The sequence below is a fragment of the Schistocerca americana genome, chromosome 1 (assembly GCF_021461395.2).
Source record: "Schistocerca americana isolate TAMUIC-IGC-003095 chromosome 1, iqSchAmer2.1, whole genome shotgun sequence".
Taxonomy (NCBI): Eukaryota; Metazoa; Arthropoda; class Insecta; order Orthoptera; family Acrididae; genus Schistocerca; species Schistocerca americana.
The window spans coordinates 1,229,627,963-1,229,916,320 of NC_060119.1; the positions used below are offsets into that span (position 1 = coordinate 1,229,627,963).

General features: G+C 40.4%; 2 protein-coding genes across 3 annotated transcripts; both read left to right on the top strand.

Moving 5' to 3' along the window:
- The first annotated feature begins 25,810 nt into the window (after positions 1-25,810).
- Positions 25,811-176,512, top strand: LOC124620002 (zinc finger protein 37-like). Of its 2 annotated transcripts, none has more exons than XM_047146670.1 (14): positions 25,811-26,024; positions 40,322-40,471; positions 54,825-54,962; positions 59,993-60,106; positions 63,208-63,315; positions 80,853-80,957; positions 83,433-83,564; positions 114,442-114,567; positions 127,704-127,844; positions 135,520-135,602; positions 143,971-144,161; positions 156,129-156,409; positions 160,732-160,948; positions 175,109-176,512. In XM_047146670.1, the coding sequence occupies exons 1-14, from the start codon at positions 25,977-25,979 to the stop codon at positions 175,297-175,299; spliced, it is 2,025 nt and encodes a 674-aa protein (XP_047002626.1). In that variant the 5' UTR covers positions 25,811-25,976; the 3' UTR covers positions 175,300-176,512. The 2 variants fall into 2 exon arrangements, with proteins under 2 accessions (XP_047002626.1, XP_047002634.1); XM_047146678.1 differs by having other exon boundaries at positions 127,707-127,844.
- A 29,693-nt stretch (positions 176,513-206,205) lies between these two features.
- Positions 206,206-215,727, top strand: LOC124620020 (hydroxymethylglutaryl-CoA synthase 1). Its single transcript, XM_047146690.1, has 2 exons — positions 206,206-208,149; positions 212,399-215,727. The coding sequence occupies exon 1, from the start codon at positions 206,434-206,436 to the stop codon at positions 207,802-207,804; it is 1,371 nt and encodes a 456-aa protein (XP_047002646.1). The 5' UTR covers positions 206,206-206,433; the 3' UTR covers positions 207,805-208,149; positions 212,399-215,727.
- The last annotated feature ends 72,631 nt before the right edge of the window (positions 215,728-288,358 follow it).

Below are 288,358 nucleotides of genomic sequence, written 5' to 3' on the forward strand. Positions count from 1 at the left end.
AGCTTATGCTCCATCTCTAATGACATTGTAGTCGATGGGACGTTATACACCAGTCTCCTCCTCCTCCACAGCATTACATGATCACGCAATGATGAATCAATCTACTAATTATTTTTCCGATTAGTTCGAAACACAACAAATATAAAGTAAGGCATATCATGCTCCACTCAATTATAATATTTCGTGATATCTATCTAAAAATTTTTCTTACTGTTTAATCCAGCTATCTCTGTAGTTTGTAATTCATAAAAAGATATCAGAATTTTTGGATTTTTCAGTATATTTTCTCTTTGCTCTATTTCATAATTACATTCATATTTAACAATAAGTACCTGAATTTCCAAATTTCTACAACAATTTTACCTTTATTTGGTAATGCGTCTTTTACTTCAACTCCATTATTGTAATCAGCCCATCTTAGTATAGCATTTCCAGCACTGGAACTCCATGTAAAAATTTCAGTAATATCACCTTCCCAAATTTCCTACTTATAACCTCTGAAAATTTCATCTAACATTTCCAGTGTATATAGCACTTAGTTTTTCTTCTTTCTTATTTTACCATTATTTAGTATATGTCCTCCCATATATATTTTATCAGTAACAGATTCAATAAAACTGATGATGAAATGAAAGAGTGTTCTATTCTAGATAAAACGTATTTCCCTTTTTATGGTTATAAAGTCTAATTATTTTGCCACACAGCTATCAATCAGCTATTTATTGGATTTTCCCTCACATGTTGGATAATGTGCACTGTCATCTTGTACAGTTCTGAAGTTCATGTACAATAGAGAATGATTAGGATGCACCCAATCATCACCAATATTTATGTTAATTCTGTATCCTTGCCAGGAATATTTAAGTTATTTTTGATTTTCACATTCACAGGAAATGAGTAAAACTGATAGCTTTCAATCTCATTCATTTACTGAGAATAAAATTCTACAATAACTGTTACATTAACACTATTGAAACCGTCAGATCATCATTTTCATCAGTTTAGTTATTACTAAATCCTGAATTTTATCATGATTCAGAATAAATAAAGAATGATTTGATTAATAAATTATTGGTGCTCCAAATTCAACACTAGGTTTGAATGATGCAAATATTAGTTTCATGATGAAAGTGATCATTATGCTTTATGAACATTCCACTAGCTCACTACATACGAAAAAGTCCATCAGTTCCTCAAGTTGACAAATTTCAATAGGCGCCATCTGAAGAACGCCATGAGCATGGAAGCACCACTCACAGCTGCACTTCAGGGCCACTGTACAAAAGGCAACAGGTCCATTCCCTGAATGGCACAAATGTTGGACAGTTTTGAGCAAACAAAACATGACTTCTCGCAAGCTGCCCTCTTAGCTCACCCTGACCATCCCACTCGCTGCTGTAACCGACTCCAGCCAGTCCGCTGTAGGTGCAGTCCTGTAGCAATGCATCAAGGTGACTTGGCAGCCTCTGGCGTTTTTCTCAGCGGAGGTCACACAGCCTCAGCGCTGTTGGTTTGCATGCAGTCACGAGCTCCTTGTTGTGTATGAGGCAATTATGTATTTCTGCTCCTAGGTGGAGGGGCTCCATTTCACGGTTTTTACTGACCACTACCCTCTAACAAACGATTTCTGTCACAAGGAGGGCACACACATCTCACCCTGAAAATTAAGACAGTAGGAATATATCATGCAGTTTGCTACAGATGTGCATCATGTGCCTTGCATCAAAAACAAAGACCCTGTTTGTGTTAGTAATTCATGTGCCCTTTCCACTCCCCCTTGGCTATATGGGCAGTGACGCTGCCAGGCTATAGACGCCAAGCTCCTGTGACTGCACAGTATCGAAAATATGCGCCTCAACCGGCAACTGCGTTCATTACTAGGTGTCCACAAACACAGACGTTCACACCAGTACTGGTGGCTACCTGATTCCACCCCCACCCCCCCTTTGGAATGTGTCAACCCCTACCTTTCACCAGATTTACGCAAGTCGGCCTTCGAACACTTGGATGGCCTGGCCCACCCTATCATCCATGCATCTACACCACTCATTCAGGAGCATTTATAATGGCTGGGTATCCAGTGTGACTGCACCAACTGGGCGAACACCTGTGTCCACAAAAGCTCTCAAAAGTAGGTATGCCTATTCCCCAGAACGGACCATTACTCCTCACACATAGACATGGATGCCGTAGGCCCCTGCCATCATCCAATGAGTACCAGTAACTCCTTACTGCCTTTGACAGATTCACTTGGCGATTCAGTGTCGCGCTGCTGTCCAACATAACTGCAGACACAAGGCCTTCATAGACACATGGCTCTCGTATTTCAGGTTCTCCCGCCAAGTCACCATGGAACACAGACGATCCTTCATGTCTTGTGTATTTAAGACTCCTGTAGATACTTGTGGCACACTTGCCCATTTTATGACAAGCTACCACCTTGCCACTAGCGGCATGATGGAGCGTTTCCACAGGTCTGTAAAAGCTGTCCTAATAAACCCCTCTACAATTGGTCTGCTGCTCTGCCTCTAGTACTCTTAGGTTTGTTTGCAGGTGGATCACAAAGCTGATTTGGGCATATCCTCCACCAATCTCATGTACGGGCAGTCAGTTCAGTGTCGCGCTGCTGTCCAACATAACTGCAGACACAAGGCCTTCATAGACAGTACAGACGGTGTTTAGAAAGGATAGATTGCATGCAACCAGTGGTGGAGTGTTCGTCTCTGTTAGTAGTAGTTTGTCCTGTAGTGAAGTAGAAGTGGATAGTTCCTGTGAATTATTATGGGTGGAGGTTACACTCAACAACCGAGCTAGGTTAATAATTGGCTCCTTTTACCGACCTCCCGACTCAGTAGCATTAGTGGCAGAACAACTGAGAGAAAATTTGGAATACATTTCACATAAATTTTCTCAGCATGTTATAGTCTTAGGTGGAGATTTCAATTTATCAGATATAGACTGGGACACTCAGATGTTTAGGACGGGTGGTAGGGACAGAGCATCGAGTGACATTATACTGAGTGCACATCCGAAAATTACCTCGAGCAATTAAACAGAGAACCGACTCGTGGAGATAACATCTTGGACCTACTGATAACAAACAGACCCGAACTTTTCGACTCTTTAAGTGCAGAACAGGGAATCAGTGATCATAAGGCCGTTGCAGCATCCCTGAATATGGAAGTTAATAGGAATATAAAAAAAGGGAGGAAGGTTTATCTGTTTAGCAAGAGTAATAGAAGGCAGATTTCAGACTACCTAACAGATCAAAACGAAAATTTCTGTTCCGACACTGACAATGTTGAGTGTTTATGGAAAAAGTTAAAAGTTCAAGGCAATCGTAAAATGCGTTTTAGACAGGTACGTGCCGAGTAAAACTGTGAGGGACGGGAAAAACCCACCGTGGTACAACAACAAAGTTAGGAAACTACTGCGAAAGCAAAGAGAGCTTCACTCCAAGTTTAAACGCAGCCAAAACCTCTCAGACAAACAGAAGCTAAACGATGTCAAAGTTAGCGTAAGGAGGGCTATGCGTGAAGCGTTCAGTGAATTCGAAAGTAAAATTCTATGTACCGACTTGACAGAAAATCCTAGGAAGTTCTGGTCTTACGTTAAATCAGTAAGTGGCTCGAAACAGCATATCCAGACACTCCGGGATGATGATGGCATTGAAACAGAGGATGACACGCGTAAAGCTGAAATACTAAACACCTTTTTCCAAAGCTGTTTCACAGAGGAAGACCGCACTGCAATTCCTTCTCTAAATCCTCGCATAAACGAAAAAATGGCTGACATCGAAATAAGTGTCCAAGGAATAGAAAAGCAACTGGAATCACTCAATAGAGGAAAGTTCACTGGACCTGACGGGATACCAGTTCGATTGTACACCGAGTGCGCGAAAGAACTTGCCCCCCTTCTAACAGCCATGTACCGCAAGTCTCTAGAGGAATGGAGGGTTCCAAATGATTGGAAAAGAGCACAGGTAGTCCCAGTCTTCAAGAAGGGTCGTCGAGCAGTTGCGCAAAACTATAGACCTATATCTCTGACGTCGATCGGTTGTAGAATTTTAGAACATGTTTTTTGCTCCAGTATCATGTCGTTTTTGGAAACCCAGAATCTACTATGTAGGAATCAACATGGATTCCGGAAACAGCGATCGTGTGAGACCCAACTCGCTTTATTTGTTCATGAGACCCAGAAAATATTAGATACAGGCTCCCAGGTAGATGCTATTTTTCTTGACTTCCAGAAGGCGTTCGATACAGTTCCGCACTGTCGCCTGATGAACAAAGTAAGAGCCTACGGAATATCAGACCAGCTGTGTGGCTGGATTGAAGAGTTTTTAGCAAACAGAACATAGCATGTTGTTATCAATGGAGAGACGTCTACAGACGTTAAAGTAACCTCTGGCGTGCCACCGGGGAGTGTTATGGGACCATTGCTTTTCACAATATATATAAATGACCTAGTAGATAGTGTCGGAAGTTCCATGCGGCTTTTCGCGGATGATGCTGTAGTATACAGAGAAGTTGCAGCATTAGAAAATTGTAGCGAAATGCAGGAAGATCTGCAGCAGATAGGCACTTGGTGCAGGGAGTGGCAACTGTCCCTTAACATAGACAAATGTAATGTATTGCGAATACATAGAAAGAAGGATCCTTTATTGTATGATTATATGATAGAGGAACAAACACTGGTAGCAGTTACTTCTGTAAAATATCTGGGAGTATGCGTGCGGAACGATTTGAAGTGGAATGATCATATAAAATTAATTGTTGGTAAGGCGGGTACCAGGTTGAGATTCATTGGGAGAGTGCTTAGAAAATGTAGTCCATCAACAAAGGAGGTGGCTTACAAAACTCTCGTTCGACCTATACTTGAGTATTGCTCATCAGTGTGGGATCCGTACCAGATCGGTTTGATGGAGGAGATAGAGAAGATCCAAAGAAGAGCGGCGCGTTTCGTCACAGGGTTATTTGGTAACCGTGATAGCGTTACGGAGATGTTTAATAAACTCAAGTGGCAGACTCTGCAAGAGAGGTGCTCTGCATCGCGTTGCAGATTGCTCGCCAGGTTTCGAGAGGGTGCGTTTCTGGATGAGGTATCGAATATATTGCTTACCCCTACTTATACCTCCCGAGGAGATCACGAATGTAAAATTAGAGAGATTAGAGCGCGCACGGAGGCTTTCAGACAGTCGTTCTTACTGCGAACCATACGGGACTGGAACAGGAAAGGGAGGTAATGACAGTGGCACGTAAAATGCCCTCCGCCACACACCTTTGGGTGGCTTACGGAGTATAAATGTAGATGTAGATGTAGACACATGGCTCTCGTATTTCAGGTTCTCCCGCCAAGTCACCATGGAACACAGACGATTCTTCATGTCTTGTGTATTTAAGACTCCTGCAGATACTTGTGGCACACTTGCCCATTTTATGACAAGCTACCACCTTGCTACTAGCGGCATGATGGACCGTTTCCACAGGTTTGTAAAAGCTGTCCTAATAAACCCCTCTACAAATTGGTCTGCTGCTCTGCCTCTAGTACTCTTTGGTTTGTTTGCAGGTGGATCACAAAGCTGATTTGGGCATATCCTCTACCAATCTCATGTACGGGCAGTCAGTTACCATCCCAGGCAACCTCACTGAGCTGTACCTCGCCGCCCATGATCTGTATCCTGGCTTTCACGCAACAGCTCCATGTCTCAATTGCACCCCTGCACCCTGTGCCCCCAAGTGACACAGCGAGCACCACCTGGCTATGCACCAGGACCTTGGCATGTGCACAACATGACGCCAGTGCTCCATCTATAGTACTTGGACCCGTACTTCATTCTCTCAAGAGGCGGCAAGACATTCTCTGCATGGCTCTAAGGCGCTGCCGCCACTGTCTCCACTGATCATCTGAAGCTAGCACACACAGTTAACCTTTGAGCTCGTGCTCACCACTACCGATCCAGACTGAGGTGGCACTGAGTAACGATTATGGCACCTTGGTCAACAATGCCAGCCTGAGAGGCAACCCATGAGACCCTGGAACAGGAGTTGCCCTACTGTTTGTGCTACCACCTCCCTCAGCAGAGCCACTGATTACTCACACCATCGTGCCCTCACTGCTGAATCCATCCGCAGCTGTGACGCTCAAATCACCATGTGGCATCGCTGTGTCCCGAGAACTAAAGAACCCCAACAATGTCAGTGTACACTCCCACAGCAATGCATGACCTCGGCTACCAAAGTGGGATGTCAGCAGCAGACACCAGCAGCAATGACACAGGACAGCATGCAGCATAAAATGTGCCTACAGTGCACTACGTGACACCTGGCGTGCATTCCCTTCCAGTGTGTCAGCACACTACTGCTTCCCCTGACAAACTCTGAGCCCATATCACAGCACATCCCAAAGTGCCGAACAACCACAGTATAGTACCGCCGCTGCCCTGGATGGAAGTGCTCTGTCGCATCACCCTGATGCAAGGCTTGCCATGGAACAACACCAGGCCTGTCAAGCAAATTGTCACTGCATCTGCCACCATGACACATGTCAGCCCCACTGTCACTGCGCCACTGCCACCAATGAGATCACAATGGGTGTCATCACTGCTCTGCAACACAGATGGCACCACCCTACCATCTCCTTCCCACAGGAATGGAACTGTGTGATGATGGACTACAGTGGAATATGCCCACCCCCACCACCCCCCACCCCCACCCCCCACCCCCACCCCCATTCACTTCAACACGTTAGCAGCAGATGACATGTTGCATTGTGTGAGATCCAGCCACAAGAAAAGCGGACCCAAGAGTTGGAGTCTTGCTTCGCTAGCACTTCCCCGCTGCAGGGCAGGGTTTTTCCGCAAAGTAAAGTAGTAGAAAAATTCTCCCTGTCTCGCACTTCCCATGTGGACACTGAGTGACTCGCATCTCCATTTAAGAAACATAATTTTTTCTGTGTGTTAATTCTGGAGTATTTTGTGTTAGAAGAATGAACACTTGGCAGCTTGCCACAACAATGGTCCAGATAGATAGGCGTGAAGTAGTGATAAGGCCACTGAGTTAGCACAACACACTTTGAACTGAACTGTAATCACTGCCATCTGCAAGTGTTATTGAGAGCTAATGTAAGAATGCTTCATTTACCCTTTATACAGACCAAGTTTTGCAATTGATCTGTATGCATCGCTAAAGCATCTCTGGGTTAAAATGGTGCAAGCTGTAGTGCAAGTGGCTGTGGATTGGATGGTTGGACCAGGAAACATGCATGGTCAGCAGTATTCATAATTGAGTATATTGACTTTATTTTAAATCTGGTTAGAATTAACGAACAGGCTTCCCAGTTGATTAGGAAGCATATCTGAACAGTTAAGGAATTTTTTATCCCAGTACAATGATAATAACAAGAAACGCCTAACAGGGTTCAAGCAATTAATAATTCTTCCCTACACAACAATACTGACAAAAGGTTATGAAAATCAGTTTAAATAGTTAAATTTTCTGTATCTCCGAACAATAATAGTATCAAAACTGCACTTAAGCAGCAGGGCTCAATTAATTTTCATCATACCTTAATAATGACAAAAGCTTATGCAAATCAATTTTTTCAAATGGTTAAAAAATTGAAACAGTAACACAAACTGATAGCGATATATTACTATAGGTTAATGTAAATACAATCCACAGATCCCCCAAAAAGCACACTAAGGCTCTCTTCTCCAAATGAGATTCACGTCACAGCGCCGCTAAACAGGCTAATGGTAAGAAATTCCGAAAAGATCCTCATCTATAACACATTGATACTGGTCATGACTGACCAATAATTGAAAAGATACAATTCAAACACAAATATACATTTACAGGACACTCCAGCTCCTACTTCTCCTTTCCTTTCTTTCCTTTTTCTTCTAACAGGCACTGGATAGAAGCTGGGAAATCCCACAGCAGACCGGACGTGAGTGTCAGTGAACATGCCGATGCCACATACAAACATTCAAACAGTTAGGCAATACTAATAACAGTAGCACTCGTGGCATGGCACAAGGGCCCTACGATGCCAAACAGACCAGTTCAGGCAACCCAGCATTAACGTGATCCCAAAAGAATCAAATTGCATCAGCCATCAGAAACCTAAATCATGTATCCAGACCAGCCCAGACAAAATTCGTAATTTATGGCAAGAATGAGACAAGCACACTCCAGGCCAAATTGACACTTCAAGATAACACCATAACATTTATCAATAAGGCACTTGCCAGGCAAAATTTAACACAAATCAGAATTAACTGCTCTTAGATCTCCACAAATCCATCAAGTCTCCAATGTTAAAGAACAGTAAAACCAGTTCTTTAAAGGACAGTAACCAAATTTGAGAACCTTGCTTGTGTTGTGTAGCGTAACCATACTATACTCTTCCATATAATTCCAAGCCTTTACAGCAGATCAGACAATCAATAGCCAAACCAACCAGAAGTGCCCTGGGAAACAATAAATTCACACAATGAGAACAGCTAGCTGACTACCAGTCCTTAACACGGTGGGTTCATTTTACATCAGTGAACCAAATCAGCAAACAGCTGCCTGTGACAGTGTTCAAGACAACAATCGTACTGAAAACATGTGTACCTGGTGCGACAATACATCTGTTGGGCGTTGCACAACCAACATGAATGCTCTCACACACTCTCATTTGAAAGAAGCAGCTATCAGCAAATTCAGGGGTAAAAAAGTACCATCCAAGTGGGACACTCTATCTGCTCCCCAAGAAACACTTGGACAGGTCACACTGGACGTCCACAGCACAACTCAATTTAATTGAGCGCCGAAGAGGCCCTCTCCAGCTGTAGTTGTCCTAACTACCAACCCATACAAATACAACCAGAAGAAGGAAGCATCTGCTGCTCGTCAGTGTCCATCGCTAACTGCTTGCGACCTGTAATCACTCTACCCAGCTGCACATGATGGCCAGCAGATGGCACTGCGGCCCAAGCTAAGCCAAGCCACGGTAAAACATGGTACAACAGTACATATATTGCCCATGGTACACAGTATCGATGTATGGGGCGTAATTGTTGGTGAAAAACTCGTAGGACCGTACACTCTAACAAACATGTTAACAGGTGCAATTTGTTACTGATTTCTGCGGGATTAATTACCGACGTTATTGGAGAACATTACCCTTGCAGAAAGACGGAGATTGTGGTTTAAGCATGTTGGGGTACCACCCCATTTTCTATGGATCATATGACAGTACCTTATCGTAACGATTCATGAACGATGGATTGCTTGAGGAGGTCGGTAGCATGGCCTTCTAGTTCACCAGACGTGAATATGTTGTACATTTAATGGCTTGGGTGTTTATCGAACCCATTGGCAATATCGAGATGTTACAGAAGCTTGTGGCCAACGCATTCGACTCAATCTGTGTGGGACCAGGTATATCTGAAAGAGTGTGTGGTTCACTGTGAAGATGGGCAGAATGATGTGTCAGGGTATGTGGTAACCACATGCAGCACTGTCCACAGTGCCCAGTTTTACAAGGCTCATCCAGTAAGCAAAGAACATTTAGGCATAACTAAACAAAAAACGAAAGATATCAACACAAAACTTTATTTACGAAGTTACCGTAGGTTACTTTATTTTTTACTGTAGTCGCCATAGCTGTCAAGACACGTATTGTAACTTGGGACCAATTTTTCAATTTTCATCTTGTACTCGTCTAGCGCCAAATATCTGAGTGAGGATGTCACTGCTCGTTTAAGGTCTTCATCGTCTGAAAACTGTTTTTGACCCAAAAATTCCTTTAGTTTTAGGAATAAGTGAAAATCACTTGGTGCCAAGTGAGGGTTGTAAGGAGAATGTCGAAAAATTTCCCACTTAAGACGCTGCAGTTCCTTCTGTGTTCAAGTAGATAAATGAAGCTGCGCATTGTCACAGATCAAAAATACCTTTGCCGACAACATTCCACATCACTGAAGACTCGTTCATTGCACTGTCACCATAAACATTCTTTACTTGCTTATAGATTTCGATAGGTCCAACATTTTGTGGGTTCAGAAATCGGAAAACACCACGCATTTCGCATTTAGCGGGATTTTCAAAGGGTGCCGCTATTTCGAAGAGTTACGGAGCAAGGAGGCGTGACTGCTCGGCAACAGAACTCGTCTCTGACTGTGATGGGGGAAGGAGTTAACTGGCAGACCTGCGATCGCAGTGGTCAGGGATCGGCATTAGGTGATTTTCACAAACGTTCATTACTCAGTGGATGACCGTCTGGTAGCCCTCAAAACAGACAAATGCAAATGAGAGGATAGGTTGCATCATATCTCAGCACATATTGGTTTCTGGATATATTATTTTAGAATCTTCATTCTAGCTTTGACTAACACTGCCTCCTGTAGAAATATGCAACACTTTTTAAAAAAATGTATCTAGAAGCAGAGTAGTTAAATATCCGTTTTTAAGGATATTCTTGCAATCTCTGGAGCCAATATATTAAGCTTATCAAGAATACATCTGGTTTACGAAAATCAAATTGTGTTAGCAGGAATAATTGATGGTATTTGAGTCATTATTCCAGGCAACAGGACGGGATTCAGAGGTTTTAGCCCTGCAATATGGACGTTCAATTCTACATCTACATGGATACTCTACTAATCAGATTTAAGTGCCTGGCAAAGGGTTCATCGAACCACTTTCACAATTCTCTATTATTCCAATCTCGTATAGCGTGCGGAAAGAAGGAACACTTGTATCTTTCCTTACGAGCTCTGATTTCCCTTATTTTATCGTGGTGATCGTTTCTCCCCATGAACGTCGGTGTCAACTAAATATTTTCGCATTTGGGGAAGAAAGTTGGTGATTGGAATTTCGTGAGAAGATTCCGCCGCAACGAAAGACGCCTTTCTTTTAATGAAGTCCAGCCCAAATCCTCTATAATTTCTGTGACACACTCTCCCATATTTCGCGATAATACAAAACATGCTGTCCTTCTTTGAACTTTTTCGATGCACTCCATCAATCCTATTTGGTAATGATCACACATCGTGCAGCAGTATTCTAAAAGAGGATGGACAAGTGTAATGTAGGCAGTCTCCTTAGTAGATCTGTTACATTTTCTAAGTGTCCTGCCAATAAAATGCAGACTTTGGCTAGCCTTACCAATAACATTTTCTGTGTGTTCTTTCCAATTTAAGTTTTTCATAATTAGTCTGCATGGTGCTGATTATCTGGGATTATTCCATACATTTAGAAACAGCACTATGATTTCCATGGTCCAATCCTCAGTGATGGTTCCTGTAGTCCAAGCAATGCTGAAAAGCTAGATAGGAATAACCAATGGTTGTTTCTGTAGGAAGGAAGGTTGCGTTTAACGTCCCGTCGACATCGAGGTCATTAGAGATGGAACACAAGGTCGGATTGTGTAAAGGACGGGGAAGGAAATCGTTTGTAACCTTGCAAAGGAATCATCCTGGCATTTGTCTGAAGCAATTTAGGGAAATCATGGAAAACCTAAATCTGGATAGCTGGATGCGAGTTTGAACCATCGTCCTCCTGAATGTGAGTCCAGTGTACTAACCATTGTGCCACTTCGCTCGGTGATTGTTTTTGACATATTAGGATTCATAGCATAGTGAATTTGGTTATACGCAAATATCGAGTCAGGAGGCAAATTGCAACTTTTTTCCACTTCTGTTGTTTCGAACAAGTTGACAGGAGAGCCATTAGCGTCGGTGTTATTTCATTATACGAAAATAATTGTTTTGTGTCAAACATTAGAACTGGAGAGTACGTTGGTAAAATCTTCAATCTTCTGCCACGTCCTGTAGTCCACTACCTGATCCAACTGTAATTTTTTGTTGTTGTTATTATTATCATTGTAATTTACCCTATCATACCTTTTGGTGCTTCTTCTTCCCGAAATGATACAACATGTAGTAACAGCATATCTATTTTTGTAGTTTATGAAGTTTTCGTATGTAGTGTGCTTTTTAAATGAGCTACTTGCATGTCTTATCTTCCCTGTACTAGGTCACTCTTGATCCTAGCACAGCAATGAAAACTGACTGGTAAATGTTATTACTGTTTTATGTGGGATAGATCTGCAGGCTACTTCATTATGTTGCTGAGGAATAAATTACATTTATTTTCCTAAAACTGCTACTGGAATAAGAGATGAAGTTCAAAGTCAATTATCCTGCTTTATTTATTCCATTCACTTTCTTAAGGTTTAATTTATAGGCTGTTAGGCTGTTGAAAATTGGGCACTGTTTTATACTTTTGGTGGGGACTGCATAATGACTAGATCATAAGAAACAGGAAAGAATGTTCCACTCATATTCTGTAGATGTATTTATGAAGTAAAATTTGAGATCAGTTCTGAAGTTCCTGACACTGGTTTTGGGAATATTACTGGAGATATGTCTCTAAGTATGGTATGGTTAAATTCATCGATAAATGTAGGATGGTCTCCTCGGAACTGTTGTCAAAAGCAGAGTTCCACAATCCATTACGTGTGTAGAAATCTCCGTGAGCCATAAGAGTTGGTTAAAGCTGGTGTGTTGGTGCATACCATTGGATTAGATTAGATTAGATATACTTTCATCCCAATTGATCCATAGTGAGGAGGTCCTCCAGGCTGTAGAACATGTCAGAAAAACAACAATACATGACAAACATTTACAACTCAAACAAATAAGCTAATGTACCATTCCACAGGTCCCAAGTGGCATGGTCATCATTTTTTAATGAACGCTATATGAAAGAACCCCTTTACAAATACTAATGCACTGAATTTAAAATAAAAAAGTTTTTATTTATTTATAGGGTAATAAACGTGTATTACAACTACTAAATACTTATTTACAATGAACACATTACTGCACTGAACTGGTGCAGAAGTTAGATTGTACTTCCACACACACACACACACACACACACACACACACACACACACACACACACACGCACATGCACACATACTTATTTACAATGAACACATTACTCCACTGAAATTGTGCAGAAGTTATATATATACACTCCTGGAAATTGAAATAAGAACACCGTGAATTCATTGTCCCAGGAAGGGGAAACTTTATTGACACATTCCTGGGGTCAGATACATCACATGATCACACTGACAGAACCACAGGCACATAGACACAGGCAACAGAGCATGCACAATGTCGGCACTAGTACAGTGTATATCCACCTTTCGCAGCAATGCAGGCTGCTATTCTCCCATCTAGACGATCGTAGAGATGCTGGATGTAGTCCTGTGGAACGGCTTGCCATGCCATTTCCACCTGGCGCCTCAGTTGGACCAGCGTTCGTGCTGGACGTGCAGACCAAGTGAGACGACGCTTCATCCAGTCCCAAACATGCTCAATGGGGGACAGATCCGGAGATCTTGCTGGCCAGGGTAGTTGACTTACACCTTCTAGAGTACGTTGGGTGGCACGGGATACATGCGGACGTGCATTGTCCTGTTGGAACAGCAAGTTCCCTTGCCGGTCTAGGAATGGTAGAACGATGGGTTCGATGACGGTTTGGATGTACCGTGCACTATTCAGTGTCCCCTCGACGATCACCAGTGGTGTACGGCCAGTGTAGGAGATCGCTCCCCACACCATGATGCCGGGTGTTGGCCCTGTGTGCCTCAGTCGTATGCAGTCCTGATTGTGGCGCTCACCTGCACGGCGCCAAACACGCATACGACCATCATTGGCACCAAGGCAGAAGCGATTCTCATCGCTGAAGACGACACGTCTCCATTCGTCCCTCCATTCACGCCTGTCGCGACACCACTGGAGGCGGGCTGCACGATGTTGGGGCGTGAGCGGAAGACGGCCTAACGGTGTGCGGGACCGTAGCCCAGCTTCATGGAGACGGTTGCGAATGGTCCTCGCCGATACCCCAGGAGCAACAGTGTCCCTAATTTGCTGGAAAGTGGCGGTGCGGTCCCCTACGGCACTGCGTAGGATCCTATGGTCTTGGCGTGCATCCGTGCGTCGCTGCGGTCCGGTCCGGTCCCAGGTCGACGGCACGTGCACCTTCCGCCGACCACTGGCGACAACATCGATGTACTGTGGAGACCTCACGCCCCACGTGTTGAGCAATTCGGCGGTACGTCCACCCGGCCTCCCGCATGCCCACTATACGCCCTTGCTCAAAGTCCGTCAACTGCACATACGGTTCACGTCCACGCTGTAGCGGCATGCTACCAGTGTTAAAGACTGCGATGGAGCTCCGTATGCCACGGCAAACTGGCTGACACTGACGGCGGCGGTGCACAAATGCTGCGCAGCTAGCGCCATTCGACGGCCAACACCGCGGTTCCTGGTGTGTCCGCTGTGCCGCGCGTGTGATCATTGCTTGTACAGCCCTCTCGCAGTGTCCGGAGCAAGTATGGTGGGTCTGACACACCGGTGTCAATGTGTTCTTTTTTCCATTTCCAGGAGTGTGTATATATATATATATATATATATATATATATATATATATATATATGAATATAATAGAGGGAAACATTCCACGTTGGAAAAATATATCCAAAAACAAAGATGATGTGACTTACCAAACGAGAGTGCTGGCAGGTCGATAGACACACAAACAAACACAAACATACACACTAATTTCAAGCTTTCGCAACAAACGGTTGCTTCATAAAGAAAGAGGGAAAGAGAGGGAAAGACCAAAGGATGTGGGTTTTAAGGGAGAGGGTAAGGAGTCATTCCAATCACGGGAGCGGAAAGTCTTACCTTAGGGGGAAAAAAGGACAGGTATACTCTCGCACACACACACACACACACACACACACACACACACACACATATCTATCCGCAAATACACAGACACAAGCAGACATTTATAAAGTCCTGACAAAACTCTACCATCTGGTGAGCAAGATGTATGAGACAGGCGAAATTCCCTCAGACTTCAAGGAGAATATAATAATTCCTATCCCAAAGAAAGCAGGTGTTAACAGATGTGAAAATTACCAAACTATCAGTTTAATAACTCACAGCTGCAAAATACTAACGCGAATTCTTTACAGACAAATGGAAAAACTGGTAGAAGCCGACCTAGGGGAAGATCGGTTTGGATTCTGTAGAAATGTTGGAACACGTGAGGCAATACTGACCCTACGGCTTATCTTAGAAGAAAGATTAAGGAAAGGCAGACTTACGTTTCTAGCATTAGTAGACTTAGAGAAAGCTTTTGACAATGTTGACTGGCATACTCTCTTTCAAATTCTGAAGGTTGCAGGAGTAAAATAAAGGGAGCGAAAGGCTATTTGCAATTTGTACAGAAACCAGATGGCAGTTATAAGAGTCGAGGGACATGAAAGGGAAGCAGTGGTTGGGAAGGGAGTGAGACGGGGTTGTAGCTCTCCCCAGTGCAATTCAATCTATATATTGAGCAAGCAGTAAAGGACACGAAAGAAAAGTTCGGAGTAGCTATTGAAATCGATGGAGAAGAAATAAACACTTTGAGGTTCGCTGATAACATTGTAATTCTGTCAGAGACAGCAAAGGACTTGGAAGAGCAGTTGAATGGAATGGACAGTGTCTTGAAAGGAGGGTATAAGATAAACATCAACAAAAGCAAAACGAGGATAATGGAATGTAGTCGAATTAAGTCAGGTGATGCTGCGGGAATTAGATTAGGAAATGAGACACTTAAAGTAGTAAAGGAGTTTTGCTATTTGGAGAGCAAAATAACTAATGATGGTCGAATTAGAGAGGATATAAAATGTAGACTGGCAATGGCAAGGAAAGCGTTTCTGAAGAAGAGAAATTTGTTAACATCGAGTATTGATTTAAGTGTCAGGAAGTCGTTTTTGAAAGTATTTGTATGAAGTGTAACCATGTATGGAAGTGAAACATAGACGATAAATAGTTTAGCCAAGAGAGAATAAAAGCTTTCGAAATGTGGTGCTACAGAAGAATGCTGAAGATTAGATGGGTAGATCACATAACTAATGAGGAGGTATTGAACAGAATTGGGGAGAAGAGGAATTTGTGGCACAACTTGACTAGAAGAAGGGATCGGTTGGTAGGACATGTTCTGAGGCATCAAGGAATCACCAATTTAGTTTTGGAGGGCAGCATGGAGGGTAAAAATCGTAGAGGGAGACCAAGAGATGAATACACTAAGCAGATTCAGAAGGCTGTAGGCTGCAGTAGGTACTGGGATATGAAGAGGCTTGCACAGGATAGAGTAGCATGGAGAGCTGCATCAAACCAGTCTCAGGACTTAAGACCACAACAACAACAATCCCAAGAATTAAACACTGTCCACTTCTTCTATTTGCTTGTCATCGTATGTTAGTCATATACTTGCGGGACACAGCTTACAAGTTCTGAACTGCATGTAGTGTGTTTTTTCAAAGTTTAGTGACAAAGAATTGGCTAGAAACCAGTGATTAATGTCCATAAATATTTTATTGGCTGACCTTTCTAAGACCACACTTGATTTGCTATTTATTGCAATGTTTGTATCATCAGCAAACAAAACGTACTTGGCTTCTGGTAATGTTACTGATGAAAGGTCATTGATATACACAAGAAAAAGTAACGGCCCTGAAATGGAACCTTGTGGGACCCCGCATGTAATTAGTTCCCAGTTGTAAGATGCCTGATAGCTCGATACATGTCTCTTTCCTAATAACACCCTTTGTTTCCTGTTAGTGATATAAGATTTGAACCATTTTGCAGCATTTCCTGTTACTCTATAGTATTCTAATTTACTTACAAGGATATTGTGATTTACACAGTCAAATGCCTTTGACAGATCACAAAATATAACAGTTGCCTGCAGTTTTTTATCTAATGAATTAAGCGCATTTTTACTGTAAGTGTAGATAGCCTTCTCAATATCAGAACCTTTTAGAAATCCGTAGTGTGACTTTGACAGTATGTTATTTGAGATAAGATGGTTATAAAGCCGATTGTACATTACTTTTTCTAAAATTTTTGAGAATGCTGGCAAAAGTGAAATTGGATAGAAATTTTAAGCTATTTCTTTATCTCACTTCTTAAACAAAGACTTAACTTCAGAATATTTCAATCACTGATAAATGACTGGTTACACAGATAGCTTAATATGTTACTTAACTCAGAATCACATTCTTTAATTAACTTTGTTGATATTTCATCATGCCTACTAGATATTTTGATTTTAAAGATTTTATGATGGATATTATTTCTGCTGGGGTACTGAGGGTCAAATTCATATTATGGAAGTTACTTGAAATGTCTGGTCTGAGGTATTCCATAGCAGCATCTACAGAACCTGACAACCCCATCTTTTCAGTAACAGTTATAAAATTTTTGTTAAAAATTTCTGCAACACTATACACGTCTGTCACCAATGTATCATTTACTCTTAATGCTATTTGTCCCTCTTCATGTCTGGTTCTGCCGGTCTCCTCCTTCACTATATCCCATATAGCCTTTATTTTGTTATCTGGTGTGACTATGTTTTCCTTGTAAAATATATGCTTTGATGCCCGTATTACAATCTTTAATGTTATGCAGTATTTCTTGTAATGTGCTATAGCATCAACATAGGAACTGTTTCAGATTGACAGATACAGTTTTCTTTTTGTTTTACAAGATACCCCTATTCCTTGAGTAATCCATGGCTTCTTATTCTACATGACTTCTTATTCCACACGAATAGCGCTTCTTGGTAGGTATTGTACAGATAATAGTGTTAGATACTTAATTTTCTTCTGGATCGAACTCTTAACAAACATTGATATGGACACCATCAATAGAGCAAATATAGAAGACTTCTATAGAACTAAATAAAAAAATGATATGAATACTTTTTGCCTAAGCGAGTAGTTACGCCAGAATGCTATACCATGAGAGAACAATAAATGAAAATGCGCAAAATATGTTAACTTATCGATTTCTTTTATCTCCGAAGCTGCCAATTACTCTTGTAGTAAAAGCAGCCAAACATAAACGTTTTAGGAGATGTACTATACAGTTTTTCTAGTTTAAGTTTTCATACTCACATCTAAGAAATTAAAATTTTCTGTACAGTTTATTATTTCTTGTTGCTACATTAGGTAAACCAGAGACGAGATATTTTTGACAGTGCAAAACTGTGTGAACTGCGTTTTTCCAAAGTTGATAGCTAGTGTATTTGTGCAAAATCATCCAGTAACTTTCGCAAAATGTCATTTACTATTTTCCCTGGTGACACTTCTTTGCTCAGCTTCACAATAATGTTTCTATCATGACTAGACTAATTTGTTTTCTTACTCACATAAAATGGGAGATCATTGAGCAAGAGCAGTGGTGGGTTAATGATTGAACCCTGTGGGACTCCTATTGTAATTTTTCCACATGCAGATGATGTGGCATCCTTCCTTGTATTACTCTAATAGCCCAATATAACTTTCTGTATCCCAAAAACTAAGTAATGCATAGAACAACTATGCAGTGTGCAGAACTTTTCTGCCAGCTGCCTCGACCTGCGGCAATTTCCTGGCATGGTGAACTTTAACCAATTGCACTTATCCCATGTGGATGCCTTTCAGTCTTTATTGACGAATGTACTGGCTGGAAAACCTGCAAGTACCAAAAGAATTATGTATGGACTCCATAAATGCAATAAGTGTTTGATCATTTCAAAGAAAGTCTATCTCATACTACAACATTAGCACACCCACTTCCCCCCTCACACGTTTTAATCACAGGTGACGAAACGATATAGCGGAAGGAGCAGTGCTCCAACAGACTACAACAGGAGTACAGCAATTGTTGCATTTTTCCATAGAAACTACCTGATTCCCAGCGCAATTGATCAGCATTTGATAGGGAGTTGTTGGCAATGTATACAATGGTGTATCATTTCAAAGACGATACAGAAGGAAAATTAATTACCATTTATACCAATAACCAGCCACTGGTGGATTCCACTCACAACCCAGTGACATACGGCTACCCACAGAGTTTTCGACCCCAGATTATATCAGTTGATGACAAGCGTCCATCTTCTCCAAGGGGCACATAATGCCATTGAAGACTACCTCTCCCAGATAAACATACTCTCTGTTGATATAAACTATGATGAACTACCCAAAGAATGGCAACAAGATGCACAAATACGCTACCTGCTAGATAACACCACGACTGGGTTGAAAATTGTACACTGCACTATGCCTGGCTCCTCTGATTAAGTTTGGTATGATATATCGCTAAACAATGTCAGACACCCCATCCCACTCAACGTGTAGAGGACTATTTTCGACGACTATACGGACTGTCACACCCACGAGTATTTCCCACAAATGAACTAATAACAGACCATTTCGTATGGCCAAACATCAAACAAGACTGTAAAAACTGAACACAAAGTTGAACTACTTTCAACGCTGTAAGATAGGTTGACATACATAGTCCAAATTTCGTCAGTTTGGGATACCTGATGGCCACATTCCATATGTTCACCCTTGCGTAATCAGACCCCTTCCAGACGCGGTAGGTTTCCAGTACATTCTCTCGGCAGCTGACAAGGTAACCTGCTGTGTCAAAGTCACACCTCTCCCTGAAAACATGGCAGAAACTAATACAAGAACCTTTGTACAATTACACGTCTCACGTTGCTCTCGCCTGCCTCCATCACGACCAAAGTCGTCAGTTCAATTGAGCACTATTTACTGAGCTCTGTAGCCTTTGTGCTATCCAGCGCTTGCACACCACACTTTTACATCCTCAAAGCAATGGGCTGGAAGAGTGCTGGACCAACAGACTAAAAGCAGAACTCATGTGTCATGCTGGCGATTGAACAGAATCATTTTATCCAGAATGAGATTTTCACTCTGCGCTCATATGAAACTTCCTGGCAGATTAAAACTGTTTGCCGCACTGAGACTTGGACTCGGGACCTATGGCTTTCACAGGCAAGTGCTCTATCGAGTTCTAGTCTTGGTCTGGCACACAGTTTTAATCTGCCAGAAAGTTTCATGTCAGTACACATTCCGCTGCAGAGTGGAAATCTCATTGTGGAAAGATCCCCAGGCTGTGGCTAAGCCATGTCTCCACATATCCTTTCTTCCAGGAGTGCTAGTTCTGCTAGGTTCGCAGGAGAGCTTCTGTGAAGTTTTGAGAGCAGGAGACGAGATATTGGCAGAAGTAAAGCTGTGAGATCGGGGCGTGAGTCGTTCTTGGGTAGCTCAGATGGTAAAGCACTTACCCACGAAAGGAAAAAGTCCCGAGTTCGAGTCTCGGTCCGGCACACAGTTTTAATCTGCCAGAAAGTTTCAGAATCATTGTAGCTGGTGCTCCTGGGGATGTGTTCTGTGTATAAGGAAGACTTCCCCACTTTAATGGCGGAAATCCTATTTGGTGAGATACTCGCCATACCAGCTGACTTTGTCTTGCTGTCACAACTCCCGTCAGACGAGGAACTACGTCTCTCATCCACAATGTTAAACAGTACATCATACACCTCAGAGTACCACTTTTGAGGACACCGCATCGCTCACCCAACATGTTTGTAGCTTCATCTACATCTATTTGATTACTTTGCAATTCACAATTAAGTATACGGCAGAGGTTCAAGGACGACCTTCAAGCTATTCTGTACCATTCCACTCACGAACAGTGTGTGGGAAGAATGAACTTAAATCTCTCTGTGCTAGTTCTCATTTCTCTTATTTTATGATGATCATTTCTCTCTATGTAGGTGGGTGCCAACAAAATATTGTCAAACTCTGAGGAGAAACTTGTTGATTCAAATTTTATGAGAATATCATAGCACAAAGAAAAGCACCTTCTTTTTAAATATTGCCAACGCAATTTTCGTATTAGATTTGTGGCACTCTCGCCACTATTTGGCTATGATACAAAACGAGCTGACCTTCTTTGTACTTTTTCGATGTCCTCCATTAATCCTATCTGAAGCGCTTCCCACACTACACAGCAATACTCCAGAAAAGTCTGCACACGCGTAAAAAAGCAGTCACTTTAGTAGACATATTGCATTTTCTGTGTGTTGTGCCAGTAAATCGAAGTCTTTGCTTTGCTTTCTCCACAACATTATCTTTGTGATCATTCCACTTTAAGTTATTCGTAATTGTAATCCCTAAGTACTTAGTTAATTGTGGTAAATGATAGCATCATCTGCAAACTAATTAAGAGGGCTGCTCAAATTGTCTCCTCAATAGTTTATATAGATTGGGAACAGCAGAGGGCCTGTAACACATCCCTGAGGAGCGCCACATATAATTTCTGTATTACTCGATAACTTTCCATCAGTTACCATGAACTGTGACTTTTCTGATGGGAAATCATGAATCTAGTTGCGCAGCTGAGACGACACTCTAAAGGCATACAGTGTCATAAGAAGTCTCGTGAGGATGGTGTCATAAGCCTTCCGGAAATCTTGGAGCTCCCCTATCGATAGCACTCAATATTTCGTGAAAAAATAGTTTTCTTTGAGATAATTCATAATGTTCGAACACAATATATGTTCCAAAAACCCTACTGCAAATCGGCTTTAGTGATATGGCTCTGTAATTCAGGGGATTATTGTTATTTCCTTTCCTAGTTATTGGTGTGACTTGTACAACTTTCCAGTCTTAGGTACTGGAACGGATCTTTCGATGAGCGAGCCATTGTACGTAATTATTAAGTATGGGGCCATTGTATCAGCATACTATGAACGGAACTTGACTGGTATACAATCTGAACTGGAGGCCTTCCCTTTGTTAAGTGATTTAATCTCCCATTGACCATTCCAGCTCTAAAAGACGGTGACTATGTCATTTTGCGGGATGATACGACTCGCAGTGCCTTGTAGCCACCATACTAAGACTGCTACAGAGTGATAAAACATGGATCTAATAAGTGTGACACTCTTCCCCTTGGGAAACCAACCACTGTTACATTGAATTGTCTTAAACCTTCATGGATGCTGTGGGACACTAGCAGTATAACTGAGGAAGGCACAACTCACACAAACAGCAGTTCTCACACCTGTCGAGAGTAAGCCTGCTTATCTGACACAATGAATGAAAACAACGTTTTTGCTGTGAAAGTCGATGTGCAGCAATTTCAAACATAAGACGTGACAGTGAAATTACTCAATGACTTTATCGTTGTCAGAGGACTACATGGGGAATGGCAGATCGGCAACCGGATCATCTTCAGACAATTTACTCAGATCTACAAACTTTCCCACCATGTCGAAATGACCACGATATTGCCACAGGTATCACCTGACGGACTTCTTACCATCAGAACTATTAAGAAGCAGTAATCGCTCCCACTTAATCAAACAGAGGTTGCGGTATCTACTAGTATGATGCTGCCACCCCTGAAACCTAGTCATCTGGCTGCCCAAACCTATTCCAAAACAGACCAAAAGTCGCACTACAGCTGACCCCAGCGACTCCATCTCTGCGTCATGCAGTACGAGCTATATTGTAAGAAGGTTGAGGATAACAACACATATTCTCTCACACCCTCTCGCTGAGAAACAGTCAATTCATGCGCTGCTTAGCAGCCAGCCAGAGCACAACTGATAATGTGCAGCTTCTCGAAGATTACTTCACTTACAGAGACTCCGGCGACCTCCTTCTCCCCCCCCCCCCCCCACTTTCACTGTGCTCCACTCTCCTGGGGAGAGGCGGGTGTAAGGCGAGGTTCTGTGGTGGTTCCACGACCATAGCCCATACCAAAGGAGAAGGGGACTCTTTGGTCAGCAGTGAGACCATCTGTGATGAGACTATCTCTGGTTGTATTAGTTCACTCCAAACAGTAGTTTTTCTCTGTATCACACTGTCGATAATAAAGTATGTATTATCTACAGCAGCTGCCTTTGTTATTATGCTATGAATATTCCTAACCAGACACACCACAACTGACTCGTTTTGAGATTTCGACCTAAGTATCCTTACTTCTTCATTTCTTATTACACCATTCGTTTATGGGCTTAACTGGACAATGTCTCATGCTTCTGCCAAAGAATCACTAACTATTGCAGTTGGTACAGCATTTAAAGTTTCTGACACTCTGTTAACTCTAGAAATGTTCCAGATTGTTCTATTATCACGCTCGGTTTCACAACTGCAATGAACATCCTCCAAGGCTGGCTATTGTTGACTGCACCTAACTCATTGTGTTGTGTTTCAGATGTAGAACTCGTATTGCAGTACTAATATCTGATGGTAGCCCTTTCTTAGCTGCCAAGTGCATCATTCCATCGATCAATATTTCGCACACTGGTCAGTGTATGTAGATTTCATATTGTACCCTGTCCTACTTAAATTCCGCTCATACTGCTCACAGTAGACAGGTGAACTGTTTGATGTTCTTCTCTAAGAACACCAGTGAAACTCTGTTTTCACAGAGTATTACAGTGGATTACGAAATGTAAACTTCTAAATAATTCTTTCTTCTAAGCATCAGGAGTTTGACCAATTTGTTGTTTGTTTAGCTCTTGCTAATCAAACGGCGATGCTCATAACTTTACAGTTGTCAAAGCGATACTGAACATAGACATGCTTGCACAGGCACACAGGCAATGAAAATTTGCCCAACCGTTCTCTTCCTCCCCCCCCCCCCCCCCCAGTCCCCTAGAACTTAGAACTACTTAAACCTGACTAACCTAAGGGCATCACACACACCCATACCCGAGGCAGGACTCGAACCTGCGACCGTAGCGGTCGCGCGGTTCCAGACTGTAGCGCCTAGAACCTCTCGGCCATACCAGTCGGCAAATATTTCCACACATGCGATCTGATTCTCTACTGGAATTGTATTCAAGACGTCATGCAAGCAAATTTGTAGTGTTTAGCGCAAAGAATGAAAGGAATGTAGTCTCGCAAATGAAGGGCTTATTTCAATAGTGGTACAAGTCCATTTTTGTTCATTGTGAGATACATATTCGTAAAAAAGCATTATAGGCAGAAAAGTGGAGGTAATGGACTTGTACCACTGTTGAAATAAGCCCTTCTAATAACAGAAGTGTAAATGGATTTCTCGTGTATATCATTTGAGGGCAACAGACACCATTATAAAAGCGTTGTCCAAAGAGAATGAAATGTCGCTAAATAAGTAAATGAACTAATAAAACTATCCCTGAAGCCTTTTAGCCTTTTGAGATAGTTTCTTACTCTGAACAGAAGTTATATGTAACCCCAAGAGACCTGGGAACTGTACACCTATTTCATCATTTTTCATTTGATGGCACAGATCTTGAATTGTGTGTCAATAGTTAACATCACAACAAAGCTCCTAGTCATAAAAAGTACTTAAATAAATGCTTCATAAAGTTACTAAATGTTCTTGAAACTTGTGACAGGAATCTCAAGCCTTCAGAAATGCCTTATAATGACTTATTTGTAATAAAGTGACTAAGCATCATTTGAAGTGACGAAACAGATTAATGATGTGCCGTGAGAGAATGAACTTGCTGGCATTCATGTTATTATAGAACCGTCAATACTATAAAAGTATTTTAATTTCAGATTAATGATAAAAATGTTTCATTTTAGTCGTTGAGTGTAAATACTATGATTAAGTGGAATTTGTACCTTAATTTGAAGCTCATTTTGACCTAATTAAAAACCATTTAAATAGAATAGTGTTTGTATATCTGTTTTGCAAAGTAGTGCAAAGTTTAGATGGGACAGAATTGAAAAATATATTTATTCATTTTTAACTATGTTTCTGCGCAATCAGTGCCATCATAAAAAATGTATGTACGTTAATGATTACTATTTTAGGCTGTTCATACATGGATCTTTGCCTAATTATGTTGCAAGAAGGTATTTATTTAAGTAACTGCTATAGGAAAGCACAATGTTACACAAACTGACCATTGTGTGCAGATCTAATACACCTTGTCACAATGTTTCAACATATAACACAAGTAACTTTATAAAATATTCCAAGTTACAATTTTGTATTGTAACTTATCAAAACACCAAGTCATGTATTATATATTCTTCAAATTACTTCACCACATAAAAAGTTTCATTTTTCACTTTTGTTGTTATGCATTTAAATTTTTCAATGGTACTGAGTGCACATTTTAGGTAGTTTGTTAAAATATGCCAAGACCAAGATATTTATGGCTGTTGTGCTCTTTTGCAGCTGGATTATGACATGCTCATTGTGTGTCTGCTTCTTGTATTATGAAGTTGCATTGGCAGCCTAAGGTGAAAGTACTCAGATTTTGTTTGGTGTATACTAGGCAACTATAAACATGTAAACTATGGATTGTGTTGCTATTCAGTTCCCTAAAATAATTTCTACGTGATTCTCGCGGTATGAGTCCCGATATGCATCTGATAGCCTTTTTTGCCCTTTAATAGTGTCTTAGATCCCCGTGAGTTTCCCGTAGCAAGTTTCCGCATGTGAGATGGGAGGTAAAGAAAGCGAACTATGCACATAGTGGGAAAGTTTCACTAACACAACCTCTCAGTTTATATAGCACATAAACCATAAAATTAAGTAAGTGCTCTATCAGAACCTCGATCAACTCTAAAAATAAAATCAAAGCAGAATGAGAGCAGATCTACCTAGCGGTAGTTGCTGAAGGTCTTAGAGGATGATAGTGGAGGTGCATGAGACTTTTAACTTTTCTAGGACAACTGGCGCGAAAGTTAGCAGCTACGGTGTATCCAAGGGCCATTTGACTGGCCGATGTAGTGGTGGGGGGATTTATGTGCAAGTTTTCGTTGCCTGTGGAAACAAGGCGTACGGCTTTGACATTTCTAGTGAAGCGACTGTAATATCTTCCGTTGGTGTAGATGATTGTATGTAGGTTTATGTTGTGATGGATAGGGATGAATGATAGGTGTTTGGAAGATGTAGAGGTGCCACCACGATTACGCTATTTTTATGTGGTGGTGCACTCTATTGTAATTAGTTAATAAAATTGAAGAGGGTCCAGTAGTTGCAAAGAATATATCACAGTTTGACCATTTTGAGTTCCTCTTGTTTTGATATAATGGTTGATCGAGTTCCATTTGTAGTGGAAAGTATATATCAAGTAGAGGTAAGTTGAAATTATATACTGCGTTTGGTTTTTTATTTGATCACATATATACATGCGTACTGTGTTGACAGGTCAATCTTTGCTGCCTATTTTTTAGTCACCTAATTTGCCGTTGTTTGTTAAGTTTTCTTCGGTCGATTACAGGAAAGATTCTTTTAGGAAAATAATATTGGGAATAACTAACTAGAAAATTTACTGTGTTCATCGAGACGCAAAACAGATAAAGGCGTACTACTCTGAATGTGTTCTCTCCCATAATAGAGGCTGTAGGTGGCCCTACATTCGTCAAGAATGAAATATTTCTGTGTATAAAGGATTTTACAAGTTTAGGGTTATGTGCCTCCTGCGTCATATTTGCTGCGATCTTATTTTATCCGAACACAATCTTAGAGTTCCGCAAATATTAACAATGCCAAAATATTACTGGGGACTGCTTAGCCGGTAGACTGCAACATTGCAAGAACTTAAATCTTAATTGTGCCCATTGTTGGCGAAAAGCTGCCGATGTTGACAAACATTCAAAATAAGCGTCTCACAAGTGTAATTCTGCATCGTTAGTTGCAGTATTTATGCTATGTGAAAACTGAATTTACGTGATGAATATACATTTTAAGGATTACACATGAAGTTTACAGCAGTCAAATAGTGGGAGCGATACTGAACTGGCTACTGTTTGGTTTTGCAAATTAAAAAAATTTTAATCTGACGTCCAAATATGGTTTACAGGATTGCTCAGCATTAATTAATCCGAATACCGGGATGTTTCCTTTGAAACGCGTACTGTGTGTTCTCATCCTAAGCCTTTAACGGTCAGCACCTGTGCTCTGTCAATAATCCCAACATCAATGATGTATTAAACTGTAGACTGCCTTCATTTGTTTCAGACTGTGTGTGTGTGTGTGTGTGTGTGTGTGTGTGTGTGTGTGTGTGTGTGTTTACTGTATTATTATTATTATTATTATTTTATTTAAGTGCACTCAACAGTGAGGTTATTAGTGCAATAGCAAGAATAGTCTGAGACAAATGTTGTTAAACAGCTGTAAGGAACAATGTGTAAAACACTAACCTCTTTTTAAACTGCAATCACACACTCTCATTTTCACATAAATCCACCTACACACACACACAGGCCTACCACTCATTCATATCAAATAATGCAAAATCTAAAACTGTCAGCTTTGTATCAGCTGTGATCTTCCAGCAATATATGTTATAGGTATACTTTCACTGCCCGATGACAGTTAACAGATCAGATTGATAGCTAAATAATTTTAGTTGGAGTTGATTATAATTATTTCCATGTACATTATGCAACTGCGAAAGATAAAATTAATGAAACAATATGAATGTTAGACACTTGTCATGCAGGCGGGATGAGGTTCTCCTCACTCGCCTCCGCATCGGGCACAGTCCCTTAACGCACGGTTTTTTACTCAGGCGGGAGGACCCCCCAATCTGTAGTGCTTGTGGCGTCCAGATTACTGTCCGCCACATTTTACTTGACTGTCCTTTATTCTCTGACCAGAGGGCGGTGGTTTCCTTGCCACCAGATTTGCCCTCTATTTTGCTAGACGATGCAACGACTGTGGTTAAGGTCTTACGGTTTTGTGTCCTGTCCAATTTGTTGCCTCGGATTTTAGGGAGAGGATTTTAATGTGCTGCTGGGTGACTGGCTCAACAAGGTAAGAGGTCCGCCAGTCACAATTACCTACTTGTTTCACTTCGATTTCTGTTCTCTTTTCCTTGTGTTTTCTTTCCCTTTTAGGGCGTTTCTTCTCCTCTTGTTTTGCTTCTGTATGTGAGGATTTGGAACTGCGTCAGGCCTGTGTCTTTTAGCCGTTGTCCTTGTTCGCTGTCCGTCTTCGTCCCTTCACCGCATGTGTTCCTGTTTCTATGCGTTTGGGCGCTGATGACCACGCTGTTTAACGCCCGAAAACCTCAAACCACACACACACATTATTATCAGTTGCTGTGTGTATGAGGCTCTTATTGTTTTCATGTGCACTGTGTATAGTCTCGAGGCTTACATCTGTAATCTCTTGGATCAATAAAGACTACCTGCTCTTAGCTGATGCAAATAAAATAAAACTTTGCATAATCAGCCACAGCAGATGCCAATGCAATTAGCTGCAAAAGGCATGTGGCACAAGACCAGCAATAGCAGTGTCTTAAATAATTCATCATGCTGCACGGTCTGGCGCCGTGCTATGGTTCACGCGGCTCCCCTCGTCTGAGGTTCGAGTCCTCCCTTAGGCGTGTGTGTGTGTGTGTGTGTGTGTGTGTGTGTGTGTGTGTGTGTGTGTGTGTGTTTTGTCCTTAGTGTAAGTTAGTTTAAATTAGATTAAGTAGTGTGTAAGCCTAGGGACAGATGACCTCAGCAGTTTGATCTCATAGGAACTTATCACAAAAACTCATTCATCATGACAGATCTTCTACCAAACGTTGATGTGACTGCAGCAAACCACTCGGGTAGGACAACTTACTTCTGTGCTTTTTTCAATTAAAGAATCACTGAGTTTCCACTAACATCAGTTGGAATTAAATGACTGATACTACAGTGTTAATAAATCAAAAGTCCAAGTCACACTTTTTTATTAATAAGTTAACAATTTTGGTGCATTCTTGATCATTATCATTAGGCTTTTTTCTGTTATGAAATAATCTGTCTTCACACACATTACTTTTCATTACACAAGTACAGCTTTATCACTTCAGCTCTGTCAGTAGATGACTACAAGGGTAAGGGCATTTTAGCTTCACCATTTTGTAAAATCTGCGAAATCATCAGGCACACAGTTATAATGCCAAGCACCTTGAGAAGTGCGGTGCTGCACAGGAGGAATAGGTAGTTGCAGAAAGTTGCATCTACTGTGTTGCCTCTGTGGACTGTGCATTCAGTGACAACATCCCAAGAATTTGATTACCACACCTACCCTTAAGACAGACACTTTGTGCCCCAGTGACTTCATCACTTTAGGGCAGGCAACATATATTGTACAGATGTATCCATCTGTGGGCATCATTGCCATGCCTGTGAAGACTGAGAATCATATAGTTAAGCATTGGAAGGTGGTATCGCGTGTAGTTTGGAGGTGATGCTCTGCTCTTCTTCCGTCCCCTTTCCCCCCACTCCCATACCCCCTTGTGAAAAAATGAACATGGAAACATATCCACAGATGTGTATAAACAGTAACTGGTTAGATGAGAGATGGCAGGTGACTGTTTGTAATGGAACATTCCATGAAATTAAGATCTGTCGGAGATGGGCTAATGTGTCAGGCACTTATCCTTTCATCTCCCATAGTGTAACACTGATGACAGTTACTTGTATACCACAAATGTGTTGACAATCAAAACCCCCATCTACCTCATTATATCAGTTAGTTTTCATCTTCGACAAATTTGCAGCTGTTTGCTGTCAGTGGTGTGATACATCCCATTATGGGAGTAGACTTACTGGTCATTCTGTAGGCTCCTGCTAGGGAACCTCCGTTCATGCCTAATAGATTCTGTGATATCCAGCTGGCTAGTCAGTGCAATTAGTCCTCATTAACACGGCCATGGTGAGAATGATTTGTGGTGATTGGGAGACTCCTTTCCTGTTTTTTTACTCTGTGCGGTTGGTAAAGGAGCCACAAACTCACACAGTCAGTCAGGCCACTAAGAATAAATTAATATCTACCAGTTCCCCTGAACACAGGACTCCATAGGTGTTATAGTAGGGCTATGGACACATGCAAAAAGGAATATTTTGAGTAGCTAATTGAGCTAACAAAAGTGTGAGGTTACTTGAATCTTAGCTTTTTTTTTTTTTTCTTTTAAACATAGACTGGATCGTTCAGGTTTTGGGCTTGGTGCAATACTAGAATACCATAAACTTCTGACGTAAGGGAGAGTCCAGATTAATTAGATTCAAAATTACGCTTTTTAAGATTATTATCTGAGGCACTGTAAAATTAGATATAATGTTTTTTTCTGCTCTTTACAAAGAGAATTTGGTTAGCAACCTAACTGTGAGGAGCTGTTTAAGGTATCAAAAATAATTCAGAGTTATTGTCTTGATTAGATTGGATTGTAAAATTTACTTATGATCTGCATATTTACTTAAGGCAAATGTAGGGCACTGTTAGTAATTCTCTGAAATGCTGAGTAACTTTAAATATTCAGGCTCAATATTTAATTAATGCAAGTTAAGTATTGGCTGTGTAAAAAGAGTGACTCTTGTCTTTGAAAAACAAAACTGCTCTTTATTATTTACAATAACTGATGCACCAAGATTATCTATTGAGCATCTATCATTGAAAATTTCTAGTACACATCTTTATATACACTATCAAAAGTGTGTTTTGAGTTATCGATTCCCTCAGTAAGTTGTTCTGTCTTAGTTAAAGCAGAAAAACCCATCCAGTCACAAGTGTTACTCCGTTGTAAGAAAGTTAGTGATGTACCTGTTACCATTACACCACTTCTGAATCTGGTAAAGGGTTTAATTTGCAATGGGACTTAATGCTGCAGACAGATGAGCAGTTGCGGAAAAACTTGGAGAAGTGAGAGGGTACCACTTCATACATTGTGTACATCAGGACTGCTAGACAATAAGGTTAACACCAGAGCAAGCATCCTAGCTTTTGTGTGGGATGCACTTCCTGAGAAAGTCAAAATGGTGGTTTACCACAACATTTTGGTCACATGTCTTCTTGTTCTGCCAACAGCCCAATTTGTGGAAACTGTGGTCTGCTGCTTTATGAAAATTAATCATGTAAACTGCCACTATTCTGTGTCAGGTGTGGAGGTGATCACCCTACCTGATCTCTGAAGTGTGTTACCCTACTATGGAACATAAATTCCTGAAACTTAAGGTCTCTGATTGCCTCTCGTATTTTGAAGCCCGGAGAACTTATATCTCGTCCCTATGGTATTGAATTTGCACAGATGTCGTCGCTAAGAAGAATATCTCCATACTACATAGGGAACAATAACAGTGTGAGTGTGAACAACTCAGCAATCACCATTTCCAATGTTTATTTATCCCTAGGCAGGTCACTGATGTACCTTTGAGATGGCCACGTTAATCCTACAACCCTCCACTCTTTCTCCTACTTAGGGATTTCGATGCGACCACTCCCTGTGTCCATGTTTTCTGACAGAGACAGTCTGATTGACCAACTTCTTTCTGTTCCTGATCTCTCTCTCCTCAGTGGTGGTACCCCTATCCATGGAACTGATTCAGGTATTGACCTTACAACAGTGTCATTCCCCATTCTTATGGCTTTGATACAAAGGTTGCTATACCACAGTCTTCACTTTCCAGAGATTGTCACTTCCTTGTAATTGGGTGGAAGAACAATTGCCCCATTGTGCTCCCTGAAGGGCAAACTGGCAGGTGTATACCTCTGCCATCATCTTCGTCCCTTCTCTGTCATATTGCATTGATGAGGTCTGAGATATCACCAAAGCAATAAGCTGTATCACTGGAACTGCTATACCCCCTTTCTATTAACCTGTCCATAGGTTGCCCGTACCATAGTGGACCAAAGACATTACAACAGCTATTCAGAACCATCAAAAAGCCCTACAATGTCTAAAGCGACGTCCTTGACAGACCACCCTCATTCCTTTCAAGAGGCTCTGTCGAGAAACTCACTACCTAATTAAACAAAGTTAGAAAGAATGCTGGAACTGCTTAATCTTCTGCTTGGGAACATATGCCCCTTCTCCCAAGCCTGTGCCAGGCTCTATAGTCTGCTGAATCACCAGTGATCAACAACTGTTTGTGGTCTCCTCCTCCATCATGGTGTTTCTACCAATGCATTGTTTCTTGCTGAACAGCTCCTGACCCACTTTGCAACAGTGTTGGCATTGTCATCTTACCCAGTTATCTTTCAAATGTATTAAAAGACAAGTTGTAGGCATGCCCTTATTCCTTGCCTCTATAACCACAAAATATATGATGAACCTTCTACTGACTGAGAGCTGCTTCTGGCTCTCGACTCACCACATAAGGCCCCGGGCACTGATTCATTCACAATCAGGTGTTGCGACATGTGAATGTGACTCGTGGGGTCCATCAACTCAAAGTCCTTAACCCTATTTGTCTAGAAGGTGTTTTGTCTTTACAGACATAGTATCATAATTCCAATCCTTAAACCAGGTAAAAACTCAGTATCCCTTGACAAGTACCAATGTTGTTGCACAGTTTCTATTTTTGGAACTCATCATTCATAAAAAGCTGACGTGACATTCAAGAATAGCTGCATTCGAAAGCTGAACGTTCTCTGCTTCCTTGTGTTGACCTCTTGCACTGTTTGTGGATTGCACTGTTCTATTCTGCTTGTACTGGGGACTTGTCTCATCCTGGCTGGACTATGGTTGCCAGATGTATTGTTCAGCAGCAACTATGGCTTTGAAATTATTGGGCCCATTACATCAGTATGAAGAAGTAAGACTCACCACTGGCACTATCCAGACGAGTCCCTTACACAGTCTTGCTTGTCAAAGTGGGCCTCTTACTTCTTCATTTCTTTTATTACCAACTCTTGCTCAATTATGAAATCACCAAATGACAATTCCTAATCACCCAGCTTATTTAATTATTTTGAATACAGGGGATATTGACCCCGTCACTTTACCTCGGGTGGGCTTCCCAGTTGGAATGCACCTTGAGCCCCTCTTCCAGGGTCTTCCTACACCCACCTTAGAAAATGCTACTTCTGTATTTCTGTGCAATCCTCCTTTTTTAGTACTAGAATCGCTCTACATCAAGGATCTAAAGTTTGTCTCTCCCATGGTGTTTTACTATCTGTTTCTCTCAGTTCTTCAGTCATATCAGGGTGCTGCCATCATTTACAATGATGGCAATGAAATCATGGATGGAGTGGTAAATGCTTTTACATTTCCTACTGGTCAGGAATGGCTTAAGTTGCAAGGGACATAGTGTTTTTGTAATGGAACCCCTGGACTCATAGCTAGTAGCAGAGCCCTAAGTTTTATTAAACAGCTCTCCCTCGACTGTGGTGTAGTTTATAGTGTCTTCATGAGTGGTCTCCAAGCTGTTGATCAGTGATGCCTTTGTCATCCTGTGATATCTGCTTTCAGAATCTTCTCTTTGACATTAGTGATACTACCTGCTAAGTTGTCTTTTTCTGGGCCCCAAATTGTGTGTGTCCCAGTGAATGATCTGGCTGACCATTCATGGTTAGAGAATCGCTTACCCACCAAACATTCGTTTTTATGATCCTAGGTGCAGATTGTGTGTGCAAGTAAGACCTCTACTGGTTAAGAGTTGGATCATCTAGTGAGCTACTCCCCCTTTAATAAATTCAACATTATGAAGCAGACTACGGCTAGAAGGCGCTTCTCTTTCAATTCTTCTTGCAAGGAATACACTGTCCCTTACAGACAGTAGCTCACATCCCACTGCACTGCTCGCCCATTCTGGTTCTCCATGCCAAGTTTATCTTTCCGATTCTTTGTCTCTAATGTTAGCAGATGATGTACAAACAGTTGAAATGGTTATTCGTAGAAACGTAGAAGAAATTGGTTTTTATTCTCAGGTCTAATGTTTTATAGTGCTTTAATGGCGGAGTTGGGTTGTGGGGGTTGGGGTGTCTCCTTTAGTGTGCTACAACCTTGACCCAACTTACTCCACCAGCTGCCTCGGTCACACCTCTTTATTCTGTTTTTAATTAGTTTTAGATGTCGTTAGCCCTTTTTTGTCACACCCTATCTTAATTTTTTAGGGGTTCCCCTTTATATAGCAATCCAGTTTAGCCAAGACCTTAAGGATTTATTATCCTTGATACTAACTGATGATGATAGACCAGTTGAAGACATTTCTGTGCTTTCTGAGAGAGAGTGGGCTGTATTCACATCTTTTACACTTCCGCTACAACAGACAGGAGGTGGAACAATAGTGGAAGGGACACCTCCTGCCACGTGCTGATCCCTGGGGAAACCTTATGTTGCTACTATATGTCCTGCTGATCTTTGTTACATTTTTAGCCTTTTCACTTTTGCTGTTACAGATATCCTCCCTACCTCTGCTAGATAGAATTATTTATTTATTTTACTTTATTACCACTGCATTGGGTCAGGAGAGGGGGGGGGGGTGTAGGCATGAAGACAGTGTCTCAAACTGTAGATGAACCCCAGTGGGCCCCGTCTGCTGTCTGGCCTGCAGACCAGCCCAACCCATATACTTTTATCTCTTATTCAGTTATTTTCCTTCTCTGCCGTGAATCCTGTCAATGCCATGATTTTACCACACCTACATACTATCACATTTTGATCAAATTTCTGGTCGATGTCACTAATTCCGGATGAACTGTTGCATGACGAGGGGCGGCTAACCTCACTGTTCAATCGCTTAATCACTCCCCAACTTAAGATTGTGGGTTTCAGTCTGCTTCGACTCCTTAGATTAACGCAAATGAAACTTGGATTGTGCACGACCACCACCACACAGATATTTTGTGGACATCACCATTTGGGACATAGAATTAAGTCTATCAACTCTTAATATCACCTTCGAAAGCAGAACACCTAGCTCACTTGCACCAAATATCACCAGACTCTGAAAGCCTGAATTAGTGATTACCCATTAGAGTGAATATTAGGGGTGAATGGAGTTCAGTTCCTTGAATAATTATTAATGTGCAAGCAACCAGGCCACCTCAGGAAAAGGTGGAAGCTGTCCTCAGATGATATGCTGTGTTCAAGGTAGTGGACTGATGTTACTCCAGGGATGACATCTTCCTTCCTCCTCCCTCCTGACCCCCCCCCCCCCCCCCCCCCCCTCAATGCATATAGACTGAGGAAAGGACATACTGCATGCTTGTTAGAAACACGAGAACTCCCCTTTAAGCAAGATATGGAATCCTGCTTTGTTGTGTATTAAAATGCAGTGAACTTTTTTGTTTCCAGCAGTGTGATTAAATTGCAACTTGTGACGGGGCTACATCATTCTTGTCTATTTTTACCACATATTGACACTTTATGTATACCAGGCACCATTAGGAAGACAACATTTATACAGATTTTGCCACATGAGGAGTGTTCTGTCTTTGGCCCATGGATTGGGGTAAACTCTTGTTTGGTGAGGTACGTAGGGCATTTTATTAGAGGATGGAAAACAGATACATCATTGAAATATGTGTAATTCAATGCAAGATCTAGTAATAAAACACTATTAAAAACATTATTGACTACATAATCAGTTGTTGTTTGATGGCATTGTAAACTGAAAATAAAGACTGAAGAACATTGACAGTTCCTACTACATTCTGATGTTCTTATTCTGCCAATCAATAATGGTAAAGTCATTAATATCAGTCATGTAGTAAAAATCAAACAATGGAAAATCCAGAATGGAATGTAACAATACGAGGGAAGCAAAGGTGCTACTCACCATATAGCGGAGATGCTGAGTAGCGATAGGCACAATAAAAAGATTCACACAATCATAGCTCCCAACCATTAAGGTCTTTGTCAGCAGTAGACACACATACACACATGCGCACACTCCCGCAAGTGCAACTTGCACACACATCTGCAGTGTCACAGAGCTGAAACTACACTGCGAGCAGCAGCACCACTGCATGATGGGAGTGGCGACTGGGTGGGGGTAAGGAGGAAGGAGGGGGAGGGAAGGACAGTCAAGTGTTGCAGTTTAGACGGAGAGCAGAAGAGAAGGTGCAGAGGGGGGAGAGGCTAAGTAGCTGAAAGGAGAGAAATAAAAGTAAATTAAAAGACTGAGTGTGGCGGTGAAATGACGGCTGTGTAGCGCTGGAATGGGAACAGGAAGGGGGCTGGATGGGTGAGGGGTTGACTTAACGAAGGTTGAGGCCAGGAGGGTTATGGGAACGTAGGATGTATTGCAGGGAAAGTTCCCACCTGCGCAATTCAGATAAGCTGGTGTTGGTGGAAAGAATCCATACGGCACAGGCTGTGATGCAGTCATTGAGATGAGGGGTATCATGTTTGGCAGTGTGTTCAGCTACAAGGTGATCCACTTGTTTTTTGGCCACAGTTTGTTGGTGGCCGTACATGCGGACAGACAGCTTGTTGGTTGTCGTGCCTACATTGAATGCAGCACAGTTGTTGCAGCTTAGCTTGTAAATCACATGACTGGTTTCACAGGTAGCCCTGCCCTTGATGGGATAGGTGATGTTAGTGACCGGAAGGAGTAGGTGGTGGTAGGAGGATGTATGGGACAGGTGTTGCATCTAGGTCTATTACAGGGGTATGAGCCATTAGGTAAGGGATAGGGAGCAGGGGTTGTGTAAGGATGGAGGAGTATATTGTGTAGGTTCGGTGGACAGCGGAATACCACGGTAGGGGGGGGGGGGGAAGGATAGTGGGTAGGACACTAAATCATCTCAGGGCACGACGAGAGGTAATTGAAACCCTGGCGGAGAATGTAATTCAGTTGCTCCAGTCTCGGATGGTACTGAGTTACGAGGGGAATGCTCCTCTGTGGCCGGACTGTGGGACTTTGGGAGTTGGTGGGAGACTGGAAAGATAAGGCACGGGAGATTTGTTTTTGTACAAGGACGGGAGGTTAATTACGGTCAGGGAAGGCTTCAGTTAGACCCTTGGTATATTTTGAGAGGGACTGCTCGTCACTGCAGATGCGATGACCATGGGTGGCTAGGCTGTATGGAAGGGACTTCTTGGTATGAAACGGGTGGCAGCTGTCGAAGTGGGGGTGTTACTGGTGGTTAGTAGGTTTGTTATGGATGGAGGTACTGATGTAGCCATCCCTGAGGAGGAGGTCAACCTCTAGGAAGGTGGTTTGTTGGGTTGAGTAGGACCAGGTGAAGCAAATTGGAGAGAAGTTGTTCGAGGTTCTGGAGGAATGTGAAAAAGGTGTCCTCACCTTTAATCCAGATAGCGTAGATGTCATCAGTGAATCTGAACTGGGTGACGGGTTTAGGATTCTGGGTTTTTAGGAAGGGTTCCTCTTGATGGCCCATGAATAGGTTAGCATAGGGTGGTGCCATGCGGCTGCCCATAGCCGTACTGCGGATTTGTTTGTAGGTAATGCCTTAAAAGGAGAAGTAATTGTGGGTGAGGATATGGTTGATCATGGAGACTAGGAAGGAGGTTGTCGGTTTGTAATCCATAGGGCGTCTGGAAAGGTAGTGTTCGATAGCAGTAAGGCCATGGGCATTAGGAATGTTAATGTAGAGGGAGGTGGCATCAGTAGTGACGAGCAGGGCACTGTGTGGTAAAGGGAAAGGAACTTGTGAGAGCCGGTCGAGGAAATTGTTGGTATCTTTTATATAGGAGGATAGGTTCTGGGTAATAGGTTGAAGGTGTTGGTCTATGTCTATGACAGAAGTGATTCTCTCAGTAGGGGCACAGTAACCGCCCACAATGGGGCGTCCTGGGTGGTTGGGTTTATGGACTTTAGGAAGCATGTAGAAGGTGGGAGTGTGGGGAGTGGTAGGGGTAAGTAGAGAGATGGACTCTGGGGAGAGGTTCTGGGATGGGCCTTAGGATTTGAGTAGTAACTGGAGATCCTGCTGGATTGCTGGAATGGGATCACTGTGGCATGGTTTGTAGGTGAAAGTATCTGACATCTGATGGAGTCCTGCCACGTAATCCTTGCAGTTCAAAACTATGGTGGTGGAGCCTTTGCCTGCAGGTAGGATTATAAGATTGGGATCAGTTTTTAGATGGTGGACTGCAGTTCTTGCTGCGGATGTAAGGTAAGTACGTATGTTGAGGGATTTGGGGAATGATGGTGAAGCAAGGTTCGAGGATAAGAAATTCTGGAAAGTTAACAGGGTGTGGTTTGGAGGCAGTGGGGGTGCATCACAGTTGGATGGAGGAGTGAAGTCAGTTAGGCAAGGTTCAAGGCAAGGTTCAATATTGGTCATTTGGTTGAGTCCGATTGGTCGAGTTGGTGGCAAAAAGTGTTTCCACTGTTGGGACGGGGAGAACATCTTTAATTAATCCTGCATGGTTGAATTTGGGAGTGGGGCAAAAGGTGAGGCCTTCGGAAAGGGCTGATATTTCTGAGGGGCTAAGGGTTCTGGAAGAAAGGTTCAAGACTGTGTTGTGTGTCTGTTTAGGTTTTGAGTTCTGTGGGAGTGAGTTTTGGAGGGTAGGATAAGTGTAGTAGGTCTGCGAGACAGAGTTTGTCAGCTATGAGGGGACATGGGGGAGGGCTGGAGGTGGTTGTAGAAGTGATGGACAGTGCTACTCCGATGCGGGAGTAGGAATTGAGCAGGATGGAGCGCTTTTTGAGGTTGCGTTGTGCATGTTGCTCAAGTTCCTGTAGGGCAAGAGGTTCATTGTGTGTTATGGGTTCCAGGAATTTGGGATTACATAGCAGGTGAATTTTGCAGATGGAGAGAAGGTACTTCAAGGAGGATTGGGCTTGGTTGATATGGTTTTGCAGGACTGTGTTGCCAAGGACTAAGGATTGGCGGAATCTGAACAGGTGGAGGTCATTGTGAATGAGGGGTGGCAACCAGAAATAGGTAATTTGATGGTAAGGCTATTAGGGTGGGATTTCATGAGTCAAGTAACAACGCAGGAACAGTATGTGGGACTGGGATCTGAATAGGGATAAGGAAACTTTTCTGTATAGATGCAGATAGAAAGAGCAAAGATCCATGGTGGGGCAAAAGTGCAAAAAAATACATACGAAAGTAGAATTATGTCCGTCATTTCACCGCCACAGCCAGTCTTTTAATTTATTTTTATTTCTCTTCTTTCTGGTACTTAGCCCCCGCCCCCACCCATCCCGCACCTTCTTTCCTGCTCTCCGTCTAAACTGCAACACTTCACTGTCCACCACTCCTACCATACTATCCCTCCCCCTCCCTGCCCCAGCCTCCTCCTTACCCCCACCCAGTCGCCACTCCCATAATGCACTGGTGCTGCTGCTCGCAGTGTAGTTTCAGCTCTCTCAGACTGCAGACGTGTGTGCAAGTTACGCTTGCTTGCTTGCGTGCGTGTGTGTGTGTGTGTGTGTGTGTGTGTGTGTGTGTGTGTGTGTGTACTGCTGACAAAGGCCTTAATGACCGAAAGCTATGATTGTGTGAATATTTTATTTTGCCTATCACGACTCAGCATCTACGCTATATGGTGAGTAACAACTTTCCTTCCCTCGTATTGTTACATCATACAGTAAGTTTGTTATGTCATTATTATAATCTCAAAATAATTGTTTACCAGATCCATAAATGTAAGAGAGTTACAAATTTACTGACCAATACTTACTCTCAGGAGGTAAAATTTTTAGTACTAGTGATAAGCGGATGTTGAATGTACACAAAACCATCAAGGCTTTCAGAGCTGAGGAAAGTAGGATAAGTTGGGTAAATTTAAAAAGGGACTGGTCGTTCAGATCCCAGGGCGGGCAGTTTTAAAAATGTTACGTCCTAGGTGTAGGTACTGGCCACCAATTTCATCTTGTTGTTTTCTCAAGTAAATTTTCCTTTTTAATCCATAACTAAATTCACCATGCACTTTGTAAATCAGATCTTTGCTGATGGACTACATATCATCAAATAGTTTTTATATTCAACATGATTAAAAATGTAATTGAGAATTGTTAAACACTCCTGCAAAACAAGCTGCTGGGAAAGAACTTTGTGTTGGGAGGGGGGGGGGGGGGGGGGGCGCTATGTTTGGTTGCATATTGTGAGAGGCATCCAAGGTGCCTTTCCAACACGTTTTTGAGTGTCTTTCAAAGACATTCTTTGTGCTTTGGAGTGATCTGACAAATGCAACATAACAGCAATTGGAACACAGTTAAAGTGACCTTAAACCTGAGATATTCAAGCCTAAGATGGGAGATTTTGAATTGGCACACTCCTTTTATTCTGTGCAGTAGTTCTTTCACTTAATTTTTCACTATACAGTAATACTAGGAACTATATGAAACTATAAATCTCATTTTGAATTTTTGTTTTTTAACTATGAATGTAGTAACTTGTTTCGTGACCTTGTAGCTTGGCTCAAGATGGGGCCATGAAATGTGAAGGGAGAGGAGGGGGTGGGGTTTGTGGTTAAATCACTAGAGGTTTTTATAGTGCAACAAATGTAACTGTTATATTTCCATTTCATACCATTTTACCTCTTGGAGAAGTCCTGTCAGTACTATACATACCTTGATTGAAAAAGAGTTATTGGTGCGAAGATGGAATATCTGTCATGCCTGGATCAGTTTTCTGTTAAGAGTTGTTAAAAATTCATCATCAAGGATGCACAACTGTTAAAAGTACTTTTTTCACAACTGAGTTAATTTTGTTTTAAATTTTAATAAACAAATTAAATTTCAGGGTCTTACACCTGGAACACCAATCTTCATCACAAAATTTGTACCTGCTGAAGTTCAAACACCATGCTTGGGAGCAGCTGCACTTCTACCTCCTAACCCAACGGCTGGTCCTCCTGCACTTAAGACTGTTTTCCCTGGAAATGTTTCACTGGTTAGTAGCAGCAGTTTCTAATTGTGTCAGATAAGTATGTAAATTATTCTTATATTGGCTATGCTTTTGGCGATGAAATGGAAAAAAGGTACTGTTGAAGAGATCTTAGTTTCATTGTCTGAATGTGAAGTATTATGATTCAGTGCAGTGTGTAGTAGACTGGTTTCAGCACTCACACCTGCTATACATTCCACACTTATCTACTAAAAATATTTGTAATTTAAAAACAGCATGAATATAGTATTAAGTGTAACACATTCCACCATGTCATTGAAAATAATCAACTTTCCCTTCTGCCAGAAGGAGGAGCCACAGGTTCTGATTGCTTGCAAATTTCAATACCTTTATATGTGTGCTCTCCTGCCACTGCTTGGTGAGTAGTTTTTTTATCTGTCCTGTTACATTATATTCAGTTTTCAGAAGATATCGTAGTTCACTCCTGCTGACTAGCTAAAACATTACACGTCATATGATAAAATAGCTTTGGCACATACCTGGAAGAATCCTGGAGATACTAAAAGGTATCAGATAGATTATATAATGGTAAGACAGAGATTTAGGAACCAGGTTTTAAATTGTAAGACATTTCCAGGGGAAGATCTGGATTCTGACCACAATCTATTGGTTATGAACTGCAGATGGAAACTGAAGAAACTGCAAAAAGGTGGGAATTTAAGGAGATGGGACCTGGATAAACTGAAAGAACCAGAGGTTGTAGAGAGTTTCAGGGAGAGCATAAGGGAACAGTTGACAGGAATGGGGGAAAGAAATACAGTAGAAGAAGAATGGGTAGCTCTGAGGGATGAAGTAGTGAAGGCAGCAGAGGATCAAGTAGGTAAAAAGACGAGGGCTAATAGAAATCCTTGGGTAACAGAAGAAATATTGAATTTAATTGATGAAAGGAGAAAATATAAAAATGCAGTAAATGAAGCAGGCAAAAAGGAATACAAACGTCTCAAAAATGAGATCGACAGGAAGTGCAAAATGGCTAAGGAGGGATGGCTAGAGGACAAATGTAAGGATGTAGAGACTTGTCTCACTAGGGGTAAGATAGATACTGCCTACAGGAAAATTAAAGAGACCTTTGGAGAGAAGAGAACCACTTGTACGAATATCAAGAGCTCAGATGGCAACCCAGTTCTATACAAAGAAGGGAAGGCAGAAAGGTGGAAGGAGTATATAGAGGGTTTATACAAGGGCGATGTACTTGAGGACAATATTATGGAAATGGAAGAGGATGTAGATGAAGATGAAATGGGAGATAAGATACTGCGTGAAGAGTTTGACAGAGCACTGAAAGACCTGAGTCGAAACAAGGCCTCGGGAGTAGATAACATTCCATTAGAACTACTGATGGCCTTGGGAGAGCCAGTCATGACAAAACTCTACCATCTGGTGAGCAAGATGTATGAGACAGGCGAAATACCCACAGACTTCAAGAAGAATATAATAATTCCAATCCCAAAGAAAGCAGGTGTTAACAGATGTGAAAATTACCAAACTATCAGTTTAATAAGTCACAGCTGCAAAATACTAACGCGAATTCTTTACAGACGAATGGAAGAACTGGTAGAAGCGGACCTCGGGGAAGATCAGTTTGGATTTCGTAGAAATGTTGGAACACGTGAGGCAATACTAACCTTACGACTTATCTTAGAAGAAAGATTAAGAAAAGGCAAACCTACGTTTCTAGCATTTGTAGACTTAGAGAAAGCTTTTGACAACGTTAACAGGAATACTCTCTTTCAAATTCTGAAGGTGGCATGGGGTAAAATACAAGGAGCGAAAGGCTATTTACAATTTGTACAGAAACCAGATGGCGGTTATAAGAGTCGAGGGGCATGAAAGGGGAGCAGTGGTTGGGAAAGGAGTGAGACAGGGTTGTAGCCTCTCCCCGATGTTATTCAATCTGTATATTGAGCAAGCAGTAAAGGAAACAAAAGAAAAATTCGGAGTAGGTATTAAATTTCATGGAGAAGAAGTAAAAACTTTGAGGTTCGCCGATGACATTGTAATTCTGTCAGAGACAGCAAAGGACTTGGAAGAGCAGTTGAACGGAATGGACAGTGTCTTGAAAGGAGGATATAAGATGAACATCAACAAAAGCAAAACGAGGATAATGGAATGTAGTCAAATTAAATCGGGTGATGCTGAGGGGATTAGATTAGGAAATGAGACACTTAAAGTAGTAAAGGAGTTTTGCTATTTAGGAAGTAAAATAACTGATGATGGTCGAAGTAGAGAGGATATAAAATGTAGACTGGCAATGGCAAGGAAATCGTTTCTGAAGACGAGAAATTTGTTAACATCGAGTATAGATTTAAGTGTCAGGAAGTCGTTTCTGAAAGAATTTGTATGGAGTGTAGCCATGTGTGGATGTGAAACATGGACGATAACCAGTTTGGACAAGAAGAGAATAGAAGCTTTCGAAATGTGGTGCTACAGAAGAACGCTGAAGATAAGCTGGGTAGATCACGTAACTAATGAGGAGGTATTGAATAGGATTGGGGAGAAGAGAAGTTTGTGGCACAACTTGAGTAGAAGAAGGGATCGGTTGGTAGGACATGTTTTGAGGCATCAAGTGATCACAAATTTAGCATTGGAGGGCAGCGTGGAGGGTAAAAATCGTAGAGGGAGACCAAGAGATCAATACACTAAGCAGATTCAGAAGGATGTAGGTTGCAGTAGGTACTGGGAGATGAAGAAGCTTGCACAGGATAGAGTAGTATGGAGAGCTGCGTCAAACCAGTCTCAGGACTGAAGACCACAACAACAACACATACATTGTTAATTATATGGTGTTATACAAACAATATTTGCAACACCAGAGGTCTCTCTACTTACCAGTACAGAAGTAGAAACTACAGGAGGTGTGGAGATGCACACAAGTAAGAAGTCATCCTGAATCCCTTAGACTCACAGGAATTTGAAAAAAAGTCATTCTTTGGCAGTCAGAGATTTATTGATAACAAGAGATAAAAGTTAAGATACATGATTGTACAAAATTTTTCCTTCCCTCCTGCAAACCATATCATGAGAGATATCATAATGCAGAAAATATATGAGACATAACAGTTGACATGAGCATGACTCTCAGTTTATCTGCTTCGGATCACAAGGTTGGTAAAAACTTACATAAAAAACAAACCTCAAAGCCTTCTGCATGCTTTTAGGCGGCTGTCGCTAGTGGGCAGCTGTTGAAGCATCATAGTCCATGGGGCTGATTCAGATAAACAGAGCTCTGTCTGGATGGACATTTTCCCTCCAAATTTTTCCCAAAGTAGCAAAGATTTGTAAGCAATTGTTTCGTCTTTGAAAGGATTCAGACTACTTCAAAATAGCATGCTACAGTTGGAGATAGAGCTATCAGAAGTGTCATACTGTTTTTAGGCACTAAAAATATTTGATTATTTAAAATCAAATGAAATGTATAGCATTGTTAATTTCAGGAAGGAGGCAGTTATCTGCCACAATACAGTGAAAGCTGACCTGAAAAAAAATGTGAATGGGAAAATGTAGGTACCACAGAAGTGAAGAACATAACCGAGAAAGTAAGTGGATCGCTAGGAAAAAAATTGCATTTACTTGGAACATCTGCTCTCCCACATTTCCATACTTTATTAAAACTGAGTTTATGTGACTCAGTGTCAGACCCTCTATATCAGACACTACATTATGTTTTAATTACCAAAACTGTGATCATTTGTTGTATGTTTGCTGCAGCGGGGAAACTTTTTGTGCCATCATGGAACAAAGGTGCAGGAATCTCGTATATCATATACATCTCCACCAAAGTGTGTAAATTGTTCAGTTGATCGTCCTATGCTGAAGTAGGGATTGCCGTGTTAAGCTGAGACGTGAAAACATCGGTAACTGAAGGTGACAAGGGGAATCATATGGTAAGGTTAAGAAATTCATCAAAGTTATGTAGTCAGCAGCATTTGCCACATCTTTTGCAACAGTTCTTAAAAAATCTCATCATAAACAGTGCCTTGACTGAAATTTGGACTTCAGAATTGGCCCTGAGTACATGTTCTTGCAGTTGCAGCTGCAGCTGCAAAGGGAAAACTTTCTCTGAAAAGTTATGCTTCAAAGGCAACAGATTTTCCAAACATTCAATCTCAATAATGTAAACTGTCAACAAACTTGTTCACACAAATATCACCACCTCCAAGGAAAGAGAAAAACCAGAAACTGGAGAAAACCAAGTAAATCAAATTAAAAAGACTGATTCACTGAACACTGCTACAATACAGTGGTGAAGGCAGTGGCTTCAGTATTGATCTCATGCTGGAAAAACCAAAAAGCCCAACTACCATTTTCCACACCATCTTTTGCACATCATCATAGCAGACAAAATGAGGAGGAGAATGAAAACCTCAACTGATCAGAGGCACTTTAGTGAGTTTAGAACTTTCATGAAGGATCTCAAACTGATAGCACTGGAAAAACCTCTATGCTTCTGTCTGCAGGAGACACTTGGAAAGCTGTAATGATTTCTGTGTTAAGAGCCTATTCTCTCCATGAGCAAGAAAATCTTAATGGCAATAGAGCCAAGAATAGGATGGTGTTATTCATGAGTAATGCATGCCACATGTCACCCGTTCCATTCATGGCTAGCTCGAAGGCAACAGCAATTGTCATTCATATTTCACTGATAATCACCATATACATAGCATTTTCACCTCATTGGCCTCTCAATAAATAGACTCTTCAGTATAGATTTAAGTGCCAGGAAGTCGTTTCTGAAAGTATTTGTATGGAGCGTAACCATGTATGGAAGTGAAACGTGGATGATAAATAGTTTAGACAAGAAGAGAATAGAAGGTTTCGAAATGTGGTGCTACAGAAGAATGCTGAAGATTAGATGGGTAGATCATATAACTAATGAGGAGGTATTGAATAGGATTGGGGAGAAGAGAAGTTTGTGGCACAACTTGACCAGACGAAGAGATCGGTTGGTAGGACGTGTTCTGAGACATCGAGGGATCACCAATTTAGTATTGGAGGGCAGCGTGGAGGGTAAAAATCATAGAGGGAGACCAAGAGATGAATACACTAAGCAGATTCAGCAGGATGTAGGTTGCAGTAGGTACTGGGAGATGAAGAAGCTTGCACAGGATAGAGTAGCATGGAGAGCTGCATCAAACCAGTCCCAGGACTGAAGACCACAACAACAATAATATGTAATAAGTAACTCCTCCCATCATGGGCACTTCTTGGGGATTTCATTTTACATAATATGTTTTCGGATTTGGATAAAACCTGACTAGAGGGTGAAGTCCTCAAGAAACTCATTGAATCACAAGACACTTGTATCTTGAAGCTGAGATCAAGCTATGGATTTCAGGTCAAGACTTGAGTGGACCACGTCACAAATGTGATCTACTATGCCTCTGAGACATTAATACTTCACTTCTACAATGGAATAACAAATGTGAGTCAGCATTCAGAGACAATGGGTGACTGCAGAAGCACTGGACCAGAACACCAAGAGAGACTTTGGTGATCTTTCAGGTAATGAAGAAAAAAAAAGCACATAATTAGAGATAGCAGAGAAAGATCATAGCAAGAGTTTCTGAATTCCATTAATTGGTCCATACCTGCTTCAAAGTTTTGGTAATCAATCAGGATGATCTTTGTTAAAGGTAGATTCACATCTATCTCTGCCACAACGAATGATGATACTTTTTTTCTCTTTAACTTCATGACCTGGTACAGGACAGAAATCTAGTATATATCGTTTTTTGAACTATATATGATCTCAAGGAACACCTTATCCAGTTCCCATGTAAGTTCAGGAAGTATCATTCGACCCTAGACAACCTGACCCTTCTGGTGGCAGTGGTTTACTTAGATGACTCTAAGGAATAGCTTTAGTTGAATGTTTCCAGAGAGTCTTAAGGATTAACGGAGTGGCTTCAGTGCTAAGCTATATATAATCGTCGTGGCTCTCAAGAGGTGAGATGTGCCCGTATGAAAACTTCCCTCACATGCTCCAACTTCCAGTGTTCTGGAGTCCGTCCAGAGAATTTACTGAGCAGGAAATCTTTTTCAGATTATCCAGGCCACCTTGTTCTCTCTATTGAAGCAAGAGCTAGAAGGTGTCACTCTGTTGTGTTCTGGGGCACTCCGGACTTTGAAGGAATGGGATTGCGGATGCAGCTTTCATATAGGCTTGTGATCATTCAAGGCCTGCCTACAGTCAGTTAAGTAACTGGGTAAGATAGAGAGGGCCGTCGCTAGTATAAGGGAGAGAAAGTGGCTGGAAATCACCTGGCTGTAGTACACTTCCATTCCATCACTCAGATGAAACAAGTTTATTTTATGTCACCTTTGTATAGTGCAGAGCCCATTGACACATAGCTTCTTACTGTGTTGTAAAAAGTCTGCTGAATGCACCACAATTTGTGTCACTGTATCAGTGCACCACATATTAACTGAATGTTGTTCATATGCTGACAGAGGGCATTAAAGGAGTTTGCTAGAGACTTGCCCTCTATTTGATGAGGTGGTTGACTGAGTGGATCACGGAGTTCAACATTTTGTGAGGTATCAGGACTCTTTTAAAAGTCTGTAGGTGACCGATTCAAATTGCTGGCTCCTTCCCTCTTCTTCTTTTTTTTTATGTGTCAGTCAGCTGCATGTAAATGGAAGAAAACTAGTATTTTTATCCAGCTCTCTTGATTTTTGTGTGTATATATATTATGTTAAGACTATCGTAATTTGGTGCTTGCTGACAATCGTATACATTTTTATTGTTTGTTGAAATGTAATTATTTAAAATTATAAATAATTTAATTATTTCAGTTTTTGAGACACTCATACTAGTTACGTTGCTGTAGGTTCACTAACCACACACTGAAGTCCAAATTTTAGTCAGGGCACTGTTTTTGATGAGATTTTTTAAGAACTGTTGCAAAAGATGTGGCAAATGCTGCTGACTACATAACTTTGATAAATTTCTTAGACTTACCATGTATGATTCCCCTTGTCACCTTCAGTTACCGATGTTTTCACTAGCAGTGTGTATCATAAAGTGTGCGTATCAAGTGTGTAGTCCGATCTGTAAAGTTTTGTCAGTGATGCCACGTAATATGTTTGTTTGAAAATATGAAATAGTAACAGTAATACTCTTAATTTATAAAAGGAGAATGTTCTTCTTCATGTGTCCCAAAAGCACATAATCTCACGATTATTCATTTTTCTATAAATGCCCTGAACACAATTATTCATTTATTTATAAGATTACCCATCCCTCTTACTAGCTTCCCACGAATAAAAGAAAATGTTGTTCAGTGCCCCCACACCTGAGACAGAAGTAGAACAAGCCATGCTGCCTTTATGCTGAATCATGCAGACCTGGGATAAGACTCTGGAATCATGTTTGGGAAGCCAACACTTCAAATTGCTGTCTGACCATCCATATTTAGATTTTCTGTGACACTTCTCTCAGTAGTTTGACGTGTCCTGGGATGATTCATTTGAAAGGCCAATTTCTTTCCCAAATCTGAGCTTATGAGCTGTCTCTGACGACCCATTCGTTTCATTCATTCGCCCATTTCATTCATTTTCACCCATTTTGTTCATTTTTGTCCATTTAATTGATATACTTATTCCACTACAATTTGCAGGATTTGATGGTGATTGTGAGAGGGAGGGAGCGAGTGAGCCCTCTTTTCAGGTCTGGTGCAGAAATGCAACCCTCTTTGCTCTCCCCAATTTTGCCAAATTCAGGCATCTACTGACATGTGAAAACTATTTCACATGACAATGCTCTGATTCTTACATTATCCCCGTTGTCAACTTCGCATTGATAAGACAAGACTTTTTTTTGTATAGTCCACAAATGCATACACTCATAATAAGCAAAAGGTGACTTAGATGAGAAGGTATGTTTTGAGGTATCAGAAGCCTCAACATGTGTGTCATAGTGTGTAGATGATTAGTGTGGGAAGAGTATTTGATGTCATTCATTTTGTATCTAGCATGATACAGTGAAATTACACCAGTGGCATAGCAGCTAATGAATATATTATAGCTCAGATCTGTTCCAAATGCTGAAGTATTTGTTCAAAAGGAAATATAGTTTTAATGATATTGAGTACAGTGAAACTAATATGGGAGGGTAATAAATACTTAACCTGGTTTTTCAGCCCATTTGTCTTTAATATGACAATTTTCTGGTAGGTTACATAAATGTGAACTGCTATGCTGGTCCATTAGTCTCACAGAAAAACGAATGTAGAATTAATAGTTGAACTTACAAGAAATATACAGCCATGTAAATAGAACTTGTCCTACTAAGGCTCCTAATGTGTCATTTAATTGAAGAAAATTCAATTTCTGTGACCACAAGGATAACAGTACTGGGCAGCTAAATGTGCTCAGTGGTACACACAAGTTTGTTTCAGGTGAATTAAATAACCTTTATGTGGTGAAGCAGGTGATGGCCACTTGGGTGATACTCTTTACAGTTAGTCTTTGTTAGCTGTTGAATGAAAATGGATTGGTACATGAACAGTTAAGGTTACACGAATCTCCTTTCCATTTTACCTGGATTTATCATACATATGAGAAAAATAGTAGCAAATATGAACATTCTTTGTCATACTGTGTCTTTGCTGAAAATACTCTTTCACTGCTTGTTACATTTCATTTTAATTCCCTGTCAGGTGATTGTGTTAATTTCTTTTATCTAGTTACTTTCCATAACTAGCTTTGTTAGTGAGTTCTAAGGTCAAAGGAGAGCAATGGCGTACCATCTCCAAAGGATCATGCCTTTTAAAGCACTGTACTCTTAGGGTGCACTATTGAAATGAATGAACACCAAATTTTTGGGAAATACGGAAGCGTCCGATCCCACCCGTCTGCTTTGACCCATGACGTCGCAAATATGGCGGAAACAAACACACACACTTTCCACAAGAAGCCTAATGACACTAATGGGACAAGCGTGGGAAATGGGGTGTTTTGGGTGGGGGGCAAACTAAATATAAACAAATTTAGACGCCTTGCGTAGCTACAATGTGTAAGTGAAGACAGCCATGCATGAATACCCACCCACTTCCCCAGGGGTCGTAACCCCTGCAACCCATAGAAGATAAAGATGCTTCAGTAGCTGATTAGTGTTTTTTGTCTTTTAAAAAAAAAAAATCTCACGGGATAGAACGAACAGATCAGAAAGATAAATATAATAAACTAAAACAGAAATTCGAGGAAACAGATAATTAAAATAAGTAATAAGTGTTTTTAAATTTAAAAAAAACCTCATGAGATAGAACGAACAGATCAGAAAAGTAAATAAAATAAGATAAAACAGAACTGGAGACAGCCACACTCAAACCAAACTCCGCGCCGTCATGACGTCAGACACGACAACACCCTTATGCCACGGGTCAAAGCCGACGCGTTGGATCGGACGCTTCTGTCGACCCAATTTTTGATTGTGTTAGCTTCCATCACCATCTTATTACAGTTTCCAGCACCTGTCTGATGTTTTCCATGTGGTCATAAGTCAGAAGTAACAAGGGCATTTCCTTTATGCTAATTGGATTATGGTTACAAAAATGGCATTGTTTTCATTTTCCATTTCTAATTTTAAAAGTATTCAAGTACATATATTATAGCAGTACCCAGGTAAATTTCTTAATTAGTAAAGTACGTTTGTGTGTGTGTGTGTGTGTGTGTGTGTGTATAAAGGAGATAAGGAGTGGGGTTGGGGGGGGGGGGGGAGGGGCTGAGGTGCTTGTATACGTTTGAGTTCGATTACTTTTCAACACACTAGAGATGGGCAAACTGAAACACACAACTGTTTCGAAACAAATGAAACAGAACACTGTAATGTTTCAAAACAGTGAAACAGTTTGTGTTTTGTAATAGTATAGGTCTTCACATTACATATATCAGTTTGAGTGTCTGCTGTATAAACATTGTCATAAAAACACAAATGAGGTGCAAGAGCACCAATCATATTGCAGAAAGTAGGAAACTTTCATTTAGGTGTGTCTGCAGTTCCGTATTTCCTATAGAAAATGCACTGCTTCAGTGTCGTGACTTTCATGCTTTCCAATTGGCCGAGGAAATACTTCATATGTTTGACATAAGAGATTTTTCCAAACATGTTCCATAATTTTGACAAGTTTTATGAGTGATAATCTGTATGTGCTCTTGAAAAGGCATATCATGAGATAGAATTCATTGAGTAACATTCTGGAAAGCAAGGCACTGAATTAACATTTATGGGTGTGCCATTCACACTTTTCTTACTCACAGTTAAATTTTCCATTGTTTGTCACACAGAGCAGGATGCAAAGTGACTGATGCACACATATCAAAAAATTACCATAACAGGCTGGAGCATATAGCGCAATGGTCAAGTATGGCAGTTTTTCATCAAAAATTCACAAGTTAGCTGAATAAATCTCATAATATGTTCACTTGATAGAGCTGGAAAACATGTTAAAACATATCATGGTAACTGAAATGCGGAGATCAGTACGTTTCCCCAAAGTATAAAATCCAGACTAAAATTTGAAACAATTCATACAGTGTAATGCCTTTGTGGTACCTATATCATGGCAGGCCTGGCTATGCACCACTTACAGTTCTTGCTAAAGAAGTTAGTTTGAGGTACAGATATATGGAGTTCTCTCAGGTATACATGGAAAGCAGTTGTATTATCATTTCTTTATAAACTTCCCCAGGAAATCAGAGATGAGGTTAAGGTGCTGTTGAAATGCAATTTTTATCACAGTATCTGAACGCCAAAAACAAAAGTATGAAAGTACCATTGTTGATTTTGCCTGAGAATTATTTATGATACACAAGTATCAAGATGCGTATAGTGTAATAACCAAACATAACACATTTACAAAAATAAACACACAAACATATACATACATAAATCAGATAATTATTCTCAAACACATAAATAAATAACATACTCAAAAAAGTTACTCACTGAATGGTGAGCAAAAACATGTCTTCTGTATGCAACAAATCTGAAAAATATTCTTGTATGGTAGCTACATGTAGGATTTAGTGGACTAAACAAAATACAGTCAAATACAAATTCAGTGCACATTGTCCAGAGAAGAACAAAATCAGTTGAAATTTCACTGTTCATTTCTGAGTAGATCTGTGTTCCTATTCTAAGTTGTAGTTTAGAAATTTCATTTTTGATACTTTTTTGCTTGAAAGATGGGATCATCTGTCTGTTATTGTTTGCCCCTTCTTTGAAAATATATGCTCACATGGAACAGATGTGGCCATAATACAAAGACGTCGTTTCATTATTTCAAACAGTGTGGCAAACAACACATGATTTTCTTTCCACCACAACAATGGATCTTGTGATCTGTGTATCAGTGGCATCTTCACACATGTATCAAGCTCGACTATACTTGAATTTGTAACTCTTCCCACGTTGGCATGCTGACAGAGAATAAGTTAAAATTGTTTTTTGTAATACTAAAATCCTATAAACTTTGTGGCTTTGAACATGTTTATTACATGCCAGTAAGTGCTTCATAATTTGGTCTGTGTGGCTCTTTGGAAGAGCCTCTGTACATTAGAAAGTCATATGTAAATTTTAACGAGAAAAGTAAATGTTATTTTGCAGGCTCATATAAAGATACAGTTTCCAATTATCTTCTGTTGAACATACATGTTTAGCCAGCTATCTGGCTTTTTGCCTACCTCCCTGCCTTTAAGGATTAAATCTTCCACAGACCTCATGTATTGATTACAGCAAGTGATCAGTGTTGACACTGTAGCTTTCTTATCCAACTGAAAGGAAAGAAAATATACTCTACATCACTTATTAAGAAAAAATTGTTCCTCCATTGGAATAAAGACCTTTATGATTGAACCTAAGACTGGGTTATTCTACTGATACAATGTCTGTAAATGCTTGATACATTTTAGGTTGGTAATATTTTCGGGACAGTACAGTTAATTCATGAAGAAGATGATACAAAATTTAAAATAAATCTGCTCTGAATTTATTTGTGCCTATCAGATGAATGCTGTTATTATTATCATTAAAAGAAGTAGAATTAGATATTGATGGCAAGATAAAGTGTTTTGACCACTATAACTGCCATCAAAAAACAAAATCTGAGTAGGAAAAATGAAGAAAATCTGAATCAGAAAAATGAAGTAAGTTCTTATGCTTTAATATTATTATTTTCATTGTTATACTCATTTTGGGATTTCATACTATTAATTTTTTTAATACTCTGATCATCTTGTGTTAATATGTTGTGTTTATGTAATGACAATCTGTGATCATATGACATTTACACAGAACACAAACAAATAATAGTAAAATGAAAAAATGAGAAATGAAAAATTAATGACATCAGCTACTATTCAGAATGTTCCACATTAGTTGTGATACATTTCATACTTTTCAAAAATAATTTCTGTTAAGTATTGGTTGCAGTACTGCAGTAGTCAGTTTTAGTTTATTTCACATTGCATGCTGGCTGAAACTACTCCTGGTCCATATGTATAAAAGTATTTACTGCCACCTACAGGCCAGCAGTGCAAGAGGTCATTACACTTGCAACTTGTCAGTAGAACGTTAACTGTCGTACTCATACTTTTATGTTAAAAAAGATAACCTTAACTGTTATAGGTAACTGGCAGTCAGTAATGTCTATGAAAGGCTGAGCTATTTTGTTGCATTTGTTTACAAATATTGTAAAATTTGACCATGACTAGTGGCAAATGTAGGAACTATTAGTTAGGGTATGATATGAGTTTCATACCGAGTCATTTTGTTATAAAAATTTATAACAGAATAACTGTTTGACATAAAAATTTACATTTGATGCCGTTACATTGGTTAGTGTTACTAGCTTTTTTTTTTTTTTTTTTTTTTTTTTACGTTAGTAAATATCAACGGGTGATCCGTTGGTAGCTCGGAGAATGTCGAGGCAGTATTCCAGTTCCCGCCACGTGTTTCGTAACGTGTTCTGTCACAGTACCCACAGCAGCTTGTATCCATCCTAGTGTTAAGTTTGTAGATGTTAGCAACTAGTGTGAAGAAGACTCTGTCCTTGACATAGCCCCAGAAATAATAGTCAAGGGGCGTAATGTCAGGAGAGGGGAGTAATGTCCAGATCGGTGGTTTGGAAGGAACGGTTAAACACCCTGGTCACCCCACTCTCCAGACATTATGCCCCTTGACTTTTGGGGCTATATCAAGGACAGAGTCTTCATCACACCAGTTGCTGATGTCGACGAACGGAAGGCTAGGATACAAGATGCTGTGGGTACTGTGACAGAACACATGTTACAAAACACCTGGTGGGAACTGGAATACCGCCTCAATATTCTCCGAGCTACCAAGGGAGCACACATTGAGGTTTACTAACGTAAGTGGTCTTAAAAAACAACTAGTAACACTAACTTATGTAATGGCATCAAATGTAACTTATTATGTCGAACGGTTATCCTGTTATAAATTTTTATAATCAGGGCAAGACTTTGTGCTCACCCTGTACTACTGTAGTTCCATAATCACATCACACTGTTACAACTTAATCTTTCAGGAAATCTTTCTCTCCATTGGTTGATGATTTTAGAAAAAAAGCAATGCTCATTAAAATTATCATCAGTTGTTAGAAGTCTTGAATTGATGTGCAGCTCTTTGATGCTATTCACCCCATCATACCATTGCTACAAAATATACCTAATATTAATTTTTAATCTTTTTTCCAATCGAGCCTGTGGAGAATGCTTGTTCATTGTGGAACAACTATTGAAAGCACCAATGTTACTTATTAGATTGCAGAAATTCTTTCATTTTCTCCTTTCATATAAATGGCACACTTAGATTTCTAAACGAATGGAATGAAACTATGGATCTGTATGGATAGTTTATAACAACTTGAGTCATATTAATCTTTTTTCAACATTCTCTCCGTAAATCCCTTTTGTGGGTAATATATTAATTTTTCTCTGTTTTAGTCTTTCCTTCCTTTTTTCTATGACTTTGGTTTGTCTTTGACTGTAACTCTTCTTTATGATGGTCTCTGACCTCAAAACAGCTTTAGATTTTACAGTTACGTGAACTGACCTGCTCTTAACATTGACTCTACTCTTTTGTTTGCCGTGCATGAGATTTGTCATTTTTAATAATTCTGAATAGTCTGTTACTCTCTTAGATTCTTTCTATTTCTCTCTTTGATACCTATCTCTTATTCGAAAACTGTTATTTTAAGCTATTATAATACAGTATTCACTTTATTGCAGGGTAGATCTTCATCCACAAAGCCATTTGTGTGTTGTAGTTTGTTACACATGCAGACTTGTTGTCTGAAATTTCTTTCTGTTTTTGCAGGCACGTTCTGTCACACCTCTGCTGTTGAGCAGTGCTGGACCACAGAAGTTTGCGCAAGTTCCTGCTGTTACTTCATCTGGTACTGTTCAGGCACCCAGTGTTAACAGTGGCAATTTCTTCCCTTCTGCCTTGCAACAGGTTGGTTTCCTTACCACTCGGTGTTACAACACTGTTTGCTTTTAGGCCCTGTTTTTATTTCATGATGCTTTATTGGATGAATTGGTTATACAATCCAGGAAAACTACTATTACAAATGATACTGTTTAATGTATTTTGTTTATTTAGGTGTTGCTTCTAATATGGGAGTCTAAGAATGTGATTTTTAACAAACATGGAACCTATAGTTAGGTGCCTTCCAGTGGTTGCATGTGTGTTCAATCTGCCAAATGGAGCAGCAAAAGTGACTTCGTGTGGCCTCTCTCACTCTTCTCCCCCTCCCACACCCCCACAAAATAATAATAATTCTGTTGGTAACAGTTGTTTATTTGCATGACCACAAAATACGGTCCACCCAACTTTACTTGCTTGTAATACTGCCAGCACATGCCATAACTTGTATGAATGCTTGAAAATGCCAAACAGCTGAAAATGCATTCACAACTAATAAAAACATTGACAACCATAAGTGGTATTTATCATGTGCAAAAGATTTTATAAAGGCTGCGGTTCCTATTATGAAAGGCTTCCATGTGAATTCATAATCGATGTTATTCTTGATAGAACTGGCACAGGCAGAGTTGTTGATTCTGCACAGATTGTTGGCAGTGATATTTGTGGCCATCTTCAGGTGACTGCTGTTGAAGTTAGTCTATTTGCTGAAGTTAATGTAGAATCAACAACTCAGTCAGCTAAATCACACAAGAAATCACTGTGAAGTTCATGAAAGAAGTTATTACCTATTTACTTCTTATTATGGTTTCTTCCAATTTCCCATGCATATGGAGTGTGAGAAGAATTACTGCTTAAAAATCTGTGTGCACTGTAATTAGCCTAACCTTGTCATAGTAGTCCCTACAGGAGAAATATGTAAGGGTGTGTGATGGATCCCTAGATTCCTCACTTAATACTGGTCCTTCAAACTTTGTAAGTAAGCTTTTGTGTTGTGTGAAATAATTGATGTGTGTCTTCAACCAGCTGCCAGTTTAGAATGTGATGTAATCAGTCCTATTTGTTATGGATCCCAAACACTTGAGGAATATGCTATGATGGGTTGCACAAGTATTTTGTAATTAATTTCATACATAGACTGTCTGTGTTTTCTCCAGTATCGTACTAAGGATCAAAGTCTGCCACCTGTTTTAGTTACAAGTGAGCCTACATGATCATTCCATTTAGTGTATCCACAAATTGTTAGACTTGGTATTCTTAAGATTTGGTGGATTCCAATTGAGGCTCATTGATATTATAATCATCCCTAGATTCTGTGTTTCTATATTTTGCAAAGCACACTGTTCTACGTTTTTAGGCATTATAAGCAAGTTACCAGTCTTTTCACCACTTTCAGATATTATCAAGCTTTGAACATTTGTGCAAGTTTTTTTCAGATAGCTCTTCATTTATAGATAATTGCATTATCTGCAAAAAGTGTGAGGTTGCTTTTAATCTTGTCTGTCAGGTAGTTAATACACAGTATGAGCAGCAAGGATCCAACATACTCCCCAGGAGCACACTTGAAGTTACATCTGTCGGTAGTTCTTAATTCAAAATACTGTGCTGCATCATCTCTACCAAGAAACATTCAGTCCATTCACAAATTTCATTTCACCATATTATGATACTTCTGTTAATAAGCGTTGTTGTGGTAGTGAGTCAGATGTTTCTCAGAAGGCAAAAATTACACATCCACCTAATTGCTGTGCTTACAAGATGATGTTTTGATGGGAGGAATAATTTTTTTCGGACAGGTCATTGTTTTATCTCAGAATATATTCTAAGACTAGGGACAGGAAAGTTTCACAGAAATTATAAAACAAAAAATAATGCAAAATTAACATCCTTAGTGAAATAATGTGAACTTTGTAATTTTGCCATATAAAAAGGTTTTAAATCTGAGGATGAGGATGTCAGTTTACTAATATTTGTAGCTGACACTTATTGAATTTTAAAACTGCATTTTGACTTGTAGTCCTCTTAAGACTCAGATTCTCATACAACCCTTAAATGACAGTTCAGTTACCATTATGTAATTAGATAGATCAAGAATCTATTCACAGAGCGGGAGCAGAACACACATAAAAGAAGGGTATAATAATGCAAGCTTTCAGAGTTGGTGGCCTTTATCCAGCAGAAGTTTAAAGGGGAAGGAAGAGGGGTGAAGGAAAAGAACTGGATAGGTCTAGGAAAAGGGATAGATTTCAGAAAAGTCTCCTGGAAGCACGGGTCAGGGGAGACTTACTGGATGGGATCAGAAGGAAAGACTTGATTGTTGGGGACTGCACTGTATGATATTTGAAAACCTGAGAGCTTAAAAGTGGAAGGCAGAGTAATATGTAAGACAGAGATTACTGTTAAAATATCATGCACGAGTTGCGAAGAGTGAAAAGCTAAGTGAGAGTTGGATGGCAAAAAATAGGCAGGTAGGAAATGAAAGATGTAGAAAACAAACAGAGTGAAGAAAGGAGTAGTTACTGTGAAGAAATGCTGAGATGGAAGAAATTAACGTAAATTAAGGCCAGGTGGGTTGCAAAGACCAAGGACATGTTGTAGAGCTAGTTCCCAGCTGCGGAGCTGTGAGAAACTGGTGTGTGGTGGAAGAATCCAGCTGTCGCCTGTGGTGAAACCGGCACTGAGGTCATTACTGTTGTAGAGCATACTCTGCAACGGGATATTGTGTGTTGCCAGTATACACCTTCTGCTTATGCTCATTCATCCTAACTAATAATGTGGTGATAGTCATGCTGATGCAAAAGGCTGAACAGTGTTTACATAACAGCCGATATGATGTGTTGTTTCACAGATGGCTCTCTCTCAGATAGTATATGTTTTGCTAGTTGCAGGGCTGGTATAGATGGTGGTAGGAGAGTGCATAGGGCATGTCTTGCAGTGAGGAGGGTCACAGGGGTAGGAGCCATAGGGTAGGGAGAGGAGATACAGGGTAGGGAGACCCTACACGTCTTCTGCACCCATCTCCCTACCCTATGGTTCCAACCCCTGTGACCATTCCCACTGCAAGACTAGCCCTTCTACCACCACCTATACCAGTCCTGTAACTGGCAAAATATATACTGCCAAGGGGAGAGCCACCTGTGAAATGACACGTCTTATACCAGCTGTTATGTAAACACTGTTCAGCCTTTTGCATCGGCATGACTACCATCAAGTTATTAGTTAGGATGAATGGGTATAGGTAGAAGGAGCATACTGGTAACACCCAATATCCTGTTGCAGAGCATGCTCTACGATATGACAGTCGTGACCTCGGACCCTGTTTCATCACATGTGCCATCTGGGTGCTTCCCCCCCCCCCCCCCCCCCCCCCAACACACACACACACACACACACACACACACACACACACACACCAGTTTTTCAAAACTCTGCTCCAACATGTCCTTGGTTCTTGCCACCCACCTGGCTGTAATTTACATTCATTTCTTTCACCTCAGCATTTCTTCACAGTAACTAGTACTTCCTTCACTCCATTTCAGTTTTCTTCATCTTTCGATCTTTCATTTTCTTTCCTGTCTAGCTTTTCACTTTTATTAACTCATGCTTGATGCATTAGCAGTAATCTGTCTTCCATCTTTAAGCCCTCAGGTTTTCAAATCTCGTCCAGTGCATTCCCAACAATCTGTTTTTCCATCTGATAAGGCTCCCCTGACCTGCGGTACTGTGTGACTTTTCCAAAATCTACCCCTTTTTCTAGACCTCTCCAGCCCTTTCCCTTCACCTCACTTCCTTACTCTTCAACCCTTCTGCCAGGAGGAGGAGCCACTGGCTCTGAAAGCTTGCATAATTATAACTTTCTTTCATGTACATATTCTGCTGGTGCTTTTTTATCTGTCCAACATAATATTGTCAAAAATTGTTTTTATTGTCATATTAGTTGAATTAACATGCAACGGACTGAGATTTAATAATGAAAATGGCTCCAAATTTGCAAAAAAAAATTTTCAGAGTTTGTTGTGAACCAACAGCACTGGGTTTGTCATGAACCGACCACACCGGGTATGGTAAAAATCAACAAATTTTTCCTCTGCTCATTTTTGACTTTACAATAGGTGGATGTCAGTGATACTGGATGGTAATTTTGTGAACTGCTTCTGCTAGCCTCCTTATAGAAGGATAAGGCCTGTGCTTGGGGCCAACTAATTAGCAGTGTTCTGTTGCAGGGGTCTCAATATATTATGATTAAGAGAGGGGCTTTGTTGTTGTTGTTGTTGTTGTTGTTGAACTTGAAATGGCCATACCAGAATGTGAGTTAAACTTGGCGGACCTTAAAATGAGAACGAAGTCTTGCACTAACCAATAACTAGAATAATAAATACCAGACTGTGAGTGCTAAGCAAGAAATATATAGTCACAAAAAATGCTGCGTGACACAAGTTCTCACTGTCTTGTATTTGACAGTGCCAGATTCACACTTTGTCAGCTATGTTTGTCGAGCTGTTTGCTTTACAACCAGGTGGACTTGTTCCATGACCACTGTTTGGTTGTTGTCGTTGATAGGGATAGATGTTATATCTCTACCTCTTAATCATTTTGGGCAGTAATTTGGAAAAAAAATATTGTGACTGAAGATATGATGTTATTAATAATATATATATAGCTAACCTAGAATTTCAAGTTATGTTCAGCCTGCAACTTTATCTGTTAATAATGTACTGGTAATCTGATTGGATCCACAGATATCAGACAGGGTTTATGTTCACACAGTGCAAGTCCCACAAACCTGTCAAGCTTTTCGGAAACTGTTGGTGAAACAGATGAACTTTCTTTTTGTGCATGCAGTTGAAGTTAAGGCTGAAATTTGAATCCACGTACCAAGGAATGTGTGTGGTTGGAAGAAAGGGGGAAAGGGGGGGGGGGAGAGACATATGCATGAGTTAATGTAAATAAGTGTATGATCAGTGACTATTTTTAAAAGTTTTTTTAAATATTGTGGTTAAGTTCACAATTCTGAGTGGAAAATTATTCTCGCCTGTGCTAACTACTGTTGCATTTTCCAGGAACAGAGCAAACCATTAATGGTAACCAATACTGTAGGTCCAGATGCATTTGCTCAACAATTTACTTGTCCAGTTCGCCCATCACTTAGCATTGCACCAGTGAGATATCAACAGGTTTGTGCTGCATGTTATTTAAACTTCCTTTTTATGAGAGGGGAAAATAGTCCCTATTTTCCTTATTTCCGTATAATTTGCTAAAAACTGTGAGCAGACAAATACGTGAAGATTCTGCTGCTTTAAATGTTCTCTCTTTCCAAAGTGTGGGTAGAGTATCCTCTTTATTTTGTGGGCTGTTTACTCTGAACCATGTAGTATCACTTCCTCAGATTTATGAACTTTTCTTAGGTCAAGTGTGTTGTAAAGTATAAAATAGAAATACAATAAAATGGAACTGCCTTTCTATAGGTTGTACTACATTGACAGATATTAAATATTAATATATTCATCTGTCTAATACAGTGTAAGAGAAACCAATGTAATTAGCTTAACTGATTACTCAAATCTTATCTAACTCTTTCTGTAATAGTTTCTCATAATTTCTTAAGATTTTTTAATTTGTTCTTTTTTAGTAAGCTTTTTAAACTCTGCTAATAATTATGTGATTGATGTATTAGGGCAGTGATATTGCAGTGAAGGACAAGCCACTATCCAATCACAGTTCTTTCTTGGGTTTTACAAGCTTGTTGTGTTACATCTTTTGTTAGGAACTTGAGAAGCAGTGTGGAAATGGTACAATATGTTTGTCCTGCTTGTTTAATTGAAATAAAGTGTGCAGTTTTGGAAGGTGAAAAATCCTCTTCCATGAAATTGTGTCCAGGGCTATAAATAATTATTCATACTCTTATATACTGCATATTACATGACAAGGCACTAGCTAGACAAGTGGTGAAGTGAAGCATTTTTGGGCTCATCTGTTGCATTTCCATATCCTCTTTTAAGTAAAAGTTATCTGCATTATTTAAGTCACAGTTCGTGTTGGGTTGCGTGTGATGACAGTGATACTGACATTTCTCAGGAAATTGACTCTGCTGTGCTTTTGGGGAAATTAGCATCTATATCATTTTGTAAATGATTAAACATATAAACTTAGAGTCCCACACTACATGCTTGAAGATGAAATTGATTGGTGGAAAAAAAAGTGGTTGGAGATAAAATAATATAATGTAATAAGAGATTTTTAAGTGGAATGTTTGCTTTTTGAAAAACTTCAACCGTTTTCTTTCTGAAATGGTTGTTGCTTGTTTTCTTCTTTTGGCTTTATGCAAGCTTTCAACAAATGATTGTTTATGTTGAGAAGTAGTAAAGTTTTCTTGCTGGTGAACAGTGTGCTTCTCTGATTAAAGGTGTTTTTCTCGACATTATCTTTTTTCTTCCTCCTCTTTCAATAATTACAAAATTAACAGAACATCGATTTTGAATCTGTGGTATATAATTTCTGATTAGCATATCGCAGAGCTGTGTAGTGGACACTCACAGCTGTGTGACACAGTCCTGACATGCTACAGCTGGCACCGATAAGGTGCTTATAGTAGAACTTAAAGTAACCTTATTTACAATTTAGAGGGAAAGTTTTGATGTGGGCAAAATATATTACTGGTTTTGTGATACAATAACGTGACAGTTGGATGCAAGTGTAAATAAACGAGAACAAAGACTGCCCGAGGTGAGAAGAGCAGTGTGGGGGAACAAGCTTCACCCATTTCTCACTGTACAGCCAGGCTACACCCACATTATGTTAATACAGAGCTGTCAAAGGGATCACTAATCCCTTCTGGTGTTGTGAGAATCATAGTCAAACCCTGTGATGGACCAGGGTTAGCAAATTCACACATTCCACATGATGACCAACACACAACCGAAAGCAGAGTGGAGGCACAAAGCATTTGATAATGGATGCTGCACCGTTGCTTGTTGAATTTGGCAACATAATGAAGTCATAGAGACCATTCAACCACTTACAGATGGCGTGGCACGTGAGCTCAATTTATGAACACACTGATACTTCGTTGCATTTGTGCATAGCTGTATTGTTTATTTTGCAAACACCTTCTTAACATAGGGTTTCTTTCCAAATTTTTCTTTGCCAGATGTTCTGTAATACCAGTAACTGGAAGTTGGTTACTTTTTCAATATTTATATGTAGAAAATAAAGCTATTTCAAACTGACCCTGATTTCATAGTTCATTTGGATAAATTCTGTATGAAATAGCATTTGTTAGGTAAATTTGCATTTTTGTATTTTGAGGCAGAATTTATTATTTCGTGTTTATGAAAAATGAGATTTTTTTGATCGCAAGTAATATAATTGTGCACCTGTAATTCTCTCTCTCTCTCTCTCTCTCTCCCTCTCTCTCTCTCTCTCTCTCTCTCCCTCTCTCTCCCTCCCTCCCTCCCTCCCTCCCTCCCTCCCTCCCTCCCTCCCCATGTGGCACACTACTATTTGTGGCCATATAGCATGCTGCATGTTGACTGAAAGTGGTGCTTCCACCCTCTCCACCTACTCTGTGAGTAAGAAAGTTATTGCAATCACATTATAGATCTGGTGTTCTTCCTACAGTGCATCTGTTGTTAGAACCTTGTATTCAGTATGTTGTTTTTGTTGCTTTACTTTACCCACAGAAAATAGTGGTAGTTTTTCTCTGTAGTAGTTCAAGCCAACATTGTATGCTTCACTGGCATTCAGCACTCGTATATACTCTTAGCATGTATATTATCGTATGTTTTAAACTATATTTCCATAGCACAAGTAAGTGTCATGTAAACTATACCAAACTTACAAATTGGTAACACCATTTTAGATCATTTTGTCTGACAGATTTTCCTCCATGAGAAGAAAGTTGCATTTGCTATATATTGATAGCTTGCTTGTTTTTTAGTGTTGGTGTTGCTGGTAAACTATTTTTTGTAAGGTGTTGATGCAGTTCAGTATTCTTCTGTAATGTTCAACTAAATGTGTGAATGTGTTAGTGCTGTAAGTTTACAGTAAAACAGTGAATTCATTTAATTAGTTTGTGGCCAAATAGTTGGGTCATTATTTGTGTGGTATGAGTGAGTCAAATGCACCCATGCATCTTCAGTGACCTTACCAGAAAGGCATAAAAGATAAGTAATTCTTTTTCTCACTTTTTTCATTTTTCTTTATTTTTTTAGTTTCAGGTTCATTATTTTGTTTTCTGGTTTTTGATATTTATTTATATAATTTTCTTCATTGAAAGGTGATGACTCCTTCATCTACTCCAATGAATGATGTCAATGCAGAGTTCCTTAGTCATATTGTTGGCTTAGTGTCAGCTGTACCTCGTGCACCTCGTGCCATTCAGCAGGTGAGGCATTATTAACTTTAATGTGCAGAACTTGTTTGTCTTTATGCTGTCAGTGTTTGCTAGGGCCCCAACTTGAAGATCTCAGCTTGTGTTATGTAAAGTAGTTGTGCTTGCTGTGAAACTCGAAATATTCCTTCAAACAATGGAAAATCCAGGATAGAATGTAACAACATTAGAGAAGGAAAGTTACTACTCACCATATAGCAGAAATGCTGAGTCACAGATAGGCCTGAGACTGCAGTTGTGTGTGTGAGTTGCGTTTGCGTGAGTGTATGCGTGTGTCTGTTGTTGACAAAAGCCTTAATGGCCGAAAGCTATAATTGTGTGAATTTTTTTGTTGTGCCTATCTGTGACTCATCACCTCCGCTATATGGTGAGTAGCAACTTTCCTTCTCTAATATTGTCAGAATAGTCCTTAGTTATTAAGTGAGAAAAATGACGCTGGAACAGATTGGTAACAATGGGCTAATGACAACATGGATGAGGGATCACAATATGCCGTGTGTTTAGAGTCAAAGATTAACTATCTTTGTAAAATGATAAATTCCTACTCACTATAAAGATGGCCCATTGAGTTGCAGACAGGCAAAACGAAAAGACTGTTACACATTATAGCTTTCGTCCAAAGCATTCTTCAGCAAGGAAAACAAACACACACATTCACATTAGCAAGCATATGTCACACACACGACTGCTATCACTGGCAGCTGCAAACGGGACATCATATTCGCTGTTGACTCTAGAAATTATTTATTTTTATTTTGCAGTTTTTGCCTGTGGGCCATTTTCAAGTGGCACTGTGAAAGATTTTACTTCAGTATATGTTGGACTTTTAAGATCCTCCGACATGTACACATGTCGTCATCAAAAATAGGCCTTTCACTGTAGAAATACAGTAGCACCAGATGATGACATGTTTACACATCAGAATATGTTAAATTCAGACATGTGTGAAGCAAAATCTTCTGCAGTACCACTGGAAAACTCCCAGAGGTCAAAATTGCAATAGTGATATAAATAATTTCTACAGTAAAGTTACTCAATCTGAATTGGTGCATGGAACGGGGATGGATACCAGGTGTGGGTGGGTGAGAGAATAGTGCTGTCTGGTGGGGTATGCAGGGACTAGACTACCAAGTGTAGAGTTGGGAGTAGGCTGGTGGGGGAGGAAGGAGGGAGGAAGGAAGGAATGATGATGAATCGAAAAGGAGTGGAGCAGGGAACAGGAAAGGACAGGTGGGTACATTGGCAAAGGGCAGCACACAAAGAGGGTGAGGGAATGCGAAAAGGGAGGAGTTGATAGGATCAGTGGACGGAAACGATTGAGTGGAGGGCATGGCGACGGTATGCTACCGTAAGTTGAAGTTGAATTAATTTCAGGACCGGAGAATGTATTGTAAGCGTAACTCCCGACTGTGCAGTTCACAGGGGAGCATCCAGATGGCCCAGGTTGTGAAGCAGCCATTGAAATGAAGGATGTTATGGTAAGCTTCATTTGCTGCAGGGTAATCTGCTTTGCTCTTTCGCTACAATTTGGCGGTGGCCGCTCATCCTAATGGACTTTGTTTGATAGTCACATCAGTATAGAAAGCTGTGCAGTGGTTGCAGCATAGCTGGTATACAGCATGGCTGCTTTCACAGTGGCCTGGTCTTGGATGGGGTAAGATAAGCCTGTGACAGAACTGGCATAGGAAGTGCTGCGTGAATGGGTTGGGCACTTTTTCACCTGACCCTTCCACAGGGATATGAGCCCTCTGGCAAGTGGTAGGGATTGGGAGTGGCATAGAGATGGACAAGTTATGTTGTGAAGGTTGAGGAATGGAACACCACTTTAGAAGGGGTGGAAAGGATCTGGGGTAGGATGTCCTTTGTTTCAGTGCATGATGATAGATAATCAAAGCCCTGACGAAGGATTTGGGTCAGTTGTTCCAGTGCAGGTTGGTACAGGCTGACAAATGATATAACTTGCATGGATATTTGTGGGCAATAATAAAAAACTTCATTTATTGTCTGTAGAATAATGAGAACTGATCAGACATGTTTAACACCAAGCACAATCTGTGGATGTTAAGTTTCTAGTGACATGCAAATAACCATCCTGGTTTTGTCCTGCCTTGTACTGAAAGTTCCAAGTTCCTCATTGATATATGACACTACTGATTTTTAATCTAGTTTACTGAACATATGTATATTTCTGCTTGGTTTAGTTGACCTTTGTGCTTTGGTAATCATTGTTGCCACAGCTATGTCATGGTCACTGATACCAATTTCGATGTGTACATCCTCAAAGAGGTCAAATCTGTTTATTGCTATTAGATCCGTTATGTTTCCGTCGTGAGTGGTGTTCCTAACAATCTGTTCTAGTTAGTTTTCAGAGACGGAATTTACTAAAGTTTCACAGAATGTCTTGTCACACGCACCACTAACAAATCTGTAATTTTTCTAGTTAATTGTTGGATGATTAAAGTCTACACCACTGATTACAGTATTGGGGAACTTACGTGCAAGTGAACTGAGATTTTCTCTAAAAGTTTTGGGCTAAGTCAGGAGACGAGTCTGTTGGGAGATACAAGGATCCAATTATAATTTTATGCCCACTCCTGATACTGAGTCTTGCCTAAGCAATCTTACATGCAGCTTCAGATTTCAACCAGCTATCTGTACCTAGTATTATGTGAACTTCACTGCTTTTCGGGAGTGCTTCAAACTCTTGTACTTTGTTGTGAATGCTTCGGGAGTTTACCATTATGATTTTAATATTCTCACCTGTGGGAGACATTTCTTTCAATTTTTCATGGTAGGTATGGGTTTACTACACCTATTGTTATCAGGATTTAATGGGTAGTTGCCTGATCTAAAAAACGCTTTTCTGCACCCCACTCAGTCAGCTACCTGAGTAGCAGCCTCTGATGTGTAGTGCACATCTTACCCAGTTAGGGGGACCTTACAATTCTCAACCCTATGGTGTATGTCCAGGAAGGCACAGCCTAGCTTGTCACAGAACCTTTGAAGTCTCTGGTTCAGTCCTCCTGTTTGCCTCAGAACCAAAGGACCACGGTCAGTTCTGGGGGCAATGCTGCAAATTGTGAACTCCACTGAAACTCCATGCGCAAGGCTTATCTTCTCAACTGCCTGTCAGTTGCTGGAATGACTCAAGTATGACCTCGGAGCCGAGATGACAGGCATCATTTGTTACACTATGTGCCAAACTCTGCATTTGGTTGCAACCTGTTCACTCAGTGCTTGCTGGAATAGCACGTGAACGTGTTCAATGAGGCCCCCAGGCATGCACGCTGAGTGCACCTGGTGTCCTTTCCTGCCCTATGCTGCCATTTCCATAAGGGGTACTATCATTCGCTATATGTTTGAACTGCCAACAATTAATATACCACTATCCTTTTGCATCTGTGTCCTCTTCACATTGGACAAAACAGGTTTCCCCAAAACAGGTGAAGTGAGAGTCACTGGCTCAGTTTCAGTGAGAGAGAGTACCTCAGACTTGTTGGTTAGAGGGATCGGTACAACACCCTGAATCCTTCCTGGATGTTGTCCACCCTGTACAGGACACCTAGATCTACCGTTGGCACGCCACTCACAGTCAGTTGGATGAGTAATGTTGGTGGTTAGTGTTAGTGTTCTTAAGATGGACAGAGGTGTGGACGGAGCCATTGGAGTGTCAGAGGTCGATGTCCAGGAAGTTGGCACATTGGGTTTAGGAGGACTATATGAAGTGGATGGTAGAAAAGGTGGTGAGGTTTTTTAAGAATGAGGAAAGGATTTTCTGACACTGGGTTCAGACCATGAAGGTATTATCAATGAACCTGACAAGGGTTTGTGGTTTTGGGGTGGCTAGGAAGGTTTTCTTTCAGTGGCCACTAAATAGGTTGGCATAATAAAGGCACCCTTGACTGTGCTAGAGATTCGTTTGTATACCTTCCCTCAAAGGAGTGGTAGTCGTGTGTGAGGATATCATTGGTAAGGTGTTCAAGGAATGAGGTCGTGGGTTTGGAGTTGGAAGGATGTTGGGGCCATGGGAATGAGTAATGGTGTCTAGGAAGGTGGGATCAGAGGGACTGATAGGCATCCATTTGGTCATGGGGTGGTAATGGGCTAGAGTATGTGGAGGAGGTGCTTTGTCTCTTTGATGTAGGATGATAGGCTTTGGATTATTGATTGGAGGTGTTGGTTAACAATGGTAGAGATCCTTTCAGTGGAAGTACAATAATTGGCTACAGTGGGACGTCTCAGTGTGTTGGGTTTGTGGACTCTGGGAAGCATGTAGAAAATTGATGGGATAAGGAGGGTGATGGACTCGTTGAGGGACTCCAGCTTGTTCCTCGTACACTTCACCAACAGCATCCTCACACCCAACTATAGTCTGTCCACAAAGAGCTGAACGAGGGCTCTCTAGCTTTAGACCGACAGAAGTCAGTCGACTAAATGTTTTGTGTCCAGAACCTGGCAACCTCAGCGATGTAAAACAGGACCTTGCCTATTTAGGTATTGTGAAGTGGTTGTTGTGCCATGTTGTGTCATATCACGAATTAATACATATCTTGATGAGTGACGGAGTGGTTCCTGGCCCATCATGGGCTCAACTGAGAGAGGGATAGGGCAAGACATAGTACTTTATAGAGTGGAACTAGAAAAATAATTAATAATGTTGCTGAATGTTATGAGCAAGAGTATTGATATGCAAATACAAATGTAAAACAAGCACTCCATGATGTAAGGGTGGCTCCTTCCTTGCTCTGCCCCTTACCTGTTGGTATCCTGTGCAGTGGAGTCTGTGTGCAGAACTCCCACACCCAAGCAGAATTTGTTCATCTCTTTGTGAGCAGACTGTACTTCTCCTTTGAGGAGAAGGTATATAAACAAATCTGCAGCACAGCTATGGGAACCCATATTGTGCCCTCCTATATCTGGTGATATTGAGACCAGACCCTGTTGACAGTGGCTGATTAAGAAAACTTAACTGACAGTGGCTGATTAAGGAAAAGTGTTGGTGGACAACCAAGGTTCCAACAGTTTGTTTTTAAAAAAGTAATTTTCATTTATTCTTTTGAAATATAATAACCTCTGCAGAATTTTCCATACCAACCTGTCCACTTCCAAGTTATCTATTACGTTCGCAAACCATCTTATTGTTATTACAAATTTACTAAAATTAACTTTAAAAAGATAAGAAGCTCTGGTGAAATTGACCGTGATACGTTAACAAATGAGATCTTTATAATCAGCAGTTTACCAGAAATTGTTTTAAAAAGGTAACAAGTTAAGATAGCCATATACAGACAATATAATCAAGATATTATTTATGCTGACCAGTGTCTTTAACAAATCTTTTGATTAAAACTCAAAGCATCCCAAAAGAAATATATATAAGTCACAGTAGTCGGAATACTGTACATGAAAGGTATAACCGCATCACAACAAAATCTGTAGCAGCTCCCTCTTACTGAAATTGTTTCAAGTTCACTTTGGAATGTTTGCAGGTTGGGATTGATTACTTTCCATTATCCACACCAACAGGCCATGCCCATTTCACATACAGTGATCAATGACAACATTATGACTACCAACCTACTATTGATATGAAGCTGTCCAGGCGATAGCAGCATCACCTGGTGAGGAATGACTGCTTGTCATACACACACGTGGTGCATGTAGTATCAGTGAGCATGCTGTCCACGTGTAGAGTGGGGAGGCACACAGTCAATCTGAGTTTGGCCGAGGGCAGATTGTGATGGCCCTAAGACTTCACACCAGCATTTCAGAAACTGCACGACTTGCCGGGTATTTGAGGAGCACTGTGATGAGGCCTTCAACACTTGGCGAAACAAAGGTGAAACCACGTCGAGACATCGTGGGGTTGGGCGGCCACTCCTCATTATATGTGTCGGTCATCGTAGGCTGGGCAGACTGCTAAAACGGGTTAAGTGGTGAACTATGGGAGGAATAACATCATATTTTAATACTGGACAGAGTACAAAAGTGTCTGAACACATAGTGCACCGAACGCTCCTAACGATGGGCCTCCACAGCCGATAACCCATGCAAGCGCCAATATTAACACCACAGTATCGGCATCTACAACTGTATTGGACATGTGACCATCGGCACTGGACGTTAGCATCGTGGCAGAGCATTGCGTGGTCTGATGAAATCTGATAGCTTCTTCATAATGCCAGTGGGAGTGCACGAATCTGTCATCTTCAAGAGGAGCAGGTCCGTGACACCTGTACTGCAGAATGGAGACAAGCTGTTGGCTGCTCCATAATGCACAGGGGAACATTCACATGGGCATCCTAGGGTCTAGTGGAGCTTGTGCAAAGCACCATGATGGCCAAGGAATGTCATAAACTGGTTGCAGGCTACGTACACCGCTCCATGACAATCAAGTTTCCAGATGGCAGTGGCATTTTTCAATAAGTTAATGCACAATGTCAGGAGGCCACGAGTGTGATGGAGTGGTTCAAGGGAACATGGTAGCGAGCTCCAGTTGATGTGCTAGCACCTCAACTCACCAGATCTGAACCCAAACAAACTCATTTGGGATATGACTGAAGGTGGCATCAGAGCTCATCGCCGCCCGTCCCCAACCCCCTACTTGGAATTTACGGGAATTAGGTGACTTACGTGCACAAATGTGGTGTCAACTCCCTCCAGTGACCTACCAAGGCCTCATTACTTCCATGTCATGACATGTTACCACTGTTATCTGTGTCAAATGTCAACATAATGCAGGGTTGCCACAGGTTCTGGAAGTCAGGGAATTTCCAACACGTCAGGCAAATTGCGGGGGGTGGGGACTGGAAAAATCTCATTTTTGCCTCTAGATGAAATGGATTGTTTACTGAGGTGTCACGAATCTTTGCCAGGTGGGTGCAGCAGAGTATGTGCACTGCTTCCCTACTCCCTCATTTCTACTGCTTCTACCCTTTGTACCACTCCCCTCAGCTCGCAGTCAGTGCTGCCACTACCTAGCAGCTGCTGACGAGAGGCAAGGGGGCATGAGGAATGGTTTGCTTGGATCTGATTCTCAGAGACTGTAGATGCAGCAGCCGGACACGGTGGTCATGTGTGCATGAGTTGTCTCTGAGTGATTGCGTGAATGTGTGTGCGCTCGTGTTTTCTGATAAAAGCTATGGCTGAAAATTTAGTTGAGAGTGCGATTGTCTTTTCTACGTGCCCGTGTGCGGCTCAGCAATCATCTCTATGGTGAGTTGCTACCTACCCTTGCTGTTATTCATTTTCAGAGTATTTGAACAAGTTATCTTTGCATGGATTGATCACCATGGTCTCATTTCAACAACATGCTGTCTGTGGCCAATGAATAGCTGGCCATGTAAGTGGATTTCCATGACGGGTCAAAATTGGAGTCCATTTCTGCAGGTATCTGTAATGGAATGGGCCCGCTGATCTGAAGCCATTCATTTTCCACTAATTTTCAGGCTTTGCTCGTCGGATCTAGCCTCACAGATCTGCCTGCAGGCCAGGTCTGTTTGTGTGTGGCATAATGCAGTGGATTTTCGTAGTTCATCCACAGACCCAGGACTACATGCTGCTCAGCAGGACAGAGACCATGGGCATAGATTTCAGAAACTGCGACTGTGTTACTGCAAGCATGTTGTACAGTATGGCGTTTTATAGACATTTTATTTGTTTTAGAACATGTTGGCACATCAAAAGCAGTTTGTGTGTTAGAAAGTATGGACAATAAAAAGAAGAAAATTGCATCAGTTGCTGGTGGTTTGTACGCTATGTACTCATATATTTCTTGAAATCGCACAATACCTGTAAAATGATAGATATAGCACAGTGGGTAATAACCGACAATAACGAACTTAGCAGAACCAATATTTTATTGGCGGTCACCTACAGTGTTGCTTTACACAATTCTTCCCCGCCTAATACATTTCTTTTAGGAGGCCTACTTTTTTCTGAAATCTGTGAAGGTATTTTAAGTCTGTATTGTGACTCCAAAGAAATGCATATTTTTGTCACCAAATGTGCTTCATTGTATTGAAATAAATTAACTTCAGTGGTCTTAATGAAACGCGTATGCCATTTGGCTTGCTTTCTCCATCTAAAAACTGTTCATTACAAAAGATGTTGATGTTAGTACTTAAGATTTTTCCTCAAATCAGGAAACGCCATCTATTTGCAAGTTTATTTTGGATATTTTCTTGTTTGCACTATTGTTTCTTGTACCATAGCTGGAAAGACAGATTGTCAACTCACGTCTTATCTTATCCATGAAATCTCAAAATTTGTCAGGGAAAAACACTAAAATGTTGTGGAAATCGGGGAAATATTAGGGAAGTTCAATTGGGGAAACTTGTGGCAACCCTGTACTAGCTATCAGTTAGGTAGGTGGTCATAAAGTTCTGGCTAATAAGTGTATGAATAAGATTTTCTTACGTAAGTGCAGAGCTTACTCTGAAACATACATATTTTAGAAACAATTCAAATGATTGGTTTACACACACCCACAACACAGTTTCACGGCCAGCACACTCAAACAAGATACCATACTCCACTAATTGCTCATCATTGCGAGAGCAAAGTCAGAAAGATAGTCATGAAACAATCACATATAAGTGGTAAATATTTCAGTCTAACAAGGTGGCATCTATATAGAAAGAATGCACAACTTGCACTGCGCTACCTACATCCATAAAATGCCACTAATGTTTGACGTAAAGAATGTATCATGATAGTCATGTGAAGTCAACTTAACTATAACATGCCAGTGTGAAGCAAACAAATGACAATATATCCACATCTTTCATATGATACTGGCCACACCAGTTATGCACGTAGGAGGCTTCTAAGGGTACTTGGATTAGCTGTCGGATCCTAAATTCAACACGATACAATATTTTGGTGATCCATCTGTCTGCAATCTTCATGAGAATGGCTCTGCTGCTGAGTGTCACTAAAAACTGATGCTGAGACTGCAAATCATTGTCCTATATAGGCCTTCATACCATACACGTTGCGTGTATAGAATATATAATGATTCCAATCCCAAAGAAAGCTGGTGTTGACAAGTGTGAAAATTACTGAACTATCAGTTCAGTAAGTCACTGCTGCAAAATATTAACACAGATTCTTTACAGGCAAATGGAAAAACTGGTAGAAGCCGACTGTGGGGAAGATCAGTTTGTGTACTGTAGAAATGTTGGAACACATGAGGCAATACTGACCCTACAACTTATCTTACAAGATAGATTAAGGAAAGACAAACCTACATATCTAACATTTGTAGACATGGAGAAAGCTTTTGACAATGTTGACTGGAATACTCTCTTTCAAATTCTGAAGGTGGCAGGTGTCAAATACAGGGACCGAAAGGCTATTTACAATTTCTACAGAAACCAGATAGCAGTTATATGAGTCAAGGGGCATGAAATGGAAGCAGATGTTATTCAGCCTGTATATTGAGCAAGCAGTAAAGGAAACAAAAGAGAAATTTGGATTAGGAATTAAACTCCGTGGAGAAGAAATAAAAACTTTGAGGTTTGCCGATGACATTGTAATTCTGTCAGAGACACCAAAGGACTTGGAACAACAGTTGAATGGAATGGACAATCTTGAAAGCAGGATATAAAATGAACATCAACAAGAGTAAAATGCAGATAATGAAATATAATCAAATTAAACCAGGTGATGCTGAGGGAATTAGATTAGGAAATGAGACACTTAAAGTAGTTGATGAGTTTTGCTATTTGGGGAGCAAAATAACTGACGATGGTCGAAGTAGAGAGGATATAAAAAGTAGACTGGGAATGCCGAGGAAAGCGTTTCTAAAGAAGAGAAATTTGTTAACATCGAGTGTAGATTTAAGTGTCAGGAAGTCTTTTCTGGAAGTATTTGTGTGGAGTGTAGCAGTGTATGGAAGTGAAACATGGACGATAAATAGTTTAGACAAGAAGAGAATAGAAGCTTTCGAAATGTGGTGCCACAGAAGAATGCTGAAGACTAGCTGGGTAGATCATGTAACTAATGAGGAGGTACTGAATAGAATTGGGGAGAAGAGGAATTTGTGGCACAACTTGACTAGAAGAAGGGATCGATTGGTAGGACATGTTTTGAGGCATCAAGATATCACCAATTTAGTACTGGAGGGCAGCATTGAGGGTAAAAATCGTAGAGGGAGACCAAGAGATGAATACACTAAGCAGGTTCAGGATGATTTGGATTGCAATAGTTACTCAGAGGTGAAGAGGATTGCAAAGGATAGAGTAACATGGAGAGCTGTGTCAAACCAGTCTCTGGACTGAAGACCACAACAGCAACACATCATGTGTGCCGTCCACCACAATTGCTGCCCTCCAAGACTGGGCTAGTGGCTCTGCCCTTAGTAGAATACCAGCAGTAATGATATATCACACTCAAAGACTATTTTCAAACACTCAGGCTGGCCGAATTGAAAAACAGCGTGTTTTTGTATGTGATAGTACTAGGTTCCACATCCCGCTAAGAGGAAAACCATTCTCTATCTTAATCAAACTGTCTGCTGACTTAATTTCCATGGCCTCTTTATAAACAATGTTCCAAAAACTGAAAGTATTGACATCTATTGCAGTCTTGTCAAATTTCATCCTGTGTCCCTCATTTAGGCGATGTTTTGCTGCTGCTGCTGATTTTGCGGCTGTTGTAGCCTTGTGTGATGGCGATATTTCATGCAACTGTCCTGAACTGTGTGAATGAACAGCTGATGTAAGCCTTACCACAGTGAAATAGAAATTTATTTATGCCAAGCTTCCGAGGTCCCAAATTATCTCTCAGAGCCAAGTATTGCCCTAATTTTGGAAGATGGACAGAACACACTCTTAATGTTAAAATTTCCTAAATTCTTCCAGTCTTAACCATATGTTCCTAGAAAAGAAATAAATGCCACAGATCTATGCCTCTCTTCCTGCATCTCCAGGGCATGTCCAAACTCCATAACCCAACGAATCTGCTTCTCAGAGTACCCATTTTCCTTAAACACAGCCGTCAAATGTGCAAGTTCTTGGTCTAAACTGTCCATGTCAGAAATGGCATACGCTCTGCGTACCAGAATCCTAAAGGTGCCATTATGTTTGTACGGTGGATGGCAACTCTTAGTATGCTGATACTGATTGGTGTGTGTCATATTTTGGTGAACACTATGTCCCATATCATCATCATCTTGTTTTTTGTAAGTGCTGACATCCAGAAATTGAAGCGTCCCATGACTTTCAACCTCTATGGTGAATCTAATGCTGGGATGGAGTCACTTGAATTGGTCCAATTATCTGTTGAGACCATCACATCTGTAAGGCCATACAAAATAGGTATTGTTTATATATCTCCAGAAGCACACTGGTTGTGAAGCTGAAGTCCTCTGTGACCTATCCTCAAAGTCCTCCATCAGTTGGTGACTTACCCATAGCCACTCCATCATTCTGTTAACAAATGTTGCCATTAAACAATGAATACATTGTTGACAGCACATGATGATACAGCTTCACCAGTTGTACATCCATTTTCTTACTAATCAGACTCAAGGACTCTTCCAGAGGGACACATGTAAATAGAGATACCACAACAAAACTCAGTAGTAAAGCCAGAGGACCCAGCCTCAAAGATTTCCACCGTCAAGTAAAATCCATCGAATTGAAGATATGATATTCACACGTGGTCAACATATGGGCTGAGAACAGATGTAAAATACCTGGCCGGATTATAAGTGGGTGCACCCAAATTACTAACAATAAAGCATAAAGAAACCTCAGCCTTATTTAACATTGGCAGATCATACAACAAAGGCAGAATGCCAGCACCAGGATAAAGTTTCTTGTGTGAATCTTCCAACAACATCCTCTTTTTCAAAACAGAGAGAGTCTTGCATTTACTGTTTTCTGTAGGGTCACTAGATAGTGTTCTGTAAGTCAGCTGGTGGTGCCAACATTTGGCACATATGCCAAACTGTTTATGGACCATCTAGAGGAAACCTGCCTAGCATCTCAAACAACAAACCTCTTTCTGGTTCAGGTTCATTGATAATATTTTCATGATCTGGACCCAGGGTCAAGACATCTTATCCTCATTCTTCCATAACCTCAACAGCTCCTCTCCCATCTGCTTACCCTGGTCTTCCTGAACCCAATGTGCCACCTTCCTGGATGCTGATCTCCATCCCTCTGATGTCTCCTATTAAGCCCACTAACTGCAACTGTAGCTCTATTTAGAGAGCTGTCATCCCTTCCACACTAAAAAAATTACTCCCATCTAGCCTGGCCACCTGTGGACAGTGCATCTACAGTGAACAGAATTTCCTTGCTCAACACACTGACACTCTCACAAAAACGGGCTCTTCCCCCCCTCCCCTCTCCACCTTACCTCCCTCCCAAAAATAGTCTGCAAAAGATTTTTTGTGCTATATCCTCATACCCTCCTAAACCACCCTCGAAGAATCAGCTGCAAGGTAGTGCCTCGTTTATCACCCAGTATCATCCTGGATTGAAGCAACTCAACCATATTATTTGCCAAGGTTTTGATTATGTGTGTTCATGCCCATAAATGAGACACATCGTACCCAACATCCTTCCCACCTGTCCTAATGTGGTATTCCATCATCCACCAAACCTACACAACATTCTGGTCCATCCATATGCAATTCCCACTCCCAATCCTTTGTTCCATGGGTCATATCCCACTGGAAGACCCAGGTGCAAGATTGACCCAACCAACACATCCTAATCTAGTCCCCTCACAGGTGTATCCTGTGCCATCATAGGCAGAGCCATCTGTGACAGCAGTCATGTCATACACTGTTTCTGCAGCAATTACTGCACAGCAATTTATGTGGGTATGGTCCCAAACCAGCTGTCCTCTAGAATGAATGGCCATCACCAAACTGTGACTAGGAACACAGTTTTCCACCCAGTGGCACACATTCTGCTGAGCACAATGTACTGGAGCTCACCGGGTGTTGCACAGTGAATGGTCTCCCTTGCTTCTAAATTATTTAGATTCTGCCAGAACTTTCTTTACTGTACTTACATTTGTGTTTTCTATTCAACTTTAGTCATGGCTGTGTCCTATGATTTTTGTTATATCCAGTATGCTGCACTTCCGCAGAAAATTCGGGTCAAATGCAAGACATGACATTACAACTACAAACACGTCTATATCTACCATACCATCACAGCCATATGGCAGTACTTAATGTAACACAGACACATTTCAGCCCTACAGCCTCTAATACAGGCGGCCATGGTCAGCGTTTCTTGTAGTCTTGCAGTTCCTGTCACCTCTTCATCTTAATCGATATTTAGGGATATTTTAGAAAGTGCTGTACCCACAAAATAAATATTCGCTAAATTTTCTATTATTTGATGAAAGCCAATTATTTTCTTTATTCTTGATGAAATAAAACATTTTCAGTTCAGGATGTGTATACTGTCAGGATCTCTAACTTGTGTAGTCCCAATAGCATAAAGTGCTGCAATATTTAAAGAGCAGTTGAGTGCAACATTTTTTCAATCCAAGAGCTGAGACTTTATTTCAATTTTTTGTCTCCAAAATCACACGCACAATTTCATTAGTTCTGCAGTAATGTTATTTTGTATCCATTCAGGTGTATCTCTTCAATTACTGTGGTTTCAGCTCAATGTCTGATATGCATAACATGTTTGCAGAGATTAATTTGCACTTACACATGGTAGCATTGATGTTAAAAATGCTTCCATATTATTTACGAAACTTTGCACTGAAGTGTTACCTGTGTTCTGCCTCAGATAATTTGTAGACAGCTTAAGAATGAGAGCTGATAGGGTACAGAAACCATAATATGATCACCTGAGGTCCCCTTTTCCTTTACCATGCTGCTTCTTCTCATTGACTTCATCTCCATGGACTGAAATCTTGAGGCTGAAAATGTAAGTCCAAACTATCTCTTAAATCCACAAGATTAGAAACATAGATTCTTCTTGAAACATTATGTAGTAACTGAATACGACAGCAGGAAACACTTCTTTTAATAAATTTCTGTTGATGAACATTAACATTTGTTACATTAACTGAACAGTTTTTCCACTTCACGGGATAGACACAGACTGAATCTTCCAGTGTCCCCTCGTGACGTTATCCTTTTATCGTCTTGAGCTTCAGGATTCTATGGCGCACTGCGTGTTTCTGTCAGTCACCCTGCCCCGTCTTGTAGAAACATGTTATTCAGTCTCCCAATTTCATGCACCTATAAAACAATTCTCACACAATATGTGTGTTTGCATTTATTACCCCCGTAACAAAATTTCTACGTGCAGATGACAATCACCATTAGTTGGTAACAGATAAAGCTAGTACTTTATTACTTTTATGAACTGATATGTTACACTTCAGGCTGAAATATGCTAAAAGAGTGATCATTTACACTTCAGGTACTGTCCTTGCAGCTGTTTGGTTTTCTTTTATAAATATTTGATTGTATTGCATCTTAGTTACTCTACAGCTCAGCCTTTAGAAAACAGTTACATTGAAAAGGCCTTCTGTAACTAGTGAAAATTAGTGGACTATAATGAGTACTCCTCTGATGAGTTTGTACCTTCTGGAAATTAGTGGTGAAATAGTGCTCGTTCCTTAACAACTTGGATTTAATCCATGCTGCCATGCGTCTGAATGAGAAGTTGCATGCAGACCATACTCATTTGTGGCAGCCATACTCTCCAGATGGTACCTGAGTTTCTACAATTATATGTGGAAACAGTGTCATCCAGAGAGCTTGCCTCATTAGTCACAGCAACATTATATCCACATAATATGAAGAGTGTTTCTTGTAGTGTTGTTAATGTTGTACTTAACTGCATAACTGTTGACTGCAACTAGGTAATTATAGCAGAATCTTGTACACCAATACCTTATCCAGTAACTGATGGCCACAGACATCTGAGTCCTTGATTTGCCTGAAGGCACTATCCTACAACTACCATGCAACAAAATTCATTGTTGGCTTCTAAATCCTGATTTATAGCTCTGAATTGCTTTATTAATCTTACATGATGACAGGAAGTTGTTCTTGGAATAACAATAATGGAAGGAGTAAAAGTAATAACTCACTGTATAGTTGAGAAGTTGAGTGGTTGATAGGTGTGTAAATAAGATTGGGAGGCATATCTCTCTCTCTCTCTCTCTCTCTCTCTCTCTCTCTCTCTCTCTCTCTCTCTCACACACACACACACACACACACACACACACACACACACACACGCACGCGCGCACACACCCTCTCTGCATGGCCACATTGTACTGGTTCACTGCGATGTATCAAGAATGCAGCTGAAACTAAGGTAAGGGGTTGTGTCAGGTGGACTGGGTGATGAGAGAATGAAGGAGGAGGAAGAGTTGCAGGGAATGATGGCTAACAGCTGGTAAGGAGAAGCAGCAAGTACTCAGGATAGGAAAATGGCACTAATGTGTTGAGTCGTGTGTGGCACTCAGTGATGTTGAGGAGTGGACTGGGAGGGGGAGATCGGAAAAAGAGAGAAGGAGGCTGTGGAGAGGACGATGTGAGTGTAGAAAGAGTGAAGACTTGGTTGGATATCTTGGCCACAGCTCAACAGTGGCTGTTCATTTGTGTGGAGAATTAGTTGTTGGTCATGGCGGCTAAAATACCGTGTGGAAGCTTTTATGTGAGATGAGTGCTTTCACAGGTAATAATACCTCTGATTATACATAACATGCCTGTAATGGGACTGGAAAAGGATGTGCTAGTGGGTGCATAGGACGGGTATTGTTTCTGGGTCGTATATAGGGCCATGTGGCACAGGGTAAAGGTAGGACATGGCACAAGGACAGATCAGGATATTTCACAGATACAGTGCACAATGGTTACCACTTTGTGTGTGTGTGTGTGTGTGTGTGTGTGTGTGTGTGTGGGGGGGGGGGGGGGGGGGGGTCTGTGTTTTTGTTAGCTCTGGGGGACATAGTATAAAAGTTTAACAACATTTTCAGTCTTTGATTTGTGCCAGTTGCCCACTCAGTGGCTCCATTACTCCCATATTGTTTTATCAAACCTTCCCTAAACTAAACTATATTACCAGACTCCACCTGATTGTGCTCACTTTTGTACAACCTTCAGAGCAGTGAAGCTATTGCAGATGTTGATATTAAATTTAACCAATTTCCAGAGGTTCATAAATCTTTTATGTGATTTAAATAATGGAATTATTAGAAGTTCATTGTATAGTTGAGGTGTTCAGCAGTTGACAAGTCTGGGTGGGGTTCAGTGCTAGGACACCGTAACCACACATTTGAATGTTAGCTACTAGGGCTACACTGTCCAAAAGCTTACCATTTATTTAAATCTTGACATCTTGGGTTGTCAGGTATTCTACTGGAAATCAGTGTCGTAATTGCACAATAATTTAGCTCGTAACCTTCATCAGTGCGACCTGAGACTGCTCCTTGAGCTGACCTGGTCCAGTATTTATGACTGTGAACTTCTCCCTCCACCAGCGGTTGCAGATGTTCCCTCTGCAGTCTGCATATGCTTGCTGTGATCTTCTGGAATGTTGCTGTTCTGTTATCGGTCCGCTACAGTTCTGGGTGTTCCTACTGTGATCCACACCCACCAGACCTGCTCCTGGGTGTTCCATCTTTGGTCTGGTGCATTTGGAATTCCGTCTGAGGCACCAGGCATTACCCCTGCAGTCCACTCCTGCTCACTGTGATCTGCTGGAGCGTGCAAGTACGACGCCGATATCCGGCAGAATGCCAGACAACCCAAGTTGTCATTAGATCGCTGGGAAAGCATGAAACTTTACAGTTTCAATCTTGTTTATGTGCCTGATGACCACTCAACACATCCAATATTTGGTAAATGGTTAGGTGTACACCATTCATTATTTGTATTCCACCTGGGACTTGCCAGTGTCACTTTTACGTAATTTGTCATGACAGTGGGAGATTAACTGGATAATGGAATCCAACAAACTGAGACTGTTTAAACAGAGGTCTCACTTGACAATGCATTTCTCTGGTCACTCAGATGGAAAGAAGCCAGAATGGACAAATTTTTCAGATTTCTCTGTGCTCTATTATCTTTGTAAATGTTGCCAATTGTCTTCTGATGGAGTCTTCACATGAACCCATCACGAATATGTACCTAAAAGTGCATAATGAAATTTATGCAGTAGTTGTTTCATAGGACCTACGTTGCTTTATCACATGATGATGGAACATGTCCTTATATTGAATCATTATTGAAGACATTTAACAATCGTAATAAATAATAATAATAAAATTGTGTTAATGTTAATTTCGAATGACTGCTAGTAGATAAAGAATGGGGAATGTGGCCATCACATAGAAAAAGTTAGATTTATGTGGAAGTGGTGTTGTGCAAAAATTGTACTTGTTGCTGTTAATTGACATTGTCCAAATTCCTGTTTATTGTCAGTGTTTGAGATTTAGCAGAGTTTTACATTTTATTAGAGAGCTTTATTAACAGAGACATTATGTTAAGTTCAGTTTGCTAAGTTAATAACGCTTATTGATTTCAGGTCTGCATAGGGCCATCTTTACCTCAGGGCAACATTGCTGTACCCCCTCCACCACAGTCTCCAAGCATAACTTCATCTGTGAACCTTCAACCAAATTTGCAGCAGGTTAGTTGCGCAGGTGTATTCCTACAATCTCCTGTTTCACAAAAAAGCTGCTGATCTCAGTATTGATAAGCTAACCATATGGTGAATTCTGTCACAAATGGGACTAAATGCAACAGGAAAAAATACTGGTTACAGCGCATCATAGTCGACAAAATTTACACCAGAAAACTGCCCACAAATGAAAATAAAATAACTGGCCGCTGTGGCTGAGCAGTTCTAGGCGCTTCAGTCTGGAACCACGCGACCGCTACGGTCGCAGGTTCGAATCCTGCCTCGGGCATGGATGTGTGTGATGTCCTTTTAGATTGGTTAGGTTTAAGTAGTTCTAAGTTTTAGGGGACTGATGACCTCAGATGTCAAGTCCCATAGTGCTCAGAGCCATTTGAACCATTTGAAAATAAAACAACATTACCTTAATAAGAACAAATTACAAGAAACATACACTGCCATACCATTGAAGAAAAATTTTGCATAAAATCAGACTAACACTTCAGAAAAGCAGCCTAAAAATAGGCATCAGAACACATTGCATTCACAAATTTGTCATAATGTTGAACAATCCTGTATATTTGTACATTCAGGTGCCCATAAATTAAACACAATGACTCTGAGTAGATTTACATAGGACAAACTGAGTGATATTTCAAAACAATATTTAAAGATCCTATCTTCAGTTAGTACACACTTACAAGAACAAAACTATACAGACAGTGACATGACACAATGCCTATCAGTCCTACATTTTGCCAAAAAAGCCTGCTTACTAAATACTGTAGAGGAAAACAAACGGATTGATATGAAAAACAAGAAATTCCATGAAAGTTTCCTTAGAGTTCTTTAATGACAACCTTTCTTTGCTCTGCTAACAGAGATTACACTAATCAGAAGTAGCATTATATAGATGTTATTGCCTATACAGCAGTTACCAATGACAACTGCATATATTTTGTAAAGAAAATTCCTGATTACAGCAGTATAAGCAAAAGATAGATTGCTACTCACAGTGAAGATGTCACGTTGAATTGCAGTCAGACATAACGAAAAGACAGTTACACATTAGCTTCCGGCCAAAGCCTTCTTTGGAAAAAGACACACACACACACACACACACACACACACACACACACACACACACACATACACATTCATTCAAGCAAGTACGACTCACTCTCACATGACCGCCATCTCTGGTAGCAGCTCAGACCGGAATATTAGTGTGACTATCAACCAGCTATTCACCAGGATGAATGGCCCCGTCAAACTGAGGCCAAAAGCAAAGTAGACCATCTTGTGGTACAACGTCGAGCTGAACACAATATGCTTGATTTCAGTGGCTGCTTTACTACTCAAACCACATGGATTCCACCCCCCACATTCAGCTTTTCTGAACTGCGCAGATGGGAATTATCCCAGCCTAAACCTATGGTAACCTACCATCCCCTGCACCCTCCAACTGACTGTTTCCACCCCTTTTGTCCTATCACCTCCTCCCTTTTCTCATCCCCTAACCATTTGTGTGTGATACTCTGTGCTTATGTGCTTGCTGGTTTTGGTCTTCCCTGCTCCTCTTCTCTTTCCCTCCCCATTCCTCTCCCCCATACCTGGCCTTCCAATGCTGTATGTGTTGGAAGTGTAGTTCCAGCACACTCTGCCAGTAGTGCTCTTCTCTCCCCAATCTGTACACTGCTCTCTCTTCCCCTTCCCCGCCCCTTCCAGCTTGCTACTTTGTTTCTATGTGACAGTTGCATTCTAGTCCAAGCTGCCAGAGATGGCCATTATATGTGCACAATGTATGCTTGCTTGTGTGACTGAATGCACGTGTGTTTCCTTTTTTGATGAAGGCTTTGGCAAAAAGCTAATGTCTTTTCACTGTGCCTGTCTGCAACTCAGCATGCCATCTTCGTGGTGAGTAGCAGTCCGTCTTTTCCTTATATTGTTGATATTCCACCCTGGAATTTCCATTGTTTTATACTGATTACATATATGTATATATAAATCGTGTAATGACATCGTTACGTGAAAATTACAAAATATTGTCATTGGCATACGCTAAAGAACATTCTTCACATTACAATGAACTGAAAATTCTCATATGCATAAAACATCGCTATATACACTGTAAGTAATTTATTATAAGAAATGTTCTTTTGTGTAAAACAGATACTGCTGATGATAGGCAACACCCAAAACTAGTTCGGTAAAATGAAATACTACTGACAAGCAACTTCTGTTGAACACTTAATTATTATGATGACAAATTTACTAAATGTTTTGCTACAGACAAAATAGAATTACACTTCAGACAGTTTGTGCACATGCCTGCTATTTACAATTAATGAAAGATTCAGTGACACTTAGCAAGTACTAATATTTATTACTGTTAAAATTTATTCTTTGTTCATCATCAGTGTCATATAGATGTTTGCTCGCTGCAGAATTTTTTTTGTCATGAGGTCTTAGTGCAAATAATTCCAGGTTCGCGTTGCAACTCCGCCTGTCGGCACGGGGGCAGACCGACCTGCTGTAGTCATTAATGTTCCTGCGCCTGGCCACCCTCAGTTCAGCAACAGCATTTCATCTGCAGGATTCACGACTACATTCCAGCAGGTAAACAAATCTGGCCTTACATTGTATAAGAGAAGAACTTGATTGAGAAGAGAGCAATTTACAATAAAATTGTAGAATGCAGTTTGGTATGCATGTGCACATGAAACTTATACACAGTATACGTATTTTAATTAGGGAAGTAAGCTGCTGTATGTAATAAAATATGCCTATAACACAATACAGTTGCATTTTTAAAACATTTATTACATTTAAATTTTCTTAAAAAGCCTTTTTGTGATTATGTGGTAGTTGTACTGGAATTTTAGTGTCCATTGGTAAATTAAAGTTTTCAGTCTCTTGAATAGTTTTGTTATCCTCTGTCTATTCTTATTTTAAACTAAATTTGCATTCACACTATCTGTCGCACTCGACACTTTCCACTATCTGATTTATATAATGTAATCTTTTTATACCTCCAGTTCCTGCCCCCCCCCCCCCCCCCACACACACCAATTTTTCCCATATTAAGGTAAATTAGCCTTAAATACTATAGTAAGTGCTTCACTAACAAGTACCTTCTGGTCAGGGTTTTCTGTAGAGTTCTTTCCGTATATGTTCTTCCTAGTACCATTTGTTTATTGTCTTTATTTATCTAGCACATATTTAAATTGCTTTACTTTTAGTGCTTTTAGTTCCTTACTTCCCTGTTTACCACTATTCACATTTTGCTCCTATACATTGCCATGCTCTTGTAATGAATATATAATTATTTTTTCAAAATTTCTATAGGCTCATGTGAGCTAAAGCTGGTCGTCCATAGAGTAAATGCTTACTTAGTTCACAGCACGCTGAAAAAATTGAACAGGATTATTAAATAAAATCTGAATTGAAGATGGTTTATTTAATTTATAACCCTATCCAGACTTCTGCACTTTCTTAGGTGATTATACATTCAGTTTCATTGTTGGAGTTGACTGTTAAATATTTAATGTGGAAATATGAAACTGGAAGACCTGAGGATAGCATAAGCTTGAAACTGATTGTAATTTAAATAAATGATTTTTAGTTGTTGTGACTGGAAGCAGTTTTTAGGGAAAGTTATGTAGTTCAAGAGCATCCAATACGGATAAAATACACTTGCAAATTAAACAAAAAGTTCAAAAACTACAGATTTTTTATTGAATGAATAAGTAATACAGTACAGTAAAAGGCTGACAACTATTGTAAGGATCTCCTGGTTAAGAAAATATTATCCAACTATAATTGTTGTTTGATAATGTGTCTTCTGAGATTCTATGTAAATTTATGTTAGCTCTTCCTCTTTTTGTTGAGGAGAGCATTATTCACTCAGTGGATTCTAATTTCCTTTGCTCTCATTGTGAGGTTTTTTTTTTTTAATGTGTGTGGATTCTTCAGCATTGTTGTGAAATAGTGTTTTTGTACCTTTTTTGTGTTGCTAGCCGAGCAATATCCGTGGATAGGTTTGCTGGAAAAAGAGGTTGTCTGAGAACATGTTTGCCAGCCTCAAAGGCATCTTGGGTTGGAAAGAAGTTTTCTATCTGTGGACATGGTTTGTGAATTTGTGCCCCCTGTTGAGGTGTATACGCCCCAGGACATCTGGGAAAAACCCAGGAATTATTTGGAATTCTGGGAATTTTCCATGGTTTTAATTTTAAGTTATTTTTTTAAAAATTTTGACTGGTAAAAACTGATACTCTTAACAAAGAATATTACTATATACTACAGCAGAATAATACTGCAGCAATAAACCATAAATGAGAGAAAAATACCAAAATAAACTTTAGTTGCAAAGGAAATGCGCCATTTGCAACAACAAAACACCTTTCACACACAAGCATCTGCCAACAGCAAAATGTGTTGAAGGCATTAAGATGAGGACTGTGCAATACTTCGTAACAACAAATTGCTTCTGATGAGTGTGATGTCACAAGTGCTCACTTTAGATTCATTTGAGCAGTTGCCAGCGCGATCACATGCACGCACATTTCACTCGCATATGAGCAGTACCTACTCCCGTTTTTCTGACTGCTTGAATCCATATGCTAACTGGAAAAAAATGTTTTTTTGATGCACCCAAGTTGCCAGATTTGTGCATATGCAAAGCAGTCTTAAGTTGTACTGGGGAGGGGAAAGGGGGGGGGGGATTAGTCTCCACTTGACCCATGTTTACATTTAGTGAAATTCCCGTATCGTGTACAGTGCCCATGTCAAATGAAAACAAAACTGATTTCTGTGGCCGCGAGCTATCAAATGAATTAAAAAAACATTCACATAATTACGGAAGGCTGAAATATATTATAGTTTTAGTTTTCTGATTTTATTTCATTTCACATTTTTGGCAGTCAAGCAATAAATGCCTGGCAGAACAATGAAATTATTTTTATGAGTTTGCTAAACAAGTTTGGCTTTTATTAACTTTTTCTGCTGAGGCTGTCAATTTATTTGAAACAAAGCATTTCATTCCACAGTATAGGCTAGTTCCTACTGTTTGCAGAATTTCAATAGCACATTTTCATCTTCTGGCACGTATGGCATGTTGTCATAATAAGGAATCAAATGAGAGATAGTACAGTACTGGTACTCCAACAAAATTTACATTCCGAAAACCGCACTGAAAAGCTACATATCGGGTTGGGGCCTACTTCATTGTGAATCTGGACATACGAATGGGCACTCCAAGCCGAATTATGCAATTTAGTGTGGTTTACAAACTTCCGGTGCTCTTGTAATAACCTCTGATGCCCTGTTGTTTTTATGACATAATGTAAGATGTCTTAATGCTTTATATGTACCAACATGGGCTTCCTATGCCATCGTAGCTGCGCAAGAGTTGTAACATCTGTTTTCAGGTACACTCTGGTAACTGCTGAAAGAATTTGTTTTCAACAGGTCTCGGGTAAAATATTCCGAATGGTGGTTTGAAAGCATTACTTTCCAAGTAAATTTCCTTTTATGTTTTGTGTGAGAATGTGTGAGTAATTTCTTAAATCACAGAGCATTTGACTCTCGTTTACAGCTTAACATTTTGAGGACTGCCCACTTAGAAGAATTTTGAACCCAGAAAACCAGACATTTATTTTCATTATTCTAAATTTTATTGTCACATTTGTGTGATGAATCTTACAGTGTAACACGTGCAAAAAAGATCAATATTGCATGTGAAAACCACTTGCTTGTCACTTAGTAATCTTCGAGGTCAATATTATAAGTGAAAGCTTAGCTTTTCTTGTAGCTACACTATGTATATTAGTTTAAACCATTAACTTTTGCTATTTGTGTGTTCACACTACTTAACAGTGATGTTGCTATTCGCTGACTACATCATGTGTCCTATGGTCTGGATATCTGCTGTCATCGGCTGGCGAGATTACGACATGAGCTATGATTGGCTTACAATAGGGCATCATAATCTTGGTTTCCATGCTTTAGAAATTAACATGGTGTGTTTGGTGCATTCAAATTTGCAATTTTGTAATTACGAAAAAATGTAGCGCATCGTAATACGAAAATATGCAGCGTATATGGTGCTGCACATCACCAAAAATCTTTCCAAGACTTTTTCTTTCTTTTCCCCCTTCCTAAAGTGGTGGCAGAAAGTTCTACGCCAATGATGTATAAAATGTCAACCATTCAAAGGATTGATAAGTTTTACAGTTCCAGGGAAAAGTATACGGTCACCTGGGAAAAAGTGTATTTTCTAACCGGGAAATCGGAATTTTTTTTCCTTGTCCATGTATACACCCTGCATGTGCAAGTGTTCCCAACTGTAATGTAATAGTGGTACTCTGATGATTTTAAATGTTGCAAGATTAGTGAATAGATCACTCATGGCACAGAAAATTCATTGTGCTGAAAATCGTAAAGGAGAAAAGGAAGGAAAAAGGGATTGCTGAAGCAACACCAGCTTATTCTTCACTTGGGACAAGAAAAATTTGACAGATAAGTAAGACTGACACATTCCTGTAGGGTTTGATATGGATTATACTTTGTAGTTACAATCAGTACAGTGATGATCCCACTTTAAACAAACTCCTATTTAGTGTCAAAGAAATCAGGCAGTTTTCTGGATGCAAGTCATTACTTCAAAGCTGGCTTCATGAGGGTGGTTTCCAACATTAAAAAAATTTCATCCTGGACATTGGTCATTGAGAGAACTGGATTGCAAATTACTGTATTTGCATCTGGCAAGAAGCATTTTATTTAGTGATATTATGTGGCCTGAAAAGACCTGGGTTAATTTGTCTCGTAACTGGACAGAAGAGACCATGCAGCACAAGGAACAACAAAATCACTATCAGGCAAAGTTGCCATTATAATTGTCTTAACACTGCCACACTTATCATTCAATCAAAACTGAGAATTCCTGTTTGATTTCTCAAAGAAAGACAACTGCAGTGAGGAAATTAACATTATTTGATTTCGTCAAGTCATTTTATAATAGTCTTATTCAAAATGTTCCTCTGAATTCAACTCTAGCCATAGAAAACATGCCATACCACTCTTTTGGTCTGCATGAAGATCCTAGCGAACCCAGGAATGTTTTGAAATTGCTAAATATGTATGGGAATTGGATATATGCCTTCTCCCCTTCCCCCTTCTCCCTCTCCCCTTCCCCCTTCTCCCTCTCCCCTTCCCCCTTCTCCCTCCCCCCTTCCCCCTCAGCCCTTCCCCCTTCTCCCTCCCCCCTTCCCCCTCACCCCTCTCCCCTTCCCTGTTCTCCCCCTTCTTCCCCTCCCCTTCTCCACACCCTCCCCTTCCCCTCCCACTTTCCCCCACTACCCCTCTACCCTCTCACCCTCCCTCCCTCTCCCCATCCCTACCCCTCCCTCCCCCTCCCTCTTCCCCTCCCTCCCCATCCCTCTCCCCCCTCCCTCCCCATCCCTCCCCATCCCTCTCCCCCCTCCCTCCCCATCCCTCTCCCCCCTCCCTCCCCATCGTCCCACTCCCCCTCCCTCTCTGCCCTCCCAATCCTCCCACTCCCCATCCCTATCCTTCTCCCTCCCCCTCTCTTTGTCCTTCGCCTCCCCCCTCCTACCCTCTCTCTACCCCCCCTCTCTACCCCCTCTCCCCCTCTCTCTACCCCCTCTCTCTACCCCCTCTCCCCCTCTCTCTACCCCCTCTCCCCCTTTCTCTACCCCCTCTCCCCCTCTCTCTCCCCCCTCTCCCCCTCTCTCTACCCCCTCTCTCTACCCCCCTCTCTACCCCCTCTCCCCCTCTCTCTACCCCCTCTCTCTACCCCCCTCTCTACCCCCTCTCCCCTTCTCATCCCCCCTCTCTCATCCCCCCTCTCTCATCCCCCCTCTCTCATCCCCCCTCTCTCATCCCCTCTCTCTCCCCCCTCCCTCCCCCCTCCCTCCCCCTCTCTCCCCCTCTGACAAGAACTTGAACATTGGCAGCAGAGATAAGGCGGCTATTTGGGACTGGAGAAAATAGCCTGAGATTGTCGTCTTACCTGCTCACAAAGACAGTGCTACTGCTGTTCTTTCACACAAGGACTAAATTGAGAAGATGCAGAGCCTGCCAAAGAAGGTGGAGAACAAGGCTAGGGCTCTTCTCAAGGACGCTGATTTACCAGAAGGGATCAGCAAAAAAAACTGTTAACCTCGTGGACCTGTACCGGCAAGATTTAATGGAATTTCTGATGTTCACAAAGATCAAATGCCATTGCACCCCACTGTCAGCAACATTATGATATCTGCATATTTGGTGGCAAAATACCTGACAGAAGTCCTTAAGTGGGTAAATGCACTCATCATGTCCGCAGTTCTGTGGATTTAGTAAAATACCTCAACAACTTCAGGTGAAAGACTCTGATATCCTGGGGAGTTTTGATGTGATTTTGTTATTCACAGGGTACCTCTAAAAGAGTACTAGAGCTTATTGTCAGAAATTTTACAAGAATACCGACCTTTTCAGGTGTGTCTGACCTCCCGTATTTTCTGTTTAATGGAGAATACTATCAACAAACAGTTGTCACAATGTGCAGTCCAATCTCACCTGTGGTCGCGAATTTGTATATTGTATACCTTTGTTTACCTTGAGGAAGAAGCCCTGGCATCATCCAAATGGAAACTCGCATGTTTTTTCCATTATGTGGATGACGCATTTGTCATCTTGCCCCATGGTAGGGACCAAGTCTTCCTGACTTGATTACACATTTGGACTCCATGCATCCTAACACCAAATTCACTGTGGAGACCAAAGCAGAAGGAAGATTACCATTCCTGGACATCATGGTCAAGTGAAGAGCTAATGGCATCCTGGCACGCTATCTGCCCCACCACAGCTGTACAACCTGTGGAGATGGAATAAGTCATGGAGGAAGTGGCAGCCAATGCCTTTATACCATAAAGTGGTATACTATCGGGAAAAGTTGGTTGCATATTGAAGAAGTGCAGAGTAAAAATGTCTTTTGCCCATCCAGTAAAACTTAGCATTATTGGAAAACATCAAAGATGATTTCAGTTTGCAGAAGGCCGGCTTATACCAGATTACGTGTCATTGTTGGAAGACATATATTGGACACACAGAGTGCACCAGTGAAGATTGTTGTGAAGACCACCAGAGGCACACTCCACTGATGCATTCCAACAAGTCAGCGGTCGTAGAGCACTGTTCATCTGAGAATCATGAGCATGATCATACCAGGATCTTAGTACAGACTTCCAAGTACTAGGACGGTATCTTTTGAGAGGCCATAGAAATCTGCACCAGGGAGGATTTCATCAACCAAGATTGCGGCTACAGTCCTAGCACAGTGCTTGGGAACCAGCTGAAATCCTGTGCCTGTTGGACACTTTGAACTGGGAGTAAGCCCATGGACTGTTTACTTTCATCTACATCTACATCTACATTGATACTCCGCAAGCCACCCAACGGTGTGTGGCGGAGGGCACTTTACGTGCCACTGTCATTACCTCCCTTTCCTGTTCCAGTCGCGTATGGTTCGCGGGAAGAACGACTGTCTGAAAGCCTCCGTGCGCGCTCTAATCTCTCTAATTTTACATTTGTGATCTCCTCGGGAAGTATAAGTAGGGGGAAGCAATATATTCGATACCTCATCCAGAAACGCACCCTCTCGAAACCTGGCGAGCAAGCTACACCGCGATGCAGAGCGCCTCTCTTGCAGAGTCTGCCACTTGAGTTTATTAAACATCTCCGTAACGCTATCACGGTTACCAAATAACCCAGTGACGAAACGCGCCGCTCTTCTTTGGATCTTCTCTATCTCCTCCGTCAACCCGACCTGGTACGGATCCCACACTGATGAGCAATACTCAAGTATAGGTCGAACGAGTGTTTTGTAAGCCACCTCCTTTGTTGATGGACTACATTTTCTAAGCACTCTCCCAATGAATCTCAACCTGGTACCCGCCTTACCAACAATTAGTTTTATATGATCATTCCACTTCAAATCGTTCCGTACGCATACTCCCAGATATTTTACAGAAGTAACTGCTACCAGTGTTTGTTCCGCTATCATATAATCATACAATAAAGGATCCTTCTTTCTATGTATTCGCAATACATTACATTTGTCTATGTTAAGGGTCAGTTGCCACTCCCTGCACCAAGTGCCTATCCGCTGCAGATCTTCCTGTATTTCGCTACAATTTTCTAATGCAGCAACTTCTCTGTATACTACAGCATCATCCGCGAAAAGCCGCATGGAACTTCCGACACTATCTACTAAGTCATTTATATATATTGTGAAAAGCAATGGTCCCATAACACTCCCCTGTGGTACGCCAGAGGTTACTTTAACGTCTGTAGACGTCTCTCCATTGATAACAACATGCTGTGTTCTGTTTGCTAAAAACTCTTCAATCCAGCCACACAGCTGGTCTGATATTCCGTAGGCTCTTACTTTGTTTATCAGGCGACAGTGCGGAACTGTATCGAACGCCTTCCGGAAGTCAAGAAAAATAGCATCTACCTGGGAGCCTGTATCTAATATTTTCTGGGTCTCATGAACAAATAAGGCGAGTTGGGTCTCACACGATCGCTGTTTCCGGAATCCATGTTGATTCCTACATAGTAGATTCTGGGTTTCCAGAAATGACATGATACGCGAGCAAAAAACATGTTCTAAAATTCTACAAGAGATCGACGTAAGAGATATAGGTCTATAGTTTTGCGCATCTGCTCGACGACCCTTCTTGAAGACTGGGACTATCTGTGTCTCATCATCATCAACCTGCTTGGTTTTTTCGGGTGTTATAAGTTACTTATCTGTCATTGTACTCCACTAGTTAACATGTTACCTCAGCTTGCATAGCCAGAGGCATTCTCTAGATCCACAGTTGAAGGAAGGTGTCTCAACTTTTCTTTTTTCTTTCTTCCATTTCTAACTGCATGGTCAGAATTGCTTCAGTTACCTTTTCTGGATAGCAAGTGGATCACTTTACTATTATTTATTTACTGTTATTCTTTCCTTTCTCAGACGTTATGGCTGGTTAAAAAGGGAAAGTGACGCGGACCTTGATGAAGCGTGACTTCCTTTTTTGTATTTTTTTGTATACTCTTCAAGGCAGCCATCTGTCAAACTGGTATTGACAATTATCCACTAGTACTTTCTTTGGCATTCTGATAATGATCTTCTGTGAGCTTACGGTAGGAGACTAGATCAAAAAACTTCTAGTTCTTGTATCCCAGAAATTTCAGTAACACCAAAGGCAAATTATAACACCTGCCAACTTGACCGGAGATCATTTGGTGCATTACATATATGCACTTTTTGTCCACATCGTTTCCTATTCATCTCCTTTTGTGCCTCAAGCGAGCATTTCTCTATCATATTTGACGTACTCCTGCAATGTATCTGCCATTCTTGTTATTTCCATCCGCATCTTGTAAGTTAATGCCTTTACTTCGTGCTCATCTGAAACTGTTTCATCTGCTGGAAAGCCACTACAGATTTTACTATGGCTATCTCCTTTTTCGGTGTCTTTGCATTCTCACATTGTCTGATTTAACTTCAGATTAATTTCATTCTAAGGTACTTTTCCTTTTCGTAACAATGCCAATATCTCCTAAACCATTCCCTGGTAATACCCTGTAGTGGTCCAACTACAAATATGCCCTCTCTTCATTAAACATAACTTGAGCCTGCCTATCTCTGTCTTCAGATCTTCCATTTCCCCCACATGTATATACCGGTATATTAAATTTAACATAGAGCTAAGAATACCTGTCAAGGAGATCAAGAAAGACGATCTGTAAAGTACCTGATGATAAGGGGTTTATTAGGTAGGAGAAGAAATGGTGAAAAAAGTAGCTACAAGTTATCAGACTGGTTACACACTGCCACAGGTCTTAAAGATACTGAGGTTGAGCCACTTACGATACACTGATGTGCAAAATTTTAGGATGAAGGTAACTTTTGCATGAAATGTCACTGCCAAGAAGCATAGCTTTATGAAACTTGGACCATACATAGAAAGAGCTGCTACAGTGTAGTGCAGAAGGTAACTGAAAGAAATACAAAGTGGGACATAGAGAAATGAAGTTTGTATTCAGACACAACAATTACACTGAAGTCACCGGGATTTGTGAGAGTCCTTGGACATTACAAAAAACGGGACATGGTTCTTAATGGGATGAATGATTGCCATGGATGGCAGTGTATGCTGCGAAATGCTCCCACACTGGCTACAAGATTATTAAGAAGTTCTTGTGCAAGGATGCCCCATTCCACATTACATGTTCTTATCTGTAGCATCTAGCAGCATGAGGGTACATCCAGGATCCATACTCAGACTGAATCTTCTCTCATTCGCTAAGAGCATGTGACCCCACCCCTCGTTGGTCTAGTCCTTATGCTCTTGGCACCATCACAAATGCTGCTACCAATGTATGGGTATCACTGGAATATAACATACTGGTTGTTGGGCAGAGAGATCACACCAAGCAGTTGCTGTGTCACTGTGGACCATGATGTTGTGTGTGTTGCAGAACTGTTAAATGTAGTTACAATTGTGTCCACTGTGTGATTTGGGTCCATTATTTCCTGTAGCACAATGTAGTGGTCATGTGCTGCTGTAGTTGATTGTGGTTGACCATCCTCACTCCTTCAGATTGAACTGCCTGTGGCTTTGGAACATCTTCAAACATGAAAACAATGCAGTGAGCAATACCAAACTCATGGGCTGCACTTGCCTCAGTTTCCAGTTTCCCAGTTATCTGCATGTGATGTGATCCAGATATTGTCTCAGGGCCATGTTGCAATGAAGGAAACCACCACAGTGCACTGTAACTGTTGACTGATTGACACACACATCTTTTCCCGTTCCTTCATGTGCCTTGTGTTGGAGCCAGCCTCCTTGTGACTCTATAGCCATACTGACCTCACTGTATGACATCAAGCTTTCTATGTATGACTAAGAGACCTTGGGCAACACACTCCAGCACTTTCAATCATTTCCACGAAGTTACTTTACCTATCTCATCTTTAAGGGGGGACGTTGATTAAAAACACACACTATTTCAAAAATGCACCAAATCCACAGTTTTGGAGATAAGGCAATGAAATTTTGTACCAAGCTTTACATGAAAGTAACACATTTACATATAAAATCCTTTGATATATATATATATATATATATATATATATATATATATATATATATATATATATTCAGCTTTTTTTTAATGAAATTTGAAGTTTTATTTTCAAAAAATAATGTATGTTCCTTTTTCTCAGAAAGTATTAGAGATTTCTACAAAAATTTCTGTGTTTCATCTCTCTATATGTCGTATATCTCAGCTTGCAATCAGAATTTCAAAATTTGCACTTGAGACAATGTTTATTAGGTTTACAGAAATATGTGTACAAAATTTCATAATTCTAGCATTCATAGAATCCGAGGAAAAGGTACATAAACTTTAAAAAACAAACTTTTTCAGGAAACGCAATTTGAAGTTCAACCTAACTTTTTTTCCTTATGTCACTTCTTCAGAAATTTACGTCCACACCTACATCCATACTCCGCAAGCCAGCTGACGGTGTGTGGCGGAGGGCGCCTGAGTTGTCTTTCCCTTCAAGGCTTCTCTTCTTGTTGTCTGTCTTCTTTCCTTTACCAGGTCTTCAACTGACTTTTCAGCTGCAGAGATGCACTGTAAATCTATTTTTCTCAGGATGTCTAGAGTAAAATTTCCTATCGTGAAGCACATTCTTTCTAATACCTTCATCCTCCTGATGTTCCCATCATTAAATACAATAACTGCATCATAAGTTGCATTTCTGACAACTGTAGCAGATGCAAATGTGTTTTTAGAGCATCCTTTCCAGATGAGTGAATTTAGAGACTCATTTGGATTTTGGGTTTTGCCATGAACACACTTTTTGAGAAGTGCGGGATCGGCCAGAAACCTGTCAGTGGGCTTGACAAGATCCAATATACAATTTGGAAGCCTCTCCTTGTGAATGTAGGGGTTGTTATCCCTCTGAGCTTGGCTTGGCAGGGAGGCCACGTCACACTTTAATTAATTTTCAGGCACTTTGGATGCGATTTCAACGTTGAAACATTGGGAACTTATTCTCCATGAGTTGTACTAACAAATAAAAAATAAATTGAAAATTTACATTGTTTGTCAGTTTCGCCAATGTTCCCCCTTGTTTTGCAGTGCAATGTAGATAAAAATACAGCTAGGAAGAGAGATTAGAGCTTAACATTCTGGCAACAGAAAGGTCATTAGAGAGCACACACTTGAATCAGGGTAGGAAATGGGTTGCATCCTTTAACAGAATCTTTCTGGCATTTGCCTGAGTGTTGAAGGAAACCATGCAAAACCTAAATTTTGCTGATTGAACAAGTATTTGAACTCTAGTCCTTCCACAGGGAAGTATAAGTAAAGCTGTTAGAGAACTGGAAGGGAAAATATTGCAGGAAATGTGTAGACAGGAATGGATGGATGAAGAGGAGGAGCAACATTAATGAGAATCATGACTACCATTCCACTGTGTGTGTGTGTGTGTGTGTGTGTGTGTGTGTGTGAGAGAGAGAGAGAGAGAGAGAGAGAGAGAGAGAGAGAGAGAGAGAGAGAGAGAGAAAGGGGGGGGGTCGGTCGTGTGCAAAGCCTATCACAATATTCCAGGAAAACCTGGATGGAGGTAGTACAAGAAAACAGCAGTGGAGTATAAAAGGTGGAAAAGGTTGTAAATAGAACTAGCAACCTATCCCAACTTTGCACCGGTAGCACTAAATATCTACGGCTGGAAGATTTGTCCGGTTTAGCGGTAATTTTGTTTACGGGCCAGGCAGAGAGTTATGATCAGAAATCGGAGAACAATATTAGGTAACTGAATATCATTATTTTCCTAAAAGTTAAACGATTTAAGTGGCATATCCCACTTTTCAACATACTCCAGCGGCAAAAATCGCGCATGGAGTTCTCAACAGCAACCCATTAACGAAGCAAACCACGCATTCAGGGTGATGTCCCACCAGTGGAAGGGATGCGTTAGCTCGCAGCTCCTATTATTGCCACAAAGTTTCACTCCAAATGCCAGTTAAGTATGGCACAGATAACATTTATGTCTGTTGAGAAATCGCTGACCCCAGTGTCAATCAGCCAGGAGTAACAAAATTTGGTTCCTAAGAGTAACCTTCACACGTAACGTGTATCCACAGGACATGTGGCCTGTAATTGAAGAAATGTCATGATGATCTCTCCATTGGCAAAAGATTCTGGAATAGTCCCCCATTCGGACCTCCGGGAGGGGACTGCCAAGGGGGAGGTTACCATGAGAAAAAGATTAAATAATCAACGAAAGGATAACGCTCTATGAGTCGGGGTGTGGAATGTCAGAAGCTTGAACGTGGTAGGGAAACCAGAAAATCTGAAAAGGGAAATGCAAAGGCTCAATCTAGATATAGTAGGGGTCAGTGAAGTGAAGTGGAAGGAAGACAAGGATTTCTGGTCAGATGAGTATCGGGTAATATCAACAGCAGCAGAAAACGGTATAACAGGTGTAGGATTCGTTATGAATAGGAAGGTAGGGCAGAGGGTGTGTTACTGTGAACAGTTCAGTGACCGGGTTGTTCTAATCAGAATCGACAGCAGACCATCACCGACAACGATAGTTCAAGTATACATGCCGACGTCGCAAGCTGAAGATGAACAGATAGAGAAAGTGTGGGAGGATATTGAAAGGGTAATGCAGTATGTAAAGGGGGACGAAAATCTAATAGTCATGGGCGACTGGAATGCAGTTGTAGGGGAAGGAGTAGAAGAAAAAGTTACAGGAGAATATGGGCTTGGGACAAGGAATGAAAGAGGAGAAAGACTAATTGAGTTCTGTAACAAGTTTCAGCTAGTAATACCAAATACCCTGTTCAAGAATCACAAGAGGAGGAGGTATACTTGGAAAAGGCCGGGAGATACGGGAAGATTTCAATTAGATTACATCATGGTCAGACAGAGATTCCGAAATCAGATACTGGATTGTAAGGTGTACCCAGGAGCAGATATAGACTCAGATCACAATACAGTAGTGATGAAGAGTAGGCTGAAGTTCAAGACATTAGTCAGGAAGAATCAATACGCAAAGAAGTGGGATACGGAAGTACTAAGGAATGACGAGATACGTTTGAAGTTCTGTAACGCTATAGATACAGCAATAAGGAATAGCGCAGTAGGCAGTACAGTTGAAGAGGAATGGACATCTCTAAAAAGGGCCATTACAGAAGTTGGGAAGGAAAACATAGGTACAAAGAAGGTAGCTGCGAAGAAACCATGGGTGACAGAAGAAATACTTCAGTTGATTGATGAAAGGAGGAAGTACAAACATGTTCCGGGAAAATCAGGAATACAGAAATACAAGTCGCTGAGGAATGAAATAAATAGGAAGTGCAGGGAAGCTAAGACGAAATGGCTGCAGGAAAAATGTGAAGACATCGAAAAAGATATGATTGTCAGAAGGACAGACTCAGCATACAGGAAAGTCAAAACAACCTTTGGTGACATTAAAAGCAACGGTGGTAACATTAAGAGTGCAACGGGAATTCCACTGTTAAATGCAGAGGAGAGAGCAGATAGGTGGAAAGAATACATTGAAAGCCTCTATGAGGATGAGTATTTGTCTGATGTGATAGAAGAAGAAACAGGAGTCGATTTAGAAGAGATAGGGGATCCAGTATTAGAATCGGAATTTAAAAGAGCTTTGGAGGACTTACGGTCAAATAAGGCAGAAGGGATAGATAGCATTCCATCAGAATTCCTAAAATCATTGGGGGAAGTGGCAACAAAACTACTATTCATGTTGGTGTGTAGAATATATGAGTCTGGTGATATACCATCTGACTTCCGGAAAAGCATCATCCACACAATTCCGAAGTGCGAGAATTATCGCACAATCAGCTTAACAGCTCATGCATCGAAGCTGCTTACAAGAATAATATACAGAAGGATGGAAAAGAAAATTGAGAATGCGCTAGGTGACGATCAGTTTGGTTTTAGGAAAAGTAAAGGGACGAGAGAGGCAATTCTGACGTTACGGCTAATAATGGAAGCAAGGCTAAAGAAAAATCAAGACACTTTCATAGGATTTGTCGACCTGGAAAAAGCGTTCGACAATATAAAATGGTGCAAGCTGTTCGAGATTCTGAAAAAAGTAGGGGTAAGCTATAGGGAGAGACGGGTCATATACAATATGTACAACAACCAAGAGGGAATAATAAGAGTGGACGATCAAGAACGAAGTGCTCGTATTAAGAAGGGTGTAAGACAAGGCTGTAGCTTTTCGCCCCTACTCTTCAATCTGTACATGGAGGAAGCAATGATGGAAATAAAAGAAAGATTCAGGAGTGGAATTAAAATACAAGGTGAAAGGATATTAATGATACGATTCGCTGATGACATTGCTATCCTGAGTGAAAGTGAAGAAGAATTAAATGATCTGCTGAACGGAATGAACAGTCTAATGAGTACACAGTATGGTTTGAGAGTAAATCGGAGAAAGACGAAGGTAATAAGAAGTAGTAGAAATGAGAACAGCGAGAAACTTAACATCAGGATTGATGGTCACGAAGTCAGTGAAGTTAAAGAATTCTGTTACCTAGGCAGTAAAATAACCAATGACGGACGGAGCAAGGAGGACATCAAAAGCAGACTCGTTATGGCAAAAAAGGCATTTCTGGCCAAGAGAAGTCTACTAATATCAAATACCGGCCTTAATTTGAGGAAGAAATTTCTGAGGATGTACGTCTGGAGTACAGCATTGTATGGTAGTGAAACATGGACTGTGGGAAAACCGGAACAGAAGAGAATCAAAGCATTTGAGATGTGGTGCTATAGACGAATGTTGAAAATTAGGTGGACTGATAAGGTAAGGAATGAGGAGGTTCTACGCAGAATCGGAGAGGAAAGGAATATGTGGAAAACACTGATAAGGAGAAGGGACAGGATGATAGGACATCTGCTAAGACATGAGGGAATGACCTCCATGGTACTAGAGGGAGCTGTAGAGGGCAAGAACTGTAGAGGAAGACAGAGATTGGAATACGTCAAGCAAATAATTGCGGACGTAGGTTGCAAGAGCTACTCTGAGATGAAGAGGTTAGCAGAGGAAAGGAATTCGTGGCGGGCCGCATCAAACCAGTCAGTAGACTGGCGAACAAAAAAAAAAAAAAAAAAAAAAAAAAAAAAAAAACAGAGAACTTCAATTTATATATATGAAGAGAACAATTACAAATTTGCCATGACGATACAAAAAAATTCCATAGATTCTTTGTGGTGTTGGTTCCAGAATACCAGGATTGTTCTTAAAAGTAAATAAATAATTTAAAACTGAAGATAAGTATTGGTTGAGACCATATAACAAAATAGTATCCCATAAAACGAAATAAAGTGACACAGTTGACAATGTACAAATTGCTCAACATTGTAAAACCAGTCATCTGCCTCTGCCTGCTAAGCATTGATTTTCCTTTCTTAATTTGACTATTACAGCTTTCTTCCATTACCATAGCAAAAGTTGATAAATTTTGTCACTTGGGTTTATTTTTCTTGATTCATATTGGTGTCCTTTTGCCCTATTTTAAGGCAGTATGCATACAAAAATAGATAGAAACAAGTAATTTTTTGGTTCACAGTGGTTGATGATATTTATCGCTATACCATATGATATTTGTTCATATAAGTGGTAAGTGGTGGTGCTGTTTACGGTTTTAAAAGTGCTGCTGTTTGTGGGTGTTGGGGGGGGGGGGGGGGGGGGGGATTGTAAGAGCAGAAGTGTGGTAGTTGATTTGTACTGTACTGCATGAAATGTTTTGTCCTTGATAATTGTAAATTGTAATAGAGATATTTCGTGCATCCTACCCCCCCCCCCCCCCCCTCCACACACACACACACACACACACACACACACACACACACACACACAAGAAAAAGAAAAACAAAACCCTTCATCCTTCCCGTCTCTATCCCCTCCTTGGTTTTTTCTCTCCAGAGTGGTTCTGTTTTTTGCCCCTCCCTTGGAATGCTGTTGCTCTTTGGCTTTAACCCTTCATACATTTTATGTATCTAACATCCTTGCTTTACTGTTAGATTAAATGGATGTACATTATGTTGTCCTGCGCCATTATGGGCCATAGCAGTTGGTACAATGGAAAAGACTATCTCATGTTTCAATTTTTGCTTTATTTTTGAAATGTTATTAAAAAGATTTTTATATGTATACATTGAGTTGGCTCTACTTCTAGTTAACCTTTTTTTACAAGTATGAAGTAATTTGAGAGGTGGTGGTGTTTGTCAGTGTCGTACTATTGTTTCTCTTTATGGTTTACAATGAATGACTGTGTGTCACTGCTGCATATGATTGTTGTTTGTATACTGCATATGTGGAGCTGCTGCTGTTTATGGAAAACAATTTAAAAAGCTTAAGTGCGATAGATGACAATGTTATTGTAGTAATTGTTTTAACGTTGATGACTGGAAATATTAATTCCTGCATCCTGACAGTGCACCCTCTTCGTGAGGTTACCTTGTGGCAGTGTACAAAGTAGACTATCAGTTATATGTTTGTCCTCCCACTGTTCATAAAAACTTGACTTTGTACATACACAGGCTTAACATGATTTGGATGTTACTAAGGAAAATGCCATTTTGTCTGTCTGGTGTGTGTGTATCCCAATACAATAGGCTATTTATCCTGTAGTAAGCACTCAATTTTTGTAGCAATTTGTAGTTTTAATGTACACAGAGGATGATCTGAAAATGGATTCAGGTGAACCAAAACTATTCATCAATTTTTAAAATTAAAAAAAAAAATAATAATAATAAAATAATAATAAATTCACTGTATCTTGCAACTTTAACTTTTCCTGCATCTAACTGGTTAACACAAGTTGCTGTCCCTCTATTAACCCAGTATGCTGGAAATCCAGAATCAAGTAACTTTGTAGTGTGTTAATTAACTTATGTTACAGTATTCAGTTACATACAGGTACATAGAAGTAATGTGATCATATCAAAGCAAAACGGCAACTTCAGATTTTTAGTGGTGAGTGCGATTGGATATGCATGACTTTAATTATCAAAGGTGGCTTTACATTGAGGGGAATTACATATGAATTCTACGTCACAGATGGATTTGTGATACTGAAGAACATTTTTATTTTTGGGATTGTAACTATTTACCTTTTAATCAGATTGTACTAAAAGATAACATATTAAGATGCCCTTTACATTTATCAATCTACAGAAGGAAAAGGCAGAGGATACCAAAGTCGGTGATAAGTGTGATGAACCAAAATCAGATTTAATATTTCTAATAATCATGTCCAACCAACCCAGTATGATAATGAAACAGTAGTTAAAATTTTATAGTGCATGGTCATGGGTTATGGCTTTGACGAAGTAATACTGTGACATATATCTTGTCTTTGTAAAGTTGACTATATTGCCCATTTTCTGCCCCAGCATCCTTGATATTCATTATTGGGGGGGGGGGGGGGGGGGGAGGACTGATTTTAAAGTGTGTACTTTTGCGAGATCTGATTTCAAACAATGTAAACAAGCCTTTACAAACCCGTGATTGATTCACAAGCAATTGTAATTTGTCTGGAGAGCTAGATTCTCCAAAATGTACTGTGAAAAAGATACTTCTTTTATGTATATAGTGTGCATAAATATATCTCTTTCTTTAGCTCATTCAAGATGATATCAGTCATCCTTGAAGTTTTAGTTTCATGCCTCTCTTCCATTCTGTGCAAAATTGTTCTGTATCATTTTCCTTTCAGAAGTAATGTTTATGGTTTTCAGACACAGTCACCAGCATCTCTTTCGCCTAGCTGTTCAGGTTCAGGCAGTTACCCTGTATTGGGAACTTTCTCTAATAGTTCTTCTCACAGTTCCAGTTTTCCTGTGAATGTTCAACAGGTCAGAAGTAATTAATACTGTCACATTTTTGTATGACTATATGTTTCATTTTTTGCTCCTGCACATCATAGGGAATACTTTATTTTGCTCCATGTAGCAATACAGTTCGGTTTCAACCTTTTTTTCTTAACAGAAAGGCCTGAAAATCTTTTACAGTAGCAGTATGATCCCTGTTCAGTTTTACCCAAGTTTTACTATTTTCTTGCTGTTTTACAGCAACCTTCCAGGTGCTAAATAGCTCATTTAATTTTTGCATTTAATTTTTCTTAAACACTATTTTCAGCTATAGTGAAGTATTATTTGATGTTTATTTACAATTTTTAAATATCGTGATGCAGCTTGTGGCAGATTTATTGAAACCCTCCAATTTTTGCTGAGAACGTTTGCAATTAAAAATCCAATAAATTATTGTATATATTTGGCAATTGCATTATGCTCTCTGCTTAACATTTTAGTAATGTTTTATAAACATTTTCACATAAGTAAGCACGTAGTAGCAAACCTTGAGATCTAACCATTTTATGCCTGTCTGGAGAGCTGTTAATATATTTACATCTTTTAATTATTGTTATTGTCTTCATGGGTTCTTTTTTATGAAAACATCAATTTCTGTTGTTGTTATAGGCATTTGGTACTCAATAGCATGGATATTAGTATCTTATATTTTCCTTGCCATACTGTTCATGCAGAAATTGCATGCATGTGTGAAAATATGTAAACTTAAAATAATTTTTAATCATGTGTAACTGAACTTAGTTTCAGGTTTTCAGGTCCCTTACTTTTGTGTCTGTCTGTGCACTGGCGATTTTTCTTTACATTCCTTCCCCTTTTAGCATAGAAAGATTGCTTGCTTGTGTGGTTTCACAACCAAATGATCCATATCTTCCAGCAAATAAGAGAATTGCTGTTAAGAGTTGTCAAATTCCCAACAACCTTCAGTGAAATTTTGCATTACTTTTCAGGAAATAATAAGCATTAGCTGTACAAAAAACTAGTCAACTGCCACGTCAAAGTTTCTGCATGTTTGGATGTATACAAATTGACTAAAACAAGGTGTAGGCAAGGGATTTTTTTTGGTAAAGTGCAGCTCATTGTTCAGAGTCTCCACAGGTGGTGCAGCACAATATTTCTCATTCACTGTGTGTAATGCGGGCACGGAGTTGATGTGACAGAGTGGAAAAATGTGCCAAAGAAAATGTGATGCTGTAGAGAAAGTTTTGAATTTTTGCTGGTGTATTGACATGATATTTCCTAGTGGTTTACCAGCAGTGGCAGAATTTGTCTGACAGATTCACAGTGGAATTGCTCCTGGAAGTTGTAAAGAATTCAGAATGTATTCATTGCCATGGAGTTCCAGAATATAATTCGTAAGTGATGGGCAGTGTGTGTGTTTTTTTATAAGGTAGAAGGAACCATTCTTTTTGTGAAAAGTTGATAAGGCAGGATGATGACAACAGCGGAGAAATTATGTGTTCAATTGATGCTGAAGGTTAGCCTTATGTAAAACTTCATCAATATCCTAATTCCAGCGCAGAGCAGCAGCATTTTATGAAGTTGTACATATCTGACAGACATAAGAAAAAAGCGAACAGTTGCTGGAAGGTTCATGAACTTCAAAGTGTGCCCAACGTTAGTGAAAGAAATTCTGCTTAAAACTGCATGACCCAGCTTGCTGCTCAAGTGCAATAATTCTACTGAGCTGACCCAGTAAAGTGATCTTGGAACAATGCAAAGAATATTTCTTCATACTGGTTGTTTTGGTAACTCGGACTTCATTTTTAGTGTCTATAAACCATGAACCATGAACCATGGACCTTGCCGTTGGTGGGGAGGCTTGCGTGCCTCAGCGATACAGATGGCCGTACCGTAGGTGCAACCACAACGGAGGGGTATCTGTTGAGAGGTCAGACAAACATGTGGTTCCTGAAGAGGGGCAGCAGCCTTTTCAGTAGTTGCAGGGGCAACAGTCTGGATGATTGACTGATCAGTGATCAGGCCTTGTAACATTAATCAAAACGGCCTTGCTGTGCTGGTACTGCGAACGGCTGAAAGCAAGGGGAAACTACAGCCGTAATTTTTCCCGAGGACATGCAGCTTTACTGTATGATTAAATGATGATGGCGTCCTCTTGGGTAAAATATTCCGGAGGTAAAATAGTCCCCCATTCGGATCTCCGGGCAGGGACTACTCAGGAGGACGTCGTTATCAGGAGAAAGAAAACTGGCGTTCTACGGATCGGAGCGTGGAATGTCAGATCCCTTAATCGGGTAGGTAGGTTAGAAAATTTAAAAAGGGAAATGGATAGGTTAAAGTTAGATATAGTGGGAATTAGTGAAGTTCGGTGGCAGGAGGAACAAGACTTTTGGTCAGGTGATTACAGGGTTACAAATACAAAAGCTAATAGGGGTAATGTAGGAGTAGGTTTAATAATGAATAAAAAAATCGGAGTGCGGGTTAGCTACTACAAACAGCATAGTGAACGCATTATTGTGGCCAAGATAGACACAAAGCCCATGCCTACTACAGTAGTACAAGTTTATATGCCAACTAGCTCTGCAGATGAAGAAGAAATAGATGAAATGTATGACGAGATAAAAGAAATTATTCAGTTAGTGAAGGGAGACGAAAATTTAATAGTCATGGGTGACTGGAATTTGTCAGTAGGAAAAGGGAGAGAAGGAAACATAGTAGGTGAATATGGATTGGGGGGAAGGAATGAAAGAGGAAGCCGCCTTGTTGAATTTTGCACAGAGCATAACTTAATCATAGCTAACACTTGGTTCAAGAATCATAAAAGAAGGTTGTATACCTGGAAGAATCCTGGAGATACTAAAAGGTATCAGATAGATTATATAATGGTAAGACAGAGATTTAGGAACCAGGTTTTATATTGTTAGACTTTTCCAGGGGCAGATGTGGACTCTGACCACAATCTATTGGTTATGAACTGTAGATTAAAACTGAAGAAATTGCAAAAAGGTGCTAATTTAAGGAGATGGGACCTCGTTAAACTGAAAGAACCAGAGGTTGTAGAGAGTTTCAGGGAGAGCATAAGGGAACAATTGACAGGAATGGAGGAAAGAAATACAGTAGAAGAAGAATGGGTAGCTCTGAAGGATGAAGTAGTGAAGGCAGCAGAGGATCAAGTAGGTAAAAAGACGAGGGCTAATAGAAATCCTTGGGTAACAGAAGAAATATTGAATTTAATTGATGAAAGGAGAAAATATAAAAATGCAGTAAATGAAGCAGGCAAAAAGGAATACAAACGTCTCAAAAATGACATCGACAGGAAGTGCAAAATGGCTAAGCAGGGATGGCTAGAGTACAAATGTAAGGATGTAGAGGCTTGTCTCACTAGGGGTAAGATAGATACTGCGTACAGGAAAATTAAAGAGACCTTTGGAGAGAAGAGAACCACTTGTATGAATATCAAGAGCTCAGATGGCAACCCAGTTCTAAGCAAAGAAGGGAAAGCAGAAAGGTGGAAGGAGTATATAGAGGGTTTATACAAGGGCGATGTATTTGGGGACAATATTATGGAAATGGAAGAGGATATAGATGAAGACGAAATGGGAGATAAGATACTGCGTGAAGAGTTTGACAGAGCACTGAAAGACCTGAGTCGAAACAAGGCCCCGGAAGTAGACAACATTCCATTAGAACTACTGATGGCCTTGGGAGAGCCAGTCATGACAAAACTCTACCATCTGGTAAGCACGATGTATGGCGAAATACCCTCAGACTTCAAGAAGAATATAATAATTCCAATCCCAAAGAAAGCAGGTGTTGACAGATGTGAAAATTACCGAACTATCAGTTTAATAAGTCACAGCTGCAAAATACTAACGCGAATTCTTTACAGACGAATGGAAAAACTGGTAGAAGCCGACCGCGGGGAAGATCAGTTTGGATTCTGTAGAAATGTTGGAACACATGAGGCAATACTGACCTTACGACTTATCTTAGAAGAAAGATTAAGAAAAGGCAAACCTACGTTTCTAGCATTTGTAGACTTAGAGAAAGCTTTTGACAATGTTAACTGGAATACTCTCTTTCAAGTTCTGAAGGTGGCAGGGGTAAAATACAGGGAGCGAAAGGCTATTTACAATTTGTACAGAAACCAGATGGCAGTTATGAGAGTCGAGGGGCATGAAAGGGAAGCAGTGGTTGGGAAAGGAGTGAGACAGGGTTGTAGCCTCTCCCCGATGTTATTCAATCTGTATATTGAGCAAGCAGTAAAGGAAACAAAAGAAAAATTCGGAGTAGGTATTAAAATTCGTGGAGAAGAAGTAAAAACTTGAGGTTCGCCGATGACATTGTAATTCTGTCAGAGACAGCAAAGGACTTGGAAGAGCAGTTGAATGGAATGGACAGTGTCTTGAAAGGAGGATATAAGATGTACATCAACAAAAGCAAAACGAGGATAATGGAATGTAGTCAAATTAAGTCGGGTGATGCTAAGGGAATTAGATTAGGAAATGAGACACTTAAAGTAGTTAAGGAGTTTTGCTATTTAGGGAGTAAAATAACTGATGATGGTCGAAGTAGAGAGGATATAAAATGTAGACTGGCAATGGCAAGGAAATCGTTTCTCAAGAAGAGTAATTTGTTAACATCGAGTATAGATTTAAGTGTCAGGAAGTCGTTTCTGAAAGAATTTGTATGGAGTGTAGCCATGTATGGAAGTGAAACATGGACGATAACTAGTTTGGACAAGAAGAGAATAGAAGCTTTCGAAATGTGGTGCTACAGAAGAATGCTGAAGATTAGGTGGGTAGCTCACGTAACTAATGAGGAGGTATTGAATAGGATTGGGGAGAAGAGAAGTTTGTGGCACAACTTGACTAGAAGAAGGGATCGGTTGGTAGGACATGTTTTGAGGCATCAAGGGATCACAAATTTAGCATTGGAGGGCAGCGTGGAGGGTAAAAATCGTAGAGGGAGACCAAGTGATGAATACACTAAGCAGATTCAGAAGGATGTAGGTTGTAGTAGGTACTGGGAGATGAAAAAGCTTGCACAGGATAGAGTAGCATGGAGAGCTGCATAAAACCAGTCTCAGGACTGAAGACCACAACAACAACAACAACAAACTATCATATCTGAATTGTAACTAAACCAAAATATGGAGCTTGAGAAAAACTCTACATTGACTGGAATATGGAGAGATTCTTGGTTCGGATAACATCTCCTTAGAGGTTATTCAAAGATGTGGTTCACCCTTCAGGTCAATACTTGTCAAATTGTCCTCTAAACTGAGAAATTAAACATTATCTGTAACTTGAAAAATGATGCTGTTGTCAGATTAAAAAAGATAATAATGGTAAGCAGAAATTATTGGTTGGTCTTGCTGCTGTCTGTCACAGGTAAAATTCTCATTAGAATCTTAAATAAATAAATAAATAAATAAATTCATTATTTTTATATCTTAAGAACACACTTCTGGAGTCACAGTGGGGTTACTGAACATCCAGAGGTGCAACAGAAATGATTTTGTTTTCAATACCATTCCAATAAAAATGTACAGAACAGCACCTATTGTCTTAAGTCTACTAGTGCTGGAGAAAATTTTGAAATCAATCATGAGAGATCTACTATGTGGCCTTAACTGAGATGCTTTTATTGCCTTGGTTCAGGCATTTAATGTTGGTATGATGGATAAACATTATATTCACATAATATGTCAGTATCTTTCTTTATCATACATGGAATAAAACAGCATGGTACAATTGCACCACCTTTCTTTCTCCCTTGCTATGTGAAATACGAACCTAGAACAAAGGTTTTGATCTTGTGTTACTTTTCACTGAAGGGCTCAATCCCAAAATCTAATCAGTCATAGAAATAACTGAACCCCAGACAATGGAATGAATCATGGTAACAACTCTTCATATATTTCTTGTATATGCTGTTCTGCATTCTCAACAAATTGTATGACATACACACTGTTGTAATTGTAATCCACAACAGGTGCTTTTTGTTGTATTTTATCTGCTGCTATCAGCTTAAAATGATGGCTCACTAACAAGCAGTACCGATGGTGTGGTTTATTTGCTCTTTTTGGGTTCATAGCAATGAATTGCCTTTAATTTTCACATTTGCGCACCAATTATTTCAAATGCGAGGGTGTATTTCCCATGTTCCGTGACTTTTATTTTGGGTTGAATGTTTACCTGGGTAAATATATGATGAACAGTCCCATCGTTCAAAGTTCATGCAGTATCATAAAGTGGAAACTTTCTATTTTTGCGACCGGCAGAAAAGTATTATAAATTCAGTTGTCAATGAGATCAGTAGCCTGTGACACTGAGACAATGCCATACAAGTTTGTCCAGTTTTTCGTGTAAAGTTGCAAAATATACGTTTTTTAAATTGGGTAGTGTGTGGGTGATTTTGAACAATGCCGAGAACAAGAAAAGTGCTAAAATACTGTTTAATTATGACCCATAAATGTTACAGCTTTTCATGACACTCAGTGTGGCAAATTATCGTATAGAAAAGTGCATGATTTTGTATGGCGTATCTAGATTGACTCTATAAAATAAAATCCAGAAAGATTGGGAAGACAAGCAGTACTAAATGAAGAAGAAGAAGAATTGTTGAAGTAAGGTACTTTGAGTGCTGCATATTGGGGATTTCTTTTTACTACATTGGATATTAGATATTTAGTGAAAGGCTACATTGATTAATCTGGTCGAAAAGAGAAGAAATTTTCTAACAATATACCAAGAGAAGAATGGGCAAATTTCTCTCTCAAGCAGCATTCAGAAAATCCCTGTTCACCTAAGCAAAAATATTAAAAGAGCTTGTGCACCAATGATTAAGACGACTGTTAAAATGTATTTCTCAATTATAAAGCCAGCGTTGAAAAATCCCCTACCTAGTAACATAATCAACTATGATGATACAAAATCTGGTCAAGTAGCAGATAATTACAAAACGAGGGAGTTAGCATGCTAAAAAAGTGATAGATTCATCGAAATCTCATATTTTGATAAAGATTGCAGCAAGTGCCGATGGTAAATTGCTTTCTTCATATATACTTCATAAATCCGAGCATTTGTGGGACACATGGCAAAAAGGTGGCCCACAGGGAGTCCGTTTCAAAAGGAACAAGAGTGGATGGTTTGATCTACTGATCTGGTCGAAAAGAGAAGAAGACTAGTTCTTTACAGTTGCTTTGCCCTATTTGGAGAAGGAAAATGAACCAACAGTGATGATTGGGAATAATTTATCCCATCACATGTCTTTACACGTTATCGAGGAGTGTGAATGGAACAGCATCTCATGCATTCTCCTTCCCATAGTAACACCCACATTCTCCAACTGCTGGACATAAGCTGCTTCAGACTAGTGAAAGCAGTGTGGCAAGCTATATTAAGTGAATGGTAGTAGTACAGTCGCAGGGATATTTTTCCATCTTTTCTGGTGCAGACTAAAAACTTAACTCCATCTAGCCAGGCCTGGTAAGGCCCAACAGTGCTGACTGACTGCTGTGTCATTATCTGCAGCCTAACATAACCTAGGCAATTTATGGTGAAAATAACCTCAAAACAGTCCAAAATCAATCCATTTGACGATATGGTTTGTTATTAAATTTATATCTTCGATGAAAATGGGTTTATTTCCTATTTAAAATTTGATTTGCCTTTAGTTTTGAATTTCTATCACTGATAATTTTTTTGTCAAAGTGCTCAATATATTTTTATTTTCAAGCCCTTGCTGTTTGTTAAAAATGTTATTTGATTGCCAAACATGCGTAGATTTCTGTTTCCTCTTAGGCAGTTGTTCCCACCTTGGGGTAAGTGCACTCTGAAGGGTAAAATGTAATTTTTGAAGGGGTCAAAACAAAAGGGTTCAATTTTATTTCGATTATGAAACTACATTATTCTTCAAAAGAACATTACTATTATCACTAATTTATAAGACTAATGCCTATCACATAAGTTGCCAATTCTTTTATTTTATTTTATTTTTTGTCAAATTCCAGCATTAACACGTGACACAATGTGGTGGTGGTTACAGCTTGTAAAACAAATGTGTGAATATCATCTTCCTCACATAGTCTAACCAGTACACACACATTTAGTATTTTGAACTATGCATCTATAGCAATAAAATTGGGACACATACGTCACATATACTTAAGTAGATCTTGAAGATACCTTCTGCAAGTTCTAGGTAATTCTCACAATGGACCAGAAATTTCTTCATTGTTCACTTTGCAACAGATAAATGAACTAATTGACAGCACAATACCATAGTAACAGTGTAATGGCTACTACACTGCTGTCGAGCGCATGCAGTATTATTATTACATATTTATTTATTTATTTATTTACACCTCAAGTTTGATGGGACCAAAATGAGGAGCAAATCTCCAAAGTCATGGAACGTGTCAGTACATGAAATTACAACATAAAACTAATAACAGCTGAAATAAATGTTTATGAAATGAAAAAAGTCAGTCCGTAAGTTTAAGTAAACGCAATCAACAATACAATAAGAATCAGCTTAATTTTCAAGGAACTCCTCGACAGAATAGAAGGAATGACCCATGAGAAAACTCTTCAGTTTTGATTTGAAAGCGCATGGATTACTGCTAAGATGTTTGAATTCGAGTGGTAGCTTATTGAAAATGGATGCAGCCGTATACTGCACACCTTTTTGCACAAGAGTTAAGGAAGTCTAATCCAAATGCAGGTTTGATTTCTGCCAAGTATTAACCGAGTAATTATTATTATTATTATTATTATTATTATTAGTCGCAGTGGTCAGACACAAAATACTGTCAGTTCAGAAGTAAGGAGTCCAAAAATCAAAGGATTTACAAACATAAGGTGTGGAGTACTCTTTTAACTTACTTGATTTTAAATGTGAGTACAAAGTTTGGGTAAGCACCTGTCCCTAGGAAGAGGAGTAATGCAGAGGAAGCATGTTAGGTAACAAGTGTCTACTGTCATTGTGAATATTTAGCTTTCTTTGCTGAGAGGGAGTTGTAGGTAGCACACATTGTGCACTGAGAATTGCTTCGTTACTCTATAAACACAGGTTGTTTGAAGTAAGCAGTCCCATTTTCTCATTGCCTCGTTAGTTTGTGCTTTAATGAAATACCTAACAAACAAAGTACTGTGTCGCATACTTTTTGTCAATTTACAAGTAAAAGTGTTCAAAGAAAACTCTCTTCAATTCTAAAGTTCAGTTAGGAGCTTAAGTTTGTTGACAGTGGGAATAAGTGGGGGGTGGGGGCTTGCTAGCTGATACCTGAAACATTATACATATTTGGTAGCTTAAGAGATTTTTCTTTCTTCATCCTTTCTTCTTTCTTTCTACTTTTGCTTATGTTATTTTGTCCTTTGTGTTTGCAAATTTGCCCCTAATAATCTTCCTGTGTATTTTATCAAGTATTTTAGGACCGTAGCCTTTATTAGCAACTTCAGTTTTAACTGTATTCAGTCCTTTCTTAATGTTTCCCTTAGTAAGGGGAATTCTAATGAAGCGATCAGCTGTGGCATGAAATTTATTTGCTAATAGGGGACATAAGGAGTTACGTATTATATGGTCATTTGTGGTTGGTTTACAAAGTGTGACGAATTTATAGCCACCATTATTATTAGATATTTTAGGTCAAAGAAGTTTATGCTCTTGTCTGTTTAATATTTGATGATAAATTTGTTATTAGTATTCATTTTATTCATCTGGTGGTGAAAATGATTTGGCACATTTGCATACATCTTTGTGATGTCTAATGAGATGAATTTTCCTTTTACTGGTAATTCCTACCTTTAATTGGATTAATTAGGTCCATGGTATTTTTAAATGTATATTTTGTGATACATGTATGTTATTGATTAAGCAATTTATACCATCTGATCAAAGGTATCTGGGCACCCCAATATAATATGGAATTGTAGACTGAGTGAATGTGCCAGTATTGAAGGAGGTGGGAAGTATTGTGTTGTCATTGCAGAAGCGTTAACAGCAGAATGAGTCGGTAAGGAGAACTCGGTGAAGTCTATCGTCATTAGATGCCACAAGTAACAACTTCATCAGTATGTTTCAACTCTTCTAAAGGTACCTAAGTTGACCTTCAGTGATGTGATTGTGAAGTGGCATATTTATGGGTCTCTGCGAAAGTCGAAAGTGTGTCAGAGCCCCAGTATGGTGAAAGCTATGGTGATTCTCGTGTACAACTGTGATGGTGTTATCCTAACAGCAGACCGTCAGTGCACAGTATTACTGTCCGTTTTTGGAGCACCGTCTGCGGCCAGCTTTGCGAAAGAAGCGGCGACACTTTCTGCGCAGCCCACCAATCATTTTGTACGACAATGTGAGGGTGCATACAGCGCAACCTGTGGCTACTCTGTTCGGTCGATGGGACTGGGAAGTACTGTACCATCCACCATACTCCCCGGACTTAAGGCCCTGTGACTTTGATTTGATGCCGAAGATGAAGGAACCACTTTGTGGCATTCGCTTCAGTGCTGTTCCAGAGATTCGTTAGGCAGTAGACTGCTCCATTGGCACCATCAACAGAACAGGCTCTGCTAACGGTATGCTACGCCTTACACATAGCTGGCAACGGGTTCTACACATCTACATCTACATCTACATTTATACTCCGCAAGCCACCCAACGGTGTGTGGCGGAGGCAACAACGCTGGTGACTACTCTGTAGGACAGTAACAGGTGCAAACATGTAACTCTTTTGTATCGGTTGTGAATAAATAGCTACCACTATTTATGTCCAAACCCTAGTACTTTCGTAATATGAAAATATGCTATGTTGCTGCAAATCAAAGGTCTTTCCAAAACTTATCTCCCCCCCCCTCCCCCCCCCCCCCCCCCCTCCCAAAGTGCCATGAAGTTCTATGCTAGTGTATAAAACGTTAACCATTCAAAGGATTGATAAGTTTTTCAGTTCTGAGGGAAAATCAGTGGGAAACCTACTGTCACTTAGCTCAGAAAAATTGTGTATTTGCCCAGGAAAAAGTACATTTTTAACTGAGATATCCGGTAAAATTTCAGGATTTTTTTTTTCCTTGTCCATGTATACACCCTGTGACCAGAACAGTGATCGAAACCAGTACCAGTAAATAAATGAACATCTTTAAGTGTTTGGACTGTTTATAATAAATCAGTGTTTAAAATTTGTTATAGCCACTAACTTTCCGATAGAAAGAAGGCAATTGTTTGAAAAAATTTCAAATCAGGTTTGCTTTAAATACATGCTGTAATGGTCATGAGCGTTAGTTACCTTTGAGATGGGTGTAGTGAGTAGATGTTAGTCCAAAAACCTAAGGCAACAATGACGCTAGTAACACCACCTTGCTGGGTTTGAACGATTTCGTGTAATGTGGCTATGAGGGGCTGGATGTTCCTTCCGTGATGTTGCTGAAAGACTTGGCAGGAATGTAGCCACTTTACATGATTGCTGGCATTGGTGGTCATGAGAATGTACAGTCACAAGAAGACCTTACTCTGGATAGCCATGTGATACTGCCGAGAGGTAAGACCATCGTGTTTGGCATATGGCTCTGGCATAAAGTACTGCATCTGCAGCAGCAATTTGGGCAGCAGTTGGCACCTCAGTGACACAACAAACTTGCAAATCAGTTAGTTGATGGACAGCTCTGAGCCAGACATCCTTTAGTGCACATTCCATTGGCAGGAACACCCATTCCTGTCAGAGCAAAATCCTTTCTGACCCACTCCATCGTTTAGCCACTTTCTTGAAGTCCTATTTTGCAGCAACCTGATTCTGGAATAACCACCCACCTCCAGCTTCAGGAGACAGTTAATGACCTATCTACTAAAACCACAGTAAGAATTTCCATTGTCCATGAACCCACTCCATCACCCTTTTACATCCTTTTTTCCAACCAGATATTCTTCATTTGCCAGTATTCTTAGCTGGTGCAGACTCCTCAAATTTCCTTTCCTCAGAACTCATTTTATCAGAAAACATCTAGTCTGTACACCTATAAATTCTTTTTTTCTATCTTCCAATATCATTACCACTACTACTACTACTACTACTACTACTGCTACTGCTACTGCTACTACCACCACCACCACCACCACCACCACCCTCATCATCACTATAAGTGGCGGCGGTGGCGGCAGCAGCAGCAGCAGTAGCAGTAGCAGCAGTAGCAGGAGTACTGCCAGTATTAAATTTATTATTTAATAGTCAGTATTACTTATTCACATTGGCATTACAGACACTCAGATTATTTTAATGCTATATCTCATTTTTAAAATTGTTGTTTCTGAGGTAACTATGATGTAAAAAAGGTACTGTTATGAATGAATCCCTCGTCTGATGTAAGAGTGGGCTTGATGTCCGTAATCGGACCGGGTTAAATAAACAAAACTGAAAGATTCTTAGTACTGGGTGCTTCATATTTTTAACCCATAAATTTTTTATTTCAGCATTAATAGTAAGTGCTCTTTTTCAACAGACTTGAGTTTTGTGTGCAGTTGTTTCATGACATGAAGTGTGTACATGTTTCTCACTTCTGTTTGTCCACAGAACCGCAGTGTTATTCCATTACCCTTCACGAGTTCTGATACTGAAAGGTTTACACAGTTTACTAACACCGTTCCACCAGGATCTATTGCAAATGTTCCAACATCTCTTGCTGTTAGCCTTCAACAGGTAACATTATTTTCCTTTGTTTTATTTATATTACATTGGCGTATTAAATTATTTGTTTTCTTGCCAGAGGAGAAATCATTTGAGTTTCAAATAACTGCTCTAGTAGGAAATACATGCTCAAACACTGTGTGCAAATGATACATTATCACAATGAATCGTATAGAGTGTGACTGACCGTGAAACGTTTCTCTGTTATCTCAGAGGAAAAAAAGAAATGCTCAGTATTTCCAGTTTTCATTGCTTTCTCAAAAATTTGACTACCTTAAAAATATTCACCTAAATTGAAGAAGTTCATTTGATTTGTATGCTCTCCTCTATAATAAGAGCTATTAAGTTAACATCATACGTTTTTATCTCATTTCACATAATTATAACAGAAAAAAAACTTGACACAACTTCATCGTGCGAGTATACATATACTTTTATAAAACAACAAATAGAACAGAGAATCCATGGTTTACACTGTACCATAGGGCAGTCACCATGTTTCACATGTTCCCAGTCAGTTTTTGTCTTTATCATTTGAGTGGACCTGAGTTCATAATTGCCGGCCGGTGTGGCCGTGCGGTTAAAGGCGCTTCAGTCTGGAACCGCGTGACCGCTACGGTCGCAGGTTCGAATCCTGCCTCGGTCATGGATGTGTGTGATGTCCTTAGGTTAGTTAGGTTTAATTAGTTCTAAGTTCTAGGCGGCTGATGACCTCAGAAGTTAAGTCGCATAGTGCTCAGAGCCATTTGAGTTCATAATTGAAATTCTTACAATTTCGTATAAATTAAAAAGAAATCTTTGTCATGTGGTGAAAGATTATGTGATTATGAGGAGTAAAAGTATTTATACAAGTTTCAGATTATATACCATAAAAAAGATATTGTTATATAAGAATTTCTGTGTATGATGATGATTTGTATGTCATTCAGTTTGAGATTGCTGACTAGGATATTGAAAAGTAGAAATTATATTCCAATGTGATGATTCAATGCCTTTTTTCTCCTTAATATGTGGTTATTGTTTATTTTTTGTCTCACTTAATTTGAAAATTGTGTTTTCAAGATTGTAAAAGTCAAGAAAAAAGTTATTTTTATTGGACAGCATGATCCAAAGACAGCACCATCATCATATAGTTGGGGGAGCACTATTTCAGTTCTACACTGAAGAGCCAAAGAAACTAGTACACCTGCCTAATACCGTGTAGGGCCCCTGCGAGCAAGCATAAGTGCTGCAATATGACATGGCCTGGACTCAACTAATGTCTGAAGTAGTGGCTGGAGGGAACTGACACATTAATCTTGCAGGGCTGTCCGTAAATCGTAAGAATGTGAGGGGTTGGAGATCTCATCTGAACAGTACATTTCAAGGCATTGCAGATATGCTCAACAATGTTCATGTCTGGGGAGTTTGATGGCCAGTGGAAGTGTTTAAACTCGGAAGCATGTTCTGTAGCAATTCTGGACGTGTGGGATGACGCATTGCTCTGCTGAAATTGCCCAAGTCCATCGGATTGCACAACAGATGTGAATGAATGCAGGTGATCAGACAGGATGTTTACATAAGTATCATCTGTCAGTAATATCTAGACGTGTCAGGGGTGTTCATCAGAGGCAAAGTTATCGTCTGGAGTGCACCGGGGAAGTGTGATAGGATCGCTCCTGTTCTCTATATACATAAATGATCTGACACGGACAGTTGAACCCAAGAATTTGTACATTTGATGGCTGTTTTTAAGGAAAATGGATACTCTGAGAAGCAGATCCGCCAGCTATGTAGTTTCGGCCATCTCTGGAGGTGCACGAAGAAGAGCACAGATCTGTGGCCTTTATTCCTTATTCTGGGGGCCTATCAGCGTAGTCTGAAAGGAACCTAATCGGTATACAATCTGGACCTGAAGACTTGCCCGTATCAAGCGGCCTCTTTTCCTGTCAACCAATGTGACCGAGAACCCACATAAAAGTCACTGTGGCTCCCTCAAGAGTGAGCAAGTGACAGCTTTCCTGGACCTGTTGCACTAAGGGATGGACGGTGTGCAGCACACAGAGGCTTTGAGGGGGCCGAGAGAGTAGATGAAACAATTGAAAAACCTATGTCGCCATATGTACTGCATGGCCTGATACAGGATGAAGATATCTGCCGTATTCCTCAATGACTCCTTTGATCACCAGTATGAGACGCATCCCTCTTCTGTTACCTCCTGTTGTTCGCTTTCGGCTCTTGCTCCGGCAGCTTAAATTCGTGCTTCCTGGTGGGTGTGAACCCTTCACTATCTTGGCTTCCTGCGATGGCCCATTTTCACCTTCCTGCAGCGGCCCATTTTCACCTTGGCTTTCTAAGGACACTACTCCAGCCTCGCTCTATCACCTTCAGTTTCACAACCTTTGCATGGAATTTTGTGATAGTACCTTTGTGTACTCTAAGGGCTCTCAGACTGACCTTGGTGTTGGTTGTGACTTCGTCATTGGCACTGATTTTTTTGGTATTGGCTTCCGGAACATTGGTCAGTATTTACAGCAGACATCAGTGATATAGGCCTGTAGTTCGATGGATTACTCCTACTACCCTTCTTAAACACTGGTGCGACCTGCGCAATTTTCCAATCTGTAGGTACAGATCTATCGGTGAGGGAGCGGTTGTATATGATTGCCAAGTAGGGAGCTATTTTATCGTTTAAGACTGGAAGGATTTTAAAGAGTTTCAGTAATAAGAGTGTGTTTCATCCACCTTCCAAGGTTAGGGCATTACTCGGTTCTGTAAAAGATGATTTGAAACTTTGGAAGCCTGGTATAAATAAAATTCTGTCATTGTGGGAAGTCTTACATTAGCCTTCCGTCAATTTGCACATTCCAGGACAAGTGGGTGGAGCATCACCACCACAAGAGGCTACAACAGCCAGAAAAATCAGTTGTAGCAGAAGATTGCTTATATGAAGGACATGATGAAAATTGATGAGACTGTGATAGTTGCCAACACTTCCAGTTTTTTGAACAGTGTTTATAATGAGGCAATTGAGATTAGATTGGCAGAAAACTTTATTAATAGAGACAATAGCTGTAATCTTAGCAGGGTGTGGGACCTGTACTATGCTCTCTCTCTCTCTCTCTCTCTCTCTCTCTCTCTCTCTCTCTCTCTCACACACACACACACACACACACACACACACACACACACACACCAAAATCGTTTCATAGGTTGGCAACACTCACAACGTGAATGAAAACAAATGAAGAGGCATAAACGCTGTAGCAGTGATGAATGAAAAACAGTTAAGAAAGTCAATTATAAATAGTGCAGTGCAGGAAATAACGCAAAATGCCAAAAACTGCAGATGTGAAATGAAGCCTGTTGACATCAACCACTGCTAGCAAGAGTGGAAGTTGCAGAATACGTAAAGAAACACCTTAAGTAGTTTACAGACTAACTTCATATAGAAAACACTGTTTTTAACCTGAAAGAATCAAAAAATAAATGTACAAACGTGTGTATCCAATTTACAGGATGCCACAGAAGATGCTTTGTAAATAAAAGCGAAACGCATCTAGTGTAATTCTTTTTAATTACAGATAACCTATAATAACATATGTTAACAGCTGCTGTGGAAGATGGTCACAGAAACAAACGTATAATACAGTTTATGATGATGTATATGTTTTACAGAATTTTTTTTTGTTGATATCAGGTAATGCAGCACACTTTCTAAACAAGTTAGAAATATTTTGAATCTTTTTTTAACCTGCTTAGGGTTATTAAAAAAATTACAAAGAAATTGATGCAATTTTTTTTTTCCCAAAATGCTTCCTCAGATTGAGGTTCCATTTAATCCAATGTTATACATTTGAAGGAGACCAAATTTTTACCAGATATGCATGACATGATTGCTGAGGTACCAGACCTATTTAATTCCACCTATTATGTAGAATAAAAAACTATCACATCTTACATTTTAATTTTTATAATTTTTTTCCTAATAAAAATGTTATTTTTTCTATAATTTAGTTGATTCTGCAATAAAGCTTAGGTGTACTACAAACGTATGGACTATTGCAAGTTACAGAAAAAAATTGGAGTAATGCTTTATAAAGTTTAGGAAATATTTGTACCTGAATTCTGAAAAATGCAACGAGTCCAATTAAACTATGCCTCAGAACATCCCTGCAGCATTTCTTCATCTTCAAGCTCCCTCTTGGCTTTCCTTTTAGCACTTTTTGCTTCTTCCTGCAGTATTTCTTCATCTTCAAGCTCCCTCTTGGCTTTCCTTTTAGCACTTTTTGCTTCTTTGGTAACTTGAAGAGCGAATCTTCCAGCTTCATGCACCCGTTGTCTGTCACACGCAAGCAATTGATCTTCAATATTAGAGGCACATTTTGTGCCTAAATTTCTCAGGACTTCCAACCTTCATATCATTCCATCATTGAAACATATCATTGCATCTAGTACACTAACTTTTAAAGTATTTAGTCCTTCATAAACATTGTTGGGTAATCTTTCCCATATGCAATGGTTGAAACTTTCATTTTATTCTGAGTGCTCCCATGAAGACATTTACTAAGCAAAACAGGTCACTCAGGTCTCTAAAAATTGGTTTTATTTCATTCATAAGAGGCTCAGGTAGAGAATGCTTATGATGGTATATTTGACCACTTCCTTTTGCTTTTGGGTAACCACACCAAGAATCTACTAATTAGGGTAAAGTCCATGAACAAGATGGCCATCTGTGGACAACTTATGAAAGTACGTGGGCCATACAGCTTCTCTCATTGCTGTAACATTATTCGGAGTTGCAGTTTGTCTAATGGCTAGTCCATAATAACTCTGAAGGAGGTCTATTTCAGTTTCTGTCAATCTGCCTCGGCCAGACCGATTTTCCATCACATTGCAACTTTTCTTTCATTTCTCTTCGTAGCTTCCTCAATCTAGCACACAAGCTCTTTTGCACATGTCCACAACACTCCAGTTTTGTTACCAAGGTATCACCATAAACATTGAACTCATTAATTTTATTGAAAGCTTCAGACTTCAGAGCCCCCATTGCCTAGGTACTTCGTATATCTAATGTTATAAACGGGCACCAACCTCTGAAATATTTTTAGAGCTCCATTACAATCCATGCCTCCACTGTAACCATCTTAATTCTTAGAACACTGATGTTCAATATGTCCTTCAGTGTTACCATGGCAGGTGAGGCAGTTCTTAGACAAGCACTCAACATCAACTACTTTTCCATTCTCCAGAGAAGTAGAACTTAAAACACCATTCAAGGAACGAAGTCCTCGATGTTGCCATGTCCCACCAAGTGCGACAACAATGTCGCAGGTTCCACTAATATTTACAGTTTCTGCTACTGCACATTTCATAGATGCTTTAGATACAACCGTCAAGGCACCTAAAAGTATTTTTATGTACTTATTGAACCTACTGGAACGAGGAGGGTCCATCTAACAACAAAACGTGTGAGCAGCCTTTTTTCCTTTTCCTATTGCATGCAGGGCATGCACCAACTTCAAATTCACATCATATGAATTATGCACAATGGTTGAAGTCATTTTTGAGGTAGATTTATTGCAGGATCTACACAGAACAACTAATTTGATGCTAAACCCTCCCTTCTATTTTGCTGTTCAGTTATTTGCAAACAGCCTACACCATCAACACCATCACTTTGTTTACGTTTCGCCACTTTGTTCATCAAAGTAGTAAGATGCCCACGTCAACAACAACAAATCCACTACAAACAGTGTCATTGTTAACACAAAAATTCGAATCACCAGGAGGCGTGCATTGTGGAAGTTTCTTGCCTCAAGAACTGATACATAGGTTACTTTCAACAGTGTGGCTTGCTTTGTTTGTGAACTGGTTACCACGGAATTTCCTTTTATTGAATTTCTTGATGCGTGGCATAGTGTGTATTTGTTGCCCACTAAAGGATATGTACTTCCACAAATATATGTAGCACTTGGACAACAAACATTCAGTAACATGTGAACAAACTGCTTCGGTGAAACAAAAGTAAATACTAGCAAAGATAATCATTTAGAGAAACTATAAACCTTCGCTGTTACCAACATATACAATGCATCATATGTATAATGGCTGGAAACAGAATGTTCACAGTTCTTTTCGAAATAATACTGGTTTCTGTAACAGAAGTAAAGGGGCCATGGCGGCATACTGACTGTAACTTTAAAATTTGATATATATAGGTTATTTTTCATTTGAAACCCTATAATGTATGTATCAATGTAATCAGAAAAGACCATAGAATTTTATAAAGTCATAAAAAATTTTTGATTTTTCCACCATTTATAAGTACACTGTATCCTTTAGGAGGCACAAGGCAAAGCAAGTAGGAAAACTGTTTTTATAAATACCAATTACGTGTTTCGCACCGAGTGAAGTAGCGCAGTGGTTGGCACATTGGACTCGAATTCAGGAGGACGAAGATTCAAACCCATGTCTGGCATCCTGATTTAGGTTTTCTGTGATTTCCCTAAATCACTTCAGGCAAATGCCTGGATGGTTCCTTTGAAAGGGCATGGCCAACTTCCTTCCCCATCCCTCCCTAATCTGATAGGACCGATGATCTCGCTGTGTGGTCCCCTCCCCCAAATCAGCCAACCAACGTATTTCGCCCTTGTGATGCATTAGCAGATTATATAAAAATGGAACAGAAATTGTCACAACAGGACTTAAGAATAAAAATCGTCTGTATAAGGCATTCACTCATTAAGTCTTATTGGAACAGAAAAGAAAATGTGCCAGGACCGGATCAGCATTGTGTACACAATGTAGGAACACACGTACAACATGTACAATGCAAGACAGGCAGAGTGAGTTCCAGTGAAGTAGCACTGTGGAAAAAGCTACTAAAGTTGGAATGGAAATAGTATTACAATAGGTGTTTCCTGTCCAATCGAAGATATTTAACATGTAAAAGCAGCCACATCATGTTATCAGTTGAGCTGGAATTATTTTGCACCCTTGTATGTGGATGTAATAAACCAACAATCTGTCGGCTCAAATGACTGTTACCAAATTGTGGCTAATGCACCCTTCCCTTCAGCACTAGCTACTCTGAAGTTCACAGGTGGAAGCTGTTCTCCAACACATCTAGAATCCCTCAATCCCAATGCCCTAAAGTCAGCACTCCATTTCATCAAAAGTCCCTTGTGTTTCTGTCTTTAATCCCAATTTTGCTTCCATGGAGAGTCATGTCGCTCCTTCACCCGAATTCTAAAACTTTCCTACACCTTCCTAGCTCTCTGAGCAGGGTTGCCACAAGTTCTGGAGATAAGGGAATTTCAAACATATCAGGGAAAAATCTCGTTTTTGTTCCAGTAGTATGAAATTTTATTTGTTCACTGAGATGTGCTTCGTCATTGGCTGGACGCAGCCAAGTACATATGCTGCTTCCCTACTCTCTCATTCTTACTGCTTCTCTTCCCCATCCCGCCCCTCAGCTGCCACAACTACTTGCTGCTATCCTAGCAGCTGCTGATGTGGGGCAGCGGGGTGTGAGGAGTGGTTTGTTTGGATCTGATTCTCAGAACTTGTTGACACAGTGGCTAGAGACAACAGTCATTTGTGCACGAGTTGTGTCTGAGTGATTGTGTCTGAGTGATTGTGTGAGCACTCTCGTTTTCTGACAAAGGCTATGGCCAAAAATTTAGTTGTGAGAGTGTGATTGTCTTTTCTGTGTGTCTATCTGTGGCACAGCAATCGTCTTTACAGTGAGTTTCTACCTGTCCTCATTAGTATTGATTCTCAGAATATTTGCACAAGTTATCTGCTACATGGGTGATCACCATGGTCTCATTTCATCAACATGGTGTCTGTGATACGTGAATAGCTGACCACATGAGTGGACTTTCATGATGGGCCAAAACTACAGGTCATTTCTGTGGATATCTCTAATGGATAGGGCCTGCTGATCTGAAGCCCATAGCTTCCCACTAATGTGTGGGTCCCGCCTGTTGGATCTAGTCCCTCCGATCCGCCTGCAGGCTGGGTCTGCCTGTGTGTGGCATAATGCATTGGATATTTGTGGTTTATCCAAGGACACAGGGCTGTGGTGCTCCTTGGCCAACCAGAATCCGTGGGCAAAGGATTCCAGGAATTGCAACTGTCTCACCGCAAGTACATTGTTCAGTGTGGCCTTTTGTAGACATTTTATTCTAACACATTTTGGCACTTTGAAAGTAGTTTATATATTGGGAAGTATGGATAATAAGAAGAAGAAAATTGTGGCAGTTTGTACGTTATGTACACATGTATTTCTTGAACGAAAAATCACACAATACCTGTAGAATAATAGACATAACACAGTGAGTAATAACTGACAATAACGAACATAATAGAACCAACATTTTATTGGCAGTCACCTATAGTGAGGGTTTACACAACTCTTCCCCACCTTATACATTTCTTTCAAGAGACCTACTTTTTCTGTGGTTATTTCTGAAGGCAATGAAGGTATTTTAAATCTGTCTTGCGACTCCAACAAATTGTGAATTTTAGTCATAAAATGTGTTTCGCTGTATTGAATTAAAATAACATCAGTGGTCTAAATGAAACGTATATGCCATTTGGCTTGCTTTCTCCATCTAAAAATAGTTCATTACAAAAGATGTTGATGTTAGTACTTAAGATTTTTGGTCACACATTTAAAAATACTGAAGTCCTTACATTTTTTATCAACTTATGTCTTCACTTACCCTTGAGATCTCAAAATTTGTCAGGGAAAAATGCTAAAACTCCCCTGGAAATCAGGGAAATATCAGGGAATTTCACTTGGGGAAACTTGTGGCAACCCTGCTGAGACTCCACTATGATGACGATGACAATGGTAATGACAAGCCACATCATCGTTATGAGCATGACCATCAAGCTGCCCTCTTTGGACAAGTAACTGAAGACTGTGGCAAGGGACGAAAACTGTATTTCTACTTTTTGATTTTCACTTCATGATATGTCAGACACACATCTGAACCTTAATACGTATATTAACATTTATCAGTCTCACAGTTTAGACTAGTACTATGTTACAAGGTAAATATTCCTCTTGCACTTGTGTATCACATTAAGTTTTCAGACCATAACAATCCAAAAAAATCTTCTAGAAAATTTAGAAAATTAAATTTCTTATAAAATTGTTGTTACAACAAGATCCTACATTAAAGAAAATTCGTGTCGTGAGAACTAGTATTGGGAAAGGGAAATTTAATATTTAAAGGGTGGCAAATGTAAAATGTCAGTATTGCTTTTTGTTGGTAGGTTTAATGTGGACAGAGGTGTCAAGGTGGGTTCTGCAGAAGTGAACATCAACATTGTGGAAGTTTGCAAGCAATTTGGAAAAGGCCCAGGTAAATTTGCATTCTGGAATGGAATCAAGGTCATGCAGGAAATTTAGAAATAATATTTTTGTATTGTTACCAAATTTGGCCGTTCTTTTAAATGATTTGTCATAAATACTTGTCTCTCTTATTTTTTAATTATATTTTGTGTACTACTTTCATGCATCTGTTAATTGTTACAGATACTCATATCTGATTGTTTATAGATACCAAAGCCTTTCTATATAAGTTAAAAATAATCTCTGCTATAGTAACCAACCTTCTCTTCATCTAAAAATGACTGCTTGAAATGATCACACTAACAAAAGACATTGTCACGTACGTTTACACCAGGTGAAGACATGTGAGAACTTCACGAATGACGTGACTACTTGGGGATAAGCACCAGGTTTCAGCATTTATTTTGAACCAGTACACTTGATGAAATGAAATGCAGAGTGTCATTTGGTTGATCAGACGTAAGCTGTCATAAATTCTGGATATGAGGGCTAAGTGAAAATTTCTCAGTCTGGCATCAATATAACGTTAATATTAATGAAATATTGTATTTGTTACACTATTTAATTAAAGTTTTCTGTACACATATTAAGAGGACATTAATAGAGGGTGCACCCACCCTTCACCTTAATGTCTGAATTGAACTCTTCTGGGGACATTTTCAGTGGAGTGTCGGACTGTCTGCAAAGGAATGGCAGCCCATTTCTTCGCAAGAACCAAAACAAAAGAAGGTAGTGACGTTGGATGCTAGGGTCTGCAGTGAGGGCAATATTTCAAATCATTCCAAAGGTGTTCTTCTGGTTTCATGTTGGGACTTTTGAGCAGGCCAGGCCATTGTCCACAACCCGTTGCTTCACAGATGCTGCTTAATGACATTGTATTTTCATGCTATTTTGATCAATCGTCATCTCCAAACTGTTCCTGTACAATACGCAGTGCTGTAAAATGTGTCCGTATCCTGCACATGTAGCACAATAAGGGGACCACATCCTAACCATGAAAAATGACACTATAGTGTACCACCACCACCTCCATACTTAACTGTTGACACTACACTTGATGGGAGAGAACATCCTCCAGGCATTCACCAAACCCGAAACCTTCAACCAGATTGTCACAGGTATAGTGCGATCATCACTCCAAGTCACTCATTTCCATTCATCCACTGTCCAGTGGCGCTGCTCTTTACTCAACCTGAAGCTTCATTTAGCACTGACTACAGAAATGTGTGGCTCACAAGGAGCTGTTCAATGTTTTATACCTTTCTTTTCGACTCCCTGCATATTGTCATTGTGCTAGGTGGATTGCTGGTAGCACTTTGGAGCTCGAGAGCAATTGCTTCCACTAATTTCAGATGTCTTTTTAGAGCCACACTCTGAAGTGCTCAACTGTCCCTGTCCGTCAGTACATTGCGTCTGCCTGGTCTCGTTTTAGCTGTTGTTGTTCCTTCATGTTTCCACTTCACTATCGCATCCACAGCAATCAATGTGGGCAGCTTCAGAAGGGTTGAAATGTCACAGCAATCAATGTGGGCAGCTTCAGAAGGGTTGAAATGTCACTAATGGCTTTGTTGCTTAGGTAACATCCATGACATTCAAAGAGACTGAGCTGTCCTTTCCAACTCATTCCGTCATTACTGCTTCTCTAATGTCACCACCTCTCGTGGCATCTAGTGTTCAATTCTGCATTACATTGGGGTGTTTTGATGATTTTGATTAAATATTTTGTTGAGAAATGAGGCAACATAATGTAAATAAAGTTTCAAAGTAGCTGTGCGGTATGTGTTTAGCTCAAATTGATAAATTGGACCAGTGTGTTATAATTTATATTTGAATGAATTTTTACAAATGAAAAGTCATCCACATTTTTTGAACGATTATAAGTAGTCTGCTCATTTTTATTTTCTTTCATTTTTTATCTTTATTTTCAATGGCTGAGAACTGAGCAACTAAATGTAAATGTGACTATAATTCTTGTGATGGTAACCCTGATGGACATCCCCAAACTGTTAGTACAGATGAAAAGCTAGTAATTAACTCCTGGGCCTACGACTATGAGTGAGACTCCTGTTAAGGAAGTTGGATCATAAACAGTAAGCACAAGCCTCCCTTATTGTATGTCACATGGTTGCCAACTATTATGGATTGTCCATAATTGTTATTGATTTACTACCTTAGTTACAGAGTTAAAGGAAGTTAGTAAAATTATTTATTTTATAAAAAATTGAAAAGTTACATTTCACTAATCATGTGGTGCTAAAACGTTTTATAGATTGTAATGATTTCCATTCTGAGTACACAGTAAACCTGTCTACGAATAATTTCATCACCATGGCTTACTAAAGGCATCGAGTTCAAAACATGTCCTGCAACACTGTTCACAACATTGTTCGCAACATTGTTCGCATCTAGTACTGGACTACCAATGTTTGCAACATATTGTCAACATTGTGGCAATACGAAACCAGTGTGCTACAGCTGTGTCGGTACAGATGTGTCGGTACAGATGAAAGGAACTAGACTAAATGCCACTATACAGTGCTAGTGTTTGGTTTTGCTTAGTCTGTAGTGTTGCATGTTGTTTTTGTGTGTGAGGGGGCAAGAAGCAAAATTAATAAACTTGTCACACACTACAAGGCAGGGGAGTGCTTCTGGAATGTTTGAAATCACAGTTTTAAAAGGATTATACAGAAGCAGGACAAAAAAAGAAAAATCTGCATTGCTTCGCACCAGCAGCAGTGACATAGATAAAAATCTCTCACATTCAATACTGCCGCAGCAGCAACGATGACGACAACAACAGGATTCATTATCTGACTAGGGAAAAATTTGCTGTCAGCAAATTACATGAACTGCCACCACACACTTACATTGTGAGGCCTAAATGAATTTGTGAATTAGGCAAGTAACCAAACATCCAGAGGACCAAGTCCATTCCATGTAAACTCAGCCACACTATTATGGAGCCACCACCAGTTTGCACAGTGCATTGTTGACAACTTGTGTCCATGGCTTCATGGGGTCTACCACAGTCGAACCCACCATCAGCTCTTACCAACTGAAATCGGGACTCATCTGACCAGGCCATGTTTTCCATTCATATAGGGTCTAACCGATATTGTCACGAACCCAGGAGAGGTGCTGCAGGCGACGTTGTGCTATTAGCAAAGGCACTCATATCAGTCGTCTATTGTCATAGCCCATTAACACCAAAAGTCACTGTCCTGTCCTAATTGGTATGTCTGTCTTCTGTATTTGTGAAAGTCTCTACTACATTGGCTGATAAAGTACATTTATATGGTGTATCTTTACAGGTGTGTCAAAGTCTCAAATAATTTTTGGCTAATAGAATCCAATGTGCTGTACTGACAGTAGGTATTCAACAGAAGTGAAAGTAACATTCAGTGTCCACTCTGTCAGAGAGAGAGAGAGAATGTAATAGTATCGGTTTTATAAACTTCTGGAAGACTTAGATTTTTCTGAAGGCTGTATGGGAGGTTCAGTTCTTCTATAGGGGAACCTTCATACAAGTGTTAATCCTATAATTTTTAGAGTGGTGCTTAATAGTTAGGTCCCTTGTTAAGTGGGCTGGAAAGCAAAAGTTTAATGAATTCAGAGATGCTTTACCAGGATCATAAAAGGTTACTGCAGATCATAAATAAGAGTAATACACAAATAAGGACCTATTTTTCTTGTTCAGTTTTTCTATGTCACAATTTTTAATTATTTTATGAGCAAAATTTATTTAGAAAATATTTTGTGGATTTGTTCTGATGCGTGGTTCGTTTTCTACCTTCTGAAGCAGAGCAGCGCAATGGCTATGCAACCAGTGTTATATCCATCTTTTACTGCCCCTGTGAGTGAGACTGGTATTGCAATTGTTGCCACTAGTGCTACTTCTGGAGAAATAACAGAAATTATTGAAGCTCCCGATTCACCTTCAGTAAGTATAAATGTTCCATATCAGTCCTGGTTCACAAAACTTTCATCATGAAATAATGTTACTGTTTGTTTCATTTATTGACAAATTTATTTAACTGAATGGATAAAAAAAAAAAAAAAAATTACTCACCAAGTGGCGGCAGAATACACATGTAAAAGATTGTTGTAATTGGGAAGCTTTTGGAACCAGTGGCTCCTTCTTCTATGCAGAAGCGTTGAAGGGGAAGGAAGAAGGGTGAAAGAAAGGACAGGAGAGGCCTGGGAAAAGGGTAGATTTGGGGAAAGTCACTCAGAACCGCAGGTCTGTACAGAAAGTCTCCCGCGGTTCACGGTCACTTTTCCCAAAATATGTCCTTTTTCTTAGACCTCTCCAGTTCTTTTCCTTCACCTTTCTTCCTTTCCATTCAACCCTTCTGCCTGAAGAGGGAGCCACTGGCTCTGAAAGCTTGCCAATTACAACAGTTTTTCATGTGTGTGTTATGCTGCCGCTTGTGAGTAGATGTTTTATCTATCCAATTAAGTAATGTTTGATTCATTTGTCATACAACTGACCAAATGTAATGATATTGTCATACATTCATCATTTTATTTTGATGATCTGTTTATTGTTGTCAGACAGTCATGGTGACCACAGTTATTTTGCTTTGTCTAATTTCTATTAATGAATACAATTAATGAATGTGCTTACTTAATAGAGTAGTAATTGTTTTGTCTCACCACATCAAGCAGTTTTAAGGGTGTTTAAATGTTCAGTTAGATAAACAGTAAGAATGGTTGGTCATTTCATCTCATTTTGAATCATGTTGCAGGTGGCTAAGTTCTGATATCCCTTATAAAAACTTTTTAAGTAATGCGAATATTTGAAGTTCAATTTGTCCAGCACTTTTAATAATTCAAAGGTATTTGAAAAATTGTCTTTATTACTAATTGTTTGTGTAAAAGTTCACATTTTGTGTCTGGCATTTATAGCAAAGTTTTTGTCACCTGTTTCTTAATTTTACTTTGTTATCTTCTACATTTAAACATCTGAAAAGCCATGTGTAGTAAGTGTTTCCAGAGACACCTGAACTGGAAGTGTTTTGTGAAGATGGTAATGCATGAGGGCTACTCCATATAAATGTAATTTATGGAACGGAGTTAGGAAGACCACTAAACAGGACAACATTTGTGTCCTTAAGGTTTTGGAAAAAGAAAAACTTGAGTTATATGAATTATAAAGGATGCAAACCAGAATGACTCTGGATGAAAGCATTGAATGTGTTTGTGCCTTAGTTAACCAGCAGACTTCCCTTGTTACAAAAAGAGAAGAGCAGCCTTGTGCAGAGGGTCTAAAGAAAACAACTTAGGTTAAATGAAGTGAAAAATAAAATAGGAAATGAAATATTCTGACTTGGGTAATGTTGGAGATATATAGGCAAACAGCTGTAGGAGACATTAGATTTAGGATATTGATCAGAAATTTCATAAAGCCATGCGTTGATGTTGACAAGATAATAAGAAATCTATAATGGTATAAGGATTTCAGCAAAGAAGGCTATTTTTTGATAGTCGTGAAGCTAATAAAAGTATTAAGTTCATCTTGCAAGAAATGTGAGAAACTATTGAGCATAGGAATGTAGGTTTGAGGTACCATGAAAGGTACCATAGGTTTGAGGTAAGCTGTAAGGTGCATGAATATAAATGAGCAAACTCCTTTGGATAGCAGTGATGTATCTATCCCAGCACTTACTGTTAAGAAACAGGGTGTGCAGTTATCATCTCCATTTGACTAGAGAATTTGGATACATTAGCTTGACTATTTACAGGAAGTGTCTGTCAGGAGTCAGTGTTTTTCAGGTTTAATTCTGAATTAATGCAGTGACTTATTAAAAAATAAAACTTTATAGTGAATTGCCTTTGCATTACATTAAGATAGAGGAAAATCATAATATTAGGAGTATTAAAGAAAAAAGTTGTCCAGTTCCTAAAACGAATCTTTCACTCTGCATCAGGGTAAATATTTCTGATTATCAATAGTGCAGTCCTTCAGACAAAAGGATTATTGAAATTGGTAATAATAATGTAAATATTTTAAGGAAAACTTCAGGGGAAGTGATTATGAAGTGCTATTAGCCACTTAAGATTTACCATCAGTTATTAATTTTGATACTCAAGTAGCTGATGGATCATGTATTTTACACTTTATTAAAAGAACATTCTTCCTACAACTTTAACTAACACTCTGCTTCCCAAAAACAGGATTTTTCAGCTCCCCCCTATGGTAAATCTTACAGTGAAGTCTGTGTTAAAACTTATGCTTAAGACATATGTTCCAACAGTGGAGCTTGTCAAAGACCAGTTTTAGCTCAGATTCACAGAATAATATTGTGAATATATTTCTAGAGTTACTAATTTTGTGTCACTTGAGTATTCGTGTGTGCTTAAATGCTGCCCACAAGCTACAGAGACTGATCAAAATTAGGTATGAAGTGTACACATCTCCTTCAGTGTGTCCCGCTGATTTCTGAATGTCAAAGTAAGCATGTTGTTAAAAGAAGTTCGAGTAATAATGCAAAGTAGGGATAGGAAAAAATCATTTCATTTTATAACCTGATTCGATGACACTTGTTGCAAAAGTTGGCATTACTTTGTGCTGAAGTTGGTGTTACTTTGTGCCAAATTCAATGTTACTTTTGAATGAAATTATTCCACTTCAGGCAATTGAAACATTATTTATTGAGATTGGAATTTTGACATGTGGTCACGTTCAAGCATTGTGTGATTCTGTAACCCACTCAGTAATATAAAGCTGTATCATGCTGTGGAAGAGTTGTTGCATGTGATGATGTGAATTTATCTACTGTTCCATAGATCACACACATTAGAAAGATTGTGAAATAATGATAGTAACATTCAAGTTTAAATATACCACACAAGTGGCAAAGATGTAAATGTGCTACATGAGATTTAAATTTAAATGTTTATATCATTATTTCATCAGATTTCTATTGTTTATGGTATATGGAAGAGCAGATAAATTCAGACCACCAAATGCAACTACTCTTACACAGCATGTCGCAACTTAGTATTGTTGAGGGGGTTACAACATCCTAAATGCTCAAAAATGACCACGTGTCAAAATTGCAGTCACAATAAATAATGTTTTAACAGCCTAAAGGGGAATGATTTCATTAAAAAAAAAAATTCACAAAGGCTTTGGATCCACCCGTGGTCATCAAACTTCTTGGAGTTATCTGCCAGATTCAGGGAGATTTGCCAGATTTGGAGCCATTTGGCAGATCTGGTTTTTTGTGGTAATATCAGTGTTATCTTAGTTGTCACATCAGAGTTAATTACATGATATCAGAGTTAGTTACATGGAAAATGAACTGTTGGTGTAAGTTTATACATGGACCTCTGCCTTGAACAGCTTAGAGGTAGTTTTAACATTCAATAACTACCAGTTACAAATGTTAGTAAACTGCCATCCTCAGAATTATAACAATTTTAAGTGTCAAAATTACAAATTTCACAATATCTCATAAAAAACCACTAATTTTGTGTTATCAAATGATGGAAAATCTAGAATTTTCATCATGTCTTTTAAAACTGCTAATTTACGTTATTTTTCATGTTACCATTTTCTAAAATTGTCATGTCCACACCCATAAGTGCTCAATAGGATTGGAATGAGGTGACGTAGTCACACACACACACACACACACACACACACTTATATCTCTTGAAAACTCCGCAAGTTACTCCACCTCAATTCAGGAATGATGCTGTCAAGTATTGTCTTGTTGAATGTAAGCAAATAAATGGATGCACAGAATCGGGCAGTAGTTTTTTGCATTCATTGATAAGGGTAGTTGGAGTATTTATTGGGGACTCATTTCATCTGCTGTAAATAGTCCCAATACCACTTGTCTGAATAATGCAGTATTGGGTCTTTGGCTGCAACCCCATACATACTTGACATGCATTCATTATGTACAAGTGTGTACCTTGATTCATGATTGCACACAGCCTTTTTACATACTTCGATTATCTAATGGTAAGTATTATTGTACCCATACTGATCTTTGTATCCTGTGACATGAGGTGAACAGAGAAAAACGTGTGGAGTGGTGGCTTTTGTGTCCTACACACATCAAAAATGTTTTGCATAACCTCGGCTCCTAGAGTTCTGGAATGTATATAGAAAATTGGAATAAAGATGAACATAAACATCATTTCCACCCTTTTTATTGCTCATGAAAACCACACATTGCATGTTGTACCACCATACAAGGAGACCTTCAGAGGCGGTGGTGCAGATTGCTGTACACGCCAGTATCTCTGATACCCAGTAGCACATCCTCTTGCATTGATTCATGCCTGTATTCGTCTTGGCGTAGTATCCACATGTTCATCAAGGCACTGCTGGTCCAGATTGTCCCACTCCTCAATGGCGATTCGGCATAGTCGAGTGATGTCGTTAACTTGAAGAAAGTAATTTAAAAGATGTGCACGATGGAGGTGCGAATTGTCGTCCATGAAGAGGAATTCTTTGTCAATATGGTTGCACTATCAATCAGAGAATGGCAGTCCTTGCAGCACCTTCCCTGACCAACAGCAGCGTACGTTGGCCTCACATAATGCCACCCCGAAACAGCAGGGAACCGCCACCTTGCCGCACTCGCTGGACAGTGTGTCTAAGGCATTGAGCCTGACTGCGTTGCCTCCAAACACGTGTTCGACAATTGTCTGGTCGAAGGCATATCTGACACTCATCGGTGAAGAGTACGTGATGCCAATCCTGAGCGGTCCATTCGGCATGTTGTTTAGCCCATCTGTAATGTGCTGCATGGTGTCGTGGTTGCAAAGATGGACTTTGCCATGGATGTCGGGAGTGAAGTAGCACATCATGCAGCCTATTGTGCACAATTTGAGTGGTAACACGACGTCCTGTGGCTGCACGAAAAGCATTATTCAACATGGTGGTGTTGCTGTCAGGGTTCCTCTGAGCCATAATCCGTAGGTAGCGATCATCAACTGCAGTAGTAGTCCTTGGGTGGCCTGAGCGAGGCCTGTCATTGACAGTTCCTGTCTCTCTGTATCTCCTCCATGTCCAAACAACATCGGTTTGGTTCACTCTGAGACACTTGAACACTTCCCTTGTTGAGAGCCCTGTGTGGCACAGAGTAACAATGCGGACACAATCAAACCGTGATATTGACCATCTAGGCATGGTTGAACTACAGACAACACAAGCCATGTACCTCCTTCCTGGTGGAATCATTAGAACTGAATGGCTGTTGAACCCCCTCCGTCTAACAGGCACTGTTCATGCATGTTTGTTTGTATCTTTGGGCTGCTTTAGTGACTGAACCGTCAAAGGTATTATGTCTGTGATACAATATCCACAGTCAACGTCTATCTTCAGGAGTTCTGGGAACTGGGGTGATGCAAAACATTTTTTGGTGTATGTATGTCAAAGTGTAAAAGAGAGAATAATCGTGAAACTAGTCTGATTCATCATTTGGCAGAAACAGAGAGACCACAGTTCCTAGCTGCATTTTTCAGTAGTAATGTAGGAACTAGATCTAAAGGTTCAGTTACATTGAAGACTATTAAATCAGATCCTACAGTTGCTGCAAGTCTTCATACTCTCAGTTTAGACTTCTCCAGTGGCTTCAGAGCTGTGGAATAAAGCTTTTAGGCAACAAAAGTAATTCAGAAGTGACCCAGCAGTACACGGCACTCATGAAGGCTAAAGGAAAATGCCTCTGAATCAGTATCAGACGACAAACAAAACGAATGAGATAAATTAAATTACATTCCGAAAAATTATTTTTAATAGAAATGATGTGGCACTGAAGTCATTGGTTCAGTGATAGCTTCCTCAGGGTAGCAATAAACATTAAACCTGCTGGGGTACCAGAAACCAGAAAAGAAGTAAAAAGACTGAATGTGTTGGTGGAATAAAAGGCTGTTTAGTGATGGAGTGGGAACAGGGAAGGGGACAGGTGGGTGAAAGATGGTTGGAAAATATATATAGAGGGCTGTCCACAAAGTAAGTTCCTTTCGGCTATATAAAAAAAAAGTGTACAGATACAGATAAAATATTTATTGTACAAAAATCTGCAACTGTTAAACTACTTTTCTACATAGCTTCTGAAATTTTATAGACACTTGTCATAGCATGACACAAGTTTTTGTGTGCCTTCTTCATAGAACCATGTGGTAACATGTTCTTTCAGCTCGTCATCATCGTTGAAGTGTTGACCACCGGGGACAGATTTGCGGAACTTCCATAGCAAGGGCACTAAGTGTAAACTTACAGTTGTGCATAATCTTCTCTTCAGTTGTGTGAACCAGTTCATCAGTAACAACAGACAGGCATTCACTTCGTTCTTCGTCATGCACTTGATCATGTCCTTCGTTGAACAGTCTGACCTATCTTCTAACCATTGAATCACACATAGCATTTTGTCCATAAACCTCGCAAATTTGCCGATGAATTTCCTTTGGTTTAACTTTCTTTGCATTTTGCAACTAAATCACAGATTTGATTTCACACGCGGGAGCATTCTCAATTATGGCTGACAGTATAAAGAAGCACTACAAAACGCACATCAGCAGCAGCGATCTGAAAATGGTGTACATGTCTTTTCCTTGAGTCAGAGTAACTGCCACGCGTGCTCAGAACTGCAATCGTAGCGCTGCTGCAGATGGAAATAGAAACGGAAATTACTTTGTGGACGACCCTATCACAAACAAATGAAATTTGACAAATATCAACAGTATGTCTGCCATCCAAAATGCAAGAGAGAAAGGAGAAGAGTGTAATTTATGGTAGATGATGAAGCAGAAAAGGTGAAAACCCTGAACTTCGTGTTAGGGGATATAAGTGAGATATTTTGTCTAATGCAGAAGAAGGCCTTTGGGCTGAAAGCTTAATCGTTTACTAATATTTTTGTTGCGCCTGTCTGCAACTTGGCATCTCTGCTGTGTGGTGTGCAGCAATCTCCCCTTTTCACAATATTGTCATAGAATGTTTTGATGATCTGCTACTGCCAGAAAAATGCACCATAGCTTTAGATATATATCATGAGATACCTAGAAAATAGTGGCTATTCCCAGTTTTAAGTAAGTTAATCATGAAGGGAAAGATAAAGCTCATGCTGTAGAAAGCAACGTAATCATAAATGCCACCTGCGTCCTATGACACTAAGTTGTGGGTTTTCACCTATTCTGCTTCACCTTTTATCACAAATTACATTCTTCTTTCTATTTTGCTTTTAGGAGGAAAAACCTATTCTTGAAATAGAACAGATACTAAGGAGGAGAAAGGCCCATAAAAAAGATCATTTTCGATATGTCATGGTCCTAAAAGTCTCTTCTGTTTGAAGAGTAGTGGGCCGTCCTCATACACCTAGTTACATTCCAAATGCTGAAGAGTTTTTGTTTAGTTGTTTAGTTTTGGCCTGTTGATTCTAAGTTACTGATGTATGTATTGTGAAACAATTATAGTTGTGTTACGAATTTTCTGTGGTATGTATATTGAAAGTGAAATTGTGATGAGACATGTTAGAAAGTCTGTAACCATATGTAGAGCATTGCAAAAGAAATATTAATTTGTAAATTTACACATGTAAATCTGCATCATTTATTCAGACATTGCATAAAGTATTTTTTTCCCTTTTAAATAGATTGACAGTTCTCACCAAGAAGAGCCCTGTGATGTGGAAATGGAAATGCAGGCCGATTTAACCCCAGAAACTGTAAGCACTACGTAAGTTTAGCACAAATATTAATACTTTGTGCTGCAATTGTAAGTACACTGATTATTTGTTAAACTGGATCAGCATTGTTGGAATTACTAAATTCTTCAAAATATGTGCTGGAAATGAACCAATGAAGCTGTTCAAAATGTGTTGAAACAATAGGGCTCTGTGGAATCATATTTTACATGAATGGAACAAGCTGGTTAATGTGACCATGCAGAGCAAATATTATGTGGAATATGAGTAGATAGTAACTTAGGCATTCATACTCACAGTGACTTTTTAAAAGAGAGGGAAATGTTTGACAGTGTTATGATGTATTGAAACAGGGTGTATACACTCTGGAACAGTCGGGAAATCCAGGAAAACCCCAGGAATATTTTCATCCAGGAGAAAACCAGGAAGAACCTGGGAATTTTCAGAATTCCGCGAATTCTTCTTTATTTTAGTTTTCAGTTAAATATTTGTAATTTTGACTGGTAAGATCTGATAATCTAACAAAGAATATTACTGTATCACATACTGAAGAATAATACCGGGGCAATAAAACGAAAACGAGAGAAAAAAAGTATAAAACTTCAATTGTAAAGGAGATACGCCATTTACAACAAAACGCTATGCAAGCACCTGCGTCTGCCAACAGCAAAATGTGTCAAAGGCGTTAGGACGAAAACTATGCAATACTTCTTAACAACAAACTGCTCCCGATGAGCGTGACATCACAATCGTTTAGGTTCGTTTGAGCGGTTGCCAGCAGGCTCGTGCGCATTTACTGTTCAGTCATATATGAGCAATACCTTCTCCCACTTCTGCCTACTCGAAGCCAGATGCTAACTGGAAAAATTTATCTGACATGCCCAAGCTGCCAGATTTGCCCATGTGCAGGGCAGTCTTAGTTGTAGTGGGGAGGGCTAATCTCCACGTGACCTGTGTTTACGTTTAGTGATTTTGCTGTTTCCTCTTCATTCACGGTTCTGAGGCCGGGAGCTATCAAGTGAATTAAAATACATTCTACGGAAAGCTGAAATATATTATTAGTATGTTCTCTGGTTTTATTTTATTTCCACGTTTTTGGTGGTCAAGCATTAATAGCCTTGCAGAGTAATGAAGTTATTTTTGCTGGTTTGCTAAAAAAAATTTGGCTTTCATCAATTTTTTCCACTGAAGCAGTCAATTTATTTGAAACGATGCATTTTGTTCCACAGTATAGGCTAATTCAAACTGTTCGCCAATTTAATGTGCGCGTTTTCAACTTCTGATACGTGTCACATTATTCCATAATAAAGAAACAAACATGTGATAGAACAGTACTAGTTCTCCAAGAAAATTTCCATTCCAAAAACCACACAGGAAAGCATAATATCAGGTTGGAGCCTACTTCATTGTGAATCTGTATATACGAATGTGCACTTCAAGCCAAATTATTAGTGTGGTTTGCAGAAGTTCGATGTTCTTGGAATATCCTCTGATGCGCTGCTTCCTTTATGACGTTATGTAAGTACGAACATATGGGCTTCCTACGCCATCGCAGCTGCCCTCGTGCAGTAACGCCTGTTTTCTGGTGCTCTTTGACAAATGCTGAAACGAAACTATTTCTAACAGGTATTGGGAAAATATTGCAGATGATGGTTTGAGAAGCGTTACTTACAAAGTAAATTTCCTTTTACTCAAGATGAATTATATTACGTGTGAGAATGTGTGATGAAGTCCTTAAATCACAGAGCATTTGAGTCTCATTTAAAACTCAACATTGTGAGTACCAGCCACTTACAAGAATTTCGAACCCAGAAGACCAGTCATTTATGCCATCATTTTAAATTTTACTGGGAAATTTGTGTGATGGATCTTAGAGTGTGTTGTTGTTGTGGTCTACAGTCCTGAGACTGGTTTGATGCAGCTTTCCATGCTACTCTATCCTGTGCAAGCTTCATCATCTCCCAGTACCTGCTGCAACCTACATCCTTCTGAATCTGTTTAGTGTATTCATCTCTTGATCTTCCTCTATGATTTTTACCCTCCACACTGCCCTCCAATACTAAATTGCTGCCCCCTTGATGCCTCAAAATATGCCCCACCAACCGATCCCTTCTCCTAGTCAAGCTGTGCCACAAATTTCTCTTCTCTCCAATTCTATTCAATACCTCCTCATTAGTTATGTGATCTACCCATCTAATCTTCAGCATTCTTCTGTAGCACCAAATTTTGAAAGCTTCTATTCTCTTATTGTCTAAACCATTTATCGTCCACATTTCGCTTCCATACATGGCTACACTCCATACAAATACTTTCAGAAACGACTTCCTGACACTTAAATCAATACTCAATGTTAGCAAATTTCTCTTCTTCAGAAACGCTTTCCTTGCCATTGACAGTCTACATATTATATCCTCTCTACTTCAACCATCATCAGTTATTTTGCTCCCCAAAAAGCAAAACTCATTTACTACTTTAAGCCTCTCATTTCCTAATTTACTTCCCGCAGCATCACCCGACTACATTCCATTATCCTCGTTTTGCTTCTGTTGATGTTCATCTTATATCCTCCTTTCAAGACACTGTCCATTCCGTTCAGCTGCTCCTCCAGGTCCTTTGCTGTCTCTGACAGAATTACGATGTCATCGGCGAACATCAAAGTTTTTATTTCTTCTCCATGGATTTTAATTCCTACTCCGAATTTTTCTTTTGTTTCCTTTACTGCTTGCTCAGTATACAGATTGAATAACATCATGGATAGGCTACAACCCTGTCTCATTCCCTTCCCAACCACTGCTTCCCTTTCACGCCCCTCGACACTTATAACTGCCATCTGGTTTGTGTACAAATTGTAAATAGCCTTTTGCTCCCTGTATTTTACCCCTGCCACCTTCAGAATTTGAAAGAGAGTATTCCAGTCAACATTGTCAAAAGCTTTCTCTAAGTCTACAAATGCTAGAAACGTAGGTTTGCCTTTCCTTAATCTATTTTCTAAGATAACTCGTAGGGTCAGCATTGCCTCATGTGTTCCAACATTTCTACGGAATTCAAACTGATCTTCCCCGAGATTGGCTTCTACCAGTTTTTCCATTCGTCTGTAAAGAGTTAATGTTAGTATTTTGCAGCCATTGCTTATTAAACTGATATTTCGGTAATTTTCACACCTGTCAACACCTGCTTTCTTTGGGATTGGAATTATTATATTCTTTTGGAAGTCTGAGGGTATTTCACCTGTCTCATACGTCTTGCTCACTATGTGGTAGAGTTTTGTTAGGCCTGGCTCTCCCACGGCTGTCAGTAGTTCTAATGGAAAGTTGTCTACTCCTGGGGCCTTGTTTCGACTTAGGTCTTTCAGTGCTTTGTCAAACTTTTCACGCAGTATTATATCTCCCATTTCATCTTCATCTACATTCTCTTCCATTTCTTTAATATTGTCCTCAAGAACATCGCCCTTGTATAGACGGTTTTCCGTGATTTCCCTAAATCGCTTCAGGCAAATGCCGGGATGGTTCCTTTGAAAGGGCACGGCCGATTTCCTTCCCCATCCTTCTCTCACCCGAGCTTGCGCTCCGTCTCTAATGACCTCGTTGTCGACGGGACGTTAAACACTAATCTCCTCCTCCTCCCTTGTATAGGCCCTCTATGCACTCCTTCCACCTTTATGCTTTCCCTTCTTTGCTTAGAACTGGATTTCCATTTGAGTTCTTAATATTGATACAAGTGGTTCTCTTTTCTCCAAAGGTCCCCTTAATTTTCCTGTACGTAGTATCTATCTTACCCCTAGTGATATGCGCATCTACATCCTTACATTTCTCCTCTAGCCATCCCAGCTTAGCCATTTTTCACTTCCTGTCGATCTCATTTTTGACGTTTGTATTTCTTTTTGCCTGCTTCATTTACTGAATTTTTATATTTTCTCCTTTCATTAAATTCAATATCTCTTCTGTTACCCAAGGATTTCTACTGGCCCTCGTCTTTTTACCTACTTGATCCTCTGCTGCCTTCACTATTTCATCTCGCAAAGCTACCCATTCTTCTTATACTGTATTTCTTTCCCCCATTCTTGTCAATCATTCCCTAATGCTCTCCCTGAACCTCTCTACAACCTCTGGTTCTTTCAGTTTATCCAGGTTCCATCTCCTCAAATTCCCACCTTTTTGCAGTTTCTTCAGTTTTAATCTACAGTTCATAACCAATAGATTTTGGTCAGAGACCACATCTGCCCCTGGAAATGTCTTACAATTTAAAACCTGGCCCCTGAATCTGTCTCACCATTATATAATCTATCTGAGACCTTCCACTATCTCCAGGCTTCTTCCATTTATTCAACTTTCTTTTATGATTCTTGAACAAAGTGTTAGCTATTATTAAATTATACTCTGTGCAAAATTCTACTGGGCGGCTTCCTCTTTCATTCCTTAATCCCATTCCATATTCGCCTACTACGTTTCCTACTCTTCCTTTTCCTACTATCAAGTTCCAGTCACCCATGACAATTAAATTTTCGTCTCCCTTCACTATCTGAATAATTTCTTTTATCTCATCATACATTTCATCAATCTCTTTGTCATCTGCGGTCATATCTATCTTGGCCACAATAATGCGTTCACTATGCTGTTTGTAGTAGCTTACCCACATTCCTATTTTCCTATTCATTATTAAACCTACTCCTGCATTACCCCTATTTGATTTTGTGTTTATAACCCTGTATTCACCTGACCAGAAGTCTTGTTCCTCCTGCCACCGAACTTCACTAATTCCCACTATATCTAACTTTAACCTATCCATTTCCCTTTTTAAGTTTTCTAACCTACCTGCCTGGTTAAGGGATCTGACATTCCACGCTCCGATCCGTAGAACAAAGCCGCTTTGGTTAGTGTTACAAAGTGAGATCAGTCAATCATCCAGACTGTTGCCCCCTGCAACTATTGAAAAGGCTGCTGCCCTCTTCAGGAACCACACGTTTGTCTGGCCTCTCAACAGATACCCCTCTGTGGTTGCACCTACAGTATGGCTATCTGTATCGCTGAGGCACGCAAGCCTCCCCACCAACATGGTTCATGGGGAAGGTCTTAGAATGTAACACACGCAAAAAAGACAAATATTGTATGTGAAAGCTTAGATTTTCTTGTAGCTACAATGTATATTAATTTAAACCATTAACTTTTCCTGATTGTGTTTTCATGCTACTTAGCAGTGATGTTGTTATTGGTTGACTACATTGCTTGTCCTATGCTCTGGATATCTGCTGTCATTGGCTGGTGAGATAAGCCATGACTGGCTTACAGAAGGGCATCACAGTCTCGATTTCAGTGCTTCGGAAACTAACGTGCTGTGTTTGGTGGAGTTTCAGTTTATGCTTTCCTAGTACGAAAATATGTAGTGTATCGTAATATGAAAATATACATGTTGCTGCACGTCAAAGATCTCTCAAAAATGCGTTTATTTTTTTAGTGTCGGGAAGTTCTATGCCGGTGTATAAAACGTTAACTTTCAAAGGATTGATAAGTTTTATAGTTCCGTGGGAAAGTATACTGTCAGTTAACTTTTTTTTTTTTTTTTCCACATACACACCTTGGAAAGTACAAGTAACTTAACATTGTGAGAAATGCCAGAATTTTACTCAGTATCTGTCTACATTCCATTCAGAGGATGGTGGAATGAGAAAAGATTAGGATATGCAAATACTGAGTTGGAAATAATTTGGATTGAGGGAATTGGAGGAACATTACTAAGCAAAGGATACAGTGAGGGTAGAGGAGTACATACAGGTAGATAATATTTTCTCCAAGAAAGATAAGGCAGCATAAGTCAAGTATAGTTAATGTTCAGAGTTTATGCAGAAGGCATTTGAATTGACAAGAAAAAAATTGTCTCTTAGGATGTATAAAAGTTTGGAACTTAACAATACATTTTTGTGTTTGTTTATCTTGTTGAGGTTCAAAACTGTCTACTTGTAACATCACAAGGTGACTGCACACCTAGAGTCTGTTACACCTTCATGACAAAACCAGAAATCTTTCAAAACTAGGCATTCCATTAGCTGTAAAGAAGGAAAAGAATGGAAGGAAAAATGTTTGAGGGGCTACTAAGGAAATTGATACATACATGCAACCAAGTGACATCCCAGAACATATAATGAAAAGTTATAGTAGTTTTATTCATCCATGGATCACTTTTGCAAGACTGTTTGGTATTTGACATGGGGTATTCATTCACTGGCAGGTTGAGTCTGGCTAGATGAGGAAGGTAGTCAGCCATGGCCTTATAGTAGGAACTAAACAGACATTTTCCTGAAATAATAGGGAAACCACAAAAAACCTAATTTAGGATGACTGGATGATGAGTAGAGTCTCCATCCTCTGAATAAAAGGCCTGTCTTGTAAAAAACAATTCAGTTTTGTTTGGCTTATCCATTAGTTGTGTTTCACTGTTCTTTCAGTTCTCAACACCAGTATGTGCATGTGCCGCTGCTCCCCACACACACACACACACACACACACACACACACACACACACTCACACACACTCTATAGATATAAGGACTATAGATTAGAAGTAAATCATAAAGACCCCCATAGATGATCAAGCTTCACATGTTTGTCGTATTTTTGGCAGTGTGCTGCTTTATTTGATATTTGTCAAGCATAGATTGTGCTCGTTTGTTTCAGAGAAATTTTGATTGCCGATTGAGTTTATAAGCCCACCAAGCTCCACCTCGGTAACATGCCGGTCTGTAGTCATGAAGCTGAAAATCTTAATGAGTATTGGGTGGTGTTTGACACAATTTGGCAGTGGCCATCATGCAAACAGACAGCTTGTTAATTGTCATTCACACATAGAAAACAGCGCAATAGTTGCAAATTAGTTTATAGCTTACACGACTGATTTCACAGGTAGCCCAGCCTTTGATGGGATGGGAGATGCCTGTGACGGGGTTGTAGTAAGTGGTAGTGGGGAGGGGGGACACGTCTTGCGTCTTAGTCTGTTACAGGGACATGAGTTATGAGGCAAGGGCTTGGGACAGTGATTGTGGACAAGAGGTAGTCAAACTCCTGGTGGAGAATGTGATTCATTAGCTCCAATTCTAGATGGTACTGGGTCACAAGGGCAATGTTCATCTGTGGCTGCATGGTAAAATTTTGAAAGGTGGTGGGTAACTGGAGAGATAAGGTATTGCAAATCTGTTTCTGGGCAAGATTGGAAGGGTAATTTCAATCTGTGAAGGTCTCAATGAGACCTTTGGCATATTTGGAGAGGGACTGCTAGTCACTACAGATGTGACAACGGTGGGTGGTTAGGCTGTGTGGAAGAACTACTTGATATGGAACGAGTGACAGCTGTCAGAGTGGGGTATTGGTTGGATTGACATGCATTGAGGTACTGACGTAGCCAGTTTTGGGATAAAAGTCAACATGAGGAAGGTAGCTTGTTGGACCAGGTGAAGGTGTTAAGGTTCTGGAGAAATGTGGGTAGGCTGTCCCCACCATCAGTCTAGATCATGAAGATGTAATCAGTGAAACTTTACAAGGTGAGGGGTTTGGGAATCTGATGGTTAGGAAGAATTCCTGTAGATGGCCCAAGAATGAGTTGGCATAGGATCATACCATGTAGGTGCCTATTACTGTATATTTGTTTGTAGGTGATGCCTTCAAAGGAGAAGAAATTGCGGGTGAAGATACAGTTTTTAATGGTGACCGGGAAAGAGATTACAGTTTTGGAGTCAGTTGGGCAATGGGAACAGTAGTGATCAATGGTGGCAATCCATGGGCATTGGGGATGTTCGTGTAACAGGAGGTTGCATTGACGGCGATTGCAGGGTGTTGATTGGTAAAAGAACAGCCACTATGGTGAGTCGTTGGAGGAAATGATTCTTGTCTTTTATGATGGGGGGCAGGTTGCCGGTAATAGGATGAAGCTGTTGTTCTGCAAGTGCAGAGATTGTCACAGTGGGAGCACAGTAACCGGCTACAATGGGGTGTCCTTGGTGGTTAGGTTTATGGACTTTGGGAAGTAAGCAAGAAGTAGGAGTGAAGAAAGAGATGCTTATCTGCATCTGTATTTCTTTAAGTTAACATTTAATTTCTTTTGAATTATGTGGCTTGAAATAATGCATGCAGTTTGCTAAAATTGACCTCTGTAGTATAACTCTCAAAAGCAAATTATCAGATATTTAAGTTTCTACAAAAACTTGTACTTTTATTTCAGTTTATACTTCATTGGCTTGCAAAAATTATTTATCATATTATCTTGTCTAATGATCATAATGATAAGTATTACGAATGCCATTACTGATGATGAAATGTAAAAGTTGCTCACAATGAGACAATGCACAATGAAAATCCATGCGTTACATTTTTAAAAATATATCACAGAGAAATTAAAATTTCCTTTTGTTTTTAGAAGTCAGACGAATTCCTGTGAAGAAAATGATGAACTTTACGAAGAAAGGCATCACAGTGATACAAGCAGTCTAAGTATTTCAAGCAAAAGCAGCCAGGCTACATGTGATGCAAGTACATTTAATCAAGATGACGAAGTAATATACAAGGGAAAGTCTCCTGAAGATGCTCTAGATGACATCACTGACACTTGTAAGTTTTATCATTCTACAAAATATTAATAAGCCTGAAGTAGCACAAACATTCATGAAATAAATTAATAAGAATTTTTAAAGCCCACCGAAATGAAAGATTGTGTGGTATTGATGGAATTTCAAAGATAATCTTGTACAGTTGTTCTAACTCAGTGAAGCATATCCTTAGTGGTACATGTAATTCATCAGCAACAACTTAAACATTAGTGTCATGCAATATTTTGTGTAATGTAATATCTTGTACAGACATCTTTTATTAACCTGACACGTTCCACATCATTACGAAGTGTCTTATTCATGATCTATGGAACAAGTATTAACCTAATCTAGTCTCTAATCTAATCTAAAATACAATCAGTTGATGTTGTCAGTGACTGGTCCAAGGCATTTTATTGTGTAGATTGACACTAATTGTATTACAAACTCAGGCAGGTAGATTCCATTCAAATATAATTTATTTAGGAGAAGAGATCCACTACTGTAAAACTACACTGTTGGTGACAAGTGGCTGGAAACAGTAACTATCATAAAACAAGGAGTAGCAGTCTAAGAGGGACCTAAAGTGGAATGATCACATAAAACAAATAATAGGAAAAGCAGGTGCCAGACTGAGATCAATACAAAGAATCTCAAGGATACAGGGTGCTTTTCTGGCTCAGTATTACATAAAAATCAACACCTATTTCTTTCAGGCACTGTTTATAATGTATACATTTTACAGATTTTTTGTTGATGTCAGGTAATGCAGCACACTTTCTGAACAAATTACAAATATTTTGAATATTTTTGAACCTGCTTAGGATTATTAAAAAAAATTACAAAGAAATTGATGCAATTTTTTTTTCCAATGTTATACATTTGAAGGAGACCACATTTTTTACCAGATACACATGACATGATGGGTGAGGTACTAGACCTATTTTATTCCACCTATGATGTATATTACAAGGATAAAAAAATATCACATCTTACATTTTAATTTTTATAATTTTTTCCTAATAAAAATGTTGTTTTTTCTATAATTTAGTTGATTCTGCAATAAATCTTAGGTGTACTACATAAGTATGGACTATTGCAAGTTACAGAAAAAAAATTAGAGTATTGCTTTATAAAGTTTAGGAAATATTTGTACCTGAATTCTTAAAAATACAACGAGTCCAATTAAACTGTGCCTCAGAACATCCCTGAAGCATAGTCTTCATCCTACAGCATTTCTTCATCTTCAAGCTCCCTCTTGGCTTTCCTTTTAGTACTTTTTGCTTCTTTGGTAACTTGAAGAGCGAATCTTCCAGCTTCATGCACCCGTTGTCTGTCACACGCAAGCAATTGATCTTCAATATTAGAGCCACATTTTGTGCCTAAATTTCTCAGGACTTCCAACCTTCGTATCATTCCATCATTGAAACATATCATTGCATCTAGTACACTAACGTTTAAAGTATTTAGTCCTACAAAAACATTGTTGGGTAATCTTTCCCATATGCGATGGGTGAAACTTTCATTTTATTCTGAGTGCTCCCATGAAGACTTTTACTAAGCAAAACAGGGTCACTCAGGTCTCTAAAAATTGGTTTTATTTCACTCATAACAGGCTCAGGAAGAAAATGCTTATGATGGTAGATTTGACCACTTTCTTTTGCTTTTGGGTAACCACACCAAGGATTGGCTCCTTTAGGACGAAGTCCATTAACAGGATGGTCGTCTGAAAGTAGGTGGCCCACAATAATGGAAATTCCTGCTTGGAGTCATAAGTAAAATAAAGGAAATACAACCACTAACCAATAGAGCATCAGTGCATAGAGCACGAAAGCAAGCAGAGCTCACAATTTGTAGCATTGTTCCCAGAGTTGATCAGGGTCTTTTGGCATGGAACTGACGAGGGTCTCAACCAAAGGCTTCGGTGACTCTGTGACAGTATTGGCTGCAGATTTTTAGACGTGTGTTATTGGGTGGTGATCTGTAGGACTCCCCTTGATAGGTCAGACATGCATAACAAAAAGATTAGCTGGGTACTATTTTTTTCTTCTACTATACATTTTCCCCATTCTCCAATAATATTCTGTTGTAATTTGACGTCATTCTGACCAGTAGTGTTATTTCTACAGTGTTTTGAAAGTTTAACCGTAATTTTAATCACCCTGTACTACTTATACCAAATGATCCATAGTGAGGTGGTCCTCCAGGGTGTAGAATGGTTCAGAATATCAAGAATAAACATTTACAATGAAAAACAAGTATGCTAATGTAATGTACCTTCCACAGATCCCAATTGGATGTTCACATTACTGCTCTAAATCTTTTATTTGACAACATTTGCTTTGCCAGTGGAGTTCTGTTTAGGTGCTTCAGCAGTTCTGTGGTGTGCTCTTCCCAGTTGAATTTATTTTAAAGATGTTGTGGTTGTGGTCTTGAGTCTAGAGACTGGTTTGATGCTGCTCTCAGTGCTACTCTATCCTTTGCAAGCTTCATCATCTCCAAGTAACTACTGCAACCTACATCCTTCGGAATCTGCTTAGAGTATTCATCACTTGGTCTCCATCTATGACTTTTACCCTCCACCCTGCCCTCCAATACTAAATTGGTGAACCATGTTGCCTCAAAACATGTCCTACCAACCAGTCCAGTCTTGTAGTCAAGTTGTGCCACGAATTCCTCTTCTCTCCAATTCTATTCAGTACCACCTCATTAGTTACGTGATCTACCCAGCTAATCTTCAGCATTCTTCTGTAGCACCACATTTCGAAAGCTTCTATTCTCTTCTTGTCTAAACTATTTATCGTCCATGTTTCACTTCCATACATAGCTACACTCCATACAAATTCTTTCAGAACAGACTTCCTGACACCGCTTTCCTTTCTTGCCCCTTGACTCTTACAACTGCCATCTGGTTTCTTACAAATTGCAAATAGCCTTTTGCTCCCTGTATTTGACCCATGCCACCTTCAGAATTTGAAAGAGAGTACTCCAGTCAACATTGTCAAAAGCTTTATCTAAGTCTACAAATGCTAGAAACGTAGGTTTGCCTTTCCTTAATCTATCTTGTAAGATAAGTTGTAGGGTCAGTATTGCCTCATGTGTTCCAACATTTCTATGGAATTCAAACTGATCTTCCCCGTGGTTGGCTTCTATCAGTTTTTCCATCCGTCTGCAAGCAATTCATGTTAGTATATTGGAGCCGTCACTTATTAAACTGATAGTTCAGTAATTTTCACACCTGTCAACACCTGCTTTTTTTTGGGATTGGAATTACTATATTCTTGAAGTCTGAGGGTATTTAGCCTGTGTCCTACATCTTGCTCACCAAATGGTTTGAGTTTTGCCAGGGCTGGCTCTCCCAAGGCTATCAGTGGTTCTAATGGAATATTGTCTACTTCTGGGGCTTTATTTCGACTTGGGTATTTCAGTCCTCTATCAAATTCTTGACACGGTATCGTATCTCCCGTTTCATCGTCATCTACATTCGCTTCCATTTCCATAATATTGCCCTCAAGTACATCGCCCTTGTATAGGCCCTCTCTATACTCCTTCCATCTTTCTGCTTTCCCATCTTTGCAGAGAACTGGCTTTTTGTCTGAGCTCGTGATGTTCATATAAGTGGTTCTCTTTTCTCTAAAGGTGTGTCTAATTTTTTTTGTAGGTATCCTCTAGCCATCCATGCTTAGCCATTTTGCATTTCCTGTCAGTCTCATTTTTGAGATAATTGTTTACCCTTTTGCCTGCTTCATTTACTGCATTTTTATATTTTCTCTTTTCATCAGTTATATTCAAGATATCTTCTGTTACCTAAGGATTTCTACTAGCCCTAGTCTTTTTACCTACTTCATCCTCTGCTGCCTTCACTATTTCATCTCTCAAAGCTACGCATTCTTCTTCTTCTGTGTTTCTTTCCCCCGTACTTGTCAATTGTTCCCTAATGCTCTCAACTCTCTAAAACCTCTGGTTCTTTCAGTTTATACAGGTCCCATCTCTTTAAATTCCCACCTTTTTGCAATTTCTTCAGTTTTAATCTACAGTTCATCACCAATGCATTGTGGTCAGAGACCACATCTGCCCCTGGGAATGTCTTACAATTTAAAATCTGGTTCCTAAATCTCTGCCTTACCATTATATAATCTTTCTGAAACCTTCCAGTATCCCCAGGCCTCTTCCATGTATACAACCTTCTTTCATGATTCGTGAACCAAGTGTTAACTATGATTAAATTATGCTCTGTGCAAAATTGAACCAGGCGGCTTCCTTTTTCATTTCTTACCCCCATTCCATATTCACCAACTGCTTTCCCTTCTCTTCCTTTTCCTACTATCGACTTCCAGTCACCCATGACTATTAAATTTTTGTCTCCCATCACTAGCTGAATAATTTCTTTTATCTCATCATACATTTCTTCAATCTCTTCGTCATCTGTGGAGCTAGTTGGCATATAAAGTTGTACTACTGTGGTACGTGTCTATCTGGGCTATAATAATGCATTCACTGTGCTGTTTGTAGTAGCTTACCCATGCTCCTATTTTTTTAAAAAAATGTTTTAATTTTTTTTTTTAATTTGTTATCAAACCTACTCCTGCATTACCTCTATTTGATTTTGTATTTATAAGCCTGTATTTACCTGATCAGAAGTTTTGTTCCTCCTGCCACCAAACTTCATTAATTCCCACTATATCTAACTTTAACCTGTGCATTTCCCTTTTTAAATTTTCTAATCTACCTGCCCGATGAAGTGATCTGATATTCCATGCTCCGATCTGTAGAACGTCAATTTTCTTTCACGTGATAATGATGTTGTCCTGAGTAGTCCCCACCTGGAGATCCAAATGGTGGACTATTTTACCTCCAGAATATTTTACCCAAGAGGATGCCATCATCCTTTAGCCACACAGTAAAGCTGCATGCCCTTGGGAAAAAATTACAGCTGTAATTTGCCTTTGCTTTCTGCCATTCACAGCACGGCAAGGCCATTTTGGTTAATGTCACAAGGCCAGATCAGTCATTCATCCAGACTGTTTGTTGCCCCTGCAACTACTGAAAAGGCTGCTACCCCTCTTCAGGGACCACACGTGTGTCTGGCCTAACAATAGATACCCATCCATTGCGGTTGCACCTATAGTACGGCTATCTATATCACTGAGGCACGCAAGCCTCCCCACCATTCATAGGGGGAAGAATTTAACACTGTCAACTTCTATCTTCTTTTAGGCATATGTTGTTGAGAAGCTTGTTAAGAGTTCTGAATTGCATGCAGTGTCCTTTTTTTCCAGTGTTTGAGACAAAGAATTGACTAGAAACCAATTTATTAATGTCCATGAAACTTTAACTGATATTTCTGAGACTACACTTTAATTGCTATGTTTGTGTCATCTGCAAGTATAACAAACTTGGCATTGGGTAAAGTTCCTGATGAAAGGTCATTTATATACACAAGAAAAAGCAAGGGGCCCTAAGATAGAACCATGTGGGGTGCCACATGTAATTAGTTTACAGTTGGATAAAGAGTGACAGATAATTCAAGTCTCTTTTCTAATCACACCTTTTGTTTCCTGCCAGAGGTACAGGAATTGAATCATTTTGCAACATTTCTTGTTACACTATAGTATACTGTGATTTACACAGGCAGATGCCTTTGACAGATCAGAAATTATACCAGTGGCCTCTAATTTATTGTTAAATGAATTAGGTAAATTTTCACTGTATGTGTAGGTAGCCTTCTCAGTATCGGAACCCTTTAGACTGAGACTTAGGCAATATATTATTTGTTGTCAAATAGTTAAGAAGCTGACTGTGAATTACCTTTTGTAAATTATTTTAGACTGCTGAAAAAAGAGAAACTGGATGGTATTTCGTTACTCCTTTCTTAAGCAAAGGCTTAACTTCAGCATGTTTCAGTATTTCAGCCACTCAGGAAATGTTCCACTGATAAACAACTGGTTATGCAGATAGCTTAGTATGTTACTAAACGCTGAAGCATACTCTTTAATTAACTTTGTTGATGTTTTATCATACCCACTCAGAATTTTTTGATTTTAAAGATTTTATTATGGACATTACTTCTGCTTGGGTAGTGAGAGTCATATTACGTCAGTGAAGTTGCGTGTACTGTCTGGTTTGAGCATCCTATCTTTTCAGTAAAAGATTTGAAATGCTTATTAAAAGGTTTTGCAACACTGCATACATGTTACCAATGTATCACTTACTCGTAATGCTATTTGCCCTTCTTCATGTCTGGTTCTAAGAGTCTCCTCCTTCACTATATCCCATATTGTCTTTATTTTGTTATCTGATGTGAATAACCTTTTCTTGTAATGTATTTGCTTTGACGACCATATTACATACTTTAATATTTTGCAGTGTGTCTTGTAATGTGCATTAGCATCAACATCAGATCTGTTTCTTACCAACAGATAAATTTCCCTTTTCGTTTTACATGATACTTTTATTCCTTGACCCTAATCGATGGTTTCTTTGGAATGTTCAGTCTAATCTGGCTTAGTTTTTGGAGAAAACAGCATTCAAATAAGATAAGTACTTCATTAATAAAAGTCTTGTATTTTTCATTCATGATGTGAGTGCTGTATACATCACTCCAGTGCATTCCTTTGAGGTGTGTCATAAAATAATCAATTTTTGGCTTACTGAGTGGCCTCTTGAATTCAGATTTAATAGATTATATATACTGTTCAGTATTGGCACGTAACAAAAGGAACTGCATGTCATGATATGAGAGGCCACTGACTAATTGTTTTGTTATACACTCCTGGAAATGGAAAAAAGAACACATTGACACCGGTGTGTCAGACCCACCATACTTGCTCCGGACACTGCGAGAGGGCTGTACAAGCAATGATCACACGCACGGCACAGCGGACACACCAGGAACCGCGGTGTTGGCCGTCGAATGGCGCTAGCTGCGCAGCATTTGTGCACCGCCGCCGTCAGTGTCAGCCAGTTTGCCGTGGCATACGGAGCTCCATCGCAGTCTTTAACACTGGTAGCATGCCGCGACAGCGTGGACGTGAACCGTATGTGCAGTTGACGGACTTTGAGCGAGGGCGTATAGCGGGCATGCGGGAGGCCGGGTGGACGTACCGCCGAATTGCTCAACACGTGGGGCATGAGGTCTCCACAGTACATCGATGTTGTCGCCAGTGGTCAGCGGAAGGTGCACGTGCCCGTCGACCTGGGACCGGACCGCAGCGACGCACGGATGCACGCCAAGACCGTAGGATCCTACGCAGTGCCGTAGGGGACCGCACCGCCACTTCCCAGCAAATTAGGGACACTGTTGCTCCTGGGGTATCGGCGAGGACCATTCGCAACCGTCTCCATGAAGCTGGGCTACGGTCCCGCACACCGTTAGGCCGTCTTCCGCTCACGCCCCAACATCGTGCAGCCCGCCTCCAGTGGTGTCGCGACAGGCGTGAATGGAGGGACGAATGGAGACGTGTCGTCTTCAGCGATGAGAGTCGCTTCTGCCTTGGTGCCAATGATGGTCGTATGCGTGTTTGGCGCCGTGCAGGTGAGCGCCACAATCAGGACTGCATACGACCGAGGCACACAGGGCCAACACCCGGCATCATGGTGTGGGGAGCGATCTTCTACACTGGCCGTACACCACTGGTGATCGTCGAGGGGACACTGAATAGTGCACGGTACATCCAAACCGTCATCGAACCCATCGTTCTACCATTCCTAGACCGGCAAGGGAACTTGCTGTTCCAATAGGACAATGCACGTCCGCATGTATCCCGTGCCACCCAACGTGCTCTAGAAGGTGTAAGTCAACTACCCTGGCCAGCAAGATCTCCGGATCTGTCCCCCATTGAGCATGTTTGGGACTGGATGAAGCGTCGTCTCACGCGGTCTGCACGTCCAGCACGAACGCTGGTCCAACTGAGGCGCCAGGTGGAAATGGCATGGCAAGCCGTTCCACAGGACTACATCCAGCATCTCTACGATCGTCTCCATGGGAGAATAGCAGCCTGCATTGCTGCGAAAGGTGGATATACACTGTACTAGTGCCGACATTGTGCATGCTCTGTTGCCTGTGTGTATGTGCCTGTGGTTCTGTCAGTGTGATCATGTGATGTATCTGACCCCAGGAATGTGTCAATAAAGTTTCCCCTTCCTGGGACAATGAATTCACGGTGTTCTTATTTCAATTTCCAGGAGTGTACAATTTTGTTCATTAGACCTTTCTATAAAGATGGTAACAGTGGCTGTTTGTGAGCAAATAGCTATCCTAGTTGGGAAGTTTATGGTAGGAAGTGAGTTGAATGGTAGTGTTACTGTCTCCAATAGTCTTGCTGGGAGAGTTTTTAAGAAACTGAACATTAAAGTCACCAGGAAGCACTATTTCTTTGTTTTTTGTTGTTAAATAGTTCAGTAGAGCTCCAAGGTGATTTACGAACAGATTACAATTACCTGCAGGTGCTCATTATACACTTATTATTATGAACCATTATTATGAAATTCTATTTCTGTTGCATATGCTTTCATGTGTTGCCCTAGGCAAAATTTATGAATATTTATGTTCATAAATTTGTGACAATTCCTGATGAATGTGGCATATCATCCTTCCTCCATTTCTGCTCTACAAAGGTGAGGTGCTACCGTAAATCCTGTAACACTTAAAACATCTATACCAGTGGTCACATGATTTTCAGAGAGGCAAATTATGTCAACTGGATTTGATGACTAATTCATCAGTGTAGATAGTTCATTGATTTTTCTTTTTAGTCCTTGAATATTTTGCTGCAATAAAGATAGCTGACATCCCCCATTGACTGAATTAAAATTTAATGGGAAAAAAACATTTTTGCTGATTACTGAAAAATTTTAACCAACAGCAGTTTGTACAGTATGCCAGAATTTTGTTGCTTGACTTCTTCCTCAAACTGACAGTTTGTTTCAGTCTTAACCTCTCTTAAAACTAAAGTCTTTCTGTCCTTCATACCCTGAAAAAGGTGCTTTTCTGAACCCTGTAGCCAATGGTATTTTATCACTCATGACAGTGCCTCTGCCCCCTTACATCCCCTACTATTATCTCAGCCAGTTAAGCCTTACCTTTTGCTGTTGAGATAAAGTCCATGCCTACTATAATCCCGCCTATGAAGAAAATCGACAGGAACGATGCCAGTATGTGACCCAACACCCGACACAAGCAGCCTTTCCAATTCCACATTAATTCTCATGACTGAAGAGCTCAAATAAGGTCAGTCATGGTGCCCGAGAGCTGATACAAACCCAACATTGGTATGTCTCAATACTGATGAAGTCTTTGCCAGATCACACTTATGTAATGTAACCAAGATCTTTGTCATTGCTATTACCTGGTCCACCCACCATAAACAAAGTGTCTTCCTTGTGAAGTCTTTGCTGTCTCCTGCTCCAGACCAGCACTAGGTTTAAAAACTTTGTGACCTGGTATTAAAAAAAACACAGATCCTAGTTCATCCTGCAAAAGTTGGCCCATGTGCCTTTTTTCTTTGTGACTGCCGCTACATTCTTACTCTTCAATCTGCTACTGAAAGTTTGTTGTGCCCTGTCTACACTTACATCTGCTTGAGGCCCATGAGTTTCTAACTGAAGCAACAGGTCAGACTTATTTTGCACTTTCACCCATCAGATGTAGCTCTAAACCTGTTCCTCCTATTGCCTGTTGCCACTTCCCACGTTTCTGTACTTTCTCCCTCCACATTGTGTCCAGATCTTCCCTAGCTTTCTCTGATTCAGCCTGAAGGGTGGCAGCTTTCCCCTCCTGCTCCACTATCTTCTTATCTGTGCTACGTATCCTACAAAACCACTGAAGAGCCTCATTTATGTCCCCAATTCCCATGCCACTGCAGTTGTTCACATGTTAAAAACTACTGCACCCACACCAAAATCCAGACCTAACAGTTCTATGGAAAGTCAGGCACTTTTCACTATGATAAATATAATACTTTAGTAAGACTAAGTCAGTTAAACTACAGATTAACAAGAAAACATGTTTACAAAAATATGTAACTGTACAGAAGCAAACTACTGGTACTAATGCAAAGTTTCTGAATCAGCAACTTAAATTTAATATCTGTTTATCCATCAAGGAAAGGGGACATCTGCTGGTTAAGTAATTGTCAGTATCAATGAAATTCTCCAACAGCTATGTAACTAAGATGTTATTTTATTTTGAAGACTACCAGTTTCAGCATTTCGCTATGCCATCTTCAGGCCCCATATGCATCTCTCCAAATAAACGATAATGTCATATACTGCCATAAACAGATACATTTACTATCAACTCTTTGATTGAAGCACTAGTGAAACGATGGAATTCACGACGTCCAGGGATTTATGACATACATTAACACACGTATTTACTAAATGATCTGCACTGAACTAACTGATATTATGATCAAAATTACTTATTGTTGCGAGTACACAAAAAACTGTAGCTTCTCACTTGGTGCAGGGCTGTCTTGTAATTCAAAGTCTGGTTCCGAACTCTTTGTCATCATTATATAAAATTAATCTGAAAACTTCCAGTGTCTCCATGTTTCTTCCTCACATACAACCATCTTTCATGATTATTAAACTATATGTTAGCAAGGATTAAATTATACTCTGCGCAGATTTGTACCAGGTGGCTTCCTCGTTCATTTCTTTCCCTCAGTCCATATTTACCTCTTGCTTTCACATATCTTCCTTCCACTGTCAAGTTTCAGTCCTCCTATCACAATTAAATTTTTGTCTTTCTTAACAGTCTCTATACTTTCTTTTTTCTCATCAGTTTGGTTTTGTATTTATAACTCTCTATTCACTTGACCAGAAGTCCTGTTCCTCTTGCCACTGAAATTCACAAATTCCTACTATATCTGACTTCATTGTATCCACTTCCATTTTTAAATTTTATAGGCTACCTGCCTGGTAAGGAGATCTAACATTCCACACCCTGACCCTTAGACTCTGGTTTTGTTTCTCCTGATGACTTCATTCTGAATAGTCTCTGCCTGGAGATCTGAATGGGGGACTATTTTACCTCGGGAGTAATTCAGCCAAGAGGATGCCATCTCATTCATCCAGTCAGTAGAACTGCATGCTTTCAGGAAAATTTACAGCTATAGTTTCTCCTTGTTTTCAGGCATTAGCAGTACCAGCACAGCAAGGCTGTGTTGGTTGATGTTACAAGGCCAGATCAGTGAATCGTTCACACGCCAACCTCTACAACTACTGAAACGGCTGCTGCCACTCTTCAGGAAACACACTTTTGTCTGACTTCTCAACTTACTCCTCCATTGTGATTGTCCCGTCCCTACGGTACAGCTATCTGTGTCGCTAAATATCTTTTTCCAAGAATGTAAAATGTCTGGCAGGTAGCAAAGCAAATTGTAAATCTAATCTGAAATAATTAAATAATTCCTTCTGGATAACTCCTTACATTCAGTAGGTGAATATTAAACACTGATAATATGTGTAGTACAACAGTAAAACATGTTTGCTTTATTGTTAAATCTGTTTCATTTGTAACTCGGCTCACAACAAAAACTAATATGTTGATATTTATTAAATTTAAGCAAATGTACTGTTTCCTGTTTAATAATCTATAAGTAGCACTTACATACAAACAAATTATGTATGCATAGTATGTCAGCTGACTCTTTCCACATCATTTCAATAGAAACTGTGCAAACAGCATATGGTACATGAAACTAACTAATTTACTTCCAGTTTCAAAAACAGTTTTGTTGTGAGTATACGTTTGTTGAAGTTTTAGGTAAGTTTATTTTAGAATGCACTCTATGTTGAAGCACTGATCATTATATGGGACCATCTGTAAAGGGGCTAAATTCTGCCTGTTCAGTATCCACTTTTTAATTCTTTTTATTTTGAATTCGTAATAATTAAAATCACATTTTTATATGTACGGAACTAAGAGATACAGTTATTCCCCTATTTTTTGTACAAAAATTACCATTTCATGTTATATTTTCAGCTTCTTCTGTGGTTGTAAGTAATGACGACACTGTTGAATGCAGTAATCCAGAAAAGTCAGTTCAGATTTGTGAGAGGACAGAGCAAGATGTGTCTTGCACAACTGTGCTTCCAGTACCAGAGCAGTCAGTAGTTAATAGCAACACAGAAGATAAATGTATAGAGACATCTGACATAGAAGAATCTGGAAGGAAAGCTATTGAAGCTTACCTAAATAAGCAAGATATGGGACCTTTCCAGTGTGAAGATTGTGGAAAGCTGTATTCACAGCGTATGGACTTGGTATGTGAGAGTTGCATCAGTCATCTAATGAGTAACATTTGGTGTGGTGTAAAGTAGTATTTGCCACATGAAGAAGGAAAAAAGAAAGAAAGAAAGAAAGAAAATGGCAAGCAACCATTTTTGTAACTTTATGATGAGAGACAATCTTCAATTCACTTAATACAGTTACATATTTATTGTCTGCATCTTTAATGTTGTAGCTGCCTGTCATGCTGCAGCAGAGCATGTCCTTGTTCCGGAATTGTGTGTTTATATACACTTTTACACACAAATAAGTTATGTAGTGTTACATTTGGATTAAATAAGACCACTGATGGAATAGCAGAAGTGTGGAGTTGTTAATAGTCACATTCAAAAGAAAGAAAACTTGCTAGCTTTCGGAATTATCCTTTGATTAGCAGGAGTGGTGAAAAGAGAGGCGGGAGGGGAGATAGAGAGAGAGAGAGAGAGAGAGAGAGAGAGAGAGAGAGAGAGAGAGAGAGAGACGCACTCATGCCTCTGCCCCTACATGGCACCAGTTGGACTAACAGTGCCAGTGCTTTGTTTCTCGGCAGGTGGCCTGGCTGTGGTGTGGATAGTGTCGAGTGAAATGGGCAGAGGGAAAGGGCTTGGGAGTGGGTGGCTAGCAGCTCACAGTAAGGCAGTCAGTTTGTTGGCTAAGAAAGCAAGAGGAATAGGTGGCAGCTGTGTAGGCTAGGTGTGATTGTAGGGACCGTTGGGGAGCCATGCATTGTGAAGGCGATGTGGGGACACGAATTAGGAGGAGGTGACAGGACAGAGGAAGAGGGGAAACTGTTGGATGGAGGGTGCGAGGACAGTGAGTTGCCTGAGATTGAGGCCAGGATGATTATGGGAGCAGAGGATGTGTTGTAAGGACAACTCCCATCTGTGTAGTCAACAGAAGCTAGTGGTGGAGGGAAGGATCCAGACTGTCTGGATTGTGAAGCAGCTATTGAGATTCAGCATGTTGTGCTGAATCTTGTGCCATCAGCTAGTCAACATTGTTCTTGGCAACAACTTGGCAGTGGCTATTCATCTTGTTGGGTAGCTGGTTGGTAGTTGTACCAACATAAATAGCTGTGCCGTTTTTGCAGCAGAATTGGCTTATGCTTTGCTGCTTTCATAGACTATCCGGCCTCCAGTGAGGTAGGAGAAGCCTATGACAGGACTGGAGTAGGAGGTGCTGAGTGGGTGGATTGGACAGGTCTTGCACCTTTGTCTGCCACAGCAATATGATCCCTGTGGCAGGGGATTGGGAATGGGAGTGGTATGGGGATGGACTAGGAGTTGTAGTGGTTGGGTGCATAACAGATTACCACTTTAGTAGGGGTGGGAAGGATCTTAGGTAGAGTATTCCTTGTTTCAGGTCAGGAATTGCGAAAGCTAGCAAGTTTCATTTCTTTTGTGAATGCATGCCTATCGATATCTCAACACTTCTGCTTTTTTGTGAATGGTCTCCTTTAAGACAAAAGAATTTACATTCTACAAGAACTGTCCATAACATTTTATGTTATGCAGCTCCAGCATAGCCTACTCCATGTAGCCAACTGCTGTATACCTTTACCAGGTGTACCAGTATGAAATGAGCGTTAAGATACAAATGTGTCGATAGGGAACATTTGTTGTGAACGAGCCTTAGTTTTTTTTTTTTGTTTGGTTGGTATGACATCTGTCAAAGATATTTAGTATACATAAAGTCGTGGAACAAACAACATCATATGTTTTCATCGTGTTAACAATGTCGAATTTTGTACCAGAAAGTGATGATTTGCGGAAAGCATTAATTTTTTGTTTTCATTTGAAAAAAAGTGCTGCAGAATTCCATCGAATGCTTGTCAAGGCATATGGTGATCATGCTCTATCAGAAGCAACATGCAAAAGATGGTTTCAACGGTTCAGAAATAATGATTTTGATGTAAGAAATGAAGAACGTGGAAGACCACCAAAAAAGTTCGAAGACGTCGAATTGCAAGCAATATTGGATGAAGAAGATACTTTGAGTCAGAAGCAAATGGCAGCAATGCTAAATGTTGCACAACAAACAATTTCTGACCGTTTGAAAGCTATGGGAAAGATCCAAAAGTGTGGAAAATGGGTGCCACATAAATTGAATGAAAGACAGATGGAAAACCGAAAAACCATTTGTCAAATTTTGCTTCAAAGACGTGAAAGAAATTGTTACTAGCGATGAAAAATGGATTTATTTTAAGAATCCTAAACGGGAAAAATCATGGGTTAATCCGGGACAACCATCAACATCAACTGCAAAACCAGATCGATTCGGCAAGAAGACAATGCTCTGTTTTTGGTGGGATCAGAAAGGTGTTGTGTATCATGAGCTTCTAAAACCCGGTGAAACTGTGAATACTAATCGCTACAGACAACAAATGATCAATTTGAACTATGCATTGATCGAAAAAAGACCAGAATGGGCCAGAAGACATGGCAAAGTAATTTTTTTACACGACAATGCACCTGCACACAAAGCAAAACTGGTTCAGGATACAATCAAAACACTTGGCTGGGAGCTGCTGCCCCACCCGCCGTATTCACCAGACTTGGCCTCTTCTGACTACCATTTGTTTTCATCAGTTGGACAGCATTGGCTGAGGAACACTTTGATTCCTACAAAGAAGTCGAAAATTGGGTGTCTAATTGGTTTGCTTCAAAATACGAACATTTCTATTGGCGTGGTGTCCACAAATTGCCAGAAAGGTGGTCAAAATGTATCTAAAGCAATGGTCAGTACTTTGAATATAATGTTTTTACTTTTCGATTCAAAATTAGTGTTTCATTTTCACAAAAAGGCTGGGGGGGGGGGGGGGGGGCTCATTTCATACTGGAACACCTGGTAAGTGGTTTAATCCAAAACCGTTGCCCAATGTGGCGACGACTGAAATAAGATTTGCACTTGGCAGCCAAACTTCCCCGGATGGGGCCTCCTGGCCAACGATGCCATACGCTTATTTCATTTCATTTTTTCATTGTGCTTAACTCACAGCAGGAATTGTCTTTCTTTACTTAAGTAGTTAAATATTTAGTGGAATGCTTGAATATAAGGATTACTACTTCAATTATTTTTTGTTTGTAACTGGATGCTCCTTACCATGCAGGTTTTAGAGTAACACTAAGTGGATATACAATTAACATTTTAACAAGCCTCTTTGGTAGAGGCAGAGACACACTATCTCAGTTTTACCAATAGTATCTAAATCTCTAAAGAAGACATACTCTGATACATTGAAAAGCTTCATAATACTGGTACATTGTGCCTACAATCAAAAATCAGCTACCCTTAAGAAATATCATTTTGATTTTAGAGAGAGCAGATATTAGACACGATGGACATTAACATACGAGGGTTGATTGAAAAGTAATGCCTCCACCTTTGTAACTCTTTAACAGTTGGCAGCATTGGTATGTGGCAAGTACTAACTTGTTCTGTAGCCTCTTATCTACAGCTCCAGTTGGCGGGAAACCTTAGCATTGAATGGTTGCATTGTAACAGTGTAAAGTATGGAACCCTGTGCAGATGGTCAGTCAATGCAATTTCAGCAACGTGCAGTCATTGAATTTTTGACAGCAGAAGGTGTCACCCTAAAGGAGATTCATCAGAGAATGAAAGCAGTTTATGGCGATTGTTTTGATGTGATTACTGTTCGTCGGTGGGCGAGTAAGTTGAAAGATGTTGAGGCGGGAACATCTGACCTGCGTGGCAACCACTGAGTTTCACAAGCAAAATGTTGACAGAATGATTCAGGATGATCGTCATATCACTCAGAGAAATTGCAAACAAAATAGGCGTTTCACAAGAACATGTGGGTCAAATTATTCCTTTGCTTGGCTATCTGAAAATCTGTGCACGATGGGTACCCCAGATGCTGACTCCTGAAATGAAAGTGCACAGACTTGAAATTTGGCAGGAACTCCTGTCGCATTATGAGAATGAAGGTGACGCCTTTCTCCATTCAATCATGGGATATCATTTTGCTTCTGATGAAGACGTTGAGAGAACTGAGAGACTGTGGTTGCAGAAACAGAGTTTCAACTTCTTCCATGACGGCTTCAGGAAATTTGTTCATCGTTTGCAGAAATGTATTCAATTGGCTGTTGATTATGTGGAAAAGTGAATATTGGTAATTAAAGATCACATGCTAACGATTATTTCTGCACTTGATTTATTAAAATATTCTCATCCAAACCCAATTAACAAAGGTGGAGGCATTACTTTTCATTCAACCCTCGTACATAGGGCTTGAATTAATCTTCATGTTCACTTAATTTGATTGCGTTTCTTACAGTCTTTCTTCTCTCTTTTGTAGGAGCGCCACATGTGGAAGCATACGGGTGAGAAGTTAACAGCTTATTCAGAATCCAAGATGTCATATGATACATCACTTGCACCTAATCAGAAGAGTTCAAAGTCCACAGATAAGTGTTACTGCTGCAAATGGTGTGGTGCAGCCTTCCGTCGCATTGTCAGTCTCCGAAAACATGTAGGAACCCACAGCAAACATTTACATACTTGTGAACAATGCGGTAAGTGTGTTACAGGCAATGTAAATTACTGTTTGTATTGCTACCATATTGTTCTGATAATGAAGTGTAATAGATGTCACTGACGTTCAACAGTGTTTCATTTTTGATCACTATTCAGTGACGTAGAGGTCTCACCTTTGTAGGCTCTTTTTTCTAGGGTTCATTTGTTGTGTAGCACTGCATTTATTTTCAGTTTCTATTTTTACTTTATTATTGTACTTCCAGGCATTGCTTATTTATTTCCATACACTGCCTCCTTCTTTTCCACTTCATTTCAACAATTTGTGGTCATTATCTTAATGCTGTTCTGATGTTAAACATGGCATTAAAAAGAAAATGTAACAAAAATCATCCATTGCATCGTCAGGAAGCATCAGTGACATTCAAAAAGGTTAGGCCTATCTTCCAAAGTACCAGTGCTTAACAGTCCAGTCCGTGCAGCAGGTACATGACACTTTGTGAGCACATGCGCGGTGAGCATGAGGCTGCAATCTGTTGCAGCACCTACTTCCTTTCTTGTGCTGCAATCCGCATTACCGAGTATCCTTGCTTCTCTTACTTTCCTTCCCATGGTGACAGTCTTTGATTTGTGGTGAGCGCAGGCCCCCAAGCTATTGTGGCATCTACTTCCTTTCGTATCTGCGATCCCCCATCTCCAACTATGCTTGCTTCTGTGCTTTTCTTCCCATGGAGGTAGTCTTGGATGATGCTGGCCCATCTGTGTGTCTAGATTTGTTTCTTTTACATCTTTATCTATTTACTCTAAATCAGTTTTTCAGTTAAAGTAATCTTATATATTTTTTTTTTTTTAAGTGTTGACTGATGGGGAAAGGACACCTTAAATAGCACCAACTGTGTATAGCATTAAAGATCCTCTGCACACTACAGGGTGATTAAAAGAGAAATGAGAGGTTTCAGTTGTTGATTACAGACAAACAATGAAAGATAGAAACACATTGTGCATGTTACTGGATAGAGGAAGGTTCATAGTTTTAAGTTCACACTCACTGCACCAAACGCTCAACATGAGTGCCAAGCATTGCTCAAGAAACATTAGAACTGTAGTCCATTTCATTCTGCACACAAGTCAAGAATCAACACATCCCTGTTTATTGATTAGACAACTTCAGCCATTAGATTTCTCAGCTCTTGAAATTTAGCTGCCATAGATGGAACAAAGACTGTGTTGTTTATCTACTCCCACAGAAAAAAATTGCAAGATGTTAGATTATGTGACCTGGGAGTCGAACAGCAATGAACAAGGTCTTGTTGTGTCCACCCTTTGCAATCCAAATTTGTGTGACGGTGTTCTTAGTGTAATGCTGCACCTTAGAGTGAAAGTACGGTGGGGTGCCATCGGATAAAAATGAAATCATTGGAATCTTCATGAAGTTGAGGAAATGATCAATTTTGCAACAAGTCCAGGTAAGACATTCCTGTCACAGTTTCATCTGCAAAAAATGATGGGTTCATAACTTGGTGGGTTTACTGTGCCCAATAGGTGAAACATCAGTGTGTCCAAAAAGATGAGTCCTTCGGAAAAAGTATCCTGTGCCGTATCCTGGAAAAATGAATTGCAAAATTTTTACCATCCATAATGATCACCGCGATGTAATTGCTACAGTAACTTCAATTTGTAAATGCTTCTTATGCAGAACAACCACACCATTGTTTGAGGAAGTTGAAGTCCCTGGCCCACTTATCTTGTGAACTTCTGAGGACTCTGTGTGAATGCATCTCAGATACATTCAAAATTTTCATCAGACTTGTGTGGTCAACCGGTGCTCTTCACTTTGCAAATGCAACTAACTTCCAAGAATTTTGTTTGCCAGTTCTTGCTGAATTGATGACTGAATGCACTTCGCACTTTAATGGATTAACTTCATGCAAATTTCAATACACGAAATGATTTCTCTTGTGATGTATAGTCACTATGTTGCTACAGAAAATAAACAGTGCAGCTGTATCAAAACTTTGAACCTTCCTCTATCCAGTGACATGCACAATGTGTATCTATCGTTTATAGTTTGTGTGTAATAAATCTGTTTTTCTTTTTGAATCACCCAGTGTAACTATGTAGGTTCATTTATGCACCTAAAAGTCAATACTGTAATCAGTCCGACATGGTGGTGGTGTTTTATATCCTTTCAGTAGAACCCCCAGACAACATAGGGATCACACTTGTGCATGCCAAGGAGTAGATGCCAATCTTCTTCAGGCACCAGGACTCTTGGCAACAGCCGTCTTGCCAGATGACCCTTGCTGTGGCTGAGTGGCATATGTGGGGAAAGTCCTTATTCGGAGTAGGTAACATCATAAGTTTCACACATTAAACACATCAGACTATATCAGTATAATGGCCTTACTGATTTGGCTGTCTCAGCTGATATGCATAGACAATGGACAGTTAACAAATCAACTGCTTTCCCTACCCTGGCTACACAAATGGGAGATGGACAAACCTTAAGACCGACAATAAAACAATTTATTCAATGTCTTCTGTGTACTGGAACAGATGGAGATAATTTTGCAATGACCAAGTCATTATTATTCAAGGAACAGGTAAAAATAAGTTTACAGAAGTAGATGCATTGGAAAACAAGTGGAATGTGTTGCTCTCAATTAAAGTCTCCTCTGCTGTGCAGTCCCGAGCATTTCTGGCATGGTGGTGCAGTGGTTAGCACACTGCACTCTCATTCAGGACAACGATGGTTCAATCCCGCGTCCAATCAACCTGATTTAGGTTTTCCGTAATTTCCCCAAATTGCTCCAGGCAAATGCCGGGATGGTTCCTTCGAAAGGGCATGGCCGACTTCCCTCCCCGTCCTTCCCTAATCTGATGAGACCAATGACCTCACTGTTTGGTCTCTTCCCCAAAACAATCTAACCTAACCAACTTCTGGCATGTGGAAGACTGGGTGACATAGCAGTGACTATTACTCCACATAAAACTTGGAATCTGGTACAGGAGTTATCTGTCAGGTCACTTTCCACTCCAGACAGATGAGCAGCTATGCGCTAGTATAGAATGGTGAGGCATACATTTTGTCAGACAGGTCCAAAAGATAACTAAATAGGTGCAGGCGCTTTCATCTTAGCTTTTCAAGGGGATGTCCTCCCCAATAAAAGTTAAGGTTATGGTGTATATGAGTGATGCAAAACATTATGTTCCACTATCCGTGAGATATTTTCTATGTTAAAGTTTTGGACACATCATCCAGCTGCACAGCAGATGCAAAATGCAGAAACTGTGGAAGATCACTTCATGAAGGTCAGCCTTGCAAAACTTGCTTTTGTGTGTAAACTGTGTGGTATGCTACCTCAATGTTCACCGGTTTGCTTTGTATTTAAAAAAGGAAAGAAAATCGAAGCATATAAAACACTGAATCGCTTTCATATGCTGAGTCACGGAAAAAAATATGGACACATGCATACAGTAGACATGATGACAAAGTTTGCAAAAGTCACAGCTCTTGCCCACCTACTTCAACCTTTTCAGCTCCTAATCTACCAAGTGCTGTAAACCAAGAACTTGCAAACAAAACAAAAATTATGTGCAAGAGAAATTCCCACCCCTTTTGACTTACAATCTTGCAGAACCAGCCAGAGCCTCTCAATGGATATAACAGGAGACATTTTGTATGCCTCCAACTGGAGAAGAGAGGGAGACCCATTCCACTGCTTCTTCCAAAACATTGCTGGCATACAAATACTAATCAGTGGTTAAAAGGGACTAAGACATTGGGCCGAAGAAGTGTCTGATCAAGTCCTTACCCAGACCTATAATCTGAAAAATTCCATGATGAGAAACAGCAAAAAGAGAAAAAGAAGGAAAAAAGGGCAAAACAAAGAATTAATGTCATTTAAGATGGAACCAGAACTCTCCTTGACAGCAGAAGAATCTATAGAAACGATGCCAACCACACAGGAGACATTGGAACATTCCGTAGATTGGCATATATCGCCTTCATCTTCGCTAACAACATCAATACCTTTGCTGTGATTTTACAATAGAATTGCAAGGGCCCTATCACCACATGGAAGAAATTCAGTACATAATCACAAACTATCCCATAATAAATATTACAAAACAAGACTGAAGATTTTTAGAAGACCATCTTCCTTACTCCTAGAGGATATAAGGTATATGGCAAAAATAAAATAAACATGGAATAATCATCCAGAGGTTATTTTTTAAAATTCAAATATGATATTGTAGGGCTACAGGAAATAAGATGGCAGGGGAATGGGCAGATAGATAAACCTGAGTACTCATTGGTATATAGTGGACCAGAAGAAAGAACAGGCCAACTTGTAACAGGGTTTATAATAACTAGGTAAGTTAGGGAAAGCCTTCTATAATTTGAACCCATAAATGAAAGGATGTGCAGATTCAGACTAAAAGGTAAATTTAGGAATATATCAATAGTTAATGCACATGCACCAACAGAGGAAAAAGCGGATATAATTAAAGAACAGTTCTACGAAGACTTGGAAAAAGTATACTGTGCAGTACCTAAATATGACCTGATGCTAGTAATAGGAGATTTTAATGCAAAAATAGGGAGGAATGAACATCCGTATGGAGTTGGAAAATATTCACTACATGAAGAATACAATGAGAATGGAGACTTACTATGCCAATTCACAGCAAGGAATAATATGATTATTAAAAGTACCTGCTTTCCACATAAAAGGATCCATCTGGGTACTTGGAAGTCTGCAGCCAATGGAGTAATCAATCAGATTGACCATATTTTAGTGATTGCACGCCACTCCACATCAGTTACGGATGTACAGAGCTGCAGAGGACCAAACTGTGATTCAGACCACTTTTTGATAAAATCAGTCTTGAGAGAGAAACTGTCACTAACAAATGGCAACAGAATGGGAAAGATGATGAAATGGAATACAGACAAACTGAACATCCCTCATGAAGTAAAAAAATACCAAGTAACACTAAGCAGAAAGTTGAGCAATGAAGAGACCACAATAGGAGTAGATGAAAGGTGGAACAGGTTTGAAAAAGCCATTAAGGATGCTGCAGAGGAAATAATAGGCATAAGAAGGAACAGAAGAACCCAGGAGTGGTTTGATGAAGATTGCAGGTCAGCAATAGAGGAAGGGCAAGAACAAAAGTGCTACAGAGAGAAACCAGAAATAATGTGGAATAATATAGAGAATTAAGGAGAAGAGCTAACAGACTGTGCAAGAGAAAGAAAAGAGAGTGGAATAAGAAGAAATTTCAAAAACTAGAAGAATTAAAGGAACAGAGTGAAATAAGCAAGTTCTATCATGCCACAGGCAAAATGAAGAATAGATTCCAACCAAAAACAATGGCCTGTTCCAGTAAAGGTGGGAAAATGATAATTGAGGAAGAACAGATAGTGGGAAGATGGGCATAGTATTTCAAAGATACACTAAGCACCAGCCTAGAAGATGAAGAGGGAAGAGTGAAGAAGAGGGAAGGAGGGAAGAGTGGAGCTGGAAGTAGACAATGAAACCAATGAGGCAAGAAAGCCAACACTACAAGAGGTCTCCCAGGCTGTGCACGAGTCAAAAAACAATCGAGCCCCTGGGGAAGACAGCATAACTGCTGAATTAATAAAAACTGGTGGTGAGGCTGTAATAAAGGAACTGCACACATTAATATCAGAGATATGGGAAACAGAAACTATGCCAGATAATTGGAAAATTGGAATAATAGTCCCCATTTATAAGAAAGGGGACAGAACAGCATGTGAAAACTGTAGAGGTATAACACTTCTAAGCACAGCTTATAAGATATTCACAAGTATATTAAACGAAAGGATACAGAAGTGTGCAGAAGGCATACTAGGGGAATATCAGTGTGGCTTTCGACCAGGCAGAGGAACAACTGGTCAAATATGTGTGATAAGGCAAATGATGGAAAAGTTCTATGAATATGATATAGATCTACATTTCTTATTCATCGATTTGAAACAAGCCTTTGACAGCATAAATCGGCAAGAACTATACAGAGTACTGAAAGAAGTTGGTATATGTGCTAAATTAATAAGACTAATCAGATTGACAATGACAGAGACAAGAGCAAAAGTAAAGGTCCTTGGCAGAACAAGTGAAAGCTGTGACTTTAATAAAGGTGTGAAGCAAGGGGATAGTCTCTCCACTGTCCTATTCAACATAGCCCTGCATAGTGCAGTAAATAAAATCAACAAAAGAGGCACCATATTTATGAAAACTAGCCAGGTATGTGCATACGCTGATGACATTGCTATAGTAGGAAGAAATACCAATACACTCCTAGAAACATACCGGGCAATGGAAACAGAAGCCTTAAAAATTGGCCTCATAGTAAATGAAAACAAAACAAAATATATGGTAATCTCACAATCTGAGGCCAGAAGAACCCCTAAAAACCTAAACATCAATGGGAAATGCTTCAATGGAATGTCCTCTTTTAACTACTTGGGAGCCCTAATAACAAATGATAACAGTATTGGAAAGGCTATAAGAGAAAGAATACAAGCAGGAAACAGAGCTTACTTTGCAAATATGCAACTTTTCAAAAATAGCCTTGTTACAAGAAAAACTAAATTGCTAATATGTAATTACCTAGTCCGCCCAGTTATCACATACGGGTCAGATGTATGGACATTGACAGAACACGATAAAAATGCTCTAAGAAGCATTGAGCGGAAAATACTACGCAAAATCTATGGGCCAATAAGGGAGGAAGAAGGCTGGAGAATACGCTACAATGCCGAATTACAAGAGTTAATACAAGGCAGGGACATAGTAAAATTTGTGAAATCACAGCGAATACGATGGCTAGAACACTTGGAGAGAATGGCAGAGGATAGAATTCCAAAGAAAATGATGAAAGGTATGATCCATTCAGTTAGGCGGAAAGGGAGACCTAGAAGAAGATGGATCGATGAGGTAATAATGGATATCAGCAATATGGGAGTCCGGGGGTGGAAAAGAGCAGCAAATAACTGAGAAGTGTGGAGGGAGATTGGTGAAGAAGCCAAGGCTCACCAAGGGTTGTAGAGCTACTGAAGAAGAAAGAGAACCATCCAGAGGTGTTTGCATACTAGTCAGATCAAATACGGTCAGTGAACAAATACCTGTAAACACTGTACTGGAAGCAGTAGCCATTAGAGTACAACTGAGCATAATGATGACAGTCTGTAATGTCTATATTCCTGTGTCTTAGAAATTTCCTGCAGAGATATGCAAGATCTAATTACATAGTTACTCCCACCTTTCGTGTTACTGGTAGATTTTAATATCTGTAATCCCATATGGGACAGCATGATAAAGACTAGCGGAGGGGAACTATTAGAGAGAGACCTAATTCACTGCCTAAAGAATTCGAGTCTTTCAGCACCGATCTGCAATGTGCAGGCTTAACCACACATTTATGATCCAGCTGTGAATGCTCGCAATGATCTTCGCAGTTGTGACCATTACCTGTTTTTTTGTATTGATCCCAAATTTACCTCCCACCCATAGTTTACCGCTTTGGTTACTGCAGAGAGACAGTTGGAATTCTTTCACCACTGAAGGGCATATTACAATAAAAATGGAGGAAGGGGTTGGACAGAGTAGTACAAGACACGATGGACGTGATCATCCAAGCTGTGAATACAGCAGTACCATTCTCTTCAGGTCCTGCTAGATGGCAACCTGTTCCATGGTGGTGCAGAGAGATCACAGATGCCATCAGAGAACAACAAAGGGCTCTACAATGACGTAGGCAACACCCTCTACCAAAAATTTAATTTTATTCAAAAGACCAAGGGCAAAAGCATATTACTTGGTGAAAAAAAAGAAGAAAGAATGCTGGGAACAGTATGTTTCTTTTATGGTAGTACATACTCCAGCTGCAAAGGTATGGTCCAAATTATGGCAGATTAATGGCTTTCGTGACACTAAAAGCATTCAGAGAATTGGTAATTGACAGAAAATTAAACCAGTTCCTCTGACATTGGTGAGCTTTCAATGAGATATTGTCCAGAAATGTTGGCATCTGAGAATTAACGTCCTAATTTCATTCATCATCAACTTTTAACAAAATGTAATACAGTGAAAACCCGCTTTTACACTTTTCAAGGGACTTCAAAAAATGTGGGAAATAACATTTTAAGCTGTACGTGTAGGATACACTCCTGCATGTTTGCACTTTATGCATGATAAATGTACATAACAGCCACCAAAAGAAGTGTCTGGGACTTGCTTATTATCTAATAAAGGTTTATTATCTAATAAAAACTGCTGATATAACTGGAACTGGTAATTGTCTGGGAAGTAAGAAGGTTTGTCTCAATTTCAGACTTCATACTCAATGTTTTTGAAAGCCTGCAGCTGTCATTCATTATTTAAATAATGAAGTACAGCACTAGTTATGTGTTTTTTCAAGCTTAGCATTACGCGTTTTGAGAATTTTTTCTCATTGTCAAGTGCAAATTTGTATATAAGTATTTTTTGTGTTATTCTACATCTCTTGCAATGAAGTCTCTTCTTGAGGTTATCAGGTATTGTGCCTCCTCAGTTATGTGGAAAACCACACACTCAAACTATCACTCACACTGTTTGTGCAACATCACAAAAAATACATACGTAAATACTGCACTTGACAGCAACAATAAATTCTCGAAACATGTTTTTCTCAGCATGAAAAAAAAAGTTCACAACTACCACTGTGTTTAAACTAAAAACATTTGAGCCAAGCAAAGTGACTGATGATGTCAACTAGCGCTACAAGTGGCCAAACACCGAAATATGCTAAATATGGTTTGACAAAGGTATCACAATGATCACAACAATCACAAAACTGCATTTGCGCAGTAGAGACAATTTGGAAATGGTTGTGTTTGCTCATGATACCTTTATTCAAACGAACCTAGTTACTCCCATCAGCCAGCACACCAAGTAGAGCTAGGTAGCATGGGAGATATGGCACAAATTGTTCCAAATTTTACACGTTTACTGGTTCAAATACGCTGAGTGGAGTGCCCTGGTGTCAAGAAACTTAACCTCGTATTATTTTTAAACACTACTGGATGGCAAACATCATGCCAGCATCATTTTTTTTCCTCGAGGAAAATTTTTTTTTGTAATGCATAAATCATGGGAAAATGATAAATTTGTTGATGCAAATCGGGTGCAAATTAACATTGTGGACATACGAAATTTGACGGGAATTATGAAAAATGTCGAAAATGGCAGGAAAACATTAATTCCGGGAATGTAATAGCCAGGTTATACTGTACTCTGTCTTTCATCTCAACAAACCTGGCAACATGCAATGTAGACAATATCCATGATCAACTGCTTCAACAGCTTGGTAGAAACAGAAAAAAAAACTCTGTTCCACAAATTTTCAACAAAATGTGGCAAGATAGAAAATTTCCCTCACGAGAGAGAGAGAGAGAGAGAGAACCAAAGCTAAGTCAAGAGACAAAGAATAGAAACAGCAACATTTGATCAACCTAACAAGTGACTTTGGAAAATTATTAGACCAGATGGTTAATGTGTGTCTTTTTTTGGTGTTTAGAATCAAGAAACCTCCTTCCTCAGTTGCAGTATTGATTCTGAAGATCTCGAACTACCGAAGATCATCTCCTACGATTGGTGTTTGTGATTCAGTAGGCTTTTGTGCATCTCCTACATATGGTCACAGTAGTTTTTGATTTACACAAGGTGTTCTATATGATGTGGCAATGTCACATTTTATCAGCTTTGCATTAGTGGGATTTCCAAGGAAATTTACTATTCCTCATACAAATTTTTTAAACTCATAGACTGTTTACAGGGTTGGCACAGGTTTTGGAAATCATGGAATTTCAAACACACCAGCAAAATCAGGGAATTTCAAACACGCCAAGAAAATCAGGGGAATTTGGAAAAAACACGGGAAAAATCTCGTTTTTGTCTCAGTAGCTGAAATGGTTTGTTTACTGAGGTGTAGTGCATCGCCACTAGCTGGATGCAGCTGAGTATGTGTGCCACTTCCCTACTCCCTCATTACTACTACTTCTCTCCTTCCTATCACTCCCCTTAGCTTGCAGTCATTGCTGTCACCACTTCTTGCCACTAGCCTAGCAGCTGCCGATGAGAGGCAGGGAGGCATGAGAAGTGGTTTGTTTGGATCTGATTTGAGACTGTAGACGTAGTGGCCAGAGATGGCAGTCATGTACGCGTGAGTTGTCTGAGTGATTGTGTGAATGTGTGTGTGCTCTCGTTTTCTGACAAAAGCTATGGCTGAAAATTTAGTTGTGAGAATGTAATAGTCTTTTCTACGCTCCTGTCTGTGGCTCAGCAATTATCTTTAAGGTGAGTTGCTACCTATCCTCATTATTATTAATTCTCAGAGTATTTGAACAAATTATCTGTTGCAAGGATTGATTACCGTGGTCTTACTTCATCAACTTGTTGTCTATGGCTCGTGAATAGCTGGCCACACAAGTGGATTTCTGCAACGGGCCAAAACCGTAGTCATTACTGCGGGCATCTGTATTGGATCGGCCCTGCTGATCTGAAGCCATTTTGTTCCCACTAATGTGGAGGCCCTGCCCGTCGGATCTAGTCTCACCTATCTACCCACAGGCGGGTGTGTTTGTGTGTGGCATAATGCAGCAGATTTTCATGGTTTATCCATGGACCCAGGACTGTACACTATGTACTTCTATATTCCTCAAAAGGAAAAATCACAAAATACCTGTAAAATAATAGATATAACACTATCGGTAATAACTGACAATAACAAACATAACACAACCAACATTTTATTGGTGGTCACCTACAGTGTTGCTTTATGCAGTTCTTCCCCACATTATAGATTTCTGTCAAGAGGTCTAGTTTTTCCTGAGGTTGTTTCTGAAATCAGTGAAGTTATTCTAAATCTGTCTTGTGACTCCAAGGAAATGCATATTTTTGTCGCTAAATGTGTTTCGTTTTATTGTAATAAAATAACATCAGTGGTTCTAACATAAAACATACCATTTGGCTTGCTTTCTCCATCTAAAAACAGTTCATTGCAAAAGATGTTGATGTTAGTACTGAAGATTTTTGCTCACATCAGGAAACGCCTTCTGCTTGCAAGTTTTCTTTCAGATATTTCCTTGTTTGCACTATTGTTTCTGGTACCGTAGCTACAAAGACAGATTGTCAACTTACCCTTGAGATCTCAAAATTTGTCAGGGACAAATGCTAAAACTTGTCTGGAAATCAGGAAAATGTGAGGGAATTTCGCTTGGGGAAACTTGTGGCAACCCTGGTTAAGAGTCAGGGTGGGTTTGATCATCAGTAACAGATATGCACAGGAAAATGGAGTTCCACAAGGATCAATTGTAAGTGCCACAATATTTGCTATTGAAGTAAATGGCATAGTATACACAGATGGGCATACAATCGCACAAGCATTATATGTCGATGATCTCTGCTTGTGGTATATACAAAAAGCACAAAAATGGATTAAACCATAGATACTGTTTCGCACCAACTCAGTTGCATGCTGTGCACTTTTAGAATGCGTTCTGCCCATCCTCATACAGAACTATATCTTCTGCCCATCCTCATACAGAACTATATCTTGAAACCCAATTACTGGAAGTAGTGGACCAGTGCCATTTTCTAAGACTTCTTTTTATTAATAAACTAATATTCCGACCATATGTATGACACCTCAAGACTTGCTGCATGAAGAACCTCAATATTCCCCAATCCTCACTAACAGTGCCACTCCGTCTCTAATGACCTCGTTGTCGATGGGACGTTAAACACTAATCTCCTCCTCCTCCACTAACAGTGCCTTGGATGCGAATCGAACAGTTCTATTGATATTTTATAAAGTCCTCATTTTATCATGTTTTGGACTATGAAAGCACTGTTTATAGGTCAGCAGCATTGCTCACCATAAATACTAGGCTGTGTTCACCACAAAGGAGTCCATTCGGCAACTGGAGCTTTCTGAACAAGCCCAATTGATAGCCTTCTTGTAAAAATGAGAGTACCATTACCAAAACAACAGTATCAACAAAATTTATTTAATCACACAATCACAACTAATCAAATGCCAAATCACCCTGTCATACCATTTTCTTTGACAATTAAACGATCTGGTGACTCGTGGCCTGCATTAGAACCAGACAACTGGCAGCAGTATAATTGGAAGACCTCAGATGTGAACTTAAACTTCCTCTGATTCTCGACATGCAAAACTGTCAATAACACCTCCGTGGTGTGTAACCAAGCCAGTAGTAAGAATGAACCAAAGACAATACAACTCCCAATTTTTAGTGCCATGCATTTTATTCCGTCATCCAAGAGTATCCTTATTTTAATCTCCTTCATATGGACAGCTCCAAACATAACAAACGAGTCGGCTACACATATACACAATTGGTATAGAGAATAATGTTCTCTGCCAAAAGAACGCAGTATTGATGTTGCGTAGTTAATAACCATAAATAGAGCCCTACAAAATATGACTTTCCATCAATAGAATTTGATTATATGCAGTGAATCCCCGAGTGTTTTGCTAACAATAGGCAAGTGCTATCGAAGACATCCGTTGATCCCTACCATCCATCACGTACTGTATGCCAAACACAGTACTGGGGTATCACTCGTTTTTCTCTGAACACTTTAGTCACATTGGCATTCCAAGTAATGAGCTGACTGACAAACTAGCCAAAAAAACAATGGAGATGGAAACGTGCAAGTAGATATTCCAAGTGCTAACTTAAGGTCACACATTCAGTGTCTCATCCTGAAGAAATGGGAAAGACAACTGACTAGATAGTACACAACCCAGTAAACTATGGGTCTGCAAACACACCACTAAAGTCTGTCATACTTCGTTACAAAGCAGAATTGGACATACCAAAATAGCTTATAAATTTTTACCATGACAAGAAGATCCCCTGTAGCGCATCTGTGGAGAAACTTTAATATTATTGTTCACCATATCCTCACCGAGCGGGGTGGCGCAGTGGTTAGACACTGGACTCGCATTCGGGAGGACGACGGTTCAATCGCGCGTCCGGCCATCCTGATTTAGGTTTTCCGTGATTTCCCTAAATCACTCCAGGCAAATGCTGGGATGGTTCCTCTGAAAGGGCACGGCCGACTTTCTTCCCAATCCTTCCCTAATCCGATGAGACCGATGACCACGCTGTCTGGTCTCCTTCCCCAAACCAACCAACCAACCAACCAACCCATCACCATATCCTCAAAGACTGTACAGTTACCCAAGGTCTGCAACATCAAACGGACCTAAGATGCTACCCATCAAAGTTTAGCAGTTGATGAAAAAACCATAAGGCATTTGCTACTCTTCCTATTAAGGAGTGGGTATTACAGGAAGATTTAAAGACAACACTGTTATGTCAGTTTAAGGGGGGCAGGTATTGGACGGTGTGCCTCTCACCGCCAATTTAGCCATAAGGCTCCACCCAGACTGTTCGTTGCACCTTAACATGCCATAGACAGCAAAATCTCTCCTTCTATCACTGTCTCTGAACATTTTATGCTAACTTCATATATTAGGTTGCCATTTTAGCTTTCACGCTGTGATTTTAGTTGTATTTTTGACAATTGAATTTGTTTAAGATAGTTACCCATTGTGTACTTGGTAGGAAACAGTTTCTTACTGTTGAAAACACACACACACGGGGAGGGGTGGGGGGTAGAGGGAGAGGGGGGGGTTCAGTCCCTTTATATTTACAGTAACCATTGTTGTTGTATCAGTCGAACTGTCAAATATAAAAGGTGCTGGCCAGTAGACATATTCAGAAATTACTAAAAATTGCTTAGTTTTCTGAGAGCTGCTTCAGAGACATATTCTCCAACCTGACGCTCACTCCACAGCCCCCCCCCCCCCCCATCCTCCGCAAGACAAGAAATTTATCAACTTTCCCACTCGCTTGTTTGGTGCTTCACACTTATTTTGTTTAGTTATTAAACATATATCCCACCAATAAAACAAAATGAGCTTGCACTTATTACTCCACTGTGGATGTTGTGGTAAATTTATTTATTGGTTGCAGATTTACTGAATTTTGTAAATTATATATCACATGCTCGCTTCCTGTGTCTTATAATTTTATAACAATATTTTATTTTTAATCCTTTTTGTGTAGTTGATGACTTCAAATTTAAATTCCACAGGTAAAACATTTGCAACTAAAGAAGATCTAACCAACCACATTCGGAATCATTCTGGAGCCAAATCGTTGTTTTGTGGAGAATGTGGAAGGGTATTCATGGAAAGAGCTAAACTGAAAAATCATATCAAGGAACACCAGAAGCAGTGGCTGGGAATAATCACTAGGCTAGCACTTAACACCACAGACTCTTAAGGTTTACATTTCAGGTACAATTTGTGCAGGCTAGTTCTTGTGCTGAGCAATTGCTGCTAATTTCATATCTTTTTAATGGTCACCCAACACAAACTTTTCATTTCTCTTACATCTCTTTCATTTACCAGAATAATGTATGACTATTCATTCTGCCTTTCTGCATTATTTATCAAATTGCACTGCATATATTTTTATGTTTTTGTATTTATAACCCTGAGGGTATCAATCCACTTACAAATGACTGTCCAGTATGTTCCAGAAGGCTATGTCATAAACCACTGGTGTTCCTTAGAGCAAATATTGTAAATAATTTGTAGTAAATCCTAAAGGATTACTGCCACTGAATTATTTGAGTGTAAGGAAATAAAAAGAACAACAAAACTAGACAGCACTGTACTAAGGCTATACCTTGTATTTTAGCTTATAACCAATTGAACAAAATGAGCTGTCAGTTCACAAAGGCTTGTAAGAAAGCAGACTTGGGATACAGAGTTATTGTCTATTGTAAACCATAATGTGTGATCTGTGTACCTTGAATTTTACTCTTTATTTTTCTTTAGCATAGACTTTTCTTTCCCTCCGTATGTTGATGTTTGAGAGTGTAGCACATTGACTTCAGAATGGGGAGGCAATGACACTACCTAGTATTAAATACTGCCACTTATCCATAATACTATTGCAGGAGGATGAGAGGAGTTTTGCGTAAGTAACAGAAATTGGTATGCAGTGGGGTATTATGACATATCAAAAGTGTGCCAAAACTTATATTTTTTGTTTTTAAGTCCAGTGTTTGACGAGCATCTAGCAAATGCTTTCAAAACTGCATTATCTGCTGATTGGTTTGTCAGATATGCCAGAGGAAGTTAGAGAGTTGATTCAGAACTGCCAAAGATAGAATGATTTAAGAAATATTTACATATTGTGCTGTTGTATTTTTCCACACAATGTCCACTAAGGGGCTCTTCCCCTCAAATTGCGTGTGGCTCAAGGTCGCATGTTCTGTAGAGTGCATTGCCTTGCAGAACTTGAACACTAATTGTGTATCTTGCAATGGATTTATAAATTTGGTTTTGAACTGTTTATGTGAAGAAGAAATTCCATCCCTCTCCCCACACCACTGCTGTAAGATGCATTTGTCTGAAAATCTTTCACTAGAATTTAGGTATGGTACATGGGGGGGGGGAGTAAAAAAAAAAAAAAAAAAAAAAAAAAACGAACTGTGCCTCTGTTTTGTATTGTTACATTATTGTAATTGCTTTTAGTAAAACTTTACAACCATTATATGATAACAGCCATGTTCAGTCAATCACTAATGATGCAGTTACCTGGCAGTAAGTTTCAAAATTACTCACACATACTGCATATTTCCCAAAGTAATTACTAACTTACGTAACAATTTTGTTTCATGTTTGTGATTGTGTATAATTTTGACATCCTTTCACTGAAACTGCTAAAAATTGTATTAAATGTATTTTGGAAATGATCAGTGTCAAGACTTTTCTGATGGATTATTATGTATTAGCCAGCCACAGTATTATTGTACCTGAGAGTGATGGCATTTCGGTCGGCTTATCATGAGTCAACACATAACCGGCATTGGTAGTATAGGCACAACTGACCTGGAAATGTTAACGGTGCGATGTGTTTTCCTTAATCACCCTGTACTACTTTGCTGCACTGTAGCTGTGTGTTTCCAACAGTGGCAAAGTGCAATAATATCGTGGTTGAGTAGTGGAACAGCATTTATCAGTTTTAGAGTTCCTTTAGTTATGCAGATACTTAATGTCAAAACATACCAACATTCATCTTTCCACATTTTGTCAATTAAAAACTCTTATTGCAATGAATTAATTACTATATTATGTTTAAAACTAGTTTGTTTTGATCCTCTTGCTAATTATCACTGGTATAAGCCAGATGGAAACTTATTTTTGCATGATGTTGGTTTGACATTTTATATTGTTTTATCATGCCTGACATTGTATATACCAGATACCTGAAAAGATTTTTAAGTTTTAAAACAATCAATTGATTATAAACATTTGTAGTGTTCAGGAAATGTACAGGTGTGATGTCCACCTGTCATTGAACAGTACTACATTATTTATGACATCTTTTCAAATTTCTAATGTTTCAAAGTAGGGGAGAAAGTAAAATCATTTTAAGCTATTTGATATAGAATCGTCTTTTGTTTGTTGTTAAAATGTAGATAAAATTTGCAATTATGGTTTCTCTGCTGCAAAACATGGAGTTCAGTATTTTGTGGAAACCTTATTAAATATAGCAATTTGCTGCTTGTTAAGTTTTCAAAAAGGCATAATGAAATGTGCCCTTCAGCACTAGAATGATAATGTGCCATATTTGATGTTACAAAACACAAATGTAAACACGACTGCTGCACCTCTAGAATGATGTGTCTCTCTTTTCAGAGTTTAAATGAAAATTGGAATAGGGTAAGATTTGCTGTGATTATATTTCTTATAGCTCCCTTTTCGGGAGAGGTGAGTCATACGTATCTTTTGGCTTCAAAATCATGTGGTACAATGCTATATTCTGCATGAGTTGACTAGAACTATGATTCTAGAAGTTTTTTAATTTGGAGCTCAGTGCTGATCAATGATGTATATTTGAGGCTCTTAATCTGCCATGCTGATCAAAATATCTCTGATTTGATCATGTAACAAAACTGTAATATTTGGACATTTTCAATGACAATGTGAATTTTGTAATTTCATCATCCTTTCCATAAAATAAAATTGGGGTTGTTATATTATAAAAAAGAAACAGGGCTCCATTTCTTACGAACAAGTGGTAGCAAACTGATGACAGAACATTAATATCTGCCTTTTTTGTTGTCTTTTTACATTTTTTGTATAATATTGATTGTCTGGTATCACTATTCAGTTACAGTTTTTTTTTTACAATGGATCATGTGCTGAATGAACAGAAGTAACTGCTGCTTTCTATTTTGTTACTTGCTGTCTGCCCACCAAAAGTTGTGCATGCCAGTATTCTTTCCTGGTATTTATTTCACCCCCAGGCATTAACATGGGAAGGTGCTGTGAGAGCTCCATGATTGAATAATAGTTACTCCTTTTGATGTATATTCCTTTCTTTTAATACGAGTTCCCATTAGTCAGAATCAGGTGATGTGCAGGAAGAAGGCAGTGTGAAGAAAGTAGACATTCAATTCCTGTATATGGTATGATGTGAGTAACCTGGAGAAGGAAGTCAAATGTTCGAAAATATTGGGCTGGAAAATGGAGGGTATAGATAAGTTAGCTTGTAGTGGTTCTTAAATGTCCAGTTTCACCTGACAAAAAAATTTAGATGAGTAGATAATGTTATGAAGAACTCAGTGTGAAGGCTATGGAAGTTTTTAGTGTCATGACAGAATAACATTCCAGATGATAAATATTTTTGTAACTTTCTCTCTTGCATGCAATGCACTTACATAAAAATTCCTGTCGAGAACTCATTGCATTTGATTTAATTCCGTGTTAGCTAGTTATATATTTTTAAAATGGTGTAATTATTTCCTGTAATTTGTTAGCTAAATCTCTGTGTGTCAGAGGGTTAATTTATGAGAGGTAACTAGTAGTTTCATGAGTAAGCATTACTAGATGGCAGAGTTGAGAATATCAGTAGGCAGCATACTCCATATTTTTGAGTCCTTCCTGTTTATTAGGATTTCCTACTGAATAATACAAAGTGTAGTCTGATTAGGACACTGTGCCATATATATATATAATCTATTAGCAAAAAGAGGGTTGAACATTTGCAGTTTTACTGTCTACAACACTGTTATGTCAAACATCTAAGCAGGTGTTGACATCACAGAAAAAAAGTTGATCAAGAATTATTTAAAAATTAAAAGGATTTTCTTTAATTCAAAAAATGGCAATCTTCTTGTGATTGTCATGTGCTTGCTTTTAGATCAACAATGGCAGGTTGATGAAGTTGCAAGATTGAAAATGCATCTTCAGTAATTAAACATTTGTGACTGAAAGCATTTTTATTTGTAATTGAACTTAATGCATTTACATTTTCAAACATCATCATATTCAATGAAATGAAATGAAAGCAATGGTATTGCAAAGTTATACTCAGTTTTACTTACAGAGAAATTGTAGTTTATAGACTATGCAAAAAGTAAACTTGAAATATAATTGACTGTCAGTTTTCACCAGCTGTATATTCAGTGATAAGAATGAATGTAAATATATAGACTGACATTCACTGCCATTTTGAAACATCATATAACAGACTTCATTATCTACCTCACTAATATTTACAAGAGATTTTCAAACTTGAGTCGCTTGTCTCCCATTTCTCCTGCAGTAAAACAATGTAATAATACAAACAGAAAAGTATTTGTAGTAGGATATACAGCACAAATGCACATACTGCTGTCATAAGACTTGAATAAAATTGTGGCTGTCTCTGAGATAATTTTTCTCTTTATGCAGAAATTTTGTTAATACTTTTTGTGCAAACAATATTTCAGTGAAATGAGTATAAGCTTACCTCATGCAGGAGATACACATGGGAGATTTGTATTCATATTTCAAACCATGAAGTCGGCCAAAACTAATACCGACAGTTTTTGATTCATAGTGATTACAGTCGACTGACTACAGGAACAATTGTATTAAGTAGAAAATAGTTTCAAACCTGCAAAAGTGACTAAAATTCTTAATTTCCTTCGCTTCCTGCGGTCTTAGGAAGGGCACTATGTAATGCACTGTTGATGCCCTGTCACCATTCATCATTTTTATTGATTATAATTCCATATGTTATGGAAATTGATACTGTGCTATACAAAGGTTTTGTAGCTAATTATTTGTTTAAGATTAATTTGATTTACGAAATTGCAGACTGTTTGCTTGTGAAGCGTGTTCCATTTAAGTGATGCTATTTGTTGGCGTTGTTATGTAGGTGTAATCATATGTATGCAGTTGGTAACCATGTTGTCTGTCTTTTGTGTGATTAATGCACAATAGAGAAATGTTTCTGGAAATGCACCAGTTTCTTTAGTGATAAATTTTTTTCAGAAATGCTCATAATCAACTGCCATTTTAATGAGTCATAGCCGTAGTTGTAACATGACTAGAAATTTTATCTGATTGAACTAGTGAATACCTTCTTATTATCCTATAGAGATTTCACAGTCTCGTTGTACAAACAGTGTCAGTATTCTAGCCTTTATACTTTCTCCCCAAAAGTTCCATTAGTTTGCAGTTGCATGTTCTAATGTTCCAATGTCTTATGTTTGTTCTAGTAAATGGAAAACTATTCAGGTGCAGCTGTAATTGTAGCACACTTTATGTAGAATCATAAATGTTCATATGTAGTAGATGTGAAGTGATAGTTCTTTAAGCATTCATATGAATTTCAGACATAAGCACTCACTTTTTATAGTACAGAGGAGGCAGTCTCATAACATTTTACCCAAATGGTCTGACAGTATATTCAGTATGAAAGTAGCAATGCTTAATCACTCCCCATTCCCACCAGACACTTAAATGAAAGATTAAAGAATCTCTGGCTCCCTCAGAATATACTATTGAGGGGCCAAGATCTGCTTATGTGGTGAACTTCTAGATAACATCCGAAATAATTATCTATAACTTTGCAATATCGTCGGTCACCAGAAATTTAATTTCATGAAGAAATTTAATTTCCACTCAGCTATAGTACAGACTTTCCTGATTATATTTGCATTGCCTTTGAAATTATTTCACCACATATGCAGACCAGATGCACTGCCAGATCTTTTTTTTATGTTTGTGTTATTTTTAACTAAAAGTTTCGTGTTGTGATTGTAACGCATATACAGTATTTTATTGAAAATGTATTTGAGATGTTAATAGCTGATGTTGTTTTTTGAAAAAAACTTAATTGTTTACCATTAAAGCTTTAATGTTGTGTGTACTGTTTTATAAAAAAATATACAGTCATGTACATCATGAAAATAAAGGAAGCCAGTAACACTGGCAAAGTACATGAACCATCCGTGTCTTCTTTGTTCTGAACTGCCAGAAAATGCAGGGACAGCAGCTGGAAGTAATTGGTGGTCTTAAGAAAAGCAAAGTGAAAACACATGCCAGTGGCCATTTAAATTTATTTACTTATTTTATATCTGCTTCATTTTATTATTCTCCATTCATCTGGTTTTCAGCCTTAACTTGTTTTGTGTAAGCTTAGATACCATTATTTTGATTTGCTTTTGCCTGAGACTTCTCGGTAAGGTTATATATATACAAAATCAGTTTCTTTAAAGTGACAATTCTTCTGGCAATTTTTAAGACAATACCTTACAGCCCCTTAAAGTGTTAATGTAACATGATAAATTCCCCAAATTAAGAACATTAAGTGCCTACTTACTTTCAATGATATCTGTACAACATTTTGTATAAAAAGACAAAAGCTGCAAAGAGGATGACTGATAGTCCTTGTAATAGCTAAGTAAAAAATCAGACAAAAGCCATAAGCAGAACACAATTATCCTATTTAAATGCACGTTTACAAACAGAATCTAAGCAAACACTGAGGAACTGTTTGGAAGAGTAAACAGAATAACTGTTCGTGTTTGAACATTTTGCACTTGAAGAACTAGAGCCAGACTTGCTAAAATAGGAAGTCCCACATGTGCTGTAGCAAGTCATAAAACCAGAGAAATGGAAAATGTTTTCGCAGGACCCCTGAAATTAACACGAGTGAGTGACCTATGTGTTCTGTTCCTTATCACAGTGATAAGTAAGGAATGGAATAAATCAGTGCTCATACCAGAAAACTGATACACTGAAATGTCAGATTTTTGAGCCATCACTTTGGTTCCATGTACAAGTAAGGTCTTTCTCAAACTGATGTAACATTGTGTTAGTAATCTTGTGGAAAGATGCAGAAGCAGGGCTCTGTAATTTAAAAGCAATGATATGCAACTTGACCAGTCTTTCATGCATCACAGAAGGAGCAAAGATATGTCAAAAGTGGTGTTGTACCTGATTCAGTGGTGCTGTTAAAGCATTTAACATTATTGATCATACTATTCAAAGGCAATCTTTAAAAGAGGAAGGCCAACAAGGCTTCTCTTTAGGCAGTAAATGTTGACTTGCTGCTGCTGAATGCAGTGAATGAAAGTACAAAGTGGCACAAAACCACATAGCAGAGAAGTAAACTTCAGACTTGGTGGAGTATTTTTCTCTCCTATTGTTGTGCAGTGAGTTGGAAAAGGGACTGTCTGCAGAAAATAAATCATTAACTGACAACTAATCAAATTGCAGTGATTCAAGTGCCAAATAACTGACCTACATGACAACTAACCAATGCCTTTATCTTACAAACTGGTCATATGTGATTGTGAAGTAAAAATAGACCTGAGAGGTGGATTGAAGCATTTAAAATAGTTGTGATTCTAAATTGCTTTGCAAAAGCTTATATGGACAGCAGAGGCCTCCACCAGGGAAATATTGTATTGCCAGTGGTCACAAATTTCATGATTCTGTGAAAATAGAGATAGTATCCGTTAACCATTAGTGTGGAATGAAAAGGTAATAAAGGGTGGAAGGTATTTCTGATTAACATGAATGACTAGAAAATTATAAGAAATAACTTGAGCAATCAACTACAAACATTCAACTCTGGAGAGGAGAAAGTTGACAACCTGAGAGTCAAATTCAGAAATACTGTAACTAACATGCTAGATAAGTACATGCTATAGAAGATAATGAGGTATGCATAGATACCAACTTGATTAATTAGAATGAAATTAAAGCCTTATAGCGAAGATGCTAAGTCACAGATAGGCACAACAAAAAAGAGTGTCACACAAATAAAGCTTTCGGCCAGTAAGACCTCAGTCAAAAAATTGGCCACACACACACACACACACACACACACAGTGAGTAGCAGCACCAGTGCATCATGGGAGTGGTGACTGGGTGAGGGTAAGGAGGAGGCTGAGGCAGCGAAGGGGAGGGATAGCAGTGTAGGGGTGGTGGGCAGCGAAGTGCTGCAGATTAGATGGAGGGCAGGCAGGGGGGGGGGGTAGTGGAACAGGAGAGAAGTAAAAGAAACTGGGTGTGATAGTGTGGAATCAGGGCTGTGTGGGAACAGGGAAGGAGCTGGATGGGTGAGGACAATGACTAATGAAGATTGAGGCCAGGAGACTTAGGGGAACATAGGATATATTGCAGGGAAAGTTCGCACCTGCACAATTCAGAAAAGCTGGTGTTGGTGGGAAGTATCTATATGGCACAAGCTGTGAAGCAGTCATTGAAATGAAGGATGTCCTGTTTGGCAGCACGCTCAGCAACAGGGTGGTCCACTTGTTTCTTGGGCACAGTTTGTCGGTGGCCATTCAGGCAGACAGACGGCTTGTTGGATGTCATGCCCTCATAGAATGCAGCAAAGTGGTTGCAGCTTAGCTTGTAGATCACATGACTGGTTTCACAGGTAGTGTTGCCTTTGAAGGGATAAATGATGATTGTGACCAGACTGGAGTAGGTGGTGGTGGTGGGAGGATGTATGGGACGGGTCTTGCATCTAGGTCTATTACGGGGGTATGAGCCATGAGGTTTTTTCCACCACCATGGATCCTTGCTCCTTCTATCTGCATCAGTACAGAAAAGTTCCCTTATTCCTAGCTAGAAGCCTGTCCCTCATACTGTCCGTGCGTTGTTGCATGGTTCATGGAATCCCTCCCAAATGGCCTTACCATCAAATTACCCATCTCCAGCTGCCACCCCTGCTTCCACAATGACCTCCACCTGTTCAGATACTGCCAATCCTTAGCCCTCACCAACATAGTCCTGCAAAACCAGTCAACCACGTCAAACCACCTTGCAGCGCCTTCTCTCCATCCTCAAAATTCTCCTACTATGCAATCCCAAATTCCTTGAACCCATAACACACATTGAAATTCTTGCCCTCCAGAAACTAGAGCAACATGCACGTCACCTCAAAAAGCTCTCCATCCTGCTCACTTCCTACTCTCGCCTTGGAGTACCACTGTCCACCACCTCTACAACAACCCCCAAACCTTCCCCATGTCCCCTCAGCTGACAAACCCTGTCTCCCAGACCTACTACACTTATCCCACCCGCCAAAATTCCTTCCCGCCACCACACAGAATCCAGAACCTAAACAGACCTGTAACACAGTCATGAACCTTTCCTCCAGAACCCTTTGTCCCACAGAAATACCAGTCCTTTCCAAGGGCCTCACCTTGTGCGCCACTCCCAAATTCAGTCATGCAGCACTTGTTAAAGACCTTCTCCCGATCCCCACAGTGGAAACACTTTTTTACCACCAACCCTACCAATCAGACTCAACCGAAGACCAATGTTGAACCCTGCCTAACTCAGTTTACTCCTCTATCCAACTGTGATCCACCCCCATTGCCTCCGAATCACCTCCTGTTAACTTTCCAGAATTTCTTAACATCATTCCCCTAATACCTCAACATGCAAACTAACCTTATAACCGCAGAAATAACTGCAGTCCACCATCCAAAAACTGATCCCGACCTAATAATCGTACCTGTGAACAAAGGCTCCACCACTGTTGTTTTGAACCACAAGGATTACCTGGCAGAAGGACTCTGCCAGCTGTGAGATACGTCCACCTACAAACTTTGCCACAGTGACCTCATTCCAGAAATCCAGCAGGATCTCCAGTCACTCCTCAAATCCTTAGGCCTATTCCACAACCTCTCACCAGAGTCATCTCTCTGCTCACCCCTACAATTCCCCGCACTCCCACCCTCTACATGCTTCCTAAAGTCCATAAACCCAACCACCCAGGATGTCCCATTGTGGCCACTTACTGTGCCTCCCTCCCCCCCACCCCATGGGCACCTGCATGTCACCATCCTATGCCAACCTATTCATGGGCCATCTAGAGGAATCCATCCTAAACACACAAAAAAAAAAAAAAAACCCTCATGTGGTTCAGACTCATTGATGACATCTTTGCAATCTCGGTCGAGGGTGAGGACACACTATCCACATTCCTCAAAAACCAGAACAACTACTCCCCCATTTGCTTCATCAGGTCCTACTCAACCCAACAAACCACCTTCCTAAATGTTGACCTCCACCATAAAGATGGCTACATCAGTAGCTCCGTCCATATCGAACCTACTAACCACCAGCAATACCCCCACTTCGACAGCTGCCACTTGTTCCATATTAAGTAGTCTCTTCTATACAATCTAGCCACTTGTGGTCATAGTATCTGCAGTGACGAATGGTCCATCTCAAAATACGCTGAGGGTCTCACTGAGGCCTTCATAGACCGTAATTACCTTCCAAGCTCGTACAAAAACATATCTCCCTTGCCTTATCTTTCCAGTCTCCCACCAACTCCCAAAGTCCCACCATCCAGCCACAGAGGAGCATTCCCCTCGTTACTCTGTACCACCCGGGACTGGGGCAACTGAATTGCATTCTCTGCCAGGGTTTCGAGTAGCCCTCGTTGTGTCATAAAATGAGAAATGTCCTGCCCACTATCCTTCCCACCCCTCCTACAATGGTATTCTGCCGTCCACCGAACCTACACAATATACTCATCCATCCTTACACAACCCCTTCTCCCAATCCCTTACCTCATGGCTGATAACCCTGTAATAGACCTAGATGCAAGACCTATCCCGTACATCCTCCTACCACCATCTACTCCAGTCTGGGCACAAACATCACGTATCCCATCAAAGGCAGGACTACCTGTGAAACAAGTCGTGATCTACAAGCCAAGCTGCAACCACTGTGCTGCATTCTATGAGGGCATGACATCCAACAAGCTGTCTGTCTGCATGAATGGCCACCGACAAACTGTGCCCAAGAAACAAGTGGACCACCCTGTTGCTGAGCATGCTGCCAAACATGACATCCTTCATTTCAATGACTGATTCACAGCTTGTGCCATATGGATCCTTTCCCCAACCACCAGTTTTTCTGAATTGCACAGGTGGGAACTTTCCCTGAAATATATCCTATGTTCCCGTAACCCTCCTGGCCTCAATCTTCGTTAGTCATTGTCCTCACCCATCCAGCACCTTCCCTGTTCCCATTCCAGCACTACACAGCACTCATTCCACAATTGCACCCACTCTTTTTACTACTCTCCTTTTCCACTACCTTCTCCCTGTCTCTTGCCTGCCCTCAGTGTAACCTGCAGCACTTCACTGTCTGCCACTCCTACCCTACCATCCCTCCCCCTCCCCAAACTAGGCTGCTCCTTATACCCACAGAGTCACCACACCCATCATGCACACTGGTGCTGCTGCTCGCACTGTGACCTCTGTTGCATGAGAAGACTGCAGTCTCGTGTGTGTGTGTGTGTGTGTGTGTGTGTGTGTGTGTGTGATAGACCTAGATGCAAGACCTGACCCGTACATCCTCCTACCACCATCTACTCCAGTCCGGGCACAAACATCACGTATCTCATCAAAGGCAAGACTACCTGTGAAACAAGTCGTGATCTACAAGCCAAGCTGCAACCACTGTGCTGCCTCACTGACCGAAAGCTTTATTTGTGACAGTCTTTTTGTTGTGTCTATCTGCGAATCAGCATCTCCACTATATGGTGAGTAGCAACTTCCCCTTTTTTCATAATATTCTTACATTCCATCCAGGATTTTCTATTTTTTTAAATTAAGTCCTTGTTGACAAACAAAAGCCTAAGTTAAAAGACCTGGAATTCCTATGGACCCGTAAGGGCTGTGAGAACTCGGAGGCCATTTTGCAAACACAGAACAAATGTAAGTCAATAGTTGCCAAGTTTTTTTCCCCATTAACTGTAGTACTTGTGGTTCCTAAACAATAATTATATTGAGAAACTCACCTGGGAGGAACAGATGAAGTGAAGTGGTGGGGTAGTAGGAACTGAAAGCGAGTGACTAATGAAGGTTTGACTTGGCGGTGGTTTGAGAGACAATCAAATAAGAGGAAATGGACGTGTAGCAGGATAAAGGAGTTGGTAAAGTAGAGGAGGCTAGCAGTATTGGGCTGGAGTTGGGGCTGCGTATGTAAATGGAAAGTGCAGACTGCTGCAGGAGGAGTAGCAATCAGCCCGAAGGATGTGGGTGTCAGTTTAGCCTGGACCAGTGGAGAGTGGAACATGCTGTGCTCTCTGTGAAAGTAAACCATTGCAGGAAACTTCGTAGTTTATTTACATATGGGAGCAAGTAATTCTGTTCGGCTGAAGACTGGAGGACACACGTTTTCTATTTTACCAACTGTCAGGAACAGCTGAGAGTGTCAAAGTGTGTTGCTGAGGCCATGTTAAAAATTACTTGCCCAAGTGTAAAGGAGCTACAAATTTTTATTGAAGAATATTAATACCCTGGTGAGATTAAACCTGAACTGTCCAAGTGTAAAACAGGTAGAAATGACTTGCAAAGAAGATGAATAAAACCCTTTCATTTTTATTTAAATTGCCATATCCGTTTCATAGTTTGTATTTTCAACTAAAAACACTTTTAGGTCCTATGTGGTGGTCATTTCCAGCTCTCCATCGTAATCTCTGTGTGTGACATTCTAAGTTTATATTAGTTGTCTGTCGACATTGATTTCCGTACTGTTCAACGTTCCTTATGAATGGATGCTGGGTCTTTGTGACTGTCAGAGCAGCCTGTGATTAATATTTAAAACAAATACCATTGTCTCATGGGGTGAACATTTTACAGCAAGGCTAGTGATCCAATTATTTATAGTTGTTGATGTTGGAAGGGTTGATATTAAAGGTAAAAGTGATTATATTTATTTAAGTAACTAAGTAGAGGAGTGGAACATCTCAATAGCTTCGAATGTTAGGTTAATTAAAAGTACATTTTATGTATGACTATTGGCAGCACTAAGAACACTATTAGCTGAAGGTACATTCTGGCCAGTTATTCTGTCATAATTTTCATAATTTTGAAGTTTTCTCAAGTTTTACTTTTGTTGTAGATGTCTAGTTGTGTGTGTCCAAATTGATGTATGGATGAATAATCTCTCAAATGGAGCTGTGACGAAGGAAGATGCAAGGTTTACATTTATCAGAAACATCCTAAGGAAGGGTAATTTACCAACATTTACGAAACTGTCGTCTGGCTATTTGTTGAGTGAGGTTCTTCAATTTGTGACCATGGCCAAGTAAGATTAAAGGTTGACGTAGAGAAGGTTTTTTCTTTTATTTAAAAAGAAAAGAAAAAAGAAACAGCTGTGTAATATGTCAAGCATTACCGGATTTACTCGAATCTAAGCCGCACCTGAAAAATGAGACTCGAAATCAAGGAAAAAAAAAATTTCCCGAATCTAAGCCGCACCTGAAATTTGAGACTCGAAATTCAAGGGGGGAGAGAAAAGTTTTAGGCCGCACCTCCAAATCAAAACAAAGTTGGTCCATTGTAATATGAGACACAATTTTGGTCGAACGAATGACGATACAGCTACAGTAATTTGGTTCGAGTCGTAAGCTTAGCAGTTGAGCTTTACCAGGTAGCCATTGCTATGCGTCAGGCGCTCTGTCCGTATTTATATGGGTACCCTTCCTTTTTCACGTGCTTCGTCTGGTTTGAATTGATTGCTTATTTTTCTTTGATCTGATAAGTGCCGTTCTCTTTGTTATAGGTTTTTACGTCACTCTAAGCTGAAAACGCATTACTGTACTGTGTCACTCATTGTTTGTAGCATTGTGATAATGAGTGTTTACGGCCTGTCGCCGCTCGCGGCATGGCTTGCTTTTGTGCACGCCACCGCCGCTTATAATTAAAAAAAGAGAGAGAGAGAGAGAGAGGAATCGTCTCATTAGCGAAACAATGGCAAGAGACTGCTATTTGCTGTTACTTACACTGCTGCCTTCTTTGATAATGATCAAACAGAACCAAATAATAGACTGCGGGTGATAGATGTTCTGAACGAAAGTTTAACGACAATTTTTCTCCGTTTGAAAATCTTTCCAGACGCCTCTTTAGTACATTACATTCTGCACAGAGATTAGTCATCGTAGATTTAAAAATCTAGTCAATTGCCATGCTTCATTTCTGACTGTATCTCTATTAGGCGTAAGAATAATACCAATATAAACATGACATGGTATATATATTCTTCCGCGTTTGCTGTTGTCTCGCTCTAGTTTCGTAGTTTATTAGGCAGACAGGATTTAAATGAGATAGCAGCAAACACGAAAGAATACATGGCAAAATGTTCATATTCGTATTATTCTTATGGTGAAGAGAATACTGCATGTGATTCACAATTCATAAAAGTTCCTATTAGCAACCATCCCTTCTCACGGTTAGGAAAAAATTCAAAACGTAGAGTTGGCCATATTGACAAACATCCCAAACAGTCTTGCCAGTCGGATTTTCGTAGTACATTGAAATGCTGCTACATTCGAAGATGAACAATACAGAATTTGTATTTCCTTCATTGGATAATTTATGGAAATGCAGTGGTCGAAACTCGAGGCGGAGAAAAAAGCTCGTCTTCGACCTTTTTTTTTTATTTATTTACTGACGCAGAGGTTTTGGTGCCAGTATTTATCTTTGTGCCTGCAAAGCATGCCTGTGTAGCGCTACATATATTCGATGGCAGAAGTTAGTTGTGGCGGCACCTGCCAACATTTTTCAGAACTTCCGCTCACTCGATTCTAAGCCGCAGGCGGTTTTTTGGACTACAAAAACCGGAAAAAAAGTGAGGCGTAGATTCGAGTAAATACGGGTTTATTCATCATGAATGTGTCACAGTGTGCTCAACAAGGTCTAGCTGGAAATACTATAAGAAACAGTGTTAATCATGAAGAGTGTTTCTCTCAAGAATGAGTGCTCACATTTTAGCTTGAATAAAAAGTGTTATTTCATCCAGATCTTGTCTGTTGTAGTGACTGCGAATAAAAAATTAGACAGTGTGAACTCCAGGTTGGAATAGCAACAATATAAAGAAAAGCATAGACTTCTACTCGCTGTAAAGATACCACGCTCAGTAGCAGATAGGCACAACAAAAAGACTACAGCTCCCGTCTACACAGTTCAGAAAAGATGGTGGTGGAGGGGAGGATACAGACACCTCAGGTGTTGAAGCAGCCATTGAAGTCAAGCTTGTTATGTTCAGCTGAATGTTGTCCCACCGTGTAGTCTACTTTGCTCTTGGCCACACAGTGGTGAGCTCTCATCCTTGTGGACAGCTGGTTGGTAGTCACACCAATATAAAAAGCAGTACAAGGATTGCAACAGATCTGGTAAATGACATGGCTGCTTTCAGAAGTGGCCCGGTCTGTGATAAACATATTACCGGACTGGAATAGGAAGTGCTTTGTGGGTGGATTGGGCAGGTCTTGTATATAGGTCTTTCTCAGGGATGAGATCCATGTGGCAAGGACTTGTGATTATGAGTGGCAGAGGGATGAACTAAAATTTTGTGAAGATTGGGTGGGTGGCAGAACACTGCTTTAGGAGGGGTGGGAAGGATCTTTGGTAGGATGTCCCTCATTTCAGGCATTATGATAGGCAACCAAAGTTATACCTTTGCATAAAAAGGGGGATAGATCTGATGGCAACAATTACCGTCCAATCTCCCTTCTAACAGCTTTATCCAAAATTTTTGAGAAAGTAATGTATTCAAGAGTAGCTTCACATATCTGTAAAAATGAAGTACTAACAAAATGTCAGTTTGGTTTCCAGAAAGGTTTTTCAACAGAAAATGCCATATATGCTTTCACCAGTCAAATTTTGAATGATCTGAATAACCGAACACCACCCATTGGGATTTTTTGTGATCTCTCAAAGGCTTTTGATTGTGTAAATCATGAAATTCTGCTAGACAAGCTCAAGTATTGTGGCATAAGTGGGACAGTGCACAAATGGTTTAATTCGTACCTAACTGGAAGAGTGCAGAAAGTTGAAATAAGTAGTTCTCGTAACATGCAAAGATCAGCACATTCCTCAAACTGGGGAACTATCAAGAATGGGGTTCCACAAGGGTCAGTCTTGGGTCCTTTGTTGTTCTTATTATATATTAATGACTTGCCATTCTATATTCGTGAAGAGGCAAAGTTAGTTCTCTTTGCTGATGATACAAGTATAGTAATCACACCTGAGAAACAAGAATTAACTGATGAAATTGTCAATACTGTCTTTCAGAAAATTACTGAGTGGTTCCTTGTAAACGGACTCTCACTGAATTTTGATAAGACACAGTACATACAGTTCCGTACAGTGAATGGTATGACGCCATTAATAAATATAGACCTTAATCAGAAGCATATAGCTAAGGTAGAATATTCCAAATTTTTAGGTGTGTCCATTGATGAGAGATTAAATTGGAAGAAACACATTGATGATCTGCTGAAACGTTTGAGTTCAGCTACTTATGCAATAAGGGTCATTGCAAATTTTGGTGATAAACATCTTAGTAAATTAGCTTACTACGCCTATTTTCACTCATTGCTTTCATATGGCATCATATTTTGGGATAATTCATCACTGAGGAATAAAGTATTTATTGCACAGAAGCGTGTTATCAGAATAATAGCTGGAGTCCACCCAAGATCATCCTGCAGACATTTATTTAAGGATCTAGGGATATTCACAGTAGCTTCTCAGTGTATATACTCTCTTATGAAATTTGTTATTAACAACCAAACCCAATTCAAAAGTAATAGCAGTGTGCATAACTACAATAATAGGAGAAAGGACGATCTTTACTATTCAAGATTAAATCTAACTTTGGCACAGAAAGGGGTGAATTATACTGGCACTAAAGTCTTTGGTCACTTACCAAATAGTATCAAAAGTCTGACAGATAACCAACAAGTATTTAAGAAGAAATTAAAAGAATTTCTGAATCACAACTCCTTCTACTCCATGGAGGAATTTTTAGATATAAATTAAGAAAAAAAAGAAAAAAAGACAAAACAAAAATATAAAAAAATATAAAAAATAAAAATAAAAAATAAAGAAAAAAAACACAAAAAAATAAAGTTGTTATATTAACTTAAGTATGTTGTTAAATTAACCTAATTATGTCATGTATTGGAAAATTCGACTCGTTCCACATCATTACGAAATATCGTATTCATGATCCATGGAACTAGTATTAATCTAATCTAATCTAATCTAATCTAGTCCTGGCGAATGATGTGGTGTAATTGTTCTAGTCCAGAGTGGTATTGGATGACGAAGGGTGCGCAACTTTGTAGATGGTTCTCGGGGGTGGTAGGAGGATTCGGGCTGTGTGGGAATATGGCAAGGGAAATCTCTTTACGAACTATGTCTGGGGGATAGTGCCTGTTTGTGGAGGCCTTGGAGATACCCTCAGCACACTAGGTAAAGGGGTTCTTGTCACTGCAAATACGCCATCCCTGTGTGGCCAGGCTGTATGGGAGGAATGACAGCTGTCAAAATGCAGAGAGGGGGCACTGAGGTTGCGAAGAAATGAGGGTAGGATGTCTCGGCCCTGATTCGAGATCATGAAGATTTCATCAATGACCCTGAACCAGACTAGGGGTTTGGCATGTCAGAAGGAGGTGATGAGTGCCTCTTGTAGATGTCCTAGAAATAGGTTGGCATAACAGGGCACCATGCTATTATCCACAGCCATGTTGCAGATTTGTTTGTGTACCTTCTCATCAAAGGAGAAGTAGTTGTGGATTTGGATAAAGTTAGTAAGGTGTATGAGGAATGAGACTTTGGTTTTGGAGTCTGAAGGACATTGGGGAAGATAGTGTTCAATAGTGGCAAGGCTCTGGGCATGAGTGATGTTGGTGTATAGGGAAGTGGTGTCAACAGTGAAGAGCAGGGATACAGATGGGGAAGGAATGGGGATGGTGGAGAGACAGTGCAGAAAATGGTTAGCACCTTTGATGAGGGAGGCTAGATTAAGAGCAATTGGTTGAAGGTGTTGGTCATTGAGGGCCGAAATTCTTTCAGTGGGGGCAGAATAGCTAGCTACAAGAGGCATGCAGGATTGTTGGGTTTGTGGATTTTGGGGAGCAAGTAGACGCTGGGTTTCATATGGGTGAAGAGGGAAATGTATTCAGAGCAAAGGTTCTGTGAAGGGCCTAAGGCTTTAAGCACGGATTTTAGGCTCTGTTGGACTTCTGGGATGGGATCACTCTGGCAGCATTTATAGGTGTAGTAGCCATATAATTAGCGCCTTCCACTAGGTAGTCAACGCAATTCATAATGACAGAGGTAGAATCTGTATCTGCAGAAAGAATGATTAGGTCAAGATTTGTTTTGAGGTTGTGTATGGATGTCCTTACTTCTGCTGAAAGATTGATGTTCTCTGGAAGGGACCCAGGGAAAGATAGTGAGGTCAAGTTGGAGGTAAGGAATTCCTGGAAGATGACTGGGTTATGGTTGGGGAGGGAGGTTTGCAATCGGATTGTGATATGATCTGGAAGAGGCAGGGTTCAGTGTTGGAATTAGGTTGGTTATGATTCGATGGATTGATGGCAAAGAAGTGTTCCTATTGCAGGGATGAGGAGAAGGAGAGTAGGTCTTTGACACATTCAACTTGGTTAAATTTGTGTGTATGACTAAAGGTGAGGCCTTTGGATAGGACTGAAACTTCTGTGCAATTGAGGGTTTTGGTGGAAAGGTTAAAAAGCAGTGTTTGGGAATGTTCCGGTTCTAGATTTGATGGAGTATTGATAGGAAGTTTTGGGGGATGTGGCAAGTTGACAAGATCAGCTAGGCATGGTCTGGGAGCTGTGAGGAGTGATGAGGAGGAACACTGTAGGTAGGATAGGGGTCCCCCAATGTGCCAGTACGATGTTATCAGGTTCCTGGAGAGCAAGGGATTCACTTTCAGACATGTGATGTATGTGATAGGGATTGCACACTAGCATTATCTTGCGGAGGAAGCAGAGGGGTTTCTGGGATGCATGTGCGATGGAGATGTGTTTTTGCATTTCAGGTTTGTGAGGGCCAGGGACTGGCAGAGTCTGAAAACATGAAGGAGGGGTGGAATCCAGAGTGACTTGGAGCAGAAGGATGAAGCAGGGATCCCTTATGACAGTGATAGTGTATCGGAAATGGGACTGATGCAAAAATGGGCAAATGAAGGTATTAGATGGTAGTGAGGGGAGCTGGAGAGCAGAAAAGAAGCGCAAAGATACACAAAAACATGCACAGATGCATAAAAATATGCACAAAGTGTTAAAAATGTGGGAGAAAAGGAACAGTCGAGATATGGTAGTGTGCGTGTGTTGGGATAAAAGATAAGAGAGGGAAGGGGGATGTTTAGGTTGAGATTCACAAGTTTGTGTGGCATGGGTAAGGGGGGGGGGGGGGGGGGGGAGGACGCAATCTCTGGCAGTTCAGCCCGGAATGCATCTGTCATGCTGAACGAAAGTAGCAATTTAATGAGGATGAGGAAGAGGGGTAGGAAGGGACAGTGGGTACAGGTGGGGCGCCCGCCTGGCCAGCTGCGCGGTGTAACGTGCTGCTTCTCGAGTGGGAAGGCATGCCGGTCCCCAGCACAAATCCGCCCAGCAGATTAGTGTCGAGGAGGTCAGGTGTGCCGGCCAGTCTATGGATGGATTTTAAGGCAGTTTTCCATCTGACTCGGTGAATGCAGGCTGGTTCCCATTGTTGCACCTCAGTTACACTATGTTGGCGATTGCTGCACAAACACTGTCTCACTGTACGCATGCACCATAATTACTCTACCATGCAAACATTTGGGGTTACACTTGTCTGGTATGAGATGTTCCCGGGGGGTCCACTGGGGGTCGAACCGCACAATATCCCTGGGTTTGGTGTGGGGTGGCAGTGAGGTGGGTGGACTGCTGTGGCCTGTTGTGGGGTTGTGAACCACTGAGGGCTACGGCGGTACGAAGCCTCTCCATCATTTGTAGGTCCCCAGTTCAATACACAAGCAGAGCAGAGAAGAGTGCTTCTGGCAGTGCATGTAGGGATTAGATGGAGGCACGACAAGGTTCTGCCAGGTGCAGTGTCGACAGGTTGGTGATTGGGGGGGAGGGGAGAATAGGAAAGGAGGAGGGAAGGTGAAATACAGGCAGGTGCATTGGCAGGGAGTGGCCCACAGTGAGGGTGAGAGGACCTGAATTCCCTGCTTCTCTCCTTTCTCGTTCCCCCTCACCTCCATGCCCCACAACCTCCTGAAGCTGCACCTGACAGCTGTCTTATTGTGCCTCCATCTAGTTTCTGCACACCCTGCCAGGCAGCGCTCTCCCCTCCCTCCACCTGCACACTGCTAAGCCTCCATTGCTTCAGCGAAACCATCTGATAATCTGGAGAACTTCATGAATAGATGTAATGCAACCTTACTGATACTGATTAACTTCAGGTCTGTCAGTCCATATTTTGTTGTAACTGAATCGAAAGCTTTCCTTATATTCTGTGGATCTCGAAATCATTGTTGTGTTTACAATTTCATACATGATTTGTAAATGGTTCCTATGGCACAATCTTTTCAGGTGTTGGAACTCAGCAGAAAAAAAAAAGTGTTTATTCTATAGAAGGGTACAATAAAAATATTGTGTAAAGCTGATACACTAACATCTCGCAGAAGTCGCTGTAGGCATGTAGGGATTCTGAACGCAGGTTTAGTACAAACACAAACGTACATACAGGACAAGTTTGAACTCCAGGAGGAAGAGCGCTGCCATTAACACAAACACTGAATATTATATCATATAGAAACATAAATTTTAGGACCCGTCCAGAATGGATAAATACTAAATAACAAATACTTGCTGGTGATGGTGGTGGTAGGGTTTGCACTGGCAAGTCATAGCACGCCACTCAGTGATGCTAACTGCTAGTGCACTGTGTGCAGCACAGCTCATGAGAAGTTTTCATTGGGACTGACTGTAGCACTCTGGATCTAGATCTTGCCAGTGGTCCCCTGTTTGGTATAACAGTCGGAGCCTCACATTTTGGTTGTATTATGAGATCCTTTCCACTATGATGAGCATTGTAGATAGTCTCTCGCATTGAAGCTTTGTAATTGTGGCGTGAGTATTCTGTTTCCGTGAACGAGAAGACCCTACATTGATCTGCACCTCAGGACTGTAGCAGGGCTTCATACAGAAGATGGGGACAATGTCTCTGCACTTTTGTTGTCTTGATGAAGTGTAATATTATTGGACTTCATATATGACCTCCAAAAGCAATGTACAACCAGAGGTTGTGCTGTAGTAACTTTACTGGTAGTACCGTGTTCTACACAAGTGCAAAAAGTCATACCAGGTGTTCTGGCTTGTCTCTTACTGCCTGGCTCTTGGTGTTACAGCAATCTCGGTTCTTCATCTAGGGTCCCTAAGCACCTTGCTTCTTTGGCCCTGGTGATGAGGTGTTTCACTTCATCATCTTGCATATCATCATGTTGAAATGGGAACAGTGAATCCATCTATGTTTCAGTTTCGTGACCATGGAGCAGAAAGAATGGCCTGCAGCTTGTAGTATCTTGCTTTAGTGTGTTATATCCAAATATCACAACAGGGAGTACTGTATCCCCATCTCTCTGTTCAGCTTTAACATACATCAGGAACATAAGTGCCAACATCTTAATAAGCATTCAATGGGGCTGTCCGTCTGTGAGTGGTAGGCAGTTGGCATCCTGTGAGTGCTGATGCAACAAGAAGTTACCTCTAACACTTGTCTTGATTGAAAGACTTTCCACAATCAGCGATCAGCACATGAGGTTCTCTTTCTTTGAAATGGTCTTCCACAAGGAACCTTGCAATTTCTGGAGTTGTGGCAGTGGGCACAGTTTTGCCAACAGTGTAGCCGATATGATAGTCATTGCAGACTGTAATCTGTCGATCCCATTTGTCAATTTTAGGACCTCTCCAAGAGGTCGATTCCATTTTAGTGAATTGGTGCGGCTGCAAGCAGATCAGTGATTGGGCCACTCCTGTTCCATATTTACATAAATGATATGCCCTCTGGTATTACAGGTAGTTCTAAAATATTTCTGTTTGCTGATGACACTAGCTTGGTAATGAAGGATGTTGTGTGTAACACTCGCTCTGTTTCAAACAGTGCAATTCATGGCATAAGCTTGTGGATTGTAGAAAATAAACTAACCCTAAATCACAGAAAGCCTCACATTTTACAGCTTCTAACACACAATTCAACAAAACCTGACATTTTAATTTCACAGAATGGGCATGTGCTTAGTAAAACTGAACAGTTCAAATTTCTAGGTGTTCAGATAGATAGTAAACTGTTGTGGAAAGCCCACATTCAGGATCTTGTTCAAATACTTAATGCTGCCAATTTTACTCTTCAAACGGTATCTGAAGTAAGTGATAGTTCTACACAAAAAGTAGTCTGCATTGCCTATTTTCATTCGGTAATGACATATGGTATTATATTTTGGGGTAGCTCTTCCCATTCTGAAAGGATATTTTTGGCTCAGACACGGGTGGTTTGGACAGTAAGTGGTGTAAGTAAGGAACCTCTTGTTGACCCCTGTTCACGAGTCTGGGTATTTTGACATTGGCGTCTCAATAAATATATTCTTTACTGTCATTTCTTGTTAACAATTTCAGCTTATTCGCAAGAATTAACAGCTTTCACTCAGTTAATATGAAGCAGAATATCCACTCTGCATTTGGATCGCACTTTCTTGACTCTTGTGCAGAAAGGTATGCAGTATATTGCTGCAGGTTGGATTTCTGCCCTCTGGTATTACAGGTAGTTCTAAAATATTTCTGTTTGCTGATGACACTAGCTTGGTAATGAAGGATGTTGTGTGTAACACTCGCTCTGTTTCAAACAGTGCAATTCATGGCATAAGCTTGTGGATTGTAGAAAATAAACTAACGCTAAATCACAGAAAGCCTCACATTTACAGCTTCTAACACACAGTTCAACAATACCTGACATTTTAATTTCACCGAATGGGCATGTGCTTGTAAAACTGAACAGTTCAAATTTCACATCTAGTTCCGCAGGACCAAATTGAGGAGCAAATCTCTGAGGTCACGGAACGTGTAAGTATATGAAGTTACAGCATAAATGTAATAACTGATAAAAAAAATATTTATGAACCCAAAAAAATTACGAGCTGTAAGTTTATGTAAATGTAATCCACAATACAACACAAGAATCAGCGTAATTTTTCAAGGAACTCCTACACATGTGCCTTCAGGGGTGAGTTGTGGCTTCTAGTGCAACATATTGATCCAAAGTTCTCTTTGGCCACATGCAATGCTTATAAACATTGCTGGCATGTAGATTTCTTATGTGAGCCTGAGTAGCTTTCTGCAATTGACAAAAGCTTTACAGGTCAACTGACATCTAGAGTGACAGTTGGGAGCAGTCTCATTGGTGACAGTGGAACAACAATGTTTTCAGCGGTAAACAACTGCCTGAAGCAATTAAGTGTGCTGGTTGGAATAGCCTTATCAATGTGGAGCTCTGATGTTCCCCAGTCTGGCTGCTTGTCATCCCTGCAAGAGGTCCCATAAAGAAAACTGTGTCTACATTCTGCCAAAATGACCAACTTTAACCTTTGTGTTCTTTCATTGATACTTGTTTCTAACAAATATATGTTCCTGGCAACTGGATGTATTTTACATTTGCAACTTTGAGCACAATTCCTTTTGGTCCGTATAACATAGCTTTCTTTAGCTGGCAATGATAAGCATTTGACATTACTGAAAAAGAAGCTCCTGAGTCGACTAGCATGCAGACACGTTGGCCGTCAGTGGATTTCCTGACATCACATGACTGTTAACCATCAAGATTTTCATCTGTGATAGCCTCACCTCCATAAATGGTTGCCTCACTTTGTTCTCCCACATTTAGTGGCTAGGTGAATGGTTGGTCCTCAGTACGGCAATGGAGAACAGCTGACACTTTGCCCCCCGTCCCTCCCACCTCATGCCTGGGTCTGTGTATGGTCTGCTATTCCCAAAATTCTTTTCTCTGCACCAGCATACTGATGTTGCCAGACATAGCGACAGTTGTTATTAAGTTCATAAATCCATCAAGAAGGCTAGGAGAGGTTTTATGTTGGGAAGAGTAGATAAATGGTTTTTAGCATCCTCCGTAGACAATGAGGGACATCATTTTGTTCAACTATGATGGACTTGGAGGAATTATGGGCAAAGTTTAAACTGATAGTAACTAGTGCTCTGGAGAAGTATGTGCCAAGTAAGTGCAAAGATCCACTACAGCTTAATAACAACATTTTAAAATACTGAGAAAGCAGAATTTGTTGCACTCTTGGTTCCAAAAAGGATGCAGACATGTTAGCAGGAAAAAGATAGTAGAAATTCATGCACATATAAAAAGATTGACGTGAGAAGCCTAGAGGAACTTCCACCATCAACATGTTAGCAAAAGCTCTTGCAGAGAACCCAAGAAAATTTCAGTCCTATGTAATTCATTAAGTGCATCAAATGTTTCCAGTCACTTAACAACTACTCTGGCTTGGCAATAGAAGGTAGCAAAAGGAAAGCTGAAGTTTTAAATTTTACATTTAAAAAATGATTCACACTGGAGGATCACACAAATACATCATTATTTGACCATCACACAGCCTTCCGTTTGAAAGACATAGAAACTAGCATCCTTGCCATAAAGAGACAATTAAAGGGTTGAAAACAACATGTATCATGAATTTTGTATGAGAGAGGTATAAGAACAGACCCATGAAATTACAGATACACATCCTTGACATCAGTATGCTGCACAATTCTTGAGCATATTCTGAGTTTGAAAAGCCTCTGTCCACAATTCAGTACAGAATTAAAAAGCATCATTCATGCGAAACTCAGATTGTCCTTTTCTCTCACAATATCCTGCAAATGAGGGCATCAGTATTATGAGAAGCAACGTTGCTGCTCACTGTATAGCAGAGGTGCTGAGTCACAGATAGGCACAACAAAAAGACTCTCACAATGAAAATTAATGCCTTCATCAACAATAGGCACACACACACACACACACACACACACACACACACACACGATTACAGTCTCAGGCAACTACTGCAACCACCAGTGTGGTTTGAGACTGCAGTTTTGTGTGTGTGTGTGTGTGTGTGTGTGTGTGTGTGTGTGTTGTTGATGAAGGCATTAATCGCCAAAAGCTTTAATTGTGAAAGCCTTTTTGTTGTGCCTGTCTGCAACTCAGCATCACCGTTATATGGTGAGTAGCAACTTTCTTTTTCATAATATTGTTACATTCCATCAAGGAGAACATCAGGTAGATTCTGTATTCCTAGCTTTCCATTTGACACAGTGCCTCACTGTAAACTGTTAAAGAAGATCTGAGCATGTGGAATAGGTTCCCAGATATGTGAGTGGTTCTAAGACTTTTTAAGTAATGGAACCTGGCACTTTGTCCTGGATGTCAAGTATTCATCAGGTACAAGGATATCACCAAGAATTCCCCAGGGTAGTGTGATAGGACCCCCTCTTTGTATCTATATACATACATGATCCAACAGATAGGGTGAGCAGCATACTGCTGACGACGCTTCAGTGAATGGGAAAGTGTTGCTGTTATGTGACTGTAGATGGATACAGGATGGCTTAGAATTGCTATTTGGTGTGATCAATGACAGCTTGCTCTGTATGTAGAAAAATGTAAGTTACTGCAGATGAGTAGGGAAAACAACCTTTTAATGTTCAAATATAGTATTATTGGTGTGGTGCTGGACACAGTCACGACAATTAGTAAAGCAGTATAAAATGAAATGAGCACATGAGGTTTGTCATAGGGAAGGTGATTGGTAGATGTTGGTTTATTGGGGCAGTTTTAGAAAAATGTAGCTCATCTATAAAGGAAATTGCATACAGAATACTAGTGCAACCCATTCAACTGCTCTGGTGTTTCCAGATCTACTCCAGGTCAGATTAAAGGAAGACATTGAAGCAGTTCAGAGGAGTGCTACTAGATCTGTTAGTAGTACATTCAGTCAACACACTGGTGCTGTAGAGGTGGTTCTTCAACTCAAATTGGATTCCCTGTAGGGAATGAATGTAGAAAATACTCTTTTCATGAAACACTATTGCAAACATTTAAAGAACTGTCATTTGCAATTTGCTGCAAAATGATTCTACTACCGCCAGTGTACACTTTATATAAGGACCATGAAGATGAGATAAGAAAAACTAGGGTTCGTATGAAGGCATATAGACATTCCTCATTCTGCCTGAAAGTGAAACAAGGAAATGGGACACCATACACCACATGGATTGTGGAGTATGTATGTAGATATAGAACCTGCACAGAGCAGTAGGGCATCTAGCAGCCCCATCATTAAACATTAGCTTGTCAGGGACTATAGAATTCCACAAACCATGTGAATGTTGCTGTGAACATACCTCTGCTAGGATTAAGTCTCAGTCCATGTCTGTGTGCCCCTGAACCTCATATCAGTACAAACAGTTCTTGTGCCACAGGGACCACGTATCAATATTGTCACTTAGCACTTCCATAATGTATTAAATACAGTAGTTAGCAGACTTTGACTCACTGCCATGCAGGGTGATGTGCTGCTCAACCATATTCATTCCCCATCAAGATTTTACCCTGTGGTTTCTAGCAACTGTTCTAATGTTTTTAATGACAAGAATGTGTGACCTTCCCACTTCTCTTATACGAGTCGACTTACTTGGTGTGGTCAGCCAATCTTCTTCTCTGGAAAGCCAGCTTCTGGAATCTCTATAAACTTCTTCTCCAAAGAATGATGCTGGTTACAGGAACCTTAACAATTGCGAAATAATTTGGTTCTCAAAGAATACTTTTCAATAACTACTGGTATATTTGAGCTTCATAAGAACAAAATTCACACTTTGCACAGAAACATTTAACTTCTCGTAAGTAACTCATTTCGTCTCACATCAGAAACAGATTTAAGTCAATTTAGGAAAGCATTGGCTTAACAACCATCTCCCTACTACAAACATATCATAAAATATGTCTTGCCTCCAGCAAGTCCAAGATAAGAGTTTTTTCACAATTCAGAATCTCAATTGTACTTTTGTCACTAACAATAGTCACAATTACAAACCAGCAGAGAATAACACAGAAGTTCCTTGGTGCTGCTATATGCTTTCGTTATGACTTCCGTGGACCGAGCGACAAGTACTTGTTGGTGCCGTTCGACTGCCGTGTCTACTGTCTTCTCACAATAAACTTCGGACCTGCACACACAGACAGTGGATGCGCAGTAGATAGGGTTCCTTTCTCCCACTCACATCTAAAATATCGTGTGTTCGAGACGGTGGAAGGCCGAGTGATTCTAGAATTTGCGCGGAAGTTCTTGAAACACTACTCTGTAAGACATGAACATTGGAATCTACCCTAGTTGGTTCCTGTAACCATCACCAAGATGTAATTAATGGCTTTCCAACTAGCTCTAAGTAGTGTGATCGTCTGCATCTAATGTAATCATCAGAAAACTGTTAACCCACAACCTTCCTTCCATCATCCTTTTACAATTCTAGTTTAGAGGCTGTCCTAACAAAGGAGAGCCCCCACTGCCCTACTCTCTCAAGACATGAAACACATCACTGACACGTGCCATTTATCCGTTCCCCACCAAATCACTCTTGTGACAAATTTTACCCATTTTCTTAGAGAAAACTGGATTTATTGTTGTAGGAATGTGTTTAAGAAAGAATCAATCTATCTACATGGTCTACCTTGTATATCTCTTTGCACTGCACTAGTCAAGTATCATGACTCAATCATTGGTTATGTTTCTGCCACACAGCTCTTCGAATACTTTAGTCGACAGCAATTTTGCATCTGGGATGTGATGCATCAACTAGTATGTATTTTGGTGTGGAGAATCCAAATATACCTTTCAAAATGTTATAGCGTCTACCATTTTTGAGATTTTAAAGGTTTTTATTTTTCGTATTCAGTATTTCGGTTTTTGGTGTTGTTTTGTTTTGATGTTTAATTGTTTGTTTTTTATTTGCAGAGGAGAGCTAGAAGATCACAAATCATCAGTAAATGGTTGGTGTGGTAATCTAGTGGTGTGAAAGAGATCCTCAGTGAGTATTTCCTGTGAAAGATAGTGTAAATTTTTAAACACAAAAACTTACACCAAGAAAAATGGCAACTAATAAATCTCGTTGCTGTCTAAACCACCCCGACAACTTCTGTTATGTGTGTGGGAAATTCACTCCAAAAGCCCAAAGAAAACCAATCACCAATTTGGTAAAGAACACATATAAATTGTATTTTGATTGTCCTGTTGGTGATCAAGATAAAAATTTTGCACCTCATGTTGCCTGCCTAACCTGTACCACAACCTTAACCGAGTGGTTGAAAGGTAAACGAGGAGCCACGCCATTCGCTGTTCTGATGGTGTGGTGTGAGCCTAATGACCATTATTCAGACTGTTACTTCTTTCTTAAAGATATTTTGGGACATTAAAGCAAAAATAGACATAAAATAAAGTATCCAAAAGCATCTTCAGTGAATTTGCCATGGCGAGGGGTTGCCTGTTCCTGTCTGTAACTTGAAAGCCACAGAACCAGACACCATGTCAAGTGAATCAGAAACTATCGAACATATAGAAGAGTACTGCCCTCAATATCATGACACTTTGGCTCAGCTCTTTAATCAAAAGGAATTGAACAATTTGGTTCGCAATCTAAAATTTCCGAAACAGAAGCTGAACTCTTGGGGTAGAGACTGCAACAGCCGAACATTCTAGCCCCAGTGACAAAAATTTCCTGTTTCAGATCAAGAGGTGCTTCCTTTGCTCAATATTTTGATATGCAGAATTCAATGTGTGTGTAGAGATGTCAATGGTCTGATGATGCGGCTAGGTGTACAACATAATCCACAAAATGTTACATCCAGGTATTTCTATGCATTGACTGATACCAACATGTTTTATGTTTTTGTAAAGTGCAAAATTTTTACGTTTCTGAAAATTTAGAATGAGTTTCCATACTCTGCACCACGTTGAAATCTTATCAAGATCTGATTGAATATTTATGCAGCTTCTCTCAGATAGTACTTCATTATAGATAACTGCATCATCTGTAAATACCCTGATGTTACTATTAACATTGTCTGCAAGGCCATTAATACACAACTTGAAAGGCAATGGTCCCAACACACTTCCCTGTGCAACACCTGAAGTTGCTTCTACATCTGAAAATGACTCTCCATCCAAGATAACATGCTGTGTCCTCCCTATCAAAATGTCCTCAATTCAGTCACAAATTTCATTTCACACCCCATACGATCATATTTTTGACAATAAGCGTAAGTGCGATACTGAGTCAAATGCTTTTTGAAAATCAAGAAACACTGCATCTACCTGGTTGCCTTGGTCCAAGCTTTCAGTGTGTCGTGAAAAAAGTGCAAGTGGGGTTTCACATGATTCATGTCTTCGAAACCCATGCTGGTTGGCATTGAGGAGGCCATTCTCTTCAAGATACTTTATTATATTTGAGCTCAGAATATGTTCTAAGATTCTACAACAAATCAAAGTCAAGGATGTTGGATGATAGTTTTGTGGATCACTTCCATTATCCTCCTTGTAGACGGGTGTGACCGGTGCATTTTTCCAGGAACTGGTCAGTTTTTTTGTTCAAGGGATCTATGATAGAGTATAGTTAGAAGAGGGGCTAATTCAGCCACAAATTCAGCATAGAATCTGACAGCGATTCCAGTGGGGCCCGGAGCTGTGTTCAGTTTTAATGATTTCAGCTGTTTCATTCATCCTTTCAGTGGTATGAGGACTAAATTGGTGTAATTCTCCTGGGTTTTTTATTGTAACGGAACATCTGAAAATCGAATTAAGCATTTCAGCCTTTGCTTTGCTATCCACAATTTCAGTTCCTATCTCATTCACTAGGAACTGGGCATTAATGTTGGTTCCACTAACAGACTTCATGTACGAACAGAATTTCTTTGGATTTTGTGAAACTTCCTTTGACAATATTCTGCTACGGCAGTCACTAAAGGCATCACACTTTGCTCTCTTGACAGCCAAATGCATTTCATTCAGCATTATGCCCTTTAATCCTTGTTGAGAACCTCACTGCAGGAAATAATAATAAAAAAATGAACATTGACTACTAATAGTGTCCTCAGTATGTTCTGGCAGAAAATCAACAGTAACACCTCCCCAGTGACATTTGAGTTAATCTTTCGTAACTTTTCCAATTGCTTTATAAAACTGAACGGATTGATGGCTTGTATATTAACAGTGGAACTAATTTCTGAAAATCTTTTATGGCACAGTGTTCAAAGAGCTGCAGACTCTTTGTCAACTTTTACTACTACTGTACAAATAATGTTAGAATAGCTGGTAATTGTCAAGATGTGCTCTTAAATTTCAAGGAAAAAGAAATAAGCTGAGTACAATGGCTATCTTCGAGTTACTTGCCTGAGGAGTAAACAATACTATTTAAAGTTAAATCATAATTCTCAGATCTGTTTTGTGTAAAGTATTGCCATCTAGACACTGTACTTTAGCACTGGATACTGCACACTTGGCCTAGTATTTAGTACCGCACGAAGAAAATTGTAAGATATCACGATTAGGACTGATACGAGGGAGCGTCCCTATTAAGTGCCACCGAGAGGAAAATTTGTGTGAAGTGCGTAGCTTAGTTTGCGCGTTCTGCCTAATCCAAACATTAATTTGTGGCGCTTTGATTCAAACGGACAGTGTCGCCACTCGCCATGTATTAAACTGGAACTGCCTGAAATATTACAGGGGAGAAAGCAAGGAAGTCCCTGAAGGTAGTTTTTCTTTAAACTTCACGCCTGTGAAACGTGTCATGTAAGAGTATTAACTGTTCTCGAAATCCATTTGCAGCCAGTGTGTTGCAACATTTGTTATACACATGAACAACGAAATAGGATTCACCGTGGCAGAGATCTATATATTTTCTTATGAGCATGTTGGCAAGCCTCCTACAGTGTTTAATCTTTGACATTGTGATGGAATCTTGACAACGTGCACAGTAACGGTACAGGAGTTATGCGTGTATTTTTAGTAGGCCAAGTACTTGAAGTACCGTGAGAGGCGACACAGGCGAGAGTTTCCTCGCCTGGATGGTGTCGTGAAGTGTGCAAGTGCTTGTTGACATTCTTTCAGTTCTTTCCACCGAGTGTCGCGATACTGCAGTGCGCTGCCGAACCAATACCAGTTATTTTTCGTCATCAAATCAGCGAAAATGAGTGCCAGACCATCCAATGTTGGTATTGTTGCCATTGAACAAATTTTTCCATCCCAGTACGTTGACCAATCGGAGCTGGAAGCGTTCGATGGAGTTTCGGCAGGAAAATACACTATAGGCCTGGGACAATCAAAAATGGGTTTTTGCTCAGATCGTGAAGATATAAATTCACTGTGCCTCACAGTAGTGTCGAAACTGATGCAAAGAAACAATATTTCATATAAGGAGATTGGAAGGTTGGAGGTAGGCACAGAAACTATTATAGACAAATCGAAAAGTGTGAAGACAGTGCTGATGCAGCTTTTCGAGGAAAGTGGTAATTTTGATGTCGAGGGTGTGGACACTACAAATGCATGTTATGGTGGCACGTCTGCATTGTTCAACGCAGTTTCATGGGTCGAATCCAGTGCTTGGGATGGTCGTTATGCCCTTGTCGTATGTGGTGATATTGCTGTGTACGCGAAAGGTAATGCTCGGCCCACAGGTGGGGCGGGAGCCGTTGCTATGCTGGTTGGTGCTAATGCTCCTCTTATCATAGAAACAGGTGCTCGGGCAACATTTATGAAACATGCTTATGATTTTTACAAGCCCAACCTCTCTTCTGAATATCCAGTAGTTGATGGTAAATTGTCAGTTAAGTGCTATTTAAGTGCACTGGACAACTGCTATCAGCTGTACTGCAGCAAAGCAGAAAAACATCTTAATGGTAACAAGATTAACTTGGAATACTTCGATGCAATGATCTTCCATTCCCCTTATTGTAAATTAGTGCAAAAATCACTGGCACGTTTAATGTTGAATGATTTTATACGTTCTCCTCAAGATATTCTTGCAAAGTATCCAGGGCTTCAGAAATTTCAAGGCTTAGATCTTGAAAACACATATTTTGACAGAGACATGGAAAAGGAATTCATGACTTGCAGCAAAAGTGCCTTTGAAGAAAAGACTCTTCCCTCTCTACTGTTAGCGAGGGAAGTGGGCAATATGTACACCCCATCTTTATATGGATGTCTGGTATCATTACTTATAAGTAAAAGTGCTGAACATCTTGCAGGAAAAAGAATTGGTCTTTTTTCTTATGGCTCCGGGTTGGCTTCCTCCATGTATTCTGTGAAGGTGGCAGAAGATATTTCAGAAGGATCATCTTTGAGACACATTATTGCTAATCTTGGTCACATCAGCACTCAACTGAAAAGCAGAACATGTGTGTCTCCAAGCGATTTTTCTTCTATATTGGAACTTCGTGAAAAAAATCATCATAAGGCACCATACACTCCTGAAGGTCCCATAGATACGCTTTTTCCAGGAACCTGGTATTTGGAATCAGTAGATGAACTGCATCGTCGAGTGTACAAAAAGGCTGCCTAATGTTTGTTTAAAGTAGTAATATTTTTAGAAACATTGCAGTTTTAAATATCAAATATTTCTCAATCAGTTCACTGTTTATATGAAGTAGTGTACCATCCCTTGATTTGTGTTCGCTTGAACTAGCTCATTGAGAGAGAAACCAATAGAAGTGTTGCTTATGCTCTACATGATTTTGTGTTTATCATGAAGATGAAATGGATTGACATTTTCTTTTGTGCTCAAGGAAGTTATTAAGTAATGTAAATACTTGGCCGTATAAAAATCGCAATTCAAGAGCAACAATTCTTCAGCAGCATTTAGTGTTCAACCAGTATCACCTGCCAAAGCATTTATGAATCTACTGTGGTAAGTATATGAACAGTCACATGCTAATATGACTGTGATATCAATAGGTGTAATATTAACATGCTTAACAGTGTTTAGATGATGGTGAAATTCTGATGAAGAACCTACACTTATTGATCATTTGAATTCATTTGTGATATTAGTCCTTACACATGGTATGTCAGTTGCAAATTAAGTAATCCTCATTCATTTAAATGTTGGTTTATTGTAGTCTGCATATGTTGGAGAGATGCGATGCTCATAATTCTCAATGTTTATTTTATTTTGACACACACGCCAAATTGATAAAGCACACACAATGGAAAAGCATAAGATGTATGTAAAGATATGAACTAATTTTACATATAAAACCTAATACGATGATGTAGCTCTGAAATACTTGGTGTCATAGGTGGTGTGGTCAATATTCAGAGATAATGACAGGAAAAAGTCTAATAAATAAAGAGTACTATGAGCTCTTGATCAGTAGATGGGATGTTCCACAGTAACAGAGATGAACTGCTCTTACCTGTGTTTTAGAGCCCATGTTTACTAGCCTCGTTAGCTTCAAATTATAGTTCCTGCGGCATCCCCTGGATATTGACCATTCCTCCTGGGACACCCTGTGTGTGTGTGTGTGTGTGTGTGTGTGTGTGTGTGATATATAATAAACTAGTATCTCCAGTCTTGCATGTGATAAATCAAAGAGAACTGCTTTGAATTTTTTAATTTACAGAATAGACTGCTGTCTCTTGTTCTTGTTAGAAAGAAGTTGCTCGTTTTAAAAAGTTACTATTCATCTTATTTTTATCTCAAAGAAATGCACACAAAGGACGGGTGATTTTCTTTTTGGGTAGGAATTTGGGTATGTAACACTACTTGTCCATTTTAATGTGAAAGAGCTTTTGTTCCTACAGTTTGACTATAACTGTGAGGATAGTCCAGTGAAACTTCTCTTGAAGATTTTGCATGTTGTCCTTTCATTTATATTAGATTTGCTACAAACAGTGATTGGAGCATATTTCGCTGTAGTCAAGGTATTTTCAGCAAGTAATATTGCCCCATTTCCTATGAAACAACTTTTTCATGACAATCTGCAACTTGCAAGACCATTTGCAGTCCAAATCCATTTTAATGCTCACCAGGATGGAGCTGATAGTGAACCAGTAGGGATCTCATAGTTATCTTATTTGCTCCATATGTGTTAATTTTGGAAGCAAGCTCTAAAGTCATCTACTCCACTATATCCTTTAAAAACTGTTTCAACACTAAAACAGAAAAGTCATAGTATTGTGCACCTGCAGTGTTAATCTCATCAGCAGCCATGGACCTTATGGCACTGGTACAGATGATATTTACATATGGAAGAAAATGACTATTATACTTTATAAGAATCAGAAGAGATCACTGACAATTTTTAAATGTTTTTAGTGATGTAATGTAATTGAAATTGTCGTAGTTATGTTGAAGCACTTCCCTCATAGTGTCCCTTTGTACCATCTGTTAATATACAGATGTTATGAGATAATGGTTTTCTGTATGGTGTTTCATTCTATATTAGATGGAATAAATCAATGTTGTCTTGTTGAAACTGAAAAATCAATTAAATGTTTCAGTATTGCATTTAAATGTTGTGGTTCTATACAGCTTTGAAAAAAGTGGGACAGAGTCAGCTTCCAAAATTTGTAATGGCAGGACCATTACTAGGTTATGTATCAGAATCAATGGTCACAGAGAATTTGTCTTAAACAGCAATATCATTGTTCTGTTTCTGAGTGTGCTGCAGAAAATAATAGTAGGAATTTGGATGCTGCTTTTATTGCTTGTTGTTGGTTGTCATCATTCCCCTTTTGCCTACAAAAAATGCTTCCAACATTCAGATTTGGAAACAGGCAGTCCAGTATATACTTTGGCTCTTGCCGTCTAACTGGTCTTTGTATTTACATCTGTTCTGTGTATTGCTCCTTTCAGCCAGAGAGGGAAATGTATATAGAGCTTTATGTTGAGTTTCTCTGTCTTAGCAGCTAGGTGGCTGTCTTTCTGGCAATGTCTGATTGGACATTAATTAAAAATTATCAGGTAGCTCCTAGATGTAAGTCATTTTTAAAAATTGTCAAATTACAATTGCTAAGTCATTGTCATTAAAATTAAATTCACTTAGAGATGACAGGGTTTGTCAGTATTTACCTTAAGGTTACTGCCAGGAATGCCAACAGAAACACTCAATTGAAAATAGCAGAAAAGAGGCAAATTTAGGAAAGACCCCTCCCTTCCGTGTACACGGTTGCCTTTCAAATGCCTTCCAATTGTCCACACTATCACAAGCAATGGCTTTTACTTCACTGAGATAATAGTCTATCATCAAAAGCTAGCAGTGCTGTTAATGATTTCCGTTTAGTTGGCAGTACAGGGAATTATGCCTCCAGGAGGTAAGTACTAACCAGTCCATACGTAACATTAACAGTAGCAGCCCTTTTACACTTCTGCGAGTCATATCAAGAGTTATTTATATGTCTGTGGATGATTCTCTATCCCAGATTATTAGTCTACCTATCGAAATTTTCTCGTGGACACAAATTTGACTAAATGTTACCTGTGTTGAAGGGAGGAGAAAGCTAACAGTTCCACCAAATAGTTATGAGCTGGGTCAATGATAAGGCACATAAACAAGACGGAGAATACTGTTAGTTTTTGCACGAATCCTCCTTCAGAGTTACAAGAGTAAGCATACACACATCTTCAGCTAAATTTTCTAGCTGATTGCATTTGACTGGCACTGCAGTTTGACAGGGTCCAAGACTTTCCATGACCGTATTTTAAATCCGCCACAATAGTATTTGTGGTATTGAATTGAAAGGTTTTCAGAAGCCTCGGAACCAGGGTGTCAGGTCTGAATATCACAATTATTTTTCCAGGATCATTACTTCCAAATGCATGAAATCCACACTTATTGCCTGGGATAATGTCATCATGCAGAATTCTGTTTGCTGTAAGAGAATGAAATGAGATGGTGGTTTTTGTGGACCAGGTCTGATATCTCTTTTGTAGAATGTACAATCTATGCTCCCATCCAGTTTTTGGGAAAAGGTATCTCTTCAGCCGATCTGAAGACCATTGATTAATAATGTACATAATGCACCTGCAAATTTTGAACCCCCATGGATTCTTTTGAGCCCCATGGTCCTTTTGAGCTTAAGCAATTTCTGTTGCTGTTCAGCAGTACCAATACTGTTTACTGTATCACTCATCTTTACAACTGTATGGCATTATGAATTGTGATGTTCCTTAATTTTGTTTTGTGGAGATACATTTCATTATGGTAGTTTGTGTTCCCATACAACATGGAATATCATGCTTATTTAAATATCGCCAGATATTACTGCTTGAATGAGAATGTGCACATTTTGAATTGCAGAGAAAAATCAGTTTTTAGTTACTTCAGCAAGTGAACTTCCTGGTCAAAGAAGATTCATCTTCAACTTTATAGTTAAATCATATTCACAACATTTTGTGTGCAAGCCATTTTGTACTTCAGTGTTTACTTGTAAAAAAAGTCACTCACATGTTTACATGTAAAAAAGCCACTCACAACCTGTCTAGCCTGCCTTGTTTGGTTTGTCCCAGTGATCTCACTGCTATGAATTCCTGGCTTTAGTGGATTATACTCATGATAAATCGCACTGCTCTTTAGAAGGACTTCAAACTGTGGCAGTTTTCTGTGAATGCTATTATAAGTGATCAGTAATACCTCAGTACTGCATTAGTTACAGAATTAATTTGGAAATTCCTTAGCACTACATTTATTCTGAGTGGATGCAGGATTACTCAGTAAAACAAATTAAAAATAGTGTAAAAATTATTATTCTTCGTGCAGTGTGTAATATAGTCTTGAACTTGAGCTGCAGTGAATACTTTACCCTGTGGTGTTGTGTGTGTTGTTCTGTTACTCGATGACAGATTGAAGCCTTGTGCTGATAACAGGACTTCCCTTTCATTCTTACTGAGCTATCCAGCCACCACCCACATCCTGCCTGCACAGTTTAAATTCATCCTCTCTCTCTCTCTCTCTCTCTCTCTCTCTCTCTCTGTGTGTGTGTGTGTGTGTGTGTGTGTGTGTGTGTGTGTGTATACCATCTTCTAAATTTCACTAAGGTGCCCATTCTGCAGGAAAACTGGTATACAACTTCTGATATAGTCATGCCAAAACGCTTTGCTGTTCAAACCTTTACAATGATGACATTATTTTGATACCTGAAGTTTTTGATTCTAGGTGTTCCTGGTTCCTGTCAGTCACCCGTGCAGCAATCCAATTTGGTTGATCTTCACTGTTCCTGATGTGTTGCTTATGTGCTAGCAACAAACACAGAATTTTAAAGTATGACATAAGAGTGGCATTATCTTATTATCTCTCTTTAATGTTTTGTTTCTGTACCTGCACGTCTCATTTTCAGTTTGTACTAATAACGACATATAATACCAAAGAGTGAGATTGAGATCAGGGTTATCTTGATGTCACAATTGACTTTGTGTGCTTAACAGAGCATCTTCATCAATGGACACTGCAGTAGAAGTGGTCATTATTCATGTAATCAGGTTTATATTGTACTACATTCCATATAAAGCAGCCTCGACCTTATCACTACACATGTACTATAAAGATTTCTTCTGTGTGTCTATGGTTAATTGCTCATTTCATCTTTACAATAGGGATTGCAAAAGGAAAGGGAGGATAGATGCACATATTTGAATATGGAAAATGTGATTGTAGCTGGTGACCTTCTAAATGTTTAAATCTATTTTGTATTTTTTTTTTTTTTTTAGATTTATTGATGGGTGGGTACTGTGTGTCACCTCCTGTAATATAACTGGAGGGTTCTGCGGAAGAAAGTGCTAACATCCATATAGTAAGGATTAAACGAATAACTTTATTTGTTGTGTTTATGAAGTTGTCATATGCTGATAAGTTGCGCTTTCACAGGAAACTTCCTGGTAGATTAAAACTGTGTGTTGGACCTGGACTCGAACCTGGGACCTTGTGTTTTGCAGGCAAGTGCTCCACTGGCCGAACTATCAGAGTCCAACTGTCATCCCACCCTCACAATTCCACATGTCAGTGCCTCATCTCCTACCTTCGACTTCATAGGTGTTTACCTGAATATCTGGAAGAAAGGATATATTTTGAGACAGGTCTGCAGCTAAACCATATTTCTGCAATATCATTTCTTCCAGGAGTGCTTGAAGTTCGGAAGTTAGGAGATGAGGTACTGACGGAAGTTGAGGTGTGTGGGTTTTAAATCGTGTTCAGAAAGCTGTCGATAGAGCCTGTGCCCACAGAAGGCAAACATCCCAGCTTCGAGACCTGGTTTGGCGCACAATTTTAATCTGGCAGGAGGTTTCAATTCAGTGCACACTCCACTTCAGAGTAAATATTTATTCTGGAAAGTAGTTCCTTGTGTATCACTAGAAAATACTATCTGGTTAGATAAATTGTTGAATCTAACCAGACATATCTTATGCCATATGTCAAAATAAATTCTTTTGAAGGAGCACTTTTTCCACTGACCCCATCAGTTATTTGTTATTCGTCACTATTTTGTTTTCTTTTTCAATACCGAGTATTTAGAAAGTACAGGAATAATTGTGGTTTTAGCCATTTCTATGAGCCAGATCTTTTTTGAACTTCTGGTATTAATGTCATATGTCGTAAACAAACAATGGAAATTCCAGTATGGAATAACAGATTGCTATTCACCACATGGAGGAGATGTTGAGTCACAGGCAGGCACAATGAAAAATATTTAAGCTTTGGGACAAAATACCCTGTCTTCCAAAGGGGAACACACAGGCACATTCAAACAAGTGCAAGAGTGAATGTGTGTGTTTCCTACATTGGAAGTAGATGTTTGTCTGAAAGCTTAAATATTTGGAGGTCTTTTTCATTGTGCTTGTCTAAGAGAACCAATTTGTCATTTCCATATTGTTGCCTTAGTTACTAGGATAAACTTTTTTACTTTTTTAATGAATGTTATCTTTCATGTGTCAAAAATTTCCATGAGCTGTAATGAATTATGAAGCAACCTTCTTTTAATGCTCTAGTAATGTCACAGCACACACAGAAATGATTACTTTGATTACATTTCTTAAAGGGCAGAGAAAACAGTGAATTAGATGTTATCCATTAGTGAGTAAATTGTTTGCTTGATAGTAACATTTGGCTAGACACTTCTAAAGAAGTGTGGATTGTCAATGTGCAGCAGCGAATTGGTTTTACCTCACCTAAGCAGCTAAAAGTAATCTAAAGAAAGAAGGGGCAGGAGGAAAGGTGGGGAAGGGGGGTAGAGTTTATAGGGAAAGTTTTATCGTAATTAGTTCTCTGCTCAAGCCATATTTAAAACTTTCCTCACATTTATGAATAACTGACATTTGCTTACCTTTACCTTTGATGGGTTGTTCACCTGTCTTTACTTCACTTGACTTTTCTGTGTTATGGTGCCACTAGATACTTTCGGCCAAGAATTTGTATTTCTTGTAGACTTTTTTCTTTTTCTTACCCTTCTCTGATAGTGGGTAGTTCTCTAACCTAAATATCTGCAAATGATAGTGTTTCCAGTCATTGAATTGGTCATGTATTACAAAATTTATTTTTCATAAGAGAGATCTCTGCACAATTTTATGCTTTGTTTAAGCAACATTATAATGCAGCTATTTGCCATTTACTGTAAGTACTATCTGTACTATCTGTATTCAGGCTGTCACACATGCCCCCCCCCCCCCCCCCAAAGTTCAAGTGTATATGTGTATGTACAGTTACAGTTCCTTTTTGAATACTTGTGCTGTGTGGATTCTACTTGTTGCATGATTGGCAAGGTGGTGAGAAGCCTTTCTGCTGAAGTTTATAGAATTGCATCGGTGAATAAATGTGAAAAGCTCATTGGGTTGTTCATGTTGTAGGGTTAATGAAGTGCCTTCAATTTGTTAGGTTATGCTTTCAGAAATCTTAGGGAAGAAAGTGTTGTGCCTTTGAAAGATGAAGTATAGAAATACGAAAAACTGAAGACCTTGTTTAACATGATTTTAAAAACCCTGCAAACCTGTACAGATAATATAACGGATTGCAGTACTGAATAAGAGGATGTGGGCATGTTTCTCTACATGAAGCTCATTATGTGCTTCACTCTGTTGCAGTGCCCATTCCTCACACTGTTCATTACTCACGAATATGTCGTTAGTGTTTTATTAATAATGCGTAGCTTCTTTAACAAAGAACGAATTCAGTTCACATGGAAATCCATCAAGAATTGCCGTAATGTTCAACTGAAGTGTTTGCAATACAGTTAAATGAAATGCACAAAATGGGTTGTAGAGTTGTATAATTCTATTTTAAACAAGTTGAAAAAAATTGATTATGGTATGGAAGGTTCTGGCAGTATTTAAATGATGCAGGAGGGAAGAAAACAACTCTCCGAATAGCAGAAGTGTTGAATTGTTGACAGGCACACAAAAAGAATGAAAAATTGGCTAACTTTCGGACGTGAACCCTTTTACACACAGACACCACACACACACACACACACACACACACACACACACACACACAAATCATGCTTGGTGACTCATCCAAAAGCTTTCGAACTTTTCATTAATTTTTCTTTTTATGTAGCTTTCAACAGCTCCAACATTTCAACTATTCGGTGAGTTGAAAAAGTAAATTTTTAGTGTATTACAGTGAAAGACGTTGTTTAACATTTTACGTATTTTCATTAAGTGACATATTCTTTATGCACTACATGGCTTCTGATAACTGTACCATTTCCTTCAAGTGATTTACATTCCTATAATGTTTCCTTCCACAAGATGACTGTCACCTTATTTCTTTTAGGGTAGATGATTTTCTCTTAAACCGCCAAGTTCTACTACTTTAATATCCATAGGCAGCTATTGATATTTGTTTGTATCTTCATTGTAGCTTTAGCTGATACTGTTGTGTGTGTGTGTGTGTGTGTGTGTGTGTGTGTGTGTGTGTGTGTGTAAAATCAGTTACCGTACTGTTTTTTTATACATTTCTCAGTCATGACAATGGGGCTTACTTCAGTCGGAAATTAATGTGTTCACCAAAGATAACAATTCTTGTTGGAATGTACTGGTGATTGTAGTACAATGGGAAGTGTCAGGTGTATCATTGTTGGTCACAAACCTTGTTACTCTTATTATACAAGTTGTATGTTTTATTTATTTATACATAATAATATATTAGGCCTATTTACTTTTTATCAGATCTGAAGTTGGAAAGCATTTTAGAGCATATTAACTTTTTGAACTTTTTATTATTCTGAGACACCATTTTGTTGGCTGTAGTGGATGGGTGATCTACTTTGACAAGTAGATAAGAATTATTTGGAGATAGTATTTTAAGTAGAATGTTAATTCTCTTTTTGTGTATTCAAGTATGCATCATGGCTCAAAAGATATGCTATGGCTTTAAATACTCCATCGTCTGAGAAGTATTAAAATTTTTATATATACATATATGTAAATGAAAAAGTTTGTATTGGTGATTTTTGTTAATGTGTATTTAGAGTTTATTTATTGAAACTTCATAGCATATTTTTATATAATAAATCACTTCAACAACATGTTTTCAAATTGCTGATACTCATTTCTCCCCAAAATTTCCTAATGTTCTACAGAATCTGTATGAACAGAGTGTATGTTTCTATTTAATTTTCATTGCATTCTGGTTTGCAGAATAAAATGCATCTCTGGGTACTGTGTTTTGTAACCACAGCATAAACATTTAGATTGAAAATCAGCTTCATTATTTGCAGGCATTTTTAACCCTGATGTAGCTGTGGTTGAGTTTTTTGAGTTAGAGACTGGTTGTTTGTCGTGAAATATATTAAAAACATGTATAGAAATTACATTTCTGGCATTTTTATCAGAAAATGTAACGCAATTTCCTTTTGGTAACACTTTTTAAATATTGTTTCATAGTTTCGACATGCACACAGCCTTAAGTACATAAACTCCTTAGCCTTCTACCCTGTGTCCCTGCTCCTCTCATTTTTTCAGCTCTTCCTCATTATCATACATAAGTATAGTTGGCCATTGGAGCAGTCAGTAAAATTTAAGGTATTAAATTTCAGTGCGAACATTGTGGTCTGTCAGATCTTGAGAACCTTGGAAAGATTTAATTCCTTGACAATGGAAAATCTGAGGGTGGATGAAATATGGCACACATGGTTGTTCAGTCATGTGAGAGCTCACTGAGTAAGAAAATTAACAGGGGAAGTGCTGTTGTTGAAATGTGTCCTGTTCATTGATTGAGAAATGTTTTGCAACAAAAAGGGAGCTAGTCTCAGTATCAAGGTAAAATTTATTCTTAACAGTTCTATCCAGTCGGCATGGACACTTCTTTTGCTGTTCATAATTGGTACATATGGATCTGCTAGAAACTCAGTTTCTCTAATGTAATCCAGTTACATAACATTGTCGATTAGGCTTAGTAGTTTGTCATTTCATTCCAGCCATATACTGGTGAGGGTCTTCTCTGTAGTAGCGATTGCTTTAATTTTGTAATTTATTGTTCACTCAGTACAACTTAACAATATTATTAATTAAACTCAAGAACTACATGGGACGTAAAAACTATGAATGCTTAATTTAGTGTTTTACCTGTGCAAACTTCACTCATGAAATATGTAAGCAAACACCAAAATTTACCAAGGTACTAGGTGTCTTCTTGTATCTTAATTAGTGTAGATTTGAAAGTGGGGCATAAACTTGTACCACAATAATAAATATTGTAAATAGATGCAAGATTGCACTTTTTTTTACCAAATCTGTACATAGATTTTGTGAGCATACTCAGTGTTGTCATGCTGTTTAATCCTGTGAACTGGGAATACCACACAATTAATAAAGGGAAGTTAGATGCTTTATTCACAAAATATTCCTTTAAATACAATGAGGGAGAAGTAAAGACGACTGCTCAGAAGAGTTGAGTAATCGACAGGAGTGCATGTGTGCTGCATATCCCCCCCCACTCAGTTCAAAGTTTCTGGTACTTGGTGAGTGGTCTCCTTTACTCTTAAAATTATTTGCAAAATTTTTCTTTGGCATAGTTGGTTCAGGGGCATAGTCATCAGAAGTATGCGTGGTAATGAGGCCACTCCTGTAGCTGTACCTGTGACCGCTTTCCTTGACAGTGTATGGCATTTCAGTTGGCTTTTATGAAATTGTTGCTCGAGATTCAGATGCAGCTAAGGAACTGAAAATTTCTGTATATAACTGTTTACTGAACTAAAAATCAGCTGTGACCCTTTCCTTTTTGCAGCAAGATACTAGGTGTCTTCTTGTATCTTAATTAGTGTAGATGGTGTGTCTTGCAGCCCAGCTCAATGGCATCAACAATGCTCATCTAAAATCTATAGATTGGTCCTGTGTGTGTAGTTAGTCATCCACTTCTGATAAAAGTAAAGTTCAGAGAATGGTATTGCCATTCTTTACCAGATGGTACACTCTGATTGAACTTGCCAACAGAACTATTAGTAATGAAAAGGTAAAGTTCTTGATTTGAATGTCAATTCACACAAAATTGAAATTGGTCTAGATGATGGTGAAATACTGGATACTACACACCAGAAAGAAAGATTAATTCCGGAAGTTAAGGAATTGTTTTCCTGAATAGCAATACAAAGGATCAAATATGTTCTGTCAGATGCATGCAAGATACACTTTATAGGAATAGTACCTTTAGTGTGCAGTTGGGAGTATTTGTGACATATTCGACAGTTGTTGGTAGGTAATTGTCTGTTGGCAGTGAAATAATTTCTTTGAAGTAAATGTTCGTGGTTTTTCAATGTAATTCCCTTTCGTCAATGTTTTCTGTCCCGTGGTTTACCAGTGAGTAGTTTCCATCCCTAAATTGTAATTGTGGTGAATAGAATGGTTCTTCTAACTTTCATACGACCATTTTTTCCCATTACCAAAGCACTTTTTTGGGCTGTTATGTTGACCTGATGGAATATGATTTTGTTTTTCAATCCAAGATCTTTGTTTTGCATCCAGTTAATGACAGAAAACACTTGTCATAACCCTTCCAGTATACGAAATCACATTACCAGTTTTTCATCTTGGACTGCCAGCTCTCGCCAGCTGTTTCCTTTGCTAGGTAGTAGTGGGCCTACATAGATCTCGGTAACAGTTTGATGTACATAAATACAATAGTCCAAACTGTGATGAGAAATCTGTTTCCTCATTTGCATTCAAGCAATGTGGCACATACTTTTGTAACAGTTAATTTTACATGTTAGCTGTTTCATACACATTTGATCATTGGTTACCCAGTACTATATTAAGCACCATAACATGTTTTCCACCACCTGTGATTGCGCTCCCTGCTGGTCCAGGGGTTAGAATAGGCCCGAGGTATTCCTGCCTGTCGTACAAGGTGACTAAAATGAGTTTCACATGTTTCGGCCTTTATGTGATGGTCCACTGTAGGGTTTGACATCCATTCTTCAAAATTTTCCTGAAGAGCGAACCAATTGGGGAAGGGCGGCTTAAAAGGTGCATTGTGCCCATTGTGCATTGAGATCTTTAGCCCACTTTCTCATCATCACATTGCAGTCCTGCCCAGTCTCTATCTCTTGGGCGAGTGTCGATTTCTGCGTTGACGATGACTGTGGATTTCTTTCCACCAGATATCCAGCACAGTAGCCAGTCCGTGGTGGTGGGGCCACCATTTACCCTGTTGGTTGTAGCCCCCTGACCACACAGGGATCGCTCTGCTGATGCCTGCGCCGCTAACTCCCCACATATGCCAAAGGGTAGATGCCCATCCCCCTGGGGCATAGGGACTCCCAGCAATGGCCATCCTGCCAGGTGGCCTTTGCTGTGGCTGGGTGGCGCCCCTGGGAGGGCTCCTGGTCGGAGTGGGTGGCATCAGGGTGGATGACACGCAATGAAGCATAGTCCATCATCTGTTGGTGGTGAAACACCAGCAGTCTCTAAGCGACCACGAGCTCAATTCAACGCACAGACGTATGACCCCCAAATCGTTCCCCTCCCTTGCCACACCATGGGAGGAACGTCAGGCTAAGGATGGCAGCAGATCTTATTCGTCCTGGTACCTTGTGTGTTTGAGAACTGATGGGGAATCTTTCATGACGATGAAGCCTCAGTTTTTTGTTGATCATTTAGAGGACAAGTTCGGGGAGGTGGAGGGCTTGTCGAAAATGAGATCTGGGTCAGTCTTTATCAAAACAGCATCCCCTGCCCAGTCACAGAAGTTGCTCACATGTGACAAGCTGGGGGATGTTTCTGTAACCATCACGCCCCATAAGAGCTTAAATATGGTCCAGGGTATCATATTTCACAGAGACCTTTTGCAGTCCGACAATGAGCTGCGCACCAATTTATTGTGGCGAGGTGTACATTTCGTCCGGCATGTCCACTGGGATCTGAAGAATAATCAGGTTGCCACCGGTGCCTTCATCTTGGCCTCTGAGGGTGATATATTGCCCAAGAAGGTCAAGGTGATGGTCTACTGGTGTGATGTAAAGCCCTATACCCCTCCCCTGATGCGGTGCTTTAAGTACTGGAAGTTCGTACATATGTCTTCCTGCTGTACTTCCAGCGTCACATGCCGAGATTGCAGACACCCATCACATCACAATACTCCATGTGCCCCACCTCCCATCTGTGTCAACTGCGTAGAGCACCATTCGCCTTGCTCGCCTGACTGCAGTATTCTCCAAAAAGAAAATCATGGCGTACAAGATCCTGGGCAGACTGACCTATCCTGGGGCTAAGGGAAAATTTGAACACTTGCATCCTGTGCGTATGACATCGTCTTATGCCGCTGCCACAACAGTTCTGGCACCATCAGCTCCGCCAATCCGGGTCACCTCTCAGAGTTGGAAGACTACACTTGCCCCCTTGATGGTGGGGGGGGGGGGCGGCATTTCCCTCCCTGTTCCTCCTTCACCACTTACTTCAACAGCAACACTCCCCAACCATTGGTTACATCCGTCCCCACTTCTGAGCTGGAGAAGCATAAGTCTTCTTCGCCTTCTCTCACTAGGAAGGGGTCCCTCGGGCCACTCCCTTCCCAGGTTTCTTCTAGTGGGAAAGACGGCACCCACCAGTGGCTGAAGAGCTCAAAAGCAGCTGGTGATAGGGCTTCACGCTCATCCTCAGTCCTGGAGACTGAGCCAGTGAAGTCCTCCCAGCCAGGGAAACCCAAGGAGTAGTGAGAGAAATCCAAAAAGAAAACCCCTAAGACCAAGGAAATTGCTGTAGCACCCACACCACTGCTACCTACAAGCTCTGTGGCTTAGGATAGGGTGAAGATTTTGGCGTCTGATGAGGACCTAGATCTCGCCAGACCCTCAGACACAATCGATAAAGACTGCTCAGGCAATAAATCGGTGACAGCAGGTGACTCTGAGGCGTAAACTGCCTCATTGAATGTTCAATGCCTTCCCAGTCACACGATGTCATCCTCCAGTGGAATTGTGGTGGTTTTATCCACTCCCTGGCTGAGCTACGGCAACTGTTAAGCTTTACACCTGCTATCTGCATTGCCCTCCAGGAAACCTGGTTCCCAGCAATGTGGACCCCTGCCCTCCATGGCTATAAGGGGATATTACACGAACTGTAGAGACTCTAATCGAGTGTCAGGTGAAGTTTGCGTTTATGTCCTCAACTCGGTCTGTAGTGAACATGTGCCCCCCTTCAAACCCCTCTTGAACCTGTGGCTGTCAGAATAAGGATGACGCAGGAAATACATGTCTGCAATGTATATCTTCCTCCGGATGGTGCAGTACCCCTGAATGTATTAATTGAAGTGATTGATCAACCCCCTAAACCTTTCCTACTTCTGGGAGATTTTAATGCCCGTAACCCCTTGTGGGGTGGTACCATGCTTACTGGCTGACACAGAGATGTTGAAACTTTTCGACCTCTACCTCTTAAGTACTGGGGCCACCACACATTTCAGTGTGGCTCATGGTAGTTACTCGGGCATTGATTTATAAATTTGCAGCCCAGGACTTCTCCCATCTATCCACTGGAGAGCACATGACGTCCTGTGTGGTAGTGACCACTTCCCCATCTTCTTGTCACTGCCCCAGCATCAGGCCTTTGGACGCCTGCCCAGATGGGCTTTGAGCAGTGCGGACTGGGGAACTTTCACCTCTGCTCTCATCACTGAATCTCTCCCACACAGTAACATCGATGTGATGGTTGAGCAGGTGACTAGTACAATTGTTTCTGTGCTGAAAACGCGATTCCTCGACCTTTAGGGTGCCCAAGGTGTTAGGCAGTCCCTTGGTGGTCGCTGGATGTCGCTGAAGCAATTGAGGAGCGTCAGTGAGCTCACAGCGGCACCTGTCCCTGGAGCACCTCATAGCCTTTAAACAGCTCTGTGGCGTGTTCACTATCTTATCAAAGAACGGAAGGAGGAGTGTTGGGAGAGATAAGTCTCCACCATTGGGTGCCACACATCACCTTCTCAAGTCTGGGCAAAGATCAAACGTCTTTTCGGATACCAGACCCCCAACAGCTGTTCCCGGTGTTACCATAAATGATGATTTATGTACCAACGCGATTGCCAAGCACTTTGCTGAGCACTATGCTCGAGCCTCTGCATCGGAGATTTACCCCCCAGCCTTTCGGACACTCAAACGGCGGCTGGAAGCGAACATCCTCTGATTCACTACAAGCTGCAGCGAATCCTATAGCGCCCCATTTACAGAGTGGGAGCTCCTCAGTGCCCTTGCACATTGCCCCAACACAGTTCCTAGGCCTCATCACATCCACAGCCAGATGATTAAACACCTCTCATCTGACTACAAGCGACATCATCTCGTCATCTTCAACTGGATCTGGTGCAATGGCGTCTTTCCATCACAATGGTGGGAGAGCACCATCATTCCAGTGCTAAAACCCGGTAAAAACCCGTTTGATGTGGATAGCTTTTGGCCCATCAGTCTCACCAACGTTCTTTGTAAACTGCTGGAAAGTATGGTATGTAGCGGATGGGTTAGGACCTGGAGTCTTGTGGCTTGCTGGCTCCATGTCAGGGTGGCTTCCGCCAGGGCCGCTCTACCACTGATAATCTTGTGTCCATCGAGTCTGCCATCCAAACAGTCTTTTCCAGACGGCAACATGTGATTGCTGTCATTTTTTACTTACATAAAGCATACAACACAACTTGGCGGCATCATATCCTTGCCATATTGTATGAGTGGGGTCTCTGGGGACCACTCCCGATTTTTACCTAAAACTTCCTGTCCCTCCGTATTTTCTGTGTCCAAGTTGGTGACTCCCATAGTTCCATCCATATCCAGGAGAATGTGGTCCCGCAGGGCTCTGTATTGAGTGTCTCTATATTTAGTGACCATTAACGGTCTATCAGCAACTGTCGGGCCTTCCATCTCACCTTCTCTGTATGCATACGACTTCCGCATTTCATACTGCTGCTCCAGTACTGTTGTTGCTGAGTGGCACCTCCAGGGAGACATCCACAAGGTGAAGTCATGAGCTCTAGCCCACGGCTTCCAGTTTTCAGCTGCAAAGTCATGTGTCATGCACTTCTGTTGGCGTCATACTGTTTATCCGGAACCCGCACTTTACTTTAATGATGATCCAGTCACTGTAGTGGAGACATATCAGTTCCTAGGACTGGTTTTCGACGCTCAATTGACTTGGTTCCCTCGTCTTCATCAGCTTAAGCAGAAGTGCTGGCAGCACCTCAATGCCCTCTGTTGCCTGAGCACCACCAACTGGGATGCAGATCGCTCTATGCTGCTGCAGCTCTACAGAGCCCTTGTCCAATCCTGAATTGACTATGGGAGTGTGGTTTATGGTTTGGCAGCACCTTCAGCATTGCATTTACTCGGCCCTGTGCACCACTGTGGAGTTCGATTAGCGTCAGGAGTTTTGTGGACGAGTCCGGTGACCAGTGTACTGGTGGAGGCTGGTGTCCCTCCACTGCAGATAAGATGTGTGTAACTGCTCGCCAGTTGTGCAGCACACATTCATAGTTCCCCTGAGCATCTGAATTACCGTCTCCTTTTCCCGCCCGCGGCAGTCCATCTTCTGCATCGGTGGTCCAGATCGGGGCATATTGAGCAGCACTCCTTGCCAGTTGGCTGCAGTGTTTTCACTGCAGAGTTGGCGGCCGTATCTCGTGCTCTTGAGTACATCCGCTCATGCCCTGGTGAGTCATTTCTCCTGACACATCGAGCAGCCTACAAACTATCGACCAGTGCTGTCCTCTCCACACTCTGGTAGCGTCCATTCAGGAGTCCATCTATGCCCTGGAACAGTCCTGTCATTCCGTGGTGTTTGTGTGAACCCCAGGACACGTCGGAATCCCTGGTAATGAACTTGCAAACAGGCTGGCCAAACAGGCAATGCAGAAACCGCTTCTGGAGACAGGCATCTCCAAAGCTGATCTGTGTTCTGTCTTACACCGCAGCGTTTTCCGGCTTTGGGAGGCAGAAAGGCATAACAGCACACACAACAAACTGCGTGTCATTAAGGAGTCTTCCATGCTGGAAGTCTTCCATGCAGGCCTCTTGCAGGGAATCAGTTGTCCTCTGCCGGCTCTGCATTGGCCATACGTGGCTAACTCTTGGGTACCTACTCTGTCGTGAGGATCCACCTCAGTGTCGCTGTGGCTCCCAAATGAGTCGTCCACCTCTTGCTGGACTGCCCACTTTTAGCCACTCTGCAGCAGATTTTTAACTTTCCCAGCACCCTGCCTTCGGTGTTAAGTGACAATGCCTCCACAGCAGCTTTAGTTTCACATTTTATCTGTAAGAGTGGGTTTTATACTTCTATGTAGGTTTTAGCGTGTGTCCTTTGCACCTGTGTGTCCTCCACCCTAGTGCTTTTAGGGTGGAGGTTTTAATGTGTTGCGGAGTGGCTGGCTTTCCCTTTTTATTCTCATGGTTAGCCAGCTACTGCAATCTGCTTTCTGTTTCTAGCATCTCTCTGTTGTTTTCTTGTCCTCTTTTTGTTCCTTTCAGTGTTCGTTGCCTTCCCTTCATTCTTGTGGCTTTTCCTCTCTTTCCGTTTTGTGTTATATGTTTCGTCTGTTTTATTCTTACACTGGTGGCATTGTTTTATTAGGAACAAGGGACCAATGCCCTCATAGTGTGGTCCCTTCTCCCGCCTTTAAACCAACCAACCACCTGTGATTGCAGTTTTGGGGTGTCTTTATGATGATTATCCTAAAGAGAAGTGTAGCTGCATCAAATGGCAGTTGTCCATTTCTTAACTGCTGAAGCTGGAATAACAGATTACTTATAAACTTCACCAGGTTTGTATGAATTTAGTTTCGAGAGAATATCCTCCAAAGCCTAGAATTTGACTCATTTTCTGTCTGTCAATCATTGTTTATTTCAAAATTATCAGTTTTGGGCAGTGTTGCCTATTCTCAGGTCAAATGTCATGGTTACACAGTAACCTCTCCTAATGGAACTACACTCCTGGAAATGGAAAAAAGAACACATTGACACCGGTGTGTCAGACCCACCATACTTGCTCCGGACACTGCGAGTGGGCTGTACAAGCAATGATCACACGCACGGCACAGCGGACACACCAGGAACCTCGGTGTTGGCCGTCGAATGGCGCTAGCTGCGCAGCATTTGTGCACCGCCGCCGTCTGTGTCAGCCAGTTTGCCGTGGCATACGGAGCTCAGTCGCAGTCTTTAACACTGGTAGCATGCCGCGACAGCGTGAACGTGAACCGTATGTGCAGTTGACGGACTTTGTGCGAGGGCGTCTAGTGGGCTTGCGGGAGGCCGGGTGGACGTACCGCCGAATTGCTCAACACGTGGGGCGTGAGGTCTCCACAGTACATCGATGTTGTCGCCAGTGGTCGGCGGAAGGTGCACGTGCCCGTCGACCTGGGACCGGACCGCAGCGACGCACGGATGCACGCCAAGACCGTAGGATCCTACGCAGTGCCGTAGGGGACCGCACCGCCACTTCCCAGCAAATTAGGGACACTGTTGCTCCTGGGGTATGGGCGAGGACCATTCGCAACCGTCTCCATGAAGGTGAGCTACGGTCCCGCACACCGTTAGGCCGTCTTCCGCTCACGCCCCAACATTGTGCAGCCCGCCTCCAGTGGTGTCGCAACAGGTGTGAATGGAGGGACGAATGGAGACGTGTTGTCTTCAGCGATGAGAGTCGCTTCTGCCTTGGTGCCAATGATGGTCGTATGCGTGTTTGGCGCCGTGCAGGTGAGCGCCACAATCAGGACTGCATACGACCGAGGCACACAGGGCCAACACCCGGCATCATGGTGTGGGGAGCGATCTCCTACACTGGCCGTACACCACTGGTGATCGTCGAGGGGACACTGAATAGTGCACGGTACATCCAAACCGTCATCAAACCCATCGTTCTACCATTCCTAGACCGGCAAGGGAACTTGCTGTTCCAACAGGACAATGCACGTCCGCTTGTATCCCGTGCCACCCAACGTGCTCTAGAAGGTGTAAGTCAACTACCCTGGCCAGCAAGATCTCCGGATCTGTCCCCCATTGAGCATGTTTGGGACTGGATGAAGCGTCGTATCACACGGTCTGCGTGTCCAGCACGAACGCTGGTCCAACTGAGGCGCCAGGTGGAAATGGCATGGCAAGCCGTTCCACAGGACTACATCCAGCATCTCTACGATCGTCTCCATGGGAGAATAGCAGCCTGCATTGCTGCGAAAGGTGGATATACACTGTACTAGTGCCGACATTGTGCATGCTCTGTTGCCTGTGTCTATGTGCCTGTGGTTCTGTCAGTGTGATCATGTGATGTATCTGACCCCAGGAATGTGTCAATAAAGTTTCCCCTTCCTGAGACAATGAATTCACGGTGTTCTTATTTCAATTTCCAGGAGTGTATTAGCTTGGTGTCACTTTGACAATGAACTGATAGTTCCATCAGGATAGGTTACTCTGTAATTATGACAAATTATCTGAAGTTTGGCAGTATTGCCCAATATCGATCATTTTGAAATAAACAGTGTTTGACAGACAGAAAATACATCTGTTTAATATAAATAAGGAAACGGGTACCTCCCTGTTACAACTTTTACCAGTTTCGATACAATGTTCCAGTTCATCCACTTGAATGAAAGGCATGTGCGACTACTGCAACCACCACCATTACTACAAAATTTTTTACAGACCAAAACCATTCTACAGAATTAGATGACAATTGTCTAACACTAAGGTGCAGCAATGTTCTAGTGATGGGATCAAAATAATCAATTCATTCAATTATTGGAAAAAAATCAAATCATTCAATTTTAGTTATACGTATCTGTTGAATTATTCACTCATTCTTTTGAGTGAAAGTAGTCTTTGGGAGCAAGCAAATGAAAACAATCAATTCACTCAGTTGGGCTACTCAGTTGGGCTACTCAGTTGGGCTACTCAGTTGGGCTACTCAGTTGGGCTACTCAGTTGGGCTACTCAGTTGGGCTACTCAGTTGGGCTACTCAGTTGGGCTACTCAGTTGGGCTACTCAGTTGGGCTACTCAGTTGGGCTACTCAGTTGGGCTACTCAGTTGGGCTACTCAGTTGGGCTACTCAGTTGGGCTACTCAGTTGGGCTACTCAGTTGGGCTACTCAGTTGGGCTACTCAGTTGGGCTACTCAGTTGGGCTACTCAGTTGGGCTACTCAGTTGGGCTACTCAGTTGGGCTACTCAGTTGGGCTACTCAGTTGGGCTACTCAGTTGGGCTACTCAGTTGGGCTACTCAGTTGGGCTACTCAGTTGGGCTACTCAGTTGGGCTACTCAGTTGGGCTACTCAGTTGGGCTACTCAGTTGGGCTACTCAGTTGGGCTACTCAGTTGGGCTACTCAGTTGGGCTACTCAGTTGGGCTACTCAGTTGGGCTACTCAGTTGGGCTACTCAGTTGGGCTACTCAGTTGGGCTACTCAGTTGGGCTACTCAGTTGGGCTACTCAGTTGGGCTACTCAGTTGGGCTACTCAGTTGGGCTACTCAGTTGGGCTACTCAGTTGGGCTACTCAGTTGGGCTACTCAGTTGGGCTACTCAGTTGGGCTACTCAGTTGGGCTACTCAGTTGGGCTACTCAGTTGGGCTACTCAGTTGGGCTACTCAGTTGGGCTACTCAGTTGGGCTACTCAGTTGGGCTACTCAGTTGGGCTACTCAGTTGGGCTACTCAGTTGGGCTACTCAGTTGGGCTACTCAGTTGGGCTACTCAGTTGGGCTACTCAGTTGGGCTACTCAGTTGGGCTACTCAGTTGGGCTACTCAGTTGGGCTACTCAGTTGGGCTACTCAGTTGGGCTACTCAGTTGGGCTACTCAGTTGGGCTACTCAGTTGGGCTACTCAGTTGGGCTACTCAGTTGGGCTACTCAGTTGGGCTACTCAGTTGGGCTACTCAGTTGGGCTACTCAGTTGGGCTACTCAGTTGGGCTACTCAGTTGGGCTACTCAGTTGGGCTACTCAGTTGGGCTACTCAGTTGGGCTACTCAGTTGGGCTACTCAGTTGGGCTACTCAGTTGGGCTACTCAGTTGGGCTACTCAGTTGGGCTACTCAGTTGGGCTACTCAGTTGGGCTACTCAGTTGGGCTACTCAGTTGGGCTACTCAGTTGGGCTACTCAGTTGGGCTACTCAGTTGGGCTACTCAGTTGGGCTACTCAGTTGGGCTACTCAGTTGGGCTACTCAGTTGGGCTACTCAGTTGGGCTACTCAGTTGGGCTACTCAGTTGGGCTACTCAGTTGGGCTACTCAGTTGGGCTACTCAGTTGGGCTACTCAGTTGGGCTACTCAGTTGGGCTACTCAGTTGGGCTACTCAGTTGGGCTACTCAGTTGGGCTACTCAGTTGGGCTACTCAGTTGGGCTACTCAGTTGGGCTACTCAGTTGGGCTACTCAGTTGGGCTACTCAGTTGGGCTACTCAGTTGGGCTACTCAGTTGGGCTACTCAGTTGGGCTACTCAGTTGGGCTACTCAGTTGGGCTACTCAGTTGGGCTACTCAGTTGGGCTACTCAGTTGGGCTACTCAGTTGGGCTACTCAGTTGGGCTACTCAGTTGGGCTACTCAGTTGGGCTACTCAGTTGGGCTACTCAGTTGGGCTACTCAGTTGGGCTACTCAGTTGGGCTACTCAGTTGGGCTACTCAGTTGGGCTACTCAGTTGGGCTACTCAGTTGGGCTACTCAGTTGGGCTACTCAGTTGGGCTACTCAGTTGGGCTACTCAGTTGGGCTACTCAGTTGGGCTACTCAGTTGGGCTACTCAGTTGGGCTACTCAGTTGGGCTACTCAGTTGGGCTACTCAGTTGGGCTACTCAGTTGGGCTACTCAGTTGGGCTACTCAGTTGGGCTACTCAGTTGGGCTACTCAGTTGGGCTACTCAGTTGGGCTACTCAGTTGGGCTACTCAGTTGGGCTACTCAGTTGGGCTACTCAGTTGATCGTGAACTCATGTTGATGTCCTGGCCATCAAATTCGGCTTACACGAATCCCTTGAAAGCCAACAGGGACAGTATTGAGGGCCAGATCCGTGCCCACAAATCAACCACCCGTAAATTATGGGAAGTGTGTGACATCTGCATAAGCATCTGGTGCAACAAATCCACGAAAACATATCAAGTACTTGTCGAGTCCATGGCACGCAGAATCACTGTTGAATTGCGTTCGACAGGTGCACCAACACCCTTTTAAGTAGGTGGTCATAATGTTTTGCCCAATCAGTGTACATGGTGTTGCAGATTGTTTTATCGACTATTCCGCAGAGCAATTAGCAAATCGCAGACACGTCTGAAGTGTGCTAATTTTTCACTAACGCATTGCACTATACAAAATACAGTAATTACTAATTAATGCAAATAATGCAACAAACGCACACGAGCAGGATTTAGATAAATTACTGACCGGGAGCCCGGGAGGATCCTTAAACCGTAGCGCGTTCCCTGCACGTGTGACCAGTGCCTTGAGTAAAAAATACGCTGATAAAATGCATCCAAGGGTGTGAACGCAGAAGTCTGCGGGAGCGCAGCGTGCGAAAAGGCCGACGTGTGGCCAGCCCCAATGAATAAGCAGTGGTCTATAATGTCGGTGTGAAATCCTGCACAGTGCGCCTGAAAAACAGGCTCGTGTGGCCATAGCCTTAAGGCGTCGTCACACGGACGGTGCTGTCTAACGTTAACGTTGAGCGTGCCAAGTTCAACGGGCTGCTGAACACTCAGAAACGATGCGACTTGTGCATACGGTTCGTGGGCCCCAACGTGGTATACACGATCGCAACAAACTCCAGCGGCAGTTGAGGGATGTTTCTAGTTCGTTAACCACACTGTTTACTCAAGGGGCTCGTGTAAAATTCCCATGTTAGCTCTGCTAAAACGCACATTTCCTCAATCGTCCACGAAAAGGAAAGTACCCTGTTCAATCAATAAGGAAGGACACAGGCTTATAAAAGTTCCATTACAAACAGTGCAGTACAAATTTGGAATACTTCTCCATACAAGAGTAATAAATAATGTTTATTATGTCATCATTCCCACATTTTAGTAAAACCCCAAGGTCAGTCTTACTTGATAACTGTTCTACCCATTAACAGAATCTTTGCAACATTTGAATTACGAAGCGTAAAAGAAAAAGGAGCAAATATACAAGTAGTGCAAGCTGTCTAGTAGATTAAGCCAATCGAACAAAGTCACCCCTCAAAAAAAGGTGAACTTATAGTTACATGACATCAAATATTATAGTATATACTTATATTAAACTAATAATAAAGTATCTGACCCTAATAAATACGCGAATGTTAGGAAAAAAATTTGGAAGTGTCAAGAGGCGAACCACTGACCCGACAAACAACTCTCTACAACACGGTGATTCTACTCATTACGCTAAGCCAACAACCACCCCTTTAGTTCTAATCATAGTTTGTTACCCCATACTGAAAACCTTAATCATAGATGTTACTAATTGAAATTTAATTATAACAAATTGTGCCGAGAACAATGCGTTTTGGGTGGATCTTCAGTGTGTCGTTGCCTTCAAATAGCCTACTCTCATAATACGCAAGTTACAATAATTCTTTTGGCACGAATATGTTTCTCATTATTTTATTGGAACAAATCACACAATTCTCAACGAGTTTTCCAGTGATTCTCAATTTTCTGGTGCTCAGAAACGGCTCATATATACATACAGGCTTGAAATGAATGCCAATATGGCGCCTCACAACTGTGTACTGAAGAGAGGCGGCGTGCGTGTGACGTAGTTGGTGTTGTGCCATCTCATTGGTCAATGCTCAGACGCACGCTTAGAATATATGATATGCCAGATATTTCTCTGCACGTTCGGAAAGACTCCCGAACGTGCAGAAACTTGGCACGCTCAATGCTCAACGTTCGGATGCACGGTCCGTGTGCCGACGGTTTACGCCTGATGTGGTGTGCCTGCCGGCTGCCACAGCAGAGCCTCTCACCTGACGCCGTATGTCCGGCATGCCCTGGCAGTGAAACATCCATCACTATACGTGCGGCAGGCAACCAGTTACAACAGTGCTGCCTCGTTTAGTTTATCGAACATCAAGATCAGAACAAAAGATGACATTAATCACTTCTGGTTAATTATTTATTTTTTCCAGTCAGTGTATATTTTAATTGCATGTGTCGACTGCGTATTTCGCAGTGTCGTGAATATGTTAATGTTTTATATTCATGTCTGGGCAACAGATATATGTTGCAGGAATCAAGCAATGGATTTTTGCGGTGATGATTCGTATGGTGTACTGGGTATTAAGTAAGGGTTCCCATTTCGTACGGTGATTATTTTGGATCGAGTTTTTTGTTTCAGTAGGGAAACGATAGTTTATCTGAAGAAGTTTACATAGGCCTGCAAACTTCTGGGCAATTGGAGACTCCAGAGATACTCTGCGACACAAGTCTATCCTCAGGCGCAAAATTTGAAGAGGGCGTGTTTCCCTGTTCCTAAAAAAAGGCACTGAACACTTCGGGACTTAACAGCTGAGGTCATCAGTCCCCTAAAACTTAGAACTACTTAAACCTAACTAACCTAAGGATATCACACACATCCATGCCCGAGGCAGGATTCGAACCTGCGACCGTAGCGGTCACGCGGTTCCAGACTGAAGCGCCTAGAACCACTGCTCCTAAGAGCAGATCATTGATCAGTGTTAATGCATCAGTCCTATGTAAATCCTTATGAAGCAGTACTATATTTAGACTATCTGCTTAGTGCAAACTCGAAGCAACTCTGGTAAAAGATCACACCCTGACTAATATTCACACCAGTTTTCTATGGAGGGTGTGGACTGTGGCAGGATAAGGGACTACAAAGAACAGCGATTGTATGGAGAACGTTGTAGCTATCATTTCTTTTAATCCTGGGGACAAAGTCTCCCACACACTATTATGTAAGGGCAGGAGGCTGCACCTGGGTGTTTGGAGTATTTTTAATGTTTTGGAACACGAAAGGCGTCTTGTAAGTAACTACAAAATGTTCTAGTTCTGATCCTATCAAAAAACCTGCGTAATAAAGACTTTTAAATTGTTTCCTTGAAAGAAAAACACCTGACTACAGTAGTAGTAGGGCAACAGTGCCATCAGCACAGTGTTAGTGCAGGTTGCCTACATCAGGAGCAAGTATCATTCTGGAGCAAACCCATTGTTCTCTTTTGATTGATAGGTGCTTAACCTGTTGTTCTGCTAAGAGGATTAAGACCCCATGGGGGTTAAGCCATCGTTTTGACTGACAGGTCCTTAACCTATTGTTCCCCCACACCTCCCCCTCCTTCACCTCCCCCTGCAACACTTCCTCCATCTCCATCCCTCAGGGAACTGCCCTCTCCAATACAAGAACACTTTTGATATAAATTTGATTGACTAATTAATTAAATCGATTATTTAATTAAATCCACCCTCTGGGAAAACCCACAGTCCTCCCCTCCCGCAAATTGGTGGGAAAAGCTCAGTTGATCGGTCATTTTGAGGGAAATCGATTACAGTGTATGGAATATTGTTTAAAAAAATTTAGGCAAAGTGTTGGATATTGCTTATTCAAACAATTAATTAGATTCAACATGGTGTATGCAATACTGTTTATTCAGTTAGTTAAAGAATTTGTCAGGTAATCGATTGCAGTATATGGAATATTGTTTAAACAATTTAGACAGTGTGTGGAATAGTGTTTTTAAACAATTTATGCGATACAAGGCAGTGTCTGGAATATAGTTTATTTAATTTAGTTAAAGAATTTGTCAGGAAATTGACTGCAGTGTATGGCATACTGTTTATTTAAGGCAAGTTACAGGATACAAGATGGAGTATGGAATATAGTTTATTAAAAGAATTTGTCAGGGAATCGATCGCAGTATGGAACATTTAACCAATTGCGGCGCTTTTTTATTCTGATCGCGCTTGTAAACACTGGGTAGGCTTAGTTTATATTTGCTGCCAGAGTCAGTCATGCTAAGGCTCTTATTATTTGTTTTCCTCACTTTTCGAAGCACACTGGTGGCTAAGCACAGACGGGAAAATCAAAACAATTACATATCTAAAAGTTGATGACATATTTCGAAACCCACCGTAACTTTCTTCAGACGGACAAATTACCAGAATCTCAGTGGAAAATTATTTTGTACAAATCGAGACACATACAGCAGGCATATTTCACTAACAGTTAAACCCTGCAAAAGTGTTCTACAGATCACATATGGAATTAAGTATGGTATAATAGCCACCGTTTGGCGTCTCCCATGCATGTCTCTATCGTTAGGGCACCGCAATGAGGGCCAAAACCGCCCAACTTCCTAATTACAGATCATGTTGCTAAATACCACTGAGCATGAACTACATGTCGGCCTCCTTTGATCTTGCGGCCCCCAAACAAAGCATCAGGTGGCAGCATTCTGTTGATCAGGAAATTCCAGACTCACTTCAGGTGTCTGTCGTTCTTACGAGGTCACTGTGTGAATCAACATCCCAAAACATGCAGACGGAGGTTTGCATTTCTTCTCAGATTACGGCGTTCCTATTGGCTGATGCTGGAGACAAAGGGAGAGCTGATGCAATTTCGACATTATAAATAGAGTGAAATAAACCATTTGTACTACCCTTCCGATTTAATTGTTTAACCGTTTACAGGAGCCAAACAGACCGCTTAAATCACTCACCCCCACCTTACGATGATCCTACTTCATAATAAACATATTTTCAGCGTTTGAATATCACACACAAACATCATACAAATCAAGTAATGAAATTAACACCACAAGTAGATCATAGCACTAAATTTATCTGAAGTCTTGTGCGCACCAATGTTTGAGAGCACAAACACCCTGCTCCACCACAACGTTTGTATAAGTACATAATGAAAGGCCCCCAGGATACCGTAAAATTAAGATTAAAAAAAATTGAAACACCGAGTAACCAGAGGGTTGGCAAAGACGTTAATAATGAATGCGCGGTAAGGTGCAGACAAACGAAAACATTTTCTCATTCAATTTGTTGCACAGTATTTTTGTTTTAGACACAGACTCTCTCGTATGTAGAAGGACGATGAGGAGTTCGATTTTAGAAACGTAGTAGTGCGATCTCGATGTATTATATGTGTGAGTGAATTATATAATGTTAAAAAACCGTATCAAGCATTTTATTTATTGAACTGAAGAGGATTTTTCGTGATCACGACAAGCGCTGGTGTCCCCGGAGTCCTCAGCCACTGCAGCTTCAACTAAGTCAGCGAAGTCCGATTGCCAAGAAAAATAAGATAAGCACAAACATTTTAAAACGCAACCATATTCATATTCATTTTTTAAAATTTATATATAAATATAACTGATGAAAAAATCCTACCAATTACACAAACTACATCTACGTGATTACTCGTCAATTCCCAATAAAGTGCGTGGCATAGGGTACAATAATGAACCACCTTCAAGCTGTCTTTCTGCCGTTCCACTCTCGAATGGCCCGCGGGAAAAACGAGCACTTAAATTTTTGTGTGCGAGCCCTGATTTATTTTTACCGTGATGATCATTCCTCGCTATTTAGGTGGGTGTCAACAATGTTCTCACAAATGGAGGAGAAACCCAGTGATAGAAATTTCGTGAGAAGATTCCGTAGCAACGAAAAACGCCTTTGTTTTAATGATTGCCACTCCAATTCATGTATCATGTTTGTGGCACTATCTCCCTTATTTCGCGAGATGACAAAACAAGCTGCCCTGCTTTGAACTTTTCCGATGTCAGCCGTCAGTCCCACCTGATGCGGATCCCACACCGCACAGCAATACTCCAGAATATGGCGGACAAGTGTGGTGTAAGCAGTCTCTTTCGTAGACCTGTTGCACCTTACAAGTGTTCTTTTGCTCTACCCACAACATTATCTATGTGATCGTTCCAGTTTAGGTTATTTGTAATTGTAATCCCTAAGTATTTAGTTGAATTTACAGCCTTCAGATTTTTGTGACTTATGACGTTATCGAAATTTAGTGGATTTCTCTTAGCACCCATGTGAATAACTTCACACTTTTCTTTATTCAGGGTCAATTGCCACCATACAGATAACTTATCTAAATCGTTTTGCAATTCCTTTTGGTCATCTTGTGGGGCGGCGGGTGGAATAATAGAATAGACGTTTTGTATTTACGCTGTTGTTTGCCGTTCTCAACACTGGCTCTATAACTACAATATTGGCAACCAGAAAGTGATTAACAAAACGTGAAGCCTGTAATTAGAATTCCTAGTGCCCACTTCATCTGAGAAATACATTTATAGCTACAGCTTATAGCTCTGAGGAATTAGGAGATTGTCTGGGATTCATAATCAAAAACCGTTCTCTCTCAAATGTTCACTATATTCTGAAAGTCACAGACCAAAAAGAATCCACACAATCCAACTACCAGAGCAGTTGAGAGTCTAATACGCTGATGCAACTATAACTGTTCAAATTAAATGTTTAAGTAAATGCTCGCCATAATTTGATGATCATGTTCATCAAATGCCACGCTAATAATGGTAGAATGTCTGTCCTGCAGCGGCACATGAAAATACGACATACGCAAACTAAAGATAGATCATTAACGTCATCCCAAAATTAACATTTCACTCGAAAACGATTTCATGGTTACGGGTATCCCGGGTAACTTATTACTGCATCCGAGGCTGTTTATATCAACGATACTGACACGATGCGACTCCAGGCACAGGTGGTGCGCTAATCAGCGTCTGGAGAGAACTGGGGCCTTCCTCTTTCTCGCGCAGCGTTCTTACATATAAAGCCGCGGTGCGGACGGCTAAGGGAATGCCTGATCAAATCTGCTCTCCCGACTAGCCGCTGGGCTAGTAATGCACCACTTTAAGTTATCGAATAAATCATTGCTTCCTTTGCTTATGGCCGATGAAGCTTTCAATTTAATTGTGCAATCAGCACACAAGTAAGTAATCATAATAAGTCTGACGTGGCTAAGTCAAATACTTTGGGCGAGAGAATTAATTTAATTACACTACACGCAGTAGACGAGCTCTGAACTTGCTCTTTGGAGATACGCTATCGCTATAGTTTTATAGTTATTCAGTTGAAACTTCTCACATCTTTATGATTATAGCGGATCCCCCTTCTACTTAAATTTAAACATCCTAGCTTTATTTATTCGCCTACTTAATCTATCTTGCTTCCTTAATTTCTAAGACAAAAACCAGAAAATCATGAATTTCAACTAAAATTTTAATTTGTGAGATCCAGAATACTGTTTCTACTAAATTATTATGCAAAAGGAATCTAAATATAAATTTTTAAGTTTCTAGCTCTTTTCTGTTGCGCCAGTGATTTTTACAGAGAAACGTCCAAATTTCGAAAATGGTTAAAGTTACTGAACTGATATTCAACACATATTGATTTAGTATTACTCCTGACATGCTAGAAACGTTTCAGGTTATTTACTTGATTTTTAAAGTATTGCACAACATTTATGACGTCAGAGCTAGTTACAGCGGACTGGCTGGCACACAATGGAAAGACTGATGTGAATTTTATAAGGCGCGAGTAGGCTGCTTCCCAACAATCTGACTTTACAAGACGGTAATTGGCAGCAACGGCTGCAAACAATTTAAGACGGCTACTCAGATTGCCTCTTATGTCGTTAATATAGATCAGGAACAATAGAGAGCCTATAACACGTCCTTGGGGAACGTCGAATATTACTTCTGTTGTACTCGGTGACTTTCCGTCTATTACTTCGAACTGTGACCTTTCTGACAGGAAATCACGAATCCAGTCGCACAACTGAGGCGATATTCCATAGGCACACATTTTGGTTAGGAGACGCTTGTGAGGAATGGTGTCGAAAGACTTCCGGAAATCTAAAAATATGGAATCAGTCTGACATCCCCTGGCGATAGCACTCACTCATTACTTCATGAGTATAAAGAGCTAGTTGTGTTTCGCAAGAACGATATTTTCTGAATCCGTGCTGACTAGGTGCCAATAAATCGTTTTCTTCGAGGTAATTCATAATGTTCGAACACAGAATATGTTCCAAAACCCTACTGCAAATCGACGTTAGTGATATGGGCCTATAATTAATCGGATTACTCGTTTTTCTCTTTTACGGTATTGGTGTGACTTGAGCAATTTTCTAGTATTTTGGTACGGATCTCTCTGTGAGCGAGCGGTAGTATATAGTTGCTAAATATGGAGCTATTGTATCAGCATACTCCGAGAGGAACCTCACCGGTATACAGTCTGGACTGGAGGCCTTGGCTTTGTTAAGTGATTTAAGCTGCTTTGTTACACTGATGATATCTACTTCTATGTTTCTCATCTCACAGTTGTAATTTATTGGAATTTAGGAATATTTACTTCGTCTTCTTTGGAGAAGAAGTTTCGGAAAACCGTGTTCAATAATTCTGCTTTAGTGGCACTGTCATCGGTGACTTCACCGCTGTTATCGCGCAGTGAAGGTATTGCTTGTGTCTTGCCAATGGTGTGCTTTATGTATGACCAGAATCTCTTTGGGTTTTATGCCAGATTTCGAGACAGAATTTCGTTGTGGAAATTATTAAAAGCACCTCACATTGAAGTATGCACTCTCTCTCGAACTTCTGAAAAATTTTCCCAATCTTGGGGATCTTGCGTTCTTTTAAATTTGGCATGCTTTTTTTGTTGCTTCTGCAACAGCGATCTGATCAGTTTTATATACCATGGGAGATCAGTACTATCACTTGTTAATTTATGTGGTATATATCTCTCAATTGCTGTCGATAATATCTCTCTGAAATCATTCCACAACTTTTCTACACTTCACGATCAGATCGGAAGGACTGAAGACTTGTAACCTCCCCGTCACTTATCGACCTTAATGACAGTGAAAAATTAAACCGCGTGTACCTAATGGAAATTTGGGAAAAGCAGTCGTCACCGAAGTTAATCTGTCGGTAAAGAGGGAGGAAGGGTTACATCTAAATGAAAGGAAAAATGCAAATGAAATTGGTGGAAATTAATTTTGAAAAAGGGTAAAGTTAATAAAGAAAGTAAATGTGCGGTCATTGCGTTAACAATTAACTGGCGTTAATTAGATATCGGAGATTTGGAGAAAATTACGGTCGCCAGTCCTATGGACAACTACTATAATAACTGAAAAAGAAAGGTTAATGCACATATAATTAGCACTAAAAGCGTCGCAACTGAAGGTTGACATGTATTGTGTGAAAACTGAATGTTTGTCAGAAGTAATAAATTTCGCTACACTCTGACTTAATTTAGCAAAAGAGTTAATAAAACTGGAAAATTGAAAGTTAATTTAGTGACTGAAATTAATAGTGAACTTTGTTTCTGAAGCACTACGAAATAAAATAAAATAAGGTTAGTCTTGGGCTACCTCAACAACCATCTCAAAAGCAACTTGAATCTACGCAATTTAGAAATAAGAGCTGTAACTTTGAACTTGAATTAAACAATTAAGAATAGTAAGATGAGCTCCAGTCACAGGTAAGCTAAAATATGGTAACAAAACTTGCACTCTTAATTTGTGCTTGTGCAATCTAAATACAGTTCTGTTTGGTTATTGTAGCCAGCTATGAATACTTTAACTGAACTTCGAAATTGAAGCAGTGAAATGGAATTATATTACTTTAATGCTGGCACTTGAATTTCAGTGACACTCGGGTTCATTTCGGAAAAGGAAGGGACCCTGCTTGGTAATGCAATTGGGACAATGAGCAACAAAGGTTCATGCTAATTTGCTGTATTTTAGTGACGCAAATGGAACAGTTTGAAAAGCTGAGGTCTGCCATACAGTTCTAAAACTTTATGTGCTTTCAGTCTTCCTTGGTGGTTGATTAAAGGTTTGAAGTCGTCGATCGAGGAAGTGGCGACAATCACGTATTGCCGGCCGTCGCTGTTGCAGAAGCTGGATGTTGGCGCGCCTTCTTCTCGACACGGTCACCGGGCGAAACGGGCTCTTGATGTGCGCCAGCTAATGCTTCCCGTCCGCGACACCGTGCCAGAAACTATCATAGCAAGTCGAGCGCAATTACATGCTGCCAAACCCCGAAAGCGCGGCAACACGCGGGAGCGTCACACAACACACCTGCTCAACCGCACTACTCCAGCCAGACTCTGCTCTGCCCGCGCTCCACGCGGCAGAGTTAACACTACCCAAGATCCTAAACACTTTGGTTCTCCACACGACTTATCGATGTAATCGTTCGATAGCATAGTTTTCCCTAGGCAAAACCCAGCGTTAAAATACAAATAATAGTTACAAAACAAACCAATTATACATCGATATATATACATATATATTTACAAATTGTAAGACAAGTACAATATATAAAGACACAGAAATGTCATATCTTCAGGTAACAAAATAAGGAAAAAATTTATAGTACAATAGATGGAAACAGGAGGATATGAATTCCAGCATTACACGTGCCCCACATTGTCTGAGGATGTTCGTGTAAACTAAACACTCAGAAAATGTCCCCCCCCCCCCCCCCAAAAAAAAAAAGAAGAAAAAAGACAGTGGAAATGCATATGCTGAAAACATCAAGAAAATTTAGCATTAGGCTAATTAAGCATATATCAATTTTTAGACCATAATAATTGAGTGGAGACACTCCTAATCCACTCTGTCACCTTGCACAAAAGAAAAAAGGTTGACAACATATTAAAATTCATAGAAAACATAGAAAATGGTTTAGCTATTCTAAAACTAGCAAAATTCCTAACAGTATCTAGAAATGGAATACTATTTACAAAATTAATCAGAGTACATGGTCATAAAAACAGGTAGATCAAAATGCGCAAATTAATATTTAATTACAAAGAATACACATTTTTATATAACCTTTTCATAATTAATATTCTCGCCATGAGAGTCCACTTAACACTAAACAAGAAAATAATATACAGCTATCGAAAAAAAAACATAAATATTGAGAGCAGAATTCTTTCACATCAGCTGTCCGGGAAGTAAAACAACTCCGCCTTCCGTACCCGCAACTACAAAGAATGCCGAGAGCGGCACAAGAGCCGACAGCGGCTCTGCCTCGCCAGTATTGTTGCGCCCGCCTGTGCGGCACGCTTGATCTCACTCGCCTGTGTAACGGCATTTCCAGAACGTCCGTTTCACTGAATTCTTTCGGAAAAACTCACTGCCGAGTAGTCTCCAGGAGTCCATTAACACTATCACAGTGGATAACTCGACACTGTCCATCACCACAAATGTACTAGCCTGAAACTTAAAATAGGCGTCTAAGTACATCGGCAATGACTAGTAAAACACATATTGACGAAATCTCACAGCTAGTTACAAAATCATATTTACATTCCTTAATCTACTGTGACTCAGCTGAAAACTTAAACTAGCAGCATGGATTTTGCAATCGATTACTAATTAGTTACTCTTAAATCATTCAATCAAAATTAATTAGATATGAATTACAACTTCTTTAATGACCTCTTGGTCAGGCAAAAGCATGGCAACATAGCAAATCCTTAAATCTTACACCCTATATTTACATACTGTACAAATTACCCATTCTGTGCTATTAATCAATCCTTGGTTGGTACAACTTCAAGTCTACAATATTCCGTATACGTAATAGTTTTCCAGAGCTTGGATACTCTAAGAAGATATCTTTCAGTCTCTAACTTTATCCTAAGAATACAAGAATGCTCTGTGACTTCCATCTGCTTTGGGGAAAATGGGCAATCGTAATCGTAAATTACGTACTATGGCTGAAGTGAAGTGCTAGAAATATGTTAATCGTTGTCTGGTATACTTTGGCGTATATGTTCAAGAATTAGCAATGACTGGACGTACTGCACAGTCTTCTATCTACATTCGCAATGGTACTCGCAAAGTAGGGGAGGGGCGGTTGTGCGATGATACAGAAATTGGGAAGCATGCCGACGTGCCACTGGCCGGCATTGTAAAAAGCTAGTAAAACTGCTAAAACTGATCACACTATCAGCTGTGATGCTTCTTACGGTACGTTGGTGGTGTCTTTTCCGTCCCATCCGTCCACTGGTATGCTGTTGATTATCACATAATGGCTGACACCGCTTGTGTGAGATGGAGAAAGAGTCTTGATGGAGGGGCAACAACTTCCAGAGATGGCTAGCACCAAAACAGTGATTGCATACGTGAGTGCAATATGAAGAAGCATTGGAAATGGAACGCTGAGACATCGGCTATCCCATGACTGTGCAAGATGAGTTTAAATGTAGAGGGCGTCAATCACCTTCAGACAACAGTTTGGAAACGCTCCACAATGCTGCAAAACTCTTTCAGTTTCCTTACATTGTGACTGTCTTTTATTTCAACCGTCCAGTGTGTGTGATGTGGCGGCAGCAGCAGCAGCAGCATGCGATGTCCAGTTTTCTGTGAGAGCCAACAGATCGAAACATGTTGATGTCAGTTTAGAAACTGACACAGACATCGAAGTCATGGTGGAAAAAACCGAAAATATGGTAGTGTACAAAGCATGTTACAGCACAAAGAAGCACTGTATCACCCAACGAAACAGGGACCCTCTCTTGTGACTGATAGTCTGTGGGATATGGCCCTCCTGCAGTACAGGCGATGAAACTTTACACTGGTCTGTGCAAGCGACTTGATCATCGGCCACCTGCTCCAATGGATCAATACCTGTATACTTAATAGGATCACCACATCTACTCGATGCCAGCTGCAGACGGTATTTGCTTTTGATATATTGGAAGAGAGAGGTGTGGTAAAAATCTTATCGAGTTCTCTGTCAGATGAAGTTTAGCAGAGCTTTTACAGTTCGTAGTTTTTCTCTGCTGGATGGTACAAAATAAAGATGACAGAACGTTTATGTGACAGACGTGAATGCACCCTGAGGGACGCAGATCTCCTTCAGACTGTAGTACCTCTATGTGGTGTGCATACGCATTGCAATGCATTAGGAAAATCCTCTTCCTTCTTCCAGGTCCTGTGTGTTGTGGAGTTTTCCTAATTTTCCCAACAAGGAACACTACCGTAACTGTTCGCACTGTTTTTTTATATTACCTCGTGTTGCAGGAGGTTGCTTCGTTTTGGCGCTGAGCTTTAAACGTCGTACCCCATTGGCGGAGCTACGACAACATGTCCCCATTTCCATCGAGAGGTCAAAACACGGTCCTGTCGCATTAACTCAGCTTACCCTGTTTCTACAGGGGTTGCAGATGGTGGTAGGTAAAGCGCTCACCGACTTCTGCTCAGTTCGGACTTAAACTGGAACTATCACCTGCGCGAAGCTACAGTTGTGGTGGAGGAGACTGAGACGCTGTTACAAGATGCGCAGGGACTGCCTAAAACCACGTTGGAGCTTTACTGTAGCAGATAGGTTCGAAAAGGGTGACTCGTTTCGAAGTATGAGAGTGCCACAAATAAGATTCACTAGTGGCTATAATCATTAAAAGACATCTCCATAGGATCCAAAGAAGATATGTGGTTGAATGGAAAGACTTGATTCTTCTTCTTCTTCTTCTTCTTCTTCTTCTTGCGTTACGGCCTCTGTAGGACCACGGGTAGCCCCTTCGTGGACTGCATTTTCCTCTTATTCTCCCAGAACCTCTTCATTCTTTCTCTTCTTCTCTCTCGCTCTTCTTCCGAGATCTTCAGTTTCCGTTTCTCCTGTCGACTCCACTGGTGACACTCTAATCTTTTCCTGTATTCCTCTCTGTCATTGATCTCCGACATATTGGTCGGTGTATATTTGTTCCTCCAATTTTCCTTTCCTTCGACCTTGATCCCCAATTCCAACAAGTCCTTCCGAAGTTCAGCAACCCACTTGGCTCCTGTCTTTCCCCTTGTCCTCCCTGTTGTTTCCCACACGCTCTTCGTCATTCTGTCCACACTCATCCTAACTACATGTCCAGCAAACCTTGCCCTTTTGAGTCTGATTTCCCCGGATATTGTTCTCATATTCCGGTACAATTCTTCCCTAGATCTTCGCATCCACCTCTGTCCACCTCTTTTGGGACCTAGTACTTTTGTCAGTATTTTTCTCTCTTCTTTTTCTAGTTGTTCTTGATTCCAAAACGCATATAGCATTTCTACCAGAAAGCGTAACACTATCAGCAACTCTTGTGTGTTCCTGCAGAACCAAGACCACTTTTTATGCAGGGTGACGGTAACATAGTCGATGTGATCGTGTTTTCTATTAGCGCGGTCCTTACATGTAATGTATGTTGCCGGCGGTAAAATCCTTTTGTGGTCAGCCTCAAATCTCGGTGCTCAATAGCGTTCCTCGAAAAGAACATCATTTTCCCTCCAGGGATTCCCATTTCAATTACCTAGTGAGTGTAATCCAACTACTGAAAAAGAAAATTACTCGCCATGCAAAGTGATTCTCGTCATTAATTTAATTAATTGGCCTGTCAGTTAGAAATCAGTCACATGCCGCCTGGTGAGTGTAGGTGATGGCTAGGGCACCATAGATATGATTTTTCACTTGGTGTTTTATTCGTTGTGGTATTTGAGTCGTCCATCTATACAGGGAGAGACAACCATTGTAATAAAATGAGATGCGTTACCGAGTTTATAAACCGATAAATAGTATAAAACTTCTACTAACAACCCCCCTGTGCTGTTACGTTACGAGACTTCGTATGTGGCGAGACATTTGGTTACCTTAAGAGAGAGTTCGAAAGTGAGAAGGCGTCCTGTTCAAATGGTTCAAATGGCTCTGAGCACTATGGGACTCAACATCTGAGGTCATCAGTCCCCTAGAACTTAGAACTACTTAAACCTAACTAACCTAAGGACATCACACACATCCATGCCCGAGGCAGGATTCGAACCTGCGACCGTAGCGGTCACGCGGTTCCAGACTGTAACGCCTTTAACCGCTTGGCCACACCGGCCGGCAGGCGTCCTGTGACGCAGGTAGATCTTAGCACTCCGTCATGAGCCAAAAATGAGTTTAATATTCCATTCCTGTGATGCATGACGTGATAGATAAGAAAAGATATTTTTCTACCTGATGGAAGAATATTTAGAGGAAATGTAGCCTATGCCGTAGTATGTACAGTACTTTTACAACAAGTAACGACACTTTAGTGACGTGAAAACGCGTGTATTGCACGATTTCTTCTATCTTAGAAAATAACTCGTATAAACGGGAGGAGTCTACATTTCGCGTGAGAAATTCGAGGCGTATGGTCAACAACATCGTTGCCTCAGGTTGAGTAGAGTAGATATTTTTTAAACTGGGTAGTCTATGTCGGGGCGGAATGGTTTACAATTACTATGCACGTCCAAGCTGCAGCTGGTTCTTTTGCAGTGCACTGCAGCTGCCTGCAAGGGCGGTCACGAGGAGTCGGCAACCGAAAGTAATGGTTACCTCAGCCTTTGACACATACAAAGAATACGCCTACCTGTCTGATTCTGCCCACGGCAGCGACGGCTGGCGAAGTGAGCAGTGTGCTGGGTGAGTGAGACAGAAGCGGACATGTGTGTGTTATGTGAGAGAAGACTCAAAATGATGGATGTTTGTGCTGGAGTTATTGGTAACATCCGAATTTCTACCGCTCCAATCATTCTCTTATACTCTCCATGGCCAGCGGTGGTGCACTCTGGCATACACGCGAGTCCACGACTGCGACCGGGACGGTAATTTTCACCGACCTCTTTACGTGGCGCTGGCAGTGTACATGGGGGTGGGCACACTGCGTGTGGACCTCAGGACAGCAGAGCGCGAGTGTTTTCAGCTATTTTCGACGTCTAGTCACGACAACTACTGCTACGGACTGGATCGTGGTTAAAGTGTTCATGTTTAGTGCTTTTCAATACATTGCACTGGACTCTCTCTTGCAATGCTATTTGCTGTTGTTCTGTTGTATCACGCACCTTACTCCCTCTTTCCGAATACAGTGGAGAGAACCAATTTAGGAATTCTGTAGTGCTTGAAAAACCCAATCGCGACGTCAAATTCGCGTTTGATCAATTTATTGTTTCAGATAGTTGTATAGCATGCACACATGTGCTCAGGTGTTGGTCTCTGTCCTGGTCGGTGCGGGTGGGAGCTATGCCGTAGATGGCGAACGGCACAAGCCTCGAGATTGCTAATAGGATAGACCATCAGAGACAACTGTACTCTTGAGTGCCCTGAGTATATAGTTGCCCCTGGTGTAAGCAGCCCACACTAACAAATTGTGCTGATGACGCTGTTGCCCTGTTACTTAAGCTGTATCATTTCCTCTGCCTAAGAGCTTGAGGGGAACGGGCGGACAGCTGCTGCCCCCTGTGCATGAGCATCGTTGTCCGGGGAAGATATATTATGCAGGTATATCACGACATTCAGTCATTTAAATTATTTCGTCGATATCAACAGGAACAATCTTTAGGAACGTGGGTTGGCCACTTAGTACATTAACAAAAGAAAGCAAGTCATAGAAATAGGGAATATGATACCATACATACACTACTGGCCATTAAAATTGCTACACCAAGAAGAAATGCAGATGATAAACGGGTATTCATTGGACAAATATATTATACTACAACTGACATGTGATAACATTTTCACGCAATTTTGGTGCACAGATCCTGAGAAATCAGTACCCAGAACAACCACCTCTGGCCGTAATAACGGCCTTGATACGCCTGGGCATTGAGTCAAACAGAGCTTGGATGGCGTCTACAGGTACAGCTGCCCATGCAGCTTCAACACGATACCACAGTTCATCAAGAGTAGTGACTGGCGTATTGTGACGAGCTAGTTGCTCGGCCACCATTGACCAGACGTTTTCTGTTGGTGAGAGATCTGGAGAATGTGCTGGCCAGGGCAGCAGTCGAACATTTTGTGTATCCAGAAAGGCCCGTACAGGACCTGCAACATGCGGTCGTGCATGATCCTGCTGAAATGTAGGGTTTCGCAGGGATCGAATGAACGGTAGAGCAACGGGTCGTAACATATCTGAAATGTAACGTCCACTGTTCAAAGTGCCGTCAATGCGAACAAGAGGTGTCCGAGACGTGTAACCAATGGCACCTCATCCATCACGCCAGGTGATACGTCAGTATGGCGATGACGAATAAACGCTTCCAATGTGCGTTCACCGCGATGTCGCCAAACACGGATGCGACCATCATGATGCTGTAAACAGAACTTGGATTCATCCCAAAAAATGGCGTTTTGCCATTCGTGCACCCAGGTTCGTCGTTGAGTACACCATCGCAGACGCTCCCGTCTGTGATGCAGCGTCAAGGGTAACCGCAGCCATGGTCTCCGAGCTGATAGTCGATGCTGCTGCAAACGTCGTCGAACTGTTCGTGCAGATGGTTGTCTTGCAAACGTACCCATCTGTTGACTCATGGATCGAGACGTGGCTGCACGATCCATTACAGCATGCGGATAAGATGCCTATCATCTCGACTGCTAGTGATACGAAGCCGTTGGGATCCAGCACAGTGTTCCGTATTACCCTCCTGAACCCACCGATTCCATATTCTTCTAACAGTCATTGGATATCGAGCAACGCGAGCAGCAATGTCGCGATACGATAAACCGCAATCGCGATAGGCTATAATCGGACCTTTATCAAAGTCGGAAACGTGATGGTATGCATTTCCACTCCTTACACGAGGCATCACAACAACGTTTCACCAGGCAACGCCGGTCAACTGCTGTTTGTGTATGAGAAATCGGTTGGAAACTTTCCTCATGTCAGCACGTTGTAGGTGTCGCCACCGGCGCCAACCTTGTGTGAATGCCCTGAAAAGGTAATCATTTGCATATCACAGCATCTTCTTCCTGTCGGTTAAATTTCGCGTCTGTAGCACGACATCTTCGTGGTATAGCAATTTTAATGGCCAGTAGTGCATAAGGCTATACCCAGGAAGTTGATAGAGTCCTTAAGAACAAGGAAGTGACTGGATACTGTTAATGTTGTAAAAAAAAGCACCCATTCGTCTTTAGAAATATTTAAGCACTCCCATTAAATTACAGTTTTGCACTATTAGTTATTACGGCAACAGAAACCAGTAATTCAATGCAGTAGCTGTGAATTTCTCTGTTCAATGAACAGTTTTAAAATCTTTTCTCTTTCATTAGTTTGCAATCATTCAAGAGGACAAACCAGTATCACTATTTTCAGTAATATGCACTGAGGGCATTGAAGCAGATGACAAACCTTTTCTCTTGCTCACACCTCATGTAAACGTAATATTGCACTGTTGGCTGTGAATATGTCTGACAGGCGAGGTCACGATGTGCCCCAACGTTGGCAAAAGAGTCTGTTTGTTCTGAATTGTTGTTTAGACCACTGACTCAGACGATGAGAAGAATGTAGGTAGTTTGTGAGTCACATTAATTTTTGTGGCCGCACACTGTAAATCGTTTAACTATGAATACATCGTGACAGATTAAAACTGTGTACCGGACTGGGACTCGAATCTGATGTAAGTAAAGGTATGAGGGCTTGGAAAGCGCAGTCGGCAGAGCACTTGCCCGCGGACCGCAAAGATCACAGGTTCGAGTCGCGGTCTGGCATACGGTTTTAACCTGCAAGGAAGTTTCTAATCAGCGCGCACTAAATAAAAATTATGCCAGGAATGAAGCAGCCGAAGTTACTAATACATATGGTCTGTCTGCAGAGCAAACAGCTGCGCTTATTTACGAGTAAACATAGCAGATTATACTTAGAAATAGCGAAGTGGAAACAAACAGTTCTACATTTCTTAAGAGTTTATGTCATGCATGTCATTTGCATCAGCTGCGATGTGTCTGGTCAGGGTGAAATATTTGCAATCAGTGGACTGATGTTGTTCCACTTGATATATAGTTTAAATACGGCGTATAATAAAATCAGTATTCCATCAAGCGGATCTTGTTCATCTTTGAACTGCTTAAAATAAATATTCGTGATCTTACATCCCTTAATCTCGTATTAGTTGCTTAATTAGATACCTTGGTAAAGGATTCGTGCTGGGCAAGGTAAACAAGTGCGGTTCCTAACGATTTGTTACTTAAAAAGTACGTCGCTGAGTCCTGCGTGAGTACTGAGAGAATGCCTTCAAATATGGAGAAGTGACCTGGTTGGACGTATCAAGAAATACGTGAGGCATTTTCATTTTTACGGGCCACTCCCTCCACAATGATGTATTCCGACTACGCACACGAAGTTGGAAGGCCGCCCGCTGCGCGTGACCTCAAATTTGTCACGCTTCAAGCGGGACTGTGCGCACGAAAACCTTTTTGAATGAAAAGCGGATAGGATGCGCAACCCACTTCCGGCAATTCCGTAAGTGAGTGAGCCATTCCTAACAATGGGAACGAACGCGTGGGACTTCGTGAAATCTAGCAAAAGACGGCGTTCGAAAGCAAGATGTAACGGATGTGCCGAGGCAGAGAAGCACACAAAAAAGTCCTTTAAAGACTGGAAAATCTCTGTTATCGTTATAACAGGTTAGAAATTATAAATAAATATTAATAAAATAAAATATAGCATTGTACTCGTAAATCTATGGAACTTGATTATGTTCAAATGATGAAAGAGAACAGAAAACAAGCTGGCCCATATTGCCTATTAAAAAATACTATGACGTCAGTTACGTAAATCATTGAATTTTATATCGTCCTCCATTAAATACTCAAATTAAGGAAATGAAAAACACTAGTAAAACAATGTCACTAAAATCATGACATCGGCTTTGAGGAATGAGTCTATTGTTGTAGAATTACATGTCACATCTAGTGCACGCTTGAGCGAAGCGATCAACAAACCCAAGCATAATTACACCCATTTTGACTGTAATATATTTTTTTAGAATTATGTGCACATTTCTGGAATTAGTGATAAACCACTGAACATTAACTAATTTCTTTTAACGAAAGCAACCAAGCAAATTCTTTGGTAATTTTTGTGTTGGGGCATTAGGCTGTGGTGCAAAGTCTGTTTCGTGCTTAATGTTTGTTTCCAGCGACCAGCTTTAGGAGTCGAAATGTTAGGCACAGAAACATGCTTTGGACTACGGCCTAATGCCCATAACACAAAATCACCAGGGATAAAAATACTGTCCGTGAAGTTGCACAGAACGGACTCGTCGACGTTATACGCTCGCCAGCAACTCAACAATGTCGTTACTATGTGTGCTTTCGTCCACATCATCTCTTGCCCTGGTGGAGTCTGAAGTAATACTTTTAATTTATTTCACATTTATAGAAATGCACTGCACATTTAGCACTGCTGCCACCGGAAACAGTGTGGCTCCAGCAATCGCTACAAGTACGTAACTTCGTGCTGTTGCCACACTTTTGATGCAATAGCGAAAAGCGCCACAGCGGTTTCGACGATGTCTTGCTGTCGAGGCGAATCTTTACACAAGATTGCTGGAACGGAGTCCCCAAATTTTTCTCTGTCACTTCCCCTTACAGCACATTACGGAGCCGCAGAATAGGACTTCAAGGAGGCCGACTCCAATCCCGGGACACCCCTCTAATCTCTCATCGGCACAATATAGACAAGTGGCCACCATTCCCTGTAAGTCCCCGCATAAATAATGCCTGCGTCGCCTCGCTAAGACCACATTTAGCTTAATACGCCACAGCGATCGTAATAGACCTAAAGAACACGGCCATAATGCATTGTGTATGTACCTTTGAATCCTAATGAATCAGTCTGAAAGAGGAAATACGATTTTCTGCACTAGAAGAGAGGGCGAGGTTAAGAAGTGGTATTTGAAGGTTGAAAAGATGCCCTCACAAGCTATTGACACATTTTCGATCTTAACAGGGTGCAATAACGCACAACATGCAGTTAAAAAATCCAGTAACGTGTCATACTGGTGAGACGAGGACCATCTTGGAACAGTCCTTTCCCCACATCCATTTAGTCATCTGGGTCAGACTTTACACAAACGAAACAAAAACTGCATCTTTAAAAGACTGCCGCGTGGGATTAGCCGAACGGTCTGAGGCGCTGCAGTCATGGACTGTGCGGCTGGTTCGAGTCCTCCCTTGGGCATGGGTGTTTGTGTTTGTCCTTAGGATAATTTAGGTTAAGTAGTGTGTAATCTTAGGGACTGATGACCTTAGCAGTTAAGTCCCATAAGATTTCACACACATTTGACATTTTAAAAGACTACTATTCAGCTTTTCTTCTCCAGTCAACGTAAAAAATAGAAGGGATGACAAAATACAGCACGTCCAACAATACCAAGGAATGGAAGTTAACAGAAATTCTCAACGGAGGGGAGGCTTGCAGAGTGGGGACTTGCGTATTTTTTATTCACGTATTGTGTGGATAACCATCAATTCTCTGGAATATAGTAAGTTTCTTGTGTCACCTATAAGATTTAGTTCTTATGGCGTGACACATCTCGAAACTGACCAGCTCATTTATATAAAACAATGGCAATTTTCGCGTGTGGCCTCCCATCCCCACTCCACCCCCCTCGCTCTCCGGATAAATTTCTGCAGACGCCCGTGGTTAACGGTATCTAAATTTTAATTCTGTTTCTCCTGTATGAAGAGTACAATCAGTGCACATTTCAGCTGGCTGTTTTTGCCGGCCAGAGTGGCCGAGCGCTATAGTCTGGAACTGCGCGACCGCTACAGCCGCAAGTTCGAATCCTGCCTCGGTCGTGGATGTCCTTAGGTTAGTTACGTTTAAGTAGTTCTAACTTCTAGGGGACTGATGACCTCAGACGTTAAGTCCCATAGTGCTCAGAGCCATTTGCTGGCTATTTTTGTTGATATCGAACAGGATTTTCTCAGCCGTTCTGACTTTATTCAATATTTTCAAATTTCAGTTTCGACTTCACTGACGGAGGTCTGCGAGGATAAGACGACTGGTATCTTCATCCGCACCTCATCCACAAGGCCCTTTACGGCGTCCGTCGATATTACAATAACGTAAACTACTCTAATCCGTTCGGTAAGTCGGATTTCTGACGGTAGGTTTCTCTTTGTCTTGAATTTCCAGCTGCTGACTTCGATAATCGTAATTAACATTCCATAGACCATGACTGTAGATGACGATCACGGACACATTTTATCATTTTCTTCAGTTCAAATGTGATATACCCTTTCAGATGACATCTGGCAAGCGCTAGCAATTACATGCACTTTCAATCAGCGATGATCCATGACCATTTTGTGCACTTTTGCAATGATTTCTGCGCGGATCATTATCTAAGCTCTCCCGACCAAATTTAAATTCATTTGTCCACTTGGCAACAGTTGACTATGAAGGAGCAGAGTCCCTCAGTGTATTCTGGAAGTCGGCACGAATGTCCTTTGCTTTCATACCTTTCTTTACGAAGTACTTAATGAAGCCATCCCATAAAACTAGTCCATGTGCAAAGCTGTGCAGGATCTTACAGGGAAGAAGAAAACTCACAAAAATACTGTGATATCACATGATGGTAAGAATGTCACTGACCCTAGGGCAGTTGCAAACAGTTTCAATTCTTATTATGCAACTGTTGCTGGAAAACTAGTGAAGGAAAAATTTGGAAATCCACCTAATACAACATGGAAAGAACTTTCATCTATTGAAATAAATAATATATCCATGTTCCTCAGTCCAGAGCTCCTAAATACCATTAATTCACTGAAGACTAATTATTCAAATGGTATTGATGATATTCCAGATTATATTATAAAAATAACAGCAAGACAGATACTTCCGCCTTTATTGGACATATGCAATTCATCCTTATAATGTGGTGTCTTCCCACAGCAACTGAAAATGGCAAAATTAATACCCCTATATAAAAAAGGTGATCATCAATGTATGGGTAACTATAGGCCTGTGTCTCTACTGTCAGTGTGTTCGAAAATTATTGAAAAAGTGTTCCTTTCAAAACTAACTACATTCTTCGAGAAGAATAATACACTCCTGGAAATTGAAATAAGAACACCGTGAATTCATTGTCCCAGGAAGGGCAAACTTTATTGACACATTCCTGGGGTCAGATACATCACATGATCACACTGACAGAACCACAGGCACATAGACACAGGCAACAGAGTATGCACAATGTCGGCACTAGTACAGTGTATATCCACCTTTCGCAGCAATGCAGGCTGCTATTCTCCCATGGAGACGATCGTAGAGATGCTGGATGTAGTCCTGTGGAACGGCTTGCCATGCCATTTCCACCTGGCGCCTCAGTTGGACCAGCGTTCGTGCTGGACGTGCAGACCGCGTGAGACGACGCTTCATCCAGTCCCAAACATGCTCAATGGGGGACAGATCCGGAGATCTTGCTGACCAGGGTAGTTGACTTACACCTTCTAGAGCACGTTGGGTGGCACGGGATACATGCGGACGTGCATTGTCCTGTTGGAACAGCAAGTTCCCTTGCCGGTCTAGGAATGGTAGAACGATGGGTTCGATGACGGTTTGGATGTACCGTGCACTATTCAGTGTCCCCTCGACGATCACCAGTGGTGTACGGCCAGTGTAGGAGATCGCTCCCCACACCATGATGCCGGGTGTTGGCCCTGTGTGCCTCTGTCGTATGCAGTCCTGATTGTGGCGCTCACCTGCACGGCGCCAAACACGCATATGACCATCATTGGCACCAAGGCAGAAGCGACTCTCATCGCTGAAGACGACACGTCTCCATTCGTCCCTCCGTTCACGCCTGTCGCGACACCACTGGAGGCGGGCTGCACGATGTTGGGGCGTGAGCGGAAGACGGCCTAACGGTGTGCGGGACCGTAGCCCAGCTTCATGGAGACGGTTGCGAATGGTCCTCGCCGATACCCCAGGAGCAACAGTGTCCCTATTTTGCTGGGAAATGGCGGTGCGGTCCCCTACGGCACTGCGTAGGATCCTACGGTCTTGGCGTGCATCCGTGCGTCGCTGCGGTCCGGGCCCACGTCGACGGGCACGTGCACCTTCCGCCGACCACTGGCGACAACATCGATGTACTGTGGAGACCTCACGCCCCACGTGTTGAGCAATTCGGCGGTACGTCCACCCGGCCTCCCGCATGCCCACTATACGCCCTCGCTCAAAGTCCGTCAACTGCACATACGGTTCACGTCCACGCTGTCGCGGCATGCTACCAGTGTTAAAGACTGCGATGGAGCTCCGTATGCCACGGCAAACTGGCTGACACTGACGGCGGCGGTGCACAAATGCTGCGCAGCTAGCGCCATTCGACGGCCAACACCGCGGTTCCTGGTGTGTCCGCTGTGCCGTGCGTGTGATCATTGCTTGTACAGCCCTCTCGCAGTGTCCGGAGCAAGTATGGTGGGTCTGACACACCGGTGTCAATGTGTTCTTTTTTCCATTTCCTGGAGTGTATTATTTCTGGATGTCAACATGGCTTCAGACCACAGCGATCAATGAAACAAACCCTTTTAATCTGATAAGCCATGTCTTAAATGCAGTGGACAACCACAGAAATATCTCAGGTTTATTCTTGGACCTAACAAAAGCTTTTGATGTTATTGATCAGTTTGTGCTCCTGAGGTGTAAGAAGTGTTGCCAAATCAATGAATTAAATCATATTTGGAATATCGCTCTCAGGTAACTGAAATTAAGTGCATGGAAGGAAATGAACTCCAGGCACACCTTTCAGAACCATGTGGACTAAGTCATGGTGTTCCACAGGGCTCCATTTTAGTTCTCTTTCTTATTTTGGTGTACATTAATGATTTCCCATCACACATTAGGGATTCTGAACCAGTACTGTTCGCAGGTGATACCAGTCTATTGATTGAAGGGAATAAAGAAGAAAACCTTACAGCATCTGCAAAAGATATTACAAAAGGAGTGTCTTAACGGTTTACCAAAAACAGGCTAATAGCTAATCCTCAAAAAGCGGTACTCACTAATTTCCACATCAATCAAAATAAAAATGTGGCACAACCTGTAATATGTATAGAAAACCAAAACATTAGTGCTGTCAATGAAACTAAATTTCTTAGGATTCATGTCCAGGAAAATCTTAAATGGAGCACTCATATCACATCCCTAAATTCAAAACTAGCCGAAATGAGCTATGTAGTAAGAATTCTTTGCAACAATAATCGTGCAGAAACAGTTAGGGCTGCATACTTTGCACGTGTACATTCAGACAATAAAACTTTGTGAAAACATTTGTAAGACATGCAGAGAAGAAATAATGAATAAGACATTGAAAGAAACACATTTTAATTGCCATACAAGAGGGTAGTATTTGTTAATTTCATACTATGTTTGCTTTCAAGATTACATATGTTGCTCAGTGTGACGGCCATCTCCATCTATGACAGCCTGGAACCGCACTAGGGATTGCTCTACTGTCCCCTGAAACATCTTAGGTGGGATGAGTGCTACCTGCCTCGCTATGCTGATCTTCAACCTCCAATAGGTGTTAGCGGCCCTTTGATAAACTCTGTCCTTCAAGTAACCCCCAGCCAGGAATTACATGGGTTAAAGTCTGGTGATCTTGGTGCCCCTGCAGTTTGTAAAGATCAGCCGATGATTCGGTTTCCTCCTAATGTGTTACAGAGTAATGTAGTGACCACACGAGCAATGTGAGATGGAACACCATCGTGCATCAAAACAGCTGAGTCCAAAGCACGTCTCTTCCATGGAGCAGGTATCTCACATTAGCGAAGCAGATCACAGTAACGTGTGCCATTCGTGCTGCATGTCCTTGATCCTTGGGGTCCGAATTCCTCAAAGAAAAATGGTCCAGTCATGAACTGTGCCGTGAAACATCACCCAGTGACACGTTCACTATGCAGGGGAACTTCATGAATGACAAACTGCCTATTTGCTTCTGTCTCGGGTTCTTCGGCTGACATTCGTCTGATGATTTTACTGACGTTTCGGCCGAAGAACCCAAGACAGAAGCAAATAGGCGGTTTGTTAACAAGTGGCCACGAAAGCCTTAACAATTTTGAACTTCATGAATGTTCGTTGGTGGGGACGATCCCCATACGCGACAGTTGTGAGTGTTCACTGCCCCTGTGAGCGTAAAGTGTGCTCCATCACTCCACAAAATATTCCAGGGCCACAGGTTGTCAGCTTCAACCCTTGTTAAGGAACGTAAGAGCAAAATCTACCCAAATGTCGCCCGCATATCGTGGTCGTGCGGTAGCGTTCTCGCTTCCCACGCCCGGGTTCGATTCCCGGCGGGGTCAGGGATTTTCTCTGCCTCGTGATGGCTGGGTGTTGTGTGCTGTCCTTAGGTTAGTTAGGTTTAAGTAGTTCTAAGTTCTAGGGGACTGATGACCATAGATGTTAAGTCCCATAGTGCTCAGAGCCATTTGAACCATTTTACTCAAATGTCTGCGGTACATGGCAAAAGTTGGTGAGTAATGTGAAATTTGTATGAGTATCGTTTCACAACTGTTCGCAGCACCTTTCGAGTGGTGTACCACGGGATGTTCAGCTTTCATAACACAACTTGTGCACTGCTTAAAGATTGCGCATTGCGTCCAGCATTCTCAGCCATGGTAATACTAAAAACGTCAACAATATGTGGCGCTACAGGCAGTCGCTTCCCCCAGGAGCATTTCTCAAATCGCCTGTTAATTCGAACTTCCGGACCATGTTCTTTAACAGAAAGAGAACCTCTCTGTATTCTTCTAATGCATTGATGCTCGTGAAGAGCAACCGCAAAGTTGTTGCTTTTTCGGTAAATCAGCTTTACAAGTAAAACTCTCTCACGTTTTCCAGACCCATATTGACTGCCTGCAACTGTAATGCATACTAGAGCTGTTGATAAAATATCTGTACTTTTCCAAAAAAACATCGATATATACCGGCGTTATATATTCCCCGAGATATCGACATCAAAACGGCAATATCGTGGGCCGATACTTTTATTTTATATTTTTTTCACAATTTATGGAAAACATTTGAAATATTTTTTTGAAATTTTAATAAGACATCATTTTAATTTCACTGTCTGAAAAAGTCTTACTACTTTTTGAGCTTTCATCACTTCCAATCTTTATCTTTGACTGTGTGAAGCAAGTATATGTGGCACAAAAGAGAGGACCCCGTTTGCATTGGGGGTTGGCAGTGTGAATGGAATAACAAGATTTCCAGTGTGAAGAGACAGCACACCGGTTGCGTTAAAAAACAGTTTTTAACGCCACTAGTGTGCTATTTCGTCACATCGACATTCTTCAAAAATAGTAGCTGAAAATGATTAACAAAAATCTAAATGACAGTACTGATCGTTGCGGTGGGCACAGACATCTGAGGGGAAATACTGATGTAATCGGCGCTACCAACAGAAACTGCAACACTTAGCTTCATCACGCAATTTTGACACTACAACAGCTAGGTCGCTGGCGTTTGCAAAAATGGAAAAACAGGGAAGTCAACATGAAGCATTCCAGACAACTCCGATATGTGACGAAACCGAACAACAGACCCATCGGAAATATTTTTTTATTGTTCCACTTACCTGCAGTTACCATTGTTAGCAAAGTGGTTACCGCCAAGTGTGACGTGCATCCTCACCCTTTCAATTCTTGCTAATTAGGATAATTAGGCTGCTAGTTTGCTGATTTACAGAATAGCTAATAACAAATGAATACTTACATATTCAGCTCTAAAACTGGCAGTATATTTACAATATGCATCCGATATTTTTATCGGCACGTACGTCGATATTATTTCCGTCGATACTCTTTTTGATATATCGAGAGCAGGTTATAATATCTTCTTAAATATCGATGTAAAGTATTTCCCTTATTCTTAAGAACATCAACAGTTTTATGGCATATTGATGCTAGTTGCGTTTCACCGTGCTTCGCCGTACCATTACCGACACCTAATGGTAAGTCACGATACCTAATGGCAAGTCATGACACTAAATCTACTAAAAATGCAATTCATGTCGTGCACAGTCTGAACGTCATTCCTGTTGAGTTGGGTAGCCATACGCTACATAGTTTCCTGTCTACACTGGCTCAAGTAGCGAAAGTTTAATTATAGCCATATTTGAACATTACAGGACTGTTTTTCCTACTTAACTGAACGGAAACTATGATTTTGTTACGCGATTTCTAGGCGATTAACCGCTCATCAACTATCGATAAAAATAATTCATCCTACGTTTGTCACGTTCATAAACTTTTCGAGAGGAAACGCATGTATTTTTCTACGGAAGTTATGGTTTTCAACAGTCACGTCAGGCGGATTGTGAATGTGCTGTATAAACTGATGCAGATAACTTGACATATATGTTGTCCTATTCATGTGTTACTTGTATCCCATCAGCATTATGCATAGTTTTTCATGCTATACGCGTTGTGCATAGTCATTTGTTTCCAGTGTCTTACATGCAACAACATCATGTGTAACTAAAACGTGAAAAGGTATTCTGCGGTGTGAGCCACCTATGCAATCAATGACCATTGTTAAGACTGCATTTTAACATCTTGTCAAGCAGTTATCACATTTTAAATTGTACTCCCACTCGTCCAAGTTATTTAAATCATTCGCATAACTTATACTGTCAAATATGAAAAAACAAAAGTCGTTGTGGAAACAGTTGTAAACCGAAATCTTTTTGCTCGCAAAATATGAAATAAAGCTACCTTCTCGTTGCGACGCCTGCAATGTTAACGTATGTGTTTAAGTACATACTGGTCACAATAGCTATCTCGAAAATAGACAAGTTAGCAAAATAGGCAATCTCCAGGTCGCCGCTTACCCCGATAGCAAAATAGGCAATCTCCAGGTCGCCGCTTACCCCGAGATCTGATCATAAGAGTCCTCCACTGAATGTTGTAGATTGTTCGCAAGCAGTGTTTGACGTTGTGCAAGTTTCAGTACCAAGGAGGCAAGCTACACATTAACCATCGCATAAGCTGTGCCTTGATCACCAGGCTCTGGCGGGTAGCTTATCGGTTTAGCTGAATTAAGCATTAGGAGTGAGTCTCAAAAGAAGTTCGAGAAAATCGTTTCAGCTTTTAGCACTCAGGCTAGGTATTAAATGATGTAGATAAATCAACTGTTCAGTGCACAATTCAGTCCGCGCTACTTACTGTTCCGACTACAAAGGGTTGCATTGTATCTGAATGTGGCGGTCTCGATATTGTGCATCTAGCAACAATAAAGCCATTTGGAGAATTTAGATCTGTCAGATCCTGTAACAGATCCTGTTCTGTGATTAGTTTGATTAGTTGACAGAAGCAAAACATGTAGCCGTCATGTTGATCTAGATTTTTACGAATCTAACATGTCGTATTTGGTGGTGTTTGTAGTTACACTTACGCATTACGGAAATATGCAGTTCAGGTGATATAGTAAATTAAAGGTCTCTCCAGGAAGAATCACTTCTAGTATGGTCTGTTGTGTCAGGAGGGAGATGTGATATCAATGGCTAAACATATTACTGATCTCATGTTGGACTTCAGTCTTGGCATTATTCAGCAGCTGAGTATGAAAAGGAAACGAGATACAGCACATAAAAGTTTTTAGCTAGCCGAGGCACCATAGTGCCAATTGGCACGGATTAGAACCATCCTCATACACCATCTACTTTTCATTGACACCCAACTACTTTACAGTGTAGATGAAGAAGAGTTACGAAAGCAAATTGTAGCCGAGCTACACTGGCAGTATAATTTTTTAATAAAACATCAGACAAAACGTGTGCTACTGTGTACAGCACCAGATTTGTTCCAATAATAAGAGCTTGGATGATTGTTAGAACACCAGCAGATCCTGCTGAAGACAATTTAATAATTCAAAATGTCAGATACCCAGAAACGAGTGGGTACTTATCATATTGTTTAAAAGTAAACCCAATAAAAGAGTTAGACAACACGACATTTTCAGAATTGCGCTAAAATTGTCAGGGCTGTCAATACTCGTAAACAAAACTCCCTCTTCTACGTATCAGTAAATTCCAGCAGAGACTACAAGTATACCAATATCGTTAAGTCTGTAATAGGTTAAATTGGTGGATCATTGTTGAGAGATGATGAGATGCAACTCGGCGTGGGAGTGTGCAGACAAGCAGAGAATGAAATCGAACTACGTTTGAGACTGTAAGACCGACTGCAACGAATCGTCGGCACATATCGACTATTTCCGCTGGAATAACCCGAATGAATTATTAGAGGGATTACTTTTCTTGCTAGCATCGAAAGCAGCAGACAATAATTCACGTGATAATGAAATAATATCCATTAAATATGAACTTCGCAAAGTGGCGAGTATTGGCCCAAGATTAAAATAACTATGGAAAATGAACTAAAAGACTCGAATGCAGACTGGGATACTGTGTCTGAAAACATTCCATCAATTGAGAGACAATCACAAAACGTACGTTTTTCAAAATCGAACCATTTGGAAACAATTCATGAAATTATTGCGCGGGATTTGCCTGTCAGACGCTACACTTGGGACCTTGGGAACAGTTGAGGACGTATCGTATTCGATTTCAAAGAAGGTATGTACATATAGGCAGAATTCTAGGACCAGTACTACAGATTCATCACGAAAGGTGAATGTCTCTGAGAGTTAGCGTGCAGGGAACGTGCGGGATGTTATCTAAACAAGAGTCAGTTGCCGCGTTCGTGTTGTATCTTGCCGAAGTGCTTCGCTGAGCTGCACGTCACCGCAGTCCCCCCCCCCAACCACCCCTGTTTCGAAACTGCAAGAGGGTCAATTATGCTGTCACCAGCAAAAGTTATGCTCCCAAAATTGAAACGCAACATATAATGCGTAGAGCGAAAGATATGAAATGCTCGTCAGCATTGGGCGTTGTTGGTTACTGAGAATGTTTTTTTAATAATGCTGATAAAGCGAATATTCAGAATAGAATTTGACCCATGCTACATACATTTTCGAGTAACCAGAAACCTCTGTCCGAATTTGTCATGTTGATATAGAAAACATGAGCTACTCTAAAAGTCAGTGCCTATCAAAACTTTGAACTGTAATAATATCGACGTAGTCGCCATACAGGGAACTCACCGCAAAACGGAAGACCAACTACAAAAAAAGGAAAACTAAGGGGCTATGAACTTAAGGTGCCACATATCATCCATCATATGATATAGCAACACTCACAAGTACACAGTCATATCATGGCCAGCCCAAGTTATCCACACACGTCCTCATCGTGCTCCATATGTGGACAGTTGCAACGATAATGGGGACACACTAATATAATGGGCAGAAGATAAACATCTTATGCTTGTCTCCAATGCTAAAGAGCGACCTACTTTTAACCAACAACATGGAGGCAGGAATACCATCCCAATCTATGTGTCGTTTGGGAAACAACAATGGTCAGACCCTAACAGTCTTATGAAAAGTCCTTGAAGATTTCACACACAGCCAGTACTGACCAGTGATAACAGATGTAGAACATAAATCCCTCTAATCACATAGCCCTCTAATCACATGTATCTCTCATCCAGGGTGAAATCTAAAGAAAGCCAACCAGCCCAAGTTCAACACAGAAATAGATAAATGCCTAGGCTGGATTCCCTATACCAGCAGAAACTATAAAAGATTTGACAGCACTATGTTTAGGGCTGCCAAAAAGCGTACAACAAGAGGATACCGAAAGCAGTACATCCCTGGCTCATCCCAAAACAGTTAGGAGTTGTACTAAAAGTTCCTCGAAAATGAATATCAAGAAATATCATATGAACTAAAACACAGTCTATATGTGATGAGATGGGATAAGTGAGTGGAAACAGTAGAAGTTCTGAATTTTCAGACATCTAGTAGACAAGACGGACTTTATCAAGTTAACTGGGAAGCAAGATCCTCACATGAAGGAATAAGACAACAGTTAATCAAAATGTCACTGCTTCACACCCAGAGTGCCAAAATACAAAGCACAGACAGTGAAAGCGAAATGAGAAATCAGAAACATAAAAGCCGAAGCCACAGAAAACAAACAATCGTTCCCTTTGCTTGTGAAGAAATCTCAACAGCACTAAAACATGTTAAGCCAGGAAAAGCACCAGGGTTTGACAACATCCATCGTAAATTCCTAATAAACTGTGGCAGCTACACACAAGTGCAGATATCACATTTCTTTACAGATATTACACAAACCAGCAATATATTATAAGAACTAAAATTCTTAAGATAATCGCTATATTAAAATTTGACAAACCAGCTGATAGTCCTAAATGCTACAGACCAATAGCTGTGCTTTCTGTGACCTGCAAGCTACTAGAATAGCTTATCCGTAATAGAATAAAAGTTTACTTGACATTGTCCCAGTCCAACAAGCAGGCTTTGGGCCAAAATGAAGCTGCATAGTTCAAGTTCTGTCACACAACACCTACACTGAGGCAGTATTTCAAAGAAAACTTAAAATCACGGCTGCAGTCATTGACTTATCAGCGACCTATGATGCAATGTGGAGAGAAGGCTTGATATATAAGCTTATTCACTGCAAACCAGTCACTCACCTAACCGACAGTATTCTAAATGGCCGTCTGTTCCAAGTTGTCATGAGATCCAACATCAGCTCTCCAAGAAAAATAAATAGTGGTGTAGTACCACAGGTGTCAGTCTTTGCTCCACTTCTCTTCAGCTCGCACATAGCAAACGTGCCAAATAACGAATTCGAGTAAGTCTGGTTGTGCTGATGATTGAGTACTTGAAACAGGTTGCATCTCAGTTGAACAGTCAAAACAAATCCAAAAGGAGGACATAGATGGGGTGGGAAGGTATCAAGTTGGTGCATAAGTTCGTAGCGTTTTTGTTTTGTACGTAACTATTCCGGTTGCTATGGATTTATTTATTGATTGTCATTTTTGTTTGTAGTTCACTCTTGTTGTTTGAGTTTACATATCATCATTTTGTCATTTGAAGATAATGGGTGGAGCTGTGGACCCTAGAAAATAGAGTGCCAAGTGGAGAAGTGTGAACATTTCCAGCATATTCTCATGTTAGAGTTCAATAGAGGGACCACAGCAACAGAAGCAGCTAGAAACACTTGCGCCGTGTTTCGGTGCAGCGCCACTGGACAAAGAGCATTGCAACAAAATGGTTTTCTTATTTCAAGGAGGATCATTTTGACATTAGTGACTCTCCACATTTAGGAAGATCCTTAGGGCTCGATCAAGATCATTAAAATGCATTAATTCACAATGATCCACGTCAATGTGCTCGAGAACTGGCAAATGTGATGAACTGTGATCGTTTCGCCATCGTGCAACATTTGCATGCATTGGGGAAGGTTAAAAAATCAGGTGTATGGGTACCTCATGCTTTAAGCCAAAATCACAAAAATCAGTAACTGGCTATATGTGCATCTCTTTTTGCTCGTCATCTCCTGGCTTGTGAACAACACCGGCCATTTCTATACTGGTGACGATAAATGGTGTATTTACACTAGCATAAGGAAAAGAAAGGGATAGTTGAGGCCAGACATAGCAAAAACTCCCCGTACAAAGAGTTGCGCACATCCACGAAAGATAATGTTATGCATCTGGTGGAACAGCGACGATGTGGTGTTCTACTGCTGGCATTTGTTGTCAACACCTGAGACATCTTGCAGACGCAACCCTCGAACAGTGACCAGAAGGACTGCATGAAGTGGTGCTACTCCAAGACCGCCGTGATTTGGCTGATTGATAAAACACACTATACAAGAGCTGAGTTGGGAAAGCACTTTGCACCAACCTCCTTCACCTGATCTTGCGCCCTCAGATTTGTACTTTTTGCGCTCTCTATCGAACAAACTTCAGGGAACTTTCTTTCCAGATGCAAATGCACTCTGAACATTCGCCTCAAAACCACACGATTTCTATATTCGCAGAATCGAAAATTTACCCCACGTTGGCAGACTGTTGTAAATAGTGAAAGAGGATATATCAATGATGACTAAAGTCCCTGTTATGTGTACCTGTTGTGTTTATAATAAACTTATGTAAAAGCATTACGAACTTGTGCACCAACCCTATAGGTTCACTAATGGAGACTCTAACCAACAACAACCAAAACAGAGGTTTGTTTCCACCTAAATAATAAAGTTGCCGGAAGAAAACTTAATACACATTATGCTCACATGTAATAAACAATCAACGTACCTGAGGGTAACCATTGATAGAACTCTATCTTTCAGAGAGCATCTAACAAAGACAGCTGAAAAATTGGGAACAACAAACAGCACTCAAAAGCTTTGTGGTACAATGTGGAGAGCATTGGCGTCCACTCTTCGTTGCTCTGCTGTGGGTCTTGTCCTCTGAACTCCTGAAGATTGTGTCCCAGATTGACTAAACAGTCCATACGCAGAGAACATATATGTCTATCTAAATAGCGCCATGAGAATGATGCGGGCGTTATCTAATCGACACCTACAGAATATGTGCCACAGTCCAGTCCCTCAACTATCTCATGTAAATGCTCTTACAAACCGAGAGCAAAAACATCATGGCTTACAAAAATCTACCAATCCATTAAGAACCAACCCCACTCTAGACTATCACTAACAAAAACAGCAAGGGTCGTTGTAGAAGATTAGTTCAACATTACTAGCATGGAGTCAAGAATGGACTGGACAACAAAATACCACAAGGATTTGACTTTCCATGCAAAACATGGTCAATGCTATATAGAATTAGGAACCGACATCGCTGATGTGAATTTTTTTTATACAAATGGGGTAAGCAACCATCCCCACTTTGTGACTTTGAGAATCACGGACAATGAAGCACAGAAGAACGCCCCACAGGATGATACGATAGTGGACCAACAGCCTTCCCGCTTGTGACTCTAAAGTCAACGGATTACATAAATGCTCTACATGATTGTAAGATTTTGTATTGTCAGTATTATTGTCTATACAGAATGTCAGTTTTTTGGATGTGTCAAAAAGTCATAGGACAATTAAATAAACTTCCACTATAAAAAAATGTAAATTGGTACAATTGATAAAAAATGATGAATGCATTATACTCAATGATAAAGTGGGCGCTACAGCATGAGGGATCATTTTCGAGAAGGTAGAGCTAGTCAGCTTCTGTGTGTACAACAAAAGGATTTACAATTGTTTTAGCAGTAAAATACTGCTCATGTGGATAAAAAGTGTAACCTACATGCGATGTCAATATGAGTATAATACACTGAAATTGTAACCGATGTATTGAAGCTGTTAGAAAATGCAACACACTGACTGTAGATGTACTGTGAAAATGAAACTGTAACCTACTGGTTGTATATGTTTTATGACAGTGTTACATCCCATAATATATTAAGCTACCGGTAAACATTTCAGTGTTTTTTTCTTGTGGCCTATCATGTCTGTTTGAACCTCTGTGACAGACAGAATATTCCAACTCTTACATGCCTGTATAATGTTGCACAGATCATATGTTTTATCATGTGATAGCTTTCAGAAAGTGCATGTGTAAGGACAAGCAAAGTTTATACATTGCAGACAGTCACGTAAAGATCTTATGCAGTTGTCATCATCAATGGATGAGAATTATATCAAGCACATCCCCCCTCCCTTTCCACCCCTCTTGCTCATCCTTAGTGCAGGAAACTCTGATTAGCCATCTTACAGTCAATTTAGGTATGGAAATTGTGGTATTGTTCCAAAGGGCATGGTGCAATAATAAAGTCTGCACCTCGCATCGATAGCACAGAAGTTAATTTCGTGTCGCTGCGCTCCACAACAACGAATGGGAAGCACTGGCGAAGCCACTCTCGCTCTCCCAGCGCCAAAGCGGAGATCGGTATACAGAGTGGAGAAAAACTGCGTCACGAAATTTTACCCTGGATAGCTGATGCCAGTAGGAACCAAAATTGCTAATGTTGAGTAGGACGACAACGCACCATTTTTAAACTACAGAAACTTGGCGCCACGCGCTCCGATTGGCTGTGGGATTGCCCTGTTGCCATTCGTCGGTTGACGGGCAGTGCTATTGTCGTCGGTTCACACATACAAATGTCCCTCGCCCTGTCACTGCCGCAACGTGATACCCACATGTGTCGAACAGGTATTGCTGTTTGTGTACACCTCACATGAGACGCATTCACACGTAAGCCTCACCTCGGAGCACACACACGTCACCGCCTTGGATACATCGCGACCTCTCGCAGTGAAAACATTCGCAGTCATGCTTGTCCAGAGCATCCGGCAACAGGGCAATCCTGGGGCCAATCGGAGCGCGTGGCGTCAAGTTCCCACAGTTCATGACCTATGATGCAGCAGACAACATTGCCTAGTTACGACACATGTTACTCATGACTTAGAATGAACTATAGTTCAGAACTTTGTGATCTTTATACTTCAGGAGAAGAGCTAGCAAAAGTAAACATCAAGTGATGGTTTAATATTCAAAATTAAACATTAATATTAAAAATATTAATATTAATAAATAATTAATATTAATAATTAATTAATTAATATTAATATAAATTAAATATTAATATTAATATTAAAATATTAAAAATATTAATATTAAAAATTTTGCATTGTCGACCTACACAACATTAGTAATTTTGGTTCCTACTGGCATCGACTATCCAGAGTTAAAATTTTGTGACAGTTTTTCTCCACCCTGTATAGCTGAGCAGAGGAACACTCAGCCCAGTTCGTGACCTACGATGCAGCAGACAACATTGCCTAGTTACGACAAACGTGTTACTAATGACTTAGAATGAACTATATTTCAGAAGTTTGTGATATTTATACTTCAGGAGAACAGCTAGTAAAAGTAAACATCAAGTGTAAATATTCGATACACTCCTGTGGCAATTATGTGTTTAAACGTAAGTAAATCTTTTCATCATTCATGTAATAATGTCAACTAATATTTCATATGTTGTAGTTCCACTCCACCATCTGCCAGAGCAATCAAAGACCCACAATTACACCAGACGATTGTAGTTTCGTCTGGGTCACAACAAAAATAACATTGTGTCTCTCAATTTGAGAGTTCATTGCGCCTTGCACCAGTTGCATAGAAAGAGTGAATCACAGTCGGATTATGATGTAGAACAAATCTTTAAATATTTTTGATAAATAATGCAGACAACTTAGATGTGGAAATAACATTGTAACACTTAATTTGAGGGTCCATTTTGCCTTGCATCAAGAGGGTACCAAATAAAATTCTGGGGCTGTGTTTGATACTGGCAAAAGCGTCTCATTGCCGCTCTACCAGCCACTGGCTGCTTCTGCATATAAACAATCCGGGCCTGTGACGTCACCATGACGGTACATGCACGGTTCGGCGCTAAGATTATAAACAGTTGCCCTGACGCTACACAGGCGTACTTCTCAAACGCATATCTTCTTTTTTTTTTTTTTTTTTTTGTCTAGTGTTCAGTGAATCAGTGTTGCCGTTGCTTCTGAATGAGTTGGTATTCTCAACAACCAATTCCATGATGGTATATATACCTGTAAAACATCACGTGAGATAATAGAATGAAAGAAAGCAAAGTAAACAAGCCTTCACGATTTCAGTATCAGAGACAGTGGAGACGTGTGTAGTGAAGATAGTAGCATTCAGTTTCGTCACAAGATCTTGAACGTGACACTTCCAACAAAGCCTCCCATCTAACGTCAGTTCTAAGAATTTAAAATGGTCGACTTCTCAGACTGAGTACCTCCGGACAGTAAAATTTTGTTTTTACTGCAGTTCCGTGTCCGAAGATGTAAGCATTGCGCTTTGTTAACTGTTAATCTTTTCTCTTGAAGACACGTGCTGATGTTACTGACTACCCTATTAACTACATCATTTATCTTAGCACGGAAGGAAAGAAAAGTATGGGACAACGGAAAAAGTGGAGAAATCCTGGGACAGACGAACCACACACACTGTTTTTGCTTTGAACCTTTCTATTTCCTCTGTGAGTCACTACTTTATTTGCATCCCTTTCAGGTTTCATTCTTTTAATGTTTCCGGAGAAAGTCAGTCATCTTTTCATGAGGGAAGTCGCTTTCCTGCGTAGGCTACTTTTATTTTTGATGTAATTACTGTATTTCCTGCTTCAGCTTTAGTTAATTTCGCGTCCTTGGAAATTTTCAAGCTACCGGGTACTGGTAGTAAAACCAAAAGTTGTAGTAGCTCCAACAACAGAGAAAAACAAAATAAAAAATACACATAAAAATTTTCACACTTCTGTTACTTGTATCGCAGCGTCAAACTGTAACCCCACAACATTTTATATTAAACACATCTGTGTGAAATATGGTGTATCTTAAGGCTTTCTTAATAAAGGCATCTAACGATCAAGGTAGTTCCGGGCACAACCTGTGTATATATCACTATTTCGTATCATTCACATTACAGTGTAAACATGAGATTCATATGATATACCGTCAAATGCCATTGCAGCTTTCTATCTTAGACATAAATTCCGCAGGCAAAAGAGGAAAATGCGGCCCTTATGCGGATTTTGTCACTGTGCTGGTATACAGGAGATTAAAATAATTAGTTCCGCATCTATATAGATAAAGATCAGTTACCGTATATATGAAAGATCATCACCTGAGAACGGCTCGACCGATTTGATTGATTTTAGTGTGTTCATAATTGTCACGACAAGGTTTGTATGAAAGAAAATTTTTGGAAAATCTGCGGGAAATGTCAGATATTTGGATTGTATGTTTGTATGACAGACTCAATGAAAGAATTGTGACAGTTGGTTTGACAGTTCTGCAGTCACATGTTTTCGTGAAAAATGAAAATGTGTGAAATCCCATAGATTTAACTGCTAACATGTTTTCGTAACGAAAAAAAGAAGTAAAAGTGACGTTCAGTTTCACCGTTCTGCTGTCGTATGTTTTCATAATAATAACAAATTCCGCATTGATTATTATTAATATTTCGCGAAAAAGAGTACAGCTGAAAGCGATATTTCAGTGTGTTGCTCGGGGTGATGTGTGTTGCAAAGATTGAATTGGTGCCAGTTCGTGGTAATTTGTTGTGTTTCAAACATTCGTCACTAAATGCGCTAGTGATTCATTTGCAAGAACACTGCTTTTTCACGGAGATGTCGAGACATTGCAGATGGAAAAAAAATCCAACTTCGGAAACTCGGAAACCCTGTATCTGGAAACGTGAATGTATATTGAACTAGTGCATTGGGGCGCATTTACACTTTTCATCCGAGCAATGACGAATGTTTTTACCTGTGTTTTGGCTCTGAGCACTTTGTGGCTTAACATCTGAGGTCATCAGTCCCCTAGAACTTAGAACTACTTAAACGTAAGTAACCTGAGGACATCACTCATATCCACGCCCGAGGCAGGATTCGAACCTGCGACCGTAGCAGTCGTGCGGTTCCAGACTGAAGCGCCTAGAACCGCTCGACCACCCCGGGCGGCTTACCTGTGTTTTATTGGTTAATGTTCATGGACCGACTTCATTTGAATTTTTATGAACTTCAATGGTGAGTTGTGCGCAACATACAGAGAAGCCTGTCAGTGTTTGCATTTGCTCGAGGATGGCATTCATTTGACTCACACACTCGCTGATGCTTTTATTTCCTCTTCTGTCCATCAAATTCGATCACTTTTTGACATCATTTCAACGTGATTTCTATCGAACCAACTTCAGGGTTGCAGACACTCTGCATCGAATGCCTACATCAATAGCAAATCCCTAGCTTGAATGAGTACTACGACGAGGCATTGATTCCTTTAGAGGTCTTGCGCTTGATGATTTCCAGCAAGGTGTTGCACGAATTATGAATGCCAGGAACCAGGTTTCCTGGAGGGCAATGCAGAATGCGGGTGTAAAGCTTAATAGTTGTCGTAGCTCACCAAGCAGTAGAAAAAAAACGCCGCAATTCCACTGGAGGATGACGTCATCGTGAGAATGGGAAGCCATGGAACATTCATTCAATGAGGCATTTTATGGCTCAGAGCCACCTGCTGCAACCGACTTCTTGCCTGAGCAGTCTTTATACATTGTGTCTGAGGGTCCAGCGCTATCTTGGCCCCTCAGTGGACGCCGGAATCTTCACTCCATCTGCAGACACAGAGCTTGTAGGTAGCAGTGTTGTGGGTGCCACCGCAATTTCCTTGGTCTCGGGGACCTTCTTTTTGGATTTCTCTCGCTGCTCCTTGGGTTTCCCTGGCTGGGAGGACTTGTAACCTCCCCACAAAAATATTATAATTTAAATGAACCAAATGCAGCCTCCCCACAAAAATATTACAATGAACCATGAACCAAGTGTAACCTCACCACGGAAATAGTAATTAAATGATTTTTAAAGATTGTAACCTCTGAACAAAATTAGTTCTCATTTATTGTCTCCGTGCAGAAATGCATTCACATTTAATGTACCCACAAAAATTCTTTTCTCATTTAATGTTAAGTTCGAAACAGAAAAACTCCTAAGCCCAAAAATAATTTTAAAAATTCAGTAACCTGGTAAATTTTATGACGACAGCAGCGCTGCTCCACGGCCCTGTATTTCTGAATAAAAAAAGTAAAAATTCTTACCTCAATAAAAACTGCGAATATATCTGCTCTTACCTAAAAAAATTTCGTCACAGCTCCGTACATTGCTGGCCTATGCTTTATGACTCGTGAAAGGAATTAATTATTCATTGGATAAAATCTTTAAATTGAAATGAATGCTTTTTTTTTAAAAAAAATTACTTTATATTATAATAATTATTATTGGGGCATTTTTTGAAAGAAATTGGATGACAGTTAACATACATTGCTAGATATGCGCAAGGCTGCTTCTTTACCTTCTACAATAATACTCATCCTCCAGAGTCCCGACCAGAGCAGACTTCCGACACGCGCAGACGCGCGCCGACTACTGCCGACTCACGCAGACTACTCAAGACTACTGAAGACTAATGCCGACTAGCGACAACTAACAACATACTGCTCTCTGGTCAGAAACTCTCATATGTCTTGCCTGTTGCAGGCAGCGCATATAGTGCATACCTCTTACATAACCCTCCACTGGGGGGGGGGGCAAAAATTTGGCAGCGATGGTGAGTCAATTGGACTTGCCATGAGCAACAAATTTTTCCTAATTAACTAAGTTTACAATCACAGAATATATACATATATATAAGTGCAGAACATGAAATAAAATATAGTGCACATGCACTGAGTACAGAACACATCAAGTAATGACAAATGTATACGCAATGAGTACATAGCATATTAACAAATGGCAAAAGTGCACACGCACTGTAGTACAGAACATAACAGGAAATCACAAAATGTATACGCAATGAGTACAAATCATATTAACAAATGACATAAAGTGCACACGCACTGTAGCTCAGAACATATCAGGAAATCACAAAATGAATACGGAATGAGTACAAATCATATTAACAAATGACATAAAGTGCACGCGCACTGTAGCTCAGAACATATCAGCAAATCACAAAATGTATGCGGAATGAGTGCAAATCATATTAACAAATGACATAAAGTGCACACGCACTGTAGTACAGAACATATCAGGAAATCACAAAATGTATAGGCAATGAGTACAGATCATATTAACAAATGACATAAAGTGCACACGCACTGTAGTTTTTTTTACTATTTTACAAGAACTAGAATAGGAAAGGGAAGGATTGCATCATGGTTGTAGCACATTAGGTTGCACGCAGCTGCACTGAAAGTCCATATCTTTCTACAGAAGCACAACACCAAGTGAGACAATCTGAAGTTCCTTTCCCTGAAGTATTAATCAGTGTAGCCAAGACACTGAAATGTCGTATTAATATTCCATGTTATCATTTTGGTAGTACATTAGGTACACCAAACAGTGGGACCATAATAGCATCTCCATTGCTCAAGGCGGTGGACAGCATGTCGTGTCAACACCACGTTCTTGTAAGGTACACCAAAGTAGAATTAGTGCAAAAACCAAATATAGTACTCCATGAGCATGAGGATAGACAGGACAAACGGATATTGCAGTAATTTCTGATAATTAGGTCAGAAGGTGAGGGACATTAAGTCACATGCTAGTCTTCATTGAGAATTACACTAGTCTAACAACTAATTTGAGTAATTCGTGGCACTCATCGCCCAGTTATTGAACATTTCTGTACCATGTATGAAGTATTACAGAATAATGTTCATAAGTTAATTGTTTACAGAGAACATTGGCACTCATTGACCAGTTACAAACCATCAGAAGTCGTCATTCAAAACAGGAGCTAATGAGTGTAGCATCAAGCTACTGGTATTCATATATATAGCATAAAAGTGACATAATACAAATTTAAAATATAAGAAACAGTGGCATTCATTGGTCAGCAAGTATTGAATATTACAAAACATTTTTCATCATTCAAGTGACATACGACATATTTAAAATTAATTATTGGCACTCATTGATCAGTTACAAATCATCAGAAGGCATCAGTCAAAATAGGAGCTAATGAGTGTAGAGCATGCATGCATTATTACAAAATATCATTCACTATTACTCAGAACTCACCATTCAAGTGACATATGATATATTTAAAAATGTAATACTCTGTAACTATTACTCAAGTCTGTAGTTGGAAAACATCATTCAGTATTACTCATAACTCTTTTAAACTAATAGCATTATTTGGGACTGGTAATACATTTTTTTGTGCTAGCAATGCATTGCGTTGGGATCGATAATTAATTGCTGGGGCATAACAATATTTGCTTTTGACTTATTGCTGCAAATGAAGATGGGTAACGTCATTCGTCATGAGTCAGCTGTAGCAAGGTTATGAAACAAATAGAGTATATGTGATCACATTCATGAATGACACAGGTTTAATGACCATCTGCTTATAGCACATTAATTTCATGAATAATGTCTCCTGCAAAAAATACAAAATGGATTATCAAGCTGAAAGAAGAAACGCATATTATGCTGAAAAGTATGAACTTCGAATTAACAGGTAATGAAATGTGTATTAAATATGTATGTTCTCTAGCTGTCCTTTCCAAAACCTTCAGTCATCATACCATGCGACATAAGACATACTGCCAAGACGAACTGCAACAAATACTTCAATAACTACATAGCATAAATACATAAACTTCAACATTATCCTCATCCGCAAAGAAAAACTTCATTATCCATATCATCATAATTCCATTATTATCATCACCTGTAAAGAAAAACTTCCATATTAGCATATTCTTCATCACTATTCATCATCATTCATTATCATCTGCAAAAAAGTCACTTCATTATTCATAGTATAGAGTTCCTTATTTCTAGCATATTTCATCACTAAAACTAAGATGTGTAGTTCTGTCTGACAGCCTGCATCAATCGCCTCGTATTCCGAAAGAAAAAATTAGTTAAGACTGCTATCATACGATGTGTATAGTATATTCTTGTTAATGCTTGTTAATTCTGATCCATTTACTCTTCGTGACGAGGTATTTCATTTTCTTTCGTTCATTGCGAAGGTGAAATTCCCATAATTTATTTCTTTTACACGTTATTTCTTTCTGAAAATGATGAACAATGATTAATGTCTTGCATTTAAATCATATACCCATTAAATAAAAACTGGTTTCTAGTGATATAATTGAGCATACAGCATAGCATGACAGAAAACGTAATATGTCAAAAACATAGACAGTGTACAGGTGCAAAAATGTACACAGAGTATCACAATGTAGCAGCAAAAAAAAAAAAAAAAAAAAAAAAAAAAAAATGTGAAATAGTCACGATGTTGAGATATCGTAAGGCAAAATGTCAAAATCAACTGGTGTTTGTTACATCTTAAATATTTCATAGTGCATACAACCAAAACAGGAAAACAATCATACATACATGAAGAATGGGAAATGTGCACGGTCTGAGGTGTGACGACAAGAAACGCCTCGCTTTGTTCAGCTTGTATGTTGTGTAGTTGATACAGGCGAGAGTTGAAGACTTTAATGGAGAAAGAATTAGATAAAATTAATATGTCACTAGATAGAATCGCATAATTGGTCATAAAATATGTAAGTCTATCTGGAAAAATGTGCACGGTCTGATGTGTAACGACAAGAAAAGCGACCTGCTAACCTTACCTTGCCGGGCACTTGCCAAGAAAAAATACGATAATCATCAGTAAGTAGTCACATAAATATAATTGCGTAAGTGGTCATAAAATGTGTAAGTTCATCTGGAAAAATGTGCACGGTCTGATGTGTAACGACAAGAAGAGCGACCTGCTAACCTTACCTTGCCGGGCACTTGCCAAGAGAAAATACGATAATCATCAGTAAGTGTTCATGTGAATATAATTGCGTAAGTGGTCACAAAAAAATCAGGAAATGGCATTACAGTGTGATAAATCATGAAGTATGTTCATTCAATAAAGGGTTTGATGTTGGAGATATGGTGATTGCCTTTGGTTTTTCTGGTTCTCAGAGTTTCGACGTGTACTACATTGGGGTGAGGAATGCTGCGAATTCGATATGGACCTGCATATAGAAGCTCAAATTTACTACATCTACTTTTTCCTTTGTTAGATAAATAATGTGTGCGTACTAATATCTTCTGTCCAATGTGAAAGTCACGGCATGTACAAACCTGTTTTTGCTGTCTTCTCCGGCGCTCTGCGGCACGTTTGATGTTGTTCAGCGCAATGTCAATTATTTCATGGTGTCGTAGTCGACGAGATGTAGGAAAGGTTACTAATTCTTTAATTTTGTTAGGTGGTTCAACATTTTTCAGTATAACAGACGGAGATAGCATAGTAGATTCATTTGGTATGGAATTAATTACATCTTGGAATGAGAGTATGTGTGTGTCCCAATCAATATGTCTTTTATGGCAGTATATTCTACACAGTTTACCAATTTCTTTCATTAATCGTTCACAAGGGTTCGAAGAAGCGTGGTACCTGGATATATAGATCGGAGAAATGTTTCTAGCTCGTAACATACGTATCCATATAGCAGATCGAAACTGTGGTCCATTGTCGGAAATTACTTTCAATACATGCCCTACATGAAATAGAAAATGTTTTACAAATGCTTTCGAAACAGTTTTAGCAGTAGCTTTGCGTAACGGAGTGAAGGTAACAAATTTCGAAGTGAGTTCAACAGCGACAAAGATGTAGCAAAAACCTCTATTAGTTCTGGGAATCGGACCAAAAATGTCTACAGCGGCCATGTGTCTCAATTTAACAGGTACAATGGGATGTAATGGAGAAATATGTGACGTCGTATCTGACTTAGTTTTCTGGCAGATTTTACATGACGCTAAAACTCGTCGAATACGTTTCTCCATGTTGGTAAAATAACAGTTCTGTCTCAGTATAAGAAAACATTTTCTGGTTCCGTAATGCGCGTAACTTAAATGAGTATACCAGATTAATTTGTTAACAAGCTCGTCAGGAATGCGTAATAACCAATTGTTGCTGTCAGGGTGAGAGCGGCGAAACAGAATGTTGTTGCGTACAGTGTAATGGTTTCTAATGGTAACATTATTCCTATCTTGCCAAAGGCGTTTAATTTCTTTCCATACGTTGTCTTTACTCTACTCTTATGCTATGTCTTGTAATGACGATGAAATGAAATTCTCAAATTCAACTTGTTGAATGTACATGACGCTGAAATTTGCTTTGCAGAAGTTGGTTGCGATGTCTTGCTGATTGTTGCTGAGAGAACGCGATAGTGCGTCTGCTACAATATTTTGTGTACCGGGAATGTGAACAATTGTAAAATTAAATTCCTGCAAATAAAGTTTCCATCTACTTAATCTGTCGTGTGTAAATTTAGCGGAAAGTAAAAACTGTATCGCTCTATGATCTGTGTAAACGGTCGTATGTCTTCCATAAAGAAAATGCCGAAATCTCGTAAATGCCCATACAACACATAATGTTTCAAGTTCTGTAACAGAATAATTGCGTTCAGCAGGTGACAGAATGCGACTCGCAAAGGCGATGTTTTTAATTACTGTACAACCATCTTCTTCAATTTCCTGAAAAATGTGTACGCCTAAAGCGGTGTTAGAACTATCGGTGGCAATGGAAAAATTTCTAGTAAGATCTGGATGTGTTAAAAGTGGTGCATTCAACAAAGCATGTTTCAAATAACATTTTCGTGAACAAGATTCTTCGTATCTGAAGTATTGCTTACGTTGCTGGAAGATGCAACCTGTACTGTATTATCTAATCAAATTCTATCTGACGTACTGTTATTTTCGGGAGGATGCTGTGGCATTTCCACTATTTGTACTGTTCTGTTATTTCTTCCTGACGTATTACGTTCGGGATGATATCTACTGTCCGGTTCATTCATGAAAATTTGTTGTTGCGGATGATTATGTTGTTGGTAAGACCGACTGTTATTAAACGTACGCTGAAAATTGTGCTCATTACTTTTACGTCTGTCATGATAGTCATTTCTATACGGTGCATTGCGATAGGAATTGAAATGGTGTGTTTTCTGTACGTACTGATTTCCTTGTTGCTGTGCAAGTGTGCATTACTATTTGTTGGGGCCGACGCTATACGCGTAGGCGGCGAAACATTGAAGCTTGGTTGACCATGTACATTACATTGTTGGTTAGGTATGCTAACCGGCTGGTTTTGTTGCTATTGCGGTGAAAAACGTCTATTGTTACCAAAATGCGTTCGCTGTTGCTGATAATTTTACACATACTGATGATTAAATTTTTGTCTGTTATTAAAGTTATACCGGTAGTTCTTGCTACTTCGGGAGTGTCTAATAAAATTGTCACTTTCGGTAAAACTTGTCGTATCAGGTTTCCTTTACTCTTTCATAAATATAGATAGATCGATAGTTGAAGAGCTATTCTGATAGATATAAAGGATAGTAGAAGAGAAGGCAGCAGTGCAGAAAACTAAAGATGAAACAGCACTACTACGGCTCGGGGCCCTGTGCACGCTACGGCACATATTCATTAAAGCGTAATGAATCCCTTGAGGTTAATTACGCGCTACAAATAAACTTTAGCTTCTGCGTTACAGGCGATGCCGGTGAAAATTCGAAAGCAAATTACTGTATCCATGCTAATTCTAGTTTCTGCATTACACGAAATGCTGGTGAAAATACAAAAGCAAATTGTCATACCCAGTCCAAAGCGTGACTCTGTGCTCTGTCATTTTTAAATACCTTAGATTTTTCTACGGATAAAAATTGCTCGTAATCAACGTTATCGTCTCTGAATGTGTGAACAGGTTCAGGATTGTGTGAGAATCTGTTTGTCTGTGACACTTCGTATTCTAAGTCACGTAGTCTCTGTAAATTACCTAAGTTACACTGGCTGTGTGAATGTGACAAATGTTCGGAATGTGATGTATGCTGTGACGTGTTAGTGACTGAAACATTTTTCATTTCTGTCACTTTAATACGTTCGTCAATTTGGTTGTTCTGTTGTTCACATTTCTTATCGACTTCCGTATCCAGAGTGTCTGAAAGTTCTGGTGACTTTAAATTAAACTCGTCGCGTATCTGTGTTGCGTTTTCTGAACATTGTTCAGTGACTGCATTAATTTCATCTCTAAGTGATTCTGTTGTGGCTGCATGTGTATTACTTAATTCTTGTGCAACAGAAGCTCACTATTGTTCGTAGCACAAGTCTTAGTATCCTCACGTAATTGTTCTTTAGTATCATAACGTTGCACGGTAACGGCTGTAATCTGTTCACTAAGTTGTTTATTCTGTTCATTAAGTTGTTTGAAATGGTTGTCGTATTTTTCATTGAGTTGTAGTATTAATGCCATAACTTGATCCAAGCCAATATTACCTACTCTATTCTCTGTGCTGTTTGATGGCATACCTGCAATTGTCACGTTTGGTGTAACCATTCGGTCATTCTGTGATTCTCGAAAAGGTTTCCCAATCGGATGTGCACTGTTAGTCACTACCTTGGAATCAAATAAATCTGTCGTACTTTGAGTACACTGTTCATTTTCGCTAGAAAAATCTATCTGTTCACAATTCAAATTTTGCTAATCGGGTGTGTTAAACTGGGCAGCGTTCATTGTAACAGAACGTGCCGCGTCATCAATTGTCGTTAAATTGACAGACGACACAATTGAATTTATTTGTTCATCATTAGGATCAAAATCATTACTAGTGGTCGGTACGCACAGATTGTCTACAATTATGGGATTATCATCATTACACTGAGTGTCGCAAATACTACCGGTCAAATTGTTCGAGTCGGCTATTTCGCTCATTGTACATCGCGATGTACTGTTAACAGTTTTTCGCGGCATTTTCACTAATCAAAATTAAGCACAAATGAAACAAGGACAATGCAAAAATGCAACAAACACAATTACAACAAAGAGCAACAAATTGCCAATGATCTGTGAAAGAAAGAGTGACAAATTAGTAAATGCGTTGCGCCAGATGCAAACTACATTTAAGTAAATAAGAGCAGATACATGACTACTTATCAGAAGATTCACAAAGAAATACGATCCTGACCGGATGTCGCCAAGTGTAACCTCCCACAAAAATAATAAAAATGAATTTGAAAATATTGTAACCTCTGAACAAAATTGGTTCCCATTCATAATCTCTGTGCAGAAATGCATTCACATTTAATGTACCCACAAAAATTTTTTCTCATTTAATGTTAAGTTCGAAACAGAAAAATTCAAGACTGACCCAGAGGGCATTTTGGACAAGCCCTCCACCTCCCCAAACTTGTCGTCCAAATGCTCCACAAAAAACTGAGGCTTCATGGACATGAAAGGTTACCCATCAGGGTACAGACGAGGTACCGGGGCAAATAAGCTTCACTGCCATCCTTAGCCTGATGTTCCTCCCATGGTGTGGCCAGGGAGGGAAACGATTGGGGTCATATTTCTTAGCATTGAAGCTAGACTTTGCCCACTTAGAGACTGCTGGCGGTGGACCACCAGCAAGAGATGATGGATTACGCTTCATGGCATGTCATCTACCCTGATGCCATCCACTGCAACCAGGGGACCTTCCTACAGGCGCCACCCAGTGTCAGCAAGGGCCACCTGGCAGGATGGTCATGGAAGGAGTCCTGATGTCCCAGGGAGATGGGTATCTACTCCATGGCATACGTGGGGAGTTAACGGCGCAGTCATCAGCAGAGAGATCCCTGTGTTGTCAGGGGGCTACAACCAACAGGGTACATGGCAGCCCCACCACAACGGAGTGGCTACCGTGCTGGATATGAGGTGCTAACAAGCCTATGGTCATCGTCGACGCAGGAAACGACACTGCATAGTGGATGGAGGAAAACGCACCCAGGAAGGTGTCCTCGCACAAGAGATGGAGAATGAGTGGGACTACAATGTGACGACGAGAAAGTGGGCTAAAGATCTCAATGCACGATGGACATGATGCACTATGTAAGGCGTACTTCGCCAATTGGCTCGCTCTTCAGGAAAATTTAGAAAGATGGAGGTCAAACCCAACAGGGAACCATCACATAAAGGCCGAAAAGTATGAGATTCCTTTTAGTCGCCTCTTACGACAAGCAGGAATACCTTGGGCCTGTTCTAACCACTGGACCCGCAGATGGGAGTCCTACCTGTTCATCAGTTATAACCATATGAAATTCTACCATTAAAGCTATTATCCTCACACATCCAGCAGCTGGAAAGGTCTCTCTCATACCCCGTGTACTAAAGACTCCCGCCGATTTACCCATTCCCTTTGGCTTCTGTTCCCAATCAAGGTTCTGTTTGTAACAATAATAAATAAGGTCAGATTTGGAGAAGGAGGAGATGAGCAGAGAAGGGGAGAGGAAACCGTTGTAAAGGGGAAGGCAGATATGGACAGAGAGATTAGGGAGGAGAGAGATAGAGATGTAAATGGTGCGGGGAGGGAGATGATAGTGACAGAGGGTAGGAGAAGGAGATGGACAAAAGGAGGGGCGGGGGAAGGAGAGGGATATAGAGAGCCCACACGTGTTTAGCTATTGCGCAGCACTGCCTGGTTCGTTAGTTTCGAATAAAACTACACATGACGTAGTTATCATCTTCAGAAAAATGGAGTGCATCTTGACGAATCTAATAGCACGACTGTTTCGTCCAAGATATAAAAAACGTAAGAAATACACACTTGGTCAAAAACTACAAATGTTTAATCTAAAAGTATACAAGAAATCTCGTAAGCGAAATATAATTATGTCGGAGGCATAAGAAGCTTAAATACGAGGGAGGTTGTGGTTGAAATCTTTTCAACTTTTACATATAATTCCTTGTTTGATCTCAAGTGAAATGTGAACAAATTTGTGCTTACTTTTCTCGCCACAGGACCTTCCTGAGGAGTATTTCTTTTTTCCCTTCAGGGAGTCTCTTTTAGGTAACTGTTTCTGCTGCGTATGAACAGTGATGTTTAACTATGGCACTGTAGTGCCTGAATTTAGCGTGATAAAAATGAGTTTTGGATGTGTATGTATTCTGGTATAGTCCTAATGCGTCCGGGAGCCTTCTCATTGATTTTTGGGGTGAGAATTTCACCTAAGTACTTAAACTTCTGTGCTCTTTTGATGTCGCCATACACTGCCCAAGCTGCACTTTTGCGTCTATGTTTATGTACTCTGCTTGTTCAAACGAAATTTATAATTCTGTCTTCTTTGCTGTTTTGAGATTCATATTTGTTTGGGTGTCATATTCAGATAATGCATGAGAAAAACTGCAGTGAGGCATCAGAGTTTTAAGGGCCTTTCTTTTGATATGCCAATCTGATAAAGTTTGGAGCATTGTGTGGACTCATTTCTTTCTGTCATTCTTGACTTATTTTCTTCAGGATACAAATAGAAGTGGTGAGAGGCCATTTCTTAAGCTTACTTCTGTTTTTATTGCCAATGGTTCGGCAGCTCACCTTAGAATGTGACTGTGTTGCAAATGATTAGCTCACCTTAGAATGTGGTAGTGTGATCGTTAATCTTTGTCGTATTCGAAACTCTTTCAGTACTTTTATAAGCGTGTCTCGATCTGTTGAGTTGTTAAAATCAACAAATATCACGATCACCTGATCTCTTGCTAGCATTTTGGATTGGAACAGAGTCTTATTGGTGATCATCTGTTCTGCGTATGGTCTAGCGGTTCTAGGCGCGCAGTCCGGAACCGCGCGACTGCTACGGTCGCAGGTTCGAATCCTGCCTCGGGCATGGATGTGTGTGATGTCCTTAGGTTAGTTAGGTTTAAGTAGTTCTAAGTTCTAGGGGATGATGACCACAGATGTTAAGTCCCATAGTGCTCAGAGCCATCTGAACCATTTTTTTTGTTCTGCGTATGGCCCTCTTTTCCTGAATGACCTAGTAGATAGTGTCGGAAGTTCCATACGGCTTTTCGTGGATGATTCTGTAGTACACAGAGAAGTTTAAGCATTAGAAAATTGCAGCGAAATGCAGGAAGATCTGCAGTGGATGTGTGGCAACTGACCCTTAGCATAGACAAATGTAATGTATTGCGAACACATAGAAAGAAGGATCCTTTATTATATGATAGTGGAACAAACACTGGTAGCAGTTACTTCTGTAAAATATCTGGGAGTATGCGTACGGAACAATTTGAAGTGGAATGATCATACAAAATTAACTGTTGGTAAGGTGGGTGCCAGGTTGAGATTCATTGGGAGAGTCCTTAGAAAATGTAATCCATCAACAAAGGAGGTGGCTTACAAAACACTCGTTCGACCATACTTGAGTATTGCTCATCAGTGTGGGATCCGTACCAGATCGGGTTGACGGAGGAGACAGAGAAGATCTAAAGAAGAGCGGCGCGTTTCGTCAAAGGGTTATTGGGTAAGCGTGATAGCGTTACGGAGATGTTTAGCAAACTCAAGTGGCAGACTCTGCAAGAGAGGCGCTCTGCATCGCGGTGTAGCTTGCTCGCCAGGTTTCGAGAGAGTGCGTTTCTGGATGAGGTATCGAATATATTGCTTCCCCCTACTTATACCTCCCGAGGAGATCACGAATGTAAAATTAGAGAGATTCGAGCGCACACGGAGGCTTTCCGGCAGTCGTTCTTCCCGCGAACCATACGCAACTGGAACAGGAAAGGGAGGTAATGACAGTGGCACGTAAAGTGCCCTCCGCCACACACCGTTGGGTGGCTTGCGGAGTATAAATGTAGATGTAGATGAATCCTGCTTTGTAGTCTCTTAGTTGTTGATCTGTGTTAACTGTGACAGCCTCTTTTATTCTGTGGTGCTGTGGAAAGTATCTTGTATGTAACTTATTCTTTATTCGAAGCTTTAAAATATTAAGTTGGGAACATGTGTAGCACGGGCGGCCCGCCGGTACAAAACTCTGTCGGCCCCAATCTGCAGTATTTTGCTACGAGATGAGATTGAAAATGTACTGTTTCACACTTAACAGCTTTTAACTTCTCGTCAAAGCCTACTAAAAACCTATGTTGCTGGGCGCTACACGCTTTTTTGAATAGTACTTAAAGATGTGATTAGTGAGCAACTGCTGCTGTTTCCTTGGATCAAATGTATTTCGCCATTTCCGAGGTGTTCTCGGCGAGGTGATTTTTGCGCATTTCCTGCGCACGATATAGTCGCGGGAATTTGTGCGCGAAGGCAAAATGAACAGCACGGCTGGAAAATGGTGTGTCCAAATTTATTATGTGTGCCACTGATCTGACAAGGGAATAAACTGCGATGGCGATGCAAGAAACGTGTGCGATTAATTGCGATTCCGAAGGTCTCGTAGGTGAATCGTGGACGGCAGGATATTCACAATGAAAGGGAAAGCTCTGTGAATTCCCCGGAATCCAGGTCGCCGTGAAAGCAAGACACAGCTCGTGTTCCGGTACACGGTCGCCTGTGTTCTAGTATGCGCTGCCGATGTGTTCCCTAGCTGTATACCACTGTCACGATGTTCTTTTAACTAAGAGACAGAAACTAAGGCAGTGATATCCACGGTATTCTGTGGCTCATTGGGCTGAGGTGTGATTCTCTCTTCGGCTGCGAGAGGTCCCGGGTTCCAATCCTGTGTGACGTTTTGTGAAGACGTCATTCAACGAATTGATACTTGACTGTCATCGAATGAAAAACTCCATGAGCCGGTGTCTCCAGGTCTTAGCATTTGTGGCGTTGACAGATTTATGTTCAGTCACGTCGTGGAAGGTATGTTTCATCGAAGTTTTAGCAAAGATAAAAAAGAGGAAAGGCTTAAAGGCTACAATGTATTGCCTGTAGTGAGACAGAACAGCAATTCAGTTACGCAAGGAAGAAGATAGGAACAGGCTTGGGCTTGTTAAACGGAAGACAACAAACTGCAAACTACCTTCTCGTGATTGTTTAAATCTAGTTCTTGAAAATGAGATTGCGCTAGAACTACGTCCTTCGTATCATAACGACTTAACAAAAATTACTGAAACCAGTTGCACGAGCGCTGACGCCATATAAAAGGGACTCGTAAGATTAGTGGAAGTATGGTACCACTCAAATTAATAAAGGCAAACAACGAGCTAATTTATTTAATTTATTGTAGATATGCCTAAATTAAGAGGGCTGTTCTGTTGAAGTATGTTACATATATACGACGCATTCTGTTATATCCGTCATCACTAAAGAATTTCTTACATACATTTCTTTTGTCCCGTTATAAGACAGCATTAACAAAAGTAAAACAAGGCTAACGGAACGCAGTGCAATTAACTCAGGCAACACTGTGGGGATTACCTCAGGAAATGAGACACTAAAAGCAGGGAATGAGTTTCACTATTTAGGCAGCAAAATAACTAATGACGGCTGAAGTATTTCGGATATAAAATGGTGACTGGCTAAAGCAAGAAAAGAGGAATTTGTTAACATCTATATGCCGGGTGATCAAAAAGTCAGTATAAATTTGAAAACTTAATAAACCACGGAATAATGTAGATAGAGAGCACACATGCTTGGAAAGACATGGGGTTTTATTAGTAAAAAAAAAAAATATTGCTAGACGCGTGAAAGATCTCTTGCGCGCATCGTTTGGTGATGATTATGTGCTCAGCCGCCACTTTCGTCATGCTTGGCCTCCCAGGTCCCCAGACCTCTGTCCGTGCGATTATTGGCTTTGGGGTTACCTGAGGTCGCAAGTGTATCGTGATCGACCGACATCTCTAGGAATAATGAAAGACAACATCCGACGCCAATGCCTCACCATAACTCAGGACATGCTTTACAGTGCTGTTCACAACATTATTCCTCGACTACAGCTATTGTTGAGGAATCATGGTGGACATATTGAGCATTTCCTGTAAAGAACATCATCTTTGCTTTGTCTTACTTTGTTATGTTAATTATTGCTATTCTGATCAGACGAAGCGCCATCTGCCGGACATTTTTTGAACTTTTATATTTTTTTGGTTCTAATAAAACCTCATGTCATTCCAAGCATGTGTGTCAATTTGTACCTCTCTATCTATATTATTCCGTGATTTATTCAGTTTTCAAATTTATACTGACTTTTTGATCACCCGGTAAATAAAAATCAGTTTCTGCAAGTATGAAAGATCATCACTTGAGAATGGCTCGGCCGATTTGACTGGTTTTCTTTGCGAATGCAGTTGTCAGGACAGGGTTTGTAGGAAAGAAAATTTTTGGCAAATCCTCTGGAAAAGTTGGAAATTTGTACGAAAATTCAATGAAATGTGACGGTGGTGTAGTTTGCTACCAAAAATCTCGAAAAGCTCTTAACCAATTGCTTCAAATTTTTACATATTACTCTAATAAACGTTCGGACGGTTATAGGCCACACATTATACAGGGTGTTACAAAAAGGTACGGCCAAACTTTCAGGAAACATTCCTCACACACAAAGAAAGAAAATATGTTATGTGGGCATGTGTCCGGAAACGCTTACTTTCCATGTTAGAGTTCATTTTATTACTTCTCTTCAAATCACATTAATCATGGAATGGAAACACACAGCAAGAGAACGTACCAGCGGGACTTCAAACACTTTGTTACAGGAAATGTTCAAAATGTCCTCCGTTAGCGAGGATACATGCATCCACCCTCCGTCGCATGGAATCCCTGATGCGCTGATGCAGCCCTGGAGAATGACGTATTGTATCACAGCCGTCCACAATACGAGCACGAAGAGTGTCTACATTTGGTACCGGGGTTGCGTAGACAGAAGCTTTCAAATGTCCCCATAAATGAAAGTCAAGAGGGTTGAGGTCAGGAGAGCGTGGAGGCCATGGAATTGGTCCGCCTCTACCAATCCATCGGTCACCGAATCTGTTGTTGAGAAGCGTACGAACACTTCGGCTGAAATGTGCAGGAGCTCCATCGTGCATGAACCACATGTTGCGTCGTACTTGTAAAGGCACATGTTCTAGCAGCACAGGTAGAGTATCCCGTAACAAATCATGATAACTTGCTCCATTGAGCGTAGGTGGAAGAACATGGGGCCCAATCAAGACATCACCAACAATGCCTGCCCAAACGTTCACAGAAAATCTGTGTTGATGACGTGATTGCACAACTGCGTGCGGATTCTCGTCAGCCCACACATGTCGATTGTGAAAATTTGCAATTTGATCACGTTGGAATGAAGCCTCATCCGTAAAGAGAACATTTGCACTGAAATGAGGATTGACACATTGTTGGGTGAACCATTCGCAGAAGTGTACCCGTGGAGGCCAATCAGCTGCTGACAGTGCCTGCACACGCTGTACATGGTACGGAAACAACTGGTTCTCCCGTAGCAGTCTCCATACAGTGACGTGGTCAACGTTACCTTGTACAGCAGCAACTTCTCTGACGCTGACATTAGGGTTATCATCAACTGCACGAAGAATTGCCTCGTCCATTGCACTTGTCCTCGTCGTTCTAGGTCTTCCCCAGTCGCGAGTCATAGGCTGGAATGTTCCGTGCTCCCTAAGACGCCGATCATTTGCTTCGAACGTCTTCCTGTCGGGACACCTTCGTTCTGGAAATCTGTCTCGATACAAACGTACCGCACCACGGCTATTGCCCCGTGCTAATCCATACATTAAATGGGCATCTGCCAACTCCGCATTTGTAAACATTGCACTGACTGCAAAACCACGTTCCTGATGAACACTAACCTGTTGATACTACGTACTGATGTGCTTGATGCTAGTACTGTAGAGCAATGAGTCGCATGTCAACACAAGCACCGAAGTCAACATTACCTTCCTTCAATTGGGCCAACTGGCGGTGAATCGAGGAAGTACAGTACATACTGACGAAACTAAAATGGGCTCTAACATGGAAATTAAGCGTTTCCGGACACATGTCCACATAACATCTTTTCTTTATTTGTGTGTGAGGAATGTTTCCTGAAAGTTTGGCCGTACCTTTTTGTAACACCCTGTATACATGTAGGGGAAAGGTTTTAGCAAAACTTTTAAAAAGTTCTTGACCGATTCACTTCAGTTTTTTACACGATACTCTATTAAATGTTTGGGCGGGCATAGGATGCATGTTATATAAATATTTACCAAGCAAAAATTGTTAGCGTGGCTCTCGAAACTATCTTTATGATTTGTTTCAAATTTCTGTACAGTACTCTCAATAAGTGCTTTGACGGACAAAGGTTATACATATATATTCGGCAAAAACCCCAACAAGTCTGGACTGTCTCCCTATCAAGAACACCACTAGGCAGCTTCCTCGAGAGCGGCTCAGTTCCCGATAAACCACTGATAACCTACACTTGATTTACAACCACCCTCGTTCTTCTAGCTTATACTCCTGTTCTCCAAGTTTTTACGTTAATATGGGCAAAAACGGTTGAAAGTGGCCGCGAAAAAAAAGCAAAAAACACAAGAAAGAAGGATTATATCATTGATGCCAAAGTACGCGGTGAAGAACACATTAATCACGTCGGGAAATTGTTACCAGCTCGCATAACTGGGGCGACAGCGAGTTCATAGTACTGTGTGTTTATTGTATTGTCGTTAGTCACTGGCATCGTGCGCATTATCATAAGGTGACCAATTAAAAAAAATTAATTTAGTACTTTTGAAATAGCTCAGACTTCATTTTTACCTCCCTTTGTCTTCATCTTTCATTTAAATTTAAGATAAAGAACGCCATAAATGTACTTCTTTTACTTATGTTATAAAGGTAATTTAGCAAAACAAAATACATATTTAATGTTTAAACCCTTCCTACTTTTTTAATTTCAGAACCATATTGGCTTCATTTCACGACTAAGCACGATAATGACCAAAGAACCAGTTTGTACTGGCAAAACCAGTACGAATGGTCACCTTAATTATCGTCATTCTTATTGTTACTTCCGACACAATCAACTTACCAGGAGATTTTCACATCCCCTCCTGCATTGCGACCTACGAAGGCTAAGGAGATATTAAAACCTGCCGAATATCCTACAAGCAAAGAATACTACTCAAGACTACTTGGCACAGCTGCATCAGCGGATTCACCTACAACCATTTCTGTCTATGAAACAGACAATGATGACAGTTGTGATGGATGTGAAGATTAATGTTTTGAGATGTCATTGTATGCTATATATCACATTTTTCATTCTATTTCTTTAGCAAATAGTTGTTTAACTAATGCAAATCGTAAGATACTACTTCAGCCTGACAATAACATCCATATGGTACATAACTATAATATTGTTATGCACTATATTAGTGGCGTTTATATGGAATTGCACAAAACCCCAACTAGTCCAATCAATTTTCCTTATCCACATCCAGAGAATTTAATTTGATATCACTCATTTAGTTCTGATAACATTCCTAATGCCTGCGGAATCTTTAGACAAAACAAAAACAAATTAGCTACTAATGAGAGAGATATGCAGTTTTTTTTGTTTTCCCTAAAATTGTGATTTTCTGAGTGGTGGGGTTTTCGCCGGCAACCCCTCAAATTTAAGTGTTAAGAAATATATTCAGAAGATGTTTGTCTGGAATGTAGCTTTGTACGGAACTGAAATATGGCGGCTACACAGTTCAGACAAGAAGAGAAAAGAAGTTTTTGAATGTGGTGCTACAAAAATGATGAAGATTAGGAGGATTTACTGAAAGGAACTGACGAAAAAAAGAAACGTGTGGCAGAACTTGACGAAAATATGGTATTGGTTGAAAGGTTACGTTTTGAGGCATCAAGCAATAATCAGTTTGGTTATGTAGGGATGTGTGTTGGGGTAAAAATTGTACGATGAGACGAAGATTTGGCTACAGTAAGTAATTTGAAATGGATGTAGGTTGCACTCATTATAAACAAATGAAAAGTCTTGCTCTGGATAGACTACGATGGGGAGCTGCATCACACCAATCTTCGGACTACAGGCCACAACAGAAACCACAACTACAGGTTAAAAAAGGCATGCTTTTCTCAGTAGCTTGCCACTGAACTTCATTCTCCCTCACACGAATGCTTTGCTCCAACATAACACTCATGAGCGATCTGACTCTGGGCAGAAATTTTCAGCCGATATAAACGATGTTAACAGTACGCAACTGACAGGTCGCGATGTAAGAAAGTGCGATCATCGGTTTATCTCCATCACCAGTATAAAGGCTAACAGGTGTCACTGAATGTTTACGAAGAAGGGTTGCACGGTGGGTCATAGGTCTTTTTGACTCACAGGAGAGCGTGACGGAAATGCTGATTGCAGTAGACAGCAGCCAAACACCCCGCAGAAGCCTACTTGTAAAGTTTCAAGAACAGTAATCTAAGAACACATTACAACTCCCTACTTATCGCTTTCGTTGGGACCACGGAGACAAGATCAACTGCAGCGTACACAGAGGCATTTAGACAGTCATTTTCCCCACACGCAGTGGAATGGGAAGGGGCTGTAATACGTGTTTCGACTGAAACTACTCTCTCTCTGTGCACTTCCCATTGGTTTACAGGGTGTGGGTGTGTATGCAGGCAAGATTTTAGCTTAGT

Bases quoted from the DNA above. Each gene is read 5' to 3' on its own strand.
- LOC124620002 (XM_047146670.1), top strand. From the start codon at position 25,977: ATGGTTGATCGAGTTCCATTTGTAGTGGAAAGTATATATCAAGTAGAG. The intron at 127,845-135,519 runs GTAAGTATAAAT...CCTTTTAAATAG, and splicing joins AAGCTCCCGATTCACCTTCA to ATTGACAGTTCTCACCAAGA. The intron at 160,949-175,108 runs GTAAGTGTGTTA...TAAATTCCACAG, and splicing joins ACATACTTGTGAACAATGCG to GTAAAACATTTGCAACTAAA.
- LOC124620020 (XM_047146690.1), top strand. From the start codon at position 206,434: ATGAGTGCCAGACCATCCAATGTTGGTATTGTTGCCATTGAACAAATT.